The sequence below is a fragment of the Lates calcarifer genome, linkage group LG7_1 (genome assembly GCF_001640805.2).
Source record: "Lates calcarifer isolate ASB-BC8 linkage group LG7_1, TLL_Latcal_v3, whole genome shotgun sequence".
Classification (NCBI taxonomy): Eukaryota; Metazoa; Chordata; class Actinopteri; family Centropomidae; genus Lates; species Lates calcarifer.
The window spans coordinates 16,997,786-17,286,143 of record NC_066839.1 but is presented as its reverse complement, the minus strand read 5'-3'; the positions used below and the strand labels follow the sequence as shown (position 1 = coordinate 17,286,143).

Sequence of the window (288,358 nt, the reverse complement as noted above, 5' to 3'; positions counted from 1 at the left end):
CAATGAGGCTGTTTGTATAGTTGCAAGTCATAACAAACATAAAATGCTGTGCAAGTATTTCGTAAGGGCTCTGACTCCTACTTGCACACTCTGTTCTGCAGCTCAGCCAAAATCCATTAAACACCCTGCTTACTTGATTGCTTGAGAGGCAGACCCTGTGCAGTGATATTGAAGTTAATTGGACTCATTTGCATGGTGTTGGGTTGCAGTGTCTGTTTGTCCTCAGTCAAGTGGAACATTGAGTTCTTGAACTCTAATTGTCTCCTGAACCTCATTGCTGCAACTTCAGAGTTATCTATACGCCAAGTGCAGCCCATTATTCTAAAATTAAACTGGAAATGTTCAGACGGTGTGATGTATACCACGAGGCTGGTGGAGAGTTAGAAACCTGAGTTCATAATTAATTGTTTGCTAAGCCCTGTCCCCCATAGTTACTGTTGCTGTTGCTGTCTGTGTATGATGATGACAGTCATTGATTTGCCATCAAGATTCATAGCCACTTGAAACAGTGGGTTCTTGATTACAAAGAAAAGCAGACAAAAGCAGGCTTTTCATTCCCAGCTGCTGACCATCAACTTTGACAGCTAAAATGACTCATGTCTAGCAAATTCTATTAGCTATAACTAGTTGGATATGCTATCATGAATGCCTATAACCTCAGATACTAATGCAGGTTTAGCAGGTTCCTCAACACTGGTAGTAATGACTGCAAAATATGGTAAATAAGGTAGTAAACTAGCTAGAATAACAAGCTAATGAGTGCACCTCTCATTTGATCACTGACTTTAATTCAGTTCAGTCCAGTTCAGTTCAGTTCATTTCAGTTCATTTCAATTCAATTCAATTCAATTCAATTCAATTCAATTTAGTTGGTTTGTGTCTACATGTGAGTATTTGTGTTCTTTGTTGATATGTTACACATTAGTTTTCCGCAAATCTCCAAATGTCAGGGAACTGAAAGCTATACAAACAGTCTGTACGGCTAAAAGTGACAATATATCCACCTGAAAATAAATCTTTTTAAAGAATGAGGGTTAGAAATGCCTTCACCCTTGGAGTCTGAGCGCGATCGCTAACCTGATCAGAGGCATCAGCGAGCCAGCAGGGACCCGGAGGCAGGGTGTTTTACTGATGGATCACAGTAGGGGAGGGAGAAAGAGAGAGTTTTAGAGAGACGGCCGAGGGGCCCGATACCGTCAGGCCATCCTGATGGTCTGAAACAGCAGATCTGAGAGAGCGATGTCTGTAGAGCAGACTGTGTGTGTCCTAATGGGATCCTAGATCTCGACTATCTCGAAGCCTTCATGTCCCTGCAGCGGTCCTGATAGCAAACACTGGCGGATCAATTGATGGTGATGCCTCGCCTCTCCTTTCTTTGCCTCCTTCCTCCAGGCTGTTGCAAAGTGTCCAATCCGCGGCCCTGGCTTGACAGTAACTGGTTGTAAAGTAGCTCAACTCCAGCGCAAGATGCAATGCTTTATATGTGGGAGTGTGTTATATCCCAGATGACCTGTGGGATTTACTTTGCAAATGGATGAATAACCTGATGAAGAATAGCACTCATCTCTACAAAACTAGTTATAATATGATAACATTCACTAATATTCCTTAATGCATGAAACAAAAGCTTAAATAATTATTTCTGACAAAAACAGAATTTCTTTGTTCACATATTTATGGATACCAAATGGAAAGTAAGCTTATATTGTCTGTACTGGGTATAACATCTGAAAACAATGGAGCAGAAAATATAAAACAGAATTTCTTAATACTTTTTTAACAACAGATTCCTTTAAACATGCTGAATGCTAGCAAAACATTTGCTTTGGACTTCATCTCATCCTAAGAACAAAGCATAATGTAATGAAATATTCAAGGAATGTTAAATGAGAACTGATGGGATTTTTAAATATGCAAAAGTAAAAATCTGGGCTGCAGGCTATATTATCACAAAGCATAACCAATCTATTTCAAAGGTGGCATATTTCAAATGGAGGGTGCCCTGTCAAATGACATCAGACAGGGAAATTGATCCACTCTGTTACGTGACTACAGGCACATGACAAAAGTGCACCTATTCAATGATACATGCGTTGAATGATCAGAATCAGACACACATTTTTTCATTAAGTGTGCCTGTACTCAGCTCGTACAGCTGACTACAGCACTAGTTTTACATTTAAAGCTCTAAGACCTAAACACTATCACCTACATCCTACATGTGATAAATCGAGTTCGGTTCAGACACTGCTGTCCTATATCTCCTACTGAGCTGCAGAGCGTCCACTGCCACTGTGATGTGTTATTATAGACCCTGAAAACCATAATAACATTATTGATCCAGTGTATCCACTGGGATGCATAGACCCATTTTATATGGAAGCCAGCTTCTGCCAGGAAAGGAAAAATGGATGTAAAGGTACACATGATAAAAAATATATTCATGGTGAGTCTATTACAGTAAGTTTGAAAAAATGGACCAAGTATGTCATAATTGTGATTTTGTAAAAATCTTCTTAGTTTCTCAAAATAATTTCTTAATCCCGATTTACAATGTTTTTATCATGCACCCTACATCCACTTTTTCCCTGTCCTTTACTTATTGTCTCTTTATCTCATGAGTTTGACTTTGTAAGTCAAAGGCTCATGATTTTAATTTACTAAGTCATCACTTTGATTTAGTAACTCAAAATACTGAATCACTACTCTCAAAAGTCAAAAATTGGGCAAATGGGCTTCCATAATCTTACCACACTACACTGTGGGAAAAACACTTCAAAGTTACTCTCTAGATTGAGCTTATCTCTGCAAATATTTGACACATGCAGCTTGCTGAGTTGTTCTTCTGATATTATTTTTTAGAGATGCTACTGTGGTCTGTTTACTTGCTTCTTTTTTTATCTTTGTGGAGCCTCTAATGAACACAAGGACCCTTGCTTTTAAAGTACACTCTAGTATCCTTTATCTTTTTTTCTTGTTGAATTTCTCACAACCTCTTTTTCTCTCCCCTCCTTCCAAAACATAATGCCAGACAAGTAGATTGGATTTGCCAGAATGCATTTCTATCTACACCAGTGGGACCGTATCTTCCCAGGTCATCCATCCATGAGGTGCTGCTTCAGATGGATTCCACCTCTTCCAGGGCCAATGTCTGTCCCAGCTCCCATTATGTGACCCCAAGTCCCTCATCAGAATATACTATTCCTACAGGCTCAGAATAACTTGCTTCCCCCAAACTGTAATGCAAGTTCCAAATAATTTTTTGTTTCTCTCTGGCAAAAATATGAAAAAGTCTGAGTTAGAGAAAAGCTGGTAGATTTCCCTGCTGAGGCATATACATGTTTTTATAATGCACCAGGTTGGCAAAGTCCCAGAGTCATAAAAAGCAGTTTTTTTCTAGCAGAATGTGAGCAAATGTAAATTGGAAGAAAAAGTGAAATACTTTAGTTTCTGCAAAATGCCAAACACACATGGTTGATTATAGGAAGAAAAGTTTTTCTTCATCTTTTTTTCTTAAAGGTTTGTGTTTAGAGGGTAGTAGCTGTTGGCAATAGTGTAAGCACATGCTCTATTCTTGCCCATCATAGCTTGTGTGCACACCAGGAACCTGTCAATTAAAGATCAGGACATGTCAGAACTGAAGGAAATATATGAGAAGTGGTTACAAAAAAAACATATTTTCAGCTGTGTGTTCTGCTCACATGCTGGCTCTGTGCTTGTACTGTTTGTCTGGGGTCTGAATCAGAAAGATTGCATTTTTTCATCTGACCTCACTGGGTTTTCTTTGTACGCCTCTCTGCCTGTGAGGGACTAAGCGCTGGAGGTAAATTTGTGGGAGCCAAAGGATGGAGGCAGGAGCGTGTGAAGACAAAGCATTGTGAGTCTAAGACATGCTTGTTGAGCATAAACTGTAACCTGGACACATTTATCATCAGCCATGTGGGTGTAACCAGCGCAGACATGTACATACATATAAGATCTTAGCAAGACATCTCAATAGCAACAAAGCATGCTCCCTCACACACACACACACACACACACACAGAAGCAGAAGGTTAAGCCCAGTGTCTAGAACTTCTTAGTAAAGTAGGAAGACATCTGCCTGTACACGATGGGGTGAGACAATATGATCAGTGCTGTGGCAAGAGAGGGCAGCTTAAAGCTAATGGCATGTGATGCCCAGCTGCTGGCTCAAATCTGTTGCAGCCATCTGTTTTGCCTCGCTAGTTTAAAACACTCTCACTCCAACAAGAACAAACACCTTAAAAGAAGATGTGTATACATCAAGGGGCTGCAGAGCCTTGATGTAAATCTCCTGGGATCCCTACAGTTCACTGGGGCAAACAGCCTTCAGCAGAACTCCCAGTGACTGAAGAGATTTGCAGAGCTAAGTGCAGTTAAAATGTTGTGACATGCCAGTCACAGCCGGATCAATGATTCAGTAAGGCCTAATCTAGGCTTGATAAATGCTGTTTTGCATTTGGAAAAGGTTGTGTTTCAATGCTGCAAAATCAATTAGTTATTTGCTGAGGGCCTTTTCCTACCGAATGACATTAACCTGTAGGATAGTCTTACTTTGAGTCATTTTACCTCTTAAAAACATAACTTAAAATCTTAGCTTAACAGCTGAATAAAGGGGGTTTCTTGTTTACTGTACAGCGATATATATGGACCCGATGTAGAATTGTTGTATTAAATCTTAATATACATATTTGTACATTTGCACTATTTGTGCTATTAATTCATAGCAACAGCATGAAGCTGAAAATGTGCCATTACCTCCACAAAAAACTGCCACTTCACTGTCATTAAGTTTTTCCAACTAGGCAGGCTTTCTAGGGAATATTTGTGCTTTTATAAGAACTTCAAAGATCATTGTAAGAAAAACTGTTGTACTTAACATAGTGCACAATGATTTCATTCCAATATTCCTTTCATACTGCAGACAGGCATTAAATAAGACCCACTCAGACAGTTGTTACAGGCAGTGTTGAGTAGTTCAGTTTGGCCACTTTGTGATCATTTGTACTTCTTTTTGTTAGACTTGTCTGGTTTCTCCCAACAAGAAGATATGATACAACACCAAACTGATGGAGCACTGAGCTCAACAGACTCGATGCGCAATGACTGGATTTAGGCTTCATAAAGGCTTACATCTGTTTAGTTTACGTTTAGTGTAGTGGAACCCAATAAAATTATATATATTATAAGGATCATTTTTCATCATTGCAGGTATTTGTGACCAAGTGTATGTGTTATTCAAAGAAAAAAAAATATATTTTGAATTCCAAATTAAAATAGTTAAATGAATAATTCTAAAAAAGTTATTATCATACATATAGTGCATATTATCTGTTGGATGAAAAATCCCTTTTCTTCAATGGAAATAAAAGAACTGGGTTGCTTTTATAATAGTTAGGAAGGTTTGGGGTTGTGATTGGGTTACATGCTGTCATTCAAATCTGGCCACACTGGCAGGTTAATTGCTGGTTGTCATCGTTGGCAGCACTCCAGACTGCACTGTAGCTCCTTATACTACACTGCCAAACCATAGAATTAAACTACATGATAACAAAGCAGAGTTTCACATCTCTTCCTCTGTTCATACAATATGCACACTTCCTGTCTTACATAAGTTAATTTCTTTCTCTAATATCTGCAGTAAGCAATAGTTATATCAAACCTGTGCACCTGACATAGCCAATTCCGTTTGTTAAAGTGAGACTATTTAAGTTTTGCCCAGCAGGGGCAAGAGCGGCCTCTGCAGCCACAAGTAGTAATTACAGGACACTGGTGCATAAAATTCTGTTCAATTTCAAGTCCAAGCAGTCAAGGGTAGTGGAAGCAGTGTACGCTACACAGCTAACAGTTCATGTAGGGAAAACAGCCCAGTCCAGCAATCACGCACCCAACAAACACAAAACCATCACTTCAAAAGAGACAATTGTACCGTCCACCAGTGTCAGGTCATTATATGGCTAATTCCATTAACATGCCCAAGAACATCTGAACCCACAGCAGTTGTGTGCTAAATTGTAGTTGCAAGGGGCTAGCTTTACACTGACTGTGTAACTAGCATCAGGAAAGGGCGAATTACATAATTCATGAAGGAAGTTGATAAATAAAAGAGAGCAGATGCATCTGGCACTAAATGGGGTTACTATCAAGGGTAACATCATGACAAAAATAACTAAGGTCGTGCTAGATTATGAGGTAGTTTGTGTAACTTAGAAACATTAGTTTGCTTTGGAGCATTCACCCTCCTAACATTAGGATACTGAATCTAGGCTATATTTGATCTAATATTCCTTTCATACACTAGACATGCATATGACGCAGGCCTACTGCAGATAAACTGTGTTGGACCTGCCCATCGACAGTTGCAACAGGGAGTTTGGGCTAATAAGGTGGCTTTTGGTTTGGGGCCGTTTGTGATTATTTGTACTTGCTTTTGTAAGACTGATTTAGCAGCCAGAATAAAAGTATGGTAGATGGTGGCTTTTATACGTTGTTTTTTTCACTTGTAAATCTGATTTTTGGATGTAAAAGTTACAGTTTCTCTTTAAGTCCTAAATGGACCTCTGACTTCCTGGATGAAGGTGTTAGAGCTTAACACAGAGGCATAAACAGGCATAAACAAGAACTCCTGGTTGCTCTAGGTAACATCTATATTAAGATAAAAGCCCCTCCAGCAACTGTATATAGTAAAAACAAGGGATGAGCATTCTGGGGAGCATAACAAGTAAATGTATATGCCACTTCCAGTTTGAGCCTCCTCAATTGCCACTTACAGAAGCATTGACGCATACATAATTTCCACTCATAACTTCAGAGCTGTTGACATTCATTGCTTTCTTCCAACTTTTCTTGTAAGTCACCGCATGATGTAAAAAAAAATAAAATAAAATTCCCTGAGGCAGGAATTTTTTTTAACAGGGTCTCAGTTACAAGGCCCAGGGTTTTTAAAGATGCTTCTTGAACATCTGTGCAGCGCACAGGCAATTTGAGATAAGACTCGCACAGGGGAAGTTAATTAGCAATATGGATCAGGCCTAATGAATGCATGAAGTGTATCTCGAGATGTAAAAAGCACTGGATGAGTCTATTAAATACAACTTTTATTTGAACCCCCATCTTAAAAGTTACACGTATGCACTTTTACTTTATAATTACACACATTTCCCGGATCTCATTTGTATAGTACAAATCAGCCCAGGCTGTGAACATCCATGTTGCAGCCTCACAGACTGTAGTACCATGGTTCACTGAAAATGCACACTGATTTCTTTTATTTATTATTTCTTTTTTATGCGTGATGGGAAGTAATTTGCTGTAATGCGTGATTAGGGTGTTTTGAAAGAGCCATTTCATCTCGCTGTGCTGGTCCCTTTCTCTGTGGGGGAGCCCGGCTGTTCCTGTTCCTCTATCAACACCAACCACTGAAGCTGAAAGATTCTGCCGCTGCTGAAGCTAAATGAGACTTCACACCCCTCTGCATTCTCCACCTTCGTCTTTTTTTTCTTCTCACTGTGGCTTTTTCTCATTCTGTGTCTGTCTTGTACTCATCCTGTAGCAGCTTTGCTCACCTGGAAATGTGTAAATAAAGCCCAGAGAAAGGCTAACTAAAAGGCACAGATGTGACTAACTGAAAGAGATAGTGATGAAAAACAAAAACAAATTACAAGAAAAAGTGTGCCACAAGTGAACCCAGATGTCAAATGTCTGTCACTGTGCTTCTGATTGCTCATCATGAGCGTAATTCACTCCAGCAGGTGTTTGCAGCCTCAAAGCCAAGTTTAAAAGAAGAACAATAGTGTCAGCTATTGTTATAATTACGGTTTCAGTGGGTGAATAAGCGATCAGTGTAACCACCCACTCTCTGCCCACATTTGCTTTAATAAGAGGTTTTATGCTGCACCATTTCAGGCATTTAGCTCATTTTGCCCGGCAACAGCTGTGTCCTTAACATGATGATTCTACTTGCCATTGTCTAACTGTGAAGAAAGAATAATAAGTATTATGGTTTGCCAGATGGACATAGAGTAGGTGTTAGTCTGTTTGTATAAATAAATAAAAGACCTGCAGCAGATCTCTTGGTTTGGATTTGCAAAAGCTGCAGTAGAAAGTTCAGAAAGTAAATATGGGGTCATAACTTTGATAGTGTGTTAGAATTCGTGCAAATAAGTTCATTTTACCAGATGGAAAACAAAACAAATGCATTATAAGATCATTTGTTTAAGAGGTTTTTGAAAAATCCTCAACTTTCTCTGACTAAAATATGTTTGGAAGAGGGCTGCATCAACCATAGTTTTTATTCTCTTGCAATCTTATCACTTACAGGGTTGAAAGCTTCAGTAAAAAGCTTGTGAATTGATCTTAGGTTTGGATTGTTTTATCAAATTTTTCTTGAAATCATATCTGCTTCTGGGTTCTGAAGAGCTCTGACCAGAGGGCATATTCTAACCTGCTGATTGTAGCATATCATCTACTGCCACTCAAAACCAATTTCCAAAGCATTACATAAGTTTTTGGACTGATGTTTTTGAAAGTATCTGCTAACGTCTCTATTTGCAGTTGAATGAAAATCACCTCTCAGTTAAACCTACAAAAAACTGCAACTTTGCTCTTTGGCTGCTAAATGTTCCTCAGTGTTCCCCTTTTACTTCTGTTGTTTGGTCGGGGGATGTAAAGTTGCTTCATAATGCAGCTGAAAATTGTTCTGAAAACAGTGAGAGTGAACCAAAAGAAAGATTTAGGGTGGAAAAGCAGCGAGCTGAAAGATGTTATATGCTGAGTTAAGCTGACGGGGAAGTGTCAACTACGAACAACACCTTCCACATTATACATAGTCATTTGTTCCATCATGGTTGTAAAAAATATTGATTATAGCCACGTTAAAGTTATTTTAGAATTAAAGTAATGCTGAACATGCATGACATGGGCAGTAAGCAAAAACATCCAAACCCATCAATACGGTCTAATATTTCTACAGCATCCCTCTATCTAATATACCTGCACTACACGTCTTAAGGTCATATAAGATGCCGCTGTCACAGTTGTGCTAAAAGGATACTTATCCTGTCTGCCTTATACTGCCTCCCAATGAATGCTAAATGTGACTTGAAGGTGCTTCTCTATACATATAAATAGGTACGTGTGTTTACACTGGGCTGTTTTTGTTCTGCTCTGGCTGGGCAGTATCATCATCCTCTATGTCCCTCTTGGCCTGTAACTGTTGTCTATGTGGACAGAGACATGTTTTTGTACTGGAATGACCTTGATGAGCAAGGCTTAATGAGGTTAGTATGCCTGACTTGATTTTGATAGGGGATTCCTTTCTCTTAAGCTCACTGTTTCCACCATTACTTTTTCTTACTTTCTTAGTTTTTTCTTTCCGCTTTATTATTCTAGATTTGAATTTTAAGGTCAAATGTTTCATATTCATTTGTTGTTTCATAATGTGAGCATTGTGGACATCTTAGAAAAACTTAGAAAATGTGATCAAGGACTATACTAAACTTCAACTGATGTGATAGTGAGGTACAAAATGAATAGAGAAAAAGCCTTGAGGCTGGCAGGGACACTACACAGTAGGTGACAAAGATCCTATGCCTTATAGAAAATGCACTTGTCATCTTTAGGAAGACACTGGGTGACACTGGATGAAGACTTGTAGCACTGGTTTGGTTCAATAGTAAATCAAAAATGTAGAGCAACAAAGTCCTCTGTCTAAGTGCTTCACCTCTCTTCTTGTGCTAAGACATTGTGTAGAATGGGTATGATTGAGATGAGAGGTGTCTGGCAGCTTTGCTCACTCGAAGCTAAAGACCCTCCTTTTCACAGAGATGAAGGAGAGAGAATGACATTCAGAATAGCTGTAAAGTAGACATTTAATGCTTGGCTGATTGTACCGATCAAGGCGAGGACATCAAATAATATGATGTGCCATACCACAGCTGGTTTCAATCATACAAAAGGTCATAGTTATGCCTACCCTGACGAGTAGGCTTTACACCCCAAATGATGGGTTTATGTCAGGAAATGAGTGCAGATACCCTTTTGCTCTGCTGCGAGAAATGTCTCAGAATACATAATGAAAACACTTGCTGTTTGTGGATGCTTTCTCAATATTTAAAAAAGAATCAACAATTTTGATCAAATTTGTTAAAAACATGTTCAACTTTTTGGGAAATATGTCAATTTGCTTTCTTGCTAAGATCCATCCCATTCTAATATTCCATTGAATATGAAGCTACAGTCAGCAGCCAGTTAGCTTAGCTTAGCATAAAAACAAAACTGTCCTGTTTGCACACCAGTTGTATGGAATAAACACATGAGATAAACTGTAAACTGTGATTTTTACACACATTTTGTCAGCCTAGCTTTTTCCCCCCATTTCAGATCTTTATGCTAAGCTATGCTAACTAGCCACTGGCTGTAACTTTAAATTTTTCATATAGAGATATGAGACTAGTATCAGTCTTCTCATCTAACTCTCGGCAAGTGTATTTCCAAAAATGTCAAAAAGTTTCTTTAAGGCTTTTTTGCTATTCTGCTATTGTTTTATAACAATTCAACATTTTCTACTTTCTTTTCATGTCGTCGTTTTTTTTATTCTTAATTGCAAAGTATGCTTAACTTTGTTTCAAGAAATTCTTGTAACATTAGATAAAACATTACAGTTATTCAGAGTAATGTTGCTTATGGATGATAAAAAATAAAAAATAAATACTATTATTATACTAGTATTGTGGTACATAAAGTGATCAAATATGTTGTTGGAATTTAACTCAGCTTGCAGTTATTTTTGAGAAGAGTTTAGTCCTGCACATGCACACACATTGTGATACACAACCACATCTGAGAGCTGCCCACTGCAATCACCAATCATTTACCATTAGCAGCTGAGCAGTTCCACTGGAGCAATTTGAGGTTTCTTCCCAGCTCAAGGACAACTCAGCAGCAGTTGCTGAGGGAGCAGTGGGCCCTTTTCATTTACTTTCTCAACCCAAACTGGCAACCTTTCAGTCACTGGTCCATTCCCTAACCTCTAGGCTTCCCAGGTCCGACCTAATCTTTTTCACCAACTCTTCACTTTAAACTTACAGCTCTGTGCAGCCGCAGTGCAGTTACAACCTACTGTGGCTGCTGAGCAGCTCCACTGAAGCAGCTAGGGGTTAATTGCCATTTTCAAGGACATCTCGAACAGAAACCGCTCTTTTAGGCTGCAGCTGTGTCAGACTGTGTCTCTGACATAATTACTGATAATAACTTAGACATTAGCAAAACTACATAGCAGACGTGGATACAAATGTGGTGTGACAACAGATTGAGAGGAAAATAAGGAGAGAGACATTTGAAAGGGACTGAGAAATCAGAATACCTAGATGTTTTCTCAAATAAAAGAAACAATTTTTCTGGAATTTCATGAATCCTAAACTGTCTTTTTTTAATTCTAAAAACCACTATAAAGTCTGTCTGCTGTCGCCCTTCTATTCTCTCACTTTTCTTTTCTTAGGATAATGGGTAAACTCCAGTAAATAACTGGAGTAGGCGATGTGATGAGTTCATGTACAGTATTTCCTTACAAAAGCCTGCCTACACACAGAAACCTCAGAGCAGAAGGCTAGACATTATCCTTCTTTTTGTCTCTCCATCTCTCCATCTGCAAACACACATGCTTGCATGCATGCATACACACTCACTGATCTCCAATGATGAGTAATGGGCCATTCAGCACATTGATGGGAACCTGCAACATGGCCGAAAATGACAAAGACTACCATTGTAATGTCCCATCATTCATATCCATGTCTCATTTAGGCCTGTAGAAACTCCATTATGTCCAGCCATTTCTTTCATTTGCACAGGAAGATCAATGACAGAATCTGTAGATCATTATGCATGGAGCATAAGCAGGGTATATGTAGAGATATGGCGCTACTAGCCAGACACTGGCATTACAATGACCTTAACTAACAAGCCATATAGAAGAGCTGGATGAAATCTTCAGCTGTGTCTTGCTGTGACTACGACAAGAAAAAAAAAATAGTTTCTCATTATCGCAAGATTCTCTATTATATTAAGAGCTTTTCTTGTCATAAGAACATACTTTCTTGTTATAATGACATATTTTTCTCTCATTATTATGTCATACCAACCCTGTAACAAAGAAATCTTTCTCATTATTCCAACATGTGAGCTCACATTTTTATAAAAAGCTTGTCTCGATATAACAAGAAAAGTTGCCATGTTGTTATAACAAGAAACTTCTACATGCTAATATATGCTTGGGATGAGACATGGTGAGATTCTGCCATTACTGAGCACAGTGAATGGTGTGGAAATAGTCAGATACAGAGCCTCTCAGGTTATCATGTACTCCACTCAGGTGATGATGAATCTGTAAAAGTGAAAAAGAAAACAGTCATCATATGTTACATTTTAATGTGCCTCCCACCAAGGTCATATAAAACCATTTGCTGCTCAGGGAAACTCATCAACAACTAAAAAAAAACAACAAAAAAACAGTACATAAAATAGTGAATAGTGAGCACCTAGATTTTGTGTTGTCACAGTGGCAGCAATCTGTTGTTGTAGGATTCTGATTGAGCAGCAAAAATGCCTGAGAATCTTACTTGTAGTTCACTGGTTACAAAAGCTGTTACATAAGTAAATAGCTATAGATTTGCTCTCTTCAACTTGCGATTTTTCCATAAAGAGGAACACAGTAGTATCCCTGAAAAAAACTACATACTTTATATATTACTGCTATGATTTACAAAGATAATTATACTATAATCATTGTACCGCAAAAACAGAATAGAAGAAGAAAATCACACATATTTTTCTGACTTGTCATAGCAGAAAAAGCACAGGTGTACCTAATAACATTAATGATGGTCTCTTTTGACGTGTCAATTGAAATGTCTCATGTTGTGAGCCATTAAACACAAAACCAAGGCTCTGCAGATGACACTCCTAAAGGAAATGAAGCAATTAGGGTAATTAACCACACGTGTGCTTTTCCCCACTGTGACATGTCACAGTGTCTGCTGTGAAAAAGGTAGAATGTGTTAGGCACATTGTCACTGATGATGACTTGCGTATTTGTTTTCGTATCGCAATGAGGATGACAGGAAAATTACCACCATTGTGTCTCTGTGTCAACAATAGTGCTAGTAAAGGTGTGGCTAGCCTAGCTTAGCATAAACATGGGGAGCGAGAGGAAACAGCTGACAGTGACTCTTTCCAAAGGCCAGAAATACACTTATGAACACCTCTCTTAAGACCTTGTACCAAATTTTGGTTTTAAGAGGAGCAAGGTGCTAACTGTTTTACTGGTTTTGTGACAAACAATAGTTTATCCATCTCACATAATGTGGGTTGCCATATTGTTGATAAGTAGTGGTTGGTTATGGTTTTAGGTCTTTTTGCGGGTATAATAGCGCCAAACCTGCATCAGTGAAGTTCACTGTGTTGTCAGGCTTCACTTCACCTGGCTGTTGTTTGCCAGGAAAAAGGTTCACCATATAACTTTCCCTAAAACCACATTTCTATCTGTGTATGAGTTAAACAAAGAAGATGCAGTATGTTAAACAAATAAATGTATTTGTGGGCATCTTCCTTTTAAAAAAAAATAAAAAGCCAGGCAGTCCCAAGCTAGCTGTTTCCCATTGTTTCTTTGAGCTAGGCGAGGCCAACAACGTCCTGGCTCCAGCTCTGTACTTAACACACAGACACAAGACAGAGTAATTTTCTCATTCTGTAATAGAAAGTGTAGAAGATTTTGAACACCTCATTTAATAATATGAAAGCTTGAAAGTTAGAAACTGAGGTGGACGTGCGGTTGTATTGTGTTGAGTTAGTAACTCACACTGGCTGGCTACACACATGTCATATGCACACATAAGCTCTAGGTTTGTTCCTGAGAATGACAACCTCAGCAAACAGAAAGGCTGACATTTTTGTTCCCTTTTTTCTTACGAGTAGAGTGACCTCTGGTGCACGACACAGTTAAAAAATTGCCTCTGTCAGATTTTTCTTTGTTTCCCCTAACTTTTATTCTGCCGGTGAAAAATAAACTCAGAATGAACGGTGCACTGGGAAGGGGGGAGGATTTGCTAAAAGATGCTATTGATCTCTTTATTCCTGAAATAATTTGTATGGCTTGGCAACCGCAGTATCATCCCTTATCAACGTCTGCCAAAAGCCAGGCAGTGGCCTCCCGGGTGTAAAAGCTCTGAGAAATAATGCTTCTCATCACCAGCAAGAATGGTGGAAGAGGAGAAATGAAAAGGAAGACAGGAGAGAGGTGGGGCGGAGGCGAAGCGGGCGGCATGAGAGTCGGATGATAGAGGCGAGAGGAGGCTAAGAAAACAGAAGGACTGAGTCAAACTTTTGAGATCCACAAAGGAGATGGATCATATGGTAGGAGGCAAGACAAAAGAAGTGAAAACCAGGCAGAGTAAATGTGTGTGAGGGTGATGATGTATACCACTGGGGAAGGTGTATCCAGGTCTGCTGAAGTAAAGTGTTCAAAGTGCAGGGATTGTTTACATGAATCTGAGGCCTGAGTAATCTGCTCTTATGCTACTAGCGCATTTCAGAAACCATCTTGTGTGACCCTTCAGGGGCTGGCTATCCTTGAATCATTTCAAGTTCCAATACATTTTGTTCTCCTGAAAATGCATATTTAATGTTCGCCTCTGTGGGATAAAAGCGCATTTCATTATGCGATAGCATTTTCTGTGTTTGTCAGAAAACAGGATTTGCTTTATATAACTGGTATTTTTCTATTTGATTTCTTGATTTGATTATACCAATTTTGTCCCATTGTAATAATGTTTTTTTTTAATTGTGGTTTTATGTTTTTACTTTGAAAGTGCTAAACTTGATTTTTAATTGAATAAGCCCCAGATAAATGAAAATGCCGCATTTCTCTCATCAATGAAATTATTCAGTGTGTGTGAATGTAAAACAATGTTATTCAAAACAGCTTTCCAAAGCTAAATTACTGCGTGCTGTCTGTGTGTGTGTATGATGTATGCTAATGCAAATCATGTTTATCAGTATTTGTAAAAGGATCTCTGAATGGAGCATAATACCCACCCTCTGAAAACAACATGAGAGAGCAGAGAAGATGGAGCATTTGGAGGCAGATGAAATAATACATGGCCCCTCTGTGCAGTACATCACAGACATTCCTGTCTCACCAAACACTAACATCCCCCTATCAGCATTCCTGAGGTGAAAAGTTATGTATAAATCAGCTTATCTTTGAAGTCTATTCTCCTGATTCACAGTGGTTTAACTGCCTTGAGCCCGTCTGTCTCTCCTTTAGGTAGAAGCCAGCGGAGGAGAATGGGAATGTCTTTTCACTGCAGATGTTGAGAATGCAACACTGTCTTTGCAATAATATGAGCAGTTCAGGTCTGCACATTAATATAAAATTAAGTGTGCACCAGTGACCATTTGTTGACAATTAATACAAGAGCATGACAGCGGTACGGCCAGAAACCATGAACAATGGCAACATTGTGAACTAAAATGCTAGACTTTTTGGCACCCTGCAAGACAGTGATCCATGACTGTAGCCCTAGAGCCACTGTAGCAAGATAGTGATCCATCATCCACCAGATGTCACAAGCTGCAATGAGATAGGATTTGAAGTTTGGGCACCCATGTTAAAGAAAGCTAAAGTGGAAACAGCTTTTTGATGGCACCCTGCTTCTGAAATTTTTATCATTTCTGTTTGAAGCAGGATATTTTGCCAGAGCATAATGTGGGGAGGGACTGAAAAGAAAGGAAGTGAAGACTGCTGTATGATTGGTGTGGCAATCTGCTGTGAAATCATTTGTGAATTCAGAAGTTGTCAAAATAAAATTGACTCCAAAAGCACAAAGTATTATGGCTTATGATATGTAAATGACTAATATTTTAGCATTGTCATTCACTGCATGGTTAAACATTTCATTGTGACATTAAAGAAGGCTATTGACGCCGCTGTTTGCAGGTAAATAACATCAGTGTAGACAGCTACAGTAGGTGAATGGTGTGTGTGAGAGCAAACTGGAAGTTGTCAGTGTGTCACCAGTGTGCTGCAGTTTAGTGCTCATCATGAGGGCTCGTCTAAACACACTGACCTTTGTGTGTTCCTGTTAAATTGACTTTCGTTAAAGGGCAGTGCTCCTCAGCTAAATGTCACCGCTGGATTGTCCCTCTTGTCCGTCCCTTGTTGAGCATGAGCAGTCCTTCTATCTGCTAACTCTTCCATGCGGTTTGACAAAACATCCCTCTGGACAAATGCTCGGTGCCTCAGAGTTCCCAGAGACTGGCACAGTGCAAACTTTATGAAAGATCTAAAATACATTTGCTGCTACACATAACTCATAACATCATGAATATAGAGTGTGTGTGTGTGTGTGTGTCTGCTTGTCTGTATATAAATATTTGCACTGATTCCTAACTCACTCTATCTCAGACAAGACCTACCACTGTTGACATTATTATTGAAACAATAATTTACATTTTTAGAAGACTTCCATACCCCTGTGCAGGATTATGATTTAATTCATAATAAATCTTTAAAACCTTTCCCTAGGTAGCAGCATGTGAGACAGACTGATGCAAATAGAGTGGGACATTGATTGAAAAGGAGCTAGTCTTTGAAAAGAGTAAAGGGCACACAAAAAATATTTTTAAATGGATGCATGGTCACAGGAGATGGGAAGAAAGTAGACACAGAAGCATACAAAGTAATGAATCATGAGGTTTCAAAATGTCATAGGAACAAAATCACAGGTGTATGACAGTAAAATTTTACACTATTACTGTAAGTATTAGCCAAACTTATTTCACCTCACAGCACACATACCCACTCATTTAACTATGGGTCTTTCAGTAATAGTCCAAAATATTATGGCACCAAACTACAATGGCTAGGATATAGTGTACCTAGATACTGTATTACTGTATGTGTGGCGTGCACATTGCACACTGTGTCAGACTGACACTCATCATCATCATCATCACCAAAATCTCAGTAATCAGTTCGTTTTAATAACCTAAACAACAGACAGTGGTAGCAGGTGCTTCTGAGCTAGCACTGCTGCTAACGTTCTTACCAGCTTTGAGTACCTGTGTGCAGCACCACCTGAGCCCATTGTTTTTCTAAGGGCCACAGTGGAAACCATCCATTGAGATGCACTAGACTGTGTGACCTTGTTTTATACCCCTGTGTGTCCTTTATAAGGAAATGAAGAGCTGGATGAATGAACAAGTATTCCTACAGGAAGAAACGTCTTTAAAATTTAGGCTTATTTTTTGTCTTTTTTAAAACAAAGATGATAAGTACATTACAGTAAAACCCTGACACACGAGCTGGGGTGTGTGAGGGTGACAAATGGGAGTGCTCCCTCCATGAGGGCTGCACACGGTGAAAACAGGTTGAACTAAATAAGGAACACTATCAATGCTCAATCCACAACAACGCTGTTGGTTTACTGAGACAGCTATAAGAGAAATAAAGCTACCAGTGAAATAAGGTGAGGGAGCTAATTATGCCAAGTGGGAAATATCTAACAAAATGGGCAGACTAAGTGTGCCTAAAGCAGCAATAATAGAGTATTTTTGGTAACTTCAAAGCAGGAGAACGAACTGAAAACACAGTATTGACAAGTTTCTGGAAACCTGGCAAATGTAAATCCAATATTCTCATTCATTTTTACTTTCTACGTTTTAGACTACCAACTCCGGAGAGACATATCTGGCTATTTAGCCAGTCTTAGCTTGTCTTGTCTAGGCTTGGTGCTGCACAAGTAGCTGGAAATGTGGTTGACAAGAGCCATAAGAGTGAACTAAAACAGTAAAGTTGTGGGCTTGTTGGGTGATAATTCTCTATGAATTCACCGTAATGAGAGCTACCTTTCATGTTGAACATAGTCACTTCATCCAGTATTAATATAAAAATATTGATTATTGCAGCTTTAAAGATATGGTAGACCTGTCTGTCAAGAGAAAAAAAGTCCAAATTGACTTTAAAGCACTGGTGTTGCATCCTGTGAGAAACCGCTTTTGTCTCTTTTTTTCTTAACTTACTGCTGGGCATACGGATAACGTAGTCCACATAGAAATTCATATTCAATCATACCCCCCAAAAAACCTTTGGGAATTTATTCAGTAAACCCTCTCCGAGTGATGCCTCAGTGCAGGCAGTGAATCTTAAGAAAGACCTGAGCAGGAAGACAGATGGCTGAGGAGCTGAGACAGCCTACACACCAAAGGCAAGACAGAGATAATTCAGGGGTAAGCCACCCTCAGTGAAATGCTGAGAGCACTGTGTTTCCCTCCGTTGAGAAGTTGAGAAGCAGCTCCTGCCATAAAGTGTGTCATCTCATGACTAACACACAAACACACTTGCACAGTGCCATTAGCAGTAGCTGGTATATCAAACAGAGCAAACACTCCCACTTTTAATATTTTATAATGGCAAACACGGTCTTGCTGCGAGTGCCTGTAAATACAAACACAGAAATGGGTGTGGGAAAACATGCACTAAGCCAACAACTCTAGGTTATGTGTTAACAGCAAGGCATATGTTTCAAGGTGCTGTGAAATGAAAAAAATGCTGTTCTTCTTTTACTTTTTTGCAACATTTAACAATTGGAGCAAAATGCTCAGACAGACAGGCACACACACACACACACACCTTTCACATGACATTTCCATTATAAACTTGCACACCTTATAAGGCAATCATTTATCCTTTTGATGCTGTATTGATACTTATGTCAGTGTGTGTGTGTGTGTTTGTGTGTGTGTGTGCTCATGCATTTATGAGTGTATGAACATAAGCCCCAGCTGACTGTGGGTTGGGGCTGATCCATTAGTGTCCAGGTCAGAGGGTATATTGTTTCTGTTGTGCCTCATCTATCTCTCCCCGTACAGTGGATGTATCATGGGGGTAACCACAAAAGTGCTCATCCATACAGATACACACATACACAACAGTACAGTCGTGAGTTATCTAGCGTGGCAGTCAAACTCCAGAGGTACCATCTCTATTCCTCTTTCACCTCTCCTCGGATGCTGCAGAGTCTCGGCTCCCCTGTCCGATCGATGATATGACAAATTGACAAAAACGGCTGTGATAAGGATGAATAGCCATGGACCGTCTTTTCTGTCCTCTTTACAAGTGAACTGAAAGTGGATATTATGGCCATATACAGTAGTGCAACACTCTGTAACCCTGGCACCTCACTGAATTGAAAATAAAACATCTGAAAAGTAGTTTAGTTTAGGGTTGCCAATCTGCCATAAAACAAATGAAAAATTGAGCTATGAAGGTGTCATCATTCTTCTTGACTTGGGACAAAATGAGATAACTGTAGACTCAAAAGTCTTTGTTGGTATCTTTATTTGTGTTCCTAAGTTTCAAGTTAAAAAAAGAACACCACCACTTCTGGATCAGGGCGGCCACAAATGCTCACAAACATTTCCAGGAAGGGATCAGAATCCGGTTAGAGTGCTAGCTGTGGTTTTTCCCACACACATCTATCTGGCTGTCTGTCTTCCCTATTATGATTGCAGGCATCTCCAGTGCTGCAAACCAATTTGTCCCTTCCTCTGTCTTCTCTGTTCCTCCTCTCTCTCTTGTTAGAATTTCTTCATATACGTCCATCACTCTGTCTCTTATTGCACAATACTGGCTGTCTTCACCTGCTTACATGTAAGCCATCAAAGGAGTGATCGCTTCAGAAGTGTTTGCAGTGCTGCACCACTAATGTTGATTCAGTCCCAAGGGAAAACATTGAGAGAATGTCCATAAGTGCTAGTGTTTGATAGATGGAGTGAGAGGTACACAATGTAAGTGTGTCATCAGCGTAAAGTGTTCAAATCAGCCTATATATATTTATATTTGCAAGACTATTTAAAAATTGCTATCGGAAAAAATAGCAGAAATATCAGAATTAGCGAGCAATCCTGATGTCACTAATATAAACATCAACTTTGCTTGCTTAAAGACAACATGTAGGCTTTCATTCTGAGCTGATGTAAAAACTGCAAAAGTTGCTTTTGAAATTTGGTGAGGTTCAGATCACACCAGAAAGACAGTCTTGGGTCCACCTTAAAAATCTGCTAAATTCTGGTAAAGTTATAATCAGCTATTAATAAATTTGTGTAATTCCACACATAGTAGATTTAATAAGAATTTGAGAATTACTGGAAAACACAATATTAAATCTTATTTAAAAAACAAGTTTCAGGGCTTGTTTGGTCAGTCTTTTACAGTTAGATGTAGAAGTTGTCCAACTTCAGCTATTCCCAGACCCCTCTCTGACATTTGGTGAGTGTAAACCTAAATTATGTGCTTCAAAACATCTCTACAAAGCTCTATGGGTGATATCACAGGCAGTGCACTTGTGCTTTTCTACGGGTCAGTATGAATGTTAAAACTATTAAACCCTTTGATTGTCAGATTAAGTTCAGCACACCAAAACACTGACCTGAGGCCACTGCTGACTCGGCAAAATCAGCAGACGCACAGCAGCTACCCCTGCAGATCATGCATCCATCAGAGCATGAGCTTCCCCTTAAAGCCAATTATTATACTCCCATTTCCATCTTCTCTGCCCACATGGAAAGGAGGAGATTTGTCTTGGAGGGTAAAGAAAAGTTAGGCAGTGATTTGAGACCAAATGACTCTGCAGGATGGATAGATGAAGATGTAAAGGAGGAGGAGAAATTTTGGGGGGAGAGCAGCCCACAGAGAAGGTGAGGGCAGGATCAGACAGGGGGAGTGCAGCGATGAGGAGAGACACAGGCAGCTATGGTGTGACAGTGCCCACTTAAGGCAGCCTGACAGGAGAAATCATCCACACTGTCAGTCTGGGGGAGTCAGCTCAGGGTATGGGGAATGAAGGAAATGGAAAAGGTGTGTTTGTGTGTGTGTGTGTGTGTGTGTGTGTGGTTAGGGTTGAAGTGTATGAAGGGGAATGCCTACAGATGAAGAGAAAGAGAGAGAGAGAGAGCAGTCATCTATGTTTTGATTTAATAAATTTCTTAGTGTTTTTCTCAAACATCTGTCATCTGCACCACACCATTTTTCATTGGCTGACTTATTTGGGCCATGATGCTGCTGCTTTTTCAAACTGGACAAGTCTGCCACAATGTCAGATACTCTCTTTATATTGAGCACAGCTTGCTTAATGCTTTCACTGTTGCGAGGATATGATATAGACAGGAAATGGTCCAGCTGCGATTGAAGTGTCCAGTGTTCGATTGCTTTTTGATGGAGGATTTAACTATTCTTTGCCGATCTATAAGGAGTTCTGGAAGTTTACGATGCCTGGCTGTGATGGTCTTATGATGTCTTTTTATGTATGCTGTAATGATATTGTGGTAATATAATTGTGTGTTATTTTGGCAATGCTGCACTTAATTAAAGTCATGCTAGTAAAAGAAGTTTGAAGTTAAATTTGAGAGACAGTATTTGTTCCAGGTGTTGTGGAAATTGTTGATGCCCAGCACTGGTTCCCTCTCTAACTCCATCAATCCTTAGTTTATTTTTACATTCTCTATTTTTGTACTTTTCTCTTGTTCTTTTGTTTGACAGATGTGTGGCAGCCCATTTGCTTCTAAGCAGAGACAAGGCCAATTGAAGATTCTGGTAATGCTCTCTTACCCTGTTCTCTCTCCAAATTCAGTTTGATGGAGCTTTATGGCATGACAGTGTGAACGAAACACATAGTGTCAAAGCACACGTGTAATCAGAGTAATGTAAATAATAAATACAAATGGACTAAAACAACTAGTTACTTATTGCACATGTAAATACAGTGAGAAATACACAGAAATCAGAAAAAGGGGAAGTTGTGTATGTGTAAAATGAAAATATTTGATCAAATCTAAATTAAAATTTCCAATTGCTGCCAGTGATATTGCAATGTAATTTAAAAGCAATATTTAATTATTTAAAAACATGATTCTGAAATTAAATTAAATATGAACTGTAAAATAACTTTTCATTTTCAAAGTGGCAGACAATGTGCAACCTAAATGTAAAAATGAAACTGCAAATTGTACTTTAAATTAGAAGAATGCCCTGATTCAAAAAAAAAAAAAATCAAACAAGATTTTTCTTTCACATCACATTCATAATGGCAGGATTGTCCTAGGCTTTGGTGGGATATGCTACCATCAGATCAGGCCAAAATGTGGATACCATTTTGCTCTCTAGTGTCTGGTCCGGGCTACCATGTTAACCTCTCATGAGAAAATTTAGGCTCGTTTTTCATGAGAGTTAATTTTACCATGTTGTGATTAAATGATTTTATCTCAGTATTGGCAGCAGCAGACTTCCATAATCCAGTGTATTACAATATAAAAAGGAAGAAAAGAACACAGTCTCACTCCACTCATATCTAACTTTCCTTTCTGCTCTCCTTGTCTTTCAAATCTTTTGCCTGGAAGAAGCCAAGAAGAAGGCTGCTCCAGATGAATGACATGAGACATTATACAAGCTAACTGTGAACATGGAGAGGAATTCTAAAAAGACAGCTCTAATTCAATATTAAACTAATCCATCTGGCCCACGTCACTGAATGCAGATGGCTATCAGGACCAGAAACAACCTTGAGCCCAAAGACAGATGAACACTGACTCTCATTACTCAGTCTCAATCTCTCACTCGCTGTGTCTCTTTGGCTTTACTCTGACATGTTGGATGTGTCTGGCCTTCTGATTGGCCCAATTTGTTTCTTCTCGCTTTATTGGTTGATTCTCATTCTTTACCCGCATTATTTGTGCTTATCAGTGGCCGTAATAATCTATGTCATAAAAAAAATAATTGGTATTTTCAATTTCATAGCTTTGCATCAAAGAACACTGATTAATACTAGTACAGAAAGCAAGACTAATTTCCTGCTTTTTCGCCAGTGTTCCTGCTCATGCCACATAATTAGGTGTCAGTGCTTAAATGAAAATTGTATCAAACATTTCTTCTTCACCATTCAAAACCCTCATGTTGCAAAGGCTACATAGATCAGTAGCTCAGAAGGGAGCAGTGAGTCCAACGCTGACGCAATGCAAATGGAATTGAATTCAGTGTAAATGTAGTATTGACTCTAGAAGGCAAATCCATGTCTTGACTTTCTGATTGAGTTATACACTGCAGCACAAGGCTTGCTGACTGGATGATTTCCTATAAAAGCAAGAACTTCAACCTGTGGGAAAAAATAGTTTTGGCTGAACAAGAATAGGACTTATCAACGTTTTTGATTTTTTATTCTCTCTTGCTGTTTGTTTTTTTTTTCCCACCACTTTTTATTTGTGAGTGTTTTTCTTCTCCATTTCTCTGCTCTTTCATCAGCCATCTCTAGAATCATGTTCCCTCCACTTAGCATTTCCCTCTCCCTTTTCTTTTTTCTGTGTCCTTCTCTGTCCCCTTGTTTTCATCCCTCCTTCCCCTTTGTTATCACACCCTCCCCCCTCCCCTTGTTTCCATCCCTCCTCCTGTATCCCTCTCTCTTTTTTCCCCTTTGTAATCAGAGCTGTGACTGAGCAGTGTTTACAGGGTCTTCCCAGGGGCCTGCCAGTGTGGCACATTCACTTTACAGCTACTCACCTCGCCTCATCCTCCATCCCCTCTCCTTGCTTTGGTCAGATTACAGAGGAAACGACAGAAAACACCCCCCTCCCCCACCACCTCTATATTTCCACCCTCAGACTTTCCACCCACCCCTGCTGCGATCCCCCAGTGAAGGCAATCCAGTAGGAGGCCGTCTTATCTTTCTGCTCAAATGGAGCTCCGTCACTGTGGGCATCTTAGTTGCACAGCAGAGCTTGGTTGGACCATCAGACTGGAACATGATCATTTAACACAGACTCAGAGTGCTGGCTTGCTGCGCACAGCAAGATAAACTGTCAAAGATGTGGCTGTAATCATTTGTGTACACTTAAAGTTTTTCCACAAATCATAGGGATGCAAACAGGGGAAGTTAATAATGCCACCGGTGAGTATGTTTACTGTTTTTTCAGAATGAAAATATGTATTTTAATGAGACAAGCACAGATGTTTTGCTTGAGGACTTAAAGACTCTGGAGTGCAAAATCTTCCCTTTTTTCCTCACAGTTCCAAACACCAAAAAACTGGAGCATTACAGCAGAGTATGTTTTTTTTTCATGACATGTCTATTTGTGTGAGCGTCAGATGAGCTGATTGGCACTGGAACTGACTGATTGCTCTTGAGGGAAGGTGGTAATTTCTCTGTCATATTGTGACTGATTATAGCTCTGAAATATGTCACTGTTCCAACTCCATCAGAAGTTTTTGACAGGTGGCTTTGATGTGTGTTCACACAGGCAGGCAGACAGAAAGACAGCTATCTAGCACCCACTCCATGGGAAGTAACACAACTGCTTTTGACTCTGTTCGCCACAGATGCCTCTATGTTGTAAATTGTCACGAAATAGTGCGCTATTGCAGATGAATAAAGTGTCTGAGGAATGACAGACAGACTGCTTGAAACTGTCAAACTGTTTTATACAACATGTGTTGCGGTGGTAATTGAAGACTGGACTGCTGCAGGAAAAAAATCTCACTTAGAAATCTAATGCAGACATACAAAAAAGAAAAGAAAACCTATGACAAAAACAGCAGATTATGTACATCATTCATCATTATTAGCCCAATTTAAGAGCATATTTACAGAGAAGTTTTCCTGTCTTACATGGAAAAAAATTTAATGTCTGAGGAGATCAAACTACCTCTACAGTTTTTGCCTGGAGGCTGCCAAAATGGCATAACAGCAGACATTTTATGGAGGAGCACTTTATAAGCCAATGTTCCACCAGGGACGTGTAACATGAAAACTGAGTCACATCCTTTGCTTGTGGGCACAATATTTAGCAAGTAATTTTTTCTGAGACCACACTAATAAATTCAGTTTATAGGAAGTGAAGCTCACATTGCAGGTGTATTAAATATAGATTTAGATTCAGTGGTAAGAACAAGACACCCACCCCAGCAGCTTACTGAAGTTCTTTGTCTCATGGATGAAATATTTTGATCTTCTAGCATAATAATTTGACACTTCAGTTCTTTTAAAGCAATCACTTTTAAATCAAATAGGTCATTTTTCACATGGGTCTCCTCTGGATCAAACTGTGTTAATGACCGTGGGTACTTGCTCATTTTCAGCAGCCAGGCCAGAAGAAATACAATCCCATCATCACACTTGAATTTGAATAAGGAGCTAAGGGTCAGAGTGTAGCATGGCTATTATCATACTGCTCATTATCACTAACTTGGTTCACTCAGTTCATCTTTCTTGGCCTTGTGCCTAAGCAGAAGTAGTAGAGTACTAAGAAAGCAGAGGGAAAGACTGGGGAAGTGGGGTGGTGGTGAAGGTGACATGAATGACTGAGAATAATGGTAAAATACTGTGATGTATTGTATGTGGAGAGAGTTTCACCCCTGTTGAATACACATTCATTATAACATCTTCCCCATGGCAACCATGATTTCAGGGAAGAGGTGAGCGACAGCCTCCGCAGAGCACTCAGACTGTACCGTGAAGTTTGACACAAGACAAATCAACATTCCCCAATGGAAGAAATAAGTATGTGGGGGGTCAGCAGGGTCAGATTCCTCTACGGTGCGCGATTCCTCTCCGTCTGTGCGTGTAACACCAATCCTTGTGGGGTATGTCATCAATACTCTCTTTTATGTTGGGAGACAGCGATCAATGGATCTCTCTTTCCCCGAACGGAAGCACTCCATATTTCAGCGGTTGATTTCACGGCTGGATATCCGACACACCACTTAATGGATGTGCATGTGTGTATGTCTGTGCGTGTATGAGTGTGTGGTTCAGTGTATAGTTGTAGCATTGTAATTGAAGGTGATTAATCAACATACAGTAGGTTTATTGAACTCAACGAGGGCAGCTGGGTTTTTCCACACTCAGATTAGTGTTTTCACAAATGCTAAGGTAATGAGAAGACTAAAACACTGTAGTACACAGCAGTGCAGCTCTTAACAACTTCAAATTATAAAGACAACTGCACTGAGTTAAGTACTGTTTATTTGGCTCTATTTATAGGTATCCCCAAAACTGATAATGGTGGTAAAACATTAAAAGAAAAGTAAAAGACATAATGGAATACATCAATATATAATACTGTGTTAAACAATAAAATGGAGTGTAAATAGAAATATAAAGCTTTGTACCTTTCCTTTTTCTTTTGCTTTAGCACACAGTCAGTTTTGTCAGTTTCGTGACTCCATATAATTAGCATTTTTCTGTTGCTCTAACAAGTCAGAGAAAGATTTGAGTTTCAAAAAACACAAAAAATAAGTGAATCCGGCAGACGTTTGATAAATAAAAGTGAATGCATGATATGTGTGTATTGATTATTGTGTTCCTGTGCTTGCCTGCAGGGGTAAATAATCAAAAATTCTGTTTCTCCTTTACACCTCCTGCTTTTCTTGTCATGTTAAAAAATCAGTTAGAATCAAGTTGGAATGCATAACAAGTTAGCGCCTCAGCTAGGAACCATAAGCTTCTTTCTCACGCGATTTAGCGTGTAAATGTTCGAGCTATTTTTTTTCCCCGAGTTTCCATGTAAGACATTGTGGAAACACTGTGGCCCTGAACCTGGTGAAATATCTGGAAATCTTCCATCATGGCCTAGTGGAAAGAAAACTCCCAGGTAAGGCACAAAAAAGATTGCATCATTCTTACATATCATAGCCAACCACCATATATGACCTGCACACACACACACACACACACACACACTCTCTCTCTCTCTCTGTCTGAGCATGGCAATGGTTTGCGCATGTAAATCATGCCCTTAACGGCCTGTGAAACAGGCTGAGGCGAGGAGACTTGGTCTCAATTCTATGAATAGCAAAGCAGATCCAGCTGGGACTGACAGTCATCAACATAAATAACAGATTAAAATCTTTTCTTTTACAGATTAAACATTATCTTCCCCCGCACACCAAATGAATCGCTGCGATTCAGACAGCATTCATTTAGGATGAGTCCTGGGCGGAACACTGTGGCTGCAAGAGTCTAGTTATGTGTGCTGTTGAGAGCTCATAAAGGCAGAATTGCTAAGATAATAAACATTCCTGGATTAGCTTTCCTCCATATGCCTTGCAGTTACACTTCTGACCGCTATTACTCTGTGAAACAAATCGAATCACAGGCTAAGAGGCTTGCAGGTATTATAGTCCTAAAATGATAGTTACCTCAAATGATGTTATATGAGACGGTGTTTACATTACCTTACTGTCTGCTTGATTTGTCCACAGATAGCCAAAAGGCTTTGAGAAAGCAATTTGAGCTACAGCATTCACCCATGGCAGCTTCAATGTCTGTGGTCTGCTTCTAGATTTAAAACAGAAAAATGTGAAAAGAGTTTCAGAGATGTGTGCCATTGGGCCAGCCAGCTTAATAATGTGCTACCTTTGGTGATACAAATGGTTGAAAATAAATTGTTTCTCGACCTTTGAGGTAAAACTGGTTTCTATGAGGCTGTGTGTAAGTGAAGCCAACGATGGCTGATGGCACTCAGATCAGTATTACTCACTAGAGCAGACCTCCAGAGCTGAGGGAGCGATTTGGCCCCAGTGCTGTCTGTCAGCCCTGTGATATACGCTCAGAGAGAGAGGTTGCGGGGATAGTAGGGGAGGTAGGATTTGATGGGTACATGCTGCTCAAACGACAAATGGCCGCTGGGCTTGTGTGTGCGCGCAAGAGACTGTTCACAGAGAGCAACAACGAAAGCGTGTAGCCTTTGAGGGATTGACTTTTATTTGTGGCACAATGTCACATTTCCTAGCGTCACACCGGCAGTTCTTTGTCTGTGCCTGAGGTTTTCTAGCCCACGTTTCTCTAAAATGCAAATGGAACTTTCTGCTTTTTTGTCCAATAAAGAGAGGAATCAAGATAGGGTAGAGGCATTGTTTGTTTGTCATCACACACTGACATTTCTGCTCATCTCTGGGCCTGCAGCAAGGTACCAATTTAAATGTTAACATGGAACGGGTTGCACTTTCAGGATACAAAAGTAGACATGGCATCTCTTAGGCAGGCAGAGAGACCGATTCCTCCCCATAGGCTTCATATAAGACTCCTACTGTCTATCAAGCAGGAATAACTGCCCCCATTAGCTAATAGAGATTTGGATTTGGAGTATTTTAAATCACAGGATTGTGATTTAAAATGTATTTTGACCTGTGTTAGCTCTGAGGCTAATGAATTCTGCAGGGAAAAAACTGCCAAGCAAGCAATCCACAACATTCCCACAGTGAACAAAATGCTGGACTACCATGTTGTAAGTGCTAGCATTAGCTGCTTTCAACTAGACCTGACTCAGATGACATTGAGTCCACATGCTAATTCATTTATAAAAACCTGCTCAAACAGCATTTTCTACAATACCAGGTTCAGAGGGATGGCACTGACACTTGAAGGTAAAGCTGCACTTTAATGAAAAATTCATATAGCCTAAAAATTAGCTGGTATATCACTACCCATGTTTACAACTGATTGTGTGGCAGAGAACATAATTTTCTCCAGAATTTCAGAATCAGTATTTGAAATAACAACTAAGGAAATAATTTTGTCTTAGGTAGTTACTTTTATTGTTTGAAAAAACGTCAAAATCAAACTATCAAATCCTAGTTGACAGTTCACAGTCCACAGTAGAATCAGACCATGTTGCATTGGCTTTTTAATCGCAGTGCATCTTGTCATTACGAATTTATGAATTGGATAGTGGAGTCTGTATCTAGATAAATACTGAATCGCTTGGGAGGGAGAGATACACACTCCTACTGATTCACTGATTCAGTAGAAGTAGAAGCATGATAACACACACACACACACACACACACCATGAGTCTTTGTTACAGAAAAGTAAATGCCTCCACTGCATCCATTATTTTCCTTCTTCCTGCACCTCATTGTGCATTGTTGCTCATGAAAAGGTTGAAATTTTGCTTGTACTGGAAAGACTGACACACAGATGTTACAATTTTGAGCTGGTCAGTTCCTAATTAGTAAATGTTTGCATAAATAAAAATGAGCATAACGGAATTTCACTACACAATTGTTTTTTCATGTTAAGAGGTGTTTAGAGTTAGGTTCCTGATATATCCGAAAAAATCTCACTGTGGTATTGTTTCCCTAGATGGTTTCACCTACTCATTGGAAAATAATGCTGCTATATCTCACCTTGCAGATTTGTGTGTGTGTTGTTAGACTGACAGAGGAATGTGGGGAACTATATACAGTGTATATATAGGTGTAAATCAGTCCTTATTAACTGATGTCACTGCAGATCACCTACAACTTTTACACTGATGATGACGCTGATATGCACACTAGAGGTCTTCATGGTTTCAAAATTTTGGACCTGACCTGAAATGGACCTGTGGAAAACTTATCCAAACCCAACATGCATAAATTTCTTTTCAAAAAGGAGACAAGTGCAGCCAGGCACAACCAGAACAGAGCCGAGGATAATTACACCCAATCCAAAATGTGGACAACTGAAACAGATTGTAACAGACAGAGAAACTACAATTATTGTCTGTATGCTTCAGAGGCAGTTTCATATAAATAGAACCAAGAATAAAGCATTCTGTGGCCGACAGGGCGATAGATGGACAAAAGACAGTGTTCTAAACTATTTAATAACAGTGAATCAAATTCCAAAAAATATGTCATTTAATAGCATTAATCTATTTAGACTATTAAATTTTTAGACTGATTTTCCTAAAATATGCTCAGGTTCATTTGCATCATAAGAATTAAGCTCCAGTGAGCAGTGAAGTTCACAGTTTTTTTTCTCATTTCTCATTTTTCATCTCACCTTAAAACACATTGTTTTCTTCCTTGACTTCACACTGCAATACACAGATCCCGTCTTCTCACACCTTCTGACTGTGAACAAAATTTGAATGGTGAATATACAATGTGTAAATGAGATAACATTTGGGTTACCAGGATTTGCTTTCTTGTTAGCAGGAGTGACATTTCTACTATTTGAAGAGAGGCCACCTCCCAGGAGGGCTATGCCAGCTGACACTGGGCGAGAGGCAGGGTACACAACGGTGAACAAATTGCCAGTCCATCACGGGACCAACGTATATAGACAAACAAACATTCACACTCACATTCACACCTATGGGCAATTTAGCATCACCAGTTACCCTAACCTGCATGTCTTTGGACTGTGGGAGGAAGCCGGAGTGCCCGGAGAGAACCCAAATCAGGTACAGGGAGAACATGCAAACTCCACACAGAAAAGCCCCTGGAGATTCAGACAAACCTTCTAGCTGTGAGGCAACAGTGCTAACCACTGCACCACCATGTTGTCCCTCACTGCTCAGCACTGTTTAATAATAAACCCTTGTCTTATAATATCTGTCACATGTTAGTAGTGGCTTGCCTTGCCATATAAATTCTGCACTGTATGAAACTTGACTCTTTGTGACAGTGTTGTGATTACAGTTGACTGACTTAAATTATAGCACCGGTAGAGGAACTTAACAAAGTGATGTGTTTTGTGTGAAACTAACTAGTTATGGTTATAACATTACAGTTAGTGTTGTCTTTATGTCAGACCTTTGTTCACTTTCTGCCAATTATATATACCTTAATAAATGAGTAGAGAAACATGACAAATGCAAATGGTTCCACACAGGTGCAATTAAGTATTTAACATCCAGTCATGCTCTGTAGTATGTGTAAAAATGATGAGCAGGCCCAGTGGATTCTGATTTTGTATCATGATGGCAAAAAGAAAGGATCTAAGCAACTTTGAAAGCAGATTCATTGTTGGGGTATGGATAGCAGGATCTTCAGACTGCTCAACTGGCAAGGGTTTCAACAGGAGCATTGACTTAAGCATCACCTACAGTTGGAGCCATGGGAAAGAGAATCAGTAAATAGTCAGTAGTGTATATTTGATGACTGTGGTGCTCTATGGAAAAACAGAGAAGGATACTGTAGTAAGGTTGCCATGCATAAACAAAGATGACTGCACATTTGAGATTTCAGTGGTGCAAAACCCAATGGCACTGGTCTACAGAGATGTGGAAGAATGTGATATGGTCAGATGAGTCATCTTCCACCATATTCTCAACAAGTAGATGAGTGCACGTGTAGTGTACACCAAGAGAACAGTACAGGCCTGAATGCTTGATTGCTACAATGAGGCGACCTGGTGGTTCTGTTACGCTGTGGGGGCCATTTTGCTGGCATAGTTTGGGTCTCCTTAGAGGTCATGATCAAATCAATACAAAGGTGCTCTCAGTGATCACATTCATCCTATGATGGAATATATCTATCCTGATGAGAGGGGTCTCTTACAGAATGACAATGACCCCATCCATAGGGGAATGAGTGATTTGATGAGTATGAAAATGATGTGAGGCATGTGCTGTGGCCTTTGTAGACACCAGTACTCAGCCTATGGGAGATTTTGGACGCATGTGTTAAGACAGTGCTCTCCACTACCATCATCAAAACACACAGTAAGGTAATCTCTTCTGGAAGAATGGTGCTCCATCCTTCCAGTAAAGTTCCAGAGACTTCAAGAATCAGTGTTAAGGTACCCTGAAGCTGCTCTGGTGGCACCTAAAACACTTTATTTTGTTTTTTCTTTTCATTTGTCACCTGTCTGTTTTTTGTGGTTTAATTTGGAAGACTTGTTAGCCAAATTAATTTCCCAAACATGTTATCATCATCACGATTATTGTATTGTATTTCCAAATCTTTGCAAAGCACACAGTACTTAGTCTGGTTTAGACTGGTTTGTCACTCTGTCTTTTTGAGCAGCTATTTTGAGGAATGCAGTTTGCACCTTAACACATTTCAAACAGTTCTAATTTTCTTCCTCTTCTTGTTTTTTTTTTTATCTGTAAAACCTGGTAAAAAAAAAAAAAAAAAAAAAAAAAAAAAGTTCTTCCTTTTAAATTGCAAAGTGATTTAAATTGTCTCAGACCTGTACACCTGCCATTAAAGTGATAATCTGCTTTTCACCTCCTCACCTGGTAAGTTTTAAAAAAAAGGGGGATGAAAAAAGAAGCCTCAAATTGTCTCTTACTGCCAGAGTTGTTGATAGACACAGAAGTTGGCACTGCTGTAACCACACTAATTTCTACACTGCCGTGCAGTCCAGATGGCAAATCAGAGACCCCATAATAAAACATTTACTTTAACAACACTACCACAAGCAGCTAAGAGCTACTGCACAACACCAGTTGGTACATTTACAGCCGTGAATCAAGTGGAGCAGTGCCGGCCTCTGAGTGGTCTTCAAACAGAACGTCATTTTAATGGGATCCTAGGGGCACTACATATCAGGGCTGGGGGTCGTACAGGGAAACGCCTGTTTCTCTAGGAAATAATGAGGTCATTCGGTGTATAATGAGGCAACTGATGTGAGGGGGGTGGGGGGCAGCAAGGCACGAGGGATTTCAGGCTCTACTCAACATCAATTTGTCAAAACAGGTTTTGGACTGCAATTTCTTTCCCTGTGTTTTGTCCCCTCTGCTCCCTTCCTCCTCCTACTGTCTTTAACACGCTGTAATTTTGTCGTGTCATCAGTACCAGCGGGGTGTGACAACCCGCTGCTTTTAATCATTCTCAATCAGGGGGGACTGTCTCTCTCTCCATCTCCTTCACCGTCTCTCTGCCTCTTCCTCTCTGCAGGAGACAGACAAAATGGAGAAGAATGAAACATGTGCGTAACCTTTTCAAGGACAGCAGCAGAGGATGGGCTGTCCGGCTAGAAAGCACTTTAGGAAAAGAAAACCACTGGTGCGGTTAATACAGAAAAGAAGAAGAAGAGGGAAAATAGATGAGGGGGCCTGAAAGCCGACTATGATGACTTCTATATATAGCCACTGCAGCGCGTGGTGAAGGCCTGCACCGCTAAGACGGCATGCTCTTCCAGCTAAAGGGATTTCACAGAGAATATATGTGTGTGTGTGTGTGTGTGTGTGTGTCAGGGAGTGTGTGTGTGCACGCATGTATCTGCATGTGAACATGTGTTTATTAGAGCCAGAGATTACACTGAGCACTGCTGCCGACAAGAGGAAGGGAAGAGAGGAGGAGGAAGAGAGAGCTGTGTAGCGTCCTTAATTACAAAGCAAACAACCACAGGCCTTCTTCCTTACAGGATAAATGCTTATGTATTTCTCTGAAGGGCTATTATTACAAAACTTTTCTACTCAGCTATTTCTAATAATTAAATGTTACAAGGACCCATTTTTCTCACCAGGACCGTATGGATTTTTTTAGACTGGTATAATTCAGCAAAGAAGACATCTTTTATTCTTCTAGGACTGGACTGTGGAAAGAAGGCTGCAAATTATTCACATTATAAATGTGAGTTGTGACACATCTAGAGTACACTGAATAGTGAATAACATTACTATTCTGAAATTATAGAAGGCATTTGACTAATAAACACATTTTAATATGTAAGGAGGTTAATATTCAGTGACAGTCAGGGTGCAAAATGTTTTATTTATATTTTATTTTCCAAGTGAACCAATAATCTATCTTTGGCCTGACAAGATCAAGAACTACATTTGAAGTACCACATCCAAATCCACATTCACATCAGATTTTATTTTTCTCAGATGTTTATTAATTTAATCTTTATTATTTCATGCCAGTGGCTTTAGCATGCACACACCATGATATTAGATATTTAAGTTTTTCCAAGTCTCTCAGGCTCACTCTGCTCATTCAAGCAGAAACAACTGAAGCATACTTTAGGCAGTATACTTTAGGCAAGAGAGGGCATGTTATTCACTAGAACAATACTGCAGGGTAGAAACTTATATTTTGAAAGTTCCTGTCACAGTTTAAGATTGATGCATGGTGTATAGGACACAGTTTGAGCCCATGATGAGACTGAAGGGGTATTTTGTTTCTGCTGTTTGCTTCACTGGTATCTGTTTTTTAAAATAAAAGCTGACACTTTCTGCTCTTTTCCACCAAATGAGCTCTGGCTCTGTTAAGGATTCTCAGGAGCCAGCCCAGTATTGCACCAGGTTTTTTTTTTGTTTTGTTTTGTTTTGTTTGTTTTTAGCAGTATCATTATAATCAAGGATATGTCATAAACACAACTCCTTCCCACCTGTAGAATATGACACACCCACAGATGTCATCACTGTTCACACCTCAGGTCAAGGAAAACCTGCAATTTTTTGGTTCCAACTGGGAACCTGCTTTGTGGGCTCAAACCAGTTCTTTTGGTTGACATGCTCTGAAGGGTTCAAAATGAGGTGCACAAAATGGAACAGAACCCATTCAGTGTTGGTGGAAAAGGGGCTATCTGTGCAGCTTAACGCCATCCACCTTCTGTCAGTCACAGCCAATGTGACAGAATGTACTAGTTTCCACCAGTACTAAAGACAAAAATGTATGCCATCAGACTGATTTCAAATTGGCTCAAATCACATGGCATTACTACATATAGTGATTTTAAGTGAATGAATAACCATAACCACACCAGAAGACAAAACTAGGTAGCCAGCAGCTGCCAGATATAGCCTGTAAAACACTAAGTACAGCTTAAAATGGACAACATCTCCAGTAGTGTTGGCCAATGGGAATTAAAAGAAAATTTAAGGAGTATTAGAAATATTACTGAACTGCTTACTTTAAAAAGTAAGTAAGTAAGTTTCTACTTACTTTAAAAAGTAAGTAGGAAAAAAGAGGAAAAAAAAACTGTAAATATCCTTATAAGACAAAGCACAGTGAAAAAAATCCACAGTGATGTTGAATAGTAAGGGAGAGCACAACAGAGAGGATCAAAAACCACAATTGCCCAGTAGCCAAGACCTATCTAATACCCTCAATAGTTTCCAAACAACCACAACAGCCCAACTGAAAAGAATTTCCACCATGGTGGGACATGGCTGCTATTATTTATAGTGAAACCAATGCAGGTTATGTTATTTGCATACGCTTGGGCACAAAATTTGGTGAGCTCAGGTACTTCACTGGTGGGCAGCTCATACTATCCTCGTCTCATTTTAATAAGAAAAACATCTCCATTAGCTCCCATAGAGACTCTGAGTAGTGATGGAAGTAAATAAAAGACTCCTGATTGTGAAATAATGAGTACGCCAGTTGCTGCCTGGCAGCCGGCTGCTGCTGTCAGCAGGTTTTGAATCACTGTGAAAAGCAGTGGAACGGAGGAATAATGGGAGCTATTAAAATTGCTATAAAGATTACCAACATGCCCACCTACCAAACACTTCATTTGATGAAAGGAGATTGGCAGATAGAGGAGACATCTGCTTGACACATTAGTTCATTATACTAAGAGACGATATCATTAGAGTATTAACAAGGTTATGTTCTCTGGGCTCACACCCACAGAGGTGAATAACAAGGAAAGTGACACAGACTTAAAGTCAAAATGTGGATTTGTCCTAATTTAGATACAAAATGACTTTGTCAAAGTTTGTATGATTTCATTTCCAATTAGGCACTGTGAGAGACAACTACTGATGTGGAATCATTGCTACAGTGTAAAAACATACATGAACATATAATAAACTCAGATCAATACCATTCACAGTTTGGCCTTGGTTTACTTGGTTGTCCAGTACCACGAGAATGCCTAAGCCTCTGTGTATCCTCCACTGTGAAATGATTCAACTGTCAATGATAAATGTATGATAAATCAATGATTTACAGTGTATTATTAAAGTCAGAACTGCATAGAGAATTGGTTACAACGTATCTGGAACAAATTAAGGGCTTTTCTCAAGGACACTTCCATCACTCATCTTCTGACCGCTGAACAGCCTCAAACCCAGATTCTCCATTGAAAGTTAGTCTTCTGGCTCATTATGCCATCTAGAGGCCCCATGTGCAAATATGTGTGTATTTGTGTGTATGTGTAAGGAGTTTGGACAAGTCAACTCTCACTAAGGTTACAGGTTACTAAGGTTTAGCTGATGTTGTCTCACAGACTACTCATGTTTACATTTTTGCAGGCTTGGTAATATCCATACATTGGCAGAGAGAGGGTTTGAGGGTACCAGGAATGCCCAAAACTAAGATTAAAGTACTTTCTCAAAACAATTCATGTTCACAATTAGTGGCAGTTGGCATATTTGGAGAAGGTGCTGTCATTTGTACCCTTGATTGAAAGGTTTGTTGTAAAATGACAAAAAGAAAACACCTTTTCTGTCAAAAATAGAATAATTTTGGGTGTTTCCCAATAGGATTTCTGTATTTCTATGTTGCTTTTCTCATTAGTTTGAAGTGGGCGGGGTTTTACATGAAATATGATACGTACAGTTATGGTTTACATAACTTTGGTGATCCCTGACTTTTCCTTTAGCGTTGCCATGCGGTTGACACTTGACACTTGCGTGACTCATTACTAACTGAAAATGAATGAACATTACAATCGATCGGTCTGTACATGTGTCAGTCAATCAATTTTGTTGCTCTCAAGGCTGTTGCTAGCCTGTGAGTCATATGCACGCATCACAGGTTATGATGCTGACGGCTGCCTCTCACAGAACTTGTCAGTATGCTAATGGTTAGCTGTCATGCCAAAGAGACAGTCGATCTTTTCTAAAGAACTCAAGGAGGCTTGCTCCTTCCCCTGTAAGGTACCCAGCAATGAAATTCATGGTGTCCATGGTGTTAAAAGGTGGGCTCGGTGTGTTGAAAACAACTGTGGGTGCGCTGTGAGTGAGCTTGCATAAGCACATACATGTGCAAGTGCATGAGCGTGCAGAAATATCACCCTAACCTTAGAATGAGGGTCAGCATTAGATGTCGATATCTTTGCTAGATATGAAGTGATGAGGGTTAAAACTAGGGGTTAGGGAGTACATCTAGTCAATAAAAGTCTTTACATGTGTATAAATAAAGATGTGAGTGCTTTGGTATGTGTGTACATGTGCAAGTATGCCTGCATTTGCAACCCAGCGCTTTCATCTAGTAAATAGACTTATGAGTGTATCTGTGTGTGTGCATGAGTGTGTATGTGTCAGGTCTGCGCTGTGAGTTCATGGGCGCCAGACCAGAGTTACTGAGAGCGGTTAATGAGAGAGTTGGCAGAGTTATTAGCTGATCGCTGTAAGTCAGTGATCTGTGTGAGAGAGGATTAGGTTCCACACGCCTTGCACAACCTCAGTGGAGCCAGGAGCTCAGTCTCAGGGAAGCTCATTAGATTTAAATATGGCTGTCTAGAGCAAATAGTAGACAAGATGGATGTACAACCGCTATCACGATAGTGGTGCAATACAGAAGGTCAAGCATGAAATGTGTGTGTTTGAGTGCAGTGGGTATCTTTGTGCATGCCAGTGTGCATTAAAATGAAAAATGTAGATGTACTTTGCCTAATAACTGGTTCACATTCAAATTTGATTATCTACTGTAACACAATGTTACTCACTAAAAGAGATAAACATAAAGCATCAGGAGACTAATTCTGGTAGAGCTCACTAACAGTTGATTCTCATTCAGCTTCACTCTCATTATATAGGTGTTATAGTAGTTTTAAAATGTCATCAACCAGGATAGTTGATTCCTATAAACTAAGAACGTGTGAGTAAAACACGGGGAAGAAAACAATGGAAGAAGGCTGTACATGAAATTACGTTTATCAGTGAGGGTTATGGAGCACGTGCAGGTGCACCATTACCACATATAGTGAACCAATTAGTTTAGGACAACAACACAGCTCAGCTGAGGGTGCCAAACCCGGTCAGTGAACATCAGCCACTGGTAACACATCATCTTGGTTAAAGGAGCTATGTGTAAGATTTTACTCTTGCCACAAAGCCAACATTAACAGCTGGTTACTTACCAGTCGTGACTGTTGTGATTTCAGTATCAAACTTCATTGCTTTATTCACCAAGAGCTGTGTTCAGCGGTGGAAAGCAACAGCAATGTTTAGTTTCTAGTTTTATTGCTTCTTCAGCTGAGGTTAGCATGCTAATCAGCTAGCCCCGGCCTGGCTGGTCCATCTCATCGTTTTCCAGTAGCAGCTCACTTTAACATCCAAACTGCCCCAAAGAAGTAGTGCTGTTCAGAGGATGTATTCTAACCTCTTGAGTTGTAAACGCAACCATGGCTGAATGGCAACCATCACCATCACCTGCTCCTGCTAGCAAGACACCACATTCAGCAGGAGAGAAAACTTAAAAATAGCCCCTTTAACTTTTTCACTCACATACCAACTGACCATTAATTAACTGGTCATTAATTGAGTTAGGGGATGAAAGAGTTTCAGTTCTTCAGGAACATAGCAAGGACTGACGTTTTATTTCCTGGAGTCAGACATTGAGTGTGTCATTAAGGTGCTGGGGGGACGTTTGTTACATTACATGTTCTGCAGTCACACTAAGGGCTGCTCCAACAAAAGGCCGAATACAAGATTCAATCACACACTGAGATGGACATTTCCTGCTATTTGCAGTTATTATATAAAAACAAAGCCTTCTGCCTGGCATTATGTAACACAGCAGTGAATCAGGGAGATGATGACAAACACACAATGCTGGGGTCATTGGTCCTGCTATAAGCTGCCTCTCTCTGCAACTCTTCCTCTTTGTAACTGTTCCTCTCGTGTGCTTTCTTGCTCTCACTTTCTTTCTCCTGCACAATGTCTCCCCTCTTGATCCTTTTTTCTGATATAATTCTCCCTCTTCTCTCTCTCTCTCTGTCATATCTTCTTGCTCTTCTCTCTCTTTATGCCCCACTTCTTGCAGACTGCATCTATTTAAATGCATCACATGGCATCTATAGTGTATCAGTTTGACCTTGCAAATTTTGGTTAATCTGAACAGGTGCACTTTCATTATGTGTGGCATCACATCAGCAGCAGGGAGGATGCTAGACTGCTGTTCCTAACAGTGCAGAGCTGCATTTGAAAATCATTGCCCACTGACTTCTTTAATACAGAAGGAAAGAAAGTATTGACAGTTTCTACAATATTTTGAACATCTCAATGTTATGTTTTTTTGTTTGTTTTTTTTTTTTTTGTTGTTTTTTTTTTTGGCTGCTGTATGGTCACAATTGCAAAGTATGGAAAGTACGACTAGACATATACGCAGTATATTGTATGTGCCCTCTGGTTTGTGTGTGTGTGCATGGAAAAATGTGTGTTTGGGGAGCACTGACCTGAGTGTACTCTGATAAATGTAACCTCCTCCCATCTCTGTCTCTCTTTATACACACACACACACACACACACACACACTGAAAGCAATGACCCATCTAAGTACACAGTGCTAGCCACCACACTCCTTGGCTGTCCTTTTACTCTGTGTACCGTGTGTAAATTGTCTGTTATTCCTCCTCCACCCTGCCACGCCTCTCTCCTCCCCCCACTCCATCCAAGTGAGCCAATCAAGACGGAGAGGGATAATGAATTACATAACAACAATTTCTATGTAATCGTCTCCCCGTCTGCCTCTATGCCCCCAGCTACGGGTACAATTAGAAAAGAGAGAGAATGACGGGGCAGGATGGGAGAGGGAACACATTAGCGAAGGATGGGGAAGAGAGGGGGAGGGGGGATTTGAGAGTGAAGAGAAGGAACAAACAGGAAAAGCAAGAGAAAATAAGTAAAATGAGAAATTTGACATTTAAAATGTCTTTATTGAGTCATTTAAAGTTCATGAGGTCCACAGAGCAAAGAGTGCCACGCACCAGACTATTAAACAACATGGTATCATTGTGTCTTTGCTCCAACATAAAGCTGCTGGAACCTGTAGTTGTTGTCAAGGTTTTCAACAAAGTCAGAAGGTCACTGACAGTCCCACCTTTCTCATCCTTGCGTGTGGTGTTAATAGCCAGTTTTGCTTGAGCTGGAAGGAAATTGCTCCCTTGGGTGTAAGGAACTTCAAAAACAAAAACACTGTGATCAAACAAAAAACATGGCCTGCCTTGGAGAGTGTACAGAACAGTGGTGTTAGTGACTGCACCATATGTAATGGTTAAGTGAAACAGACAGGTGGATTTCAGTTATTGGGTAAAATTCGACTCAAGAGCACCAGCCTGGATGCCCCGATTCCTCACATCTTTTGTGGGCACAGCAGACTTTATATAAGGCACTTCATATAGCAGATCACTCCCTTGGAGGCTGGTGGTGACTCTGCCACTTAATCTCACAGTCTTTGCTGGCTGTGTTAACACTGACTGATTTGACACAGAGGTCATCCAGAGACTTCCTCCCAATTCTGGTTATATTGTGTGGCTCAAGGCCATGAGAAAGAGATACTGTCTCCCAATCTCTAAACTTCTATTGCCTTTGGAGACAGTGAGGTTAGGTTAGGTCATTCCCAATATCTCTTCAGTCTCCTCAGTGTCAGCTGTGGGGAGAAGTCTTGAACTGGCAACAAATAAATCACACAGTGCCACCTCTGCCACTTCTTACTTGAAACTGTGGGTGTGGCAATGCTTAAAAGCTAGCAGGTAGCCTGCTAATTTGCAAACACTGTGTGAATAACTGGCTGATTACATTCTCCAACAATTTATGTGACTTTGTGCCAAGCAGCAATTTATTTTTGTCTGTACTTGTAAGAGGCAAGGTGCATACAAAAGAGGGAGCCCAGAATCTACAATAATGATCTTCTCTTTACTTCCTCTCCTTTGCTGAATCACATTTTCATTGTCGTTCTTGGTGAATTTGCCCCCATTTGTGTGAATTTTATCAGCTTTCAATTCCTTGCTGGTCAGTCCTACATTACCTGGAGTCCTACAGTGCCTTATGAAGCAGTTCACTTGGATCCCATAGAAAATGAAGAGGGTCCAATTCATGTCATAATTAACACAGCCACTAGTGTTTGCCTAAAAATAAAATGTCACTGTGGGTTGTAATAAGCTATTTGCACAGAAGTGGGCTGATTTGGGCAATGGGATAATTTTTTACAGGAGGACTATCCTAATTGGCCACCGCAGTGCCTTGCTACATAACACTGCACTGCCTCACAGCAAAAGTTGAGCCAAGTTCAACTGTTTTTACAGTTCTCACAAGATTTTGTGTGCCAATGGCAGCCCCACTGAAATGAATGTGGGGGCAGCATTTTTCAGCACGGCTTAGCCTGTCAGCCACAGCTAGAACTAAGTTTAACACTCTTCTCACCTGCACAGGTGGCTGCAAACTGTATAGGAGGAAGGATGTCACTCTGCTGCTCAACAGTAGGGTTTTTTGGGGGGAGGTGGCAGCATGAAAACAGTCAAACTAAGCAATTAATATCATTTTCAGATTTTCTGTTTGATATCCTGTTTTTGTCTGAATAGACTTACTGTATTCATCAGGTGAATGAAATACATTTGCATATCTCACTGTACTGCCTGACTGAAGCTATGCCCCATGGTGTGATCTAGAGTGGTATTAAAAAGGAAAAAGATGGTGAGATGAGAGGAGGAGGAGGAGGAGGAAATGAAAGTGGGATGAAGTGAAAGAAAGAGGCAGATGAAGTATGAACCTGAGGAATGAAAGCATCATCAAGCGGAAAAAAGGTGAGTAAGATAAAGAAGAAGGAAGGAAATGAAAATGGCAAAGTGAAAGTCAGGGAGAGATGAAGTGTGAATGTAAAAGAGGGAAACATCATTGAGGGGCACAGGCTAGGAAAAGTGAGGAGTGTGCAAAGACAGGGGCTGAAAGAGAGATAAAGTGAGATGGAGACACAAGGAGGTCTGCATTAGCAGCTTCAGTCCACAGTCAGTGGAGTATGGGCGGCTTCAATAAGAGCTGCGTACTATAGATCCCAGCAGAGGCTCGGGCTGGACAAAAAAGCTTGACATTGACTGGGTGACATCAGACTTTAAGCTCATGTAAAGGTGCCTGCGATATTGCCTCGGCTTGACTGCCTCTGATGGCAAATGTGAGGGGATATACTCAGAATAGCAATTAGCTGCTTGATGTACAGTTTTATGTGGTGTGAAATTGGGTTTTTCAGGTGTTATTTCTCCCTGCATTCACCATAATTTACTCAAGGACTGTCACACAGTGCAAACCAGCTGCCAGTCTCATAATTGGGAAAATTCAGCAGAGGATGGCATAATATACTTGAGTGTATATATGTTTTTTTCCCCTCCCTGCTTACAGCAACTCTGCCGGTTAGTCAGGCATGTATGACACAGAGCAAAAATGCCATCCAATTTCCTTTTTTCGACGGGAAAAGGCACCTCACTATCAAACATCTCTCTGAGCCTGTCAAAACAGATTGCTCTGACACACTGGTTTGACACAAGCAAGGGCATCCTCCACTCCTCAGAGAGGTTTGGTAGAAGATACAGAGACAGACAGTGCTCATAAACCCTCCATTCACTGACAAACCCGATACCCCATAGGAGAGGATGCTGACAAATTGACATATAACTTTACTGTATCTGTCTGTATTTCTCATTTTCTGATGCAATAACCCTCATATAGTACACACCTCCAGACAGCAGAGATAACACTGTGTTTCTGACACCCATGGCCTTTTGTGATGGGTGTAAGTCAGTTAGATAAATTAGGCATACTCACACATGCACAAAAACACACAAACACACACACACACACACACAAAGGGAAACATGCTCACACACCACATTCTGCTTATGTCATCAAATGTGGCGTTAAATTTGCGCTCAGAGCAAGAATACACTCCTACCTGTCACCATGGCAGCTGCGTGGGGTGATTGCAATCACACAATCAGCAGAGGCTCATGGGAAATAAGCTTGGAAGAATGAGCTCTCCTGAGAAACAGAAAAGACAGACAGAGGAAGAGGGAGAGAAAGAGGGATGAAGACAGACGGAGGGGGAGAGAAAAGAGCTGAATAGAAACAATGAAGGAGGGAGAATCAGAGTAACCTTCTGTCTGCAGTGACGTGAATAAAGTATTTGAGTTAGGCAGAGTGTGAATGCCACTCCTCCTGGCGGAGAGACAAATACATGTATGAAAAGCATGAATTATCGTACAACAAGCAGGCTAAATTAATAATGATGCATTTTATAATGCACTGCAAACCCCCAACAAGCAGGCAGTAGTGCCATATAACTAAATATGTTTGCTGAAGTACAAGTATTTTTTTTTCTACTTATATATTTTCTATATTATTTCAGTTTTATGCTACTCTGTACTACTTATATTAATTTGACAGCTAACTATACGGAGAGCAGAACACTATTTCCCTTAATCCCTCGACAACTGCAGGTTAAAGGTTGTCGCTCAACAAGAGGTGGGCAAGTTGAGACATGTAATAACAACAGTTTTTAGACAGCAAAGATTAACAAGTAAAGAGTTGGGAAAATTGCTTGAGAAGAGAGTGTTGGTGAGGTTTGTGGTTAATCTACAAAATCAAGTTAAACAGATGTAATTACCAGAGCTACAGTGCCTGTTTACAAAGAAAGGAGCTCTTCTTCTTGATGTCAGGAGGATGCCATCATGTTTTCTATGCTATGCTATGCAATGCTAAATGACTTTTACTTTTAATAGCTTGATGTATATTTTGGTGATAATGCTTCAGTACCTATACATAAGCAGTGATAACTGATATTCTTTTGGGTCAGATGACAATGTAAAAGGGGTCACCCACAGTGATGAACATATCACCCAAATATGCAGCTGCCCTTGGCTTTACAGAGCTTTATAGCTTTAGCTCACTGTTTAGCCACCCCGCCCACAACTTTACTGTTTTAGTTCAATGTCACGACTTTCATTGCATTGTTTTAGGATGCACCAAAGTTAGCTTAGTAACTAAAGAACCAGATATTTTCTTTCAGGAGTTGGTAGAGACCAAAAACAGACCTAAAAGAGAGTGAAAATTCAACTTATTTTTACCCTGTGGCCAGAAACATGACTCCAAATGAATACTAATGAATGCTGTCATATCAATTTACAAGGTGATGATATGAGAGTGTTGTCTTCACAACTTGTTTCTGCTGCCCTCAAGTGGCCTAAAAAATCTGTTATTGCAGGCTTAAGTACAATTTGGAATGCCTTTACTTGTAAGGACTGTAACATTCAATGGACAATTGTTAGATGTTGTATTGGTTCTTTGATGTAAAGGCTCTGAATACTTCCTCCACCATTGTGTGCAGGTAAACCACAAAATGAAATGAAAATTAAAAGCAGAGCCAAGAAGTGGCAGGCTACATACTAATGAACATAAAAATGTCTGGCTAAAAAAAGAAAAGCTCTTGAGGCTTGTTTTTTAAAAGCACCTATAGTCCGTGGAGGCCCCGGGTGACTGTGTGGTTTGTTGCACCAGCGGGGGGTAGAGCAGCGGCAGAATCCCCTGTGGTGCAAAGCTTCGTCCTGAGGGCTCAGAGGTACAGGCTGTTGCTTGACCCGAGGATGCCAGCAGAGGACTGTGGGATAATAAGCTCTCTGAGTTATCGGACTGAATGTTTTTGTGGACTGCAAAGGCGGCAAAGAGGCAAATTCAGTCCTGGAGGAGACAAACTCCCACCTGACCCAATCTTTTACAGCTCCATGATGTAACACTCCTACTTATGCCCTGAGCTCGTATTTCTCTTTTCTTTCTCCTCTCTTTTTTATATCTATCTCTATCCCACCCACTCTGTCCCACTCTGCCTTTCTCGTACATTAGTCCTCTGTGGGAATAAACTGAATGAGTGAACCTGACTGTTTGAGTGAGTCTACTGTTCAGCTCATTCCCCCTCCATATCTCTCCACATTAGCCTCATTGCATTTCCTCTCCCTCTGTTCCCCTCTGGGCGTCAAATTAGCCTTTACCCCCCGAGCTGCTGCGGAACATGACAACACAATTCACCCCCTCACCCGCTCAAGCCCATCTCCCTGTCATACGCCTCATTCCCATAAGCCCCGCATGTCCCTGCGTCACCTTTCGCAACCCTGCCCTCCACCTCTCCCGTCGCTCTGTCTCGCTCTGTCTTGTCTCCAGCAGTTACCTCCAGCTGCATGAGAGAGCCATATTTAGCATAAGCTGTGGAAAATGAAAATGCTCTGTTGGACGATGCCATCGCTGTGTGTTAGTGGGTACAGTTTCACACTGGGGCCTGGGGTGTGCATTCTCGCAGCCACACGGCTCAAACCGACCAGATGCTCCACAGGGGGATGAAAGAGCGAGCGTAGCAGTTTCACAGCACTGCTATTACTTCACACTTCACGAGAGGAGGATGAAGAGGGAGGAGGAAGGAAAACTAGTGCCTTTAAAGAAATGGAAATGACAACAGTGCAGAGAAACAGACAAGCAATACGCCTCTCTGTGGTCTTTTCATGTCTTCCCTTGTTAGCCACTCTGAAGCATCCTGGACATCTTTCAGTAATTTATACAATACAGTTTAAGAGGTAGGCTTTATCTGACAGACGTTGATGCTCTCTCTCACCCTGAGAGCAGTATAGGGTCATGCCTCTCTGTGAGTGACTGAAGGACAGGTGCTGTCAGCCACAGCACCATGAATAGAAGTGCAAGCAGAGTGGAAATATTATTGCCCCAGGCATGCTTTTCCAAGCCCTGCAGTACACCCAGATTATCATGACCCAACACAAAAAACATAAAGATAATCTCCTGCACTGTGAATACTGGGAAGGAACACTGAGGCCAAAAAAAACAGTCAATTCCAGAGAGTTAATTAGGGTTCGGATGACTGGCTGCAGAGGGTGTGGATGAGCAATGTGCTGCTCACCGATAAAGACGATTGGCTCTATTTATTGTTGTTTCCTCAGCCTTTTTCCTCCCCAAAAAACTCGCTCTCAGGCTCCGGCAGTTAATGATTGCTGATTGCTGATTGTTTCATTAATCCGATTACTGACCAAACACTCTGTTATCTCCGTTTGGATACAGGTCATTACAGAGAAGAGATGCTTGTTATCTTGCTGGGGCAACGGTAATTATACAAGCGTGTGTTGGAAATTTGTGCGCAAAATAGAGAATTTTGCAAATAAAAAAAATTAAATAGTTAGAATAATAAAACCACAGTAATTCTTTCAGGATCTTTACAGAATGTCCAGCTTTATAGACTAACAATAACCCTAACCACAAACAGAGGGTGACAGCTGTAAGCAGTGGTGGGACAAGTATTTACTTAACTGAAAGCAGTAATGCCACAGTGTAAAAATACTCTGTTACAAGTAAAAGCCCTGTATTCAGGATTATCAGCAAACTACACCTTAAGTATCAAAAGTAAGGAAGCCTATTTTTGCCAGTGTGATATATAAAAAAGATCATATAAGTCATTATAATGAGGTATATATATATATATATATATATATATATATAAAACTACAAGTGAAGTACAAGAAAAGTGCACTCACCATGGGCTATAAGCACAGAGTCAGACTTCCTATTCTGAAAAGAAAAAAATTAAATAAAATAATAATAATAATTTTATCTGTATTCCCATTTCATTTAATCTCTTTGAGTGAAAAAGAAGCACTGGTTGCATTACACTGTGGAAGAAATGAGTACAAGATAAGATACTAAGTGGACAACTTCTGTGTCATCTTTGAGCAACAGGTGCTGTGCAAGGCCAAGTGCATTAAGACAGAATCACCCTAAAAAGATGAAATGTGTTAAGTCTTTGGCTTTGTGACAGAGCTTAAAGAGCCTAAAATAAGTAGCAAAATCCTTTATTCATTGAGTTACTACAGATTTGCAGAGTTGTTCATTTAAAACTGCACTGTAAACAGTACAGGCCAAATTACACTTTACTGTATACTGTATACTGTACACACCAACAAACATGTCTCAATATAGCTCTGTATGCAGGAATCCAATGTAGTAACAGAACCATATGCATGTCTATCTGTCTGTGTCTGTCTGTGTCCGCATTTGTTCTTGGATGATATCCAGCCCTTATAGATATTAAAAGTGCTGTGTGTCATGATGATTCATCCATTCTTTGTGTTTCTCTCAAGTAGACTTTGACATGACTCCTGTTGAATTACAGGACCATGTCTCTGACCCTTGCAGTTGTCAAATGTACTGCAAATGTCTAAATAATAGAATGCCAGTCAGTCGTAACAGAAATCAAAAGAAAGACACAGAAGATGACGTGCTGATCTGTACTTTTAAACAGAAATGTGTGTTTCTGTTTGCAAAAAGCACTAACATAAAAGGAAATAGAAGGAAAATAGGAATAGATAGGAAAATAGGAAATAGGAAATAGAAAACTAAGTAAAAAGCCCAGTCAACTCCCCCTCACATCAAGCTTGTTCTTGACATTTAAATCCCCCTGTGGCTTCAAGGGGGTCTGCAGGTCTTTGTCATTGCAAGTGATGTTTCTATCGACTCTCCATTCATACTGCAACTGGCCCTCTGAGCGCTAATCAATGTGCGCTAATGCCTCTATTATAATCCATGCTCTCAAATTAAGGTTGCATTGATCAACAGGCCTTGGGTTGCTACAGTGTGGAGCTGCACGAGGGACTGGAGGGAAATTTCTGTTTAAAGCAAACACAAACTGAGAAAGGCAGCAAGAGAGGGTGACATGAGAGTAATACAGGAACCAAGTGTGTGTGTGTGTGTGTGCGTATGTGTGTGTGTGTTTTCTTTTAACTCAATCTTTAATTTGTAGCCTTTCCCTGAGGTTTTTAAGTATGCATTGTTGCTATCGGTTTAGAGGAGGTGAGAAAATGCATCATGCATGTCGATCAAAGGTGTGTTGGATTTTAAATACCGCTGAGCTTTGGGGTGCTCAGAAAAGAAATTGCTCCAGGTGTTTTTCAAATGAAACAATATTGCATCAGTAAGCCTGTTTGAGCATCAACATGCATCTAGTTTTCCTTGTATGTTCAGGGTGAGATTTGGACGCACAGGTACTGCAGATCAAACACAGCTTTAACCTGTGGAGGTACACTTTGCTCCCTGTGTCCCAACTCTTTAGCAGTAATGAAATGTGACCGCTTATTATTATATTTCATTACCGATAGTATTGTATCAGATTTCGGTAGAGCAGGTTTGTGCTCTAAAACTATTTTGTGCCAAAATTCATTGTAAGACTCTCCATTTGTTGCCCAGCTGTGTGTAGACATCCATCAGTTTACACATTCAACAATGCATATGTTTGTATCAGGTACTCACTAATGTCAGAGAAGAGAGATATCTGTTACTACAGAAATATAGGTAACATTGTTTCAGTTACCTGATTAAAAAGTCTCATGCTTGACAGAGCAATAACTCCCATGTGTCAATATCCATCATTAGAACTCCAGGTCTGATTAGATAAATACATGATCCTGTTTGTTGTTTCTTATCATGCTCTGTCAGCCAGTCTTGCTCTCTGCATCTGCTTCCTGTCTCTCTCTCTCTTTCTCTCTTTCTTGATCCCCTGCTCTCTTTCACCTGGAGGCCTTGTAATTCATACAGCCACTCCACCTCCTCACCATTTCCAAGGCTGACCAGGGCAAACACACCTAGAAAATGAGCGCAAAAACATGATGGAGAAGTCAGGAATACACAGTGTCGGGGACAAATATCAGGAATACATTAGTGAACATTTCACTTGCAGAATATGCAGAATATAGAAGTCATTGTATCTGATGTCACGGTGTAGAACCTCCTGAGCATTTAATGATGAACAACTGCATATCTTTTAACAGTATGTGATGCAATGTGTAGTGTCTGATGTTCCATATATGGTTTTTACTCTTTTGCAATGCCTGAAGCTCCATGTATGTCTTTCTATTCTTTGAGTTCATGTTTAGGTTAGTAGCCATGAACATATACATATAAGGAACAGGGAGAGGGTTTTTCCTCCCTTCTCTCTGTCTCTTGGAAAAAGTGAGGTCATTGAGTGAGAGCCCAATGTCTTGCTATAAATTGTAAAGACGACTAACATATATATATACTGATGTTGAGAGCTGTTGGGAGAGAGATCCATATTGGCTCGGATCCTTTCACATGCTACTGCAGTGCTTGTTTTGATGCTGGACTTCTTTGCAATAAACTTCTATATGCAAGTAAGACGGTGTCAGCGGAGATCTTCTCTTCGTCATCTTCACATCATCACCATCAAATATACCACAAATGCAAAAGGCAATAAAATATAATTGAACCATACAATACATAACTGTCTCATAGGACATTAAATAATTTTATCTTACTCAAGCATGATTAAATCTTTAATATTACACTTTAGATCCAGTCGTGGACATTAACATTAATCAGTATGTTAACTTCCTTTCCAGTGGTCAGTTAAAGCAGCAATGTGAAAAATAGTTACATGATAATCTGTCAAAGATTTTTTAAATAGAAAAATGGTACAATTAGCATGATAACAGGGGCAGTCTACGTGGTGCTTTCAGCCCATACATCTCAGTGTTTCAGTGAGCTGGGGGGTGTTGTTGGTGACTGTGTTGCCTCAGTGTGTTCAATATAGGTCTTTTTCAGAGAAGACATTTTGACGCATCACAGCAGGAAAAGCACAGGCGTAAAAGATAAAATTAATGATGGCTAAAATCCATTTGGCTGCTTCAGTTTCAGGGTCATAGTATTGTTCATGCTGGTTCACTTTCACAATGTCATGGCTTACTGGGACACCTACATTAAACAGACCCATCTTTAATGTTATTAGTAACACCTGTGCTATGTTGAAATGAAAATGTCCACAAGGACATGCTAAAATAAGAGATTTTACACAGTGGCTTTACATTTGAAAACTTCACAGCCTCTGTACACCCACAGGTGTTTTCACTGATAATCACTGATTAAGGCTTTTCAGGACTACGTGGGTTTGTACGGACTGTGCTTATTTGATTAATCTCCCTTATTCTCCTGTTCATGTTCCTGCACTTGTTAGAATTTTTATTTGTTCATGGATTTCAGTAACTACACATAATTTCCAAAATAGCTTCACCCAGTTTCAACCTGAGAGGAGGCCTAATCAGCTAACAAGTGGAAACACCTGTGTGGGTGTGCACGAACTCTATTGTAACAGTGAACAAAATGACTATAAGTGTTGTAAAAAGGGTCACAAAAGATGAACCAGCAGAAAATTATCACCCAACTTTGCAGTTTCCCTCAGCTCTGTGAACCGTTTCAGCGTCTTTGAGTCCCTTTTACAACACTCAAGTTGACGTTTGAATCATTCTTCCCACTCTCATCAACCTGACTTCCAGCAGCAACATGCGACTCTTTCCAGCTAAAAGGGTCAATTAAACCACGGTAAGCTACCTGCTGAGTATCAAATAACAGACAGACAAAGTTTGCAACTAGCTAATGAACATTGTGTGGTATTTAGCAGCTCAAGGGCCAGATATTTTTTTCAGGAGTTGGTGTGTGGAAACCAAAACAGAATAAAAGGTGAGTGCATGAGGGACTTAGCTAAATCTACTCTATGAAGCAATAATCTATCAATGTCGTGTTTTTACTTCTGAAAAATAATAATGGGAGGGTAATTCCTTACAACAAACTACGGTTAGGTTCTGATATGCTAGCTATATCAGAGTATGCTACCTGACATGTAGCTACACAGTCTGAAACCACCCAAAATTACAGGAATTTTCTCTTTAGCTCCTTAAACTGGCCTTAGAAAGACAGTCCCAATTCTCATATTACCGCCATTATCTCACAGTCAAGGCATTAGGTCCAACCCTAAATTACATCTTCCTCTCAGGCTTGCTAGCTAGTCATTTCCACTACTGTCTTTCAATTCTTTTCCCCTTCTGCCTCTATCTTTCTCTCGCACTCTGCCTTTTCTGTGGTGACACTAATTACAATGAGGAGCAAGTGATGGCACTCATTGCTTCAGCATTACAGCGGGTGTATTCAGCAAATGCACAGCCTGATGAAGTGTCCGCATCGCACTGCACCGTGATTTATCACTTATTTCTGCCACAATGCCTGAGCCGATAACTCTTATTCTACACCATTTACTGCCACGACGTATGTCTCGCACGCAGGGAGGAGACATGTCATTGCCATTGATGCAGGCTCAGTGTGTGTGTATGTGTGTGGAATGACCTCAAATGTTGTAAGGATCTGAGCTCAAAGAAAACTTATATAACTGCTTTGAATGGTATGTCGAACAAAAATATTCTATAGTATGGTAACAGTATATGAGAGGCTATATTATGCGCCTGTGGGCAATAAGCATGTGTATACAGTCGAGTTGAGTTGGTCTTTATATCTCAGGCAAAAGTTCAAGACAAATGCTTTTCTCATACTGCAAGCCAACTAACGCTGACTTGAGGGTTTTTTTTACAGAGCTTAATGCCAGTGAATTCCTTCATACAGAGCCAATGACAACTGTACATGACATGTCATATGGATGGGAAGTCACAAAAGGAGTAGTCATGTGAATGCACAGCTTCATAAGTGAGCATAAGATCTGTAAAAAGATATAACAGATATCACAGTCTCAGATTTTCTGGAGGCGTTGAGAGCACAGACAGTGGAGGAAAAACAAGGCAGGTGAAACAAAATAGGAGTTCTGACAGAAATAGAGGCAGACAGGCAACAGAAAGCGAATGAATGAGACAGATTTGAGTGAAACGAAGCAAAAGGGACATAGACGCACAAACAGATTGAGAAGAAGACAAAAGGGATAATAAGCAGGAGGGAATTCTTACGAAAAAAGAAGTATGTGCTGTATCAGTTTGAATTAGTCTGAAGTCAGAGATGGCAGGAGAGTCTCTAATCCTTTCTCCCTCAGGCCTTGAATCACCTGCCATCCACAAAGTCACCGTCCATCCCACAGGAAAACACTCATTACAGGCTGCCATTACGTTTGACTGCATCTCTCTCCATAACCTTGAAACACTGTTCACTCAGCCAAAAACACTTCAATCCAGCGGGAGAGCCGGGTCAATTGAGTCAATGTCAAGTGACTCCTTTCTCCCAAAGGCACTGCAATTGACATGTTTTTTTTGTTTTGTTCTGTGGCCAGAGAATGTTAGAAGGACAAGTGTAGGTATATCACATGGGAACATAAGGCGGTAGGTGTAACTATGTGCCTTGATCCCAGAAGGCTAGTTGAGGGAATAAAACTTCAAACAAAAGTGATGCCCAGAGAAAGATCCCATGGATGTCAATGTCCTTGAAGACTTCCACAAAGGTGTCTTTTATGATAGCCACATGTATTGTGCCATGTGAGCATCTGTCACCCACTCGATTAAAAGACACAACCACAGTGCTGCAAATCCACTCTTTCATCTTGTTTCATTCTCTCTTTCTGTTTAAGCTCACTGTCAGTGATATTTACCCATAAAAAATTTTATATTTAAAACAGCCTCTCAGCTACTGCCAATTCAAAATATGTGTACTCATTTTAAATGCATCACACATTACCCCCTTTTTTTTTTTTTTTTATCTTGGGCAGTAGTAGCATATTATGCATCGGATGTGACTTTCCACACCACTCTGCTGTGCTGACCCCTAATAATAAATCCAATCTGCATTTTTCTGCTAGTTCATTTGTAATGGAAAGTATAGCAAAAATACATCAGGGAGAAAGTGATGTCGAGGGAGACAGCTCGCAAAGGAGGGGAGCTGTAGCTAATTTCATGCCTTGTATTTTTCTGTCATGCATGGCTAATTCATGGTTCAAGCCAGCGCGATGAAATAAGCGTCCTGTGATCTTCCCCAGTCCCCCCTCGCCTGGGCCTGTAGTGGTGGAGCCTGAGCTATCTTTACGTGGGAGTCCTTGCAATTCCATATTGCAGTTTGCTTTCATACAGCGCTAATTCAGAGAGAGCCTGATAAAACCAGTGGGGAGACAGTGGTGGCAGTTCCATTTGGGTTCGCTACCCTTGACTGGTTCTGAGATGTAAATGACTATCCACCCCCACCGTCCACTGTGCCTTCTCTGGTCTTGCTCCATTTGTAATTTAATACCATTGACAGAAAGTACTTGTTTAAGAAAAATCCTCCTCATCAATCAAATCAATCAAAAAATAAAAAGGCTATTTTAAAGAAATGGTTTGACATTTTGGGTAATGCTTTTATTCACTTTCGTGCCCAGAGTTAGATGAAAAGATGAATGCCACCCTCATATCTAAATGGTAAATATGTGGCTGGAGACAGAAGCTAGTTAGCTTAGCACAAAGACTGAAAAAGGGGGAAACAGCTAGTCTGGCCAACAAAATCTGTCTACCAGCACCTCTAAAGCTCACTATAATTCACTGTTTGTTTAACAACAGGTTGTGGTTTTATGGGCAGTTTTGCATAGGACTATTTCTTAGCCATGTGAAATGACAAACTGTCATTTTTTACATCACTGTTTTTTCTACAGATTAAACTTGAATCAGCACTTGCATCCATGTCTGTCCAGACTCATATGATACATGTAGTGAAGACAAAGAGCTACGTGTGGAATAGAATTTATGAATACTAAAATAATACTCTAAATGATAATCTTGATAAACACTATAAAAAGATAAGACCTGTTAATGGGTGATGATGAGTTGAGTTCCTCATCCAAGTCAAAGATCTGAGGATAGAGGATGTTGTTTGCTGTACAGAAATGTAATTATCTGACCAAATGTGAAATTTGGTTATGATTTCATCAATTTGTCTAATTAGACATAAATTCAAATAATTGTCATAATTACTGTGTGAAATCTTGATGGCCAACATGATGTTATGGCCAACAACATGTTTTGACCTTGACCTTGACCTTTGACCACCAAAATCTAATCAGCTCATCTTTGTGTCCAGATGGACATTTGTTTGTTTGGAGAAATTCTCTCAAGGTGTTGGTGAGATATACAGTCACTGGACTGCACACAACGCTCAAATCCCATTTGTACAGTTTAACTCTGAACCCAGGTGATTCCTGAATGTAGATTTACCCTTGTGTACCATTAGCAAAGTGAAGCTTTTCGTAGGAGGTGTAAGGAAGCTTTTTAGCCTCCTTACACCTCCAGGTCCTGCACCAAGCTAACACACCAGACCTAACCAGGTCTGTCACCTAAGCACAGACACCAGACTGATATCACCCCACCTTCCTCCTGTTTTTTCTCTTTTGTTATCAAATATTCAAAAGTTTAGATGCATTCAAATACATTTATGTCCTTATGTGTAGTTTTATTGAGTTTGTGTCTACTTTCTGTCTGCCTGTGTCTTTGTTTTTGTTCAATGTGTAGTTTCAGGATGTGAAGATTATGTGTCTTGCAAGAGCGAATATTGATTGGATGACTGTTAACACCTTGTCTTTTGTTTGTGTTAACAGCAAACAAGCTGACCCCATAAAGTCAAAGTAATGGAGCATTATTTGGATTAGCAATTTTAATGTAGACTAATTGATAAATGAATTATAATATCTTGCACCACTTGTTACTAAAGTAGCTACAGTACTGTAATTTGTTAGTATTTAATACATTACTGCCCCACTCTGTTAATTAGAGAGCATTATAGGTGCTAGTGGATGATTTGTTTACTTTGGCCAGGCTAGCTTTTCCCGCCTTCTTCCAGTCTTTGTGCTAAGCTAATAAGCTAACCAACAGCTGACAGTAGCTTATTTACTTTTAAGATGTGAGAGTGGTATCAATCTTCTCATCTAATTCTCTGCAAGAAAGCAAAAAGCCATAAGACCAAAATTTTTGAATTACCCCTTTGGATAAAAAGAACCTAACATTTTTGTTGTATGTACCTCTCTAAATTATCAGTCAACACTTCTAAAGTAATGATATTACCAAGAGCTTGAGTTGCATGTGCCAACATTATATCATTAAATACCAACTAGTGGAACAAACCCTGAATATCGCAGCTGTGTCCCTTCTTCCTCAGGAGACATTGCCAGCTGATCTGCTACCAGGTATGTGTGGAGCACAGCTGCACACCCTACCTCCCGTCTCCTTTACCTGTCGAAAGCAGTTAGGACGGAGTGGCCCCATCGCACCATGCACTACCGAAACATGTTGTCTGGTTGCTGGGGAGAATGCAGCTGTCCCTAGGTGAACCTCGCCGGCACTTATTATGATAATGAGGTCCATTTCAGAACACTGACAGCCTGTGGTGGGGTAGTTAAGGGTAGGGTTGAGGGAGCATGGGTACAGGGGATGAACGGAAGAAATGGAGATGGAAGGAAAGTGCGGAAAATTGGGGGGTGGACCGCCTCGGGAAACCTCCATGCATAAAGATGAAAGCACAGGGGCCAACGTTGCTGCCAACAAATCAATCAGACAGTGGTTGGAGGGCACAGCTGGCCTGGCAGTTCCCCAACTGTGACAGGAATATGTCCCACATACAGCTGTGTGTGTTTCCGTGAACAGATTTGTGTACAACTACGTCCCCTGACATACATCCACCCTAGCACACACACTTACACCAGCCAGTAGATTCATAAGATGTCCTCGAAATCCATCCAAAATGTGAGGAGAAGCAGGAAGGAATTTTAGTTGTTACTGCAGAAGAGAAGGTGGTCTCAGAAAACAAATTGCACTGTCAGAGACTTAATTGTCTGATTGCTTAGATGATTGTTCAACCACCTACAACAAATGCATAATACTGTTCTTTTTCCTGCTTTGTTGTTTTCAAGAAACACTGAGTTCCAAATGATTCAGCTTCTACAACTTCCCTTACTGCCCTGTAAGCCCCATGAGGGATATCACCTGATTCTCATTCCCTTCTTCTCGAACTGAACTGTGTTAACTTTGCTGAACATTAAACGGAACAGAAAATGAGGCTGAACTGCAGATGCTTAAACTTGCCGCTCAAATCCTTTGCCTCACTTCGAGGGCTCTGTCTCAAATCTGGAGCGATACATATCTCCGCTGCTGGAGACGCTTGCTGCTGCTCACTATCAGTACCCTTCATCGAGCGACATGCTCTGGAGATTAGCCCCATGTGCTTCTGCTCCTGCTAGCGCCGCCCGTTCCTGTATCTCAACCTTCCCCCTTCTCAAGGTCAGATCAGCATTGAGGCACCAAGCACCAGCACCACGTGTGTGAAGGCATGAACGCAGCATGAAATGAGGGTTTATCAGGGAGCAACTCTGCTTACTTGTTTATTTGAACACACGCAGCAGGCTGGGTAATTGCATAAAAAAGGCTGTCAATGTGTGCCGAGAGCATTTTAATTAGCTCCCTTTCGCCCTCCCAGCAACAAGCCCTACCCAAATGACAAAGCAATTTTGCGTAGATTACAAAATTAATGACTTCCTCTCCAAATTGGGAGACCAACGATGGGTCTGCTGGTGCTGATGGGAGTCCGCTTCCCTCCAAGCACCCTGAATGGGATGTGCACTGTGCAAGTTGGAGAAAGTCCAAATACAGAAGTGTGGGTTGGGTTGGGTTGGGAGGGGGTAGTATCTCAGACAGCTCGCCTGCTGATGTAAAGAGGCCCTGACTGGCCGCTGCTGGCTCCCACTCTCTCTCACTCTCTGGTAATGCTTTCTCTGGCACTCACACAGTACTGCGCACAAGCACATTCGCGTAGAAGGAAAAAAAAACACTACAAAGATACAGCATCGTCTCTCCATTTCAATGTCTGTCTCTTTCTCATGCAAAACAGATGCAGTGTAGTAGAGCTCAGACTCGTGGAAACACCTGCAGGCATCTTTGTTGTCACTTGTGAAAGTGTATGTGCTTGGATTTTTGTGCATATGTGCATGTGTTTGTGGACGTACGTGTAGAAGTCTGACAACCCAGCTTTGAGTGGTGCTGCCATCTAGTGGTGAATTTATGAACTTAAGAGCACAATCCATCTGATTTATATGACATGGCTCATTCATCATACAATAAGCTGATGGGTGAATTAACACATTGCTATATTACGTGGTCAGTCTTTAATTTATGAAAAAGGGGAACATGCCACTGAACATTTGTGTAATTAAAGGATCATTCCTATATTACAGCATGTATGAAATACCTTTACATTACATGCAATTCTGCTAATAGATTGTTCAGTTTTTCCATTACATGTAGAGGAAAGAAAATGTTGATTCACAACCTCCAAGTAGGAAACAAAGAGTGAATGATGTGTAAATGTGTTTATGCTGTTGGCATCACTGCATAAAATACACAGTCACCAACACTGGATCATCCATTTCTGCTGCAGACGTAATCATCCATCCCTGTGACCTTATTATTTCCATAAAAGAAATCTAGGCATATTTTTTAATAGAACAGCTTAGTGAAATCCAGAATGAAAAAATACTGTGACACAATGATGACATGGAACATTTTTACCTTACAGTGTGTCATGCAAACCCCCCTTCTTTTTCCACCTTAGGGCTCCCATGGCTGCTCCCCTTCCTTTAGATTAAAGGTTCCACTGGCAGTGCCTGCAGTTTGTTTAGCCCTCATAAGCTGTGCAAGCCCTCTGCTGACCTTGTTTGGCCCTGTCTTTCTCTGGACTCCATCCTGGTGCAAGCAGAGAGCAGCGCTGAGCAGAAGCAGTTCCACTCTCTGGGAAGGCCAGATAGCATTGCCCACAGCCTCAACAACACTGGGTTAAGGTCAGTGTTAAAGGCTAAGGAGAATTTAGCAGCCATTAAAACAACTTACATTTTGTCCCAGTCTGCTTCTGCTTCTCTGACCCGTTCTGTAATCTATTTTTTGCCTTCATCTTGTTTTGTCGTAGCTTTTTCTCTATTTTCTTCCTCTTTTGTTTTGCATAAATGACCAGTCTGGGATAACCAGCCAGCACACACAGAAGCTCTCCATACCTGTCTCCTGGATTTACAGATGATGTTTTTCCCAATATACAGGAACACACATCCATGTAATACAAGCTGATTCCCTTCATCAAAACAGCTGCAGAGGGTCGCAGTAACGAAATTCTCTGTGTAACCACATTTGACAGGTAAGGAGTGAATGGAAATAGACTTAAACTAATCTAAGCCCATCTCCCTGCCATCTATAATCTAAGCTGACACATAGTAAAGAAGCTATGAGATTGGTATATCAAGTGGAGGACTGCAGTGTAACAATGAATAAGCAAAGTGCCACTATGGCATTGCTTCACTTTGTCAAATGTGCTGTGCCTCATGCAGTAAACGTCCTCTCGAGTATCTCAATTTGTGTGTGTGCATGCATATTATGCATGCATGCAATGTGTGAGCGTGTGTGTCTGTGCATGTGCATTCACCAGACTGGGAACTGGGCAGGCTGCTGACCCACTTTGAGTTGTTTTCATTTTTCATTCACTCCCCATGAGCAGCCACAAGGCTCTTGCTTACTTTCCACTTCTCTCTCTCTCTCTTCTTTTTGGTCTTCCCGTTCTCCTCCCAGTGTTTACCTGGTAATAATTGTGACATGAATCATTTCCGACAGGGAGGAGCTCAGTTTTGAGAACAAACTCCCGCTACAAAAGCTACAGAGAGGAAGAGAAACTTTCTTTTGATTCCTGCAGCTCAGGAAACTGATGAATTTACAAGTGCTCCCTGTGTCTCTGTGTTTGCCTTTTGACTGATTTTAGTGGCACAACATGAACGGCTTAGGTGGGCAGGCTATTTACCAGGAGCATGAGATATTATATGCTGGGAAAAGACAGCAAATGTTGTTGTTTTTTTCTTTTGCTACAGAAACACTATAGTCTAACTAGTAAATGTTTTTTCTGGCAGGTTTCACCTTCTAACAAAGCTGTAGATTGATGCACTGATATTTTACCAGTACATACTCAATAAATTATTCACTTCAATTAAAATATGTATGTCTTATGATGTATGCAAAATGTATATATCACCACCATATTTTTAGGAGAGGAAACCAAAACATAGTAGGTCAAACCTAAACTTGTATCTGTATTTCTGAGGACATTGTAAATGGAATTTGGCTTATATACATATATTTACATATATAATAAAAAGATCACAAGAAACTTTTCTGACCCATTTTTGCCACCTTATTAGAAACAATGCCACTGACAATAGTACCTGTTCACCTGTACTGTATTCTAGGCATGACCACCCCACACTGATGCGACGCTCTTGGGCTTGGTCTCCCGGGACATGTTGTTCAATGCCTCTATCTCTGATGCTATGCAGCGATTTCACCGGTTGAAAGAAGCCTGAGTCTCTTGATGCCATTATCACTGCAGTTACCATAGGTTATTTGCTGTGTACAAGTGCACTGTGTACTCCCATTAGTGAGGGAGTCACATACAATCTCCTTACAAGGAAGTGCTTTCACAATGATGCAATATTCTAGAATTACTGCAGACATTTGGAATGACTTTTTTATTGGTCCAGGCCTATTTTCGCCCAATTAGACCAGAAAATGCTTATTTTATATTTCTCTGTTGTGCTAAAGCCAGGAGGATGCTCTGTTTTGCATTTCAGGGAATGGTCTACAAATGAAACATGATACCTTTCACTTAATCAGCAGATGATAATACTGTGCACAGCTGCATGCCCATACATCTACCAGGCCACTGCTGGTCCCTCACAGGGAAGGAGCTTATAGGCCCCTCTTGTATGACTATACATGTTCAGTGTCTAGTTTTGTGGAGGGTGAATGATGAGTGCTTTCCTCTGCATTATGTGTTCGTTGTTTTTGTTCCCCTCCAGTTTTATCTCCCTTTTCTCTGGTCTCTCTGTGCCCTGTAGTGTGACACTGGAGATGGACTGGAGTGTGTTGAGGTATCACACAGCATGTGCTGCTTCCCTGAGCCCTATGCTCTACTGTTGCTATGAGCACTGACATAGCCATTAGCCCTGCCACCTCCATATTAGCTCACATCAAAGCCCTCTGCCACAACTCCAACCTAAGCAACACAGCTGGCAGCACGTGGATGCCCCCTCCTTTTGTTAGGCTGGCCTCATGATGAAGACAATGAAAACTGTTTCCGTAGCTGTCACGGTCTGACATTTAAGCTGATGGGTTTACTCCATTAAAAGCTGCTTCTCAGAGAGACGAGAGGTAGCCTCAGCCTTTAGCTGATGTCTGTGATTTGTAAATCCCACTCAAGGGACCTTAACCACAGGTTATGTATTTCATTCGGAGGATCCCATTGGGTAATTTAATCAATGAATCAATAAAGGTGCTGTTTGAGGAATATGACATAACCATTGTTTATTTTTTTCCCCCAAGAACTGAATTCAAACATCTCCCACCATTCTCAAGAAAACACTCAAAAATCTAAAGTGCCTGGAGGACAATTCCAGCTGAGCAGTGACACAATCCCTACTCTATCAGTCATCCTGCAGCGAGACCAGGGAGAGGCAGACAGAATAGTATAGGGCCCCCTCAATGCCAGGCATGGTCGAAGAGAGAAGCACCCAGATGATTGGGTTTATTAAAAGCTCTCTTGTCCCGTGCCGCAGCCACGGTGATTGATCTCCTTTGACGTGTCCTTTTACCCTGTGTCACATTAATAAACTACGTCTCTGCTGAGAGACTGACAGACTGCCTCCTCCTCCAAGAAACAGAGAGGGAGAGGAAGGAAGAAAGATGCGGAAGGAGCAGAGACAGAGATAGAGAGGTGGAAATGATGCAGACAACAGACGAGAGCGTTAGCACAGAAAGAAAGAAAGAAAGACCAACAAGCTGTCATTTACAGCAGTGATGTCACTTTTATTGCTGATCATTATGGCAGGAGAGTCAAGATATTCATCACATTCATCAAAACAGCAGGGTATATTATGGTGACATTACATAACTCTCCTGTTACATGGCAAAACTCATTTTGCAAGCTTTTATGTTCTCCCTCTGTTTAGTAGTCTCAAGTGAAACATACATGTCTTAATGGCAACTGAGACTGGAACAGCTGAAGGGTTTCCTTCTGGCTATTTTACACAGGATAATGTCAGCTGTCTCTCCTGCTCATACTGCTTCATTGCGCTGCACATAGAATCAGGTGAAATCAGTTACTGCTAACAACAGCAACAACAACAACAACAAGAAGAGGAAAAAAAGTTTTTTTTTTTTTTTTTTTTTGGCCTTACAGAGTAACTGTGGTATGGAGGACTGGAATCAGCCAAATGCTTAAAAGACCTGTGTATGTTCCAAACCATGAATGGACAGTGCGGCTTAAAAGTACAGAAGCCCCTTTCACACGTGTGATATTAGCATTTTTAAAAAGTAACATTAGCATGAATGAAATTCCTGCGAAGGAGAGCTCAGCTCCTGTGGATATTACGTAGGTGGGATAAATGTTATATTCCAGATGTCTTGGGTTTGTGTAAAATCTTATTGTAGACGCCTGTGATGTAAACAGACAAAGCTTCACACACAAGTAACCATGTCAATACAAGTATTATTCATCAGCTGTAGGGAATCATGGTTTTGTGATTCTGTGATTTTCTTTGCTGTGAAAAATTCTCAGCATAACAATGGGATGCAATTTCCATCCACCACTATCAGCTGTCTGTCACTCCCACAATGAAACTCTAAATGGACATCCAACTGATCAAAAATGCTTCTCTTCTTTTCTCTTCTTTTCTTTAAAATTAATGATGGCTGAATTCCTTTTAGCTGCTGCAGTTTTAGCATCTTGGTTCATTGGTTTATTGAGTAGAACTGAGTTGTTAACACCTGCGCTTTTCCTATGATGATGAGCCAAAATGCTGTGAAAAAAATGTCTATTCATTAATGTGGATTTCCAGTCTGTGAAACAGATCTGCTTGTAACCCAAGATGAGTCAATTTGAAGTTACTTATGAGGGGATTTATGAAATATATGTTTACTGAGAGTGAGTGTGTAAGCAAAGATTTGTTCGAGTTACTTGCTGATTGCGTTCTGTTGCTCTGTTTGCTATATTACCAGACTCCACAACTACTCAGAGGCAATTTCACAGCCTCTTCAGTGAGATTTATCACTTTGGACAGAAACCAGCTTGCAGAGAAATCCAAACTGCTTTGTTAAATCAAACTTTAAAGCCATGTCTCTTCTCCCTCTGCTGATAGCTGCTGTTTTCCTCTTGCAGTAGCTTATTACATTCTCTCCCAAGTACAGTAACACCACTAAGGCGAGAACCCTGGAGAAATAAGTAAGTAACACAGTTTGGATGTTGACCTGTACTGAAGAAACACAATTTTGAACTGAAATTATTATAAATGTTGTCTATAAATTTGTGATGGTTTCTTGTTTTGGGGTTTTCATTGCACTGAAATAAAAACTAATAATTTACCTGTATGATAGTGATTCTAACACCGTACTGTCAATTCTATTTTATTAAGTTCTATTCTCTCTCAGTGAAAGTTGCTTTAGTGGCATAAATATGTTGCCAAGGCTAAATTTCATATTGTTGAATATTTCATGTAAAAGTAGATAAATAATCCCTAAACAAATATCGTAACCTACAGTACAATAATTAAGAACACAGAAAAATGCAGTGCAGTTTCTATTCTATTCTATACTACTCGATTCTATTCCGTGGTGGCATTGCTCATGCGCAGTTTTTTGCTAGGGAAGAAAGGGGAAAATGTCTCTGGCGAGGTGAGTCCCGCGACAAAGCTCTTTGTGTTTTTATTTAAGGAAAATGCTGTCGTATTAAGTTTTCACTCTGTGTTGTATGATGTATAGACTGCGCTTAATATTTAACAATGATACTTTGGCATGACCGCCATCGTTTCATCGTTTTAAGTAAAGCTAATGGCAATAGCTAATGCGAACTAGCTAGCTAAAATGGTATGTCGTAAGCTAGACGTTTAGCCGGCCAGCTTAGCTAATCATACAGCCATTGTCACAACATTTACCAACTGTGTATTAATGATGTGCTAATTTTATGCTTCAGTCGGGGTCTAAGAATTATACTAGTTAGACCTCACGACGCTTAGCTAGCTAGCTAGCACCTAACACTTCCGAGTGATGCTTAAAGTTATTCGTTGTCACTAACGGTGGCTAGGCCCCACAGCAGTTGCGCAACTACACATAACAATGAGTTTTATATACGTGTTATTCTGTCTGCAGCTTTTTACCGGCGCCGACCCAGCTGTCTCAAGACCAGCTGGAGGCAGAGGAGAGGCTCCGGGCCCAGAAGTCCTACTCCACTGCCCTGGTTTCGTCCCACAGAGAGCCCCCTCCTTACGGACACAGAAAAGGCTGGGTGCCCCGTTCACTCGAGGTTAATTACTGAATTCAGCCATGAGATGGACAGTTATTTTAAATGTTAAAAATTACTTTAACATGGGTCGTGTTTTCTCACTTGATTGGTTGGGGGAAGTTTTATATACCCAAATGGCTCATTACACGTGGAAAAGGCATTGCCATTAAACACGTAGTACATCCTCTCATCTTGGCTGTTTAATCTGTGTCTTCTGCAGGACTTTGGAGATGGAGGAGCTTTCCCAGAGATCCATGTGGCCCAGTTTCCTCTGGAGATGGGCAGGAAGAAGAAGACATCCAATGCTCTGGCAGTGCAGGTGGATGCAGAAGGGAAGATCAAATATGATGCCATCGCTAGACAAGGACAGGGCAAGGATAAGGTATGCAGGCGAATGACTGCTTCAGTTGTCTGCAAGAATGCTCTCAACACACACTTAAAATGTAACCAGGAATAACTTTAAGCCTTTGTGAAAATAACAAGACTAGTAAAACTGAAGTTGGTAGTTCAAATGGGTGATGAGTAGTAACACATTACTATGAGAGCCGTGTCTTTCTGTGAAGTCACAGGTCTCTGTCTTGGCTCACGTCATGCAACACCTCCCCTCTGAATCTTTGCCTGACAAAATCCAGCTTGTTTTAAGTGCCAGTGATTTTAGTGCTATATGTCCTTTCTCATTTATAGTATACACACTGACTATGATGCATGTCGTCAAAACAACTCATTGTCATGGTCCATATCATGTTCTGATTTGAATAGCTGGCTTCATCAGTCAACGACTTCTAAGAATTTCTCATCTTTCATTGTTGCAGGTGGTCTTCAGTAAATACACAGACCTTCTTCCAAAGGAAGTTCTAAATGAAGATAGTTCAGAGCTACAGAGGCCTGATGAGGAGGCCGTCAAAGAGGTAAGACATGGTGGAGAGTGTGTGTGTGTGTGGTGTGTGTGTGTGTGTGGGAAACCTGTGTTAATGCAGGTTGCCATCAGATTGAGTTAACACCTTAACATCAATAATCATCTTAACATGATTATTGTTGTGGGTCCATTGTAGCTTACAGAGAAGACTCGTGCTGCCCTGGAAAAGCAGGTGTCTCAGAAGATTGCTGCTGCCATGCCTGTAAGAGCTGCAGACAAACAGGCTCCTGCACAGTATATCAGGTATGTATTAAAATGTTAACAATGTTAACATCATTTTAGAACAGTCAGATGCTCAATGGGAGAGAAGGAGAGTAGGAAATATTGACGTTATGTGGGACTGCAGATAGTGATGAGAAAGATTCCCAGCTGACATATGATATCATGAAACACTTAAGTACATACTGTCAGCTCTATGTTTGTATGTGGGTGAGGGTAAAAGTTTTGTGCATGGTGACACAGTTCTACTTCTTTTTCTCTCTTTAAGATACACTCCATCCCAGCAGGGAGTAGCTTTTAACTCAGGGGCCAAACAGAGGGTGATCCGTATGGTGGAAATGCAGAAAGACCCCATGGAACCTCCACGTTTCAAGTAAGTAAACCTGTCTCCATCACAGTAGCATGATGTCATGGGACCGGTTTAGCTAACAAGTCAATACTACATTACTTCATGAGAGCTTAATGCCTTTTTTTACTTTGAGAGGAGTGCCTATTTGGAGTTCCCTCTAAAAATGTAAAATAAGCATTATGAAATTAATACTCATTTGAATTATTTTGGTCGGCTGTGATTCAAGACTTTAAGTGAAGTTCTTTCTCAGTTAAGGTTTGTGTAAAAATCCTAACTACATAATTCTAGTAATCATGCGTGTTCAGATTGATTTCTAAAATAAATTATGTTAAGATCTCCTTTAGTAAGTAGTATTTTCACACTGAATAAATTGTCATGGCCATCTCTTATTCTGAAGAAAATAATCTAGAAAAATGATGTGTATTATTGCGTGTTTCAGGATCAACAAGAAGATTCCTCGTGGACCACCCTCTCCTCCTGCCCCTGTCATGCATTCTCCAAGCAGAAAGGTACAGTTAACTTTACAAATTTGAGAATGTAAAATTGGCTGTAAGACAAAGTCTGCTTTTAGTACTATATTGATACATTTAAAATAAAGCGGCACTGTCCAAAAGATGTTATATTAAAAATATTTTCTCCCCTCGATTTTAGATGACTGTCAAGGAGCAGCAGGAGTGGAAGATTCCTCCATGCATCTCCAACTGGAAGAATGCTAAGGTAAATGACGCCTGAACTGATGGTAATTGTGAGTTGTCAATGCAGGCATATTGATGCCTTTTGTTTTTGATATATTGCCCAATTATGTATTTTAATTAGTTTGTTTTGTATGAGACTCCAGGTCTTGTCATTGTTATTTTTGTTGGGTTGTCTCGCTTCCCTTTCTCTTCTTTTCTAATTTCTTTCTTGTGATGTGCTTAATTTTTCTCAGGGCTACACCATTCCTCTTGATAAACGTCTGGCAGCTGATGGTAGAGGGCTGCAAACAGTTCACATCAATGAAAACTTTGCCAAGCTGGCTGAGGCACTCTACATCGCTGATAGAAAGGTACAGCACCAACATTCTGACTGATTTGAACAACAGATTGGAAATGTAGCATTGCCCAAACCACAAATCTTTTTACCCATATTTAAAATAACATTGAAATGCTGGTTGTGTCTTTAGGCCAGAGAGGCAGTGGAGATGAGAGCCCAGGTAGAGAAGAAGATGGCCCAGAAGGAGAAGGAGAAGAAAGAGGAGAAACTGAGGGAGCTGGCCCAAATGGCTCGAGACCGGAGGGCAGGGATCAAAAGTGAGTCCCAGAAATAAGGACCAAGAAGTAGTAAAGTTTTATCAGATGCATACTTAAAGCATATATGACTAGAGTGTGTGTGTGTGTGTGTGTGTGTGTGTGTGTGTGTGTGTGTGTGTATGTATGTATGTATGTGTGTGTGTGTGGCATCTATGGGGGTGTGTGGATTGCTGAGCAAGTGGAGACTGTTGTTAGTACTGTTGCCAAGTTCCAAATCTGGAACGAGTGGCATAAGTGATGACAGCATTTTTCACCCTGCCGGTGTTGACAGGACCAGTAGGCTGTGAAATGATGTTTCTGCTTCCCCACTGATAAATCACATATATTTTAGGGGAAGAAAAATGTCCTGTTTTGTACATTCTTTTTGAATGACCGTTGTAGTTTAATCACATCACATTAATTCCGACCTCAAAATATGAATTTGTATTTTTTGTTATCAGTCCTAACACGTCAGCTGTGTTTTTGTCTTGCAAGTTTACTGACCGCTGACAGTTTTTCTTCACTTTATCTTCCCTGTCATGATGTGTATCAACCCCCCTCTTCACATTTTCATTTCTATAACATCTATATTTTATCCATCATCCCCAACTTCACCCTCAACCCATCTCTGCTTTTTCCTCATCTTTGTCTTTCTTTCTATCCCCATGTTACTTTTCATCTCTGCACTTCTACTGCACTATTTCACATCATCTGTCTCCCACTCCTTCCTCATGTGGTTTTCTTTCTTTTTTCAAAATTTCCTTTTTGTGTTTCATGCAGCAGGTGGCGAGGACAGCGAGGCCAGGGAGCGTGACGAGATCCGCCATGACAGAAGGAAAGAGAGACAGCACGACAGGAACATTTCCAGGGCTGCTCCCGATAAGAGGTGCTGGACACGCACTTTAAACACACTGCATGTGAACTCACCCACCCCTCTTTTCTATACACACACACACACACACACACATACACTGGTACAGATGTACTGCTCACTGCTGAATCATTCATGGGGCCAGCAGTAATACTGAACAAACGCAGCAGGATCCAGCAGAGTAGGTAGTAGTCCTTGACTGGAATGATGCGAAGACTGTTTGTGCATGTGAGATGAGCGATCAGTGTGTATTTGTGTGTTAACTCTGTTTGCACACTGTCAGGTTGCCGATTGATGGAACTGTGGCTCCCTGGAGGAGTGGTGGAAGTGAAATTCAGAAGAGAGCTCATTACAATCACAATTCCAGCTGTCAGAAGGCAGAAACCTTGTTATCTTAAAATTACCTTTCACTTAACTTTGAGATGGCTGTTTGCTGAAGGACATTCAAATGTCAAAGTCACCAAGAACTGAATGAGAAACTTTTCAGCAACATCATTTTATTACATACATATTTTTCATATATTATTTCTTTCATTTCTTAAAGCCCTAATAGCATTATCATAATCATAACGCATACTGATTGTAGAAATGACGTTGGGTTAAACCTGTAGGCATGCATTAAACTTTTAGGCAAATATTAGTTTTGTTCATTATTTTTCCTATATTTTCATCTCATTATTTTTTGTATCAGTTGTTTTTACAGTAAATCCTTGCTAAATCCCAGACTTTGTTCTTTGTTCCAGGTCCAAGCTGAGAGACCAGGAGAGAGACATCAGCGAGCTCATTGCCCTGGGCATGCCCAACCCTCGTTCCTCCAGTGAGGCCCAGTACGACCAGAGACTCTTCAATCAGAGCAAGGTTAGAACATTTCAAACCTACTTCAGTACATAAACACCATCTTAGATTATTTGTGTGGATTAGAGAAAAAGACAAAACATGTACAAGGCTGAATATCCAGTGCTACAACATGAAGAAACATTTCCAAAATAGTGTTACCAAGTGTGGACATCTCATAATCCACTTAAGCCAGCTGCATTTGCAAAAAGAGCCTTACCTCAAAAAAGCTGAAGTTGTTCAATTGTTGTGCACTGTTAAAAGTTTCTGAAAGTCTCTTCTTTCACTGACTTTCCAGGGTATGGACAGTGGTTTTGCTGGCGGTGAGGACGAGACATACAACGTGTACGACCAGCCATTCCGCAGCGGCAGAGACATGGCTTCAAACATCTACAGGCCCAGCAAGAATATAGACAAGGACGCCTACGCAGATGATCTTGATTCACTCATGCACAACAGGTACCAGGAATTACTTTGTTTTTGGTATATTTTTCATTAACAAAAAGTTTTTCACAGAATCAAAGACAAAGAAAATCATACAGAAAAATATGGACCAACAAATTAATTACCACTGAGCAGGGAAGACAGACCAGAACAGAGACTTATGTAAATTACTAGTTCTTAGAGAAGGCAAATAGTTTAAATGGGATGAAAAGGTTTAGAATAAGGCTAATTTGTCATTTTGTATGGATGTATGTGAAGCCGTGTCTTACAAGCACATTAACCCAGTATCGGAAAAAAAGGAGCACTCTTCTGCTTATTTCCATTTCCGGGTAAACATGGTGTGACCCTTAATAACTATGCTTTAGGGTGTTAATAGAAAATAAAACTACTTTTTTTTTTTTTAACAAATTAAGTGTAAAAACATACTAGGTTAATAGATTAAGAATAATAAGATGCTATAACACAGTTTAAAGCAGAGTTTAGAGTACCTTGTTGCATTCATATACATATTAATTAAAAACATTGTTTTGAAACCACTTTAATTACATTGATCAGATTATTAGCTTAACTGGCTGTGTTTTTACTAGTGATAATCACTAGGATTTATTTCAAAAACTAGATGTGGTGAAATGGAATGCAGCAAAATTTTCCCTAAAATAATTTCAAAACTCAAAATGGATCCCAAACTCCTTTTTTTGCCATTACCAGTTTGAAAGGACTTGTGAATTTGTCAGGCTTACCAACAGAACTGCTGAAGCTTTAACCTTCTCAAGTAGAAAGATAGAAAATAACAGTAAAAACCTGAATCATTTTGAGGTCATTCTAGCTTTATTTTGAGGCACGAGGCAAGCATGCACATGATGTCCCAGCAGGAGACCTTGTCCTGGGGGCACCAGTGTCACACTCTACTAGCCGAGCATAGCCTGTCCCATATGTTTAGTCATCAGCTTGTCATTGTCCTCTAGGAATGTTTGGCTGGCTGCGGGGTGCTACACCATTGTGCAAAACATTGAAAAGAAAATCTTTAACTTAAGCAGATTTCCCTGAGACATAAAAACATATGTTCCATGGAATAGCCTGATATTTTGGATTCAGTCCTGGTTTTCCAATCATAGAAAATGTTTGTTTGTACATCCACTGAACAAAAAGCAGCCTTTTAGTAAAGAGCTTGTAGTTTCATTCCTCAGTATAAAATGCCTGAATGGCAAAAAACAAGTAGAAGCAATTTGCAGCATATACATTTTTTTTTCTTCTGTCCCAACAGCCGGTTTGCTCCAGGCAAAGAGTTCTCCGGTGCTGACCATGGGCAGAGGCGGGAAGGACCAGTCCAGTTTGAGGAGGATCCCTTTGGTCTGGACAAGTTCTTGGAGGAGGCCAAGCAGCATGGCGGCTCCAAGAGACCATCCACCAGCAGCCGCTCAAAGGATGACTACCACGACAAGAAACGCAGGAAGGAGTGAGAGCACACCGGCACAGAGTCCACTCAGGACAGTTGATAGCATGTTTGAGGATGAGGAGCTAGTCTGCACCATCTCAGTGCTCAAGAGGGGTTTTAATATAATCAAGTCTCTATCAGGAATGAGTCTGATTTGATTTTTTTTTTTTTTTATTTTGTGAAAGATGCTCTTTATCTTTCCTTTTTTTTGTTTTACATTTTTTGTTTACTCAGCCCTGTACAGAACATGTTGAGCGCTCTTGCTAGATATAACATGAATAAACATGTTAAATAAAAAGCAAGTAGAGCTGAAACAATAGTTATGTATGAAATCTGCCTCTGTGTCTGGAAACGTCTCCTTGTATGGTGCAGCTGATGTCATTTCAGATCTAGACGGTAATATTTGGTAATATCTGGGCCCAGGAAATATGTAGTTTTTAGACATTAAGTGTTTTTTTTATACGTGTATACAGACCCAACCAGAAACTAAGCAGGAAGTGTTCGTATTTACCTTTGTCTCATTTGTCCCCACATTTTCCCGTTTTGAGTTTTTGTCAGCTGTGTTTTATTTAAGCCCCCAGTGTATTTCTGAGCACAGTTACAGCCCGTATTTGATGGCGGATATGTACAGTGATATAAACTTAATCTGTAAGATGTAAAGCAAGTCAGCTTTATAATTCTTGTACAGTACTACCAATGGAATAAATTTCATATAGTGTGTAACTGGTGTCTCTCTCCGTAGTTCTTGTTAACTGTTTTGTTAGGTACAAATTTAGAAATGAGATACAATGTTTTTCTCCATCAGCTTCTTCCAGTCTAGTTTAGTGCAGCCTAATTCAAACTTTTACAACATAGTGGCAAGTCCATTGGCTGTGTAATTGTTATAGTTTGGTCGTAGTAGATTTTTCCTATTTTAATCACCCAAGTAATGCATCCCATTAATATAGATGATTGAAAGCCCAAATGTATTCAGAATGTAAGTAATGATGTTTTTTCTTCTTTTTTTATTTATTTATTTTTTTTTTACCAGAAATGGCCTCTGCGATTTATGTGATGATTAGAGCAAAACTGGTTCCATTAATTACAATTAATTATGATTTATGCAGTCTGACAGTTTTATTTTCCCAGGCTTCTGCAAATAATCAACATGGCATTACGCAGCCCAGCAGACTTGCAAATCTCTGCACAGTGCCATCTTTCACTCATGCCTGAATAGGGCTCAGACAGTTGTTAAATGCACATGATTTATGTTTTTTCCAATGGGCAGTGTTTGTAGTTATGGCTTCCTGTATTAGTGTAGTGTTCTGGACTTGCATACTATGTTTTATTGCTGGTCTTTTTCAGCCACCAGAAAAATTACAGCCTTAGAACTGGGAGTGTAAAACCAGAAAGAATTCATATATATATATATATATATATATATATATGTAACCTTTAAGTAAATTATATATATATATATATATATATATATATTATATATATATATATATATATATAATTTACTTAAAAGTTACTTATGTTCATATGTTCATTACATTTTTTAAAACTTAAAGCTAACTTTGCTTTACCAGACTTTCAGTGGGGTTTCAGTGGAGAGTGTATGAATGTGGCAGTGAACTCTTGAGTTTTGAGAATCTTAACATAAAAATGTAATTGCTGAGCAGAAAATACCTTGTCTTCAGTCACATCTGTTGCTTATATATAAAGCTAAAGTTTCAATTCTGGATTGGTCACACCTGTGATACTGATTAGTTATAATAACTCTTCAAAATGTGGTATTGTCATTAAAATCCATTGTGGCAATGGCAGACACCACCACTGGCAGTGCAAGCTAGGATATAGAGATAACTAATAGTAAACAAATTCAGTGGAAATAAATGTCAGATATAAATATTGTCATAAGGTTTGATACAATGAAAATCTTTCGGTTAAAATTTTTCCACTGTTAGAGGACAGAGCCGACACAGCTCTCACCACCTATTGCGTCAGAACACTGCTGAAGCACTCCAGCTTCACTCTGCCTTCCACCTGCAACCAAGGAACCAGGCTAAAATGCATTAATCCCTCACTCAGTTACAGCAAAGAGGCTCCGATGCAATTTAACATTGACCTATACTCATGTGGAGAGGAGCTGACATGCTCAGAAGTCATCTGATTACTTACCAGCGTGGGGGAAAGGTGGCGGTTTGTCCCCATCTCCCCTCTGCAGCTGAGGAAACAAGTTGAACAACACAAAACCGTGACTTTGTGGTAGGAGAGGGGCTCTGATTTAATTTAAGACTGACCTTTATCACATCGAGTGGCGTATCTATTTTTCATTTATACCCAAAGCCCTTACCACTCTCTTCTGCCTGGATGTATCTTTTTTGGCATTATCCTGTTATCTGTATAGTCCTGAACTATTTTTATCATTTCCATACTGTACTTTAAACATGCTTATCTGATTTGGAACAATGATGTGAAAAGGGGAACGTGCTCAAGCGTGTGTATCCTAGCCCTCTGTATGACTAAATGTTGAATGAATGGATGGATGGAAAGTCACCCTGCTGGCAGTGTTAGGTAATTTAAGGACAGCAGGGGTTTATTGTGAGGGCCTGGTATGAGTGTCAGTGTGAAGAAATCAATTTGACATGTACCAGCTTAGGGTAACTGAATCATGGGTGGCTCGATTGTTTGCAGGTTTTTGGAGGCACATGTATGAACAGGGAGAAAAGTCCTTGCAATAGACAAAATTTTGAAACAAAATGTTTGGAAAAAAGATCAAATGTCAACACAAACAGTTCAAGCTTTTCAATCCAGCAGGGCTTCTATCTCAAAACAACAGAAAACATGCACTCCCTTCAGCCTGCATTTGGGCACAGACTATTGTTGAAGTGTTAAGGACAGCTTGATAATGGGCCTCTACTCAGCTCTTGTCTGCCTTTATGAATGTGCACAGAGGAAGATGAATGAGATTCTTATTCATGAAGGTAAGAGGAAATTGGTTCCTTGGCATTGCTTTTGTGTGCTGTTGGATGTAAACGGTGAACATATTGTGTTGGGCCGTAATGGAATCCTCAGGTCACAGACAGGGGCCATGATGGATAGCTCCTTATCTTCGCACCACAAGGAAACAAACGCAGAAATAATAAACAATATTGAGTTGTTGCAGTGCATCTTTCCACTGTTTAGACTTGGAGGAGGATAGCTTAGTTTGTTTTGTGATACCTTTATATTTCTCCCTCCTCCCACCCCTCAGTGGCAGCAAAGCAATAAGTTTGGTGATAAATGTCCCCACTGCTGCTGTTGACCTGTCGAAGACGGTGGCCAGAGAGAGATCTTATCTCACTCCATGAGATTTGTTCTTCTCTTGCAGTATTGAAGGCTGCTGCAGTAACAAAGGCTGTCTTTTTGTTTTGTTCAAGAAACACGCCCACATCCACGGAAAACAATGGTCCTGTTTCCTCTCTGCTAGTGAATCTTCCACATGGAGAGATGAGTCATTTTTAGGAATAAACAGACTGAATTACAAGTGCAAAAATTGCTGACTCCCTATAGGCTGAAATGTTAAAGTATGTTGTGACCACACCCAAAATGGTGATGTCATAGCAACAAATCAGTGGCAAAGTCCCTAGTGTGATATCACTGATTGAGGTTTTGGCCAAATGGGCAACATGCTTCAAACTTCAAACTCTAGGTGATTCACATGTTTGAAAGTAATGTAAGCTTAACTTAAAGCTGCACTAATCAAAATTTCCACAGTAATAATGGATCAGATGGCTACATGTAATGTGAAAAGTGTCACTTATATTGACAAACCCACAGAGAATTATCACCAGACTATGCAGTTTAGCATTTGGCATTTAGCATTTTTAGCTAACTGTTTTGGTTTTGTGGCTTGTAGACCTGTTGATTTTCTTCAGACTTTACACTTATACTTAGACCACTGTTACAAAACCTAGCTAAACCTACTGTATGCTAACAGAAAAAAGTTTGTGACTAGCTAATAAGTGGAGCATTTCTCAGCTCAAAGATTTTTTTCTGGTTATATGGTGGAGACAAAAACAGAGGTAAAAGGAGATTATTGGACTTGGTGTGAAAAATGGCTTAAAATAAATGTTAGTGAATAAAAGAAGGTATTTGTCAACATAAACCATTAACTTTGTAATGTTAAAATATGTCAGTGTTGTTTGCTTGTTTTTCTGCTCCCAAGATGAATTAATTAATGCTGCTTTAACATTCATTATATAAAATATCCATGTAGTATTGAATTTCTGTTAAAAAATAATTGATATTCTGAACATTGAGTTTAAAAATATGGCCTATATTATGCTCCAGCTGTGACTTTAAGGTCAGACATTATTGCATATTACAATTTGCAGAATCCCTTCAGGCCTGCTCATATTGATGTGGTTATTTCTGTGTGCACTGTCACTCTAATTCATAGTGTGAATTTATAGTGTGACTACAGTGTATAAAGCCACAAAGTCTGTAAATTGAATCTGTCAAACTGACGTTCACCACTAGCGGTACACACCTGCACAGCCTGTCTTTCCTCTGTCACTCATTCACTTTCTTATCATTAGTTCCTCATCTGTGCATATTTAGGCCGGAATTCACTCATCATTATACCAGCAGTCTCGAGCTGGACAGAGTCTACTGCTCACTGGAAAATGGTCCGCCTGTCAATCTGTCGGTCCTGCCTGCCTTACCTGAATCCTGGAGAGCCGAATCCATCCTCTCCTCAGTGGCTCCCTCTGTGGATAATCTATTATAGAGGGAAGATTTAGACAGGCGTAACAATCTCTAATGGTTGTGTCAGTCAAAAAGCAGTCTATCCGCTACACAGGGCAGGGCCTGACCAACCGTGGTGGGAGTGCACATCAACTGCTCTGGGATTTGCTGTGACAGGGACTGATTGACGCCTCAGCCAATGTCTTCATCTGAGGAAAAAGCTCAGCTAGAGAGAGTGTGGTTTAACTGGAAACATGTGGTGGTAGAGTTGGCTATATTGCCCATATGTTGTTGATGAAAGAAAGTATCATATAATCTTTCTCTACACTGCACTTGTCTCCATTATTCCCACTTTAACTCTCCATTCACATTGTCAAAAAGCAGTGCTCTGATTGATACCCTGTCCTTACATGGTTATTAGAAACATTGATTGCAGGAATTATCCAGCAGCAGTGCAATGGATCATTGATTGGGATATCACTTGCACTTGCTCTGTTTGTGCAGGAGCATAATTCCTAGCAATGAGCGCGCTCATTTATACTCATTTATATGGTTACTTGTGTACTATTGTGATTTCATCATTTGTTATCTACCACATTTAGACGCCGCTGAAGTATGAAGAAAGGCTGCTTGCCTAGACTTCCTCTCCAGCAGCGTTGGGTCTTAATAGGCTGTCGGGGGAACAGGATGAGAGACTGATCCTCCTGATGATTTCATTAGATGACATCAAAGCAGGGAAATTGCAACAGAGAGTGGGAACACATCTTCGGTGAATAGGAAATCATCTGTCATTTGAATGATATTGTATGAACATCAGCGGTGACATGTAACCTTGTCAGTGGAGACACAGTAATTATAATGTTTTTCCCAGTAGGAATAATATGTTGGTGCATCATATTGGGCCAAATAGCCACATAGTTAATATCTAGTTATGATGCAGGAAAACAGTTTATCATAGATCTTCAGACCAGTGGAAGAATCAATATATGTGAAAAGGTTTTGCAGTTATATTTGTGTAAATGCTGGCGTTCAGACATCCAGGTCATGTACAGGGCTGCCTTAAGACACTAGCTTGCTACTAAGCCTGAATAAAAAAATATTAAAGTTGTGGTGATAGCAAATGACCAGGCTGTCAAAACTCACAGCAATGTTATGTCATGTTACAATGCAAACTGAATCAGGATTGGCCAGGCAGTCTGCATGGATGGTGACTCCGACATCCAGCGTTTGTATCTGCCAGTCTCACTGAGAAGTTAATGAATTTAAGAAATTATAGAAAAAACTCTAAATCATATAAATATATTAATGCTAATGTTACTGATAGTTCACAACAATGGCCATAACTTTGTGTATTAATTCTCTTCAAGACTTTCTACTATATGTTGCAGCTCTGATGTTCAGAAAAGGTTCATTCAAGACAACTACAAACAACGCTAAATATGAATAAAGGTGACATCACGTATGATACTACCTTATATGACTTTAACTAATGAAGTGACATTCAAGATTATATTAATACATCATGTCACAATATTTTCTTAACCAGAGGTCCTACAGTCTGATCAGACATAGGAATCCTGCTCTCCAGCTCTGTGTGGTTATAACTTTTTTTCCCTTTTCTGACACTAAGAGCAGTGTTTCTGACAGAAAACATGAAGGCTGGAAATGTAGGGCTTCATCTGTCAATATGAGGAGTGAAGAGGTACATTCTAAAAAAGCAGGTGTGCACAGGAAAACTAGAAAATAGCAAATGACCCCGGTAGACTGAAGAGTACAAGTCTTGTGGATAGCCAGAAAATCATTGGCCGGGTGGGAAAAAAACCTTTATGACAACACACTAAGTCAAGAATGCTCTCTAGGATGTAGGTGTATACTTTTCCTTGTCAATGATCAAGAGATGACTTTATGACCAGTACCTCAGTGGATTGGCTACAGGATGTAAACTGCTGGCAAACCTCAAAAACAGAAAGACCACGCTGCAGTTTTCAAAAACAGACAGAAGGAAACCAGTGGTGTGGACAACAAAATAGCTTATGACCCAAAGTAAACCACTTCATCTGTCAAACATGGTGGTGCTTTTATTATGGCTTGGCTGCAAACTGAACTGGGACACTGGTATCATTGCCCTGCTACAAGCAACAGGATGAATGCAGAGGTACATAGAAGCATCCTCTGGGCTCAAATTCACCTACATCGAAACACATTGGACGACACTTCATCATTCAGCAGGACAACAATCCTAAACAGGCGGCCAAAGCAACCAAAGCGCTTTTTGGGCTGAAGTGGAGGAATATCCGCAATTGTTGTTCAGGCACAGAGCCTGAGCAACAAAAAAAGTGTAAAAGTCTAATTACTTACAGTCTTGACTGTATGTAACAGCTGTAAAACAAGGGAAATTATGTGGTTATCTGAGTAATTACATCAACAGAGCCTTGTTGGTTATTGGTGAAATGTCCTCTAGACTGTACCTATTAAGTCCAGCTGCTCTTGTTTTTGGATTGTTATTGCGTATGGCTCTATCGAGAACAAAAACATAATCACTGCCAGCGGGTTTTAGGGATCGCATTAAGCACAGATAATTCCAAATTGCTTATTCATTTTAAGTCAGTATGATTTTCACTGTCTCATCAGAACAAATCGCAATCCCGGACTAAAGCTCCTTGCAATGTCTGTATCAATGAGAGCAGATCCTCTTTCCTTTTAACCCTGCCTCTGATCCTATTAAAGCTGGATGCTTATCACCTTTATCAGGTTTGGAATGGATGGGAGCCTAACTGTCTTTATGTGCATTGGCAAGAGCCAACCAGACTGATGTTTCATCATTCCACACTCAAGGTTACAACCTTGAGAAGAAACAAAAAGGGAAAGCCTTGAAAACTGATTAGAGAATCAAATTATTAGATGTTATCGTCAGTGTCTTAATCATGGATGTCACGCCCTAGAAACAATGGACAGCACACCAGTGTTACTAAACACTGAACTATAACCCATGGCACCAGCATAACCTCTGATTGTGGGTCTGTCAGCACACAGGGATCAACCTTTGGGTAGCCCAACAGTGCCATCTAGGAGGCTGAAAGTAGGAGTGAGGTGATAGAGGTGTAGTGTTGTTGTTACTTTTGAAGAGTATGCACAGCATTTGCATTATTTCCACATGAAAATAATCTTCCATCACACAAACAAACACATGCAAACAGCAAAGGCAGGAAGGAAAAGGGGGAAAGGGGTCTGGTTCTGCTCACCTTGATGTAGAGTGTCACACAAACAATCACACCTTATCTCAGAAACAGGCAAATATAGCAGGGCCCATGCTTACCAGCACGTTTCACCACATCATATTCATCAAACAGGAAGTGAACAGGAAATACAAGCTGGTGGTCCGCCTGCAAAATCCTGGCTGTGACTCCAGGAAACTCTCCTATTGTTGCTGCATTCTCTCACCATAGAGGTCTTCTTCTCTGTGAATTTCAAATGCTCTACACCATGAACTCTCTGCCCTGTTGTACAACATGAAGTGAAATGTGGTACAAAGCAACATAGTATCATATAATATATGCAGTATGGTCATTTTATGATACTCTTTTGTCAGTTTAGCAGAGGTTTAAACTCATTTCAGGCACTGTGAGATAGAAGAAGAGATGTTTACATAGCCTGATGGGAGTCAGATAAAATATCTGATCTCACAAGTTACAGTTCAACAGCAGGGGCCACAGAATCATCGATAGGTTCTGTTTGTTTGTTATTGGCTAATGGGCAGTTACAACAACAGACTCCATTCCACAGCCAAACACAAAGGCTTTTTGGAGCTGACTTTTCTAAATGTTCAAAGTGGACTTTAAACTATCTTAACTACTGTGGGTCGGCTCAGTGGTGGTTAAGTGCAGTCTTGGAACAGCCCAAGGCCATTCTTTTATTCTTGTGGGAATCACCTTTGAGACACCCTTGGCCATTGACCTTTGTTTAGCATCTGCTCAGCACAGGTGAGAAACAGCGTCACTGGAAAAAGGGTATTCAGCTGACGCCTAACCAAAGGTTATTATGGGTTATTTCCATGGGCAGGGCTCTAGGATGTCCCACGCTGAAGAGAGGGTGACGCCTAGCAGAGAGAGAGAAGTTGTAAAGGAGGTCTCACACTGTTCCTATTTTAACATGCCACAAAGAGCTCAGCAAAATGTGGGTGAATACTATTGAAATAATTGTCGTTGCATCGTTACACGACACGTTTTCAGAATGTAGAAATACGAGGTAATGTTTCAGAGTTCTACTAACACACCATTAGCCATTTCTGACCCCCCACTAATTTAAATTAAAAATTATTTTGATTTCTCATATTTGACTTTTCAGTTAAGTTTGTCCCATAGAGCCACCAAAATAGTATTTGACATAAGGTTTGCAAATTTTAAAATGGCCTGTAACTACCGGCAATAAACTGGTGATGATTTAGTGAATCTGTTTCTCATTTATTGGCCCAAGAGTTGTCAAATTTAGACATAAAACCGTTTTAAAACTACATGTGTCTTCCTTTAAAACATCTTAAAGACTGTAGACTCTGGCCAGTTGCTAAAACCCCAAATTCCTCATTAGATACTAATACAAATGCTAATAAAAATGGAATCTCAGTGTCCCAAGTGTTACCTATAATCCTGATTAGAGTTATGGATAGTTTTTACATAGACGATCTTTGTACCGGAGTAACGGCATTGGCCAATGAAACTACCCAGGGGCGGGGATTTCCGGCAGGCTCGTGTGGCTGCAGCGTAGAGTGGGCGTTTAATCTGTCTTCCCGAGCTCATACATGACTTCACCATTAACGTTACACAAGTTGTGAAATTTCTAGTCACAGCCGGCTAAGGAAAATGACGGAGAGCTCCGCCAACAAGCTGCTTAACGGAGACGCCTGTCACCGGACCTCAAATGGCAAAAAATCGAGCAAAAATGGCTTCGTGAAGAACCACTGCCTGTTTCAACAGCCACAGAAGTATCGCCGCCCCAGGGAGAGGGTAAGGCCCAACCGTCAACTGCTCGTTAGGGGAGGGCCATAAACAAGCAGTGCTGTGTTTGGTGTTGTGTGTAATGAACTAGTTTGAATTTTCAAATGTTAGCTCGTGTGTTATTTATTTATTTATTGTATTGTACGTATTGCGGCTATAAATTCTGGTCTTTGATTGGGTTTTATTAGCAGGTAGAAAAGTGTGAGCTGCGGACATGTGACGGCAGCCGAACGTCATCTCTCAAGTAAACTGTGAAACATTAATGAAATTAGCTTCGCATATTTAACTTATGGTGCAGTCGATGCCTAACCTTATGTCTCAGCACAGTGGTTTGTCCCTATGCGAGAGATTTGAGGCTAGCTGTTGTCAAGTGATACACGGAATTTCATTCTGACACTTAATTTCTAATCACGTGGCTTAAGAAACATTTCTTTTTTAATTTCTTTTGTAATCTATAATTCCCATTATGGCTTTAAACGCAAATTTAGCTTGATTATTCTTGCTTTTTTTTAACTTCTTGTTTAGTGGTACATGCCACCTGATAAGGGAGTATTGTAGCGGTGACTTTTTTGTAACCCTACACCGTGTTGTTTCTGTGCTCCGGTGTGTGTGAGTGTGCGTGTATGGGTGACGTTAGACTGGTTTCTGTTTACACTGACTCCTCTGTGAAGAGGACCTGTGGTGTTGTTACCAGAGAAGCCGTCTGTCTGTCAGTCTCCTGGGAGAGGAGGGCAAGCCTGTTTCCACATGACCCTTCAGCGAGAGAAGAATGTCTCCAGGCTGTGAAGGGTGTGGTCCCTCCCGGGGTACAATGAAAAGCACAGACAACACAGAGTGCATGTGTGTGTAGCGGTGAAGCTGGGGTTCACACATGCTCTTTGTGTTTCTTCAGTTGTTTAAGTTGAACAGAGAAAAACAAATCTTGAAACCACACACACTGTGTATACTGAAAGCAATGCACTAGCTCTCATGATTGTGGACATCACATTCCAGACTTGCTACAGCACTCAGCAGCAGGGCTGCTGATTTCAACATATAGTGGAGTTACACAATTAGGTCCAGATGCTGTGGATGTCATTCCAGTTACATCCCTATGCATAATCTCCATCCTGCAAGATTTCAAGACAGCTGCAGGTTATATCACTGCTGGTTATGCTATCAGATATTGACCTAATAGAGAATAGACATCAACAAACTTTGCTAATTGAAGCTACACGACTAACAAATTTAAAGCATTTGTGTTTTTACCATGGATGATTTTTGTATCCCTCAGATGAACTAGATCAGCATGTTGACAAGTGATGTCACACAGAATGATTGGACTAATACGAATGATACTGTGCTCAGTCTTTACCAATAGAAATGCTTGCAATTACTGTTGACATTAAATAGTGGCATCACGTCATCCTGCTGTGACATGAGCTCTGCTGGTGCTTGATAAGGCAACTGAAACAGGCGTTAGATCCACATAGGCCCACGTTTGCAGGAGTAAACTGGGTGTGGAAGAACACTGTGTCTCTACCTTCTGAAATCAGCTGTCAACTCCCCACAGGACAAGTACACCATTTAACAGTAAGCCCTGGTGTCAGTCACTGACTGATAATAAATATCCTCCAGGATCTGAGTCCTCAGCTGAAAAAATTTATCTTGCCTCATCAAAGATCCCTCCACATAGGGATTGTGGCTAATCCCTATATGGGGAATGTAGGAAAATGGTTAGAAGCAGTGTTTTTATGAACAGGCAGGAGTACATAATATCACGAGCAGCTTTCAGTTGGGATGATTGTGTCAATAATCGCTTAGGAAAAACGAGGCATGCATTGAATCAACAATTAGCGGGGAGAGGAGAGAGAAGACTTACTTGCTTATTTACTCTGTTTAAGAGCTAATGTGAAACATACACCACTGTGCAGTCTTAGAGCAAGCGTGTGAAAGACTAGATATACAGAGTGTGTTGGTGGGAGTCTTTCCAGGGGAGAGTGGCAAGAATGGCACAGGCCTACACAGTCTCACAGACTCTGTTTGTCCATAGTTATAAAATATTAAGCAAACATGACGTCAGGAAAATTGGATTTAGCTGCTGTGGTTGGCATCACTATACAACTGTACTTAGATGTGAATGTGTTTTTGAGGCAGTTCACAAACCATGGCTACTGGACTGCTGGTCTTTCACTGTGTCCTCTTGGAAGTGATAGAGAGAGGGACCTGTTTGACTGGCTTTTGACTGGCTTTCCACACACACACACACACACACACACACACACACACACACACACACACACACACACACACAAAGCAGTGCTCTCCTGTTCCCTGGCTCAGAGGTATTTCTTGGAGAAGCATGACTGGTCACATGAGTGTATGGTTGCTAAGCTGCAGGGCACAGCCTGTAATGAGTGACTGCCCTCATTTGTTTAGTGACAGCCAGTCCACAGTCCAGCTTGAAACGATGCTGGTATTTTCTGGGATTTTGTGGTGCTCCTCCAGCGTGTGACGACGTTCGTAAGGGCCCATAATTCAAGATCAATATTGCTATTCATAAAACTCAATGACTTAGAACCCAGGGTTGATGTTCATTTTACTGTTCACTGGTCCATGGGGGCCTGGGTGTGGTAAAACCTCCATGAATAAATGTGCTTATGGAACCTTTATTAGGTTTCTAACACTCTCTCCAAGAAAAACGCAATTTTAACCAATCAACCCTGCTGTCATGGAGTGTGTGCCCAGCTTTTACTGGATTGGTCTGGTCTGCTCTCTATCACAGTTTATTGGGCTGTGTAGTGTGGCAGATTTAATGAGTAAACAGACTTGAAGTGTAGATAAACCATTACCTTTTAAGGAACAAACCACTAGCTGTTGGAATGACATAAAGTTGTATGGTTTAGGCAACATTTAAACTCCTAAATCAGTTCCTTGCACTCTACTATTTTCTTATACTGTGAGAAAAGCCTTGGAGAAATTGTAATTGTAATTGCAACTTGTAGAGACTTGTAATTACAATGTCTTTTACTTAATTCTCCCACAGAACCAAAATGTCACACACAACTCCAGCCTGTACAAGAAGCCCTTCGTGGAGTCGTTTGAGGAGACTCCTCTCCTGGTGGCCGTGCTCACCTACATGGGCTATCGGCATCCTCACCATCTTTGGCTACCTCCGAGACTTCCTCCGCCACTGGAACATCGAGAAGTGCCACGTGGCTCGGGAGAGAGAGGAGCAGAAGGTAGATTTGTATTTACTTTAGGACTTTTTGAATGCAAATGCAGATTTTAAAAAAAAACTGAATGCCAAGCCATTCAAGACCAGTTCAGTGACAGAAACGTTAAAGCCATTGCTTCAGTCTGAGCAGTCAGACCACTAATTTTAATACTTAATCTAAGCTATGCCTTAAAACTTTTTTTGAAAACCAAAGTTGCAAGATGGAGCCAAACTTTTATTACAGCAAAGCAAAAAAAAGGTCTCACATTTTGACATTTGGAAATCTGAAGCTAAAATAGAGTGTGAGAGCTGTGGTCCAAACTGTCTCCTGGCCTCATTTGCTGTCAGTCTTTCACACTCTCTCTCACTCCTATTATATCTGGTTCAACAGTAAGCACTGCCTGTTTTCCTTGACCTCCACAGATCCTTTAGAATATGCTAAACTGTTAAGTCTTCTTCCTTTTTGTAAACAACAGTTTTGCCATGATTTTACTGCTCTTATTTCTGCTTTTGTAGTAAATGAACTGTGTTTCTCATTTCCTCTGCAGGATTTTGTCCCACTCTACCAGGACTTTGAGAACTTTTATACCAGGAACTTATATATGAGGATCCGAGACAACTGGAACCGACCCATCTGCAGCGTCCCTGGTGCCAAGATGGACCTTGTGGAGAGAGTTTCCCACGACTACAATTGGACCTTTGAGTAAGTTGCTGCGTTGTGGCTGTAAATGTGTGTTTTTCCATGTCTGTATGTGCTCAGGGTTAATTTACAATCAAGGCGTTGTCCATGACTGTTATTACTTCTCCACAGGTGTGTGTTTGTTTTCCTCTGATCTTTAGTTTAACAGGAAGCTTATTGATTAGCTCTTTAAGTCACTGACCTTGTATCTCTGATAGTAAGAGTGACGTTAGTCATGATTCAGATGGTTATGTTGAAATCACATAGTCTATCTAAATCTATCACATGGTACTGAGCAGAAACTCTATCCACTAACACAAAGCAGATAAAAAAACAGTCCTCTACAAATGATAGCAGTAGTATAAGTATAATTTAGTATCACTACAATTGAGATAGCTGAAAATTTAAATGAATAGCACATAATTGATCACATTTTGTCTCATTATCTTCATTTTGTTCCTAATTTTAAACTCAAAGAAATTAAGAACACATTAACTCCTACAGTATGTACAAGAACTGCTCAAGTTTTGTGGTATTTAAGACAAAAATATACAATAATATAAACAAACATTAATTTAATGTAAGCAGAAAGGATTTACATTACCAAATATTTTTAGGAGCCAAAGGACAAGTGAAGGTTGTGTGACATTTTTTCTGTTTATCTCACTGGTATGTATAATATGCAGCTTTTTCTGTGCTTACCTTTGCTAGCTCAATTCCCCTGTGTCAATCAACTTTTGTATTTTATCACGGTGCATGATAACTGTGGCAGTTAAAGGACAACTTTGAGCAGGGAATTGTTGCCAAGCAACCATTGCAGACAAGGTCACACTGTTGAATGTAATTATTCTATTAACCTCGAGTCAGGGCACCAATTCTCTGTCTGACTCTGTCTCTGTCTCTTACAGGCACACGGGTAAAGTGGTGAAGGATGTCATTAATATGGGCTCATACAACTACCTCGGCTTTGCTGAGAACAGTGGGGCTTGTGCTGATGCTGCTCTTGAAGCCACACAAAAGTACGGCGTTGGAGTGGCCAGCACCCGCTGTGAGATAGGTAAGGGTCAAAAAAAGTTCTTTTGAACATAAGATGTAGTTTTTAAGCTGCCATCATTATTTGTCATCATCGGAGAGTGCTTTCATTGTAAAAATGAAACTCTCAATCCATGATAAATTAAATAGACTCACTAAAAACCTCAGCTGGTACTTTGATGGCCAATCCCACTTTTGTTTGTTGCTCTTTCAGAGCACAGGCTCAAGTGGTTTTGAAGATTGAAAGATTGAGTTTGAAATATAATAATGCATTCTGAAAGCTTTGAAGTCCTTTTCTTTGCCTTTTCAGTTTGAAGCAGCTTCATTTTGACCTTGGCAGCTACTGATTAGTTTGTCACATTTCACGGTTTTTTGTTTGGCCAAAGAAAAGCTGGATTTAGTTGTGTATGTAGTAAAAGGAAAGTGGACTGACCTCACAGGTATAGATTTAACAGGTACAAAAAACAATTGCTACTTAAACAGTTCCTCCATAATACAACTCTGTAAGTACAGTACTCTAATGGGGAGTTGTTGTTAAACTGAGATGATGTCATATCCAGGGAACCTGGACATCCACGAGGAGCTGGAACAGTTGGTTGCCAGGTTCCTGGGTGTTGAGTCATCCATGGCTTTTGGCATGGGCTTTGCAACCAACTCCATGAACATTCCTGCTCTCACTGGGAAGGTAAGGAATTTCATTCACTTCCTTTTTTTTCTGTTCTCCTTAGAACATCCTCCTCCTCCTGATTTAATAGCTTTTTATTTTCTTTTGGTCACAGAGGCCCATGTAGCCATATTGTAAGTGCTGGCAAGAGACATGAACAGTTTTGCTGCTAAGGAAAAACACAGTTTCCTCTGCAAAATGAAAACAAGCAACATTTTTAGAAGCTTAAAGAGTTCAGACTGTTCCACAATACACTAGTTTCCGCCTGAAGCTTTCAAAACATGTGCAGAAGGTCGAAGACTGAAATTTTCCTTGTCCCAGTCACTGTTGTTCTAACCCCAACAAATCACACATACCAACCCTTACTCGTGTTCTTAATGTGATCTTTTCTTCAGTAGTCAGTGTTGCTTGAACAGGAAGTAGAAAGCTGAGCTGACAGGCGTGTTTACCTTGTGAGTCAAGGAACACACTTCCTGACTGCCTCATGAGTGAAAAACAATATTGTAGATGCAAAGAGAGAAACTTACAGCTAGACCGTAAAGACTGGAGGAACTGTCCCTTGTCACAAGGGTTCATAAATTCCTAACCATGCCTGACACTTGACACTGCTAACTCATATCCTTATGTCATGGCATAATTGTGTGTTGTGTAACAAGCTCATTCATTGACCAGAGGAAACGACGTGACCTATATGAATGTTTGGGTGTGTTGACTTAATATTTGTGATATAATTAAAAAAATCCTGGAATTATATTTGCTTGCTTATGGTGAAAGGTTGTGGAATGTGTCAGACTCTTTTGTTTGTAAGGGAAGCATTCATTCCTAATGTATTAAGAGTAATAATGAGTATTAAGAAGAATAGTGCAGCTCCACTTTTTTTGAGAGAAGAATACATACATACATAAATGTAGTAGTTCATTTATTTGTTGGAATGGGTATACTTAGACACAGAGTATTGGAGGCTTATGTGAAGAGCTTAACCTGAACAAGCCTAGATTGTTGGTCGCACTGTGTGTGTTCAAGAGACTTCAGTTCAGTCTGGGCCAGAAAGTCATTGCACAACTGTGAAAACTCTAGTGTGTGATCTCCTGGTGTGTTAGAAATTTGCAAGCAAAGCTCTAAAGAGGCAATAGTGTTTGACTTTGGCTAATTAGGGATTGCCCCTCGTGCAACATAGAAATTAGATCACCAATCACCAAACATCAGCTCAAAAAGAATACCTTTTTTTCTTGTTTTAGGGTTGTCTTATCCTGAGTGACGAGCTGAATCATGCATCGCTGGTGCTGGGAGCCCGCCTGTCCGGGTCTACAATTCGGGTCTTCAAACACAACAGTGGGTGACCTCCAATAAAAAGCACCTTTCATAAGATCACTTAGATAGAATAGTGATTTAGAGTACACCCTAAGCATGCAGTAACAAAGAACACATAGGATTAAAGAGGCTAAAATGGATCTTTCAGATCTTTCAACACTATGAGACAGGAATCAACTGTAATGTGCTTCACCCAACAGGATAGTAAATACATTTAATATAGGTGTGTATATGTTGCAGCAAGCTGCTACACCTATTGCAAATTGTCTTTACCACAAGTGTTCGCTTACTTTACTTCTGCAGTTCTACGTTAATTAACTACAGCTTTGTCTCTCATTTACTATATTGAATCACATAGTAGTGGGTGTGGTGTGTGTGTTTTTTTTTTCTTCAGGACAAACACACACACGTACACGTATTAACACAGTCACCAGTCAGCAACCAGACAGGCTGACCACTAAGGAAACACTCAATACTTCAAAGCGCTGCAATCATAAAATATTGACACTTACCCATTAAGTAACAAAAGCGTTCATATTACTTTAGAGCAGTAAAATCTAGTCTTAGCTTACAGACCCTTTTCTTTTTGGCTCTTACTATCAGTTGTTTAATAAGTAACCTAAAATTTGTGTGAAAAAGTGTGTTTTAATCATAAACTCCTTTGTTGTGTAGACATGCAAAGTCTGGAGAAACTGCTGAGAGATGCTATTGTACATGGGCAGCCGAGAACCCACCGACCCTGGAAAAAAATCCTCATTGTGGTGGAGGGCATATACAGGTATACACAATACTTTCTGTCTTTCTCTTAAAGTTATGTGTAGCACTAACCCTAAAACTTAAACACACAAACACACAGGCTTGAAAATTGCCTGTTTGACAATCAACTACCATGAAACTTAAACTGACTTAGCTAATTAAGTTTTATTTCTGCTTTATTTCACTGTGAATATTTTTATACCACAGCTGTACCACACTACACTGTGTTTACTGCCTGTTACTTGACACCCACAGACTCATTAGTCTTTATTTAGCTTGTCTGGTAGTTCATTTGTCACTTTATTTGTACACTTTATTTATACATCTGAGAAAACACAAGGCAAATTTCAAAACAGTAGTGAATAGTATTCAGCCATATGGTGTCACAGTGCAAAGCTATTAATTTAGTGAGCTTCCCATAGGTCCCTAAAGGCTTCTTTTTATTATATGAATGTGGTCCCATCTTCACTGTAGCAGCAGACAGATGACTCCTGATGACTGAAAACAAACCTGACAAAGGCATTTTCACAAAATGTGAATATCAATACCTAGAGTTCCACAGATTTCAAAGTCACGCTTTTACCCATGATCCCTCTGTGATGGCAACAACTGCCTTTTTGACTCACTGTTTAAATATAGAAAACAATGGAAAATTGGAACTGTGCCCAATCTCCTTTTAGGATAATGTATTCCTTGTTCTTTGAAGTGTATTTACTATTAAAGCAATCAGTCCTATTGATCAATATAGTTCTCAGTGAAACTGCCTTGCACAATCAATGTTGTTTACTAATGCAGTGTTAATGGAGTTTCATTTCCACTGGGATTTTCAAAGCAAATGCTTCAACTGCTAAAACAAACAGCGCTTGCACACGCTTTAACATCCACACATACACAGCTAATCAGTAGTCTGTGAGATCAACATGCACCCTCAGTCTCACTGTAGCTTTCTGATTGTAGTGGTAGACTGTGGTTGTCACTTAATCGAACATTAGTGTATTCTAGCCAGAAAGATAATGTCGCATTCAAATAATTTTTGTTTTATACAGTGGCCTCAGAAAGTATTAAGACCCCTTCGCTTTTTACTCCCTTTGGTGTTTTTTAGATTTAATTTTAAATGGACATAATAGTCTTATTTGCAGAAATTTTCACTTTGCCATTATGGATTACGGAGTGTAGATAGAAGTACAGTTAAAATGAAATCTATTTCTTGAGTTTGGTTACTTTCTGAAGCTACAGCACTTAAAAATGACTTGTGGGATTTTTTTGAATTTGTTGATTTTTTTTTTTTTTTCAACACTGATTTTTTTCTAATCCTGAAGTATGGAGGGGTCCATAGTGCGTCTGCCAGAGGTCATCGCGTCTGAAGAAGCGCTACAAGGCCTATCTGTACCTTGATGAGGCCCACAGTATCGGGGCCCTGGGGCCTAATGGTAGGGGAGTAGTGGACTACTTTGGCCTGGATCCCAAAGATGTGGACATCATGATGGGAACATTCACCAAGAGCTTCGGTGCTGCGGGGGGATACATTGGAGGCAAAAAGGTTGGTGAACTCCTGCTCAGGTGAAACGAAGGCTATGAGGTCAGAGAGTGGAATATGAAGCCTTCTCTGTTGTAAGGGAAATAGTACCTGGAGTTTAGTCATCCTCTTTAGTAACCTGAGCAATTTCCCAGACTGCTGAGACTCAGCGCATTGTGTGTCATTCAGTTTTGGTGTTGCACAACACTGTTTCCCAGCAATTGGAAATGTAGCTTCCCGTTTCTCTGAAAGGGATTTGATTCTGTGTAAGCTCTCATTTTCAGTCAGACTAGAACTACAAGTAAGTCTGTAATTGTGTGCTACTTCAGTTGGCCTACGTTAACAAGAATATACCAATACAAAGCAAGGAAACACTTAAAAGGTGGAACTACATCTTAAGCAACACTTCAAAAACAGAAATGACTGGCTGTAACACTTCAGCACACAGCCTTTCATAGTTTTAGAAATACTGGACATTTATCATGCCCCAATGCCCTGAAGATAGTGCACTGACTGAAATATTGTTTATTTAACAATGAGGAAACTCAAACAGTCAAACTGGTTCATTCATAGTATTTCATTTCCAAACATGCTTATCTAATCCATTACATTGTCTCCTGCATAGGAAATAATGTGGTAATGATAATATTTTTAAATTAATCTCCCTAGTGTCCCAATACAGAAGAATTGCATTTAAAAACATTTGCATTACTTGGATTATATGTTCTGTATCAATGCTGCTACATCAAAACAATGGTCCTATCTCTTACAACATTTTGTGTATCATGTAGCTATCTTTTATGTTGGCACACTAACCAAATTAAATGTATATTGTCCTTGTTGTTACTGGACAACAAAAAAAGTTCACCTTAACGTAATTTCTCTTTCAGGAACTGATTGACTATCTGCGACGCCACTCTCACAGTGCACTGTATGCCACCTCCATGTCCCCTCCTGTGGCCCAGCAGATAATCACTTCTATGAAGATCATCATGGGAGAGGACGGGACCGCACTGGGTAGGTGCCAGAAAATTACACTAGTCACTTAACAGTATATCTGTGGTGATGGACATCAACGTTTTTAAGTGTTATCATTTGCAGGTAGTTTGAATAGATCTCAAGGTAGGCAACATTTATAGAATACAGATTTTTTTTCTCTTGCAGTTGCAGCAACTATGGAATGTTAAAGATTTAAACCCAATTTCAGGGTCACACATGATTTGTCTGCTTTGAGATTTTACTGTGCCTAGTAATATTGGACATGGCCACAAGATGGCAGTATAGCCCTGTTCATTCCCCCAAACTTGGGGTCTATAGCTGAGGACTAGTTGTCTTATATTTGTTACTATGGCATTCTTTTTCTTTGAACTCCCCTCATCTTTTCTAGCTTTTGTACTTTGACTCCTTCATGCTGAGTGCACCTGTTTACCTTTCAAATGTTTTATTCCCAGCCATGTGATAAAGGCCACTATCAATGGCAAACTGGCAATTATTTACCAGTAAATAAAGGTGTGTTAGACAGCCTTATCAAACTGTATGGCAGTTTTTTATGGGTCCATGCCCTTCTTGCATCTACATGCACATCATTTCATATTAATCATAAAATGAGATGCAAGGTTCATCAACACTTCCTGTTTTAGTCACATAATTCTAGTTTTTCAGCTACACTAATCAGTCTGATGATGATGAGATAAAATCTACTATTTCTTGAGCATGGTTTTGCATATTTGAAGGTCTCTCTCTCTCTAGTTGTCCACCGTCATCTCCTCTTGTCTTTTAAGTATGTGAATTTTTTAGCTAGGAGCTAGTAGGTGGACATTTTCCTGCATCTCTCTGGTTCAGGCCAATCTGATGAAGTCTTGAACTGGTGACATGCTGACTCTGTAGCATCTCCCTTTATGGCTTTCAGATGTGTGTTTTGTGGTGTATCTGTGCTTCTTTGCCTTCACGCTGGGTACAAAGCAGCACAGTGCTTACCGCCAGAGATCTGTGCAAATCAAACTCTGTTGGACTCATCTCCTACTCATACAAACAGATCACCAAGTCTTGTTTTTCTTGCAAGGCGGCACCTCTTTACTCTTTATGGGGCTTGATTGATCCAGCCTCCCTTGAAATGCTGACATAAGATCAGATTACCTTGCTCCCCAGGCATTCAGTCATTAGGAACAGGAATAAACACCTGAAGTATCCTCTATAGTGTAACCTTTCCACAATGTCATCAACTCTTTCTCCAAAACATTTGTGAGAAGTGAAGGCTAGACTGGCTGACCTTGCAACATATCCAGCCTGACACGTTTTCCTTGTAGAAGACTAACAATGACAGTCTGATTGGTTGCAGCCCTGTCACTGTTTGAAATTCAAGCCTTTGAAGATCCAGACACTGACATGAAGTTGAAGTGACAGCTGAGCTGCCTGCTAGCGGTTTGTTGCCGCGTTCAAGTTGCTAAGGGCAGCTGCTCATAGTTCCCGGCACCGGCCTGCATCAAAATGGACATTTGTTGTTTGAAGCTTGCATCAATCAAATATGTGAATGAGAAAAGACGGACAAAGCTTTCTTCAGTATGAAAAGAATTTTAAAGCATTTGGAAAGCAAAATGGCTGAATAAAATATACTACTGTTTTTTGCCAGCTGATCACTCACTGCTGGGAATAACTTTGGATTCCTCGTCTGTGGAAAAAAAAAGTCTCGATAAATATAATGTCAGACTTTGTTGTGTCTCAGGGTGCTTTGAAGCCACAATGTTTCTGCTCTGTTATTCAGCACAGCCAGGCAGATGTGTGTTGCTGTTGGCGCGTTCGTGCCATATGGTTATTTGTTTGTTTAAGATGCTATCTGTGGAGGCTCGGCCCGAGGATTCCGTGAGTGAATCTGCAGTGTGCGTCACACTGACACATGAGGATTGATGCCTGTGTAGTTTCAGCCTCTTGACCTCAGACTTAAAGAATCCTGTTTGTCTTCAAAGCCTAGTAGTTTAGTGTTATCTGTGATTGTGTGTATTACACAGGTGAAGACGAGGCATTTACTGGAGAGTTTTGCACCTATATCATAGAATTAATTTCTTTCATGGTTTTGTTGCACAAGCATGTTCTGCATTTTAAAAGCAGACTAAATAAAGGAATGCTGGAATCATCAATGGTGGAAAAACAAGCACAAAAACAGTGTTGTAGATAAGAGTCTGGACGCCCCCACAGGTGTTTTCACTCTGACTGATTAGACCTCAGCACAGGTTGCTTGAAACTGTAGGAGGTCAACAAACTTCATGTACTCAATGTATTCACAAATATACACTGTCAGCAAAAGAGGTGCAGCAAAAGTAACAGTGAGGAACATGTCAATCAAGAGCAGACTGTATGTGAACACACACAGCTGATGGGAAGAGATCTAAACAGGCAAATTAAGTTAAAAGACCTGAGTGGATGCACCATGGATAAATAAACACAAGTTTTAATAAGTAAAGTGAAAATGTATAAATGTTATGATTGAATCCAGTTGACAGGATTCTTCTTGCCAGTAAAAAGCAACAAGCTGATGTCAGTGTTGTTAAATACAGTTCTAAAAGACCACTCTGAGTATGTTTCTCTGCCCGTTTCCAGGTGCTGATCGCCTCAGACAGCTATCAGAGAACACTACCTACTTCCGCAGGAAACTCCGTGACATGGGCTTCATTATCTATGGCAACGACGACTCGCCTGTTGTACCAATGATGCTCTACATGCCTGCCAAAATCGGGTAAGCGGTTCTCTTCCTCATGTCATTTGGTATACATGCAATGCTTTTAAACATCAGTGATAATTATGGCAGCTAATTGGAAGAATCTCCCAAGTGATTTCACATTTGGAAAAGACATAAGAACGAAATTATGACTCTAATTTTAATCACTTTCCACACTTTTCTAAATGGAATCTGACTTAATGTGTGGAAAACTGTTCATGATTTCACTTTCACACATTAAAGAGAGCATCTTCAAGATGTGGGGATGGTGATGGAGAAACCATAAGTTGGACTTGCCAAGTGTTGCCCTGTGTCTAATGTTGCCATCACTTTGCAGGGCATTTGGTCGGGAGATGTTGAAGAGGAACATCGGCACGGTGGTGGTCGGCTTCCCGGCGACACCCATCATCGAGTCGAGGGCACGTTTCTGCATTTCAGCTGCTCATACCAGAGAGATGCTTGACACTGTAAGTCTTCCAATAATCCCAATCACTCCCTGAAACAAAAAGTAAATTGAAATCCACCTATTATCCATATTTATTTTAAACGTTGCATATAGGTCACTACTTTTAGTACTTAAGTACGGCAAAAATCCAGGTCAAAATTGACTTGAAATATTGAATTTCCAACAGACACACCGTATAGATAGGCAGTTTTTTACATTTTAAAAAATGGACTGTGACTGATGACAGGTGACAGAACTAGCAGCTCCTTTGCATTTTCTTGCCATTTTTACTTTCCGCTTCTATTAGCAGAAGTCTTTCTCAGATGTCTTGGCAAAAAAAGGATCCTCTTTTCTCTAAACTGGTGTGGAGAGTTTCCACTCGCAGGAGGAACAGAACAGCTTTTATAGGCGTGGAAATAAAATCATCTTGAAAATTTAGCATGTTTGTTAAATAAATAAATAAATATATATATATATATATATAGATAGATAGATAGAAAAGATTTTTTTTAAAACATACACAAAACAGTCTGTAAAAATACAATTTCTGTGACAATCTGGCTCTTAGGTTAATGCTACCACTTTAAATCTGCAATAGTCACTTGGTCTTCATTAATCATCCAAGATGTGAGAAGAAAGACACATCTGATGTCTGCTCAGAGTCTGTCTACTTCACCACTGGATCCAGTTGAGAGGATGTTATTGTTGACAGACGTTTATTGCTGAAGACTTAATTTCATCCTCAACTTGATATAAGAGTTTGTTTGGATCCATGGGTGTTCATGGGTCCAAGCACTCAGCAGACCTTTCTCAGCTGTTAATCAACCAGATCTGCATGTCTGGCTGCTGAGTGACAGCTTTGTGTGTGTGTGTGTGCACGTGTGTGTGCCTGTTGAATAATAAAGCCTCCCAATATGTCCTTTATTATAAGGGAACTTGGAAGGCCAAGCTGTCTCTAAGTATTACAGTGTGGCTCAGACAGAGACTTTTATTTGAGCTGCTCCGTCTCTCCAAAGACACTTCATTCATCTTACTGAGGAGCATGTCAACACCATTTGTAATAGTCCATTTAAAGGGCATCAGCCTGTCTTTGTAGAGCACTCTGAGGAGCCGCTTTTTCCGTCTTTGGAAAAGCCAGCCCTCGCTATTTCTCAAACCACGGGCTCAGAAAAAAGGTCAGGAGGAAGGTAAATTGTTTCCAGGTGTCCTGCAGTGTTGCAACGCTGATACAGTCTCTTGTGGAAAGAAGTGGAGGAGTGTCTGTTCAGTTGTGGTTTATGCAGTGAGCCTTCTGTTCACCTTTGCTTTGGAGGCCCCCTCTCCTTCACCTCTCTGACATGTTGAATGGTTTAAAGTCCAAGCATGATTAAGGTTTATCACTTCATTTATCACCTACGAAAGAAATCCCCTTTCAAGATGTGAGATGTTTTTTGTTTTTTTTAATTATTGTCAGGCTCGTCTGTCTGGCTAACCTCACTCATTTTGATTGACGTAAACAATGTCTCTTTTGGATTCCAATTAATAGCATTCTTCCTCCATTCTTCCTATTCCAGGCATTGGAAGCCATCAGTGAAGTGGGGGACCTGCTGCAGCTGAAGTACTCCAGACGTGAACCATCACTTCCCTCTCTGGGGTGGATGTCTGAGGAGAGCCTGCTGCAGGACTGAGCCACATCATCCTCTCCCTGTCATATCCAGCCCTCCTCCCAATTCACTTTCCCTCCCTCACATTACCTTTTCTTGTCCAATATCCCTCATTTTCCTCTGAGCCAGTCGCTCCACCCAGACGTCTCAATATCTCTTCACATCAGACTCCAGAGGACGCACCAGAACCAAAGTCTTCACCCTGGTCCATCCCATTTTAAAACCTGCACACTAGCATCGCTCATCAGCCTGTGTGCAGTCTGTGACCTGTCCAGTTTCTTCACCCCTAACAGGGGAGGACCAAATTCACCCACATCTTTCTGTGTCTGTTGTTACAACAATGCGTTCAGAGCCTTTCAGTTTGTCCTAACTTATTGTGACTCCATCGGTCTAACGTCAAGTCTTATTCTTGTGTGCACATTGAATGTGTATTTTATTTGTGCAATAATAACAACAACGTGGAGTTTCTTTGTCAAACAACCTAGAGCAAAGTAGAGTGATTTTTGCCATGAGTTCCTACTTGTGCACTTGGAGAAAAAGAAATCTGATCATAGCCTTTGCTGTGATGCACTCAAGAGGAAAAAATTATATATGTAAATATTATTTATCCCGAAGTTGGTAAAAACTGCCTTAGGGTAGCATCCCAAACCTCAAAGAGAGATAGATTATTTCACAGGAGTAACATAAGCATGTGTTCTCCATATGTATTTATCTGATGGCTTTTTTCCTAATCACTTTTACTTGAATAGAGAGTACAGAATATCGGGTTCTTTCCCCCACCAAAGGATATATATATGTATAGATATATTTTCTACCTTTTTCTTTTAAAATGCAAAGCAGATGTTCCAAAAGAAAACATTTAACAGGGGAAGAATCCCAGGGAGCAAGACTAAGGATTATTTTTTACTGCTTATTTTCTAGAAATATTTTCCAGCCTTATTTACTGTTTACACCTGCACTCAAAAACTTGAGCCCAGTGTCTTTAACATTTCTATAAGCTAATGAGCTACATGTGTTCTTCTCCGTTCAGTCATTCTCACTCAAGTGCTTTCATGCGAATCAGCGTAGACACCCATTTCTGAGCACGATGACACGCTGTAACTTAGATCTGTATGTATGACGATGTTCACGCTTATCTGATATACAGACTGCTTTATTTATTTAAAATGTCTTTGTCATCCTTCAGCTATCTTTTATTTTTGTGAGAAATGTACCTATTACCTGAAAGGCAGCTCCAAATGTGTCCCAGTGGAAGGTGTGTATTTTAACTGACTACTTACACGTCTTACACGTCTTAACTTCAGTGCAGCACTACTGACAGGCATTATAAATGCACAGATGACGTAGTCACTGAAAACTGCAAGATTTGTTGAGGTATGCTTCAAATGTAACCGTTTTTTCTCATAATTTATCATCTTCTGGAATGACATTCCATATCAAATTGCTTTCATTGTCAAGTGTTTTGTGTTATTGTTGTTGTCTGACTTTTCTGTGTGAGGTCACCCCCAAACACGGCACACATGCCACTGTCAAACATCCTGTTAATGTGTGTGTTCATGTTCTGTCACTTTATTGATGTGAATCGGAGGGTGCATCAGTGTAGCCAGTCTGAAAGCTGGCGATTGCCTGGCAATGTGACCATTCCTACACATGTTCATCAAAGTGATTTAGACTAAACACAAATTTAGAGATGCTTTTGTTGATGTTTATGGCATTTTAGCACAGCATGCCAGGATTTTGGGGTCTCTTAACTGTAAATCCTTTAGACATTAGGTGCATTTTTGTGTGAGTCATTCCAATATTGTTTTTTTTTTTTTTTTTCCACAGAAAATGGCTTGAATAACGACTCAGTGATGCATTTGCTTTTAATAAATATAATATAAAAGGTGGAACACATGACTATGATCTGGAATTGCACTCTTCATAAATGTGCTCTGACATAAAGAATTTCTTCTTGTCAGAGTTTCCTCTCAAGCTGTCTGCAGCACCCATGCAGTATGTTAAGTCTCTACGTTTTTGTCTATGGAGGCAAAAATGTAATTGCAAACAGCAACGTGACTGTTTGTCTCAGCCAGGTTTCCCTCTCTGAAACTAAGGAATTAAAGTCCAGAGAGATTATTCATACGCAAAGTTGCTCGCAGCTCTTTGATGTAATCTGACATTTCCCAGCCTACCTACCGCAAATACCTGAAAACTGACCTGCAGTGGCCATTGGAAACCTATCAGTTGCTTTTGCCCTTGGAGTTGTATTTGGGTTGAAGATAAACCACTTAGAGGAGTTTGTAAAGCCATGATGTTTGTTGACCATGCTGTTGAAAACAGTGCTGCAAAGATTAAATCACTTTCTTAGTATCAACTTCTGGAATGGGTTTGTGTTTATTTACAGCACATACACACAGCCTGTAGTCCTAACTTAAAAGCTCATGGCAAACATGTTATAGAGCCTTTTTGACTGATAAGTCACTGACATTCTGCCATTACACAGCATTCCACGTTGCCCAGTCATTCATGGCCATCTTAAAATGGCATTTTTCTGAAATGGTATGCCAGTGGGATGAGATAATAATTGTTTTCAGAGTTAAGAAAAATAGCAAACAAGCCTGAAGAAAATAACGTGATTTAAGAGACTGTAGGAACATAGGAAATCAATTCACAGGGGAAATATTTCACTTGAAAATTTGGTATTTAAGTCTTGAGTATCTGATTAAATGTCCTGTGTCCTGGAGCCTTTTGTAGGTTATATGCAACCTAAGCCTTGTACTTCATAAACGCTGTGGCCCAACGCCCCCCTTCTACACAGCTGTGAGCAATGAGCATCCCACCCCTAACTCCTTCAGCATCAACCCTCTGAATGCGTGCGTAAAAGGCAAGTTTACCGAAACCGGTTGGCTGGGCGGTGCACACACACACACACACACACACACACGCCGCACGCACACATCCACTCGAACCGGTGGATGAACTTCAACTGGATAATGGATTAACGCATCAGACAGATAGCTAGCAAAACGCACAGTATACTATGAACTCCAGATGTCAATGTATTGGAAGAAAACACCCACCCACCCACGACGGAATGACTCACAGTTTAAAGTAGTTGAATAAGCGAGCGCCGGTGCGGACGGGGAGATTCTGCGTGGGGTATTTGACTCGTTTCTGGTACTTAAAGCTCTCCCAACTGTGGCTTTTATGGGGAAGAGAAGCGCTGAGCTCGAGCCGCCACACGGACTGACAGTTGCTGCGCGAGGCGCTGGTGCCAGATATGGATAGCGCGCGGGATACCTTTGGACGCTGGTGCGCATCTTCATAAAGTGCGACACTTCGAGACCGACGAGGCCTAAAACTTCATTTGTCCTGAGTCAAAGGTGCTGACAAACGGAGGACGAGGGGGGCACAAGCGCTTATTCCAAACCAACAGACTAATTTATAGAGAATAGTTTGAGAAAAGTATCCAAAGTACTTTTACAATCCTTCACAGGAAGCTTTGAAGTAGAGAAGATGCGTCAAGAGGTCGCGGGGAGATTTCAGATGCTGCTTGTGCTTTGGTCCATACTTCTCCTTGGTTTGGGGACGGGGTTTCCTACCAGACACAAGAATGTAGCCCACAAGGTAATTTTTACTTGACGGACATTTTGTTTTATGTTTGCTTTCTTAGTAGCTTACAAGGTTCAGCAACAAGTTTCAAAAAGCTGCAACATCTTAAACTCACACCTGCCGCTGACAAAACATAATGTTTTTGCTATGAAGTAGCTAATGCCTTTCTGAAACTTTGCTGACGGTTGTAAAATTTCTCTCCGTTTGTATTGCCATGTTTGTCATATTGTCAAATACAGTGCCTTTAAAAATGCTGATAATACTTCAACTATATCATACAATTATAACAGAAAAACCGTAATTAAAGTTCAAAAAAGATGTGCGTTTATCAAATAATAGTAGCATAATTGTTATTAAGTACAAAAAACACTGAAATTAAGTGCTTTGTGTGTCATTCACAACATATGTTGTGCCCTTCTTTGTAAATTTCTGTTCATTAATATTTGAATATGGGAGAAAAAGGTTAAACACTTCTCATTCAACCATTACTCTTAACTATACTTAACATCAAATGATCCAATTAATGTAGTGAGCTGAAACGAAAGCACGAGTGGATGTTACTTTCTTTTGTTCCACTTTTCTCTCCATGTATAGTAAGGTTTGCCATCACTGGGCATACACCCTGCTATAATAAATCTAAACTCCCTACACACACACTGTGCAGTGTGTGGTGTGTCTACGGGAATGTTTGTGTTACACATAGACATATTTGGATATCAAAGTCTGTTTGTGTGTGTTTGTGTCAGGGTTCAGCTTTCGCCTTTGAACTCTCTCCTTCTTGTGTGGCCTCCCATGGATGCCCTATTCTCCCTGCCCTACTCTCTTTCTCTCTCATCATCTGTCTGATTGATGTCAAAGCAAAAAGAGACAGAGATGAAAAAAGAGGGAGGGAAGAAGAGAAGGGAATGATTAGTGAGGAAAAAAGAATCTCACTGCAGCTCGTGAGATTGTTCTTTTCATTCACCAAAAAGGCTGCAGTTGGTGACTCTGTACCTTCGCCTATGACCTGCTGGATGTGTGTCTGTAAGTGGATGGAGAGGGGGGATTAATAGCGGAAGAGGGAAGGAGGAGGGGAGGCTCGGTAAAGCGTGTGCCCAGTAACGAGATGCTTATGTAACCAGAATAAGGCGAACCCTCGGCATCTCTCACACTGGAACTCGGGTCAAGTGTCATTCGTCTGATTGTTTACATTGTTTCTTTATTGTGTTAATGTGGAATTTCCTGTTTTTGGTTTTACCCCCATCTCTCAGCAAAGAAGAAGGAGGAGTTTGTATTGAAGTGGCCTCTTTCCCAAATGTCAGGACCTGTTTGGCCTGTGTGTTTTGTACCCCCCACTTCCCGCCCGAATCTCCACAGCCTCACCCCGATTCCACCAGGCATGCATTTGTTGTCCCGTTTCCATTTGCAAAAGATGGCGATCAAAGAGCGCCCATAGTTTATTGTTCTTCTGTAATGGTTTGGAAACAGCCAAGTGCAGAGGCCTTTGATATCTGCAGGCACATAAATCAGGGCTGCCACACCGCCTGCCTTCCCAGCCTGCCCCCCAAATCTGCTGGATCCCATCCTCTGCCCCTCACCTCAGCCCCTGATGCCCCCATCCAATCTCTCGACCTCCTCTCCCTAACCTGAATGTGTGTCATCCTCAGCAGTAGCAATGACAGTAGCCCAAAATTGATCCATTCTTTTCAGTCACTTGAAAGGAGGACACAATGCTTTGCCAAAAGGCTGGATTTGTCAATGATGTTTGTCTGTGGAGAGAAGCAGTCCTCCAGGCCAGGCTGAGGTCCCCCACTGCATCCGTGTAGTCTCCCTGTTAAACACGCTGCATGCCATCATCCAACAGGGCCTTTGATCAGAACAGCCCCACTACTGAGAGGAGGAGAGCAGGATCAGAGAGAACGAGGGGGAGGAAGAAAGGAGGAGGAGAGTGATATAGAGGGCGAAAGAATACAGGATCCAGATGTGTAACAAGACGAGATGAGGAGGGTGTGAAAGTATGTGGCCTCTCACATGACTCTGGACTTAGTATTTTTTTGTGCTTGCCTAAGTCTGTAGGTGTTAGGGCATGTGTGTGAGAGTTGGTTGTATGTGGTCACTGCTGATCAGATAAGACAGTCTCAGAGTAAAATGGAGCATCATGCTGGTGAATTTTGCCAATAAAATCTTACACCAGAAATCAGGTGTAGCATGAGAGAATGGGACCTTTATTTCATGCTGCACTGGCACAGAGATAATACTTGTTTGCCTCAGATTCTGAAAGTGATACATTAGATTGGAAGTACTGACAGAAAAAAAATGTGCTGTTGAAATCCTATGAAAAGAAATAGCTGTTTTAAACATGGACTGTGCACAAAGAGTTGGCTTTTAAAGTTAGACACTTAATTTGAGAAATAAAATCTAAAGAGCTAACTAACTAACTAACTAACCTATGCAATACTACTCATCATTAAATAACATTCTGATTATTGGTTCTAAATAATAATATTTTAGTCTAGAGTATAAAATGCCAGGCAATAGTAAGTTTCCCAGAGTTTCCAAGATGACATCTTCAAATGTTAACATGTCCAAAATCCAAAGACACTCAGTTTAGATTGTTATAAAACAAAGAAACATATTAATAATTTAGAGGCTTTAATTGGTGATTTTGTCATTTTTGCTCAAAAATTTACTGGCTAATTATCTGTTGATCAACCAGTCGATTACTGAACTGTTTCATCTCTGCTGACATTATATCCAGTGTGGAAAACAGTACCAAAATGACAGCAAAATGACATGATCACCTAAAAATCTAAAATCTATTAAATGTATGTATATTACCTAAAAAGTGTAAAAAGTCAGCAGCATTGCTGTAACTGCTGTAAGTCTTTTTTTAATGTGATGCTGAGTTTTCTTGGCAAAAAAATGTTGCAAATGATCATTTTGGATTTATTGCAACATGTGTTATATGTGCACACGCTATTGCAACAAACAGTGGATAATATTACAGAGAGAAAGGCTAAATATTTCAAAAAGGTTATCTACTTGTCACCACCAGTTTACAGATATCTGGGGAGGGGGCCAACTCTTCGTCCATCATTTATCACGCTTGACGGGCTTTTCCTCTAAACAGGCATTATGTGTTCACATGCTTGGATTTGACCGACCACATAACTTCTTTATGGGACAATCACAACCAGTCAGTGAAAAGTACGCCCTGTTCTAGAGGCCATAACTATAAATCATCAACCGACTGGTCATTAATTCAGACATTTCTTCTCCTCTTTAGCCCCCTAACTGCCACTGGTTTGCTCTGAGCAGACCACAAGCTGGCTGAGGTCCAAACTCAAGGTCCAATCATACGTTTACGCCACTTGAGTGTATTCAGGATAATGTAGAGAGAATAGCAGACAAGGGTTCATTAGAGGTTGGTTAGGTTTAGACTTTGGTTTTGTCCAGTGTCAGGAATGAAATAGATATGTGCCCTGTTAGAAGTGAAACAGCCACATGCTCACTGGAGAAACAGACCAAGCAAAAATCCATTTTCAGTGACTATATTCCAGATACAGCACATACATCTACAGTTCCCTTCCATTATAATGTCTCTATTAACCACCATTAATCTCAACGTTCAACATTTCCTCCTGCTGGTCTTCTCCGTAATTGTAAAACCTGAAAGGTCAAATTACGTGGTGGCCATAGTGGCGGCAGCACAGCAGGTTCAGACACACTCACACCAGCCCAGGGGTCCCACGCCTCCCAGGCCCTCTCATTAAAGCTAAAAGAGGATCTCTCTGGCACAGGCTCCTCTTTGTCCACTGCCTGGATGCCATGACTGTTGTGGGAAAAAAAGAATGAAATGAACGAAGGCTGGTTGGTCACTTGGCTGGTTAGTTGGATGCCTCGGGGGCTTTTTGGAATTGCTGAACAAGCTGTGAGATGGTAGATGGTTTCAGGGTTCCTTCCTGGAAACAGAGCACTAATTGTTTTTATACTCATCAGTGAGCCACTATAAATGATCTTTTTTGTCATTAGCATTAAAATAGCTGCTGGCTTTTGAATGTGTGCCAGTGGCTACTTTAGGATTATCTCAGTTGCCCTCATTCTTTGCATTATTGAAGGTGGTGTCTGAACTTAGTCATCATAGATGCATAATGCAGTTTAATCTTTAAATAATTCACCAGATTATTGTTGCTGATTCAGACAAACACTTATCCTAAATCTTAATTTGTACTTTCCGTCAGGCTCATGGGCACCCTGTTCATAGCAGTGGGGTCCAGTATGTCCCTGAGACTTTGGAGCAGCAGAACCAGGTGCAGAGTCTGCTGCCTGAACCACACAGCCACCAGAGGAGGTGGTCACACCCCCAGCACAGATCCATTGGTGTTCTTCCACAGCCGGAGCCTGAGGAGGAGACTAAACCTTTCATCCTGGATCTCAAGAACTTTCCAGACCTGGCCAACGCTGACATTAACTCGCAGAACCCCAACATACAGGTGAGTGGGGAGAAGGCAGTCATACATTTCTGTATTTAGGGACATGCAGTAGTTAAGCTTCTTAGACAGGCTTCAAGATATCAGAGAAACAGAGTTAGGAATACTGTACATTTAATTCTGCATAAGATAACAAAAACAACCCTTTATAGTAAAGTATAATTTGTGTACTTCAGCCAAACAGTAACAAGGAGGTGGTAAATTACAGGTTAAATTAAAACTTTTTATACAATGAGAGCTGGGTAGTTTTATCTCTTATTGTGTAAAATGATTTATTTCCTTAACATGTTAGAAAATCAACAGTCCCTCAGGCTATTCTTGGAGACCTAGCTGTGTCTTTTTTTGCTGCTATTTAATTAAAGGCAAGAGGAATCTGTAATCATAAGTGTCCATTAAGTCCTCATCATCTCTTTCTAAATTGACTCAAAAAGTTCAAAAAGTCGTTCTGTTTAACTTATCTCAGGGCAGTTATGCTCTCCAACTCTGGTCAGTGTAATCAGGATGTGGTTAGAGGGACATGGTGATGCTGGCCTATGTCTGCATCAAGTACAGAGGCCTATGAAATTTCTGATGACTTTTCATGTAGCGTATAGACCAGATGTACTTTTCTTTGACTGAAAGACTCTACACCAAGGATATTTTCAACAAATGAAAGCATTTCCAATTATCATATTTCTTTCCTAACTGTGAAATTAATTTCATAACAGTTACAAAAAGATTTCCCCCATAGTCTCCCTGTTGCCTGGTCTTCACATCAGTTGAAGTGGGCCCTTGGAAGCACTGCAGCATCTAGGATGAGTCATATTGAGGTAATGAGAGGTAGTTATCCAGAATAAATGCTCAAATTCTCTTCCTGAGAGGACTGTTTGGTTGGCTGAATTCTCATGCTTATGTCTGGCTGGCTGACTTAAATCTGGGGAGAGGGTTCGCCTGCTAAAATACTCCTCCACAGATTTGAGATGGTTGATTTCTTGAGAGGAACTCATAAGTCAAGCGCTAAAGCTGCCTGCAAGTATTGGTGGTGCTGCAGTTTCTTGAGGATAATGTTAAGGCAAAAGCAGAATTACGACAACAACACTGGATGATGTAATCTCTTGTTGAAGTACTCAAGTCACTGTTAATAGTTAGACCCCACATTATGGAGTCTTGGTTTGCTCATTTGTTCAAAATGACAGAGACCCCACTCTCTTTCCAACCTTTCCAGGTAACCATTGAGGTAGTGGACGACCCTCAGATGGAGGTCGAGATGGACCTGGCCAAGGAAAAAGACTGGCTGCCCTCCTCGTCCTCCTCCCCATCCTCCACAGTAGACTGGCTCGGAGGCAAGAAGCTTTTCTGGCCTCTTTTCTGGAGTTACACCGATGCCGACTCCGGTGAGGAAAGCAACAGCCGTTCAGGCGTAGAGGAAACTGGCGAGGAAGAGGAGGAGGAAGATTACTCTCTGGATTATGGCAGCGAGGAGCCCCTACCCAGTGGAGTGGGCGGAGATTGGGATACTCGATGGAACGAAGGCTGGGATCCAATGCAGAGCTACTATGGTAAGTTTTGCCAAGTGGTACACTCGCTGTCTGCGAGCAGCCACGTTAACACAGCTCTTTTAGATATGACTCCATCAAAGTGATTATAGCTTTTAAAAGATACCCCAATTAATCCTTCAGATTTTACCAAAGAAAAAAGGAAGGAGAGACAGAAAGAGAGAGAGAGAGACACAAAGTGAGAGAGAACAATAGAGAAGGGAAAACAACAGAGTGGCTTAGGAAAGATGCATGATAACTGTCTTCGCAGTCAGAGAGAACTAAATGATGCCAGCATGCGAGGCAGCATGAGCACTCGACCATCAGGACATTGCGGGCTATGGGCACTTTGAAGTCGACACTGGTCATGCTGGTCGCAGAGGCCTGCCTTTTGAAGATGGGTCAGATGCGCTCGCTAATGGCAGCGTGAGGCCGGCACTGTTCCCTGGGACAAAACAGCCCTCTGCTTGTGGACAATTAGAGGGCAGATTGGGAACTCAGAATGACAGGGGCCATTCGGCCGGCCCTTTCATCCTTGCCCGGGACCCCATGGGCCCCCCAGACCCTGGCGGCCCTCACTGCCCTCTGCGGCTCGGCCTTTTGAGCCAGTTCAAGAATTTCGGGGGCTTTCAGGGCTCTGCATAACTTTTACAGCCCCCCCCCCCTAATTCTGCCTTCTTCTGGTGGGAAAAATGTTGTGTCTCAGCTTGCACAGACCACTAATTCAGTAGTAAAAATAGTAAATAATGACAGAGAAAGAGATATAGTAGGTGTACATAGTGAAAGAAATGGAATGAAGAAGGAGAAGAAAGAAAAAAAAGTTTGATGGGCTGGGCAGTGGGTAGGCCAATGTGTGTCAGTCCTGCTGTAGATCAGAGCGCAGTCATGGGCTCACCACAGCCTAAAGCTTCACTCATCAAAGAAATTTCCCATAGACAGAAATCTGTGTATAGTTGTGCTGTTTTTCAAAGATTCAAAGAATGTTGTTGCTGTACAAACCTCTACTGTTGTAGTGTAATCTCAAATTGCTGTAGCAGGTGTCTGAAAACCTGAGTATTTTTGCTGTATAACCTTTCCCTTTTCCATCTGTCAGTACCCAGACTTTATCTGTTGAAGTGTTGTGCATGTAGACGAGCCAGCAAAGGGCAACAATGCCTATTAAGTGGTCACATCTAAAGACTCGGTGAACATAAATCAAGGATGTGTGCCTTAGCTTCTTCTGTAATTAAGACTCTCCTGAGACCTCATTCTCGTATGGCCACATGGCAAGCTGGCAGCGCCCACAAAGTAAAATTGGGTGCTCGCTACACCCAGGCTGGTATTTCTGCACCCACCTCGCCTTTAATCAAGAATGACTTGTTTTCAGTGTTATTAACACCACAAGGAAACATGGTGCGGAGGCGGACAGCCACAGCACAGCCTCTCTCTCTCTAATTTTACTGGAGCCTTCTTAGAAAGAATATGGGTTTGCATGGGAAAGGTTATACCAGGAAAAAAACAGGAAATTTATATGGACCAAGACAGTTCAAAAACTTTGAAAGCTTATTGTTGATTAGACTGTTGAGTTCACTTCGACACAAAACTGCAAGATGTTTTTTTTTAATATAGTTTTTTTTTAATCCCAACTGACCCCATGAGGCTGCTTCTATTAGCTTTAGTACAAATTCAGTACATCATGTAGCTGTAAATGTAATTCCATGCTTTCATCATGTATTCCTCTTAAATCTCTCTGATAGTTTGTGCAATATGTAAATGATAATGTTTTTAAATCTTAATAGAATCTCATGAATTTTTATACTACACACTAAGTTTGATCCATGGGAGATGAAGCACTTAGAAAAGCTTAAGAGATTAAACTGAGTTTGTGTCAGTGACTATGTCTGGATTTTCTTTCCCACAGAGAAGGAGATGGATGAGTGGACTCCTTGGTCTCCATGCTCAGTGACATGTGGACACGGTGAGAGGAAGAGGACCAAGTCTTGTGGCTATTCTTGCACTCTGACAGAAGCCTCTAAGTGTGACCTGGAGGCTTGTCCTGGTGAGATTATACTTCTATCTTAAGAAATACGAATACCAAACAACAGCCATTTTTTTGTGTGTGTTTTTAATCTACAGCTCGTGTACTACTTTCGTCTTTGTAGGTGATGTCAACACTGTGGTAGAACCTTTCCCTTTCGAGATGGAGAATGGCACAGAGCCATTTGGGACAGGTGAGTTTTTCTAATGAAGAGTGTTCCATAACATCTTTCAGTAGTTTACAGGATCATATCATATTTTATGCCATGTACTGCAAGCCGTTCATACTTTACAGTTAACAATTTTACCACTTGGGTCATTATGGTACAATAACATGCCACCAATATGCTGTCACAAGGGAAAGTAGAGCTGGCTTGCTCAATAGTGTAACACAGATGTTTAAAAATGTCGGACGTGGATTCAAACTTGACTCTTAAGAGAATGCTGTTCATTACCAGTAGTACCACAATGAACAACTCTAACACACAGTTTTATATGGTATTGCTGTTCTCTTCTCCAATAGATGTGGACAGCTGTGAGAAGTGGCTCAACTGTAAGAGTGAGTTCCTCCAGAGATACCTCCATCAGGTGTTGTCTGAGCTGCCCAGCTGCCCCTGCTCCTACCCCTCTGAAATGGCATACACCGTGGTCAGTGTCTACGATGAGACTCATGGCCGGCAGTTCCGCTGGCATGATGCAAGTGGTTCCAAGGAACGCCTGGACATCTACAAGCCATCAGCACATAGCTGCATCCGCTCAGCACTTTCTGGTGACTCATCTACCCTTGCAGCGCAGCACTGTTGTTATGATGATCGTGGGCGGCTGATCACAAGGGGGAAAGGCGCAGGCACGCCTAACCTGATCAGCACTGAGTTCTCACCTGAGCTGCATTTCAAAGTGGATGTGCTGCCTTGGATCCTGTGCAAAGGAGATTGGAGTCGCTTCCATGCGGTGAGGCCACCCAACAATGGGCTGAGCTGCCCAGAAAACCCCCACGAAGACGTGTTCATGAATGAACTGGAAGAAGCCAGGGAGTACTGAGGGACCACAGCCAAAAGTACCACTTCACTCAGACAGTCAGAGGGCCCAATCCTAATTTGAGAGGAGACTGCCTAGACTACCTTAAAAGTCATGAAATATTACATCTAAACCATGCATCAGCCATTAATCATGTATTGATGACTCAGAGGAAATGCTCATTTGTGATTGGCAGATTTGTGGGGTTTAGAATTGATGGTGAAGTGTGGTTGTCTCAAGTTAGGATTTGGCACAGTGTCCTGACAACAGGCTCAACTGAACTGAACTGAATTACATGAATGGAAAAAAAATGCAGTGTTCTCCCATTGCTTGCCAACCTGTTACACATCTGGCATGACATCAAGCTCTCTCTCTTTATATTCAGTACTCACCTGGGTGCGTGTAAGCATGATGTCTACCTACTGGCTTTTTTGATGGTGTCCTGGAGCGCTTGTGATTACCAATAGCAACGTATGGTAAACATCCTGATCATGCTTCTTGTAGGTTTTACATTAGGAATTGTATGTATATGGGCTGTATTGAGGAAACAAACACGTGAGTCCAACAGATAATTATCCCAACTATGCTGCTACAATATAATATTCTTCAGGTTCAAAAGGTATGAAGGGGACGAGACATTAGTAGACCCAAAAGATGCCACATGCAATCACAGTAATGTACATTTCAGCCAGTCTTTTGGGACAAAAAATTGGTAATAATGAAATACTTTGGGATGTGGACCAGAGGTAAGCTGAAATGATTTGAAACATTTTGTTGTCATTATGGAGCTTACTAGTGAGGATTAAGAGAATAGCCTTTAGGCAGTAATGATACAGCGCATTTGATTTCAAATGTTTTGTCACACAGATTAATTTCATGTGTTTCCTCACATTTTCACAGCCAGGAAAATATATGATCTGGGTGCCAAAGAGTTAAAAAATCAGACTGTTGGTGCCTGTGTAAATCCAGCCTCCTAAGTCTCTATGGTGCAAATGTTCAGTTCTACAGTGAGTAGATTGTGCTCATAGATGTGTCTCTATAATGTTCTCAGGGGGACTAACTGACCATGATAAACAAATTTGTTCATTTACCTCGACAGCGGAGCACTATTGGACCTTGTACAAAGTGTATTGGGGTAAAGATTTAAAGATTAATAGGAGGGTATCGTGTGTGTAATCCAGATTGGAAATGGTGAAGAGATAATGCTTTTGTGCAGTTTTTGAAAGCAATTGGAACCCTCATAACTGAACTGTTGTTGATGCATTGTGTGCAGTAGAAAGATGTCATTGCTGTTTAAGCTGTTGGCTTAGGGTCTTTGGGTTTATGTACAGAACTTGATTGGATAGAAAGGACGTTCGCACTCAAATAAACATTCCTGATTGGTCATGTAGTTAGTGCTACTCTCTTGACTGACAGAATATTGGTAAAGGAGTCGTAATCACCTTTAGAAAATATTTCAGTCTTTCACCATTAGATGTAGTACAAAGGATTGAAAAGGCTGATGATTAACCATAATAATAATAGTTTCAGCACTGTAGCAGTAGTTGTGTTAAAACTCTGCACTTCACTCAATAAACTGTCAGTGGCAGAAATTTTAAACCTACTCTGAGCTACATTAAAACTGCAGGAATGGCCCTTTCTATCCAGTCAGATTTCATGGATGTTTGCTCCAAAATTCAGGAATTCTGCTTCCAAATGTGGATATGCAGCATGCATTTACATTTTGGAATCACCAATTTTTAAAGGAAGGCACTTTATTTAGAGTATACTCTATATATAAACAATAGTGTTATTGTGAAGGGAAACTCGCCAGAGATGCTGCATTGTTCTATGAAAGTGCATATATCAAGTGTTCTGTTGAGAAAAGCATGATCTTTTTGTGATTTCTGAATCTAGTATTACATATATGGTGTTGTACAGTATTTATTTGTCTGTTCTCTTTTTTTAAAGTTTGCTGAAGCTTTGAAATGACTCTATACTCAACACGGTGCACTAATCGGACTGAAAAATGAAGGCACCCATTATCAAAAGGGAAACCACTTGCCTCATATCACTTCATACAGCAACATTCAAGTGTGTGTTTCATTTTACGTTGTACTGCAGTGCTCTATGAAAGTGTTGTTGCAATTATGCTGACGAAATATATATAAAGACCTTGCATTCATCATCTGACTTCTTAATGTGTTGTTTGTTTTTCCACACTGTAGATACTGTGTAGTGGAGCCAAGCATAGCATAGTACTGTAGGGCAAAATTCCTTAAAAACAACCAAGTAGTTATACTCTTTATTGACTGACATACCAAACTTTTCCATATACCTTTCTTCTCCAACAAGACAGGTACAGTGCAGCAAGCATTTGGCTAGTGCAAACAAGTCACTTCCTTGTTTGCAGCAACAGGCTAAATATGAAAACAGCCACTGGGAGATACTGTACCAAGACTAAACAGAAAAAAAGCTGACAGTTTTCTCTTTCAAATACCCCAAATGTTTGAACTTCCTCATGTCAGGGCATTAGCAAAGAAGAGTTTAAAGTTAAAGGAATAGTTTTGACCTTGTTGGAAATTCCCTTTTTCACTTTCTTAATAAGAATTTGATCACAAGATCAATACCATTCTCATGTCTGCATTGTAAATACGTAGCTACAGTCAGCAGCCTGTTAGCTTAGCACAAAGCCTGGAAACAGGGAACAGCTAGCCTGGCTCTGTCCAAGGGTTAAAAAAAAAAAAAAAAAAAACACTTACCAGCACCCCTAAATCTTACTAATTTGCATGTCGTATCTTGTTTGCTTAATCAGTGCAGAAACTAGTGCATTGTAGTGTTATGAGGGGTCATGCAACAGACTATTTCTTGGCCAAGAGCAGGACCTTTATAGGTGCAGACAAGTGGATACTGTTACCATTAGATAGGATGAGGCTAGCTGTTTCCTTGTTTCCAGTCTGAACAACTAAGCCAAAATTTCCCAAAAGTTGAACTCTTCCTTTAAATATTGTTCAGTCCCTTGCTAAGTGCTTAAATAGTCATAAACAAACAAAGACCATCAAAGAAAGGTCCCTTTGTCAGGTGCTGAGTTTCCTGTCCACATAGGCGAGCTAGCGGAAGCTGGCAGGTTGTGGTTTTGTGTGTTTACGTCTGCCCTAATGAGAAGTAATGGACATGAGAGTCAGTTTTTTTTTAAATCTATATTACCTTTTCCACATGTGATTACAGGATTCAATTAGGTATAACGGATAACTTCTCTTGCTCGCACATGTTAGCAGTGTGTGCAGTCGCTGTTTCAACCAACAGCATCAGACATTTCCTCAGTTTACTCTATTTTATCGTCTGTGTGTTCTCAATCTAGCGTTGGTTTTCTTTTTAAGTTCACTTCACATCTAGGAGTCAAAAGTCCTACTAACATTTTCTGTCTGACGTCTAAACAATTCAACCGCAGCCTTTTTAAGCCATGTGTGCTTCGGGATTTACAAACGTGTTGTGGTCAGTCTTCTGGTGGTGCTTCACAACCGTGACACAATTTGCATGAATATGATTTTCAGTTGTGGTTTGGGTCCAAGCAAGAGCAAGAGGGATGGTGTTGGCAATAAAATCTTTTAAGTTTAAGCCCCAGAAAAGGCAGGTTGGATGTCAAAATAATGTAGAGGGGCTTCCACTTGCCCTGTCAGCCCTGCTGTACCATATCTTTAACCTTTTAAGCTAGTGCATGCCTCAACAACCACCATCACTGTCATCCATCTCCACTGTGGTTTCTAGGTTGATCTATTTCCACCATCATGTTGTCTGAGGCTATACTCTTTCTGGAGGATTAAATAACATTGAGATTAAAAGGTCAAAGGTCGGGGTAATGCAAATCCATAGGCTCAGGCAATCCAAATACTCCTCTCAGATACTTTAATTCCAGTAGGTCATGGTGTCTATCCTTCTCTTCTGCTCTCATTGACCCAAGAGAAGAGAGGAAAAATAACATGGCTGTGCCTTTACAATAGAACATTAGGTCAAAAGTGGGACACAATTAGCAGAGGATGTACTAATGTTATATGCTGGAGAAATCCACCCCTCTGTGAAGTATCCACTGTGTTGTGAACGATAAGGGGCATGGTAGGTTTACTATGGTCTTCCAGTGATTTCTTAAGTTGACTACAGATGAGCGCTGTGTGGAGGGAAGCCAAACACATGTTGACCACATTGCTGCCACAGAATAACAGATAAATAACCGCAGATGTGTAGACAGAGGAGAAATCGGGGAGAGGGAAAACAGGAGAGAGAGGGAAAAGGAACATAAAAGAGAGGGGAGGTTTCAAAACTCTGTGGCTAAAAGATTTTATCTGAAATATTGAATGAAGCAAGAGTTCCCAGGCAGATGCATTTGAAATGAAATAAACTTCACAGCTTGTGGAGGGCATGTGCATCATGCCACTGAGGGTTTACACTGTGGTTATACAGAAGTTCAAGCTCACCAGTTGTTGTGTTTTAGTGTAGCGTGAATTATTTCCCATACCAAATGTGAAAAGACTGGACTGCTATTCACAATTCTGAAGGCATGCTTCACCATGCACCTACATGTTAGCCAGTGAATGTGTATGTATATGTGATTCATTCCCTTTAGTTATAGTGCTGGTGGCCCAGGCCCCATGCCAGCACTCGGTGGTTACAAAGCTGTTTACTTTTGTAGGCTGGCAGGAACATGAGATTTCCTCTGGGTGTACTGCGGCTGGTCAACCTGCAAACAGCATGGCCCTTCAAGTCCCTCACAGCTCCTGTTACAGGCTGCTTTGTCCCCATCCTCCCTCCCTGTAGATTGCTTATGATGAGTATAACCCCACGCAAACATACACTCGCACAGCGGCTGACAAGGGCTCAGTGAAACACACACTGTATTAATGTCTATAAATGCGCTTGTCTGCGTGCACTAAACTCATATACATGCTTTAGTTGCTCTACCTACAAGTCTCATAAGAATGCCAGTGGATCTTAGGGTCTTATGGATTATCTGGAGTTTGACTTATCCCATTCCTTGACCAGTTTGACACAGAGGAAGGCCTTGTTCTGAGATGATCAACAAGACTAATCTCAAAATGGAACCTTGACCTATGAGAGGGTTAGAAAACCAAGGAGTTAAGGAGCATGCATTACATGCGAGTGTGTATTTCAATTGTTTTGCCCTTCGTTTCTTCATCTACAGGTGATACAAATGTTTGATTTGTGAAAAAATAACAAGACTAAGACCGTAACAACAGCATCCTAACCCGCTCACAGTAGCAATGTTAACATGCAGATGTTTTAGCAGATATAATCCTTATCATGTTTGCCATCTTAGAGTGTTAGAATACAAATATTTGCTAAGTGCACAGCTGATGGGACTGACTTTACTACTGTAACTATTTTATTATAAGCCAAAATACTAGGCAGTATGTAGAAAGTAGGGTGATCATCAATTTTTCTCTATCGCTACATTGCCAGTGTTAGCATTCACACCCTATTACTGACCAAGAGCTTCAACCGTTGTTGCATTCACAAGACAAAAGGTTTGAATATGCCCTCTACATGCTATCTCTTCATCCTCTTGTGTTGGACTGAGGGAAGACTGGATGCCACAGTGACAGGGCGAGCTGGGGCTGGCTGGTTAGCGTGCTAACTTCAGTAGAAGAAAAGTGACAGAAGCAAAACAAGAGTTAACACGTTCGTTGCTTTCCAGAACTGGAGACAGCTCTTGTTGAGTAAAGGAATGAAGTTTGATGCTGAACATTTCCTCTGGACTGGTAAGTAAACAACTGTTAATGCTAATGTTAGCTGTGTAGCAATAACAAAAGCTTACAGCACGTTTAATGTCTCAGTTAAATTTCATGGCAATCTATTCCAACAGAACTTTCACTCAAAATCATGAATGTCAACCTTATTATTTTTTAGGATCTCTCTCTCTCTCTCTCTCTCTCTCTCCCCTTTAACATTTTTCATCCTTCTCAATTTTACAAACCAAGGAAAGGCAAATTGTTTTATCAAGTAAGAAATATTCAGCAGGATAATCCCAACGCTGGACATCAATATCCTCAGAGAAGTCTGAATAACTGACATTCTTTGGATGAACCAGACTCTACAAACTTTTGTTTGTTTACTCATGTCCAGTGGGAGTCTTAATTTTCTCCCCCTCCCTCTCTCTCTGTTGATAATATAATCAAAAGAGCAGCCAACACAATACCTTTGGACATGAGAGGGCCCTGCAGATCCAGTAGTACTGAGGCGGCAGACAGCCAGCCATAACAACATCAAACAGCCCCTAGCCTCCGGCGTTTACACAGAGCCAAGACCCTGGACCAAAAATATGATTGCACGTTCTTTTTAAGATAAGAATGCAGACAAGCTTGGAGGTTATTGCGAACAATATGTACAGGTATGAAGTGGCCATAATGATAGAAGTGGCTAGATTGTAGTAAACAAGTAAGAAAAAGTGGTATTGTAGGTCAGATGAGCTGTTTTGCATGCCTTAGATCAGAAGTGTGAGATCTTGTCTTGCAGGAATGAAGGAAACAAAACAGACAACATTCTCATTTTGAGAATTGTGCAATAGGTATGTTTGTACACTATAAAACATCATATTCTGTATTATTTTCCCAGCAGAACCTCCAGTTCATGTATTTAGAGAAAAAGCAGAGATGGGAGAGTGCTGAAAAGTTGAGGAAACTGACATGGAGCACCCTCTGCTGGTCACCATGACTACATACACAGGTCTTGATGTGGATGTTACTTTCTTCTATTCTGCCTGAAACTTCAGCAGAAGTTAAAAATTCAAAGCTCTGTTTGCAAAATTCAGAATACTATTACTCCAGAAAAGACTATTTATTTTCACAAGTTTTAAAAATTTTATCTGCATGCTCACCAGTTGTTGCATTTAAAGTTGAGGCCATTGTAGGGGGGCTATGCAACTAAGAATTATTTTAATTATGGATTAATCTGCCAATTATTTTGATTATTGGTAATTTAGTTACTTGTTTGAATTATTGAATTCTGGAGGTTCATGCTTAAAAACTATGTTAAAAAATGAATCTATTGTCATAGTAATGTTACCAACAAATTTTCTGCTGTTCAAGTTAATGATTAATCAACTAATTGTTTTATCTTAAAGGGCTTGTAAGTCCTCTGTGCCACTGAACATGGTTTCTTGGTGTAAGCAAGTGGTAGTGGTCACTGGCCACTTGCCAAGAGCTTCAGCCACTGTGGCATTTACAATACAAGAGGTTGGAATATGTCCTCTGAACAGGACTATTTCCTTAGGGCAGTTTGGATGCTACAGTGAGTCACTATCGACTCGATGTAGTGATAGCAAAACTTACATTCAGCTCCTTTAAATTTGTCATCAGCTGATCTACAGAGCTAAATAAATATGAAACTAGAAATACATCAACACTAAGACAAATTCACAGTTTGTCCCAAAGAATCACATTTTACTTTCAGTTAAGTGGTCTGAAAAACTTTTAACATTGACGCAGTTGAGAATAGATTTTTAATGCCTCTTCTTTTGATGTTAGTTATTCTGCCCCATACACTGTGACTATATTATCAGCTTGGTTTACCACATAAAACTAATCCTATAGTGTGCGCATATATCACCACCCACGGGTTGAGGTGGGGCTCAGATTAGTGTTCTGTTCATTGCCTCCAGTTTCACAAAAGCCTAAATAGTGTTAAGTAGGTGAGTGTATGAGTTTAAGAATAGGACATGTTGACCTTCTCTTGGTTTATCTGTTAAAATGACAGCAGTGTTTCATCACCTTGAAAACTGTGCTCTCATTTAGAAACCTAATGAACATATTTCTTTCTGTAAATAGCATGTATAGGCTAATGCATCTGGAAATCAAAGAGGGAATTCATTAGAACAGAAGCAATCAATTAACGAGAGTTAAAGCAACAGCATAGCTCATTCCATATCAGATTTAGTGCCTTTTGCACTTTGTCACAGCCTTTACCCTCTTTTTTGCATCGCAGAATTGGTTTAATGATTAGTCAGTATATTTACACGCGCAAACATAAGTGCGCATTTGATTCACAATGCCCATCTGCATCATTTAGCCTATCACCTCTGTACGCATTTCTTCATAAAACCTATGCGAGATTCTGTGTTGATTCAAACAATTACCCTATTATTCCAGTGCTCCTGGAGATGAGTGTAATTGAATAAACCAAAGGAGGGCTGAGGTGAAAGCAAGCGGGTTATGATGTGTGAAGTGCATCTATCTACGTAGTTCTATGCTCCATTTGGCAATATTGATCCTATTTTCAGTCATGGAGGAATTCCCTTGTCTCTCCATGCTGAAACTGATTCGTGAAGGATGAACTCTGAGGTGGGTGGAGGCAGTGGTTCAAACTTTTAAAGTTGTGACAACTCAAACTCACCTTTGCCATGATTATCATGAACAAGGTGCAGTGGATCATAGGCCTTATTCTGCATCAATAAACAGGCATACTAGCTTGTTTTTAGGGACCTGGCATAAATCTGACTACAGAGAATGTTCTTGCTAAACTGGTGTCTGTGTTCTGTACCATTACGATGTCTCTTTTTCAGCACAAAGCTGCCATGCCATATGGTACTGCATAATCTGAAAAAGATCCTGACTAAACTGATTGACATGGCTCCATTTTTAAGATGCTTGTCTCATTAATCAGATTCAAAACTTGTCTGTAAAAAACTCATTATGATAGCTCAGTGTCTAAGACATAAATAGCTGAAACACATGTATCATATATTCTAATTTGTTTTACTTTTGATGTTTATGTAAAAGAAATCACATATCTGGGTGTCCTGGCATGATTGGCAGAAATGTCTGTCACTGATTAAGTCTGATCAAACCTACAATTTCCACATATAACATCTGTTTTCATATTTTTATTGATTAATATTGTAAGCTGGCCATGGTGGCAAATGAGATTTTACTTTACTTTACCACACTATATTTATTATGTACCTGTGATGTGACTGCAGTCATATCTAATAGCATTAATATAAGAGAGCTAGCTAATGAGCAGATTAGTCAAACTTGTTCAGTAGGCGTTAACATCAGAATTATTAGCTGTGTTTCTTGAGGATTCTAGGACGTTCTGTGACTACATTCACGTCCAATGGTAAATGTGAGGCCAAGAAAAAGTCAGTCAGCTGGGAGGGGAAAAGAGCTCCCCCAAACAGGCCCCAGCGAGGATCGAACTCGCGACCCCTGGTTTACAAGACCAGTGCTCTAACCACTGAGCTATGGAGCCTGCTCTGCCGCCTATCGGTGTACATTAGGAATTTCAACGTGTTACCTTATCAAAGTTGAGGAAATGATGACGCAGTTATTGTACTTGAGCTTTTAAACAAGCCTACCGACCTGTCGAGTTATTATACTTCCTTGTGGATCAGCCGTGCGCAACGTATAGCGTGGGACTTACCACAATGGCAATTTTCCATTTACTTTTGAGCTGGACTGCTCAAGCTATGATGTTTCTGTTCTTTCTGATCTTCATTGCATTTGTTGGTTACTGCTTTTATCTTAAACACATTCACATGAAATATGACCACATTCCTGGACCACCGAGAGACAAGTGAGCAAAGTGCTTCATTGTTTAATTTGTGCTAACGCTTGTGTCACTTGTTTTTCTCGTAAATTAGACTTTCTTTTGTGTCTTGTAGTTTTTTCTTAGGACATTCATCGTCGTTGTTGGGGGCAATGAAGAATGATGGACTTATACACGATAAATTTCTTGAATGGTGAGTACAAGAAAAGTTTTAAAAAGTATGTCAGTTGTGTCTCTGGAACCATCGGTAAGGCAATGAAGTAACGCAATCCACCTATAAGAAGCTCCAGGGTATGGCTAGCTAAGTCCGTGGTATGTGTTTGTTATGGTGGATGTATGTGCTGCTCCCCTCTCAGTTCAATATTTATTTATTATTATTTTTTTTTGTATTGAAATTGTCGTTAATTCCATGTCGATTCATCGTATGAAATAAATATTTTTGCATCTTCAGTTTGGCTACAGGTGTGTATATTTATATTGAAGTTGTCATTTACAGGACCGAGAAATATGGGCCTGTTTACAGGATAAATATTCTACATTATGTTTCACTGTGTATCTCCTGTCCAGAGGCGACCAAGGTAAACACATTTGTGTAACCGTTGCATTGCACAATTAACAGTGTAAAAGGGTACAGTCAGTAGATAAAAGAAATTGATGGCAGAAATTCAGATAGCAATCTTGCCCTACAGTGCCAACTACTGTCCTTTTTGGTAAAAAAAATATATCAGCACATTTCCTGATGATTTTTTGATAATATTTGCATTATCTTTGCATGTTCCCTTTTTGGTTGTGGTTTCAGGAAATCCTGATGTCCCCAAAGTACCCAAAAGATAAATTTGTGTACAAGAAACTCTTCAACCTGTTTGGTCAAAGGTAATTCAATCAAATTGTCAGATTTGTTTTACTGCCTGTATACATCTCAGGGATACAAATACTGTACCATTACCAAACGGGCCTGGCAACAATAGGCAATAATAATAACAAGTATAATTTATGACGTTAATATTTTGAATTCCTGAACTGGTACTTTGTTTGTTTGTATTGTCAGTCAGCATTTGCTGGTTCACTGCTTTGTTAAGTCATATCATTTACAATCTTATTTTACCATTTTGAAAGTATTGTGTTTCACACCCCTCTTCAAGGTTCCTTGGTAATGGCCTGGTAACAGCACAGGACCACAAACAGTGGTACAAACAACGCCGGATCATGGACCCCGCATTCAGCAGCTTGTGAGTTATTTACTTATCACAAAAAGACAGAATGGAGAATCTGTTCAACCTTTATTTTATGTACAGCATTATTGATCATTGTAGGTCCTGTTGAGACTGTGGGTAGCTTTTGTGCAACACTGTCCAATTACAGAATTTCTGCACAGCTTTAAGGGTATGTTATTCCACTGTCTAAAACTACCATTATTTCCAGGTATTTGAGAGGTCTAATGGGCACCTTCAATGAGACAGCAGAGAAACTGATGGAGAAACTCACAGATATCGCTGATAGCAAAAGAGAAGCCAACATGCTCCACCTAGTGAACTGTGTTACCCTCGATGTTATCACTAAGGTATTGTGTGATAGTTCATTTTACAGTGTCTTCGCTGTAGCCCATAACCAAGTTTTTCCTGATTGTCAGGAAAGCACAAGCTCATCTCAAAGGCTTGTCTAGTTATGCTTTCACTATCTTCATATATATAAATGCATGTTTGTTTTCTTGATAACTCTCAGGTTGCTTTTGGTGTGGATTTAGACCTGCTGAAGAATAGTTCACCTTTCCCTAGAGCCATCGAGACATGTCTGAAAGGGATGATGTATTATGTCAGAGATCTCTTTTTTGAGGTATGACTTCTCTGTTTGGATGAACTAAGTACAATGAAAACCTTGCAAACTGTGTGACATCTTAAAATCTTGCTTTCCCAGCTCAAGCCAAAGAACAAACCATTCATTAATGAAGTAAAGGAAGCGTGTCACCTGCTGCGCACAACTGGAGCTCGGTGGATCAATGAGAGAAAGATTGCCATAAAAAACGGCAATGACGTTCCCAAGGACATCCTCACGCAAATCATCAAAACAGCTGACAAAGGTTACCAGTCCCTAAAGTTCAGATTCAAATAGGAGAGATAAGAATATTTATATACTCCTGTGGTGTAACAGGGTCATGACAGTTGCACACAATATGGTCTAGGTAAGCAGAGCATAGATTCTAACATACTGAATGTTGAACATAACAAAGACTAAACAATACATGTTACAAAAAAGATAAAGCATTATCATTTCAACTATCCATATTAATAGAAGGAAATGCTAATTTGTGCTTCTACCTGTTTACCAATGGATACACTATGTGGATAGATAAGACACATAGATATGTAGCTGTTAGCTGTTACTGCTTCAATATGCAAATCTTGATGTGGTGGACTTATCCTGAATGGATGCTTCTGTTTACTAGTAATATGAAAGGAAATAAGTCAAATATTAGTTAACACTCTGATTCCATTTTCTTGTTATTCCAGAGGAAAGTATGACCAAAGAGGATGAAGAGTTTATGTTGGACAATTTTGTGACATTCTTCATTGCGGGTGAGTCTGTGGTGTTTCAAATGCTGCAGAATTAGACTGTGCATTCTTTGTAGCACCAAGGCTAACCACGTAACAAGGACTGTGCTCCCCACTGTATGGCTGAGTGTAGATTCAAAATAATCCATACATTCTACCTTAAACAGTTTTTATATACAAGGACATAAACAATCAGATGGTGTACTTTGATAGAAGATAGTTTTCTAGTATTTTGTGGTAATTTTGTTTTGCTGGATTGCTCTGATTCATGTTTGTCATCTATAACATTTTAGGGCAAGAAACAACAGCTAATCAAATTTCTTTTTGCATCATGGAACTGGGAAGACATCCTGACATACTGGAGAAGTAAGAACTAATAATGCAGTGAAAAACTGCTTTGTAATAGAGCTGTTAAGTGGTGGTTTCTTAAATTGTGTTTTATTTCTCAGAGTGAAGAAAGAGGTGGATGATGTCATTGGGATGAAACAGGACATAAGCTATGACAACCTGGGGGAACTGACCTACCTCTCACAGGTATATGCCAAACCAGCATCATTTACTGGCCTCACCTCGAAAATTTTGCAGTGTGCTTCAATTGTTTTTAAGCAACTGACCCAAAACATCCACCTCACACTGTAACCTCACCCCAGGTGCTAAAAGAGACTCTGAGGCTTTACCCAACAGCTCCAGGGACGTCTCGTGAGGTATCTGAAGACATGGTCATTGACGGTATCCACGTACCTGGAGGATTCAGCGGTGTTGTGAGTGTGTTTGTGCCTCTAAAGCAAAAAGTGTGCATTACAACCCGTCAAAAAAAGTTTTGTAGTGTGTTTCTGTTTTATATACACAAAGGACAATGACACCTATCACTAAAAAAACACAACAAAATGAGACATTTATTGTAGAAAAAAAATCTGTTGTCACAATTTTCAGTTCAGCTCCTTTGTGTCTGGGAGACTGGAGAAATTCTTCAAGGACCCCCTGAAATTTGATCCAGACAGATTTCACCCAGATGCTGCCAAGTAAGATGCATACAAAGACATGTTTTATTTTGAGTCTTGCAGTTTTAAAGCACTGACCCAAATGAAAGTAGGAAGTGCTCTATATTAAATGAAGTTGTCTTGTGTTTGTTTTAAAAGGCCTTATTACTGCTACTACCCCTTTGCCCTGGGTCCACGCTCATGCCTCGGACAGAACTTTGCCCAGGTGGGTGGTGACAACAACAGTGTTAAATAATAGACACATAGTTTCAGCAACACATATTAAACGCACTGAATGTGTTTTTAGATGGAGGCTAAAGTGGTCATGGCCAAGCTGCTCCAGAGGTTTGATTTCACCCTCGCCCCTGGCGAGAACTTCGACATTCTGGACACTGGCACACTCAGGCCCAAGAGTGGAGTGGTATGCACTATCAGACACAGGAATTACAAGAAATAGATGGCTACACATTAGTATAACATGTCAGTGTGGGGAAATCAGGTTGTTGGCTTGCACTAGCTTCCTCTAGTTGTTGTTTTATAACTTTCTCTGTTAATTGTTTTCTCTCCTTTGTAAAGGAAATATTATCATGTTTTAACGACATATAAGTCATAATTATATGAAATGGTCATAATTACAATTGTTATCATTTCCAAACAGTAAATCACTTTTTGAGTAGATTACAGTATCATTAACACTAGCACCAGTATACCAGATTTGCACGAGTAAAAATAAACCCTTCAAGGACATTTAACAGCTATCATAGGCACTATTTTAACTAATTTTTAATATGTTTATCATTTTTATATACTGATGATGGATTCAATGCTTGATACTGATTTTATCTCATGCTCAGTTTCCTGTGCAGTGATTTTATATGTACTCAGCAGTTTGTGTTTTTGGCAATCACTAGTAGTGTACACAGGAGGGCGCTGAGAGCTTGCAAAGAATTCTTAAAAGCACCTGTTAAACTACGCTTTTCAGGGTATTGAAACTCAAAAGTTGTCACCCATCTGAACTTAACTTCAGGAGTTTGTCAACATTTTATGTAATCAGAAGATTAATGAGTGGTGAATCAGTTTGCAGTAGAAACCTGATATCAGTATAAGTGGGGTTAAGGTTTTTCATTTTAAAACAATGAGATAATTGAGTAAATGACTTATACAACACATTTTTATGGTTAAAGATTAACAGAGAAAATCTTTTTACTCGCAATCAGAAGTCTAACACTGTAAGTTAATGGATGTAATAAGCTAGAAATTCATCTTTTAAATGTGCTGTAATGTAAAAACAGAATATATTATGTTACATATTAAAGAAAATACTAGTCCTAAGCCATTGTTCTGTGCTGAGTTATTTATCTTAGTGATAAACATGTTCTTCCCAGCCCTGAACTTGTCTTACTGTTCCTTTAAGAGGGCTGAGCCTGTGCCTTATGAGGCTTCGCCGCACTTTTCATCTACCTGCTGCCCACTCCTCTCCCACGTCTTGATTGGCCATCTTGGCCGAAATCCTCTTGAATGATTTCAAACCCGAGTGTTTGGACAAGGAGGAGGGGGGTCTGCTAATACCGAGCTGGCAGGGTGGAAAGGCTTGAATCCTCCGTCCGCCGACACACCACCTCAGTAAAGAGGCTTATCCGAGAAGGGTTGTTGACCGTAAAACGCGTTCAGGAGAGAACCGCCGGTAAAAGAAAAAAAAAAAAAAGTGGGCTTGCACAGGTAGCGTGTTCAGTCGAACGGTCGCCATTTTCGTGTAAAATTAAGATAAGAATTTCAGATTGTCGCGTTTTATGTTTCTCATCATTTGAATGGAGCGATGTCCAGAGGGGACGGCGCACATTGCGATGGGACGCGGTGTGTTGTGTTGACGGGACTCGGAGGCAGGGACCAGGACCTGATTGAAAATCACTGGTAATCAATTTAAAATCATGTGTTTTCGTTGTTGACGGAATGTGAATACCAGCAGTTGATTCACATAGGATTTTCCTTTGAAAGATTAGTGAGGGTATTCAGTTCACGCTCGGGTTGCCATAGCATCCCATTAATATTTTCCCTTTCATTATCGGCCTGTTGAAAAGGAGGACATAACGATACTTTGGCAATTTGGACAATGTGTTCATTTTTTAACACAATTCCGCAATTGAGGGTTGGTTAAATGAGTTCTGACAGTTAATCTCAAGCCACATTTTTAAACGAACTGAGACTCATAGCCAAGGCAGTCATGGCTAAAAATCCGTCCGAGGGGCCGAAGGATGACCTGAGCCAGCTGACGGACGAGGAGCTGCTGCGGTGCAGCAAAGAGGATCTGGTCAGGAGATTAAGGAAGGTTGACAGTGAGAAAATGAACTTGATGATCGAGCATGGGAACATGATGAAAGACATCAACCGGAGGCTGCAGGTGCACCTGCACGAAATCCGTAGCCTGAAAGAGATCAACCAGAAGCTGCAGGACGACAACCATGAGCTCCGGGAGCTATGTTGCTTCCTGGATGACGACCGACAGAAGGGCAAAAAACTGTCCCGAGAGTGGCAGCGCTTTGGCCGCTACACTGCCAGTGCCATGTGGAAGGAAGTGGGCACCTACATGATGAAGCTGAAGGAGCTGGAGGCCAACCAGGAGACCGTGTTGAGGGAGAACTCTGAGCTGAAGGAGATCATCCTCATGCTGGATGAGGAGAGGAACGGGGCAGGGTCCAGGAGCTCCATAGACAGTCAGTCCAGTTTGACCAATCTCAATGGGGGCACTGGCACGGTCAGGGATGTTGGGGACGGGAGTAGCACATCTAGCACAGGTAGTGCTGGGAGCCCCGATCACCACAATCACAACCACATACACAAGCCCACAGAGAACAGTAAGATGGGCCCCACCATGAGGCGGTCCATGGATGACCTGTCAGCACCACACCATCACAGGAGCATCCCCAATGGACTTAATGGTGAGTACGCACATGCCTTGCACCTTTGAACATGTGCCTGTGATTGGATGTGCCTCCACAAGAAGTACATCCAATCCAACCAGTCAGGCTTGATATGAGTTCCAAAATCACAGCTTGTAGACTCTGTTTATTCATTTAACACTGGTGAATCAGCCCTTGTGATTGAGTCATCCCTGATTTAAAAAGCTCTCTGGATAAGGGACATAAGTTGTTGCTCTTCTGAGGCCTCTGAATCAAGTATTAATATTTCTATTGGTTTCATTGCTCATAGATAATATAGTCAGGCTGTGTTGCATGGTTACCATATGAGTGTGATTGCACTCACAACATATGCTGATCAAAATTTCTGTGAAGGATTAACATGGGGGGGGGGGGTCCTTGGCTTAACCTCACTGTAAGTCTTGATTGGGGTGATTATGACACACACACACACACACACACACACACACACATATGCTCACAAAGGATCCTTAAGTGGCCTTTTTAGTCCCATGCTACCCCATCATTTGAATCTGCACTGATTTAGGTCACTGCACTCATGGTCCTCAAGGAAGAGGACTTCTCTTAATAGCTTTTAGAGGGGGCTCAAACAAATAGATTTTTGTTTTTAGGGTCGTTTGCTGATTATTATTGTTGTCCTTGGTTGTGGAAGAGCACTTGTGTCTGCTTAGGGCCCATTTGAAATGCATGGCATGGGACCAGAAATCAGTGTCCCTGTTTTAAGACCTAAATACATGGCTGAAAGCTGCAAGCTGGGATGAAAATGCCATGATGGAACAGGAGGACACTAAGCCTCGTTTAGCCTGCACATGGATTGATAACTTGCCATGATCTGCTTGACGTGGGGAATAAACTGTTTCATGTGCGGGGGGGGGGGGGGGGACCAAACCCCATCTAGCTGAAACTTTACATATTTTTTGATTTCACCCTGATTTACAAGGACATGGTGGCAGCAGCAAGTAGGAGCTCAAAGCAAGCAGCTTCAAATCAGATCATGTAGGTCACATGTTATCCATCAGACATTCCTGGAATTGTGTGCGTGAAGGTAACAAATACAAAAGGATGGAGGCGTGTATGAGGGAGAGCTGAGGGAGCCCTTAATCCAAAAACACACAGGCATACACTCATGCTAACACACACGTTTTTTTGGCAGTGTTTGGGCTGTCATTACGTAACATCAATATTGTGTCTGCAGCGTCCTAGCACCTCTCTAAGCTGTTTTGCTAGATGTGTGTGACATTGTGTGCTCCTGAGGCTCTGGCTCAGTGTGTTCGTCACTGACAATGATGAACAGACACACAATAACACGCTAGCATGGGAACGGCCCGCTTCACTTGGGAGAGGGTCTATTATTCATTGTTCATACCAATGCATCAGTAATGAGATTGATGCTATCTTGCCCTAAATAAAGCTGAGCATCACAAATCTTTCTGGCTTTAACATAATTGCTAACAACTCCATGTGGAAAGAAACAGAACCACTATTGACATTGCGTAAGATTTCAATCGATAAGAACAACAACAAAGCAATACTACATTGATTGCAATCTACTATTACACAAGTTGGATAACTGTACCCAGAAGCAGTTAGATCAAACAAGTGTTTCATCACTTCTATCAATAACTAATTTTCAAAACCTCAGATAGAAAATGCAGTTGCCTGCAGGTTGTAGCTAGCCTCTATAGGCCTGACTCGTCGGAAAATGATCTCCTTCCCCAGCACAGATTTACTCAATTGGCTGCTTGAAATCTGAGTGAAGCGACCATGTTGCGAGGTCAAATCTGGACGCGGTGTGAGGTCTGCTGAGTGGCTTTATTTAATGCTGTCCAAATGCCAGCGGCTCCCCTGGGCATTTAGGAGACAAGCTCGAGGATTGCCACTCAAGTGCTAAATGAACAGCATCTGTCCGTCTGCCAGACACACACACAAATGCAAAGAAAGGAAGAGGATATAGATGAGTTTGGTGACCTAAGAGTAAAACCTACTTGCTTGAGCTCGAGGCTCGTGTTTTGTACCATTTTAGTCAAATTTTTACAACTTTTCATCTTTTTGTCTAGCACACCTCTGGAAAGAATTCCATTTCTTTTGAGGCAAATGGGGCGCTGTGAGAGGAGTGTATGAAAGGGAGCCCAGCAAAGGGCCCTCTATGGGTCTTGGCGGTGTTGGGGGAGTGGCTGAAAGGCAGTAAGGGGTTGGCTGGGAAGCTTGGGGGTGGAGTGGTGGGGTCTGTTGGAAGGCATATTGAGCTCAAAGGAGGCTGGGTTTCGAAGGCATCCTGCTGTCTGCTTAATTGAATTTCTTGTGCGCTGACACGGCTGACAACCCCCCCTCCGCTCCTCTTCCTTTGGGGATACAAGCTGTGTGTGTATATGTGTGTTTACTTGGACAGGGTGTGTGCTGTAATGTGTAAGGAGAGTGAAGGCTTCTGTTCTGAGGGAAATAGAAAGACAAAGCAGCAGGGGCTACACTGTGTTTCATAACCTATAATAGTGACTTCTATTTCCAGAGTACTCAACGTCTGCATTCACTTTTGGTGGTCTGGAACCCAATTCCAGTCAAAGACCTCCTGAAATATGACGCTGTCACAGAGAGCACGCATTAGGCTCCCCTATAGTGCCACCCAGACTGAGCATAGCCTTATGAGATTAAGACAAAGTGGCCAAGCGAGACAGCAAAGCGCTGATTTGACATTGTTCAGATGAACTGATAAAGAACCTCTATGCAATAATGCTTGTTGACCTTTAACAGACCCTCACACATTCTCCTGGCCTTTTAGTTGCCTTAAAGGAATATTGTTTCTAACTCGGCAGATAAAATGACTCAAAATAACCACAGAGAATGAGATTTCTTAGACTCGGGTGGAGGAAAAAGACCCAAGCTGATGTCAACATATTTTACTGCTTTTACCACTTTGAGATCCTTTAGCATTAGACTGGGTGGGACAGGATCTCATCAGCTTGTGCAGTGCAGAGTTTTATTTCCCATAAAGTATTCCTGTGCTGTAGAAAGTTGTTTCTGTTAATCCCCTTTATGACATCTCCAGTTTCAGAATTACTAGTTTCACAAGTTACTGTAGCCTTGGTTTACCATGGACTGACACATGTAGACTGATGCAAGGTAAATAAAAAATTCAGTTAAATAAAGACTGATTCAGCAAATGGTTTTTGTCCAGCTGTGCAGGGACAACTGAGGCTAGTTTTGACACATTTATGCAGCCACAGTGGCTTAATCCTGTACTTTCACGCAATGTGGTATGTGTGTGTTTGTTTTCTCAAGTGTTTGCCAAAGGCCCGTGAGATGTTGAATTAGGCACCACTACAGCTGACTGCTAAAACAATAGACCTTCATTAGCGAAAAGCTTACACTGCCCACCCCACACTCTCCCATAACGGTCTGGTCACGTCAAGATTTAAAATGGCGAAATAATGGAATCACTTGTGAAAGTGAAGTAAATTTGCCCGGAGTTTTCATGTGGAGTTCTTTGGTGAACTCTGACCCAATAGTAAGCCACCTGGACAGTGCTAATGCCTGAGAGAAGACAGAGCCAGAGAATCCAAAATGGAGGTAGCTGCTGCAGATTAATAGCTGTGTTGTACCATCTACTTTTATGTATTCCTTCCTGTATGTATTTTATTCCTCTGGAATCTAAATTGTTAGTTTCTATTAGCTAGTTTCTAGGCTGTTATGGGACAGGTGTATGAATGTCTTTTGAATAAACTGCAAACTTATTCTACTGTTAGTCACTGAGTTAGCAGTTGATAACAAATAGTTAGCAAGCTTGTAGGTTAGGAGAGTCTTTTCTCCCCTCCTCACTCTAACTCTTTAATGAATTCAATCGAAATGTCTTGGCAGGCTAGCATGTTAGGAGTTAACTTTCTAGCTACACCAACCAGCTCTGCGGGTAGTCAAGCACAGCCAGGCTTCTAGAACCAAATATTTTGCAAAGAAAAGAGATACTTTTCAGTCCTCATTACCACAGAGTCTGTCACTCCATTCAGTTGCCTGTGGCTCTCGGAAACCAGTCTGATAGGTTAGTGATTCACTGGAGATCAAGACTTATTGGAGCCTCAGCACAATGCATTGAAATATGCTGTCTCACATCAAGGGATACTGCTTGCGCTGGCCTCCTACGTCTGTTCTCTTGAGTAAATTGTGCTGCTCCTGAGAAGCCATGTCTTTGTAGGTTTAGTCACTCCACTGAGTCACCCTGTAAACCTTCCCACTTAGGCTCAAATTAGGTCCAAATTAGTACTAATTAAGGCACTGAGAGGTTGTAAAATTACATGTTTAAACTGGGGTCTTTAGCACCTGGCCTCTATGTGTGTGAGTGTGTGTGTGTCTTATTATATGAGGTGCCACAGCAAGCATGAACTCTTCCACTTTCTGATTTACAGACTTTTCTCTCACTGTCTCACTGTCTCTCTTCAGTTTCTTTTTCTTTTACCCTTGGGGAGTGACGTGACCTAAAAGCTCACAATGAAACTGTAGAACCAGCCCTCCCAGTTGGACACCAGTGTGTGTGCGTGCATGTGTGTGTGTGTATGTGTGTTTTATCACGCTAATGCAAATTAGTCAGTGCCTTGATATTGTGTGACAGAAGCATTTTCCCTCTGAGGTGAATGATCAATAAGCTTTAAAAGTACAGATCAAGTCTCTCTAGAGAGCACAGTCTCGAATTAAAAGACCTATTGGAGTCCCTTTTATGAGAAAGAGTCAAAGTTCCTGTTTCGATTTTTTTTTTTTTTTTTTTACATCACTGCGAAAATCTTTATCACTACTTTTATCTCTTCAAAGGAGGAGTCAGGTTTTCAGAATCTTCTTTGTTTTTCCTTAAATAAACATCAATCAATCACAGCGAGCCCGTTAAAGTCAGCCTTGGCGTTTCTCTGTGTGAGCCCCTTTCTCGTTTCAAAGGAAACCAGAGGATCAACAGCACAATGGTGCTTTCCTCTCGGCTGTGGTTTCAAGGCATTGTGTGGCAAGTCTGTGAGGCTAAAAAAAAGGGCGTCTTAGCAGGAATAGGATGTTTTTGTCGCTGATATCCTGTTTGTCCACGTTGAGATTCATGTTTCTGTGTTGCAACATGCTGACTTGATTTCTTGCAACCTTACCCCTGGTTCCATTCGTACTTTTCTAATAAAGGGCTGTACCTCCGTGGTGTATAATCACATTTTGAAAAAGGAAGAACAAGTACTCTTGGAGACTGAGTTGAAATTACAGCTCTAAGATTATTAGAATTGTGAAAAATAATAGGATCAAATTGGGTCATGTTAAAACCTGTAGTAGAGGTTGTTTCCCTTTTTAAAAACCTACTGTTCTAGAAGAAGATGCTTACATATAATTTATTTCAATGTAAAGTTTTGTAGTTTGCCAGGTGCAGAATTAGAATTTTCACTAACTTTTTTTCTTGTATTGCTGAAAGTTTCATTAAAAATTATTATTGTTGTTTTTTAATTTTGCATCAGGTACTGTTTTGAGAGTACTGTTTGTTTGGCTTGCGTCTCCCAGCACCCTGTCAGTGTGAGGCCTGGACGGCTGATAACGCAGATAATGGAGTGGAACCACACACACACACACACACACACAGATACTCACAGAAGAGACTGAGAGAGCCACGGGGGAAACTCTTAGCTGTGTGCTGTCAGTAAAAAGCCAGCCTGTCAGGGCGTCCCACATTCCTGGATAAACAAAAGAGGAAGTGGGTCCCTCTGCTCTTAGTGACACAGCAGGAATGAGACTGTGTGGAAAAGAGGAACAGGAAGATTGAGAATGAAAAGAAGCGTGTGTCTCTAGGTCACTTTTTGAACTTTTACCTCCTCCCTGTCTTCCCTTGTCTGACAGACTCCACTTCTCCAGTCTTCCCCTCACCCTCCATCTGCATCCATCTCTCTCTCTCGGTTCCTGTGAACCTGCTGTCTGATCCTCTGTCCGTTCATTCCCGTCAACGCAGCACTCAGCCGACAGAATGAGGTTATTGAGCCGGCATGAGTCTTGTGCACACAGACATGGACTCGCTGAAACAATTAATGCAGTACCTTTTACAAAAAAATAAGTTTTTCCAACAAGTTCTACATGCTGCTTCGTCTGTGTGGTCACCACTGTTGGACTGTATTAAAGTGCAGCTGTTTTCTGGTGTCCTATCCAGCAAATAGGATATGTATATGTATATATTCTCACAAATATTTAGGCATTTTTAGCTCCTTCCGTCTCTCTCTGTGTCTGTACTATTTAAGCGGATGTCCTTCTTTTCTGTTCATTGGGCACTGGGCTGCTGGAGGGGCTGGGTTGCTCAGTTGCCTAGGCAACAGCAATGATCAGTGGGGCGAGGGGATGGCGCCCATGCTTAGCCTGAGAGTCACTGAAGCGGAGGGAAGTAAAGGATAGGGGGATGGGGATAGGTTTGGGCATGGTCGGCCTCCATGCTGAGTGACCCATGCAGAATGTTGCCAGCCAGAGCGAGGTCAGCCCTGTGTGCGTGTGAGAGTGTGTGTGTGTGTGTGTGTGTGTCTGTGTCTGGTTCTGGTGCTTCAAAGTAACTCACTCATAAAAGACGAACTGGGTGTGGTCGAAGTTACACATTCATTTTCACGTATAAGCCATAAGTAACCAGTTTTTCTTTCAGACTTCGAAACCTGACTTTAGCCTGGGTTATTTTAAGAAGCAGGTACTTGTACCTAGTCTGGCAACTTTATCTGTCATCTGAAGGGTTTTTCAGTATGCAATACCCAATTAGGTGATATATATTAAATGTATATCTACTAATGCATACAACAATAAAATTTTAGACATTTAAAATCTGTCTGTTACATATGATTTTCTTTATGGGCGTCACACTTCAGTAACTTACACTAGCTGGCATGCTAGACACACAACAGACCTTTTATTTCAGGCAGTTTAACATTGTTTTAACTTTGGAAAAATACTAATATTTCTCCAATATGATATTCATATTTCTAATATTTTCTTATTGTAAATGATGGAGCTAACAGCAAGTTAGTTCAAGTTAATGCTCCTGCCAACACTTCATCACATAGCTGTTAAGTGATTATTTGGTCAATTCCTTTTTTTTTTGTAGCTAAGTGCAGTATACACTAAATGCTACTTTCTATATGGCAGTTCGATAAGTTCTAAACACCTGGCAGAGCAACATTAGCATCCATTTGGAATTGCATTTCTTGCCATCTAGCAAAGTAGCATTCTTTTAGCTCTGCTTTTGGTTTCATCAACTCTTCAAGGGAAACATCTAGTTCTTTAGCTGCTAAAAGTTCAGCTGTGCACATTATTAAGTTCTTAACTTCTATCTGTTAGCTGTCTGGTGCTAAGCAGATAGCAGTAGAAATTAAGTTCAGTACACATTTCTCATAATAGTGAGAAATAACATTTATGTTAACACATATTTTCTGACCAAACATCCTTTTGGCTTAATTTCAGTAAGCCCTGAAAGAATGTCCTCTGAAAGTAGCTTGCCTGTAGTGTATACGGTTCTTCAAAGACATGTCCTTTGCTTGTTCTCTGCTCCATTGTCAGCCTGACCTTAACAGACTAAGGCTGATTTTATTGAGAGGGACAGCACCCCTGGCAAGACCCTTATTGATCTGTGTCATATATCAGATGGGATGAGATCTAAACTGCTGATTAAGATGCAACGAGCAGACACAGGAGGGGATTCAAAAGAGTAACTGCGTTCAGTGACAAAAACCCATCTGGGGCTGCTCCATAAACTCACTATCAGCAGTTCAGTTTTGTCTATGACCTTCGACAGCGGAGCGGTCCCATGTTGCCAAAAGTCAGCAACTCCGAGACAGAACACCTCTTCATCAGCTCCTTTCGAGGCCTGGGAGGAACGAGGTGTTCATCTGGATTTTCTGCCTGTCAGCTCTTTGCTTTTGGTTACTGTGACATTGGAGACTGGAGTCAGCAGATGTCTTCACCTTTCTTACATTTGAATAATGCTGTCACCTTGCTCCAACTTGTAGTTTCACAGTTACAGATTGTTTTCTTGGCATTTTAAAAATGTGGCCATGGGGCCACTTTCGGTTGGTCCCACATGGAATGGCTCATTATTTTTCATATCTCTTCATTTGGAATTTAGGCAAATGTTTTAGCTTACTGGGAAATCTGTTGTGCTGTTGCAGTAAACAAATACTGAAACACTTGATTTGTTGCTTCGATAACAACTTTACAGACACAGTTGTAACTTGGCATAGCTGGAGCGCCTGCAAAAATGTGAATCTGGCAGCGGGCCCCAGAGATGGATGAGATAATGTGAAGCTTCGATGGTTGACTGAGGCATCTGGAATGAATTGCACAGTCTCAGTGTTGTTGCTCCATCCTCAGGAAGTTTTCTGGGATGGTTTCAGGTAACCTTGCTTTGCTATTCTGGAGGCTAATTTCCTCTTGCAGGCCAGTTTTAAGCGCCAAGACTGGACCGTGCAACTTGGGAAAACATGTTTCTGTTTTGGTTTGGGATGGGCTTCCAGACAGACATTTCTCTTGACTCACTCTTGTTACTTGGAGCCTGGAAAGAAGCAGTAGATGAAACATTTGCATGACGAGCGATCAGTCCAAGGGGATTATGTGTGGGATGAATGAAGTTATGGTCTTTTTTATTTAGCTAAATATGTAAAGAATGAACTCATTTGGGAACGTATGAGTTGTATTTTGAAGTCTTCTTCTACAGTGGTGAGGGATTGCAACCCCTCCACCCCACCCCCCACCCCCTTCTCCATTAATGCCCCACATTAATACCACTTTGGCCATCTGTCAGCGTAGCCTATTGTTGTCCACTTGGTGTCACAAAGACGGTGGAAAAAGTTTCCTCTCTGTCAGAATACTTGGTGGGGGGCTAACAATGAAGGATCTCTATTAACCACTATGCATGAGTACGCCCCTCACACAGCTGCTAGCATGTCGACTTTTAGCCTCGTTTACCTATATTTAGTTTCCTCCCACTATCTTAACAGGACACTAGCTTAGCAGAATCATAATGTTTGTGATTTCAGATTGACTTACTTGCCTCTGTACTAAGTGGGAAAAACTTGAAAAATGTGTTAATATTGTGAAATTGATCTTGCTTTCATTAGAGCTGTGATGGTGATATAAAGCATGAGAGATAATGAAAGCAAAACACCAGAAGCAGCCACACCTTGGAACATAAATAATTCTAAACTTATTTGGAGATTTTATGACCCTCTTGTTCCCTGAAGTCACTCTTGAGGTCAAAAACCTTTTTGCCGTGTGCTTGTGCTTGACCGATGAAAAGTAGGTGATTCACATGGGGAGGGTCAGAGGCCAGTTTTGAACTCTCAGTGCTGTGAATACATCATCAGTCTTCTCTCCACATGAAATATTAATTCAAAAAATGATTCATCTGTCTTTCACTGCGTCCCTGTTGTGCTGCTCATGACAAATACTCAGCGGCAATATTATAGCTGTTGAAATTCCATCAAAAATGTATTGAAACCACCCCACTTAACTAGGCTTGATCTCAGATTATAAAGGATGATCAAAGTCATTATTTATTTGAACTCAGCCAAAGTGCAAAGCGTTTCCATTTGCATTGATGCGACTGTGACAATCATAAAGCGCTTAGGTAGAAGCTGATAATCGTATGAAAATGCGGGCTCACGTAAAAGGAGTTTGTCCGACTAAATCAATGACTGGCAGCCTCGCTGGATGAGAGGGAGAGAGGTACGAGTACAAATGCATTTTATCTTTTCATCTGTTTGCATGTGTTTGATATTCATGGTATTGGAGGATGTTTGTGTGGGCATTAATGTTCGTGGAACAATCATCAGGGATGTCCACGTGATTATCTAAAACTCTGGAGATGTTCCTGGGTCTTCCTCCGATCCTCTTTCCTTCCATCAGTGTTAGCTCTGGGTTCAGCAGATGTTCAGATAATGTCTGATTACACACTGGCTGCCTGTCTCTGGTTGGTTGGCCACAGTGATAGATCTTAAAAGAGGATGTAACGCAGGTTGATAGATGAGAAGTGGACTGAAAGTAGGTGTGGAGAGAGTTTGGTTTGTACTTAGAGGCTAAAGAGAAAAGATGGTGTCCTTGTTTCTGTCGCTGTCAGTGTCTGTCAGGATGGACATTATGGCTTCATATAGAGTTGGTTTGGTGTCAGATGAGGCAAACAGAGCCAGTTATTCATCTTCAGAAAGGCATCACGCAGCATATTCCAAACTCTTCTCACTCACACGCTGAGAGGAGATGACACTTCTGACAGCCAATTATAGCTGGCCCGTTTCTCCCCTCGTTCTCTCAGCGCTGTGGCCTCTTTAGTTCTGATCTCACACTGCTTCGCTCCTCTGCTCTGCTGCTGTTTTTGGGAGAGCTCAGCATCAGCACATTTTGAATCAGGCGTCAGCTTTGCAAGGCAGCAGAGGTTGGTTAACACTTTACTTGGAGTGTTTCTCATAAGGAACCAAGGTGCCTCATATCCCTGAATCATGGAGATCTCATTCTGACAGCTCCATTCAACAGCTGTGTGTCATTTATTCTTGACAACTACTAAGCTACCAGCTAGCTAGCTGTCTCAAATGAATGTGAGGTGATAACCTAGAACTGCTGGAAGACTCAGGCCTCTGCCCATCTGTCCCATTCTTGTGAGCACGATATATTAGGAACGGCTGGTGGAATTTCTTCAAATTTTGGCACAAACATCCTCCACGACTCAAGGATGAACTGATTAGAATTTGGTGGTTTAAGGCCAAAGGTCAAGGTTACTGTGACCTGTGACCATAACTCAAGAATTCATACACAAATCAAAACAAAATTTGACACAAATGACAGGATAATATGCTAACAGGATAAAATGACGAAGCAGTCACAGTTTACGTTCAAAAGGTCAAAGGTCAACTTTAAGGCAACATCATAATGTTCTGCAAAAAAAACCCTCAACACCATAACCCAGACGGAGAAGGGAAGATTGTGACCATATTTCCTGCAACGTGAGTGGTTGGCACAGGCATACACCCATGAGGCTGTAATTCTAGTTTGCCTAGTTTGTTTCTTCAACTCAGAATTAATATTAAGTAGCTATGGCTGATTAAATGTGACAGTTGTCTTTGTAGCCCTGTGAAATCAAAAATAGCTTGCTTGATCTTTCATTTGCTCCAGCTTGTTAAGACACTGTTAGATATATGTAAAGGGTGGCTTTTTAATTAGAAAATGTCAATTTTCACTGTAAAAATGATTGTTTAATCACTGTTGGATTCATACTGTTGTTAAGGCTTGCAGGACATCTCAATGCTTACAACTGGGCTGGACTGTAACCACAGACTATAGACCCAGATTTACTTATATTTTAGATTCCACTAAATTATGTAAAACCCACATAATTGAACTGAGGATAGTTTAAATAACCAATGGCTTAATAAATCTTAAAGTGGTTGTACTTAGCAAGGACATATAAGTAAGTAGAAAAGGCTGAGAAACCTAATATTATATAATGTAGCTTGTTGCCACTGATGCATATGTTGCAGAGGCTGAGATACTTAATGATGTCTGAGTGAGGTTAGACTCGTGTGAACTCAGTGAACCCACACATCCGTTTTCTCACATATACACTCCACGGTCTTTGAAATTTCTTTGATAATTCCACTTTGACCTGTGGCTGTCTCTGTAGCAACCCATCACTGTTTTTTTTTTTTTTTTTTGTGTGTGTGATCTCAATCTGGAATAGATTAATTGGAGCAACAAAACCAGCCAAGAGGGATTTCGAGAGATGGTGCACAGTGTTATCTCCTATATATCCTCGGTGTCTTGCTCGCTCTCCTCTCAGTCAACAAAAAGATGTAAGGGGATTAAACCATTGATGTTTTAGCACTGCCTTGGCTCTCTGAAACATGGCAGAGGGTTTGGAGGGGAGGGCTTCTCCGTTAAAAGGATTTGAAGAGCAGGATCCAGCGCTATATCTCTGCCCACCACTCTTTTAAATACATGGCACGTAGCCCTGTGTATGATATGCACTGTATGAACCGAGGCACTCTCTTAAACACAGACAGAACGCTGTTAAATGGCATGCACACACGATCAAAGTGCCCTTATTAGGGTGCAACAGAGTGTCCTAACAGGAAGTCGAAGGATGAAAGTGTCTCCTAGAAGGCTGTGGAGGAGAACCTCTAAGAGAAAGATGCAAGGTTGAAGATCCATGAGCAACAGAGGACACTGCAGAGCAAGCAGCTTCTCCTTTTTTGCTTGTTGCTAGGATACCATGCCCTTTTATTCAGTATTATGGGGTGCGCTTTACCGCGCTTTCTCTACAGAGTGGCACCTCCTTAAGCCTCGTGGCTTTCTACTGTACATCTCTCTCCCCACCAAATTTCTCCTGTCAGATTTTATTCTTCCTGTTTAGAAAACTTTTAAACAAGTTGTATCTTGTTTCAGTGGAATGCATGTACATCCAGTAGTTTTTTTTTTTTTGTTGCCGTCGGTGGCTTTAAATCCGCTCCCTGAAGGAGGAATGTGGACTGTGTACCTGTAGGGCCTCCTCGTAGTCAGCACACAAACAACAAACAAAAGCAGCAGGCATGAAATGGAAAAGGATCAAGAAAGAAGGCTGTGTCATGTGCTACCAGTTAGCAATTCCCCAGACTCAGGCTACATATGGTGCAGTATTTATATAGCGTGGAACAAGATAAAAGGTATAACATGAGCAGTTTCCGTGCAGAAGTTAATAATTGACCGTTTCGGAAAATGCTGGATGAGATAATAGTATCATAAAAGCCTGCCAAGTCAAATGAACGCAGAGGCAGGCAATTCATTTCCATTGTGTTGATGTTGTATTTACCACAGTCATGGCGGCGCGGTTCACCAAATGGGTGGAAAGGCTGACGGAGGAGGTTTTTTTTGGGGGTGAGCCCACATCAGTGGCCATCAGTGGCTGATGAGGGCTGAGGAGAAGGGGAAGCTGAGAAATGAGGAGAGTTGAGAAAAATGTGGAAGAGGGAGAGGTGGGATTAGGAAAAAATGGATGAGGGGTGGGGGTTGGGGGGAAGGGGGGACATGAAGGTGAACATGAAGAGAACATGAAGGTGAAATAAGCAGCAGAAATGGATAAGGTAGAGGAGGAGCAGGTGAGAGGGAAGAGGGGAAAATGAGAGTCTAAGGAAGGACATGAAGAATGCAAGGTGTAAAAGAGAGGAAGATGTCACTGCTAGGAGGCACAGCTGGGAATTGGCTATCCCTGAAACCTTAGCTGCTGCCGACGAGAGGGTTAGAGAGAGTGTGGAAGAAAAACCTTAAAAACACACAGAAAAAGACTGAAAGGCTAGAAATATCACTGCACCTGCCCCGAATGAGGACTTCCTGCTGGCATTTCATACTTTAATTTTCAGAGAGGTAAATATTTCAACAGAGAAATCTGTTGCAGCTGCTATCACTGCGCTTTACATTTTGCATGCAAACCTTTCTGCTACAATAAATAATGATTTATGTAAGAATATCTGAAAGAAAGAAAGTCAAATAACTAGTCATCTGGAGTCTTTATCAAATTCTGAAAATAAGATAGCTTAAAGCGTTCATAGAATACTGATTGCAGATGTACATAGGCAGACATACTCTACACTCCCTTTCCTACATTCCAGTCAGTATCTTAATCCAACAAACACAACGCCATGCTAATCTCTATTATAGCCGTGCTTTTATAGACTTATTGCCATCAGTGTGTTTCATAACTGATCCAACCTGGAGTGTCTCCAGCTGCTTAAATGTTTTTGCTACCTATCAAACATCACAGTGGTGGTCTGAGGTTATTTACAGTTTTGCGATGAGTTATGGGTTTCAATCGGAGACATTGACTGTAAAATTGTGTTTATTGCAACGCCGCAGATGTTAATAGCTCTTGGGTGGGACCTCGCTGTGCCTTTAAATTCCTGGGGAATGTTATTAAGAGGAGCGCGCTGACAGGAACTTGGAAGTAAGGTAAAGTGAGCGCAGCATATTGTCATTATGTCAGAATAAAAACGGTGAATTGGTTACGTAAGTCAGGCGTCGGTGCCTGTGAACATGGCCCGTTGCTGAACTGCCTCATGGGATTCCACATGCGGAAAGAAAAATGAGAGAGAGAGAGGGGTCGAAGTGGAGTTCATATTCCACACGTTGAAGAGACTTTTGAAACAGCCCTTTGTTGTCTTTCAGTTGTTCACACAGTTCAGTTCTATGTAGGACTACTGAACAATAGCATATATGTTATATATAAATGTAAATAAAGCTAATAATTAAGCTAGTGAAGCAGATAAATATGCTGACATCAGTCTTCAGCCTGCAGCATTGTAATAAGCTACTACTGCACAATTAAAAAGTCAGGCTTATATCTTTCTTTTTGGACATTGTGCTGACACCACACAGATGCAACAAAATCAATAATACATCCCCTGAGTCTGTGTCTGCTTTTATCCTGTGCAGGGTTGCAGGGAACTGGAATGTATCCCAGCTCTTATTGGGCGAGAGGCCGCCCGCCCTGGCCAGGGCACCGCTCTGTCACAGGGTGAACACAGACTGGCAGACTTAACACATTCACACCTACGGGCAATTTGCAGCCGCCAGTCAGTCTAACCTGCATGTCTTTTAGGAAGTGGGAGAAAAAAAAAGTAGAACGTGTGGAAGAAATCCACAGACAGAGGGAAAACAGGAAAACAAATGGAAAGGTCTCCACCAGCGAGACAGAGGGGTGAGAGAATGTTGCCGAGGACAAAGAGCTGGCATATGTGTGCTAATCTGGAGCTTTTACAGTAAGATGATTAGAGGTTTGATAACCCTCCATATATATATAAAAAAAAGGGGATAAAACAGCCAAAGGCTCATTTAAATCAAGTTAGCATCGATTTAGCCTCTCTCAAATCTCCAATCCTCCTTTTCAAAATCTCTTTTGTGCCTTTTTTCTGTGTTTGTGAAGGTGACTGAGGTCAAGGAAGTGATGGAGGAAACATTGGGTAACTTTGTTACAAAACAAACAGCCTCACAGCGAATAAGGAGTGGTTGTTCACTTTTTTTTTCCCCTTGGCAAAGATGAACAGTCCTAAAGAGTCTGATTTTGAGCATTAGTCATTCATGGTGTTGACACATTTAGATTGTCATATCACACATCATTAAATGTCTATGGCCCTGTTAGGACCTGGTTTCTTGCATAAGATCCAGACTGTTTTGATTCAAACTTCAAAATAAAATCGAAATACTGTCAGTTTTTTTGCTTTTGAATGTTGGTGTCATGCTTTGAAGTTAGGAGTTGATATTTATAATTTTTAGTATATTAAAGAACATAGTGTTTGTTTAATCTGTAAAAAGTACAAACACTCCTTGTTGGAGATTCATAACCGGGATATTAGTTTGAAACTACCCAAACTAGCAAGGTTTTGATAGATTCATCACATAAAATGTTCCCTGTCTTTTAAACCATTACCCAGTAGTTTGAGTATTTTATTCAACCACCTCCTACAGTTCAGCGGCTTTGGAATCCAGCGGAAGCACATCACCCTCAGCCACAGTTATAATTTTCCAGTCAAAAACGGTTTTATTTTATAGGTTGGGAACACATTTCGCTGTTTTGCATTTCATTTATGGGACCCAGACTCCAAAAAATCTTCAAAGACCATGGCTGTTAGATTGATGAGCCTGACTTATGATTCTGCCCCGTCAGAGGATGTATCAAACCAAACTGCCTCTGTAACCACCCTGCTGTGTAAATGATAGCCCTGCATCATAAAGTGTGAAAGCGTGACTTGACGACCAGACGATGGGGTGTCAGGGAGGTCTTATATAATAAAATTACCGGTTGATGAGTTTCCATTAGGCTTTATGAGGTATTTGTGTGTGTGTGTGTGTGTATGTGTGTGTGTGTGAGAAAGATGGAGTCTTCATCAGATCGATTCAGGGCAAGTTAACCATCTGCCTGTAAACCTCTAGTCTCACTCGCTAATGGAATTTGTTCCCGTGATTCTCCCCTTGGTGTTCATGTATGTTCATTTGTGTGTGTCTGTCTGTCTGTCTGTCTGTGTCTGTGTGTGTGTCTGTCTGTCTGTCTGTCTGTTTGTGTGTGTGTGTGTGTGTGTTTGTGTTTGTGTATGTGTTTGCCCCCTGTACAAGCTACACTAATAAACCTAATGGCTACAAAGTCAGAGGTGGAATTCTGGGCTATTAAAAGGATGGAGCACTTCAATGCTGCAGTGGCCGTTATGGCATAGGGACCGTTATGATATACCACAGCACAGTATGTAATGACATTTAAAACCCTCCCCATGCACTGGACTAGAGGATATATATAATACCATAATCCACAACATCATCCAGTCAGATGTAATGCCCTAAATTGTAAAGTTGTTTAACATGGGAAGCTGCAGCAGTCGTAAATGTCATTATTGCCTTAAGGGTGGAATGGGGTTGATGTTTGTAGCATCGCTGCTTGATGAAGCCATTCATTAGCTGCAATTAGATGTTTACTGGTGTGATTAATCACTGTTGCATGATTGGAGCTGGGTTTGCTGCTTGTTTTATTGATTGTATACTTTATAGAGTTCACACACACACACACACACACACACACACACACACACACTGCCAGAACATTTTAGTTAGTAACAGTCAGTATTTAATTTACTTATTTCTTTTTACTGTTTCTCTTTTCTTTTGTATATTATATATTGTTAAGCATCTTTGAGTGTCTTGAAAAGTGCTATAGAAATTTTATGTATTATTATTATTGTTATTATAAATATAGTGATGTGAGTATGCATCAACATTGAGTCTTCAATTTTTAGTACATACCTAAACCCAGATTCTCTAGTCGCGTGCCAATTCAATACTATGTGCTCACTGGGTACAGTATGTACTATAGTGCTGTTACAGTATATTGTTTTTGCAGTTAGTATACAAGAAATCAACATACTGCACTGTTTTATACAAACGATACATGTGCCTATGTCGGTTATCAAGGAGTAATGTTAGAATTCCATTGCCAAATAAAAGTCACACAAAGAACATAAAATGTATTTCTAAAGATTTAATACTTTGTTTTTGTTTTCCAGTATCTTCTCAGAGCTGTCTCAGTATTCTCTGCAAATAAGAAAAATTCAAGCTGTATTTAGTATACATATTGACTCTTACACACATGCACTTAGCTAATTTAAATGATCAAAATAGATGCTATAGATCCAGAAAATCTGATGCCTTGTCAGTCGAAACTAATGATTATTCGCATCAATGAATAATCTGTCTCTCAGCACCAATTAAAGTCAAGTCAGGGATCAAGCTAAGGGATACAGAACAGTGAAGAGACAAACAGACCATTTTGGAGGGTACACTGTGCTCCAGGTCAGTTCAAACTGGGAGCAATTAGACAAGATCAGACACCTTGAGAATGCTTGGCAGCTGCGATCAAACAGAAGATGTATTCTCGGTGCAGCCCCGTCTCACAGCCCAGCAGGCAAGACGGCGACAAAAATAAACAGGAGTGTAGCCTAATGTTTGCCTGTCAGGGCTTGTAAAGTTTTGCTCTCAAAAAGGTTGCTGGCATTTATGCTCACTTGACTCTTCCTCTCTGTGATATTTCACACCTTCAACTTCATCTTTCACACACGTGCGAACATACAGTACACAGACGCATGTGCTTTTCCTCTTTCTGATGTCTGAAGCTGTTAGCTGCCTCGCCATTGACAGGGGAAAGCTTGTGTGTGTGTGTGTGTGTGTATGCAGACACTTGGTAGATAAAAATGTTGTTTTGCTGCTGCTGCTTCTTACAAGGAGATTTTATGTTAGTGGGGGGGGGGTTAAAAATAGCCTGTTTCTGTGGATGTGTGTTTGTTAGCACCATGACCCTGTTTGGATATGTTTCAGACTGCTCTGTTCCACAGAAGAGGATGAGGATGTCCCAGTGCCAGGGACATTGGTCACTTCTTGCCAGTAGGTTGAAGTGATTTTGAGTTGAAAAATAAGTCAGAAAAACACTGAAGGGATAAATTCAGTGGCATGGATAATAAGTCCTGGCTAGCCTTGTTTTCCTCTGTAGTGGAGACCTGGATGGAGCCAGCTTTAACCATTTGTAATGGGATGTAATAGAATTCCCTTGGTTATTATGCTTGTATCTGTCCTGTCTGCACAGTATCTCTTGTCTCCCTACTGTACGTCTCACTCTCATTCTCCTGTTTCCTTTCTAATGGCCTCTTTTCCTGACAACTGCAGAGTATAAGTGCTGTCACCTTCGCTTAGTTTCACCACATCTCAAAATGCTGCTGTCGGGTCGAGTCAAAGGCTGTGGAACTCCAGTCCAACATCAATCCAATCTGAGTCGTGGTTAGGATGAGATAACTGTCTATCTGGACAGCCCTTACGTAAGATCTCTTTCTCTTTGTGGCAATTACTTCGCTAATAGCCCTTCAGAGATCCCTTTTATCCATCAGTGCTCGGTTAATAGTCGGTAAAACTCCAGTTGACACCAGTGAATGGAGGGGGGTTTTGTTTCTCTGAGCTGTTTCATCAGAGCTTTGTCCTTGTGTTATGAAAAATCTCTCCAGTGGTTCCACAGGCCATGAGAATTAGAGTGCTATTCTTACAAGTGTTCTTTTGCATGTTGACACAGGTTGATGCTCTGTTCTGAGATACAGTCAACCACAGTGCAGATAAAGCACCAGAGCAAGATGGATTTTGTCAACGTTTGGATTATGTAGCAGAGCCGCAAGTTGAGTCTTGCCTGCTCTCCGTTTCTTTCTGATTTTGAATGAAAACTGACGGTGGTTATTATTCATGTAAACAGTAATGAAACCGCTAGATGATGTCACTGGAAAGAAAAGGTTATTTCCATATTATTGAAAGAAGCCCCAGTTTGCAGATTGCATCAGAACCCGCACGGCAGATGGGATTTTCAGAGGACGATAATAAAGGGGTTTCAGGGTTATACTTATTGAAGGAATGTCCTCTGTATTTACCGTCCAACTGCGAGCTGTTATACTCTGCTTACATAAGCACAGCCTTTGCCAGCTCAGCAGTCCGTCAGACAGGCTTTTAAAGGAACGGGGAGGTATGCAGATTTATGCAAATGAGGTTGCCATGGGGTTTGTGGTAGCGAAACCGTGGTAACAGGGGGGGGAGAAGAATGAGGTTAAAGAGGGCCATGGGCTCCAGGAGGATGCTCTCTATCCAAAATGCCCTCTGGTGTTTGTTTACACGCTGCGGTGTGTTGTGGGTTGTGCGAGGTAAAGCCAGCCACCGCTTAAGCCTCTTCTGCAAAGCCTTCCGTGGGCACTGTGGGGTATCATATTGATGGCATGCGGACGTCGACAGACAGCGTATCTGTGTATCTGTTAGCATGTGGCGTAAGTTAAATTGCTGGTTTTTGCTGACAATCTCTAAATGTTTTTGTTGAAAACTGCCTGCTTTAACATCAGTTTATCTGACAAGTAAATATATGAAGTAAATATTCAGAACTCCAGCTAGCAAATGACAGGTAATCCCCTCAACAAATCATCACATCTAACTAGCTGTATGATACTGAAATGTATTCAAACAAAAGGGACTGTGCACTGCTATTCAAAACAAATAAGGGTAAAGCCCCTGTAGCACAGTAATCCCACCATGTTGCTCTATGCAAGAAGAAAATCCCACCTGGTTGACTGATCCAGAGGAATGCAGTGTCCCTTCCCTGAATCAGTCAAGAGTTCTGACCCTTGACCTTCAATGTCAAGGGCCACAAGTGTCACTGAGTGTGTGATAGCGAGAAGCTGTTTGCGTCTTCTTAGAATAGGATCATACTAAACAGAACATCTTGTCACTCTAGAAAGTCTTAACACTCACAACAGATGGTTTCAGTTTAGTTTATTGTCAGTTTTTACCCAGGAGCTCCGGCTCAGTATGGCGAGATCAGTACTCTAGCCAAGGTATGACCTGTTAGCAACATGCTTGAAACGTAGTTTGGGTCCTGACCTCGTTCACATGTTTAACCCAGAGGTGAAGGATGGAACAGAAAGGTACATCTGGAACATAACATAACATACATGCATGGAAGGGTTCATGAGTTGCACGACAGCATTCTGTAGACAAACAATAGCCTGTCCCCGCTCCCATCTCCAAATGTTTTTAATCTTTTCTGTTTTGTCTTGCACTGAATAGCCAACACATGCACACATGGACAGTAATTAAGGGTGTGGACCAAATATACGGCCACAGCTTTGATTTTATGGGATTAAACCCAACTGGCTGCCAGATTGCCATTCTTCTAGCCTAATCAAAAGATTAAGGTCATAGGGCACTAGCCTCGCAAGTGGCCTGATCATCTATGAAACAACTAAGCCCCGTCACTGCTGTTGCATTATGTTACTGTCAAGCAATGAATATTTTTTCTCTCTTTTGACTCGATCAAAATTTTCAATAACTCCGTACACATCATGTTCACATGTAGGGACTTGTTATTTTTAAATCACATCTGCACATTAACACATTGACTCATAGTGCAGACACATTTTCAGCCAGCCGTGCACAGCTTCAGGCGTGCGAAGGCGTCCGCTGACCCTGCGAGGGTGCTGACGACGAGCGGAGGAGACAGGGGAGGGGCGCATCATTTTGCCGGACAGAATGTGTGATAGCAAGGAGACACACGTCTGCGTTACTGTCTGCTGGAATACCTATAAATAAACTCTCTGTCCCTCCCACTTTCTCTTCCTTTCTCTCGCCCACGAAAGATGTTGACAGACCGATCAATATCCAGGCATGAGAGATTTAAACAGCTCTTCAATTTCCACTCAATAGACATTAACAGCCCTTGTTACATTAAACAGCCCCTACTGACCTCTGCACAACTTCAAATGACTATAATGAGTGTACAGTAATTACATAGATAACATGTTGTGGTCATTGCAGGTAATTAGATCAAGTCAATAATGATTCACTGTCAACTTCTCTCTGTTTTATCCAGATTGTCAGATTGATTTATGTTGGGAAATATGAGGGGAAATGAGGATCGGCCTGGATGCATGAAGCAGGAAATGAGTGTGGGCCGACAGCGTTTTGTAATGTGTTTAGACTGAACTCTTCTGGACAAATGGAGAACATTTCCAACTGGCAGAATGCAGTATGAATGAGGGATCTGTATTTTGATATCTGTTTGACATCCCATCTAAGCTCTTTCATATAAAGGATTTTCCCTGCAGTAACTTTCCCTGGGGACCTAAAACCTTTTAAGGAGCTCAGGAACTTTACCTGCCATTTGACCAGAAGAAAACTAAATTGAATTCTCATACAAAAATTCTAGGGGGCAAAGAAGTCCCCTGGTCTCAGGGTAGTACTTTGTGGCTGATAGAAGTCTGACTTTAGATTAGTGCAGCAGCTAATAATTGTTTTCAGTATTGATTAATCAGCTGTTTTATTTTTTTCCATTAATAATTAATAATAAGCTTGATCACATGTTTTGTCATTTTTTGCTTAAAAAGTGAATTCAGTGATTAACCAATTATCCAAATGAATTTTTTAAACAATTAATTTTCTGTAAATTGACAGTTAATGTTCTGTTGGTTAAATGTAATCACTTAATTGATTAATTGTTTCAGCTCTACTTTAGATTAACTATGAGGACATGTTCTTATGCGGATGAGATGACGTGTGTTCTGTAAAATGTCTCTCGGAAAGTCTTTGAAGCAAGATATTGAATAAAAACTGAAGACTTAATGTTCTATCCAAGGCCCGAGGATTAACATTTTTGTCAACATGCCAATTACGAAGTAGGTTTTGAAGTAGGCAGGACAGCACTTTAGCCACAGAGGCAAAGAGAGTGGACAGAAAACCCTGCTCGCAACTCACGTCACACTCATTTAACAGTTAACACACAGCTTGTGTATTCAGTATCTGAGAATGGTCAAGGTCCAAGGTTCACTCACAGCTAATCAGCAGTCTCATTTCCACAGCAGGACCAAACACAGCTTTCACAGACTCATGGTATTCATATGACCAAAGACCGAAGTGTACTAGATATTTATACTTCTGAAATCTCCTCAAGGCATGATTTCTCATATGGTCTGTTACTTCACATTAGTGGGAAAACACATTCAGTGCTGTGTTATAACCACACTGAACAGTAAGTTCTGCTAGGCCTCGGTGTTGACAAGCAGCAAATGATTAAAAAGCTGCTTTCACCTGGTCAATGTTTAAGAATTGTTCATACACACAAGCCGTCCTTTAGAAGTGTAATCCATGTGGCTCTTTAACTTTCACATTAGTCATGGATTGTCTCTGTCCAAGCGTAAAGCAACGCAGTGCTGTTATCACACGCAGAGACGCACACACGCTTAGAAACCTTCACATGCACATGAAAAAAATATGTCTTACTTTCTCCAACACACCCACCCACATGTATACGCACGCACACCATAGAGTGTGCGCAGAGGTGAGGCACTCTCTCTCCCTCAGAGCGGGTGCCATGTCTTGTCAGATGGGGTTAGCTCCCCGCCAGCTGATGAGCCAGTCGAGCCTTTGAAGCCCTTCCAGGGGCCCGTGGTTTACGTGCTTGGGTTGCCAGGTTCTGCCATCCCCCTCATTAATGCAGCATGGGTGCCCACTTAACTTGTTCCTCTCTGTTCCTCTGGTCAGCTTGCCCTGGCTTTGACCGAACGCTGGGCAGCCAGGCAGAGAAAAGAGGCACACACTGGCCCAGCACATGCATGCATACAGTGCATACAGATGCTGTAAAGAGCAGCGTGGAGGTGCATTAGACAGAATGCAGACATACAATCAGTCTATATATATGCACACATAATTCCTCGCTCTTCTTCAGAGTGTGTGGGTATGTGCTGCCTACTCAGGTAGCAGAAAATATGGAACATAGAGCTGAAATATTCAATCAATCAATCAATTAGTTAATTGAATTTTGCTAAAAAGGCTTCTACCAAACAGTGATTGACCAATTAGAGCTTAACAAGTATAGCTAGGCATGGTAGGCCCATCAAGCTCTAGACTGCCTCATAGGCCAAAGCGGTGTGTGTGGGGATGTAGTAATAGTCATACTTGATATCTTGGAGGATGGTGTCTTTTTTCCTTCTGAAATCTAAAAACACAAGAGCAGAAGTGTCTGTTTTAAAAAAAAAAAATCAGTTTGTCTGTTCTAATGTAAGCTGCAAACATTAGTATGCCCAGCTAATTAGCTTAGTACCTACAGTAGTAACCCCAAATAATTAAATAACTAAATCATTTGTGATAAAATGAAGATACTTTAGAAAAACACATGCTCAGACCTGGCATGTGAAGTGTTTTCAGGATGCTATTATATTTAGTTCAGTTAAGTATATAGGCAAACAGGGTTCTGTTAGAATGAATACTTTTCGCCTTCAACACAGTGCTTTAGCTTCAGTCCTTTAGCATGGTGTTATGTAAAGTATGTAGCCATTATGTGCATATTTAAGGCCCTTTTACATGCATCCTGGTTTTAAATGAATCGACTGGAAACATTAGAAAGTCAGCTGGAGAAGGAATTTTCAACCAACTCGCTAAGTTGGTGTAAATTAGCTAGCTGATAAAATCTGCTCACTATTGTCATTTTAGCAGACAAACTGGTCAAGGAAAACAAAACAAGCATTTTGAAGCTGTCCCCCTGGGCTATGTGGAATTGTGATGGGCCTCTTTCTGACTTCTTTTTGTTTTTTGTTTATTACAGATTAATCAATTAATTAATGACAGTAAATCAGCAGATTAACTGAAAATCAGTGTAAGTGAAAACCCAGCAAACAGCAATCAAACTCTTACTTTCTATTGATTGTTGCTCGCCTGACTAGCACTGAGTTCTGACTATAGGCAGTGGTGCCTCTCTCCTTGTATATTTCTTTTCTACTCTTTTTCCCTCCTTTTTTTCAGTTCTTACAGTGGGCCTCATTCAGATCCCCCTTCCGAGCATGGATTCAATATGTGCTCTCAAGAGTTCTTGAAAGTTGCTGGTTAATGCAGATGTTATTGTATGATAAATTGGACTTTCTGCAGCCACTGAGATCAGATTTCATGGAATTCACTGTACTTTCACTTGGGTGTTGGTACAGAGAAAGGAGAGAGAGACTGTTTCTGCTCTTTCTTCAACATCTTGAGGTAATTGACCCAGCCTCCTGCCTTGAACACACATAGTCAAACACATACACTCATGCAGTACAATCACAGATGGGTTTAAAAAAAATCCCCTCTCTCGCACAAAGACTTGCTTGCTCTCCCTCCCTGCCACACACACACACACACACACACGCACGCACGCACACGCAGACACAGTCAGCTTAGACACCCATGCAACCCACATGCACTCCCTATTGTACAAATGCTGCACATAAGCACTCATTCATACTCAACACACTTAACACACATCGCTGAGAGAATATCCATGTCTCTGTGCTAAAACACTGCGATACAGCTGTGAACAGGAGATGAAAGGCAGAACCGAGCCAGGAATAATAAAAGCAGAGTGATTTCAATGCACTGCAGGCTTCTAAACAGCCAGGGGATCTGACTTGAAAACATGAGGGGATTCCAAAGCCTAGTCCTTCTTAACTATACTATTTTACAAAGCTATTTTGATGTAGCAAAGGCCTTGCAGTCAGCAGTGTGGAGGCTGGTTTTGCTCTAATTGTACATTCCTGCCAGTATCAGCTAAATGCCCAGTGTAAATTCATACACGTGTGGTCTAATTTTAACACTAACCACCCTAATTCTTGCAACACTCCTTTACGAGCATGCCTTATGCTATGCTTTCTGCCTGTAATTCCCAATTTGCTCTTAAAAGACTGGCCCGCTTTGACCTCCGCTAAACTCAACCCAACCCACTGCCCCATACTGGGAGTTGAAACATATATAGGGAGGGCGTGACAAAGGAGAACAGATGTAGAGATGGAAAAGCAAACTAGAAATGTAAGGAGGACAGTGCTTTTGTAAGTGCCCTTTAGATCACATATCACATATACACAGTGAACATTTTAAAAACATTGCTGCTGTATTTTGTAAGAAATATGAAAGTATTTCTCTTCTATTCCACACTGCTACTGGTTTCCATTCACTTCTATATGGTATTTAAAGTATAAGGGCTGGCAGCATTGTCAGTAAATCCCAAAAAAGGACCAAAACCAAAAATTTCTATCCATACTCAAGACTTCCCCAGCCTGTTTCTCTCAGCGTCAAGCCAATTCATCCCCACTGAAGCCCAAAATCCTTGAAAATGGCTCATAAATATATTTGCGGTCTAGTTTTCTCTCAAACAGGAGCAAACTGTGTTTTGTCAGACTGCTTTTAGATGCAGATTTCATGTGCTTTAGAATATTAACCTCAGCAAAACAGTATATGTTGAATCGACTCAAGATCTACTACAATGCTTGTGTTCATTGTCACGAAAGAGCATGTTACCTTGTGCACCCGCACGGCTCACTGATGGATTTTGACAAGTTTTTGGACAATAAGGTCTCTGGCACAGAGGAAAAAGCTGCAGTTTATCAGGCTTTGTTGACAGTAAGAATAATACAGAATATCACCAAACCTCTCTTTGACAAACTCCATCTACTAATGAAGACCATATGACAGTGTGGTAGTAGGTGGACCTTGATTTGGGATTATTTTCCAAGACTAAGAATGGACTTTCCTGCTAATGAAGCAGGTCTTTAAACGTACCGTGGTTACTTTTTTCCTCTAACACATCAACCCTCTCACACGGTTTTAGCACTTAAGTTTTTTTCATTAGCATTCTGGATGGAGAATTGTGCCTCATTCCAAATGGCTGTAAAACTGAAAAAAAAAAAACTTGCAAACAATGTGGTGTAGAGTAACCGTGGTGTTGTGAAGAAGAGGCTGTGATGTTAAGCAGATGGACAGATGGCTATAGGGCGTTTGGAGCACAGTTGAACACAAAGAGGAACCGGTGGAGGTCATGACCTTTCAAGGGTCGCACACAAGTTTTTTGCATCCCGTTCAACCTACACAGTAACAGTGATGAGAACGTAAGACACAAAAATGTGCTTCTTTTCTCATCACCAAACAGCAAAGTTCACTGATGGGTCAGTCTCTCAAAAGCTTGCACTCTTTTTAAGAGCAGAAAAGAAAGACAATGGATAGAGCAGTTAAAGCAGAGGGATGCAATAAAATAGAAAGAGAGGGAAACAGGGAGTGGGGCAGAGTTAAGGAGGGAGTGGCCGCTGGAAGTGGGTCACAGTGGCACTGACATGATGCAAAGTGACGTGCAGAGAGGGGGACGGACTCGCGCCACTGTCTGCGTCACCTTTTGTCCCGTGCGCACGCAAATACACACACATGCTCTCACACAAAGATACATCAGCTCAATTCAAAGGGTAAACAACACTTGTGCAGAGTTAAAAATAGCTAACTTGTGCTTTGTAAGGGCAAGGTTTCCCCTCTCTTTACCTCTCTCTTCATCTCTCTCTCCATTGTTTACTGCTTAGTTGCATGTTTTTTACTTTTCCTACTTTTCACAGTGCCTTGTACTCACTTTATCAGCTCTTAAGATCTCATTCAGGTTATGCATAAGTAATAATAGCCTCTCCCTCGGTGCTTGTTGTGTATAAAAGAGTAGATGCCGGGGCTGAGTTTTGCAGGGTAATTATTTTTGGCTCTGCTATTCGATCCCTGTATGATCTGTAGCTTTTTCCTCCAGCTCCACGGAGGAGCGGCGAGGAGGAGAAGATGTGAAGCCCGAGGGATGGAGGGGATAAAAGGATGGAGGAGTAGCGGGGGGAGCCAGGGAATGGTTTAATTGCCTGACCCCTCTCCCACCAGGATGACTCTCCGGAGCTGGGTGTTAAAGAGAGGGTGACAGGCTGGCTTCTCCCTGCAGATCCCTGCAGCTGTGTGTGTGTGTGTGTATGGGAGGAGTTGAGGCAATTTTGTGCATGTTGTGTGTTCTTGTGAACATTCCCACGGCAGATCGGCACATATTTAAGCAGGACCACTTAATCATGTCATGTGTAATGCTGAAGTGATGCGCTCTGAGATTTAACGTAACACCCTATAACACATCAAAGGCTTATAGATGGGTGGAAGGGGGAGATGGTGCTGTGGAGACGCAGAGTGCTCATGGCAGTGGGATTCCTCACTTTAGGCCAATTCTGGTTTTCTCCAGTCGAATAGGATACGTCTGAGCTATATATCAATATTTATCTTTAAGTGCTTATCTTCATTTTTATTTGATTAGTTCTAAGGAGATAAAAAAATAAGCCTGACAGACTTGGATGATTTTTGAGTTTATTGGATTACTGATGAAGAGATCTCCATCTCTGTAAAGTAATCTTAATATACACACCACTTGGAGAAAAAAAAATCAATCAGCATTCATTTTTTGTCCTCCCCCTCTTTCTGAGGTTTCTCCCTTTGTTTTTCTGAGTGTGCTGATGATGACTGAAGGCTGAGGAACCTTCATCCTAATCGGCTTGAGATCTGGCCGCAGGTCAGGCCAGCAGATGAATCCAGATTAGAGGGTCACAGTGCAGGAAGAGAGGATTACCAGCTCTAGCCACCACAGCCTCCTCTTGTAGCTGTCCGATCGTCGGCTAACCAAGCCAACTGACAGCACTGTCTGCACTGGCCCGCCTAAAAAGTCAAAAGCCTGGACATAAATAGGCCTCAGGCCCTGCTGGACCTGCCGTCATCCACCCGTGTCTACTCTCACGTGTATTTATTGCCATTTATGCACCTTCGTAAACCAAGTTATAGGGTAAATCAGCTTTAAGCAGGAGGAAAACGGAAAACACCTGTAAATGCACCTCCTTAACCTGGAAAACATTAAACTCTTGGTCAGTAATCAAATTTCTTCTCATCCACTACAATATTATTTAACTTAGGGCTGGCATATTTTTAGTGATACAGAGCATTTGGACTGATGGTAAAGTGAGAGGATAGGCTGGGTACTGAGAGAACACACACAGTGTATGTGTCTGAATTTCACAAAGAATCTGCTGTTGAGCTTTGGAAACCCACTGATTTATTTGAATGAAAACTGGGTTAGTTTGACTTATATTTATATAGTTTAAGTATTGAGATAAGAGCAGAAAGCTGACGATAACCAGCTCACCTAGGTGCATGTAAACATACACCTAACATTCACCTATGTGTGAAACATGGTTGTATTATTTGTGGCTAAGTGTGTGTCATTGTAAGCCTGCACTATCCAGGCTGCCACTAGATGTGTGTGTCTGCAGAATAGTGCCCCCTGGTTGTGTAGTGCTGAGCAACTCAGTTATAAAACTTGTTTGGGTAAAACTAAGGTCACTGGCTTACCTCACTGCAACAAGTTGTGAGTTTGTGTGTGTGTGTGTGTGTGTGTGTGTGTGTGTGTGTGTGTGTGTGTGTGTGTGGTGGGTGGTACCCCACAGCAGCAGTGACTTCTCATCTGCATCTTACTCAACCCATCATTTTCATCAGCTACCTCCCCATCGGCTTTGTTGCATCTCCCCATCCTTGTCTCCACTCTCAGTCTCTCTGCACTTCCACTTAGAGTACAAAATAAAATATAGCTTTGTGCGCACTGGTGTGCTCCTCAGTAGCTGCCGGAGTGCAGTTCCTGTGCGTAGCTGGGCTTTGATCTCACTGTAAATTAAACATGCCTTTTTAGATAACAGGCTGTGTGCCACCTACTGAGTCAAACTGCACCTCCACTCCTCACACAGCTGCTGTCCCTGGTTTGAACTCAGTGAGGTTGATTCATGTTAACTACGAATGCTGCTTTATCAGGATCAGCAACGGTCGTGTGTCTCTGTGGAGCAATTACACTGTCAGGCCTATACAGTATTGGGACAGTTTTGTGACAAATCTCAAAAAAGACAGCGATGTCTGTTTCACATTGAACAAAAGATGCAGGAAAAATGCAGACCAAACTGGGAAATGGCCCCAGTCAAGTATGAGGTCAGAAGTTAGGTCAAGCAGTGCTAATCTGGGTGGGAACACTCAGCGCTTGACCCTTGACATCAGGCTACAACTATTTTTTTTAGCACATGAGGATTTTTTATGAGGCACTAAACATGGTAGGTGGATTTGCAAAATAATAATATTAGTTAGCAGTTGTTCTAAAAGCTGAAAGGCTTAAATTAAGGGCTTAAATGACTAGTTAATTAATCAGTCAGTGAATTGACTGAATATTTTCAGCTCCTCCAAAAGTGAGGATTTGTAGCTTTTCTCTGTTTTGTATGCTCATAAATGGAATATATTTGGGTTTCACAACATAATACTATGTTCTGTGAAGTAGTGAGTGGCACACTGTTTTCTAAAATAATCAATAACTGCCCAAAATATTCTATAGATTGATTGATCATGAAAGTAATTGTTGCATCCTTACTAGAATCATTTCTCTGACACTTTAGTTGTTTAGTGCTGATTAGCAGACATTCACATGCTAGCTCAGTAAACTAAGATGGTGAACATGTTAAACATCATACCTGCTAAACTTTAGCATGTTAGCATTGTCATTCTCTTAGTCTTATTCACTGTTTTCTTACAGTTTTTAAGCTAACATGATTAAGCAAATGTAAAACAATACACACATGAGCTGATAATGAAAGTAATACTGAAATTATTTAAGCTCTTCTCATATGCTCATTTATTTCTCATGTGCCTGCTGACAGTACCAGAAATGAACACGTGTGGTCCAGTATGCTTATTCATGACATGCAGTTTGAACAACAAACAGCAAAATCAGTCCTGTGTATGTGGTTTTCTAGGTTGCAAAAGAATTCTCATAAGTCAAGGGAATTTCAGAGTAAAAGATCATTTCAATAAAAGGACACATATTTCAAATTTTGACTTGAACCAAGATGTGAAACTCCTCATCTGGAAAATGCTCTTTCACAAGGAGGTTTTTGGGTCTCTCAAAGTGCACAGCAACCTTTTTTAGCTGTATGTGGTCCTTTTGCTCCAGCGGCCCTGCCTGCCTGTTTTCAGCTTGAGGTCTTTTAAATGCTAATCACTTCTCCTCCTCTCGCTTCTGTTTCCTCTCTCCTCCAGATTCCTCCTCCAACTACATCAGGCAGCTGGAGACGAAAGTGCGGATCCTGGAGGACGATAACAATAAGCTTCTCTCACAGGTGAGGTACTCATATGTGCGTGCGTCACTCTCACATTCTCTCTTTGTGTCAGTTACAGACGTTTGAGGCGCACTGTCAGCCCACTCCACTCCTATTTGAACGTATACCCTCAATAAAATCCTGTTGTGAAACTTTTCCAACTCGCCCGAAAAACATGTGATCAGCAGCTGTGATGAGATAAAGCGGTTGCCCGATGCCTCTCTGAAGCCACCCCCTCACAACCGCCTGCCTGTTAGTTGGAGAATATGTTTATCCATGTTTAATTCATGGGGAGTCAGTAAGCTTCTGTAGCGAGCAGTGATGTTAGCCCCCGAGGCGAACTGTGGGAGTCGAGGAGAGATGAGAGGAGGCAAAAAAAGAGGGGAAAGAGGCATTAAGTGACAGTGACAGAGTAAAGCATTTCTCCTCAAGTTGACCTTGCTCTGACTTCTCTCAAATTTGGAGGATAGAGGACTGACAGAGTGGAGGTGGGAGTGTGAGAAGGAGGGGTGCGTGGTGGGCTGGATTTCTGGTCTGGTTCACAGGGAGGTCACATGTCAGTCTGCAGAGGTGTGTGTTACATACACACAACCACAAACGGTGGACTCATTCTCGACTCAATTTCTGACTGAAACGTATTAATTGGTCACATGTTGGGGAACCAACTCACTTAGAGTTATGGCTCTTTAATTATTGGTAAACAGCGTGAAATATATTCGTTCATCATAGTCATATCTTTTGTTATCTTTCTGCATTATTGTAAGGTTTTATAATGTGATTCCATTTATTTGAATGCACGTCAGGCTGCAGACAGTTGAGCTGGAATTTCACAGTTCAAAAGGCTTTTTGAAGCTTTTATTCTTTTTTTAAAGTGACTTCTCTTTCCCCAATTATCTCCCAGCAGATTTATACTATGTAGGCAGAGAGTGTAGGCTGGAATCCCTGATACCAAACCTGAATGATCCTCATAATTAGCCCTTAAACGCTACAATTAGGTGCTACACATTGTCTCACAGCAGTCGAGGCGTACGAACCTGCTTCTTAAAGTCGACTAATAGTCCTTGTTCACACTTGAAGTGATGATGTGTTTTTTTTCTTTTTCTTTTCTTTAGACTCGTAGTTAGGATGAGAATGTTTTCATCTTCTTTTCTTTTTACAGTATCCTTACCTCTTGTGGAGCCCTGGAAGAATACTTTTCTGCTGCTAATAATGGTTCCCAATAATAAAATAATGAACCAATACACCATTATGTTTTTCTCTTTCTAGGCTTATAGCCGGTATAGCTTATCACAGATACAGACGAAAAAGGTAACTTTCTAAAATGCCACTGTTCGTTGGCTTCTCTGCTTGTCGTCAAGTTGAGCCTCTATTGCCTTTTTTCCCCTCTTTTATCTGTTTGGTGGTGGGACTTTTCACAGCTTTGAGCTTGTTGCTTCTCTTTTATACAGAGGGTGGACACAATAAAAGGAACTCCTGTACAGTGTAACAGCAGAGTGAACTCAGTTGCAGAGTGGTCTAATGATAAAATGTTCAGTTTACGCTGCCACTTTCAGACAGGTGCTGAATCAGTTCTGTGGTAATGTTTGTACAGTAGAATAGAAAAACACTGCTGTCTATACATATACAGTAAACATGAAGCCACAGCCAATAGTCAATTAGATTGGCTTAGTATAAACACTGGAAACAGGAAAACAGCTAGCCATTTTACCAGCACCTCTGAGCTCACCAACAAACACCTAATATTCCTAATATTTATCTACTTAATATCTGTTCAATACGTCCAAAAACAGAAGTATAAAAACTGCAGGTTATGATGGAGTCTGCTGGTCACTGCACCCAGCCAAGAGTCCGGCTTATAACCCTCCATAAAACCATGACCTCTTACTTTTACATTTGTACAGATCAGCAGATCAGACAGCAAGATCTAATATGTCCAGTGAACTTTGAAAATGCTGGTAGACTGATTTTTTATTTATTTTTTATTTTTTTACCAGTCCAGATGTTTCTCCTTGTTTCCAGTCTTTATGCTAATCTAACTGGCTGTTGACTATAACCTCATATTTATTATATATTTATGATTTAAAGTTATGTTCAGGCATGTGTTGTAGGCATTCATATTTCATCTGCCATAATACAGTCCAATACAACGAGCTGAAGCCTCAAACGTTACTACAGAACTGAATCAGCTCCTTGACGCAGTGTTTGTGTTTTAGGCACAAAGGAGTTAGACTGCATTACCTTGTAAAGGTCCTGCCTCTGTGTCCAGTCCTGTTTTTGGTCCCGTTATGCTCTGCTAGCATGCTGTGCTAATGAATGAACACAGGTGGCCCTGCTTGTATGTGGCCTATCTTGGCAAGAAAGCCTTTTCTCTGTCCTTGGAGCTGTTCGGCACCGCACAGTCAGTGTTTGGTACGAGGCACCTCAGGTGAACGAGTGCTACATTGTGCTTTGGTGCATAAATGACACACGCTTGTCCTGGCTTGTTGAGACGTCTGGTGGGCTGAATAATTTAAGAGTCGGAGGCAACGCAGGTAGAACCAGGCATCCATAATGCATGGCCAACAACTGCTTTGCGAGTGCAACTGAGGAATGAGGAGATGTCTGTCTGAAGTTAAGAAACATTATCAAGATGGTTGTGTCATTAATAAACTTTGATTTCTTGAAAGTGTAAATAATGAGCATTTCTCCAGTTTACTATTTAATCTGATTCTTATGCAACAGCCTACTTACTGATGTGTCTGAATGCTAGCAGGTGGCATTGTTAGAGTGGATTAGTTGCCTCAATGGACATATTGCCTAACTTCCTGTGTTATGAAACTGGTCCAGTGAAACTTGTATTAAGCCTGAAGGAAACAATAGCCTCTTATCGCAGGAATGTTGACCCTCCAAACAATCTTGGCTGAAAGATTTTACTGTACTGAAGGGACAAGGGAGGGAGTTAACAACCTGGTCCCACAAGAGACATGAACAATGAAAGTCTCACACAGCACAGGTGTAAACACAATGAGAAAAAGCTCTGTGTGTGTGTGTGTGTGTGTGTGTATACGTGTGTGTGCGCACGCCCACACTCACACTCAGACATGCTCAGCCACGTGCATGTACACGATTTGCTCTTTAACTTTTCTCCCACTCAGATCTCCCATGTCTCTCAACCGTTACTTATCTCTATTAACTCACTGAAGTGTGAGGCACTCTGGCTCTCCCTACATGCTCTCTGCCTCTTTATCATTAACAAGTAAGCGCTCAGTGTGACTCTGAGAATTAAATGATTTATATGACAGATGCAGACGACACTCCAGTCCGTTAACTGCAGGCTAATTGAAGGCATTTTGTGAGAGTGGACTGCAGCAGGGTCCAGTGGGTCTGAATGATGATAGAAGGTTAATGATTTGAGGCTTATTGACAAACTTTCAGTGTGACTGATTCATCCACTGAGGAAATATATCTTCTCAGATCAGCTAAAAAAGAGATGACTGAGTGGAACACAGTTTACTGACTGTTGCTCTGTCAGTTGAGCTTTCCGTTCTTGCAAGTCACATTATGCGGTTTAGAGTGAAAATGGGGGCAAACTTACCACTCGAAATTCTTTTGGAGTATTTGAAACACTGGGTCTGTAATTTCAGAGAACAGAATACAAAACCAGAACTCTTTTAGTTTGTCAAAAATGCTGTCTCTGGCTGACTTCTTAATTTTTCCACCTTATTTATTTGAAAAGAAGAACCCTGTCTACGGGGTCTTAAATATGTTTTCACTGGCTATGTACAGTGCTGAAACACTGAGGCTAAAGCTGCTTGTCTCAGGCAAAAAGTTAGATCCTTATAACCCCAGATGATCCAGATAAAAGACAGAAAATAAAGAAACAACATTGTTCTTGTATTGCACTGTGGAGCCACTTAGTCCTAAAAGCAAATATTATTATTTTAGACCTGTATTCCATTAAATTGTGGCTCTCATGTTACATGCTGCCATCCTCTCTACCCTTTTTGCCAAGGTGGCATCACCCCTGCCCCTCATAACTCAAGCAGGAAACGATGCGTGGCGTCCACAGCTTCTCCCTGTCAGCACCAAGAACATTGTGATGAATGGATGGACCGAGGGGCTCGCGTTTTAGCCAGGAAGTCTGCAGAGGGCCAACGGTCCCCAGCTGTCTGGCAAAACAAATAGCTTTGTTGGTCTCAGTTGGTCAAGGTCAACTCAGGGGAGGAAGTAAAAGTTGTAGACGTGTTGGTTTGTTTCCAGAGTTTCAGACTTAGCATAACAGGAATCTTCATTTGATGATGGAAACCCTGTCAGAACACTCCCACTGATTTTACCAGGTCTTCTTATCGTGATTGCGTGTTCGTGTCACTCCTCCACATATGATATACAGGGCATACACTGCTGACAGACACAAAGCCTGGAGAAATGACAAAGAGATGTTAGCAAAGGTACAGAACTGAGGGCATGCATATGAACACCCAAAGGGTAGATCAAGAAGTGCCAAGGGACAGATTGGGAAAGGTTAGACTAACACTGAGTTGGAAGAGAAGAGAGGAGGGAGACATTAAAGGACAGACAAGACAAGGGGAATGCTGATTGTGTGTAAACTATATGTGACTGCGCACCTGAGTTTGAAATATAATACAGAGGCAGACAACACAACACAATGTACACACATTCATAGACGCACTCCCACAGCACATTGGGTTATTTATAGCCGGTGTGCTCCCAGGCATCACGTGTGTTTACGCGCCGCGCCTCGCACAGAGGGAACATTAGTGTGTGACATGAGAAATGTCATAAGGAACAGTGGTGTTGCCGTGTTCCTGCCCACAAAGAGACGCTAGGCTGGTTACTGCCCCCAGGAACCAGTGGTCTTTGGCTGCTAATGAGGACAACTCTTAGGAACACCGTCCCTGCGTAATGGCCCTCGATGATGCACAACGCGATACAGCCCCAGTGCTCTGAAGTGCCTTTTATGTAGAAAGCCACAACAAATAAAAATCAGCTTTGCAAATGAAGCGCTGGAAGCAATGGCGCCAGAGTGACGATGAGAGTGCAGGCAGGTGCCAGTGTTTGTGTGTGTGTGTGTGTGTGTGTGTGTGTGTGTGTGTGCGTGCGCACGCGTGGGTGGTGGTGGTGGTGGAAGGTGGGGGTTGGGGGGATTAGAACAACAGAGTCCGTAATGAACCATCACTGAGGATCTTAATATACACAGTGGTGCCAGATGGAAATGTTGGCAGGCTGATATTATTTGACAGTATTAGGTTATTACAGATATTAGTATTGACATGTCTGTTGGCAGAAAATGCAAAAAGAAGTTAGAAATGTTTTACTTGCAGCATTTTTATACATTTATATACAAGGTCATATAGTTTTATTGAATATGTTTTTAGATGTAGTTATTGAAAATGATTTTCAATCATGTTTACTCTGCAAATTTAGCTGTTGTCTTCTGTTTCCTGTCCTTGTCTTCTTTGATGATGGACTGATTGATGATGAGCTTTTGTTTCCACTTTCAAATATCTTTACTCAAATACAAAGTTAGGCCAACGAACCAACCTGGCAGGTATTATTATCTGATCTCAGCACACTGCAGGTTTAGCATCTATGCTGCATCACTTATTATCTCAGTGTATATGATAAGTGAAGCAGCACAGAATTAAAGCAGCACATTGATGCCAAAGGTAAATATGAGGTAATTTAGAAACAATGTCGGGGCACTGATTATATATTGCTTCAGCCAAAAAAATTCAGTATCAGTTGGGCTGTACTTGTGCGTTTATAATGTTAATGGAAAATAATAAAGTAAAAAGAATACCAGCCTATAGTTTACTATATATATAGTAAACTGTATACAGTAATACAGTATGTTCAAGTATTAACAGTAATAGAGGCAGATATGTTGATTTTAAGATAAAGTGATGATGGAAAATTTGAAAATTCATTTTAAAAGTAAAATAAGTGCTAAGCCCCAAAGGTGGTTTAAAATCACATGATTTCCTATCTGTATGTTTTTGTCTGTGGATTAATAATTGTGATCAGTTAGCATGCTGGGAAGTAAATCTCTAGGTATTTTTAGTTGACATGGCTCTGAAGCCTTATCTCTTTTTATGTTTGTATGTTTGTTTTGTGGCCAGCAGTGTAACCCAGGTGACCTTCGTGCCCTGAGGAAGGGAATGACCCTCTACCACTCAGAGTCCCAGCTGTCCTCACTGCCCCAGCGCCAGGACGCCATGCACATGGTCAGTACCCAGAAGGCTAACACACACACACACACAAATACACAGACCCACACAACAAGGATAAACACATACAAAGACACACATTGACGCACATGGAGGCATGCCCACTCATACCTAACCATTTAAACAGTCGTAGTCAAAGATCAACACTGTGACACTGCTTATACCAAATGTGGTTATGCAAAGAGACATGGTTTAATTGCACACAGGCGCACACACACACACACACACACACACACACACACACACACACTTAATTGTAGGGAGGACCGTACCAGTGCCTCCACAGTGGAATCAATTCAAGTCAGCTCTAATTCACTTTACTGCTAACTCTCCAATTATACCTCCACAGGCAACCTCACTCTCTCTTACACATGACAGGAAGAAAGAGAGAGAGGGAAGAAAAAGAAAGAATAAAAGAAGGAGGGATGTGAGGGAGATAAGACAGACTGGGAAAAGAGAAAGAAAAGAAACTAAGAGATAAGAAAGGAAAATTAACAGGAGTCAGCCTTGCCCTTCTCTTGCTCCTATATCCTGGCCTGTTAGCTCCGTCCTCCTCCCTGGAGCCCGGTTGAACTGAATCCCACTATGAAAGTAATAATTCTCTACAATCCGCCACCACCCCTGACCCTGCCAGTGTCTGGGGAGGAGAGGCTGGATAATTGTTTTCTGACTGCTTAAGGAAGGTCAGAGCCGGGCTACGCCAGTACCCGGAGGACTAAATCTTCCCTGTGAAAAAAAAAAAAAAAAAATCAATATTATGTTTTAATCACAGGCCCAGTGTGAGGCGCGGGCACGACTGCGTTCAGAGCCAGCTCGCACCTTTTAAGCTTGTGGGTCAAACCCGCCTCCTTCAGGAGGTTTGTGCCGCTCAATAACGTCCGTGAACCTTGACCCAATGAAAGGTCTCTCTCTCCGCAGGGAGGACGGATAAACTGCAAATTAACCTGGCGGTCGTCTCCCTGTGTTTAATTTCACACTGTGGTTTCATAACAAGGTCATTATATTGACTTAAGGTGTGAATTTTGACTCTTTGTAGGCAGGACATCTGGTGTCATTGGCAATATAAGGATCAATAAGGAGACTGAAAATGGTTTTATGTTACTCATTAGATATATTCATTAAATCATACAGTAAGCTTATAACGTCACTGTTTATTAAGTGTTATAAAACATATATAGCTTATTTGTACAAAAACCAAAGTGTAAAAACAACTAAAAGTTTTTTTTTACAGGGGATTAAGTGCAGGACTATTTTTCAGTTTGGAACAATAACCTCCTGGAGTCTTGTTGTCAGGCTACGAGCAGAGACTTAAACAAGCTAACGATGTGACACTGGCACATCAGTTGTGTGCAGCACAGAATAGCAAATTCTTGTGATTCATGCTCTCCTATTATGATGGATTTGTTGACATGCTCATGTTGCGCAGGATGATACTGATACTAATGTGGCTCAAGTTCAAGAAAGCCCTTGTTAGAAGATGAAGATGAAGAGGGAGAGACAGAGAAGATGAGAGACTGTAGCAGCAGAACTTCAGTGATCTGGACTCTTGTTGTGTGTACCCTTCCTAATCCATCAGCTCATCCTTTATATGTAGTCCTTTGTGTCTCCATCCAGGCCCAGTTTCAGGTCAGCGAGTGTGCGTGATATTGTCACATAGAAAACCAGCGACAGAGAGGAAAAAGAAAAGATGGATAGAGAAAGAAAGCGGCCAGCCCGTATGATTCTCACAAACACTTCAACAGTCGGCTCTGATTCTGTATGTTCAAACTACAAAGCATTGATTCTGACAGCGTTTGCTCCCCCTCCTCCCCCCCACCCCCTTCATCCTGCAAGGCCTAAATCAGGCCTGTTTATGCAGGCAAGCCATCCCAGACTGCACATCCATATGAACAGTAAACATTGCTCGGAGCAGGCTCCGTCTCTGCGCTGCCCAAATCCTTTTCTTTACTGTGCGGCTCCAGTGTAGAATAAAGCGAACAGTTCAACGCGGTGGCGCTGCAAGTGTTTACACATTTCACATAATAGCTTTAACCCACAGAGGAGAACATCAGAAGGAGGTGACAGTGATTTACATATTGTTTTCTTGTAGTCGACTTCAAAGTCCGCTGCAGAGGAGCTGTTCGAAAAATTAAGCTGTTACACTTGCTGCTGTGACCTTAAACAAGAAGAAACACACAGTGGGGAATGTGTTTGTGTTTAACAAGGGGACTCTTACTCTGTATATCATTTCCTTACAAATGTTGACTTACCCCCTTAATAATGAGGGGGTGTCATAAATAGCTACAACACCAGACATTACTCTATTCCTTATTTTAAAATAATTTACATGTGGCTGCAAAGTGGAAAAAGGCCTCTCAAATCCAAGAGAAGTAATATGATAAATAAATAAATACCAATATGAACACTGAATGCCATGAAGAATACTTAGATTGTAACATTTCATGTCACTGCAAGCGTTCGTTGTGTTCCTTATGCCATTAAGTGCCTGTATTTGTGCATATATGGATCAAATTCATAAGAATGGCTGCTTGTGTTTTGTCAATATTAAACAATTAAGTATCAAAAAGAAATTCACATACCCTGCCCTGGTTGCAAGTAGAGAGAGTTTTGAAAACTTGTTGGTGCACTCTGAAACTTTTGAGTGGGCTGCTGTGCAGCAACCTTTTTAAAGCAATAAACAAGCAAAATTCACATTAACCTTTTCATTATATTCATGATTTTTCTGATATCAAATCTCATGAATATAATGCTATTCATCAGCCGGCTCTCATAATTTATCAGGCAAAAGTTGATTTTATTTAACAGGAAATAAATAAATGTCTATTATCACAGCAAATTTAAGACAAACTGCTGTTCTCATGGTTCTGTATGGCTGTCAGGTAAGCATTTGACAGGCCATAACCCTCAGGACAGTGGAAAATCAATTTTTCATGCAGCTGATGTGATGTGAATAGACTGTTGGGCAGTTTCCACAAACCATCCCTGTCGGCTGCAGCGGGATTATTATTCTATCTCTGTGCTATTAGGTTGTGTGGGCTCGTTCTGGCACCCAAACGAGGCCAGCAAAATGTATCACTAGTGAACAGAGAATTGAACCCGGGCTAACAGAGCCACGGAGCTGTGTCTAATGCAGGACCCTGATGCCAGGTTACAGTGAATGGTGCCATTGTGTGTCCCAGAGATCTCTGTGTCCCTCTAACAGTGAGCCACTGTCTGGAACTAACCAGGGGGTGGGATGAGTCAAGCAAAACCCCCTGGTTCTCTTTCTGGCTGGCTGCTCCCATCACACCAGGTTAAATCACACCTGTGCAGGTAGCAGACCTGGCTGGCAGTTGAATACACGGTGAATGCGAAAAGAAAAAAAAAAAAAACACAAGCAGAGGAGAGGTGATCTGAGTTGGGATGAAGGGGATGGCATTTTCAGTGCTACAGTATAAGAAGTCTCTCTTGTTAAATCAGAACCAAACACCCACTGATAAGGAGAGTGTGCTTTTTTTTTTTTTTTTTTTTTTTTTTTTTAAATCACTGAGTGAAGTATTTTGGATGTGGTGGTGCTCATTTGACTCCTTGGGTTAAACTCTGTGTGACAGCAGATAGTCTGACAGATGTTGTGGGTTTAGACCCTGCTCTTAACCTTTGTCACAGGTCACACCTTCTCTCACATCTTCGCTATTACTGTCTACTGTGGAAGAAATCACACAAAATCTTAAAAGAATTTTTTCTTTTATTCCTTATTCTCCCCTCAGGGTACGGGTCGTCTCCCAACCAGCGAGTCCTCTCCTGCCACAGGCTACCTGTCCTGCGTCCAGAAGCCTGAGGCTGTGGTGCATGCCATGAAGGTACTAACTATATTCACCTAGTAAATTAGATGAGAAACTTAATTTGTTGATGATTTCTCAGACTGATCAAAGAAATATGTTAAGTTTAAGATTTATAAAGCTGTGTTGAAATCCGTAGCTTGATAGTGACATCCCCATTCTTGATCCTCCCTACTCTTGATTGGTCAGTTGTTTCTCTCACCAGAGGAAACAGCCGTCACTGGGCACAGCACCAGACCAGTGTGAATCTCTGAGCTAATCTGAGATTCCATCTGAGGTCTGAAGGTCTGAAGTCTGAATCTGGTTCATTCAGAAGTCTTGACTGCTGGAAAACATTAAATGAGCTCTTTTTGTTGTTCCAAAAATCCATTTGAGGAAAAAAAAGTTTGGAACGACAAACTTGCAAAGTTTTGTTTTTGCTCCACTATAACATCATCAAAATGGCACTTAGTCCACATAACGACATGTTCATCTTTCATGGAAGTTCATACATCAATGTAACTGATCACCTCAGAGTACACTCACTTATCACTGTGTCTGCCATCAGGTGCTGGAGGTCCATGAGAACTTGGACAAGCAGGTTCCCGAGGACTATGAGGACGATCTCAGTGAGAAAGAGAAGGCCATTGTGCGAGAGATGTGCAACGTAAGTGCAACACCTGCCCTCCTCCTCCCTGACTGCTGTTCTCCCACTACCGTAAACAAAGGAGCCTTATATCCATAGTGTTCCTGTTTGTTCTGCCTGTCGGTCTGTGTTTTTAGTTCTCATCTGTTGGGTGCGAATCAGGTCAGGTTTTTGAGCTGCTTTCACTAATGAGGACTCTGAATGAGACTCATTTGGTTTGGAATGCACATTTGCAGCAGTGGCCTGGGCACAGGCGCTCTATCTCGCCTCCCTTCTTTCTCTCTGTCTATCCACTCTGTCTGTCTCCCACCCCACCCCTGCTCTAAAGCCAACTTGAAACTGGAAGCTCTAAGTAGAGGCTCGTAGTTGAGCTGTCAGAGCAATTAAACTGGAGCAGCAGGGAAAAGAGCACCCACCCCACCCCCCCCCCAGTGCCCTGACCTCACCCACCCCCTTCCATTCTCCCCCCCCCCCCCATCTCCCTCCATCTTTCTCTGTTGGTGCTGAAAGGCCTGGTCCGGGATAAAAAGGTCCGCTGATTAGAGAGGGTGCGAAAGCTGGGCTATCTCGGCCCAGCAGAGGTATGTGACAGGCCAGGAATCTGGGGAGCACTACAATAGTACCTCTGTAATATCACTGGGGACCCCCGGGGGCCCCTCTCACTCATTCGCTTAGTCACTCACTCACTCACTCACTCACTGAAAGATCTCAGCACCATGGAGCACACAGAGACAGAGGACAGATACAGAGATAGCTCTACTGTAACATCTGTGTGTGTGTGTGTGTGTGTGTGTGTGTAGAGTCTTTGCAGCTCAAAGTCAAACTGTGCGCATTTGAAGTTTTCACTCTTGAAGAAGAAAGTCTCTCTTTAATGCCTAGCCTGACTCTTTCAGTCTCTGCCTCTATGTCTGCCTGTCTCTTTCTGCATGTCTTCCCTTCTCAACTTCTCTCTCCGCTTCTGTTTGCAGGTGGTGTGGAGAAAGCTGGGTGATGCAGCAGGATCAAAGCTGTCCATCAGACAGCACCTCTCTGGGAACCAGTTCAAAGGGCCGCTGTAGCAAGGCAACCAGCGAGAGACGGAGCGAACGAGAGAGAGAGAGAGATCAGGATCTACAGTACCTGCACTCACCTGAAAACACCTCTTACTACCTGCGCCTACACGACCCATCATGCCATGCTCCCCACTGCCTACAGCACCCAGCATTCCTTCAACAAACACTCTCTTAAGACTGGCTAAAATAGCCACAGAATGGACCTGTTAGTCTGTTAATCACATGTACAACTTTACATGTACAATATGTTTTAATCTCTCAGAGCTTATGTTGACAACTGGCAGCTAGTTTCACTGATTCACCACTTTTCTTCGTTGGTTTGGAGGCTTCCTGCTACACAATGATCTCTCTCCACTACACCACTACAAACACTTACCACTTATAGTCCTACATAGCATAGCTATGCTACATTAAGCTAGCGATATGACATGGTTTCAAGCACAGGACCAATAAGGCCGCAGGGGCAGAAATCTCTCCACATGTTGCTGGGATGTGGAGGCAACATTGTGGCGGTATCTTCAGATAAGCTTTGATAGTACCTTCTATAGAGACCCTAGCTCCTGTCACATGTATCGCCCCTCCCCCTAGTGGTCAACAAGTATAACTAGCATTAGCATTCTAAAGTGTTAACTAAGTGAAACCCACTGTGACCTAGCGCCTTTTGCTCATAAGACAAGTCTATGGATAATGAAGTCTAGAGATCACTGTTAACTTGTGTATATTATGTATAAAACCATGGCACTACTTCATTGTTATTGTTGATTTTACTTTTATCTATTTTGTATTCTAGCGTGGCCATGTGATCAATAATTTAGTTTGAAAAGCACACACACAACCGGACCTTTAAACAGGGTTTGCTTTTGGTAATAGACTTTAATCTTTTATTCTTTTCCAGATGAATTGCTATTATTCCTTCTCTCTGTAACCTCTGAAAATGTATCAAGGCCATTTTGAATCAAATCATCTCAATGAGTTAAAGGATAAATAATTTTCTTTGTGAAATTAACTAAAATTGTATGCTGTGTGCATGCTTGACAATCATTTTCTCAGGTTGGGAGGGCTACAGCTTTACCTTTGCCCATCTGTGACTGCGAGAGCATGTTGGCGTGAGTGTGTGTGTCTGTGTGTGTGTGTGGGTGTGTGGAAGGAGACTGAATGGTTCTCTTGCAGCTGTAGCATCTGCCTGTGAATCCTCTCTCTGCTTTTTAAACCCTGGTTACAACACGGTTGAAAAATGCTGAAGACATTTGCTGAATCCATACCTAAAGCATCGTCCCATTAATGATAATAAAATTTTAAATGCCAAACGCTAAAACCCTAAATTCAGTTTGGATGGCTTTTTTTTTTTTTTTGGGTTGCTCTGAATTCCTTGATTATCATTTTATATCTCAGTAGATGAAAAGGTCACTTTTCTTAAACTCAGACCTTTTCTGTAGTCATGGATTCAGCAGGTGTGTTTATGCAGCGCATGTTTCTTAAAGTTGAATCTTTTTTCTTAGAATATAAGAGATAAGTCTTCCCTTAGATGTCTTCTGAAAACACTAACATTTAAAATGAGTATTTCTTGATGTCAGAACAAACAAACACTGTTTGTCAAAGTATTTATTGCCAGGTGTCAGATAGAGATGGGAGTGCTCTCAGTGACTGATCAGTCATGTTTCGAATTGATCAGAAGTTATCTGAGAGATTAGTGTAATGACTGACAGCTCAGGCTCTCCCATCTCTAGTGTTATTTGTTCCAAATTAGAACATTTGAGGCTGCCCGCCATGCACCTCTGATCTCTCAAATAATGGGTCAAAAAATAAATCAAAGTATGGTTTTTAAAAGTGTCCTTTTTTCTAGGAACTGATTTGAAGCCATGATACAATTTTGAATACTTTATATATGGCATTTGATTTGAGATGTGCCACATTTTTTTCTGCATGGTGTTTTGATTTGGAACCCAACTGTCTTTTTTTTTAAAACATCTATAGTGTTTCTTTTTTTCTGCCTATATGCTAAAACCACAGTACAGAATCCTAGAATCTACAGCGTAAATGTCAATTCCTGCAGTAGCTAGCATGGCTGTAACTTTTTTTCATGAATTTCACTGATAAGATGAATATTTGGCAGGTGAAAAAGAAACTTAAAATAGGCCACTTTTAGAAAAATTTGGGAAAGAAATAAACAAAGTTGGTTAATGATACTGTGAAGTGCTGTCTTTATTTGATGAAGCAGACATTTTAGCAGGCATGTTGTTTTCCTTAGTGGATGAGTTAGGCTGCCCTCTGTTGGTACAAAACTGGTACAGACACATGGGGACCTCAACTAATTAACCTCACAAAAAGTACTAGGTTTGGTTATTTATTTAAAAAAAAACCCATCCATTTGTGTAAAGGGAAAAAGCAAACAGACAAATAGGATTACAAATTAAATTTAGCTGTAATGTAACCAGTCATTTCTAACACATTAACACAACTTGCAAATGAGTGTGTGAAAACAAGTTAGCAAGTGGGCAGAGAAGTCTGAGTAGTTTAAGTAATGACAAATAGTTTAAACAGCTAAAAATGACGGGTAACAAATAGTTTGTTAAAATTAATGGATAAATGGTTGAAATAGTTAAAGGTAACTGACAGTTGATGGTTGTACAGTAGTAGTAATAATAGTGTGCACTAAAGTCCAGTTTATAATCTTTTTTAAGTAAATGTATGAGTGGCGCTGAGGAAACCTATCTGACAGAGCTGTAGGGCTTTGTCAGACAAAAAAGGTTGGGAAACCCTGCTGTACATGGTGAATCTAGTTGCGACATACTGACCAACACATTTTCACCTTATATACACTGAAAATATACTACTCAGTTTAAAGTAGGAAAAGCAAGTTTTTATTGTCCTAAGTGCCACTCAGACACAAAACCAAAGCTGCGTGCAGGATACAGAAAAAAGAGGCACATATGGATAGGAAACCCCCCCCCCCCAAAAAAAAAACCTGTCTAAATGAAAAGATCAGATATGTACAAATATACCTTAGACTTTCCAGTGTTAGACGTGGTTGATTTGATAACAGGATTTCTGTTCTGAAATACACAGCATGTTTCTTTCTAAGTCTTTCAGTGACAGTCCTTTTTATATACTGACTACTGCATGTTAAACCATCTCAAGATTTTATTAAGCTCTGTTTCTCAGCTAAACAGTGGGAATGTGGAGAAAAGAAGGATAACACTGGGGTGACTGAAAATTCAGGAAAACCAAAACACGAGCTCATCCCCCTACAATTAGTGGAAAAGAATGTCTGGCAACACTAAAAAAAAAGAAAAGAATCAGGGTGCTACTATTTCCCAGTATGTTCCCAAAACAAACACAATGACTGGACAGTGTTTGTTACAAGATCCTGGATCTGGGTACACTAAGTTCCATCCTGTGCAGGTTTTTGTCACTTGTTTCAAAAATATTTCAGGATTCCTGCAGCAAACTTTGAGCACCACCTCTAGCTCTCATAACAATACTGTCCAGACCTCACTTTTCCTTTCAAGTCTATTTGCTGATAAGCCTTTATTCACAGCCCCAGCAGGTGTTTATCAGAAGTTGTACTGGAGGTGAAAAGGCTCCTTTTCCTTTGTTTGTACCAGAATAACACAAGTTCCTGGTTGTTCTCCCTCTTCAGAGAGCTTTCCTTCACCAGTTGTTGCTCTGCGCTGCCTCAGTTCATAGACTGCTATCAAATTCTCATCTCATCCATCCCCCACGGTTCAGGGGCATGCCAGGCGGAGGGGGAAGGGGGACCTGTGACTGTCCTGGGGGCACAGGGGGAGGGGGAGGGTACCCAGCAGGTGGAAGGCCAATTCCTGGAGGGGGTACATGGCCTGGTGGCATGCGTGGAGGCGGTGGTGGAGGGTAGCTGTTGTAACCTGGAGGAGGATAGGTTGGGGGCAAGCTAGGTGGTGGGTAGGTGGAAGGTGGAGGCGGAGGGCCTGGAGGGGGCGCTGCAGGCGGTGGATAGTGGGGGTGGTATGGCGGCATTGGGGGTGCGTAGCTGGGCGGCATAGGGGCGTAGGAGGGACCCTCTGTCTTCATCATCGACTGCAGGTTCTGATAGCCCTCCCCGGACATGTAGGAGCTGGTGGTGGACATGATGTAGTTGGAGGGCGGGGGTGGAGGAGGACGGTGGGGCAGGGGAGGAGGCTGGTGTGGCGGTGGGGCATGCGGGGGAGGAGGAGCAGTCTCGCTTCCTGGTTCGGCTTCTGTGGGAGGTGCTGGAGCTGGAGCTTTTCGGTCTGGTGAGCGACAGGAAACAGCAAAGAGAAAACAACTCGTTATAAAATCTGCCATCATCTTGCCCGTAAATAACGCAGGGCTACTCGTTCCCACATGATCTCAAATAACCTCTCCATTCCCAGACAGTGAGCACACAGCCAGACCACGACTGCCAGGTTTCAGCCACATAGGAGGTCTCATTATCAGGCTCAAGCACTAATCAGATTGGTCTGGGAGAGGTTAGAAGTACGTGTGTGTTAGGAAACATACTGTCCAGACGAGTTGCTGGTTATGTAAGCAGACTGAGAGGACTAAAGACTTTGGGTTGCTTTCTAAGCTTGAGTCCCAGGCAGGGGGTCCTGGCTGTTCATTATGGGCCTATTTGGTGACACATGCAAACACATGGCGGGGTGCCGAGAGGATGCCAGCACATACCTATGATTTACCTCTGTATCATTGTAACTTCCCCGCAAATTAGACAAGAGGACAACAGATGATAAACAGTTACCTGAGGGAGGCTGTGATGTAGGCAGAGGAGGCATTGGGCTCTCCAGTCGAGGAATCTTTGACCCAACTTGCTCTGTAAAGTAACAGACCAGTAAATAAGATGCAAAAATGACACAAATTAGCAAACATTTCTTGAAGGTTTTTCAGTGGGTGGACAGACATTTATAAGATTTCAACTATTTAAAATCCAAATGAGCAGATTTTTTCCTGCATGAACTTTAACAAGAATTTTACCTGGAGCCTTTGGTTCATCTTTGGGGGATGCCTGAAACAAAGAAAAATGCATTCAAATGCTCAGTGGCACTTTGAGGTAAGCTCATGTTGAGTGTTGAAATAAATCAAAATAAAAAAAGTTAAACACATTCACAAACTGTAGGATCTAATGAACGTTTTACATGAACAAATAAAGAAATTTAAAAAATGTTTTTTTGGGGGGGGGACTTTCAATTGGCCATGATTTTAAGCCATCAATGTCACAGACTCACATGTGAGCGTTTGAGCTGGCGTGCAGGGCTACCACCCTGAGGGGAAGTCTTCTTTGGCGGTGGGGGAGGAGGGTTCGAGACCGGGGGCTGTCCCTGTGGTGGAGCCGGAGGAGCAGGGGCAGGAGGTGCAGCTGCCCGCTCCTTCTCCTGCATCTGCTGAGGGATGGGCTTGTTGCCCTGGGAGTACAGATCCAAGATCTGGTGGCAAATGTCTGGAAGACACAGAGATGTTTTTGTTGAGACAAGTCTGAAAGGAGATTAAACAAATATCGCAGGAGAGGCGCGAAGTGTTGCGAGTGTTGTTATGATGAGCACCTTCAAGCAGCTCAACTGGGACATCTTGGACAAACTGCTCCCACCAGCGACGTGACGACTGCTTGGCAGTCCACTCCTGGATGTCAAACTTGCAGAGGCGGCCAGCCAGGTACATGACTGCTACTGCGATAATCTCTGGCTCCCACTGCAGAGACAGCATGGTGCACAGGCTGGAAGGGACACAGGGAAAATGGTCCCAGTCAGAAATGAGTTTTGCCTACAAAATTATTTCGATTTGGAACCTTAAAGGACACTACTGAACATTCCAATTTGTATGTCTAGCTGTATACTCTTGAAATTATTTTGCTTTTATTTGTCAACACCCAGCAGAGGGGCTGACAGGAAATGTGGGGGAGAGAGACAAAAGGCGTTGACAGGCAACAAAGCTCCCTGGCCAGATTCAAATAGGGGCCACTGCGGTTATGTGGTGTGCGTCTCAAACCACTCTGTAGTATGACGCCCCCAAACATTACAGTCTCTTTAGAAATGCATATTTCCCAGACTGTAAAGCCTGTGTTAGTGATTTATCTCATCAGCAAAGCACAGTATTTACCAGCTGACAGGTTAGGTGATAGAATTTTAAACATCAAGTGAATCAAATGCCTGACACCACAGAGGAAGTCATCTATGACACAAAGAATGTGACTGAGAGACAGACTTTACACGCCAGCTGCTCACCTGTCGTTAACAAATGTCCATGCCATTTGCAGCACTTTACACACTTTGTTCTTCTCCCCTGCAACAAAAAGAAAAACAAAACATGTGCTTTACTGGTTCCTGGCACAATAATGTATGAGACTCTGTGTGGATCTGATGCCACACTTATCCTGTGTCACCTTTGAGCTGCTTGACGTAACGCAGCAAGAACATGTAGGGGTGCTCCACCTGCAGGTCAAATTTGATAGTCTGGAGCAAAATTCTCTCCAACACCATCACCTCTTCCTGTTAAAGAAAATACAGATTTATAAATTACTGCTGTTGGCAGGACATCTACAGTACATGCTACGTTAAAGTTTATAACTGGGGACAGAATCCTACAATATAAGATTACTGTACGGTTGCTTGTTACAGCAGATTAAGAGCAATTAGGCTGCAGCATGTTTGTTTTTCTTTTCCTTTCCAGAGCTACATGATATTATGGCAGGGCTCTATAATGCTGGACTTAAAACAGATTTTAGGTTTACACTATTATCTTCTTTTCTGAACTCAGTGACCACAACAAATTCCCTGACTGAGACTGCACGGCACAGAATACTGTCTCTTTGCACTTAAAATGCACAGTGTCAACAGGGACAATGTATCAAGACAACAGAGTAAAAATAAAAGAGACTGCACCTTGGGGTCATCTCCAAACTGGGCAAACTGCACATCATTCAGTAAGCTGCGAGCTGTTTTGATGATGTCTTTACACTTCTTTGGGGTTTCCTCCACTTTCCCTGCCAGGAAAAGACAGCAAGCACCCGTCACCTGTTGAGGAACAAATTGCAATATTAAGCCTTCACATCTCATCCATGTCCAGGAATGACAAAAAAAATGTAAGTTAACCATTAATTAAACCTACATATCTGGGAAACTGCTTGAAAGAGTGAAACATGTAGAAGCGATGGAAATATATGATGCCAGTTGCCAGAGTGTCATAATGTCTGATGACAGTCAAGGACATCACGGGAAACCATTTACAGTTATTTGCATATTTTTCAAACAGCAGCAGCTATGTAAAATAAATCCTAACAACAAAGTTTTTCATGGACTGGACTACTATGATTATTACAATACTCAACATTGCTTCCTGTAAACAGTTCATATGAATGTCTTTAGAAGACAACATTATTAATGCCTGTGAAAAAGAACAATAAAAGATACAGATACGCTATTTGTTGAACTGATATGTCTAACTGTTTTCACAGTATTCAGTTCAATCAATCACTCAGTCAATCAAGGATACAGGCCAAGTCTTGTGCCCACGTCAAATATGAAGCGGGCTCCTTCTCGCCGATACCGAGCCTCTGTGCCAGGGTCCAGGCCCTCAGATTGAGACGGGGTGTGGGCCAAATCTTTCTTGTCCCAGTACCAGCATGGCTTGATGTGGTCCAGAATTGCTTGGCCAGTCATTGATAAGTTATCCTTGGATTCCTTCATTGGTTGAGGAGAGGCAACGGTGGAGGGACCCGCTGCACTGGACTGCTAAGAAGATAGAAAGACTATGGTTATGGCCATTGTTATTCACAAGCATTAAACATTCAGGAGTAGGACTTCCTCGACGCGATAATAGTGTTGATTAATATGGAAAACTGTTTGAACAACACTGATGTTCATCCAAAGAGTGACAGGAGTGTCATGTTTACTGAAATTTAGAGGGATATACGTTCAAATTTTGACACACTATGACAACCATACAACTTGAGTTGCAAAACTGCTACCTTTGGTTTAGGGTACTTCTACATATGAAGTTAAGCTCTCTGAGGCCATTTTCATACACAGTCACCATTAATGCAGAATGTAGCTAACCCACAACCAATGTCTTCTAGTCCACGGTGCGTCAAATATGGAAAAAGAAGGCATCATAATATATACGTACGCATTTTACTCACATCCAGTTGCAATAGAAGCTACTAAGCTGACTCTTAACAGTTTGTACAACCAACACACAGGAGAACAGCACAGAGAGAACTGATTCTGACGGAGACGTAATGTTTGGCACAGCACCACCTCTTCCATTTATCGTAGACTGAGTCTACAGTTAAGCCTGTAATTATGGATCTAGCAAAACATTAATTGTATGACATAACAGACAGATGAATGTGGATGCCGATGGTAACAGAGGCGGTTTCCTTCAGTTAGCATAAATTGTTAGCTTTGCGCTAACATACACTAATGTTAGCTGTGCTAACGAAAACTTAAAGTTAGCCTACTGGGACTAAAATAACCAACCGTGCGTGGGCTTGTGCGAATATGTCGTAACCAGGAGGTACGTGGGTAATGTCGCTTAAACACAGCAGCAGGCCAAAATTACGGAAACTTTCGAAATAAAGCCAGTTAAAGTTGTCCACTTTCGGCAGGTGTGTGTGTTAGCCGGCCGCTGTGGCTAGCTAACCTCGGCTAGCAAACTTGCTCCACTCGCTGAGGCTCGGAGCACGGTAACGTGTAGTAGTTAGAATTCACCCCAATCATCGCCCGCCTGTTTGTAATGAAACATGACTCTTACCTTTAACATGTAGCCGTCGGAGTTAATCACCCAAAAACAGACAGCTGTATGAATAATCCGCAGTTATTCACAGTATGTTGGCTAATAAGTGATCAACAACAGTCCCCATTGTAACAAGGGCACCGCCATTAAGGGGTACGTCAGAGTCTGCTGGGTGACGTCATTACGCAGGATATCGGGTACACGTGTGCTGTGGTTAGATTGTCGTTTTACCTTTCGTCAGCTGTATCAATTTGTTCTAAGCATTAATCATTACTACTGCTGCTCGGAAACGTCAAAGAGAATAGAAGTGTGATGAACTGATATTTTCCTTTGAGTATGATAAATATATGTTATTTCCAATAATTTCCACTAGAGGGAGACAAATAATTACTCGTGGACCTGAGCAGACGGGACTGGATTTTTGGCACATGCAGCCCATGATTTGACCAGACACTTGAAAGAAGACGCTTCACTTGCAAATTCAGCACAGTGTCTGAAAAAAAAAGCAGCTTCGAAATGCAGATGAAAAGAAAGCAAACACACACAAACATTTAGGCAACACACGTCATATGAATATTTTAAGACAATATTTTGAATGCTTATCTCATATTGGAATTTGTCACACACATACATACACATACATACAGACAAGTAGGTCTGTGCTGATGGAGGTTTGTATTGCACACAGATGGCCTAAGTGTGTAGTTCTGCAAAGACATAAAATCCCCCTGTATCAATATGTTTGTTTTAATCACAACCATAGGATATCAAAACACAAATCAGAGGAAGTGGGGTGAGAGAGGGACGTTTCACAAGCAGCAGCAGCATGCAGTGCTATGAATCAATGTACATGAAGGAAGGTGATTTCCTCTGTCTTCGGTTATAGTGGTTGTAGATGAATAATTTCTGAGTCCGGTAGTGTTGTAGTAGTGTTGAAAAAGCGCTGAAGTAACAGATAAGAACAAGACTGAAGTGATACCATACTTTTGGTTGTTGACTAAAACAAACAAACAAAAAAAAAAAATCTGATGCTTTTATTGACATCATCAAGTCATAATTACTAATATTCTTTAAATGCATGTAGGCTACAGCTACAGCTGAAATGCACAAAATCTACTGTAGTAGCAACTTTTGCAGAACCATGTAAAAAACATGGATTTAATGCTTGAACATTTTATGGTAAACACAAAAAAGTTATATATTTATATAATATTTCCTTTGTCTTTTGAAGTTGATATGACTAAAAACTCTGTGATAATCATCTTCACCTTAGTTTGTTTTTCATGTTACAGTGTAAGGGTAGACTATATGTAACATCTTGTGCCCTCTCTGCTCCCCTCCTAGACTCACTTCAGAGAAAAGCCAGCATTGAATCATTTACTTCGTCCAAATTAAAATTTTGGGATCTGCATGCATTATATATTCACCCGTGCTCGGACAAATCCTCTTAACTGTGGGAGAAATTGTCAGGATGTGTCCTGTAGAAAAGTAAAAGCCTTGTCTAGTTGTATTGCCTGTAGCAAGGGAGCATCTCAATCTGTCACTCATGTCCACACACACACACACACACCAAGCACAGTAAATCAGCTTATGAATAATATATACTTGTACTTTCTTTATTAATATTAAACATTGCATAATGAAGCACCGACTATAAGCAAATCCCAGAGCAATATTCATATTACCAAGAGCTGTCCTAGAGTGGACCTCCTTTCATTGTTTATGTGAGTCCTGTCACATTGTGGTTAAACACATCAAAATGGCTCCTTTGACCAGTTTGTACACTTAACCTGGTTAACACCAAATCTTCTTTTTTCTCTTAAAAATTGTATCATATACAGTTTTCTTTCATGTACATTGGTCTATTTTCAGACATTAATGTTAGTTTGGTATTCTTTAGAGAGTAAACAGCTGGGTGAGACATGAAAAATGGAAGATAAAAGGATATGACGAAGGTTGTGACCCAGAATCAAAGCCGGTTAAAGTTGCATGCACTTTTGCCCACTGATGTGCAAGGCTTAAACTTTGTCCTTGGGCTCATTTTTATGTTTTTAACATGAATTACAAGTGCCTGGAATCTCCTTAAATCTTGGGTCATTTTGGAAAAGAGCGAAAATGTCAACATAATGACTGTCTTGTTACTTGGACAAACCTTTCGTTTCACCACATCCTCATCTCTTGTGTAGGTTGTGCCCTGCGGTGTGTTCAGGTATCTCGCGTTCAGAGATGGCACTTACCATGCAAGATGCGTGTCTCCTTGGAGGCAACACTTTGGACTTAAAACCTTTCCTGTGTCCACAAGCAGGGTATTTGTGGTATGTTGGCCCTGTGCAACCCAGCTTAAACTGCCTTTGCCCGGAGCCAGCAGATACAAGCTATAATGGAGACATTGATGTATTATTGAGAAACCCATGGGTAAGGATCAAGGAGCTGCTCGCAGCCAGAAGGGATGGCAAGAGAGTGTGTGTGAACTCAGGATAATGTTTTCCTTCAGCATTCCAGTGTGTCCACGACTGCTGTTGCTCTCTTGGCCTGATGCGAAGAAGAAGACATTTCATGTAATATCACATGCCGAATTTATGCGCTCCAGTCAAAGCAATATGCTTGACAACATGCTCGGCCTATCTGTGAAAGATAGCTGTTGTGCTGTAGTGTTTCCATGTGGAGTCTGCTGAGGTTATGTCTACTTGAGCCAGAGCTGAGATGACATTTCATTTATATAAATAATTACTGTCCTGAAAGTCCCCTAGGCCTGCCCTGAAGCAATCAAACTTCTAATGCTCTTAAAATTGCCCACCATGTTTTATTAATGGCAGACTATAAAATGTATTGCTATAGCTGCATACTTCTCTGCTGATCCACCAGGAAATAGTGTCAACTTTAAATGGCCATATTAGGCTTTTATTTTTATTCAACAATGTATTTCAACCAAATTACAGTGCAGCACATGTTTGAATTGTATGGTATGGGAAAAAAAATAAAAGAAATTTGAGTATGTTCTTAGCTAAGCTGAAGCCTGTACAAAACACTCATCAGTGCATACACTGATCTAAATGAATACAGTGAATTATGTGTGGAGTGATTGCCCATTAGTGCCATTAATTGCCACTGAGTGAACCTGATCTGCTCTTCAAGGACTCTCTTAGATTCTGAATTGAGGCTTCATTCTAAAAATAAGAATAAAGTATAGCAAGGCTGTGTTAAGGTATCACGCCCCCTAAACAGCTTTGTAATGTCTCCTGACTGTGCCAACAGAGGGTACTGTTGCCTCACAACATGTTTAAATTATCCAAACAACAAAAGATGCAGCATGCTGTTTTTCCCCCCTCTGATCCAGTGTTGGGAAATAGGTGTGCTTTGCATTCATATTAATCATGTAGCAGCGTTCCCTGGTCATTTTTATAGCCTAGAATGGCACAATAACATACAAATATTAATTATGTAAATTAAAGGTGACCTTTGAACCCTAGTGGGTTATTTAGTCTGATCTAAGTGAGTGTGGTCCTGTTCTGCCAGCGATCTTTAAAACAATTTCCTCCTGATATGCTTACAGAATATCAGCTGGCACTGTATAAAAGGAAGGAAGTTGTAATAGTCACTAAACTGATGAAAGGATGTTGGAAAAATGCAAGGCGATAAAGGGAAATGATAAGGCTGTTAGGCATCGTGCTTTTTTTTTCTTTGTTTTTTAAAAAAACAGAATGACCATTAGAGCTGGTAAATTTTCAGGTGGGTGGTAGGTTAACACTGCTTCAAAAGGCAGACATTATGACCATGTCTTTGAGTGCTAATTACTTTTTGTACGGAGCTCCCGGGGAGCCACAGCTGCCCCCGGTGTGTCAGTGTGTTGTTGTCCGCCGCCCTCGCATGTCTGTGCTGTCTGACGCGCAAACGTCACGGACGCACTTGAACTTGAATCCCATCCCACTCCACTCCACTGAAGGCAACCCCAACCACACACACCCACATACACACACACACACACACACACAAAACACAGGCTGCATATAGTCTGCACACACACACACACAAATGCGGGGTCCTCCCAAACAGAGCCTCTTTCACCGTGTGAGTCAACAAGAAGTAGCCTCGACACCGTAGGAAACTGGGAAACATTGGACCTCTGCTTGTTGGACGAGAAGGAGGAGGAGGTGTCTTGTCTGCCCGCCTGCTTTCTCGCGCTCTCTCTCTCTCTCTCTCTCTGTCTCTCTCTCTCTCGCTCTCTCTTTCTCTCTCTCAATCAGCGAGGCTACTGCCACCAGAGCCAAGAGTTGCCGTTCCGCGCACCGATGCCAAAACGCGCAGGAGGAGTCAGTGCCAAAGGGTCATTTTAGCGCACCACCGCTGAAATCGAAGGACTGTAGGGAATCCTAGAATAAACAGCAGCCATCTGACCCTACATGATATAATCATATCATTAGAATTAAGAGAAAGGAGCCAAATAAGAGCCAGTACATATCACCGGTGGAGTGCACCGTACTTCATCTGTCACCACGGTCGCTGCAGAGGTGGGCAGTCCGGGATTTTTTATTTGAAAAAAGGTCAAAAAAAAAAAAAAAAAAAAACCCTACCTGCGCACATATCAGCTCATCGGCCACTATTAGCCAACTGCTTCCTAAAACTGCACTTTGGCTTCCTCAATTCAGGTGTTGCGTCCTCCGAAGACGCTGCCGGACATTTGTGGGCAAACTGGTCTTCCATCCTTGTCGCGCTCCCGTCCGACTCTTCTTCACCTTCCGAAACGCGCATCCAAAAAAAAAAGTTGCGGCTGAAGACTGTGAATAATAGCAGAGGGGATTAGGAGGAGGGAGAGTTGGTCTCCAGCGATCCAGAGAGGACCGACACCACGGTCCAAGCCGACTCCAAGTGCCGTTCACCGGGCGATGCCAGAGTAAATGCCGGGGCAATGTCCCGCCGCAAGCAGGTGAACCCGCAGCACTTATCATTGACGCACAGGGAGACAATACAAGGTGAGATGATTCTTTAAAGTCTTTTCACTTCTTATATAATTTACTCCACTTATTTAAATGATTTATACGTTAGCGTTTTTATTAATGGTAAATTTCAGGACAGAATAAAAGTATTGAATGGGGAGAGGATTCAAATCGTAGCCATGCTTTGTTTTTAGTGTTTGAAAATTCTCCAAAGAAGCTAATTACCCACAATAACTCTGATTTGTGATAATAATAAATGATAAGTGATAAAGTGCAAAACACCGCAACTGATTGTTCGTTTTAACACACTTTTGAACTGAATTTGAGTGATTACACGAGTTAAAATGGTTTCACACTTTAACATTTTACGAACACAATTCACTCATATTCCAAATGCGCCCTTTGCAGCTTCATATGACTTTACTACGAGAGATGATCTAATGACAACTACAGTGAGACTGTCTGGCAAAGTGTGTATGAGTGTGTGTGTGTGTGTGTGTGTGTGAGAGAGAGAGAGAGAGAGAGAGAGAAAGAGAGTGTGTCTTTGTGTGTGATTGAGTGTGCACGCACGTGTGTCGCGCGTGTATGAGTGTGTAATCCAACATTTCATCACAACACAATTTTGCATTTTTTTTTCCCTCAGCGTCTTGCAACATGTGCCACTGTGTGTGTTTATGTCCACTTTGCTTAACATTTCATTGATTTTTAAATGCAGAGTTATTTATTTTGTGACTTTGCACGAGGTGACCTGCATCTTAATTTAAATGTATTTCTATTTTGAATAATAACCCTCTTGCTTTCTCTTTCGCACTCGCTCTTTCTGTCCAACACACACTCTCACTCACTCATACACACACACACAGTCTCAATTTTATTTTTCCTGATACACACAGGCCTATCTGTGCTTAAAGATAACATTGTAACTAATACCAAAAATCAAATTGTGCACGAAAATAAGTTCCGCTTGCAATCACACGTAAAAAGAAAACACCACACACAAGTTAACAAGAGTCTGAACTTTTATAATTAATGCGACATTTTAAAACAGAGGGTCAGAACTCGTTTGATGCTTTCATTGCTACAACCCAAAAATGTGATTAAATTGCACAGATTAAATCTGAGGCATGATTTTTTTTTTTTTGGAACATAATCCAATTTCTAATCAATTATATCAATCTAACCTTCATCTCCCAGCGCTCTGCTTTGCCTAAATCCAATTTCATAGAGGTCTAATCTGGGTAATTCATTGCAGAAGTTCATGATGTAATCTTTGGACCAGTCTGTTTTGTGTTGAAAAGGGGTTAGTGCGCATTCCGTCTACCCCCCCCACCCCACCACCCGACACATTTAGCATTTGGACTAATCATTTATCCCATTCACTTTGTCTCTTCCTCTCTCGTCTCTCTGACTTTCCTCTAGTCGAGTTTTTCAGCTGAAATAATTACGGTAACTTTGAGACGTAAAGAGCAATCTGAGATCTAAATGTTTTCTCTGACTCGTGGTTTTTTTTTTTTTTTTTGTGTTTGTTTTCTAATTGAGAAGTATGGTGCACCCTCAGCAGTTTTTAGGCAGATGACAAATATCGATCCAGCTTGACTATTGATCTGACTGTTTCTTCTCTCTGCTGTCACACTCACTGTCTGTCAGTTAATTAAGATGGAGACCGAGCTGATCACCCCCCCACACACACACACACACACACGCACACACACACACACACACACACACAATAGGCTACATTTTCGCCTGTGCAAAATTTCCCACATCACTTAAGTTTCACCTCAGGCAGTGTGTGTGTGTGTGTGTGTGTGTGTGTGTGTGTGTGTGTGTGTTTTTAACATTTACCTGCATGAAATATGGCGAATAATTGCAACGTTTTGCATGTCTCCATTTGTCTTCAGGGAACTTGTACAAATTTGGACTAACAGTTAAATATTTGCCTCCCTTCCTTCCAGCCATGGGTCACCTTGTTTGACATCTTTTGCATAATAGTCACACAAAACCGTAACAGCACCTGCTGTACAGTCAGCATGTTCTTAAAACTGAACCTGTGCTGCTGAATGTAGACATTTACATAATTAGAATGATAATTAGTTGTCACAGATTAGCTTTAAATTTCTCAATTTCCTCCTTTGAGCTGAAACTGCATTCAAATGCCTCCTGGATGCATCTGCTCTTGCCTGAAGCTTTTAATGACTGATTTTTTAGAGATCCCTTTTAATCACTGCTGACCTGTCTGTAGAGACTTGAAAGTGTCAAACAACAACTAAAGTTGAGATATTCGCAAGCGTCGGCAGACCTTTGATGTTCAGCTCGATCAGGCAGGAGTCAGTGTTGTGCTAAAGTGGCTGTTAGAGCACGTACAGTAGGATGCTGCAAAGCTGGGCCATCTGGAGGGCCTGAATCTCGTCCTACCTGTTCTCTCACATGATACACGCTGCTTGTTGAACTGTGGCCTCAAGCAGCAACAATGACCTGAGAGGGATAAATGAAAGATTAAGTAAGGACTGGACTTGCAGGTATTTTTTTTTCACCTGAAAAGCCTTTAAGGAGGTCAAATGCAACACCAAAACTGGACTTTGAACAGATATGTGAAAAATCATTATTATTTCATTCCAGTTGTCCTCCCTCTGCAAGAACAATGTGTGTCTGTAAGTGAATGTGTGCAAAGATGCACTTGTATTTGCACAGAACACCTCAGCCATGTTTACCATACACAGGATATCTTAATTACAGTACCACATTTGTAGCTGTGATGGATGAAAGGCTTTTAATGTGCCTGTCATTCAGTGTCTGGGGGCTACATGTCGCTTTGGGCTGTTTCCTTAAGCTGGGTGGGTCTGGAGAGGACCAGGATCACACCTTAGGCTGTAGGATCTGAGGAGCGCTGGGGGAAAACCAAACTGTAATTTGATTGAGTCAACATATAATGAGAGCTTAGCATATGTAAAGCTACAGAACATCTCAGGAACTGATTAAAAACAAACGAGTGGATTTTGTTTATCTTTAATATTTTTAATGTGACCTCGTCATTGGGTCGCCCTGGTCTCACGGTTGGACAAGATTTCAGTATCAGCTGTCAAGACCAGTCACAAGGTATCTCCTTACACAAGTAATAATATGAAGTTTCTGCAGGGTGCCAGCATATATCAACCACATGTCAGATCAGGGGTTACTGAGTGTAACTGAGCACAGCAGCATCGTGCCCTGCAGCCATGGGCCTATAGGTCATGCTCTACTTGGGAGCAGAGAGAACCTGAATATCAGCATATTTCTGGACAGGCTTTTAGTGGAAGACTATGTACTGGAAATCTACTCGCCAGGCCAGACATCAAGAGGGACGTACGTAAGTAAGCATAACCGCCATGAATGCAGGCAATGCACAAGTGTGCGCCAAGGAAAGCAGAAACACTCACACACATAGACTCAGCATATACTGTAAAAATGAACACAACCATTGCTCTCAAAATGCACGTAAACTGTACATGTTCCCACGCAAACAAATCACATGTAACAACCTATTCTGTCTGAGGAGAATTTGACCTTCAGTTTAAAGTTCATCCTTTGTTTAATTAAGAATCTTGCAGGGGGAAAAAAAGGCAAACACCCCTTCTGGGCTTTTTGAAACTGTTTCAGTCAATGATTCAGCTTGGAGTCACATCCATGACAAAGAGAGACATATCATAGGAATATCCTTATGAATTACTCACACATTAACATGGAACGACTGGTGTTTAGCATCACAGGCCTCCCTCGTTTCAGAAACCGGCAATTGTTTGCAATCTAATATCAGCATTATTACAGCGAATTGTTTTCTGGATCCAGCCATGGAAACGCCTCGTGATAACTGGTTTACTCTCAGAATTGGCATGCTACTTGTGAAACAGTTAATGTTTTCTTCTTTATTTGCACCATATGGCTGTCAAATGCTAGAGAGAAACCAACCGTATACGCACTGCAACACCACAGTAAATATTCACACACATTGTGGTAAGCGGATGATAATCTCACAGGAGATGATTGGTGAACGATTTATGATTTACTACGAGGCATTGCAGTCTGTTCTCAGATTTTATTTATATATTTCAATACTATTGAGCACATTTAATCAATTTTGCAATGCTATAAAGCTTCTTTTTACTATTATTATTATATCTCTAAAATCGTTTGGCAAATTTGATTTATACCGACGAATGTCATGCCTCATAGCTTACAAGTCATTTATAGCGATTTAGTGACAAGTCACAGTCAGCTGCAGAGCCGTATTTTGCTCACTTTCAGGCTGATAATCTAAGATTTATGATAAGAAATGAGACTGCTACAGATTAAATGGTGATAAGATAATGAAACACACAGGCCTGGCCTTACACAACGCACACTGTTGCAGCTTTCCTTGGCAATCGCAGCCGAGAAAAAGGGATAGGCTAAGCGAGGCCGCTTGTTGTTTGAATTTTTGATTGCAACCATCTGCAATGTTGCTGGTGTCATTTATTTTCAATGACAGCGTGAATCTTACCCGACTTTCCCCTGTGGGGTTTACACATGTGTGATCGTGTGTGTGTGTGTGTGAGTGCGTGTGTTTTTAGCTCAGCAAATGGAAGGGGGAAAACAAAGAAAGAGAGACAGGTCTGAACCCATACAGTGTGGTCGACTGTCATACGAGTGCCCCTGGCCTTACTCTGCCTTTTACCAGCAGAACAGAGTGTGCAGCTGGTATTAAAATGTTGTGTAAGGTCAGAACTCCAACGGAAAATAGTTTCACGGCTTTCTGTTAACGCCGCTCGGGAGAATCTCGTTGTATCATAACCTGTCATTAAATAAAAACAAATGTTTCACATCACAGCAAAATGCCATTTTCTCTGCTTCTTATTCAACGTAGGGCAGAGCAGAACTTGTCAAACCATGTTGTAAATTTTTCTTCACCTTCACCTCAGGCACAAAGAAACAACAAAAAGAGTCATCACTGAGACATAAGAGTATATAAGGACAGACACAATAATTAGGTATTAGAGGGATTTATCGAGGCAATTAATGTCAGAGGACGTGGCAGAAACCCACAGTGCTATATGCACTCTGGCATGTTTTACCCACCAAGCTTGTTTTACCTGGATACTACTGTGAAAAACACTGACGAGGACATCGCATTAACAGTATCATGTAACAATTTTGACAGTAAAATTACAATGCAGCTGTTACCGAAGTGTATGGCAAACATTTTACTGATTGGAATTTTTAAAAAAAATCTCAGCTGCAAATGAAACAGTTCATCGCCTTGGACAACATTGTTTCATCATTAAGTAGTTTCTGGCCAGGCGTTTGAATATTTTTCGGCCTTTTACACAAATGGAAATATTGGTGAAAGAGGCCCATTGTCTTCAGCTGTGTCTCCCATCTGGTACATATTGTGCAGTGGCAGTGTGCAGCGGCAGCAGGCAGCAGGCAGCAGCAGTGGAGTGACTAACTGACTCTCTCCTCATCAAACTGATAGGGGGTGCTCTAAGGCTGCCTGACTTAACTCACACTTGATAAGGCAGAGTAGCAGGACTGTCATTGGGTGAATATAGCTCCGCATATGTGTGTGTGTGTGTGTGTATGTAAGAGAAAGTCAGAGAGAGCAAGAGAGAGAAATAAAGTATGTGCGGTGTCGTGTTAGACAGCTGGGTTTCATTCCTATCATCACGCTTTCTCAACGATGGCATGTTTGACAGTACGTCTGCTATGCTCCCTTACCTATCAAGTATGTTCCTCTCACATAGGAGTTTATACAGAGGAATTAGACACTGTCTGTCATGATGATAGGCTACATTAGAGTGTTTTTCTTTCGTGTGTATGTTTCCATTTCAGTGTGTTTGTGTCCATGGTTGATTTTTTTTTTTCTTCCCCACAAGCATTCCATGCTCGGTTCCTTCTTGCACATGTGTTTTTCTCACACAGGTGAGCCTCGGGAAAGATGAGTGAGCGGGTTTCAGAAAGGGGTGCGGTTTTTAGAAGCTGTCCGACTGATATTCCAGTGGCATAGTGACAGTGCCAACGCCTGCTAATTTACTGCCTTCTGCCCCCAGGCCTTGTTACTCATCCATAGGTTAACAAACAGGCCCTACTCCACTCGTCTCTGATGGGGAGAAAGTCAAGTTCAAATGTCCAGGTGTCTGTCAGCTCGTTGACTTGATGCTGTCTTCTTTTTTTTTTTTTGCTCATGAGGATCTGGGTCTCATGCCACCTGTCTCGCTTTCACAGGCAGATATGAGAGCACGCCATATTGTTAGCAGATATATCTCTTGCACGGTCCTACTTATATGCATCGCACATATGCATACGTGCACGGTTACATGGCGTGTGCGAGCACTATGGAACATTGCTTCATGTGAATTATGGTCACAAGCTGTGAACTGTAGGTAAATATGTGTTTGTGTTCCTTCTTTGCCGCCAAAGATTATGAGATGGAAATTATTTGGCAGGCATCCAGGAACCCATCGCCATTTAGAGAAAAGATATTTGGCACCGGATCATCACTCCAGGGCGAAGTGAGTGGACTGGAACATGTGTGTATGTGCGTGTATGTGTGGGTGGGTGGGTGCTCGGGTAAGATGGGGGTAGGTGGTGGTGATGGGGGGGGCGTGGGGGGTAGGAGGGTGTATTCACAGTTGCAAGGGAATATTTGCAAATATTAAATCCCGGTATAAATGCGCATGATATTCAGCCGGAGCTCTGCCTGGGTTTAACGGTTATGATTGGGAGTTTAGAGGAGCAACGCCTCCCTGACAGTTTGAGATAGGCGATAAGAGAGTTTAGGATCCCTGCTCTGATAACTGCACACCAAGACACAGCGCGCGCACAAACCAGCCCACACCCTCTTTGTCTAATCTTTGCAATTATTAGGGTGTCATGTTTGGGAAAAGAGAGAGAGAGAGAGACGGAGAAGAGAGACAGAGGGAGAAAGGAGGTGGTGGTGGTGGTTGGGGGGGCCAGGGGGAGGCTGGGAGGGGAGGGGGATGCAGGTGCTAAAAGTGGAGGAGCTAGCCGAGATAGACAGGCGCTGCTATGCTCCTCTCCCAGGCATCAACATCTCTCCCTGGGTACCCACTCGCTCAGACGCCCCTTAAGTCTCTGGAGTTTCAGGTTTCCTCCGGGCTTTTTAGAAGAGGACACATTTTCATACTGGTACATCGGGGTGGTGTTTAAAAAAAAAAAAAAAAAGGAGGTTGTCCATGAGGGATTTACGTTAAGCTGAGGGAGTCAGTCTCTGCCATAGGGGAGGAGGGAGGGAAGAATGTGTAATGGTTATTAATGACCGTGTCAGATCTGTGAAGAATGAGATTTACTCTCTTAACAGGACCCCGGGTTTGGCTTTATAGATTTTCTGTCTGTGGAGAATACAGTGTTCGAACTCACCTGTGTGCTGCTTCCATTCATGTGCCGCACACACACTAAGACGTCTTACTGTTTTTTTTTTCTCCATCTCATTTTTCTTTTCTTATTCTGTGATACACACAAACACCAAAACACACACACACACAGACACACACGCAATTTCTGGTGGATGTGGCCTCCGCTGTGCTACACTTTGTTCTGCACAAGCTGGGGCTCCCACGTGGTGAAGGCAGCCGTCTAGCTATGACAGCTTAGTGCAGCGAGGGCCCTCACCGGAAACCCAGCCTGTACTGTGAGATGAATAGCTTCCTGGCCACACAGAAATACACAGGCAGATACACACACAGACACACACACACACATATACATACAGTGTACGCACTGGGTCCCACCCACGCAGATCTCTCACGGATAAGCTGCGCAGGTGTTTGTCTAGGCGAAGCAGGTTTACAGCGGCGTTGTTTTATGCCATGAAAGTGACACAGTTGTGAGCGTAATGATCATCTCGTGTGGTAGGGAGAGATGGCTTTTATCAGGTAATGTCATCGGGAATAACTAAACCTCATTGCGTATTTTTTCTCCGCCTGTCTCTCACTGTCTCTCTTCTTGCTCTTTTTTTAAAACAACCACTGATGGCACATTTTACCTTCCTCTTCCCTTTTTGTTGCAGCAGAGGCCAATCATGATTCAGGGGCGGGATCTCCATCTCCAGAGCCATCAACCCCCAGCCCTCGGAGGGTGGGTCCAGGGGAGCATGATCTGCTGACCTGCGGCCAGTGCCAGACCAACTTCCCCCTGGGCGATATCCTGGTCTTCATCGAGCACAAGCGCCGTCTGTGCCGGGGCCCCGGGAGCGGACCAGGCTCTTTCTCCAAGCCTGGGGAGAGCGGCGGGATCGCGGGCATTCCCATTTCTCCCAGGGCCAGGTCACTGGAGCTTGGTAGAGGGTCCATTCCGGTGGAGGTGGGCGTCCAGGTGACCCCCGGAGGAGAAGAGGATGAGGAGAGGAGGCTGACGCCGGCCAAGGGAATCTGCCCCAAACAGGAGAGAGGAGGTATGGAGACTGGAACACACTGTAGGAGGATGCAATTACAAGAACCAATATGCAGCTTCATTATAAACACACAGTCTGAGGAGAGCTCTCTTGACAGTAAAGACACACATAGGTGCAAAAAACATGTACTCACACACACACACACACACACACACACACACACACACACACACACACACAAGCACTCATCTCTCACCTGTCCAAGACAGATAGCTCTCTTTAAAGAATCCCAGCTGCTTGTTATTTTGACAGTGGCCTTCAGGAGGGATTAATGTAGCCTGGGATGATTTCATTAGAGTGAGTGAGAGCTGCACTGTGTGTCTATTCTGCTTGGTTCTAAGTAAAACATCACACACACGTATACACACACACAAAAAAAATCACACACACCAAACAAACACACACTGGCAGGCCTGAAGGACTTCTTCAGCTGAAACCAATTGTGAAAGGCGAGGAAGAAGGTGATAGAGGAGCCGCCCCCAGTGTGTCTGTGTGTGTGTGTGTGTGTGTGTGTGTGTGTGTGTGTGTATTTTTTTTTTTTTTTTTTTTTGCTTGTGTGACTGCACATCACGTGTCTGAAGCGTTTGTAAAGAAATCCTGCAGCATGTAAAAAAAAAAAAAAGGGGGTTAAGAAAGCTGATTAAAATTCATCTGTGTGCGTGGTGAGGAGAAGAGGATTAATAAAGAAGCAAGGCCGTTCATCTGGCTGAGATTGGAGGGGTGGGTGTGTGGTGGTGGAGGTTGGTTTGGGGGGGGGACTGTAGACTGCCAGCGCTGCAGGGAAACCAGTTCAAAGTTATCAGAGGAGACAGTCACCATCACACCCAAGAGCTGGGAAGGCTATCCAGGATTACACAGACTCCAGCAGACTAAGAGGGGACTTGGTTAGAGAAGGGAGACAACTGTGCTGTAAAAGTTACCAGCTAGAAGCACATATAAAGAGATTAGATGATTAACACAGACACTGGTCACCACAGAGTGTTAAACTACTACATCATAAAAAGTCTTCTGTAAACTGTAAAGGGGAGACTTTAATTTTATATCATGTTGTTACATGTGTCATTTTCTAAGATAGTCTTAAAATATAGAGCAGTACTCCAAAATAAAAACTGAGACTGTATAGTGTGATTACAGTGTCGCATCTTTCATTCATGTGTCAGAGTGACACATTGACATATTTTAATTATTAAAAAAACGTTTCACACAACTGTCACCACACATCCAAATCTACAGAGTGGTTATACTGGTTTGTACGAGCAGTGGTAGACTAGGAGAGTCGATGTAAAAAGTGTGAGTGTAGACTTTATGTAGATGCCATGACAAACAGGCTCTTGGGTTTTTGGGTTCACAGCAGGTGCACAATTTTTTAAATTACATTTGTGTGGTAAAAATTTCAATTTTGTTACCAAACTTGATCAGGTTCAGTAACACCACAATCACAGGAGAGAGCTTTATGTTTTGTTAGTGTTTACAAGTGTATTAGAAGAAGTTTTCAATTGTCTGGTCTGTGAGATATTGCAAAACATTTTGAAAAAAAAAAAAAAGGCCTGGGACACAGACTATACATTTGCACATTTTGTTCATTTCAGAATCAAAGTTGGTGTAGACATCTTTTGTCATCACTGTTTCTGTGTGTGGCCAGCAGCTGTGTGTGGTCACCATCTTTAGCAGTGGGAAAAAAAATTTGGTGAAGGAGATCACAAACAAAATGTGACAGCACGGTTTTAGATGTCACTGCTAATTTCAGAAAATAAAAAAAGCATGGGCATTATTTTGTGGAGTCACAGACATTTTCTCAGGAGAAAACATATTGATTGTAAAAGTAGGAATCTACATTCAGTCGATACGAGTCTACCAAACTGTAACGTGGGTTTTGTCAATTATCTAATGTTTCAGCCATACTTTGGAAATTTAATGAGTTGTGCAACCTTTAGCAGCAACCCACCTAGAAGCCCAGATGCAGCAGAAACATAAAAACATGGAACTCATTTGGAGGCTTATGCAATGAAAAAGACTCGGTGCGTTTTACATTGCATTTTGTCTGGTAGGTGGTCAGAGGAAAAACAGTTAGGCAGAGGTAGCGAGTGAGTCAGCCTGCTCGAGCGGCAGTCAGTTAGTCACTCAGACAGACAGACAGTCTTATCACTAAGAGAACAGGACATGAAAGCACTCGAAGCCCCAAATGAAAGAGAGGAGGAGAGCTTTGTTCAACACATTAGATTGCCACTCAAGGCAGTCTCAAGTTTCAACCAAATTAGATTACATTATTAGGTCTAATTAAGTCCAAAGTGTTAGCTGCACACACATTCTCCCAGACACACACACACACACACACACACACATAAGGAAATATCATCACATTTGCTGGCATGTGGTACTGAGAACTTTGCTGCCAGAGCACACACAAATATTTGCAGCACGAGTGAAAGAAAATGAGAATATGTATGAGAATATGTGTCAAACTTACACACACGTAAGAATAGAAATGTACGTGCATACATAATGTACAATAGTGTGCATGAAACGCTCATGCTGTATACATAACCCTTAACCCTCTCCTCTCCTGGATTGTTTTTTTTTTTCACCTGGTTGTGTTTTATAACATCCTGTCTGGCCTCTTTGTCTGTCAGCCTGCTTGCTTAAAATGCAAACATGGTGCAAGGCTAGCAGATTCAACCCCAAAAGGTGCAAACACACCCCACACAAACACACACACACACACACACACACGCACATGCAAGCACATGCACATTCTTTCGTACACATGGTGTAGATGAAAAATGGCCCTTCTGTGCCCTGTTTTTTTTTTCCTGAGTTTCTCTTGCTGATGCATGCATTCTGTGTGTGTATGTGTGGGCTTTGTCAGAGTATTTTAATATGTGCGCGCGCTTTGTATGAATTTGTGTATGAGTATGTGTGTGCGCGCGCTTGTGGTGTCTGTGAAGAATGATGCGTGTCATCAGGCAAGCGAGAGGTTGTCGCTAGGGGAGCGTTACCGTGCTAAGACGACCCTGGCCCTGCTTTGAACTCCTCCTAGGACGGCTGCCGGGCCCCCTCGGAGCACTTTAAGACATCCAGTACATAAGGGCGAAGTCACATCATGACAACATCTCCCTCTCTTTCTCTCTTTCTCTCTCTCTCTCTCTCTCTCACAAACACTGTGTATCAAGATCACACAGTAAATATTTCATGAGCCGATGTGAGCGACAGCGACATCCTCAAACATCTCTCTCTGTTTTTCTCTCTGTCCACCTCTGATCTCTTCGCTGTCATGTTTGTGGGCAACACAGTCATATCACTATATTAGGCTGAAGATTTTTGCTCTGCTTCGTTGTGTTTTTTTTAGGTGGGAAGCAGCTTACCAGCTCGATGTGATACCGATACTGGGGTTCTTAACTGAAACAAAGAGGCACTGGATTTGTGATCAAAGACATTAAATGAGATACTCGCTACTTTAGAACTGTCACACCTACATGCACAAAATCTTTGTGGGTGTGAAAGTGTGCTACAGAGTGCAGGAGCATTTTAAAGTGATAAAATCAGTTTTTGTTCTCGAGCTAATGGGCAATGTGGGATTTTTTTAAAACCTTAAATGAGTAATAGTGGTTTCAGGATGATAACCTATGCTGTAAACTACAAAACAAATTAAAGGTAGCAATGATCTTTGCCCAAAGAGGTCAAATATGCAATGTTTGACACTTGTTTCACTGCTTCTTACTAAATAACTGTGACATCCCTGTTTCCACACCTCTCCACCGGTATGGATTTGAAGGTGTCTCTCTCCTGTCTTCTTCTCTCTCTCCGTCCCCCCCCCCCATCTTTTTTTTTTTTTTGCCCCACCACCCAATGCTCCTTTAATCACCTGGCTTGCTCTCATTTCCATATTAAATAGGCTTTAATCATGAAAAGCAATCAGGCTTTTGCATATTCATACCTTCCCCTGTACGCCGGCTTCCCTGTCTCGCTCCAGTGCCAAGCAGCCAGTAATCAGTAGGCAGGCGGCGTAATGCCATAGCCCCGGCCCATCGCATGAAAACACACACACTGCGTGAGTTAGAAATAACTTCACATGCTACTTACGTATTATCTCTACTCCAAGAGAGAGAGAGATAGAAAGGAGAGGGAGAGGGGTAGAGATAAAAAAAGAAAGATGGCGAGACTGATCCCTGATTTGAGCTGCGAATATTTGTACAGAGGCTCAAGGAAAAGTCGATTTGCATAATGACTTTGTAGTTTTGCATTAATCACATTTGCATATGAAAATGCGTTAATTACTCCTGATGATTTTTTTTTAAAACTTGCTTCATTTGATGTCCAAGCTCTGGGGTTGTGATTAGGGGTTACATGGTGGCAGTTGTGTAGGTGGTGTGTGTGTGTGTGTGTGTGTGTGTGCATGTGTACCCTCATGCATGTATGTGTGTGTGTGTGTGTGTGTGCCCGCAAGTGTGTCTCATGTGTGTTTCTGGTGCAGCCTGTGTGTGTTTATGTGTTCTTACATGAGTGTTTTGAATGCTCGCCAAGGAATTTATCTTGTGTCTGCTGTTAGGCATGTGTGTCTATTTTCATTTTTTCATTTGCCTGTTTGTGTGTGTGTGAGAGAGAGAGAGTGTGTGTGCATTTCCCAGTTTGAGTGGCAAATATTTCCTTATTCGTCTGTGGGAAAAAAAGAGGAGTACACTCCTTCCGTCACTGCATAACATGAACACACACTCATTCATGACACAGTCTCTCCATCTTGTGTGTGTTTCTTTTTTTTCTCCCAGTTTTAAGTTGCAGTAGTAGAAAAGAAAAAGAGAAAGTGAGAAAAAAGATGTAGTGATATTAGAGTTATCTATATTCTCCATGCTCCATACAGTCAACATTGTAGATTAGTAGACTTTATACAATACCATTCTTACAAATAGAATAGTGGATACTCTTTTTAGAATTTAGAGGACTGACTGGATTTTATTTTGAAAAACCTTTACACAAACCTTAAAGCAAGTATGCAATTGTATCTATATAACTACATGTCCCTGTGCAGAGTGCTGCATGTGACTCACTCTTTACAAGCAACTACAGTAACCACTGCACAGCCACTTGTAGACAGGCATTGGCTGAATCTAAAAGAGGAATAATTTACCACACAGAAATGTGTTTATCTGTCAGAGTAATTTCTAAACTTTAATGTTTAATTTCTGACAAATCAATGAAAGACTGTGCAACATGTTTTGCTGTTTCTCTCTAGATTTGCACATGATGCAGTGATGGCGATCCTGTGGAAACACACAACAAAAGAGAGCTTTTGTGTTAACTTAAAAAGTGATGTAAAATAATTAAATATGCCTATTTGCAGTCAAATCCATCATTTATATGTCCCTGTATGAGCATTTGGGTTCACTGTGTGTGTGCATGTGTGGGGATGTGTGTGTGTGTGTGTATGTGCAATTACAGTATACATATTCTTGCCTGTGTATGGGGCCCTAGTGTTGTTGGCCCATAACACTGCACCTCAGACAGGACCACCCCAGGGGCTGTCTGACTCTGCTTGTGTCTGTCTGCTATATCCAGCAGGGTCAACTAGGTCTATAACGGAGCTGCTAAAATGGCACAGCTGCACATGCACACTGCCACAGCCACCTGACACACACACACACACACACACACACACAGAGAGAGAGAGAGTTAGAAATGTACATTAACACATTTATGCAGAATAACCAAACATGCATGCTGGAGTACACACAGGCAGACACAGATAAGAGCCACACACACACACACACACACACACACACACACACTTACATGCACACACAAAACATATGTGCATGCAGGAATGCATACAATGGCTCCCATCTCACATTAGGGCCTGCATCTCCCACCAAACACACTCATGCACACACAGACACACACCACATACACACACAGCTTAAAGGCTCCCACATGAAGGCATCAAACGCTCCACAGCCAGCTTTATGGCACTCATATGGCAGCAGATTTGATATTTTCCTACCACAGCGGGGGAATAAAACTCGCCACTAATTTGGACTGCGAGCGCCACCGCTAACTTTCAGCATGTGCCGACTGACTGTGTCTTCCAGATGTGTGGACTCTTTGCTCCTTAACAGCCTTACTTAAGAGGCATTAGAAACCTCACACCCCGTCCCTGCTACGCATGGAGAGTGATGATGGCGCTTTGGTATTCAACACAAACACGCTGCTTTGTGTGCGGAGCTTTGAGTGAAGTGCTGATGTGAACTTCATGGTCTCGTTACTATGGACCATAAGTTGTCTTGTGTCAGTGGGAATCTGTGAATGTGTTTATGTTCTTTGCATAAATAGCTATAATCAATGTAATTTGACTGCTGCACTGTAGTTATTTGAGCTACCTCTTGCATCTCCTCACTGTTTGCGACATGATGAGAACAGATAGCTTTCATCAGAGGAATTATGAATGTGTATGTACACTTTTCCGAATACACATACATGCAAGGACTTAAAGCGAGAACCTGCTGAGCAACTTGTACACCTTTCTCCTGCTCTGGAAACACTCCTCAGGACAGACATGCAGATAAAATCCTCATGTGTCTGTGTGTGTTCAGCTATTGTGCAGTCTGCCACACATTAGTGCAGAACATATAATACACCCCTTTCAGGAGTAAATGGGGAGATTTTCTGACCAGGGCGTTCACTCCCGCTTTTTTTCCCTCTCTATTGAAAAGTAGTGTGTGTTTGCCTTTTGGAGGAAAAGGGGGCTACCATTAGTATTTGTGAAAAAGGAAAAGCGATGGCGCTTATTAACCAGTCAGACAAGGGTAATCTAACTTGCTACACTGTTGTTGTTCCTTTTCCTCTTATCTTATTAGCGTCCTGCTCTGATTGGGTGGGATTGTGGGAGAAGAAAATGAGGAGACTGCGTTTATGGCTGTATTTTTTCCTTTTACAGGCTGCTTCACCGCAAGAGATATTGAAAGCCTTTCATGGTACACTTACGATTCCCCTTATTTCATCCACTTATTTGTCTTCAGCAATTACTCAGAGAGAGAACACTAGACACAGACAAACAAGTGATGAACATAGGCTGCTTTTATGTTGGTTTGTCACTTAACTATAAATCAGTGGTGTAACAGGAACAATATCTAGTTTACAAACAGCCTTCATACACATTGTACGACACAACATCCACAGTTTATATATTTATTGATAGTAGTAAAAGTTGTATAATTGGGGTTGGGGTTTGGGGGGTGCTAAAAAATTGCAAAAACTTAGAATTCATTTTTAATCTAATGCTATACAAAATTAGGAAAAGTAACACATTTTCTCACTTACCCAGTCATGCAGATAGATTTGGTTTAATTTGCCCAGGTTTTTTAGATATCCGTCTCGGGGATTTCTACCTCTGCTCCAACACAGGAGAGATGAAGGGAATTTCATTTGTAGTGATCAAACTTCTAAAACAAAAATTACATTAAAAAATTTTAATAGCAACATTTCATTCCAGAAACAGTATCCCTGTTACCAATAATAATCCACGGAACGAACTGTGAACAGTTTTTATGGGGGCTTTTTTTTTTTTTTTGGTAGAAAGTAGTTTGATTTCCAGTGAAATTTTTTAACAGCAAGGTCTGTGGATTATGTAGACTACCAGGGACATTTCATATGGAAACACAAACACTGATGTTGAATATCTCAGACATTTTTTTTCAATGCTGCGAGCACAGCAGAAATATATGGATGGGCTGAGGCAAGTAAACCTGAGCAAATGAAACCAGAAGTATTTGCATGGTTACAGTTTTTATATTTTGGGTGGACAGACCCTTTAAATGAAAGGACACTTACAATTTTCCACCAGCTTTTATTCATTATGAATATGTTTTTAATTAACTTGTATTACCTTTTACATTCATTTTAGCCCATAAAACCGATACTGCCATCTACAAGTAAAAAGGAAGAAACATCTGCTCTCTTCTGTGTCTTGGATGAAAGAGGGCTTGCACTGTCATGTCCATAGATGGCATTGCAGACAGAGGAGTTAACTGCTCAAGGTTAAGGGGCTATGCTCTCCGTGTGTACTGGTGTAATTCATACTTTTTCCAGAAAGCCCTCTTCTCTGTGTCTGTCTTTCCCAGAGCAAAACAGAGCAAGCCAAAATGAAATAAAGCCTAAGATGTTATCAGGGTGATTGGTGCCAGCGGAGCTTGTCTGGGCCTGTGGTCTGGCGGGGCAGCGCTGGCCCGTACCAGTGCTTGTATATGTGTGGGTGTGAGTGTGTTTTTTGTGTGTGTGTGTCCTAAAGGCACTGGATAGATGAAAGCTTTCTTTAACCATAAGCTATGCAGGAGCCGTGCCAGGAGCAGGAAATGTATCAGCGTGATAACAGCCAGAAAGACAGAGAGAAAACGAGAAAGAGAAAGAAAGAAATGAGAGGGAGAGAGAGAGAGAGACAGAGGGAGAGGCCACACGGAACCCACAGGGGGAGGCCTGGGGCCAAACTTAGGCCCATCACACACACTCACATGTCACTTCTTAAATATGTGCTGGGTGTGTACGTTGAGAGACAAATCTATGTACAGTACATGTGTGTGTATGGGTGTGTGTGGAGCGTTTGAGGACAGTGCAAGCCAAGAGACAGATTGACACACCTGAGTATGTTCTGGAACGCATAAGAGTGAGAGAACAGAATTCACCTGAAGACATGACCGTTCCAGTGCAAATAATGTTGCGCCGCTGGCCTTCATATTAGCATAAAACCTTATAGACAAGAGAGATAGATCAACAGATAGAAAGAACACAAAGAGATAGGGACAGTCTCACATTGCCTTATTGCACATACAAGTTCAAACAGACTATTTTTGGTACATTCAATCACCATTTTAATTCAAAGATCATTTATTAGATTTTTTTTTGTTCATTTGATCAATAGTTTGAAGGTCTCACATTTACCAGAACATTATAACAAGGTGAAAATTGATCTAGAGCCTACAGATGAAATGATTTAAAGATTAACATTTAGTGGAATATGTGCTCTCGCTGAGAGTTACAAAAGATGATCAATACCAATCTCATATTATGGGCGCAAATATGAAGCTACAGCCAGCGGGCAGTTAGCTTAGCTTAGCACAAAGATTGGAAACACTTGGGAACAGTAGCTAGACTCTGTCCAAAGGTAACAAAACTGGCCTTTCAGCACCTCTAAAGCTCACTAATTAACATGTTGTATCTTGTTTGTTTAATCTGCAAGATTCCAGGAAGTTACTGCTTCGTGGCAAGAAATAGTCTACATAGAGTACGTAAACCGCTGTATAACCACAGTTTTTACCATTCCTCCACTTTCTTTTTTTCACATATCTAGCAGAGTAGCTGAATACAGAGAGATGAATACCTCTGGTCCATTTATATTTTTAACACTCTCCCCTTTTGTTGCTTCAGTTTACTAAGCTAACACTAATTAGGTAGCTTGCAAAATGGTGTCAAATGATGCAGCACCCCTTGTGCTCTCCCCGGCCTTGCAGGCTCTGCTTTGTGTTCAAACATGAGGAAAAAGCACTGTATCCACTCACCACCTTAAAGAGCCAGAATTAAATATTAAACCAGAGAAATTGTGGAGTAACAGTGAAATAGCTCATGAATGTTCAGGCTCTCTTTCCCAGTCACTGAAATGGACTGGATACCATTTTTTTTTGAAGCATGTGAGGGGCAAGTTTTATAGCGGGCTGATTGGGTTGGAAGGACTTGTGTGCTGCATTCAGGGCCACGGTGGTATTTTCCTGTGGGCTGCTAGTTAAGTGGGACTGGCTGCTTGGCTCCAATGGGCAGAAGCCAGCTGGGGACCATTACTACTGCTGAAAGAATATAGCACCCTGTCACAGAATGGTAGACCGAGATACGCACACTAAGCATGGGCATATGGATGCAAACACGTGAATAAAGTACATGCACATTGCCATATACACATATACACACACTGTACATCACAATCAGAGACACAAAAGCACGGTTTCCTGTTTTTTTCCTTTTCTTCTCTTTTTACACTCTTTGTCTCACTGACACACATACACACAGAGGTAAGGTGAACTGAAGGCATTCATATATATAAAGTGTGACATCACTGCTGAAGGTGCGGCCTTGCAGGAATTCACAAAAGGACACGTGCTTATCACAGGTTGAGATGAGCCTCTGTGTCCCTATGTGTAACGCTTTGCCTTTGTTTAACTTAATTCGTCAAGGATAAAAAAAAACCCCAACACATTTTCATTTTCTTAAAAAAACAACACAATACATTTCACGCACTGTTTGTATAAAATGATTGATCCAATGAAAAATTTAATAAACCCACAAAACAGAGTTCGCATGTCACTCATATGTCAAAGTCAATTTCCTATTCCCTGCCAGTGAATAGGAAATTGACTTTCTGGACAAAGTGAGAGTCCCTGAGGGGTATAACTGGAGCTCATTTGGATGTAAAACCTCGAACAAACATTGTGTGAGTCCACAAAGTCAGCCTCCATTTCATTGTCAAAGCAGCTTGAGTTTTTTGTCTTTTGATGCCATCACCTATCCAAATATTTAGCTTTTTTTTTTGTTCATCTGTTGCATCAGTGGGGACATTTTCCCTAAAATATTTCACCCACTAGTTATTCTGTTTATCAGTAGTAGATTTTTCCTTTAATTCATGCATGCTTGCACCCCTAGTAATGACGGCATTGCATCCTTTTTTCATTTCATGTCGTTTGTTTTCCCTGCTGCGTCATGGTAAAATGGGTAGGTGATGGAATGAGAGATTAAACTGCTTGTACTTCTATTGAAAATGGAAATGCAGGTGATAAAGAAAAAACAGAGCACACTTTTTCCTCTGCTCCCGTATTGCCTGTATTTCTCCTTTTTCCTCTTTCACTGTCTTCCCTTCTTATTTTCCCTTTCTCCCACCATCCTCACTCTCCCCCTTTCATCCTCTCTTCCATCTTGCTCCTCTCTCTCCCTCTCTTACGTCTTCTCGAAACCGCAAGCACGATTGAGTGTCATCCATTTGTCAGCGTCACATGATAGACAGCAGACCCTACAAGAGTGCACATACCCCCAAAAACACACACATACACACACACGTGTCCACACACACATACAGGCGCTGGGACCAGTTAGGGAGCTGATGGTGATGAGTCAGGCTTAGAGAAATGCCACAGAGAGCTTAGCTAATGCACTTTATGGAGCTCCCTTTTTCTTTTCGTTCTCTCTATCTTTTTTTGTCTATATCGGTCCCTTCTTCTCCCTCCCTCTTTCTCCCTCTTTGTCCTAGAAGCCGAGCCAAAAGTCATAGCTCTTCACTGACAGAGAGGTCTTTCCAGTTATTTTTCACAGTGCGTCCCCTGTGCCCTAGCTGGGATAGCTTGCCTCATGGCGGTAACGTGCTCCCTCAGTCATGCTACATGAGAGCCTCCTCCACACCACGCATTGTTGTACAGCTGGACCGGCTCAATGTGTGTGTGCGTGCCTGTGATCAAGTTGTTGGAGATACCTGATCCCTTTTATTGTTCATTTGACCCGCATCCCAGGAGGCATGAGGGTCAGGGTGGAGTACACAGATACCTAGTACAGGTGTTTAGTGTGTATATGTGAGACAGAGAAGACAGGGAGGGAAAGAAAATTGCAGAATAAATAAAACTAGATAGAGAAAGGGAAAATATTTTGAGCATTGCTCTCAGTCCCACACACTTTTTCGGCAAACACTAAAGAGCACTGTTTCTTTAAATCTTCTCTTGGGCTGTCAGGCATTTCAGCTGGTCATATTGGCTGCAGACACACACACACACACAGACACACACACACACACACACACAGACAGACACACACACACACACACACACACACACACACACATGTATATGGTTAGCAGGCCAAAGCTGGTTTGAGTTAGCATGGAGCCAGTCACACTGTGTGAGAGCCTTACCCCCTGCCTGCTACTGCCACCCTCCACAGTCTCTCTCCTTCTTTCTGTCTCTTCATCTCCCTCTTTCTTTTACTACATATATGTGACAGTCAGCTGCTGTTTGCCAGGGCCATAGTTTACTGTCCGAGGTCCCTATTCGCTTTGAAACACACACACAAACACACACACACACAGTCTCTTGGTCTGTGTGGCCCTGTGTCTCCTGATTAGCCCCCTTCGTGACAAACAAGCCATCAGAGCAGAGGGGAGCGGAGCACGGAGGAAGAAGGAGGAGGAGGAGGAGCAGGAGGGATGGATGGGAGATGTGAGGAGGAGGAGGAGAGGAGCAGAGGTGTGTAGTTGGGGAGGGGGCATGGGGTGAGGAGAGGAGGCTGGGACCCCTGGGGACCCCTAGATCACAGCCATGCTAATGAGGAGCTGCTTTGCCAGCAGCAGAGGTGTCAGCTAACCCCTGACAGGTGCACACACGCGTACTCCCAGGGCTTGTGCTGGCGTGTGCACGCGTGTGTTTGTGAGAGTGTGTGTGCGTGCACAGGGAGGGTAGAGGAGAGGAGGGGCTGCAGGGGCAGGTTTCTGTCCCAGTGGCCTAGCCTGCGGGCGGCTTTGTTCTGTATGCAAATCTGTCGCCGTGGCGTTCTGTCGCCCTTGATGGAATGTTGGAGCAGTACAGCGAACCTGAACCCCAGGAATGCTGCAGTGCACACACACATATAGTCGCACACACACACACGTGACACCTACTGTAACATATCCTCTGCTTCCCGACTCACCTCCTTGTTAACAACCAGAACCTGCTCTGTCTTCTGTTTCTACACTAAAGCAACATTATTCTACACACTCCAAACTTTGCTCCCTGGATGTGATATTTTTCACCTCGTTTTCACCCTGAGTCTGGTACAGTAGAGAGACGTTGGTGGGCTAGCGTTCAAATTATACTTATTTTCAATTATGATTTTTTTTCCCTGAGCTTTGTGAGAGTAAATTTGGCATCAGTGAGCATTCATTACCATCCACTCTCTGTTCACTCTCTGTTCACTGTCAGCTGCAAAGCTTCAGTTTGCCCATCTTGTCGAAGGCTGAGTTTGTGGATTTTTGTTATTCTTCTGTGGTCTTATTATAAGTCCCGCTGGATTAGAGCATCTGATAAAGGCCCCAAAATGTAAGTGTAATATAAATGGAAGGAGCTCATGCTTCGAAATATAAATCAGACTCTATGCTGGAGGGATGGCATATGTGAATTCCTAAATTAAACCCAAATCCACATGTCTGCACCATACGCCTGGTGTCTACTTCAGCCCCGCCAAGCTCACACCAACTTTTCTACACTGGCCATATGCGAACAGTCAATACCGTGGCTCCCCTTCATTCACTGGCATTTTGTTTGTACTTTTAAGGAAAAATAATGGCTATAAAAGGCAATCTGGAAAGAATAAAATCTGATGTAAAGCTCAGATCTTAGTCCCTGAAGACTGGGTTAATTGGCCCGGTGGTTTAGTAAAAAAAACCAACCCAGGAGAGAAGGAGAGCATTATTACTGGCCCACCTCAGCTCCACGCATGTGCCAATGTTTTAATAACTTCCTCCAGGCCTCCTGGCCCTTAGCCCTCATTTTTTGTTGCACAGGACAAAGAGCTGCCCCCCTAAACCTGGTCTCAGGTTTGTATTGTGTTTCTGTGTTTCATGGAAAAGTCTGCTTGGATGGACACCTGGGCCGAAATATAACTGAGACTGCGTTTTTTTGAGGTGAATCCCATCACACTAGCATTTACAAGTCGTTGTATGGCTAGCAAAATGACAAAAAAGCAGCACAATTCACTGTGTAATGCAGCGCAATATCATAGAATCCCGCTGTGACTCCATTTCATTTAACCTCTCATCTCAGTCATATTCACCGAACAGTGCGTGTGTGTCTGTGTGCATATGGTGTGCCATAGTAAATTGGGCGATTAGGTCCAGCATCAGTGACTGCGTGGAGAGGAGAATGTAACTATTCTAAATGGTAGTTGACCTTGGCGGTCAGCAGTGGAGGGGTCCCTGCCTGCGTGTCAGGCAGACGACTGTAATTACCACAAACTGAAGCATGACACGGCCCACCGTGATTCTTTAATGAAGGCTTTTATTGGCTGGAGCACTGAGCAGCGACAAATATTCACACTCTCCCAGCATGTGTGCAAGGGTGTGTGTGTGTGTGTGTGTGTGTGTGTGTGTGTGTGTGTGTGTGTAAGGGAAGAATGGAATGAGGATGCATGCGACCTAAAATGTGTGTATATCTTTGTTCATCTTTACTGGAGTAACAGGGAGGTAGTATCACATAAGGATCTATCTATCTATCTATCTTCTTTTCTTATTTGATATCCCAGTCTCTTTTCTTTTCCGGTCTCTTTTCTTTTCCTTCCTGTTTTCCTCCCCTCCCCCTGCTTGCTGGCTTGTTTGGGAAGTTGATAAAATTTGTCTTAGGCTGTCATTAGGCAGTAGCCATCAGCTGCCACTCTATTAGCTGCCACGCTTCCTTTAACAACATATGGCTCGGTGGTGTAAGATATGACAAGATGCAAATGCGCTGCTGTAATGGTGGCGGGGTAGAAGGTTGTGGGGGTGGTGGTATATGATTGGGTAGCTTGTAGTATTGATGAGGCCACGAGAGCAGACCAAAATACAGATAGAGAGAAAAAAAAGAAAAACACAATTTGATACATTTAGTGAGATCATCAGTCCCTCTCCCAATCTCACATCTTCACTTCATATTGATCCTCGTGTGTTGATGGGATTACACAGCCCCCTAGTCTATAGACCTGTCTCGGTCCCTAGGGGGCATGTAAATAGCCTCTGTGTGCGCATGTGTGTGTGTCAATGTGTGCGCGTATGTGTGTGTGTGCTCAAGCACGTCTGGCCCTTAAAGTCCCTCCACCTCTCTTCTTACCCCCTCTCCTCCTCCTCTTCCATTCCCTCTCTCGCTCTCTTCTCGCCGTCCAAGCTGTTAAGCTGTCCAGCTCTCTGCTGCCAAGCGGCCGTGTGAAGCCCAGCCAAACTAAACACGGGCAGGCAGCCCGCCACTCGCCCCACACACACGCACACAAACACATGCATACACATACACATGCATGCTTGAAAATTACGTTCACATACGTGTCCACACACATGCACGTATGCATGTTCGTACACGCGCTCCAGTAGCAGGAGTCAGGTCATGTCCCACCCCACACAAACAGTGAGAGTGACGGCTACACCAGAGCCCCACTAATGGCAGAGAAAAACAGACAGAATCAGTAAATGAGCCCCTCATTAACTTTTTCTGACCCCGTCTCCCCTGGGGAAAGCCAAACCAATCACACCGCCAAATCAGCTTCCTGTACTAGACACTGATCCAACATCAGCTTTCGCTCATCTGTTCTAGCATGGTACGTGTGTGTGCGTGTGTGTGGTGTGTGTGTGTGTGTACCGAGGTGTGCTTCGAGAGAGGCAGGAGAGGAGAGGAAAGTGAAAAGAAAATATTGTTGCGTACGTATCAGTGTCTGCATGTGTGTTTTACATTCCATGACAATGGGTGGCTTTGAGACAGTCAGCCATCTTAAGGGCTCTTTTCTTGATCACGTAAGACTTTTGGGCAAGAACAACGTCTCCGTCTTTGTTTTCTCCCTCCGGGCTCTAAGCTTTGGGACCACCGTACCAACTTGACTCTGCTTGCGGTAGCTGCTGATGATAAAGTAGATGCAGATGCCTTGCAAGCGAATGCAAGACTGTGGAAATGCCTCTTCAGTGCTAGCCTGTGTTGAATTAGATGAATCCCAACCCAAGCTCTTTTTATGAGTCACAAGCAGGCTGACAGGGCCGTGCAACAGTGACTGATAGATTCATTTGGCATTATTAAGTCACGCCATTTAAAGGGGCAATTTGTCAGTGAGGGACGCACAGTTTGTGTGTGTGTGTGTGCATGTGTGTGCAGCCACAACAGATCACTTTACTGTACTTGTTATTACACCAGTGACGTAGAGCTTTATTTAATGTGGATGCGGCGTCAAGACCGGAGGGGTCTTTACTGTTTACACATCGTCTCCATCACCTCTGCCGTTTCTCCTTTTGTGTGTCTCTTTTTCTCTCTAATGCCACATCTCACCCTCCCTCCTTCCCCCTCTCCCATATTTCCTTTTTTCCCCCATTGGTGTTTTCTTTTTTTTTTTTTCCATGGCTGCCTCCCCTGTCTCCATATGGAAATGACAGAGTAGACGAGATGGATCTGTATATTAAAGCCTAGCTGACATTAGAATTAGCATAATGTGTCATGGCCTTAGGGCAGTACCTGCCATCTGCATTAGCCTGTAGACACACACTCTCAAAATTTCATACGCACCCAGACAAAGCCCATAGAAGACCCTTAAACACAGACACACACAGAAAGCTAATATAACTGTACGATTAATTTTCTTAAACATACCCGCACATATACGCACAGGTAATTAATAAACATACAGGCAATGTAAAGTAACATGGTGTAAAACATTGAATAAAATGTTTTTTCTTTTTACGTCATTGATGATTTATTTCTCTCGGCCCACAGATAAAGATGAGCCATCCAGCTACATCTGCACTACCTGTAAGCAGACCTTCACCAGCGCCTGGTTCCTGCTTCAGCATGCACAGCACACTCATGGCATCCGCATCTACCTGGACAACCACCCAGTCAACTGCTCCCTCACTCCCCGCATGGCTCTGCCTCCGCCGCCCGGCGCTGATGCCCTGCCCCGCTCCCCTCTCCCCACTTTCCTCGGTGACACCAACAACCCATTCCACCTCCTCCGCATGGCCGCGCCCCTGCTCAGGGAACACCCCCCTCCTCCGGGGTACATGGAGACCCGGCTGCCTGCAACACCACCCTTTGTCAGCCCTCCACCTCCCCCAAGACCCCCTCTAGAGCGGCTAGGTCCAGAGGAGATGGGGCTGCTGTCCCAGCACCCCAGTGCCTTTGAGAGGGTGATGCGGATGACCCCCATGGAGCCCCCCTCCATGGACTTCTCCCGACGTCTGAGGGAACTGGCGGGCAACACCACCAACAATGGGGGGCCCACGCCCCCTCTTTCACCTAATCGTGTGCCACCCATGCACCGCCTGCTGAGTCCCACGCTTTTCCAGCCTGGCGCCAAGCCCCCGACGTTTCTTAGCTACACCCCTCAGCCACCCACCTCTCAGGGGGGACATGGTTCTTCCAGCTCTCCTGACAACCAGGGTCCAAACCAGGCCCCAGGGAAAGCAAAATCCTGTGAGTTCTGTGGCAAGATTTTCAAGTTCCAGAGCAACCTGATCGTCCACAGGCGCAGCCACACAGGAGAGAGGCCGTACAAGTGTCACCTATGCGACCACGCCTGCTCCCAGGCGAGCAAGCTCAAAAGGCACATGAAGACACATATGCACAACAAGTCTGGGTCTATGAGTGGCTCCCCGGAACAGGGAAGTAGAGGAGAGGGAGGAGAGGGTGAAGAAAAGATCCGGGAGGGAGGTTCAAGAGGGATGGGAATGGACAATGAGGAGGAAGAGGAGGAAGAGGAAGAGGAAGAAGAGGAGGAAGAGGAAGAGGAGGAAGAACTGAGAAATGGAAGTCGGCCAGATTCCAACTTAAGTGAGGACTCTCAGGAGTTCAGCCAGAACAGGGAGAATGGCCCAAGACAGTCTCCCGATGACAAGCCCCTGAGCAGGGATAGAGTAAATGACAGTGGCGGGGTGGGCATCATGCACCCCTACAACCATATGGACAATCATCTTAGACTTAACCCTAATAAGAGAAGCCTGGAGAGACAACCTAATGGAGATGGTGGAGAGAGGGGTGAAGCAGAAAGAGAAAGAGAGAATGAGAGGGAGCAGGACAGAGAGCGAGATGAGCAGGAGGACCAGAGGCCTGTGATGAATGGCAGAATTAGTGTATCTGAAGCAGACTCCTTCCCTGGGTTGTTCCAACGTCGGCCCACCCCCATCACCAGCCCGAGCCCCTCAAACAACAAGAGGATCAAGATTGAGAAGGAACAGCTGGAGCTTCCCCCAACCATACCCCTTATCTCCCCAGAGAACGTCTACTCTCAGCTCCTGGCTGGCTACGCTGCTTCACGCCACTTCATCAGAGAACCCTTCTTGGGATTCACTGACTCCCGTCAGTCGCCGTTCGCCACCTCCTCCGAGCACTCCTCTTCAGAGACGGGAAGTCTCCGCTTCTCCACCCCACCTGGCGAGATGATGGAGGGAGGGAGCGCTTCGGGCCGCAGCGGCAGCAGCACTCCTCACCTCCTGCGGGGACCGGGACCGGGGCGGCCCCCGAGCTCCAAGGAGAGGAGGAACGACACCTGCGAGTACTGCGGCAAGGTGTTCAAGAACTGCAGCAACCTGACGGTGCACCGACGCAGCCACACGGGGGAGCGGCCCTACAAGTGTGACCTGTGCAGCTACGCCTGCGCCCAGAGCTCCAAGCTGACACGCCACATGAAGACCCATGGGCAGTTTGGAAAAGAGGTGTACCGCTGCGACATCTGCCACATGCCCTTCAGTGTCTACAGCACACTGGAGAAACACATGAAGAAATGGCATGGCGAACATTTGATGGCCAGTGAGGTCAAACTGGAGCAGGCGGACAGAGGTTAAGCCAGCAACCATTACTTATACAGCCTACAGTGTACACAAGCAAACACTCTCACACACACACACACACACACACACACACACACACACGCACACAAAAGCACACACGCACACACAAATTCCCTATAACCACTTCTTCAGCTATGGGGCTTGGCTGGATAATCTCTCTCTTAAAAAAATTTTGAGACTGATTGATGTTCATCTTTTTTTCTTGTCACAGAAACTGCCACCTGAGAATATAAACAAAGGGAAACTTTAATGAGAACTTGTCTGGAATGCCCAACTTGGTGTTTCTTGGCAAACTGTCTGAGGATTTTATCAGTTAGGAATCCATGGAGCCTTTCTACTGTGCAATAATTTCTGTATTTATTGGATTTTTGTAATGATATTTGGCATGTGCAGGTACATCTTTGTGGGATTTCATATGGAGTTAGTTTTGAAATGTGCTAAAAAAAAAAGAAAAAAACTTTTTTTTTTCTAAAATGCGATAACTGGAAAGAAGTCACCCTTAATACAAATTTTCTCTTTTTTTCCTTTAAGGAAGCTTATCATGTGAGAGTAAAATTGTGTGAAGCAGTTAGCTTTTAAAAGTAAAAATAATTGTTTTCTATATTAACTGCAGCAGCGGACTACAATCCATTCCCTCATACAGGCCTAAAGCACTGAATGTCAGCCTGACAATAAAACATCGTGCTGGATTTTAAAAATCCAACATTGTCCTATAGACCTGATAAGTTACTTTTAATTTATTCAGGGAATTTGTCCTTTTTTCTTTTAAATATTGGCATGTGAATAATATCAAAAATGTAGTTACTGTATCGCTGTCCTTGCTTCAGTCAGGACATAAATAAAGGTTGCACTTAATGGAGGTACCCTTAACTGATGCTCAGAACATTCCCAGTGTAGGATTAAAGCAACATATTTAATATGTTGAATGAGTTAAGACTACTTGTGATTAATGTGAGAAGGAGAACAGTCCTGTTTATGGTTTGTAAATATATTCTTTTTTTAATATGTTAAAGTAGCCCCGACTGTACGTGAAAGATGGCCTAAAATTAAACAATCAGAAGACCAGCTGCTTGCATCATCCACAGTATATGCTAAGTGTAACTACCATACATTATTGCTTTATCAGACCCACTTGATTACCTCCCCCACTCCCCCACCTCATGTGTGCTTACTCAAAGGCAATTTGTTAACCGAAAGCTACTTCAACAATTGTAACACTTTCTGAATCTTTCTCTCTCTCCCTCTCATGTCTGGCGTGGCATCTCTCTCTCTCTCTCTCTCTCTCTCTCTCTCTCTCTCTCTCTCTCTGACCCAGGCTAACTTCCCCATGTCCCCTTAGGACCCACGAAATGGTTTCAAATGAAATTCATATCAATATGTGTTAGCGTGTGTGTGTTCTTCTCACTGCAGCGTGCTCTAAGCCTCTCTCCGACGACGTCTTTTCACAGTTCACTAGCTCAGATTCATGCATTAGAGCGGCTTTTAAAAGGGAAGCCTGTTCATTCGCCTCACAAAGTGATATGGGTTTAACTCCCAGTAACAGATTTTGAGACAGTGTGCATGTTCGTGACTTTTGGGGATTACGGTTTTTATTTTCTGCATCGTTCCTCCTGAAATGAATCTGGTGCAAAGCAAAAAAAAAAAAATGGCTATATGAGTTATGATAATTTTGAGCACAGCTGCACAGGGGGATGGCCGGGCGACCTTGAGTAGGGGCTATTCTTATGGTAAAAATGAAAGATTGGAACTAAGAAATGAAGGGAAAGAGAGCAAGACCTTGACCAGGGAGAAGAGTCATTCAAATGAAATTGGAAGCATATGAAAAGTGCGTTTCTTTTCTTTTTTTTTTTTATTTTGTACCCAAAAGCACATCTAGTGGCCACATCTTATAACGGACCATCAGAGTGAGACAGAGTGAGCATGAGAGGGAGGGAGACAGCAAAGCCACATGAAAGGAGATTGAGACTACATCTTTCATTTTACTACTGCAATTCTCAGTCATCAAAATCATCTTCACTTGAAAGTTTGACCTGCTTTTTTTGGCCTATTGTCAGGTTTTATGTGCGCCATTTTGTTTTGATAGAAAAAGGAATATAGTGTACCTTCACTTCAAATTTCTCTTATTGAGGTTGCAGAGAGGAAATGATGTTAAGGCCACAGTAGCTCTCCATAAGCTATTCAGTTACCATGTAGATCAATATGTTTTAGTGAATTTAACACAAAAGGCGACGGCGGCTGAAGAGAGTTTGCTTACAAATGTTGATGCATGAGTGCATAAAATCAGAGTCCTTTTGTAAATGCACAGTGTATTCATCCCAGGAGAATTCAGTTCAGAGTTAGGCCAAATGAGCCAATACGACTATGAAATACATCACATTGAAACGAGGAACCGTGGAACCCTGACAGAGATCCAAATCACACATGGACATTCAGTCTTACAATATGTTTACAGTGTTGAAGTATGCCATTGATGAAATACTCTGTGTAAGTGTTTAAAATGATAATAAAGTATTGTTTTCTCCAATGTTCTTTCAAATGTTTTTGAATACCATAGCAGTTTTGTATGATTATCCTGGTGGAGGGATTTTATCTTCATGAATATGTTTCTGTATGATTACTTGTTCACTGTATGGGAAGACGATTTTTTAAAAATGTAATATTGCAGAAATCATGCCAGATTATTATTATTTTTTTTTTAACAAGAGTGGTGCCATTATTGACTTTTGGTCTCTTCAGTCTTTTTTTAATTATTTTATTTTATTTTGAATTTTTTGAACTGTTGTGGGTTTGGTGAAGCTATCCCTCAAGGATGTAAAACAAAAATAATTTGACGAAAAATGAGAGGAATGAATCTAAAAGCTGAACCTTCGGCAGGGGAATACAATGGTTTGTGAGGGAATGCTTTATTTCAAATTCATTCTGAGACATCCATGGACGTTATGTTTTTTGCTGTTTTTCCTCATGGTTGGCTGAAGGTCTTGTGATGGCACTTACAGCTATGTAATTTGAAATACATTTTCATATTTCACTTTTCACAACTTTCACTTACACTCTTTGTACAAAATAGTTTCCTTGTTCTTTTTGGGGGGAGTGCATCATTGTGAAAAAAAGTGATGTCAGAACAGTACACATCTGCTGTTTTGAACATATATGTATTTTTGTAATGTGTTGAAAAATCAATACAAGAAAGCCAACACTTCAATAAATGTTGCAATTGCTCTATGACTGAAACCACTTTCCATTCTGATTATTTCATCTTCTTTGCTTTCACATTATACCATCACAAATAATAACATATATTGCAACAGCTATATGGACCACTAATGGTTTTAGTGTGCAGTTATACTGTAACTAATAAAACAAAGCTCCACACTTCCATTACTGTTGTAATGTACTACATCTGAATAGGCAGAAAATTTGTATTTTCACAATATCTGTAATAGATTAAATAAAAATAACAAAATCATTTCAGCCAATATGCACCAAAAACTGGGAGGAAATGGCTACATCTTTACATTCTCACGTGTATAATGCCTTTGCATGCCATCAACAGTAATATATTCAAACCATCATAAAGTGCTGTTAATAATTTAGTATCACCTCTAATCTGATGTTGACTTCAACAACAGAAACTAATATATTCCCCCTATTGTTTATTTTGTATATTGTGGAATTTAGAGTATTATAAAAAGATACATCGTTTTCACATATAACTTACTGTATGTATAGTATATGATGACTTTAAACTACTGTATTTACACTAATGCTGTCTTTGCTTGACAAAACTTCAAAATTCACACTTTTATGATGCTGTCCACTCTCAAATCAGACACTTACTAGAGATAAATGCCCTTTATGTCACATTCAAAACATTATACCTTAATGCCGCTTCAATTAGCAGCTATACACTCATATTTTCAAACACTGCAATGTTCATAAAATTTATGCCAGATAAGAGTAGAGTCCGGTGTAATAAAACACATCATTTAAGGCGTCTCTCCTCAGTTTTTCAGTCATGAGAGGGAACGCAAACAGCAGTGGATAATGTTGGATCATTCTCAATGTGATGTCTGAAAAGTTGCTTGTTTTTATGGTTGAAATTTAAGAAACGTCACTGAGGAATCCTGCTAGCTTGCAGTTATTTGGCATTATATTAGGTTTTATTTGTGAAGGTGGTGGTTGACAGTCTCATGCTTCATAAATGAGTCCTGGCATGAGCATGGGGACCCATCAGGTATTTCTTGATACCAAGCCAATGACAGTCAAGCCTGTCCTTGCTTGAGCCTCGGTGCCATTTGGATAGCATAACAGAAACAGTGCCTGTGCAGTGCGTTTTGTGTGTGCGCTCGTTCAAAGACAGGGAAGACACACAACAATAGAGTGGAGATAGAGGAGTAAAGAAAGGAAAGGGGGATTGTGTAGGGCGGGTTTGTGTGAGAAAGTCAAATCAGGAGGAATTCTCAATGCATGCCAACTCTTGCCACACACAACGACCCATGAAGTGTCTCGGTGTCTCAAAATTATGCATGATTCACCGTAAAAATGTAATTATTACGTCAAAATATTCTGAAAATAATCAAACAAGCAGCTACAAATTGCCTACACAGATTATGCTTGGAGGATTTGGTATTTGTAGGAGGGATCTGATTGTGACTTTCCCGACAATGTCTGTGTATGTGTGTGTGTGTGCGTGTGCGTGTGTGTTTGTGCCTGAAGGCTGACATCTGGGTGCCATGTTGATGATTCTGGTCTTCTGGTCAGCAGAAATGTGCATGTTGAGAAGATGTCACATTCCCACAGCTCTTATCCTAGCAATGGCAGAACTATTGACATAACATTTGGTATAGCACAACTCTCTGCAGATGATTAGTAGCTACAGATGTTTTTAGTGATTTGAAAAAAAAAATTGATAAAAGCTCAAATGTCAAATGATTCTCTCTGCTCTGCTTATTTCTCACTTTTCATATATCTATTGAAAACATAAAGGATGTAATTTGTATGGCATTACTCATATTTTTCTTATCAATCTGACATGCTGGAGAGCAAAGCTGTGTATTTTTCTTGTAAAATTGTAAATCATATTACAACCTCTAACATCTTATTATAAAACTTATTTTGGCGGAACCATATTTATGCCCATACTGAACTGTTTATTATCTAGGGCTACTCTCCATATAATCAAAGGCCACACAAATGTGTGCTCACATATCCATTCCGGCCACTTCTCTGCCACCAGCCAGTCTTGCACAGTTCAAATGTGACATGAGGTTAAAAAGCACTCTTTTAAGCTTGTTTAGGAGCAGGCCTCCTCCTGTGTGCCCAGCTCCGTGGGAGAAAAGTGGCCTCCAGCGCCAGCGGTGAGGAGGTGCCGTATCCTCTTCACCAGAAATGCACTGGGCAGAGGCCCTATAGTCACAGACAGTGAGTCGCGGAGCGGGAGATGGGAAATCATCATTTGTAGTAAAACCACGTCCTTAGGGAACAGGGTGTCAGCAGGGATTGCGGCTCAAGTCCTGGGCCACACAGAACCACAAGGCCACCACACAGACCCTACTTTCCAGTGGATCACAGGGCTCAGGCCCCACTGGCCTCTCTCTAGATATCCAGTTACTAATCTACCGGCCCTGACCAGTACCAAGTCAAATGACGCTGCCCGCCCAGCAAGCAGACTGGGCTTCGCCCTGCGACACAGCGACCAGAGTAAATCTGGCCCAGCTGGCTGCTCCTGGGAACAGGGGGGAAAAAGGGGGTGGAAAAAGGCAGGGAAATAGGGGAAGGGTGGAGGGAGGCATGGATGGAGGGAGAGCAGGAAGAGCAATTTAGAAGGGTGGTCAGGAGACAGAGAGCAGTGTGGTCGAGCGTGGTCACTCAACAGCTGCGAGTTGGGAAGATTCTCTCTTCTGGGAGAATCTGACCCAGAGGAACAAAGGCTTTGCGGTCATGTCGAGCGTGTAACTAAAGGACAGGAAATGCAGACTTTTTCAGAGAGAGGAAAAACACTAAAGCCACTCGGTGGGAGGTTTTGGTCGTTTACGGCGCAACCATGTCGTCAAGAATCAAAACGGCACTCATCTCAAAACAGAAATGACAACTTTGGGTTGCTATAATTGCCTCCCGTATAATCAGACAATTCCTTAACTGCAGGAAAACTAGGATCTATTGTTTGACGATTAGACGTCATAGTTTCCTTCATTTTTTTAAAACCTTCTTGCACTGCAAACAAAAATACGGAAAGATGGACGGAGACACCTGACGTGATCAACTTTAACACTGATTTCTCTCTTCACTGATTCTCTTTTAATCACTAAAACAACTCAGTGGGCCATGACTGCACAAGCCCTTCTAAACACTGGCCCTCACCTCGCCATGGAATCACAGTCAAGCAAAACGTTTGTTTATCTTTGTGCTCCTGCCACACCCTCGCTGTCTGCATATTTAAGTCTTCTTCTTTTCCTCCAGTCTCTTCATCATCACTTGCTCACTGTCATAACCTCACTTGTACCTCTTTTCATTTCTCAGTCATTTCTTCTCTGCTTCCTCTCCCTCACCTGCTTCTGCCAGATAGATTCTTTTCAAATAAACTTTCTCTCCTCATAAGCTCGCCTTGCTCCCTCTCCAATTCTCCTCCCTTCCTTCTATTTCAGAGACAAACTCTTTTCTCTCTCTTGCTCTCTCCTTCCCTCTGTCCCACTGTCAGTGTAATTCCATTGGTGTCAGACCTCCCAGGTGGGCCCAGACACAGGTAGATAGCTGCCGCGGTGGGGAAGCTTCTGTGCTGTCGGCTTCCTGACGCCCAACCTGCCCCCCACCCCCCACCCCCCACTCCACACACACACACACACACACACACACACTCACACATGCACACCTTGCCTCAGGGGGGTCAGTGTCATTGTTGACATTGGACACATGCTTGTCGTGGTGCAATATTAAATCTTCTCATTTGATTTGGACTGTAATTATGTCGTAAAAACAAACTGGCTGTGAAGCCATGGCCCGCCAGTGTGATCTACTTTCATCAAGTGCAGACTGGCTTAATTATAGAGTGCGCCATACACCCATCTTTCACTGGGCAGCTTTTCCTGCTGCTTCTTTAAGCCATCACATTCTTTTATTGTGCGTTAATCACAAGGCAATTGGGCCGTTTGCAATGGCTGGGGGTAGATTTTAACACTGGTCTGTACACATCCTGCATATTCTGGAAAAAAAAGTCAAGAGTTAAGCAGTTGTACATGGTAATGGAATCTGATGCCTCCTCTATTTCTGCGGTGTACTTAATGATATGGTTTTCATACCACAAAGGTATTCAAATGCAAAAAAAAAAAAAAAAAAATCTCTGCAGAGAATAAAGGATTTGCTGTTCTTTGTGCACTTCAAATTGAGTGTGTGAGGTTAGACAGATAAATAGGTACATTTGACAATAAATGACCAAATCTCATCAAAAGAAATCACGCTGATGTGAACGACTGTAAATAAAACTTAGATCTTTTGCCCATGGGATTTTATTTCTGTTTCATTATCTTAAGAGAGGGAACCATAAAACACCTGAAGGAATAACACTCAAGTATGAAGATCTATGAATTTTATGAGCAAATTATTTCCTCATATCGCCGTGGCTTTTTATCTGGTTTTTACAGCCAGGCATCTGAAATACATGTTTGCTTAGGCCTACATTTGCCACATTTGCCACATGGCTAAGTCAAACCAGATTCCACCTTCACATCAACTCACACAGGAGGATGCCAGATGCCAAATCACAACATATGGCAATATGTATATTCATTTTTTTTTTCTTGCTGTGCTTCATGCAATATGTTTTGGAGCGCTGCTTCAAATCACTCAAACGATTAAGCGATTTGCACTGTGTATCATGTGTTATATATCAAACTGATCTTCCGTTAATATGATTTCAGAATTATGTATGATTAAAGCGAAAACAGCTACCCATAAGGACAAGCAGTTAATCATTAAAAGAATAAAAACCTCATTCATAAAACTTACAAAGCAAATGGTAATTGACGAAATACAAAAACCAGAAAGAGCCATTTTCTCTGAATAAAAAAACAGGATACAATTATAATCTTGATGCCGATACTCAGTGGCCACCAATGCTGGAGCACGGCGGGAGTTGTCAGAGATGAGCGTGTGAGGGAGGGATAAAGGATGGAGCTGTCTGGGGACTGACCCCTTTATGTCTTAATAGTTGAGCTGAAAAAGAGGGGAGACTATGAAAGCTGAAGGGTCACAGAGGGAGAACTCCCTCGTCTTTGTCCCTCTCCACTGGTCTTTTATGATGGGTTCATCTGTGTTGTGACAGGTGTGTGAAGTGGGCACCTTACTAGAGGTAATTGCCATTTCTCTCCTGTGGGTCATTGTTTGTCCCTATGCCTGAAAAGACCATTAGAAAAAGAGGGTTTTAGGTTGTTACAGGAGCAGAGTCAGAGATGAAGACTCTGTGCTTCTCTTGTTCTCTCTGGCATAAACTGAATAAAAATCATAATTATAAAATATTCAAAATACTCTGAAAACCCGAGTAGATCCATTAACAGTGTGGTGCATTGTACATAAACACAGACAGTAAACACATCCTGCTGATGCTGCTGTGGCTTCACTGCAGAAACCATTATGGTGCCACTGAGGAAAGTCATAAAGGTGATTAACAGCTGCTTCTAATTAAAGATCAATGGAGAGTCTTTCTGAGGTGATTTGTTATATGAATTAGGATGCCCACTGTCCATTAACAACATCAGGCAATGTCACTGTAACAGATTGGGTATTGATTCACCCTTGTTTGAGCCACAGCTCAAACTAAACTGTAGATCATGACTGCCCAAGACAGTGGGATTTGTTTATGCATGCCTTTTCACAGCATGGTAAAACAGAGACCCTTTAACATCTCCCACCCCTCAACTCCCCAGATGTTTGGCTTTTATGTAAACTAAATTGCATCAGTAGATGAATAGGTGGCATACATCTTTCTGATGCTGGAGTCAAGGATTTGAAAACCTGAAGTGCATCACTCCCACATCCTGAGTCAGTGAGACATTATAGATCTGCAATACGTAATAGTGAAAAGAAGCTGTAGATCTCATGGCCATTGTACTCTAACACCTATGGGTCATTTTACACTTTAAATTCCAAGTGTTATGTACAATTGAACTACAGTTTGTCATAGCAAGAAAAGCACAGGTATGACTTGCCAGTGCACAATACTAGACATCTGAGCTGGCACTCAAATGGATTGTAGCTAAAAATGTCAGAAGATACAAGTCTTCTCTGAACTACACTTAATATCCCACCCAATAGATTTAAAAAAAAAAAAAAAAATTACCAAGTAGGATCAACAAATGCCTCAGAGAGACTTAGACTAATGACCTCAACTATAAAGACACTGAAAACTGTGTGGGCATGAGTTTAAAGTGATCTTTATTGAATTCAGCAAACTAGAGCCACAGGGATTCATTCCTTAATGCCAGCCTGAAAAACAAAAACAAAAGAACATATTAGACATTTCAAACTTTATAGGTAAATGTTTCAACTGTGACCAAGACCATACCTTGCCTAGGTTGAATCGACTTGCTGGGGCATAAGACCCTGAAAGGCCAACACTGCCGTGTGGCTGGTTTTGTCCAGTCACTGTACCACGGCTCGTACTCCCAACAGGCCGCTTAACAGGTTGGCTGGGCTGAGGAGCTTGAACGTCAGCAGGGATCTCAACCTCCTGAGTAATGGGGTTGGCAGGATAGTCGTATCTTAAGTAGTGGGAGTCTTCCCAGTAGTTCCTGCCCTGCTCAAAGCTGCCACTGAAGTGAGTGTATGTGCCTGGAGGATACTGGCCTGTCAGGAGCCTGTAGTCATAATAAGGGTAAGGATTGTAACGTCCTGGGTCTGGTGGTAGAAGACCAGGGCTAGCATGTAGTCCTACAGCAGGTCCTCCTTCAGCATGGACAACAGGAAGTGGTGACTGGAAACCTTGGTCCTCCGTCTCACGAAGGTAATCGCCATACTCATAGAGGTTTTCTGCATGTGACAATTCACCTGCTTGATACACTGGAGGAGGAGGGATGATGGGGCCATGTAGTTCAGGAGCAGCAAGATGGGGTCTGGGAGCACTTGGTCTTGAAGTTTCCTCACCAAAAAGAGGACCAGAAGGTGCAATTGCCCAGGTGAAGTCTAGGAGCAGAAGGGGGGGGGGGAAGACAGTCATTACATTGCACTATACAGAGCAGTTTAAAGATTTAAGTTATCTGGTTTTACAGCTAAGTCACATTAGCTGCAGTTACCTGGTTCAGCAGCAGGTTGAAGAGGACTTGGCTGAGAGTTAGAGCTGTAATAGGCTGCTGCTAGTTCTCTCTCACTGGGTTGAGAGTACCTGCTGTGTGGAGCACTTGCAGGGTTAGCTGAAGTTGAGGCAACCCCAGAACCAGAAGCTGCAAGACCACCAGAGGAAGGCATTTCCCAGCTAGAGCCAGCAGAAGAAGGGATTGCATCATGACTGTTGCCATGGGAGGAGCTAGAATCAAAACCTGGAGGTGGCAAGAGATGCGTGAGTTCACAAGTTCACAAACAACTTGCAAGTTCATAAAAAGCTGTTATTTTACCTTTCTTTGCAGGGTAGCTGTAACTTTCACCAGTCAGCATCAGAAGGAGCAAAGCCCTATTGAAAGAGACAATGCATAACTACACCATCTTATCAGAAACCAGTCAAAAGATCACAAAGAAACACCATCTTACCCTGAGGAGACCCAAACAGCCATTGTATTAAAAGAGCAACTCTAATGCTGCTGTTATTCTGTCAGAGTTTCATATATGTGGCTGTGACCTGCCCTGACCAATGAGAACATAAGGTGTCAACTACACAGAGCTGCTGGCAAGTTAATCCTAACGAAGGTGGATCCCCCAGGCTGAGGCTGAAACAGTGATTTGATCACCAGTTGGCCCAGTTGTCTCAGCTTTTGCAAATGTTTGTTCTGTAATTGTTCTGTACCTCTGTTCCATATACCAGTCTCATCTAACATGCCTAAGCAAGATCCAAACCTAACAACTATTTTACTTCCCCTGAACAGTTACAAATGATTTACTGTGATGCAGGTGGGGCAGATAATTTTGGTACATCCTCAGTTTAATTGTTAAGCAATTCTTCTACAAGTTTTAGATAAAAAGAAAAACAATCAAAGCAACATTTTTGACAGGTTAAAACACAAGGAAAGCTGTCACATGCTGGCCCAGCCAAAAAAGCCAAGAGGCCTATCATGTCACTCCTCTAGAAGAGTAAACATTAGATCTCAGAAACATTTTGACTGCAAATATAAAGCAATCATCTCTGTACACCTAAAACTACACTACAACAGTTTCTTGTCACATAATCATACTGAGAAGAAAACACTGACCCTACCCATAACCTGAAGAACACTCCTGAAAAAAACCTGCACCACTATATGAGAAATCTAAATGTGTTTTGATAGAGGCACATCCCTTCATTAAGATTTTACTCCTCTATACCCAGCTTGAGACTGTGCCAAATGTGCCGTGGCTCTGCATTGTGACAATTTCCGGCACTTCAGATGTGTATTTCCTGGCTTTCTAATCAGAATGCTATTTTGTATCTCAAAAGGGGCTCCATTCAGCCCAACATTAACAGCCCTCGTCTGTGATAATGTGGATGCTTCGGGCCATAGGCCACCAGCTGCATCCACTTGTCAGTCTTTGGTACAGATGCCCTGTCTGTCTGCTGTGGCGAATGAAACTCATGGACTAAATTGGCACTTATTGTGCGGAATGATTTTATGTACGCATTTTTAATGTGCCTCATCCAATTCCTTAACATCGTTTAATTTTATCTGCTGACAGCCATCTCAAATTTTAAAATGATTTCAATGAAACGCTCCTGTCCCTCTTGTAATTTATGTCTTTGAGTGGCCAGTGAGACCAAGTAGAAAAGGCTATAGATCTTTGTATCAAACCCAAATACTCTGAGGCAATTTATCTGAATCTGCTGGATTTTCTGTGCATCATATTAGTTTCTCATACAAATCAAATGAAGAGAACTCAATTATGATGGATCAATAATTCAGCATTCTCAATTATGCTTTAATTGTAAGAAGCAATATCACCCAATCTTATTGTGTGGATAGGTGTTTGTTGTTCTGCACAGCTTTAGCTGATTGTTTATATGAGATTAGAGCTGTGTATCAAGGAAAAGATCAGGCAATGTCACAGAGCCTTGGATAGCCAGCAAGTGACACGTGCGTAGACACACTCCTGTACACACTCAGATACACTACCAAATACACGTACACACACACACACACACACACACACACACACTCTTAATGACACAAACACATAACATAAAGCCAAATGCTGCCACTAAAATTTGCATGGTGCTCAGTAATGCATTAGTGAACATCACTTGGCAATCTGTTCATACGGGCTTAATTGGATTTTAATACCGCCTCTGATCTTGTTTTCTAATTAACGGCGGTGGCTGGCAACCAAGCAGAACCATGCACCCAGCAACACCTTTGATCCCGGCCATATGGAGTTCCTCCAAGCACGCCGGGGATGTAAAAATCCCTCACCTAGACGTGGGCGAACAACAGGCCCCCCGAATCAAAATGGATGGGGTGAGGAGAAAAGAAGGAGGGTGGAGAATGGAGGAGTGTGGCAAGGGGGTGTTGAAGGAGGGGGAGGAGGAGGAGGAGGGAGGGAGGGAGGGGGTGGTGGCACAAGGTGGCGGGGTGGGCAGTGGCATGTGTCATCCACACATCCCGGCGGCATTGTTATTGATTAATTTCTCTCACGATCAGTTGTGATCACAGATACATAAAACATGAGAGGGGGGACTGAATGCCTGTACACCTTATCATCCTTGCTGCCATTCGACACCCCTTCCTTGCTACGGGGAAATGTCAATAGCTTTTCTAATCTGTTTACTTCTCCCCTTGTGGCCACTGCTTTATGCTTTTGATGAAGGGCTGCCAAAAATGTGTCCTTTTCTACCCTTGCTTCCCCTGTTTTGGCAGACGAAGTGTGGGTATTAAACTTTTCATCTGCATAGTCACCCTGGCTCTTGCTGGATATCACTTAAGACCCAGTGCAATTTTTAATATTAAGACAGTTTTGGGGCTCATTTCTGCATGCACAGCCAGTTTTTTGGAGGCTTGACGTGGCATCAGTATATTGACCAAAGCCATCCTGCAACCTCAGCACCACAGATTTTATGTTAGGCAACATATCATAAATGGAAGAATCTAATTAATGAATCTTTGCAGTGTAATCAATGCTGGAGAAAATTCTTCCAGGAAAAAAAACATTATGATATTGAATATTTAATAATAATCATTTGAAATCTCAAATATCTTCTGAGCTTTAACTTTCTCCCCTTACAAACTCTGTAGCTCACATGTATGAATCAATCAGTCAGGGTTGTGCAATAAGGAAAGTGTAGATCAATACCAATATAAGGCTACTGCCAGCAGCCAGTTAACTTAGCTTAGCACAAAGACTGGAAACAGGGGGAAACTGCTACTCTGGCTATCAGCATTGCCAAAGCTTAATGATTAAGAAGGATCTCATTTGATTAATGCATACAGAAACAACAGGTGGTGTATTTCTCATGCATGGTGATTTTGGTTATTTCTTTCTTTTATGGTATCTCTTTTTGCCTGTGCACACTGCTCAGAGGAGTTACTTCACAAGAGGCAGAAATCCTGCACTGTACATGATATAAACACTGTGATGTAAAGCCAGCCTGTGTGTGTGTGTGTGTGTGTGTGTGTGTGTGTGTGTGTGTGTCCCTGGGAAGGTCATGTCAAGTCAGGCAGCCGGACTGGTAGGGGAGGTCAGCAGCTGTATATGCTCTATGGATGGATAGAACTTTAAGAATGAGAGTAATGATGCACAAAACAATATGTCAGCCATTCATGCCTGGTGATTTTGGTTATTTCAGCAAGCTGCCATTTTACTGCTGTCTGAGAGAAAACTGCTCATTAGCTATGCATATTAATTAAAAAACCAGAGTAAATGGGACCAATTTCATATCTACAACAATTTGATTGACAGGCAGGGGGATGGTGTTTATCAAAGGGTGTCAAATGTCCACAATACTGACAGTTAACACTGTTTTGTGTGAGTTTACATTAACACGCCCTGTATGAAACAATATCATTAGACCAGAGACTGTGCCTCTTATAGCAGTGAGTCTTTAACTGATGATCATTGCTGCAGCGGCTCAGAGAGTGTTAAAGTCCACACAGGCGCTCTCATGCTGCTGTCTGGCAAATCTCTCTGTCTTTAATTCTTATTTCTACAGAGAGGCACTCTGACATCAGATGGCCTTCTACAACAATGGCAAAGAAGAAGGCCTTAAAGTCCCCGTCACTGATTGCGCTCGAATAATGATGCCTTTTTACATGCTAGTTGTTTGTCCTTCACAGGGCAATTATTTGAACAATGTGTATGTACTCTTTTGAAGAGGATTGTGACATATTGTGCCCTGGCTAATGACTAGAAATGCATTAAGACCAAAGTGGGGCTTCTAATAAAGATGTTTGACAAGGCCCGAAGGCCTTCTTTTTCTTTTATACGGAACTCTTTCTTTTTATGAAAAGAGAAATCCTTGCCCTCCTTAAATTATCAAATTGTCCTTCGACCTTAGCATGGCACAAAGTTTCTTGTCTTTCTATTAAAGACACTTTCAAGCACACTGAACGATGTGTTTGCTTAAGTGGCATATTTGATTTTGGAGTCCTCTCTTTTGAAACTTAATGGATGACAGCCATGGAAAGTGGCCTCAGCTGATGTTTGAAGCAATCGCATGCTAATGACTGGCTCAAATTCTGTTGTAAGATTACTGTGTCTACATAGTAAAAATCTGAAGAAAAGCTAATTACCCAATCACATTTTAACATCATGTAGATTGATGTATGTCTCAGTACCTTTTACAGCACCAGTATAGCTTAGAATGATGCACAATGATCTTTTTCTCAGCTGTCACTATGCTGACATAATTTAATATTTTCTTAAGCCTGGGCTTAATTTTTGATTCATCATCACACCAGTACTTACAGCTAATTCTTACTTCTCACTTCCAAATAAGAAAGTCTAGTCAATTACAGATTAACAGAAACAAACATTTTAAAATACTATGATACAAAAGAAAGTTGTTTTTAGACATTGAGACATTTTTGTCTGCAAACGTAAAGCTCTCTCATGCTTTTTTACAGCATGTTACAGTTAGTATTGTAAGTCCATTCACATGCTAACTTGCCAGTGGCACAGAAGCCGCTCCACCAGTTTGTCTGGCAATGAGACACAGGCCTGTTTCTCAAACTGTTATCACAATGAGAAAGTTACAGTATATAACAGCTCCTGCTATGACATTAATTCAAAAGCACCTACATTCAATTATTTTTAATTGCAAAAAAAAATAAAATAAAATAAATGTTGAAGTGTTTCATTTAGTTGCACAGAAGGACAGAACAGCACACACCACTGAAACCACACAATATGAGCCATGTTGCTTAGATGGTGTAAAAAGTGAGTATTTTATTAATATATTAAAGTATGTATATTTAAATCATTAATAAGCCGGTCTGTAATGAAAATAGAATAACCCGAAAGAAATGTCTTTGTTAACTCCAATGTATTTTCCTCATAACTAGAGTGACAAAATATTTGATTGAAGTTTGGAAAGGGATTGAAGATGAGGTCTGGCTACAGCAAGGCTTGTCATCTCAGGGGATCAAGGTTTTAGCCATAAAATGCCTGGGGCTGCACTTTACAATAAATGGAATAAAAGTTGCACCACTGAACTGACTTGGCCCCTCAACAGCAAAGCTGAGTTTGTAAATCAAGATAATAATTTGTCCATAACATGATAATTGTGGGATACGGAGATGAAAAAAGAGCAAACTTAAATTGATCCTGGGCTTAATCACAGAGAGTAAAAGAAAGATGAAAACACCCACAAGGGATCATCTCTAAATTTCAGTTGAAGGTAAATGTCGTGTACATATTCTGTGTGTACAGTGCAGTATGTATATGTATGGAAAATATGTTTTTGGCTGGGAGTCTAAGTTGAGGTCTAATTATAGGTTCCAAAGAATAGACACCAAAAATTCTTTCTCTCTTCTTCTCACACACTTCCACATACACATGTATGTATCATACACACTGCAACGTCCACAGTGGTGTACACGCCCAGTGTACTTAGCCCAGGGTGATTCTGGCACAGATACAGAAACCAAAAGACAAGTCATATCAGCAATGCAAACCGTCCCTCAGGTCAAAAGTGATCAACATCAGTGGAGCAGACTGAGGAGCAGTTATGTTGAGGCTCTGGAATGAGCCACCTTGCTCAATCAGGGTTATGAAACAGACAGTGATAAATATGCATTTGAATAAAAGATTGATTTATAGTGTGTTCTTTTATTGGCTGTGGGAGTCAAGCAAGTATTTCATGTTGTGTCCCCATCTGTCCTCCCATGATGAGACTCACACAGTTCAGAGAAAATATTTGAAAATAAGTTTCCATCACTGATTGTGTGGAAATAATAGCACTAAACAAGTGAGCACTGAAAAACAGAAAAGTATTAGTCTTATGTTTATGCTCGAGAACAGCAATACAGGTTGCCCTCATACCAGAGGAAAGAATTTCAAAAGAATATGGTCAAGTCAGAACCCCTTTTGTCACATGGCAATTCACTCCTTTTCTGCCTGCCGTCAAAGAGGAGATTAAGTTGTCAAAATGTGGGTCTTGGTCCAGACTGGTCCTTTGAGTGGATATTCACTAGTCTGATCTCCGCCACTGCTAATAGACAGAGCTCAAAGGGGAGCAGTGAGAACAGAGGAGGGAGAGGGGTAAGAAGGGCTTTAGGATCACTTTACCTGGATTCGGCAGTGTGGCGCTGGTGGATTAGTGCCCCGGGCCTCGTGGCACGCTAGTCTGCAAACACCCCCATAACATTCTCCTACAGGTACGAACACACATTCACACACACGCACTCTCTCTCGTTGACGACACAGTGGCCAGTAAACACACAAACACACACAGTGAGGTTCATTTTGCATACCCACATGTGGTTTGCCCTCACACCCAAACAAACCTATATTTTAAAATGCATTTTCGTGTACCTGCAAATATGCCAACTTATATCCTCATGCCAAAACACACAAACAAATGCCCAGTGATCCCTACACTTTCACAACATCTAAGGTCTATGCAGCAGCAACCCAGATAGAGAAGCACCAGATAAAACAACTACTCTTAATTCCAGGGGCTTATAAAACTTCTGCACTGATTTCTGGCTTGCGTACAGTTGGGATGCCTCACACAAACTTTCTTCGACAGCCTGGAAGCTCTCAGAAGTCTGTTCCTGGTCTGATACCACTCTGTAAGGTCACTCACTCATCCAGAACTGCAAAACCATAACCCATAAAGGAGAAAATACAGGTTGTTCTTGGCAGGGAGGAGAGAAACCCACCACGGCTCCATCCCTCTCTGCCGCCTCTGCCTGCTCTCCCCCCAGTCACTACCTGATGACTTCTCCATCCGTTTTAATTGGTAATTATTTTGCGGGGTTTAATGCCTTTATTCAGACTGTCAGTGTGGAGTCAGGAGAGGAGGATTAGGTGCCCCAGGGGGACGAGACACTGGCACGGCCAGGACAGCTCATTTTTACACGGGCAGGGGAGGAGGACAGCTCATCTTTGATCCGGTTGGGGCTTCGCAGGCCAGAGGGGTGACAGCTGCACTTTCTTTAGCCCACATTTGAATTTGAATTCTATCTTAGGATGCAGCGCGCCGCGGACTTGGCAGGGCAGTGGGGTAATCTGCTCGGCACAAACGCCCGGGCCTTTTCTTCCTGTGTGCCCTCGCAGAGATTGGAGTAATTAAAGTTAAATGGAATGCATTAAAAACTCACTTGTGCCGAGGCTGTGGCGGCCGTGCCAACAGTGAATGGGCTGGGGCTGTCCTTTTACGCTACTCTAATCCTGCGGAATATATGTGTGCCCCGTGACTTTGATGCTACAGCTACCAAAGCATCGGAAACGGCTACCAGTGGAGCTACAACTGACTGCTGGCTTTCACCTCAGAAGAACATCTTGGAGAGCAAATTCAGCTGGATTCTGACATTGGCAGGAGGTTGGATGGAATCAGCTCGGGAAGGCTATTAGCACTTTCCAGACTCACATGTCACTCTCAAATTGCCACGCTTTGATGTACAGCCTATTTAAATACCCACACAGCCCCTTTTCCCTGACCTGTGGTAATATTAAGAGTGAATCCGGACTAGCTGTCCATTGCAATAACTAATACATAAAGAACTTGTACTGTCAGTTGTATTACAAAAGATTGGCCTGCACATGAAGAGCAGCTTTCCATGCCAACAAATGCTGGCTGTCAACAAATGCAACTTTGCAAAAGAGATGGGCACTCCCAGTTTGTCAGCCATCTTGACATGGACAGTAACTGCCACAAAAGACAAACCTATCGCCATGGGCTGGGAACCAGACCTGCTCTTCAAGGTGGATGTCATAAGACGTCAAGCATCAGACACTACGGTAATTGTTGCCATCTTTCATTTTAGAGGAATGTGGACGGAGACAAAGGGGGGCAGGCTACAAAACTATCATCATAATCTCTCCCTGGCTTTGTGTGTGATCCTCCAGCCCTTCTAATGAGAGGAGAGAGGCCGGGAAGAAAGGCAGGAGTGTGGGAGGAGGGGAAGAAAGGTAGAAGTGTTTAACAAAACAGAAAATATAGAGCAAGTGGACTAAGACTAAGGTGTAAATCAGGAAGAAGAAAAATCTTGCAAACCCACTTGGCACAGTAGCTCAGTTGGTTTACTATCTGAAATATCTCAAATCTAATAATCAAATCTAGAAAAAGTAAAAAAAAGAGTGGGTCCAGGCAGCAAACAGTCATTACACACGTGTCCCAGGTTTTACAGAAAATGCCTACAGACAAAGAGCATGCACAAATTTGTCTGATAGCACTACATGTTACGCCAAATATTTCCCTGTAGGCCCACCAGGGCCCAGGTGTATAAACATGGTGGCCACTTAGCCCTGACACTAGTTTTTGACATTAGACGTTACATCATTACTTTTTCATACCAGACAATATTTTAACCACAACAAAACTAAATAAGACATGCCAGTCATTTCAGAAAGCAAAATTTGGTGGGAGGGCCACTCCTGACGGGGCAGAGTCTAAATTGCGTTTTTCAAGATTTTCTTGTGTGTTTAAATGGTCTTTTCTTCCCCACAAGCTTCCACACACTCTGTCTGGTTATGTTACACATCTGCCTTCTCGCCCACTGCCATTCTTCTCCATGTATATTAAAATATTTTCAAAGAACATGAAGCAAAAAATTCAGTTTTATTGCAATTCTCTTAGTCTCCCTTTAGTTTCTACATAATGAGCTCTTCAGTACATAAACTTTTAAGAAAGAAGACAGAATATAAAGACTAATATGATGTGCTCACTCATGTAATACAAGATTTAAACTGTGCAATAACCAGTCATGACACATCGTCTAATTCCTCAAGGAAAGCATGTATGTTATTTTAAAGATGAGTCTGTCTCCTTCCGTGTTGCCGGGAATATTTTTTATCAAGCAGCTAAATTGGATTTTGAAGACAGCTGATCTGACGGAGTCTTCAGGCAGATTAGATGAAAGACCAGTAAAGAATGGGGGAGACAGACAGGAGTGAACCCACAAACCAGACAGAAAGGTAGATGGGCAGACAGAGTGAGAGAGAAAGACAAGAGAGAATGGCAAATGCACCAGACAGACAGACAGACAGACCGCTATCCCTGCCATGCATTGTCCTGGCTTATCTGACAGATATGTACACCCATGCATCTGGACATTTCACCTGCAGGTCACAATTCAAGTGTATCTGCAATGCATACATCCTTTCTCTAACTGCAAAATGAGGGGAAAGTGGCATGATTACAATCATACTACTATTGTCTGTAATAAACAGGAGAGCCGGTGCTCCTGTGGAGGAGGGATTCAAGTGCTCGTTCACTATAAAGTGAAAAGAATCCCTGAATAACTAATTAAAAGGCATCTGAATACCAGCATAAGACCTTGGTTTATACTTTTGTGGATTTGATTAGTGGTGATTTGTCTATTCGCTGACAGACGCTAGATGCTGGCAAGATAAGGGAGAAGAAAAAAAAAAAAAATGCCAAAGCTTTTGGCTTGGAAGGCCTATTATTCATGGGCAGCAGTTGAGTGTGTATTTCCATTAGATGTGTGAAGGCCTCTAAGGTCTAAGAATGCACTTTAATAGATACCTGTCAAATGTAATTAACTATGTTTTTCCTATATCATACGCTTTCCCATCGCCTCCAGCCAGAGGCTCCACAGTGTGTTTGTGTGTGTGTATATGAGTACACATGCATATGTGTGTCTGTGTGTGAGAGAGACAAGAGTCTGTCTCAGCGCCTTTTGCCACCCAGCGATTGGAGACAGTTTTAATTGCAGCATGACAACCACAAGAAAGGACCAGAAGCCCCATAAAAGCCAAAGCAAGCTGGCAGCCGTCCCACAGTGGAAAGCTAGCCATGCCATAATTACAGGTAAAAAGACCTCTAGCACTGTAGCTCAGCACCATGTTTATTTGACACCAATCATGCAACTATGCAGGTATCCCAACAATAACGTGCTCTGTCCCGACAGGACTGCGGTGCCTCTCAGAAAGACTTGGACATCACCGGCAATCAAGGAATGTCTTGTGGCTTGGAGACTGAACCCTCGTCAGAACATGAAAGCGAACAGCGAGACCTTGATTTTAAAGAGCTCAGATGAATTCACCAGCGCAAGTTACATTGTTCCCAGTCAGCGAGGAGCCTCGCGTGGCATCAATAATTCATTTTACAAGACTCACTTCTGCCTCCAGTGAGCAGGTCGATTTAAACGTTTTGATATCCACATCCAAGGATGTAACGGGCCGCATTAAAGACACATTAGCAAAGTTAGTGACACCTTCTGCTGAAGAGGGAATTGAGTCTTTTTTCAGCTGAAGCAGAGCTGATCACCTGTGTTCATTCTACCAGCAGGTCTGAGCTGCACTGACTTCTTTTCTTTGTAGTTGTAGAGTATTTAGTTTTGTATGAGCAGAGGAGTGTTTAATGACTGTATGCATGATGGCACACACATTTAGCCTGGCCTATGGGAGGAGCAAGGTTGCCTCTCAAAATGACAATGGGGGAAGAAAAAAAGCTCCTGGGTGATGAACGCTGCATTTTTTTAAAGAAATGTGTTGCCCTGCACATGGGACCCTCCCACAGCGTACACTTAGATTGCTGAGCTCATTCAAATCAGATTTCATCTCCCAGATTTAAGCAATCACATTGGTATTCATGCCAATACATTTGCTGCGTAAATCACAAACATTTTAGAGACAGCATTGGTCTCTATTTGGAAATCCAGACCCCGGCACATAAATCTCACCTCTGTAAGTGCTTTACGAGAGCACAATGTGTGTTTTATGTGTTCTTTATGAGTGTGGAAAGGCCACATCTTGAATGACACTCACTGCCAGAGCCATTGGGGAAAAAAATACAAAAAAAAAAAAAAAAAAAGTTTTACAGGCTCATTTTCTATAACATATGCTCACTTTCCACTTAGAATGAGTTTGTGTAAAAATACAGGGCAACATGTTTCCTCTCGCGGCTGCTCACCTCTTTTCTTGAGTTATTCATTCACTGGCTCTGTTATTTACTTGTATCCTGGTTGTGGTGATTTACTAGTTAGGTAATGACTGTCGAGGCAATTGGCTGCTAAAGTGGTGAACCGGGGCTCAAGTGAAGGGCAGTGTTTATCATGGTATTGACTTTCTGACGAGAGTGTCACAGACTCTTTTGTCACTGATAATGCTGGTCCACTCGAAGAGCTGACCGAGGAAGATCATGTGACCCACATGCTCATACTTTCCCTGTTGTTCTATTCTTTAATCATGTTCTTTGTTTTCTAATGTTTTACAATGTTGGATTGTTCATATGTGAGTGAACAAGACACAATGGCCTCCAGCAGAGGCTAATATGATTAGCACTATTTTCAGCAGGGAATGATTCAACATTTTGAAAAAGACATTTATTCGCTTTCTTGAGAGTTAAATGAGCAGATTGATACCACTCTCGTGTGCAATACTTATTTTACATATGGAGCAAGAACCAGGGAGCGATTAGCTTAGCGTAGCTTAGCTTAGAGTAAAGACAGCGGGAAACAGCTGTTAGTATGGCTCTCTTCAAATCTGCTTGGCAACCAACCACTGGTTGCTTGGCAACCTCCTAGCAACAAGAAGACTCAGGGAAATCACTTACGCCTTAAACAAACAAGATACAACGTGTTAATTTACAGGTGTGGGCAGGCATATTTTTAAACTTAATTTGGAGGGATCCGAACTAGCAGTTGCCCCTGTTTTCAGTCTTTATGCTAAGCTAGGTTAATCATCCCGTCACTCTAGCTCCATATTAAGCACACAGATACGAGAGTGGTGTCAATCTTCTCATTCAACTCTTGGCAAGAAAGCAAACAAGCGGATCTCCCAAAATAAACTATTCCTTTAACAGCAGGCAGAAGGATCTGGAAGCCTAAGACATAGTGTACTAGCAATGCTAATGCTGCGTATGTCTTCCAGTCAGACAATGAAGCTGATACTGCTAACATGTTACACTGTTAGGTCAGTGATTGTTAGCTTTATGTGATTTTTAACTCATCCAAAAATATAACATTTATTAGATGGCATTTTTGACAATATGAAGATAATTTCAAGTAAAGGTTTTGATTTGTGCTCCCAGGGGACTCTTGGCACTTACTAACATATGGTGTCCATCTGTCTTTACATTTTCCAATGATTTGATCTACTGTCACATTAATAGGAGGAGATATTCTACTGTTTGTTCATGATGATGATTCTATGCCATTAAATTCAGCACTACATAAATTGTTGGCTAGTTTGACAGCAGTTAAGAAATGAATTGTTCAGCAATAGATACCAGCACATATGCTTTCTGGTGGAATAGTTACAGTGCTTGCAGGATGTTGTGATTATGCAGCTTTTTATTGTGAGAATTCACAAAGTAAAGACTACGGAAGTAGAAGAAGGGGGAAAAAACTGGTCCAGCAATAATGAGAATGCTTACCACATGAGCTTTATTTAAGGTGTTTGAACTGAAAATACAAGTTTTACTAGTACTCTCCCTTACTCCATAGATTCCGGTATACTGTATGTTACAGGGTGTTGTGGTTTGTCATTTAAATGTTATGTTACCCCCCACCCCATCACCAGCTGCAGCAGTAGCAGTAGTATGTGGGTGTATTGCATGTATTGCTTGACATACATTTGGTGATATTTCACAAAACAGAAACAGTTCAAAGTTAAAAGAATGGGCCAAGTTGGGAAATGACCACTCTGAGACCACTGACTAGTCACCAGTACTTTTTTCTAAGTCGCTTTAGCGCTGGTGAACTCTACCCAGAGATTCAGAGAAGGCTGAGTAGAGCAGCAGGAGACCACACATCATGAGAGGGAGGGAGGTCTCTGATGTGTCAGCGGAGAAGATGAACGAGGGGGATTTCATACCTGGAGTGATATTATGTCATCTGGGTCAAATCATTGAAGATTGAGAGACATTACATTACTGCAAAAATATTTTAAAAAAATATCTAGTTGCCATTTTTCTGTAGGAGTTGCAATATTTGTAATAGTGGTTCTGAATGCCACTTAGTACACTATCCTCAATCCTCAACTACAGCCTCAGACACAACATGTCTTGAGGCTGTAGTGTATTGTTGGCCATCCAGACTACTGTCAGTGATGACACCAGTATCTCTGCCTTTTTTATGATGTGTATATTTGCTAAGATTTGAATCAAAATTACATTGAAATAGGAAATAGCCACACTGGCTTTGTCCAACAGTAAAATAATTTGCCTACAAGTATCACTCACTAAAAGTCCCCAATTAGCATGTTATATCTCGATGTTTAGGCTGTGCAAAAAAGTGTAAAAACACTATTTGTTAGCCAGGCAACAACTTCAGGAACTTGACACTTGGCTAGCAAATAGGCCAGCGCATAACACCCTGTATAGAACTACAATGTGTCGTTTTTACACTGATAAGATAGAATGTGTTAATTGGTGAGCTTTACAAGTGCTGGTAGGCAGGATTTGTTACCTTTGGACAGAGCCAGACAAGCTGTTACCCCTTGTTTCCAGTCTTTAAGCTAGCTAAGCTAACAATCTGTTAATAGTAGCTTCCTATGTCAATCTTCTCATCCTATTCTCGCCAATAGAGCAAATAAGTATATTTCTAGTTTTTGTTGTCTTTATGGAAAGCTATGCAGTCGCTTTTCTATAGATTTGTGTTGAATGCATAGATATGAGAATGGTATTAATCCTTTCAGTTTTCAGTGAGAAAGTGAATTTCCCAGAATATTAAAGTATTCCTTTAAGTTAAAAGAGTACAAAGAGTATAAAACACACAATGAGATACTGTCTCAAAGAATCATGTAGGTACAGGCTGCAAGTATGTACATAAATAGACACACGAAGACACACCCACACATATACAGTATATGCAAAAGAGACACACAACATGTGCTGCTATGAGTTACTTAAGTGCTTGTACTTTGCAGGTACTACAAGATACCCAACTATGAATTTCTCTTCCTCTCTTTTTCAGCACACATGCACACACACACACACACACACACACACACACACACACACACTTTTGCTTTCTCTCATGACTACAAATTTGCATATCTAGAAAGTATTTCCTGGTAAGTAGAGCAATGGCAGCTCTCAGGAGAGACACAGACACAGATAAAAATTTGTATTAAAAAGAAGAAACATCTAAGCAAAAAAAGAACAAAACCACGGTACACCATTACTTTAATGATCCATCATGTTCAAAGGAAACATATTCACAATCTTGCTGCAATAAACAAGGGAATGAAACACTGGTGTAAAGTGCTTTTCATTTGGTACTTGCATGCAGCAGATGTTAGCTCTTCACTCCTCCTTTAGTAGAGTTTTTTTTAAACACATTTTCTTAAACAGGTCATATAGCCACTGCACATTATGCTGTTTAACTTATGATAGTAAGTTCCACAGCAAAAGAAACTGTGGGTTGAAGGTCAGACTCCCCTTGTATCTCCTCTTGACTATAGGCATGAGGATGTAGCTTCTCAAGTGAAATTCCTCTTTTCCCCTACAGGCCAATACATTGTAGGTTCAGGGTTCAAAGGTTATGAGTCCCAGGAGGTGTCAACCTCATTACCCGAGAGCACATTGGCCCAGCCCAGAGGGCTTTCTTAGTATTTACGTAACCCCTGACCTCTCTCTACTAGGGAAACTCCTTTCTGTCGTTCAAGCCGTCCTTGACTTTCCAGTTTACTCCTTTCTTCCAGGGGCTTCAGGGTTCAAGTTCACTGTCAGCGCAGCCCAGACATGTTGAGGCTATCCGGCACCTCGTCTAAAGCAAAACACTGTGAGAATTTGCCTTTTCTGTGTGTTGTACAGTCCTGTATGTGTTGGTGGAAAAGGTGGCAGTGTACAGTGAATGCATTTTTCTTAAATGATCTTTTCTTTGAATTTTAAAATATATATATAATATCTTGCTATGGTTGCTCATGACGGAGCCATCAGATATATATTTTCTGGGCAAATGAAGATCTGATCTGATATGACTCAAAGTTTGTTTTCTCAATAATCAGTCAACAGTGTAACAAATGTGAAAGCTATTGTCTTTAAGCTTAATTCAGTATCCCTATCTATATGTCTTAAGTGACCCCCCCCTCACACTGTGTTTATAATAGCAACCAAACTGGTTTGGCTTCAGCTGATATACGGAACAGAGAATCCCAGTCCAGGATCCTCTCTTTCCTCTCCACCCTTCTTTCTCTTCAACGTCTGATTGTTTAAGTGATAAGTGACGGTGATGGATGAGCCGGGCTTTGTGTAATTATTGTCCTGGTTATCATTGTCACTGCTGATAGCATACATCACCATGTCCCAGCCCATTTTGCATGTGATAAATAACAGTAGCCAGCAAAAATACATTCAAATCATTTGTGAACAGACCCCTGGAATGTAAACACACAGGCAGGCTAATGGAGGGTCCTGGTAGGTACGAGAACGAGCGCCGGAGGTGTGAAATCCTGCTTGTTGTGTGATGCTGTGTTTGGGATGTTTTTTAGTGCGTATCTGTAACCGATGCCAAATGAGCAGTACTGTGTACTACACGCCCAACACACACACACACTAGCTCTTTACCACTTAAGACGGTTCAAAATACTTGGCCTTTTTCCTCAGTCACTGCGTGTCCTAGCCTATCCAAACAGAGCTCCTTTTAAAGAGGAGTCATTCAATCACTATATTCTTTGTCAGAGGTGATTAACTGATTCTAATGCTTTATCATGCATCTATGATACTTGACAGCCCTTAGGTGATGTAATCTCTAAGGATGATTTATGGATTATGGCAATTAGCGCTCAGATAAAGGCTATTATTAGAGTTCATTTACCTTTTACAGATGACTGTGTGCAATGTAATGCCTTTTTGAGGAACATTTACACAGTACCTGTGTGAAGATTGAATCTAATGCAAGATAAAGTATGACTTGAGGAAGTCAATGTTTAATCTACAGGCTATCTAGACACTGTGATGTTTCTCACACGCTGACGCTGTGAGATATCATCTGCCATTTCCCTGCATTGAGTGTTATTTATATTAATAATAATGGAAGTTCCTGCTTATCTTTGATCCATCACAATAAAATGAGCCTTGAAATAGTCTGTTTCTGTTCCCTCTGCTGGCTGCACTGCCTCTGCTTCTGTCTCATTCACTCTCAGACTAGAGCGAGCATGACCTCTGACCCTGAGCTCTGTGGCTGACTGAGCATTATGAGATGCTAATTGGCCATGTAACAATATATCAAACTGTGATATACTGCCATGTAAAATGTGGAAAACATATTGCGGACTAATTAGTGCTGCCAGTTTTTACTCTGGTGATCTCATCTTATAGTTGGCAGGTCATTTTTTAAGCAGCTACCTTAACAAAATCATTTCATTAATGTCCAAGCCTACCTTTAAAGAGTTTATTGATTTTACAGTCATCAGAAGGTACATTTGAGGAAACATTTAAGGCACAGTCTATATTTGTAGTTTTGACTTGCCTTGTATTCTACTGTACTGTATTGTGGTGTACCCTCAGCAAAAGAGCAGCGATCCTTGCAGTCATCTCGTCATTTAATTCCATTTCTGTGCAGACCGTAAAGGAATCTGTCCTCCCCTTTACCAGTTTGAAATGTCATCTGATCCCATCAATTACAATCTGCTCTACAGACAAACTCTCTCTCACACCTTAATAGACATTTTAAGAGATTAGATGTCTGACAATCAACTGAAAGGCCAAAAGAGTGGACAGAAGTCACCTGGGGTCATTGAAGAGATGGAGCGAGTGATTGTATAGTAAACAAGCTCTCTAATGGATGACAGTGGTTTTATCCATTCATTGATTCATTTAATCATTTTTTTTAGTTTATCTGAAAATACAAAATCTCCAAATTCAGAGATTAATGTTTTTTTGGACAGTAACATAAGGGTATTTTGAGTTTTCTTTTTCTTTTTTCCAATAGAGAATTTGTCATAAGATATATATATATATATATATATATATATCAAAATGTTCGATTTGTCATGCCACATTTTAGTATAAAACCACTAAAACTGTTTCGTCAGATGCAAAATAGATGTATAAATCTGTGTGTTTTTAAGTTTAACATACTTAGTCATTTTAGAGCTTGAGGTGTAACTCTGTGTAAGCTGATACGGTGGCGAAAATGCACGGTTTTGTTCCCACGTTAAGATTTTATGTGAGGATCAGGTTTCAGTATAGGAATCACAGATTTTTGTTCCCTGTCAGCGTAGGAGACAAGGGGCAATTTAAGGGCCCTAAAGGCAGATCAATCAGTGGTGGTCTGTGGAAGTTGAACTGTTGGAAAGGTCAGACAGGTCAGGGAGCACTGAGAGTTCACTGCTGGCTGCCTGAAGCTGGCTCTTCGTCATTTTGAACAATAGGTCATTGTCACAGGAAGGTAGAGTGGCATATTCCTAATTTTAATTGGCAGTCTTGGTCCAAAAATCAAAGCCAGTTATTTGGATGATTCAGGAATTAAATAAATTGTAGAATATCTTGGAATATTTTGAGGGAAAATCAGGTGTGTACAGCTGCACACAGTACAATGGATGACCTGAAATGACAGCAGCTTGGATACATGAGCCACTAAGTACCCCATAAAGCACCTTCACGCCTCTCCTTCTCTCTCTTTCCTTCTTTCTCTGTCTGACTTTCTACCCCCCCCCTCTCCATCTGTCTCTTTCTATAGCACTGTCTTACTCTCTCACTCCCCCCCTCCTTCTTTTTTTTCTTCATAGACAGATGATACGCTGTCCTCCTTCCAACACCCTCACAGTAGCATATTTCTCTCCCTGGAGCAAGTAACTCTGTCTCCTGCCTGTGTCCACACTCCTGTCCCCCCCCACCCCCCAACAACACAACCCAGGACAAGCATGGCCTGCAGCTTCGATGGCCCTCCGTGGAACAAAAACACACGCTGCCTCTCAAAAGCCTCCTTTATCCGTTGTGAACAAAAAGACGGCTTCACCTCCGCACTGTTCCCACCATTAGGCCCTGGCCTGGGCCCTTTTTCCTTGTCCCCTCCTCTCTCCCTCCTTCTCACACCCCCACTGGGTCCTTTCAGCATGGGGTGGTGGGGGTGTGAGGTACGCCCTTTATGTTCACATGTGTCCATGCTGGTTTACTCTGTCAGACTTGCCCCCTTTACAAAAGACGTGCAAAGAGATTGACCAGCAGCTTTTGACGCAGCCACCCCCATTCAGATATGAATGAGCATGGGTGGAAAAACACACCTGCACCTTTATGTGTGTGGGTTCACAGTTAATGCTAGAGGGGTATGTCTGTTCTTGCTGACTTGGAAGTTTGGAATCAAGCCTGAGATCGACTTTGAATTAGGCTGGAATTAGACGAGTCTGTTTGACCTGGCTGAACTTGACCAGGTAGGTTTGGCCAGATTTATGGAAGGCATTTTTTTCACCCCTACATGTCATAATATTTTGATATCATGAGTAAATTATATGTTCTCTTGTTCAACATATGGGAGCACCACTCAATCAACGAGATCTAACGATGCGGTGGCAAATTTGCATTGCGTGAATACAAAGTGGGTCATTTGGAAGCGTTGTTGGCATGTAGACCCTGTCATAAAACCAAATGCGTTTACATATTCAGGAAATGCCCCTGTTCAATGTAATGTTCACCCTTACATTCATTCCTCCTTTCAAAAAAGCCAAACGAGATGCCCGGGCCATTTGACTCTGACTGGGTCCATGAAGAAATCATTATCCCCATGACCCGAAGCTATTAATTTCATCTCTCACTCCTCCCTCTGTCTCTCATTTCTCTCATTCTCTAGACAAATTCATTTACATGAAAGACCTCTCACACTGGCACGGGCCTGCAGGTAAATGACAATCTAACCAACGATTTCATGCAATATTACCATTTCTCGGCTGTGCGCGCAGTCCACGGGCTGTGGTAAGTGTATCATTAATAAATCTGCCCCTTTCCCATGACTGAAGGGATCAACATGTTTTAATTATCCTGCCGTGATTTGAACTCGATCAGCGTAGCATTCAGTTACACAAACATTCCACCAGCGAGCGAGATAAACACTCTTGCCTCCGCGCTCTGCATACAGAAAACGGTGCAGGGACAAGGTAAGACACGGTCAGAGTCTTTTCTTTTTTCTGTTTGTCTTTCTGTCTGTCTGGGTATTGCCGTAGTAGAGTTGTGTGGTTTGTTCAGTGCAGCAAACAGACAGACAGTGTAACCTGACAAGTCTGGACCTGGTTGTGTCTGATCAGCCACAGCAGTACAGACATAAAAAGGGCGGAAAATCTATAAATCTTAATATGGTTGAACAACAATAAAAACACAGCTGAATGCTTTGTTTTTGTTGAATTAACTCTGGATCCCAACAGGACCCTGGATATATCTGAGAGGTCAAGAGAAATAAAGAGATTTTTTTTTTAAAAAGACAGATAAAAGATACATATATGTGTGTGTATAAAGTTTAAGCTGAATTCAAGAAACCTGTCATGAGGGCTCACAAGTCAAAAAGGTCTGATCTAGAATGAGAATAGTTAGTTACCAGCATTATCTCACCTGGTTAGTTATACTTTTAACTTGCTCAACTGTCTCAGTTGTCCTTTAATTTTCACAAGTATTCAAAGTAGTTGTTTTGTTTGGTGCCGTCTCCACCTTCATGAATAGTTCACAGTGGGAGAGCACCATAAATACTTGGCCTGAGACCTCAGCATTTCACAGAAACAGGCTTGGGCAGTAAGTCAGTCAGCCAGCGCCTGCGCGTGTGTCTTCCCATCTCCTCATCAGGAAAAACTGCAGCCCTTTTTGCTGCTTTGCTGTTTAAGTCCCGTAGGGCAATGGGCAGCTTATGTAGTTCACACAAACACACACACAAAGCAGACATGCATACACACACCCACACACACACACCCCCACACACTTACACTGGAAACACACTCAAGAAGGAACCTGTTATCAAAAGCTAGTCCCACTGGCTGGCTGCCAAAAGAAACGTGCTGAGGCGAACACTAATCCACTTTAAATTACAACGGTACTGAAAGCCTGTGACCACAGCCAAATATTGATATGGGGTCATTAGTCAGTTATGGCGGGGACTCTCGCTGAGTGATCAGTGGGGAGGAGTTGGGGCAGAGGTGGCCGAGCAGGAGGTGTCAGGAGTGGTCGCAGAGGAGGAGGTCAGCGCGTGGGGATTATGGTATTAGCAGGCAGAGGGTGAAACTACATGCCAAAGTTAGTCGAGATAGAGCTGTAGCAGTAATGCAAGTAGTCATGTGACCACATTCCCCTACTTTTTTTTCTTTCTCCTCTTCATTCTATGCCTTAAAACCCAGCCACCTTCTCTCTCTTGTGGGAAAGTAACAGTGTGCGTGTGAGCATATGTGTGAATGAGAGAGACAACATTTGAATGTACTGTATTGTTAGTGCATACCAACCCATGTGCTCGCACTACTCAAAAAGCATCACCACCCCCCCTAGTGGCACATCAGGATTTAGTCTTTTATTACTGTGCTCTTTCCAAAATGTATTACAACTCATTAAAATAAAATATATCTAAGAATATGAAATTCTGCTTGTCTTCAGAACACTTCCACTCCAATTACAGCCAATTACAATTATCTATTATTAAATTCTGTGTGACTGAAACATCTTTTTTGTTTCATTTTACCTGGTTTTATTTGTTATATTGATATGTAAGGGACTTGGGTTTTCCTCTTAAATTGTAATGAGTATAAAGATGGATAGAAAATCTAGAGGAATCTAATCATTCAATTAGGACCATAGTGTTTCAGGCTAAGTGAAACTACATCAATGCCTTGACACAGATGATACCATTAATTTCCTTTGGGTTAGTAATTTGATAAGCCATCAAATTGGAGAGATTGCATTGCAAAGGGCATCATCACAGCCAAGCCAATTTAGACACTGCGTGGGGCAAGCGCTGCAGATAGAAGATTAGAGAATGACTGATAAAAAAGATGAGTTGTATTTATTTCAATCATTTTCTTGCTGAAATTAAGCCTTAAATCATTATTTGTTGTTCACATCTGTATCGTGTGACATTATATTTTGTCATAATCTTATGTATCCGAGGCGAACAGAAGCCAGGAATGTTTGCACAATTTGTCCTTGACAGACAGTATAATATCAAGAGCTTTTATTGTCCAATGCCTTTTCACAACATGCTTACACATAAACAATGAAATGACTGGAGCTCTGAATGGTGCAAATAAGAAAAAGAGAGAGAAAAAAGCCTGGTAACAGACCACCAGTAAAGTAGAGACCACCTATAAATGCTTTCCATCGGTGGGTTCACAGAAGCACTTCAGCTGTAATACTTTAATTGCTCAGGGACTCAAAGTCTAATAAGGTTTCTAAATCGAGCTGCTTTATTTGTTTTCCTTTGACTCGCGGCTAGAGCAAAAATGCAGCCACTCTAATTGCAGTGCCGTCATTAAGAGCTGTGGGTATTAAAAGTTTCTTCCTCCAAAAAACGAGCATGTTGCAATGTGTTTTATTTTTCTTCTCTCTCTCTCTCTCCCTCTCTCTCTCCAGAACTGAATTATGGGGCCCTTTCCATCAAGGCCAGGTTCATGCAGGAAGTAATTGAGTTTAATAGAAGAAATAAAAAATACTCTCAGCCTGAACAAATGTTGAAATACAGAGGGATAGAGTTCATTTACTGTTTTTACTAGTTGTCTGTGATGTTGTTTCATGACAATTATCTGGTCGCCATTAAACCAACCTCAGCACTCCGCTGCTAATAGAGGGTGAGTGTTTACTTGTGACAGAGAGGGAGTCGTTCATTTATTTATTGCTACCTGGGTTGATTCAGTTAAATTGTCACGCAGAAGCAGTCAGATTTCCCAGCCTAAAAACAAGACACCTTTCTCTAAATCTAAAGAAACAAGCCTCCTTAAAAACACAGTATTGTCTCTAGACTACTAACTGTCTCCAGTGATACAGAAATTAGAGATACGTGCATTAATTTGTGCAAATCTCACACAATCTTGGGGACAGGTCTGTAAAAATATGTGTTTTCAATCTGTATTTTTTATTCATATTTTAATCAAACTCATCTCCTTCCTCTTAGAGCTGCTTATTTTTAATTGAGTTTGTATTACAGTAATTATCAAGTGAGAAGGAAACGAAGTATCTGTCAGCTCGACGTGTCACAGGTACACTCTCACTTTGACATGGGAAGGGTAGGGGTGGGGGGGGGTCTTCTACGTCCCCTGATGAGGCACACAATGGCAATCACAACTCAATTAACACTTTCTATATATACACAACTGTGCACGCACAGACACACACACACACACACGTACACATAAACAGCAGGGAGAGGAGTGAAAAAGGCTGTTTTCCAACCCTTTATATTGATCCTGTGACTTTGACAGCTACACCTGTTGTAGGACCTGTGAAATTAGACAGGAAAGAGGAACACTCTTAAGAGTTGAGTCGGTTGACGCCAATTAGTTAACTGTTGTCATCCCCAAATACTTCCACACAGTAAAGTTAAGGTGGGGAGAAAAGGAAGAAAAGTTTAATTTGAGTGAAGAAAGGGGGAGGGACATCTTTGTGTGCATTAATTTGTCTTCACATCAATGTCAAAAAGAAGTTTAAATGTTATATTTAGATTTAAACTGTGTTAAATTACATGAATTTTATGATTAATTAACAGTGAATACGTGTACATAAACATCATATTTAATCTGGCAGATCATTCTCTAGTGAGCCTTGTCAAAACTCAATTTTTTCATGCTCGACTCATACATTTTCTGCATTACTGTACAGGTATACCTTGTATAAATTCTGCTCTCTCTGGCTGCTATTTCATTTCGAAATTTGCTACATGACTTCACAGTTAGCCAACCTTCCTTTATGCTACACCTGATCTACTTTTACTGCGGCCAGTCACAAAAATCCACCTGAAGTTATTTCTAATACTTCGTCCTTCCACACCCCACATGCCTTTCTTCTTTTTTTTTCTCTCTCTCTCTTTCTCTTTCTGTTCCCCTCTCCCCTACCTCCCTCTCTCTTTCTGTCTAAACTTGCTTTCCTTGATGAGTCCTAGCAGGGAATCACAGGCTCGGAAAAAAGGTAGGGGCCTGACAGAGATTGATGTCTGAGCGCTCCCCCTGATTCGCTGATTAAACCCATCAATCAATATGCAGAGGAGGTGTCCAATGCAAATGGATCCAATCAGGCGGAACGGAGTGGTATTGTCTGTGTGTTGTGGCGAGTGGTAAAGTTAGAGGTGGAGGACGGGCACTTCAGCCTGCTTTGTCTCGCTAGGACAGGGACTAAAAATGGATGCAGGCTCAAAGGAGAAACAGGACAACAATTTGAGATCGTAAAGATTGAGTCTGGGTGGTTGCTGTTAATTGTATTCCAGTGGGGAGAGAGACAATGACGCTGTGACGGTGGCAGACGTTCATTCAAAAGAATTACACTGTGCATGATCACTGACTCTCTCTTGCTCCCTTATATCACAAACACATGCACACACTCCCTCTCCTCTTGTGTAAACAAGAGAAAAATGGGCTCGTCTGACTACAGCTGCTAATTTCACATCACACAAACACACACTAGCTCACTATCCGTCTCTGGGATGCACACAAACCGCGCACGGGATCCGCGTGCATAAATCATCTGGGCGGCATTCTCCTTGCGCCGTCCCCATCAGCTCATACATACTATCATATTTTCCATGTCTCCATCTTCATCCAATCTTACTGTAATGGTACAGCGGGGACTGTGGCTGGATCTCCCCTCTGGGCCCGGCTGCTCCCTGAAGTATCTGCCTTGCTCTCACTTCAACCCTCATTTGAATACAAGTAGCATCCTTGGTCATTATAGTGGGAGTGTGTGTCCTGCTCGCTTGTCATTGAGATTGGTGTGTGCGTGTGAGAGTCTAGATGGTCGTGAAAGTGACACAGCCGGGATGGATACCATTGTACCCAGGGGTCACGTTGGCCTCTGAGAGCTGCTCGGCATGCAGTCGTTTCGACTTGTCGAAAAACATAGCGGCTGTCGCAATCACCCTAACCAGCTTTTATTTCTGTCCAGTTCAAGTTCATTATTCATGATTGTTCCATCAGTGTTCTATCTCTATCATTCAGCAGTCTCACCCTCCTCATTCAAACCCCACAGAAAGAGAAGGCTGGTCATTTGTTTCAGTAAATGACACAGATGCCTCTCACTCTCCTTATAGACTTATTCCTCCCCTTTTTTGGGTAAAGGGTGGGGGTGAGGCGGTGGCGCATGTGAGGGAATGATACCATGACACGTTCTTCCCTCCCTTTTCCTCCTCCTTCATCTCCTCCTTCTTTCTCTCCCTCCCGTCCACCTCTCTATCCACACCCCTCCTTCTCCTCCTCCTCCCCGGTAGGAGACAACGAGCCCCCAAAATGGCTGCCTTGGTGCCAGGGGGACCACAGGCTGCTCTCCCATCTCCCATAATCACCGGGGCGATGCTCGGATGCCTCCCCCATTTGCATAATGCCATCCTGACACTTTCACTTCCGCCATCCATCACCGGCGGCGTGAGTCCCGCGGCCTGCTCCGTCGCTCCGTCTCCCCCTGATTGCGTCCTGTGTTTATCTGCCCAAGCACAAAAGATTGATTCCCCGCTGTCTCTCGGCCTTATGTTCAGCAGATAGGGATTTTCGCCGAATGATGAAGCACCCAGTCAGCTAATGATAAACAGAAAACACATATTCAAAAGGACGGTCTCCCCCCCTCTCTCTGGCTTTAGTGTGGCTGCCGCTCGCCTCGCCTTCTCCTCTGCCATGTGTGGGGAAGGGAGGGATGTCAGGTTAAGGAAGTGAACACACTCTGCAGGGAGTTCAATTTGAAACGCAATTGTTTTCCTGTCAGTCCTTTTACATTTTTTCTGTTGATTTGCTCCAGGGGTAAGGGAAAATGAAGGACCGGGAGGAAAGGGAGATAGCAATTAAAATAAAACTGTCGTCTTGATGGCTGCTCTTGTTCTTCTACACACCACAGTGCAGGCGGATCTGACAGACCGTGCTTTAAGAACATATCCTGGCTGAAAGATAAAAGCATACATGAGTGCAGCCCAGTAGCTTTTAAGAGAATGGAATTGGTACAAGAGGGTTCCTACACTGCAGCTCAAATAGGTACAAACCAAACCCAATAAGTGCATTATTCATTTAATTACTAAGCATCTAACATGATGTTGCATTTAACCTCTGCCTTAGCTCTAACATCCAGTGAATGCATGTTGTAACAGGAGCATGACATTATTGCATCCATTAAATCAACAAATGAAATGTTTTGACATCACACTTCACTTTAATGAAGTGGGCCAGGATCACATATCTTTAAATGTACTTGTGCGCAGTTTACAATGCGATAAGTATTCCTTGCCATGCAGGCAATGCGACTGTATGCTGGTGCAGAATGCCAATGCAAAGCATTTCAGCAAGTGCACTAAGTCTGCAAAGTTTCACTCCACGATAACAAAATACTATTAGCTGCTGTCACGTACAGGAGAAGAGAGATTATTTTATTTATTGAAATGAGATTGAAATGATAAATCTCTCTCCCCATGATAAAACACTGGGACTCATAAGCCTAGTGTGGGGGATAGGGATTAGAAAAAGATGGAGGCGAGAGAGAGAGAGAAAGAGAGAGAGAGGGTGAGAGAAGGAGAGAGAGGGAGGAGTGAGAGGGGAAGAAATTCATAATGCATAATAAAACAAAAGGTGTCGTGGGAAACATCACTGATATTAAAATCAGAGGCAGACAGATCTATATGAAAAATGCAGATTTGAAAATGTAAATAACCATGGCCCTAGGGGGGAGGGGGAGTGATTCAAAGATAGGATGACAACATGAAGAGAAAGGCATTTATATGGGGGCTTTGATGTTTCTCACATCCAAATTTATGCTACTGACGACCAAAATAATGCCACTGAAGGGGATTTTACACAGTGCACTGCTGGCCCTGTTTCATACCATGATGATATAAAACACATTATGCTTCACATTATCTCAGTGTGAGAATGCCTGGTAATGAGATGATTCACATTCAAGAGGGATACTTAAGATTGCATTTCAACATTTCCAAACAACAACATGTTATCTTCACATTAAAGCCCTGTTCCGAAACAAAGGCGTTTGATCCGTGCTCAAATGTGTGTTACTTCAATGAGACATCCGCACAGTGTGCCTAACCTTAGCCTTTGAGGATGACCCTCTCACTTTAATCCAAATGCATCCCGGATTGCTTTGATTTTCTGCAGGAGTTGCGCTGTCAATCAAAATCAGGAGGAGAACGGACCCCCGTGTTTGGATGAAATATCCCTTTAATAAAGCTGACTGTCCTCGTCATTCAAAGGGCAACAGTGGACCCCTCGGAGAGGTGCCCATTACTGCCGCTGTGCAAAAATGACTGTGCAGTTAAGTGATATATGAAGGTGCTATAGTGTTAGACTTATCATTCCTGAATGTATAATTTTATTGTGCATCCTGTTCAGGGCCAGTGGCTTCACAAATTTAGATCCTGTTTGGTGCCTCTCTCTCCCTTGATATTGTTGCATTTGACAGAAGGTTTGTGGGAGTGTGAGAAAACTATACTAGGACACCATGTTGGCTATTGCACATCTTTTATGTGTAGGAACCCCACCACCACCACCCCCAACCCCCCTTTATTTTCTTGTGAGGAAATGAGTGGGAGTCGCTGGCTATTTCCCCATGTCGCACACAAGTTTAGCCCTGTCGCGGTGCTTTACAATGCTCGACTCCTGAACATTGCCATTAGGGAGCTCCTCTCACAGCCATTATTTTGAATATATCATTTTACTGGCAGCACTATCACATCCAGCTCATCACCATTTTTCTCTTTTTTCTTTGTTTTGAATAGATAAAAGCTTCATGAGAAGAGAGCATCAAGTCAGTTGAAGTACTGACGCTACTGGATAGCCAGATTCATTTGCTCTTGAAGTTTAGCATATGTTCTCCAGTGTCAGTCCACATTTTACTCGGTTTTGAATGCAAGATCTCTCTTTTCAAAATATTTAGGTATATGCTAGTCATTTACATGTTTGGTATGCCAAGCTGTAAAAATATCATTCTTATTTTTGTAGTTTTGGCAATCATTAGTATCACTTATGATAACATCGCATTCACCAAGTTAATTGGGAATGCTAGAAAAGGTCCAACAGGGAACACGGTCAGCCAGATGATCATACAGACATCATACAGATTTCAAACAAATCCCCAAAGTAGCTTATTTGGAAGGTACCATATTCTAATAACCTGCTCTTTATGAGGGGTTTTAATTAAAGGCTTCATCAGTGGTTAATATATCACTTACAAAGCTACAAAGATAAGTCCAACTTTTGGGTTGCCATGTTGTTTAAAAAACCCTTACACTAATTGGACTGTGTGTCCAGCTACTTGCTGGAGCAAAGGGGATCTGGACCAACACTCATTCATGGATTACCAACATTTATAACTGGAAAACACTGGCTAAGGAGATTTTTCAAAACCTGGCAACTCAGACTTTGTTGAAATTTTTGGCTTTTATCCCATCTGTAAAGCATAAGTGAATGATTTATAAACCAACAATACAGCCACGCATTACAATGCATGAACCCTTTATAAACGGATTAAAGAGTAGTGTGATTTGGAAGAGGAAATGAAAGCAAACACTTGATTGTGCTCACTTTCAGTTTTACCTCTGAATAAAGTGGTTTTGATAATCTGGATCAACTTTGTTTACAACTTGTCTGATTGTCTAACCGCTTGTGTTTCTTTCCACATCGGACTTCATTTTAGCAATGTCGTCATTTTCCCTGATCTCAGCAATTACTGCGGTGAGTATAAGTTATCATAGAAACAATAGCCAAAGCTAAAAAAAAAGTAAGTTGCAATAAACTGGTATTATCCTTTAAATGAGAATCCAAATAAGAAACACAGGAAGTACTAAAGTGATTAAGAGCGGAGATGTCCGCCAAGATAGCTAACATGGACGTCTTAGCACTTCCACGTGTAGCTCTGCTGAGGTCAGTCTTCCTGAGCCCTTTAAGAGCACACGGGGCCTTCACCCCCGCCCGCTCCACAGCTGCTTTTAGTCAGGGCCTGAGGTCCCTCCATCCCCTCCCCTCCCCTTCCCCATCCCCTTCCATCCCTTCATCCCTCCTGCCCCTCAGCTTTCTGTTCTCTTGCCAGGACTGTAATCAAGCCTTCAGCTTGTGGCCAGGGCCTACCCCCCTCCCAGCCCGAAAAGCCACCAACAGACTAAACTATGAGAGAAATGAAGGGCAGAGACAGAAGGAGGCGAGCGGGGTGTGAGAGATAGTCATTAAAACTGTGCCCTGTATGCTGAGAGAACACAAGCATAATGTTTTAAATACAGGGATTGCTGCAGTTTGTTTGGGAAAACAATATTGCTGAAAGTTCTGGCACTGTTAAAAGATGGCAGCGCAGGAAGAGTACACAAGGGAGCACTAATCAAAAACATGTGCACCTCAAATTCCACTCATAGCATTGTCTGATTAAGGCCTTTGTCAGGACATTTGTTGGTGGCAAGGGGGTGAGAGTTGCGATTATGAATATTGTGTACACAGTCAACATCTTTCAGAGGAATTAGACTTTCTCTCTCAGGCTGCTTTAGATACATTCACAGGGGCCAGCAGTACCTGCTTTTGTGTGCTTTCCCCCTTTCCAGTTTCATCTTCCATGGCCAGAGGGGATGGTGTATCCACCATGGTCATGTCCAAACAAACCCCAGTTGTATTCCTTGCTGCCGCTCCTGAACACGACACCCTCTCAGATGACACGACTGCAACAGCAGCCCATTATTCTGGACAGCCTTTTGGTTTGCTCAAGGATATGCTGTTGTCAGTGCTGCCTTTCAAGGCTGAGTCCATGTACAAAGCTGTCAAGGCCACTGAAAAACAATGCTGAGGATCATTACACAGATATGCAGGACCATAATCCACTTTTTTTGCATACAGACAATTTGAGCACCACAGAGCCACATGGGTTTATATGGTGATGACAGTACAGTTGATGTGGGCTTTGAATTTGATCGAAAACAAAGTTCATTTCCCATAAAAAAAGATTAGTAGAAAAGTAAATGCCAATATGGGCAAAAAAATTCAAATAAAGTTCGGTCCCTACTTCAGAAGATCCCTCTTCAATATTTTTAGCATCTAAATATTTGTTTGCCTTCTTAAACCGAATTTAAATAAAATAGGTTCACTTTATTTTCTAAAGACATTTGTAAAGGAAAATCCATGGCAGGAAATCCGCCCAAATCCTTGGAAAATCCAATAATATTTGCATAGAGCTTAAAACATGCAAAGTCCCTGCGTACGAATTAAGCTGGAAAGGAAAGCCCTGCTGGTTATGCATTAAAATGGATTGGAAGCGGGGTTTGACTCCTACAGGTAAAAGCCCAGGAGTGACGACTGATTCTGCACTTTGAGGAGACAAAAACCAGCGATGTCCCTTCACCGCTGTCCAACTCCTCACTGTGCTGCCGGATAATCTGTTTGGCAGTGCTGCACACTGCTCTGTGACCCTCTCCAGCTTTCACACCTACCTAATGAATACAGAAGATGAGCACAAAGAAATACTTTTACTGTATATGGTGCAAGGCCATCAATTACATGTGTAGATGTAATGGATAGATTCCATTGTCACAGGAAACAAGACAAACGTGTGGACAATAGCCCAAGAGAATATAAGGTTGAAGAGAAGAAAACTGAGAAGGGTTTTCTTTAGCTGAAGTTCTTCCAAGGCCAGTGCTGATTACAGGACAAGGCTTGACACAGTATGCCTGTGTGCTGTCAACTCGGGGAAAACAAACACGGAATTTATAGCACATTAAGAATTCAACAGGCAATCTATTCAAGCAATTAATGGCGTATGAAAATAAGCTCTGTTGGCGTTGAAAGCACTCCAACACGAATGTAGGCCACGACTGTTGTGTGCTTTTGTTTTCCGCTGATTCGCCCTTGAGGATCACAGTTCCAGAGCTCACACACTTCACAAAGCTTCCCTGCAAGTTGTTGTGCCCCCCTTTCATATTCTTGTGTTAAAACGTACAGCATATCTACAATTACAGTTCCTCTTCTGTTTGCCCATAAAGCAAAGTCAAGGTGATTCTGATTATACTAAACAGTGTTTGACATTGACAAGATATTCAGGACGTGCTGTCTTTTGTCATCTCAGAATTGAAAAATTACACTACTTTGAGTAAGCTGTCATCTGACAGTTGAAACAGGCCCGTGGGGGAAACATAAATACACCATCTAGATATTCTTGTAGAAAAACAAGCAATGTAAAATACTGGACATCCAGTTCTGCCTTCATTTCCCTGTTAGCTTCAGTATGTTTATCATTCTTATCTAATTACTGGTTTGGCAGAAAAGCTGATCCTGTAGCTGGCTGATGAGTTGTAACCACAAAAATCTACACACACACACACACACACACACACACACACACACACACATGCAGAGGCACATAGAGAGGCACAAACAAGCCTCTGGGCATGCAGGTACTGTTAAAGTGACCTCTGGCCTCGCTGTGTTTTCTTTGCACTGTACTATTGTCACTCACAAAACATTCCTGCCATATCTGTAGGGTCAGGTGATAAGTATCTGTGGAGCTACTTTAACTGTCTCTTTTGCAACTTCTACTGTACCAATAATTAGAAAACATTTTTACACTCTATAATAATTCAAGGGACTCACATTTATTTCTAGAGTGAGTGAATTACAGTCTGGTGATAACCTTCCTATGAAATTCTTCCAAAACACACTGGATAAACTTAAAAATGCAGGATGGTCAAACTTAGTAAAGTTCCCTTTTCCTTAGCTCTAAAAAAAAAAAAATTGAGCAATAGTAGCAAAGCTACCTGGACTAGTGCAGTACAAATTATTTAACAAATCTGTCCCGTGGGTTTTCAAGCCACAGTGAAGCTAGGGCCAGTAAACAGTGGAAAGCCGTACAGTAAACTGAGTTCTGACACTGTGCCCTGACCCATGAGAAGGATTATGGTGAGGCTTTGACAGCTCAGGAGTTCCACAACAACCACTTAGGACAGGAATCTGGCCCAACATCCTGAGGGAATGTGTGTGTGTGTGTGTGTGTGTGTGTGTGTGCCAGAGGAGTTTTGTTATAAGGGTCAAGGTAAAAGATAACAGCCATGAATGACATGCAGCCCCTTAAATACACTTTAGCAGCCGTTTTCCAGGAGATGGTTAATGTTGTTCACACAGTTTGCATGCTGCCTCCCCCTATGCATTTTCAGAGCATATTGTATGCAAAGTATGGAGCCAATGAATGTATAGCTTAAATCACTTCATTGTACGGGTGGCCCATTAAAGACAGCATGTACTCACATCCATGATGACAATCCCAGCAATTTACACATGATAATTCCAAAGATTCACACGTGAATGACATAAAGTGATCGTTTCAGCTCTTCACACATGCACAACATTAGTTTCACATGTTGTAACCTCATGAAATGATTCTCAAGGAGAGCCTGGTACAGATTACCATGGTATACATTATAGACCACTGATGCCTCCCTGACATGTGACCAAAATTAATCAGATTTAGATTCAAGTGATCAAACTGTAATTAATCATGTGAAGAGGGAAATGATCCTTGACGCAGCTCCAGCTGCGAGATGCCTCTGTTTGGTCCCGTGTGCCCCTCTTACAGGGGGTCCACCGGGGCTACATTAAGAGGCTTTGTGCCAATGTCACCTAAATTACAGTCACTTAACACAACAGATGTACTGAATGTCGAGCAAATGATGTGCTCGGGTTGGGGCGGCACATTCACATGCATGGAATAAATTTTACCCGATGTATTAAATGTGTTTTTGTTGCATCCTCTCCCCCTCTCAGTGAATTTGCATTTCACTATATGCATAGCATGCTCCACTAACCCACACTGTCTTGTATCTCAATCTCCAAACAACTCCATCGATGGCTCTTTTATTTGCCGGCCTTTACGGTCTCCAATGCGGCTTCTGCATAGGTAAATTAAGCGTATTTATTTCAGTGCATCAGTTTGAGGAGATTTTCTCTGCTCTTATAGACTCAGCAGAGGATATGCCAGACAAGCTTAGTTCTGAAGATTATTTTTCTCTTTGTGTGTCAGACTCCTCAGCAGAGGCACAGGCAGATACAGGTATTCAGAAGGGAGCCAACACGGACCGGGCCATTGTGCTTTCCTGCACGCAGGAACAGAACGTTCTGGCATTGCAGGTATAGAGGGGGACAATAACCCAGGGTTGCAGGCACAAATTACATTCATCAAGTTTATCAATAGCAAGTTGGGATTTAAGCCAACGAGCTCACCCTACCAACACCTCCTCCCCCTCTTCGGTAAGTCTGGGTTTCAATGCACAAGTTAATTCTGCATACACTGAGAGGAATGATCTGCTTACAATTATGCCTCTTTGGATGGGTGTTTTATGAAACCAACACAGCTACTACCATTTCTCTGGCAACAATCCCTTAACATCAGTAAAGATCTAAATTCTGTGTATAAATACTAAAAGTATAGCACCGCCACTATAGCCACTCTTTTATATGATAGAGAGAGGGAGAGAGACATTATAGGCAGTTTAAAAGATGACACCCTTCAACAGTCTGTAATTGTACTTTACTGGGAAAAAGAATAAAGTAAGAGGAGATATATTCTGAAAAATCATAAGCCATTATGCTCCAGAGCGGGTTTGTGGGGCGGGGCGTATATCCACATAAAGCACTGCCGAGAACCTCCAGCAAATTACCCCGCAGGCCTGCGAGGAGGGGGAAATATCACTAATTGCCCTCCATTCTGTCAGGTCAATTGACTCTAATTGGAAAAATAATAAAAAGCATACTACCCCGGGAGCAGCAAGCTCTGAAAACGACAGGGTCCTTTTTGGAAAGAGAGCGAAGGGGGGGGGGGGACGAGAAAAAGCTCAAATTCCTCAGTGCAAATATGCCATCTGAAATCTATCTTTGCCACTGCCATTCCTCCCTCAAAAACAATTACAGCGTGCCTTCCTCCTGCCACTCAGTGGCTATAATTACAGGAAAAAGGGCATGGGTTACATACCAAGTGAATATAATAAAATGACATCCGATTAGGCATTAATGTGCATAATCCAGCTGTTTTTACACCTCAATGTATGATCTGTGATAGCTTTGAGAGAAAGAGTGTCTGTGGATTGTGTGTGCCTGTGAGGGAGGGGTGGGGTGGGGGGTCCTCTGGTCAACTGCTGTTGAATTGTCTCCCCGGAGAGCTCGGTAATTTGGAGTCAAATGAGCGTAGTGGTTAGGCCAGGCCACCTACAACAGTTAGAATATACAGTAGGAGAACAAGGAGGTATTGAATATGAGCTATGCCCCAGGTGTTGGCAGACAAGAGGGAATAGAGCTAATCTACTATCTACATTACTAAATTATTGGAGATGAATGGCTCTGCTAATATAATCTCCCACCCTGGGGGGATGATCCTAAGATTAAGGGTCTGACTCAGTATTCATTGCTGTATTCAGCCCTTTGAGTCACTCAAAAGTTGTAATTTTGTTTAAGACCAGTGCTTACCACAAACCAGACAAAAGTTCTCCAACTTGCCCATCCTCACTTGGCAAAAATATAAACAGAGTCAGTGTGTCAAGTATCTTTTTCTTCTCTTCCAAAACTGAGTAATTGATAAGTTTGATCACAGCGGTCAATTACATATCAATTTTTCTCAGAAGTTAAGGAATTTTCCATGATGTGTTTGGCAGCTTTTTTATATTTGTCCAAAGGTATTACCAGAAATCATATTCTAGATAAAAGAGTTCCATGTGTGCTGCTGTGTTTGATTTCACTGTTTGAGTAAGTCATCAGAGGTCAAATTTCTTTTTCCTTTGTATTGTCCTACCATGGATCAAGAGCTGACCTGACCTGACCTGAAACTGATTCTTATTGTAAGTAATTGAGTTATTAATCATGGCCAAGAACAAGATCCATCAAGAATTTGGTGAGAAACGCTGTTTTCATATCCTTTCAGATTCAGTGCGATCACAGGTCTCGCAATGCTTCTGATTAATTCATTGGCATGTAAAGCTTCCGGATGACAAAGACATTCTCCTGTGAGACCCACTGGCACATCCCCCGCCAGCGACGTCTTGCCCCTAGAGACAAACTTAGGATAAGACAATGACAGGAGCCCAGCAGCACACAAGCCAGTGCCAAACAGCGCACCCACCTGCTTATGATCAATGAAACCTCACCGTATACTATCTCGGCATACCACGCCAGCCACTGATGAAAGGCCTCATCGTTAGTGACCGTCTTTGATCGGCTCATCGCCTGTTTTGAAATGTAAATTGACGGGAAAAGGAAAGGGCTTCGTGAAGGAGTGGCATGCAGAGGAGAAAAGGGGACCCCACCCTCTGGGGAGATTAACGCCACCCCAGTCAGACATGTGTCAAGTGGGGCTTGATGAGTCCTGGGAAAATGAAAAAAAAAAAAGGTATGAAAAAAAGGAGACAGAGGAAAGAAAGCCCTTTCTCTTCCCTTCTTGCCTCCTTCTGCACATCCCTGTGTCTCAGATCATCATCTCCCGCCCTTATTCTGTCAACGCCCTTCTTGATGGTTACTGTCAGAGGTGCGCATCTCTTTTGTAGTGTGGTGTTTTGCTGCTGCCACAGTGGAGATGCTTCCTTCCTCTGCATATGCACAAGTAGGTAGGGGTGGGGTGGAGGGTGAGGAGCGGGTGTTGGATGGGGTGGGGGGTGGGGGGCAAGCCACGGATGCCTGTGGTATCTGCTGATCCTGACACACCTTTGGGAATCAGAAACCAAAGGACAGAGGGAACGCTTCTTGAGAAATAGTGGGAGCATGATATTGGAGTAGAGGGATTTGTGGTAGTGGTGGTGGTGGTGGTGGGGTGTTGCAAGGGCAAGGCACATGTCTGTGACACTGAAGATGATAACACAGGGGTGACAGCTAACCAATGTGCTGAAAAACCTTAAAAAGAAAGGGAAAAGATACAGAGGGGATCAGTTGTTTAAAGACCTAATTTCAATCCTTATTTGGTCAGTAGGGTGAAGGAAAGACGAGAAATGGAAGGATGGGATCGTGGGTGTGCGCACACCCATCGGTCATCCACACTTGTGAAAAGGAATGTCTCTCTTGTCACAGGAGGGCGGAGGTGTCACCTTCTCGTTTCACTCCTGCGTCTGTCTGCCTGCGCCTGAAAAGACCATTGCATCATTTGAAGTGACGATGAAATAGAATAGCTAAATAATGTCCCAGCAGGAGGCCGTTTGCAGAGATGATACAATGCGCAGGGCCTGCAAACTAATGGCCAGCTGTCTTATAATGAGCCCCGACGATCCAGGCCCGCTGATTACCCCATCGCCCCATCGCTGTCCCCACTGTGGGACATTACGGGCACTGAGGGGGGGAGGAAGAAGGGGAGTGGGAGTGCAGAGGTGGAAGATGAGGGTGGGATGGTCCCTCTCTCACACAGCTCACACCCCCCAAGCCCTCCATCACCACTAGTGAGCACCGAAACCCTTTCAGTTAACGAACTGAGAGCCGTCTAATTAGAGCTCAAAAATTCATGAGGGTCCTCATTAATATTGAATATCTGTTGTGGGCCACGACTTCAAAATAAGCACTTGCATATGCAGATGGAAGGTGAGCGAAAAGGAGGGTGGGAAGGAGGGAAAGAGGGAAGGAGTGCATTGTGTGCCGCCAAAGTAAAGGTAGCGAGGTAAAGGTGGAGGGAAGGAGGTAGCGAGGATCTGAGGGGGTAGGGAGTGGGAAGTACATGAAAAGAAGGGGCGACGGATCGGGAGACAGACGAGGAGAGGAGATGGAGGGTGAGCAGAGAAGAGGAAAGGGGAGGAGAGGGAAAGGGATGAGAAAAAGTGAGGGACCCAAGAGAGCTGTACCTGTGGAGAAGAGTTGTAATGTTGAAGGATTCTCCTGGGAGAATATGCATGGTCTTTAATGAGGAGGGTGGAGCGCAATGGCGAAGAATAACAAAAAAAAAAAGAACGGGAAAAAACATTCTGCTCTTAATCCCTCGCTGAGAGGAAAAACTCTTTCAAGCAGGTACGCAGAGGTATCACTTTTCAAGTCCCTCACTCCTTCTGTTTTACCCCAGAAAAAGGTACACAGATAAAAGATACAGTCATTTGAAGATTGTCTGCTACCAACAACCATCATTTGCCTTTGAGATAATTCTGGGTATTCCACTTCAGATTTAGAGGCATATGGGCAATGCAGAGGAGGAGGGGGGATACACTACATTAACTATATGTCAGCTTCTCTGGAAGACATCAAGAAAGTCATTTCATAGTGAGGAAGGAAAAAAGCTGACACAAATAAACAATTTCTCCTCACATTGCTATAGTATTAGATGGTTGAGTTTTGTCTTCTGTATCACTGCAACGACATTTCTATAAGAAACTGAGTCAAGGGGTGGTCATGCCTGCCCTGAGGCCTCAGTAAGGGCACCAGGTGTGGAGACAGTAGGCCCTGCTTACACTTTCAAGTTTCTCATAGCCAGAAAAAGTCCAGATGCCATACACTTTTGTTTACTCTTAGCCATTTATATGCATCCTCATTAACCACATCACAAGCCACATCTGATTGTAATAAGTCTTGGTTGTCCTAAGCAACGTACAAATCAAGGTCAGCTGCTCTATTCCAAACAGTGGTGCTGATGCACCTGAAGTCTGGTGACTAACAAATGCAAAAATAAGAATAACGTATGCACTTTAGTTTAGCTACAGCAATCACAGCTTAGCTTGGCAGTTAATAATACATTGCAAAGTTGGTTACGCTTCAGAGGAGTAAAGATTTTGTATGCATCCTGGAGAGAGAGATGCATTTTCCCCTTTTCAACACCTGGCTACAATGTATTTCAAACCAATTATATTTCAATCTGTCTTTAATGCCTCTTTGATGCATTTACACTGGTGTTTCTTATGAAAGAGCTATCTGGTAAGCCAATGCATGACTGAGGTGAATGTAATGTAAATAGGGTAATATGTGGTGGCCTTTATTTGTTGTCCAATACTCGTGTTTGATTTGAAAAACTGTGTTCATATGACTCAAAGTAAATTTTCACCATACCTTTTTCACACAAATTTGACCACTGCAGATGTTAGTTGCCACTAGTAAGCTATGTTCGCACCAACTGTGCGTGTGTGGAATAATTCTGTGTATGTGTGAAAACTCAAAGCTTACCAGGAACTCCAGCTCACAGTTATTTTCCTACAGACCTCTTTCCTTTTTCTTTCTGTCTCTGTGAGTGTGAAGATTTCCCTCAAATTGAAACATCTTTGCCAAAATTCACTCTACAGTCAGCAGCTGGTTAGCTTAGGTTAGCACAAACACAGGAAACAGTAGGAAACAGCTAGCCTGACTTTGTTAAAAGGTAACAAAATCTGCCAACCAGCCCCTCTAAAGCTCACTAATGAACACGTCATATTTTTTTTAATCCATATAAAGTGTAAAGTGTAAAGATTTGGGTTTTTGGGGTGATATGTGCTGTACTATTACTTAGTCAGAGACAGAGACCTCCCAAACTCTTGTTGTCACTGTGACAGTGGCTGGGTATCAGTCTTCTCATGTAACTCTCAGCAACAATGAAAATAATCTTATAACGTCAAACTATCCCTTCAAGTGAAACAAGGTGTGTGACATACCTTGTAAATTTAGCTTTAAGCTGTGTATCTGTGTACCTATATGCGTGCCTGCATTCATAAATGTACATGCACATATGTGAATGCATGTTTGCACACACAAATGTCTGTCAAGGCAAGTCTGGTTGCGTCAGCCTAGGCAGCTGTTTGGCCATGTGTGCCTAGCGCTTTGCTTGTGTCCATGTGTGTATGTGTTTGTGTTTGTGAGCAGGGTGACTGTGGTTGGGGCCAACCTGAGTGCTCCTCCTTAGTGTGTCTGGGAGGTCCAGAGGAGTCGAGGGCTTTGGAGGGCGTGGATGTGTCTGCGCTGAGAGATTTACGGGCTTCAGCCAGGATCACTCTCTTTCTCTGGTGCCAAGTTAAGCAGTAGCATAATTAAAACCTCGGAGGAATCCTTTTGAAGTCAACAATGGGCTCTTAGGCGAACCTTAATGCAAACACACATACTGTACGCAGACGCACACACTCAAAGTCATGCACCCACTTGCGCTCTCTCTTTGCTCTCACAGAGATACACATACGACCACACACATATACAGTATGTCCATGTATCTTCACACACACTGGAAAGATGCAAGGTAGATTAGATTAGAGCTCTATTTGTTGTCGAGGAGGAAATTCATTTCCACAGCCAGCCAGTTGCAGGTACATTCATACAAGACAGTTATTACTCTGGTACATGATTTGACACAGACCAACACACCATCACAGAGGCAATGCACTTATAACAAGAAGACATAGGTGCAGAGAAAAAGAAGCAGTCCAGGGTGCTATTAAAGGAGGTGAAAGCATATGGGGCAAAATTATGCATCAATAGTAAATGTGAGATTTATCCAGTGTGTGAGTGTGTAGAAAGAAATGACATTTCCCTAAATGCTTTCCCTTAGTGTATTCTAACATCGTCTTTCTGCACTCACACATGTACGCACACGCACACATACTGTATAGGACAATTACTCACATTAAACACCAACAGATGCCATCTTGATTAAATTTGACCGCACAAACACAAATGGGGTCTGCGTCAAGGGTTCCCAGAGCATATGCCGTGCAGGTCGTCAGGAGCCCGGGAAAAAGGGAAGGATCTGAGGCCGCCTGCTGTTGTTGCCTTGCTGACAACACACCGTGGAAAATACCCTCCGAGCGCGGAGACGGCTCGGGATCGTGACCCACCATCCGGTCCTGCTCCGAGACTTGGCCCAAAACACAGAGAGATGTAAACACAGGAGGAGATACTACAGTAGATGTTAGTAATTCGCGGAGTGTGTAGGTCCTGACCTTGTTAAGTGAACAATAGCATCGCTGTAGAGACATAATGGAAGTGTAAATTGGACAATCTGGGCTTTTTCTATAATGAGCTATTTCTGTGTTTAGCTTTTTCACAGCTCTTGGCTTCACATCAAAGTGAGAAATGGTATAGCTTGTGTATCCCAAGGTTGCAAAGTCAAGTTAGATTCATGCCCTGGACCCATACTAGCGTAGATCAAAAGTATTGGGCCTTGTAATATGATCACAGTGGGAGTTCACAATGTGAGCTAACTCATTCTTTAGAGGGGGGAAATGAAAATAAATGTGTGATCCTTATCTGCCATTGCCCATAACCCATGCAGGCATGGTGGTGGTATGCATCGATAAACTCATAAACAAACTGTAATTACTAGCCCATTAGAGTCAGACCCTCACAAACACAGGCTCATAATCCCTACACAGGAGGGATGGAGGCTTGTCGCTCATTTTCATATAACCCACTGAGCTAAAAAAGTAGAGCGAAATACTTAATGATTTGTGACTGGGGGACAAACAAACCATTTTGATATAAGGAGCTTACACACTCTCAAAAGAGATGTAGCAATGTTGACGCTCATCATTGTACACACTGCCCGTGTTTGAATTTGAGAGCAGCTTAATTTATAGGGGAGGTGATCAGAAAATAGGAAGGCAAATTGGTGTTTTATTTGAGATGGATAAACACGTATTCCTCTGCTGGGAGTAATCAGGAGAATAATCACTGCAGCCTTGACAACAAATCTACTTGAGTAAGTTTCAAGATGATAGCCTTGTTGTTTGAACTGGACCCTGTGGAGTGCAGTTTGTTTTCCCTGTACGTCTAGACACAGAGTCTCTTGACAGTCCTGACCATGCTTACTCACAAACCCAGGTCCAGTGGGATTGAAAGCAGGAACCCTGAGTTCATTCATTATACAAGGCAAGTCTCTCACCAGCTCTATATGTCACTCTTCAACTCTAACCAGGTCTGCTGTGTTGTGAAAGATACTGTGGCTTTTTCATGACATTTTGGACATTAATATTGCAGGGATTCCTTATATCCCCTCTCCATACCCTTATGTATTCTTATGGACTCTTTCAAAGGTGTTGGCCAGGTCCTATAACCTGGGATATACAGGGCCCCATGTCTTTCCCTTGTCTCCCAGTTGGACAGCAGGGATATGCTATGATCCACTGCTGAGTCTGACAGTGTGTTTGTGTGTCTGTTGTGTGTGCGCGCGCACAGCTCTTCTACCTAAATCTGTCTCACTCCTAACCTTCAGTGGACGCGGTATGACTGAGTGATCAAGCAGATCAAGCCCGCATCTACCTCAGCTCCTCTCTGTGGTGACATTTCGCCAAACCCCAGGCAATCCAGGCCGCCCTGATCCTCCTCAGCCCATGTTTATTCAAGAGACAGGTGGTCTAGTCGCGCCTGGAGACAGAGTCTTAAGACTAAAGAAAAAGGGAATTTTATCCAAGGGACATGGATAATATTGTCAATAGCGAGGGCAGAGTTGGGGAGAAAATCAGTGTGCATAGCAAAACAGGGAAAAGCTATATATAAATATACAGTAATCTCTGATGGGTTAGTATTATACATAGCAAAACTGCAGAGCTGCAATTTTGATTTTTTTGCTTTTGTCTTTAAACGCACCTCTTCTATTTTAGTGTTCCTCAAAGGAACTAATCATGGATTACTCATTATAATTTCATAAAATGCCTTTTTTTAATACAATCACTCTCCATAGCAAATGTGAATATGGAACAAATCCTGTCACTACATCATGGCTCAAGCTTTAATTCTACTCATTCAGATTATTGATCACGTAAACATGTTAAACTTTCTCATTTCAGCTCCTTAAATGTGAAGCTGCTTATTGTTGCATTCTGTTATTTTAATATCTTTGAGGTTTGGGAGTGTTTGTCAAAAAAAAAAAAAAAAAAAAAAAAAACAAGCAATTTGAGGATGCCATTTTCACTGAGGAAAATTAATGGGCATTTTGTACTATTTGCTGACATGATAAGACTAAACTAAAAAAAATAGTTGTTGAACATATTCTTTAAATGTCAACCTTTAGGACTTACATTTCACAATAAAAATCTTGCTTTTTGTTAATCTGACATTAAAAGAAACCTTGTTTTTGTTGCAAAAAGTCACACCAAGAGGAAGCACATATAACATTATAACACTGCACATGTCCGACAACTTCCTGAGCGTTACTGAAGTAGGAAAAAAAAAAAAAAGAATGCAAGTATTCTCTTATGGCAGCAGGAATAAAATGCCTTTAGGTCACACGTGGTAAATAATAACTGGTGATGCCTGAGCAGGGAGAGAAGTAGTTATTAATTATAGTACCTGGTGATGTGTTCGAGTGCAAGGTATTAGCCTCTGGTTGCTAATGCGGTTGGTGTTTGACCGGCACTGAGCTCACTAATACGTCTGTGGGGACACGGGAGGTTCTAATTAATCCTGAGCTGACGGCCAAGCCAGGACATCCCCTGGGAGGCATCAGGGAAAGCAAAGAGTATCTGTACACTTATCCACCGATTAGGCTCAACACCCTCACTGGGATGCTGGGCTAAAGGTTTGCAATTGTTCTTCTCTCCTGGTTAAGTGAAAAGACAACGCTTTCGTAGTGTTTTTCAGTAAATCTCATGTTCGGAGAAACACTGAAAATGATCCATTTCATATTTTACAACTTATCTGTCAGTCAAATGAGAGAGTGTCACTGGAGTGAGGCATTAATAAAAAAAAAAAAGAATATTCATGTCCTGTCTGACTCACTCAAAGTTTCCTCTGCTGAAAAGGTTGTCTGACAGAGGATGAATCTCATGCATGTTTGTCAATATAATTTGCTCTCCCCTTCACCCCAGAGGAACATGCCAGTCCCTTAAGGTTTCCGACTCAAATGCCAACATCTGTCTGGCAACGGAGCCAGAATGAGACAGACTAGGACACCTTCATCAGAGGTATTCTCTGGTTGACAGAAGCCACAAGGTGGAATTTCGGAGATGAAATAATGGGCGAGCTGAAAGCGGCTTGAGTATGCAAATCCCCCCACTGCACCCAACCCTGTGTTAAACAATCCATCTTGATTAATATTTCATGTAATGAAAATCTATTAATCAGGAAAAAGTTGAAACTTTTCTGCTTTCCCAGAGGAAGCCAAACGCCTTGTTTTTGCTTTTTCTGATACTTGTATGTGTGATGTCATTTTCTGGGCGACCGTCTTGGAAAAATGGAGACAAAACATCTTGTAATAATGGGCCACAAAGAAACGGCTTCTCTTTTCTGTCTGGAGCTCATGATAGTCTGAGCAAAGCAAGGCCAAATGTGCTGAAAAGTCCAAAAGCTTTGAGATCCACAAACAATTTGGCATGGCTGCTCACACTTATCCCCATTCACAAACCTTCTTTTATGTACGTTTTACTTGGCACCGTTCACCCCCTCCACCCCCAACAAGCCCACTCAACTGATAGACAGAGAGGGTGAGAGTAGCACATCACAGTACCACATTGCTCTCTACCTCACCGCTTTCATTATATTGTCATTTTGAATTATCAGCAGCGATGGACTGGCAAGGATGACTGACACATTCCTGCGAGTGGAGCAGCTACAGCCTGGCTCTCCAGCGTGTCCTGGCAAGCCCTGCTTCACACCGTGCCAGACAGGGGAGGGCCGGCCAAGTGTCTGGCCAAGGGGCTGCACTAATACTGCATAAATGGGGGGGAATCCCCTGCCCCCATGTTGGCTGAAAACAATACATCTGTGTTGAAATGCAAGGCGATATACCTGGGAAGACATGTGCTCATCCTATGATTATATGTAATTGAGTAGAAAAGTCACATAAAAAGGCAGCTATGCAGATATGGTAGGGTGAGTACATTTTAATATCAGCACTGTATCCATTACCAAATGTCAATTTCAAGTCAAGTGATATAATTGAATAAAACAGATGCTCTCTTGCCAGAAATATGAGGCACTATAACTAATGTGTCAGTGAAAATCTATCTGAAACGAGCGAGGGTGACAGAAAAGATATCACTATAAAATGTGGTTTTAGCAGCAAATTAGATCGTAGGAGCAACGGATTTCACCATAATTTGCATTTTGCATGTAAGCAGCGTCGAGCCAAAAATACTTGGCGCAACACCACAGCGGCGGTCTCAGAGGGTTTAACAACACCAGTAGACAAGAGCAAAAATGGGAGAGAAAGACAATGAAAATGATGGGGGCTGGGGGTGGGGGGGTGAGAAAAGAGAGAAAAAAGAAAGGACACGCTAATAAAAATAGGAGTCCCCAGTGCAGCAGGGCGATGGCCAGGATGGGGTCTTGTGGGACGTTACATTTCACAAGACGCTGGGATCCACATCAACCAGTTAGCAGTGGTTTTACAGCTATGACTCTGTGGTGAAAACCACTTTGTTGCCTAGGATGTAAATTACGTGTTCATACAGAACCGTGGGCTCTGACACTGGAAGGATCCAAAACACTGATGCTCTTGTGTTTGTGTGTGTTTTTTTACTCGCCAGACAGCACTTCAGATTTGTATTACAAAGCCTAAAAAAGGTAGATGGATGTCTCATAACTAGAAAAGTCTGGGCATTATTAGGGTTTGTGTTGCCTGGTAGGGTGGAGTCGGGATAAGAGAAACAGTGAATGTTAAGAAAACACAGCCACTTTACTCACTGTGCTACTTTTTTGACTAGAAACACGAGGTTACTCACTGACTCTGTAGTTCTTTTAACGTCCTCAGGTCTGCAACTGTTTAAAAGACAAAGACAGCTAATCTGATCCCCTGCAGTTCACATAAAAATAGATGTTAATGAAATTCTGAACAACTATGTTTTAGCTGATTAGTCAAACAGACACAAGGCAATTTGTTAGCTCGACAACTAAGGCCATGAGGTTAGGACATGACGGCATGAATTTTTGTTTGAATAATATTCCTAAAAACTGTCGTCTAATTTGCCAATTTGAAAAGGAAAACAGAAATGAAGGAGACGAAAGGAGACATTAGGTGAACTAAATCAACTTCCTCTCCCAGAAAATGATTTTACCTTATCTTACTCTGATATTCCATGACATCCAAGCTTGTGCTCGTCTGAACATATCTAAAATAGATGATCACTTTTCCAACAGTGTGTAGAAAAAGAAGAAAAAAAAAAAGCAAAACAAGCTTTCTGTGAGACACGCTCACATTGGTTTCCCACACCCTTCACTACAAACATTGTGAAATCCTTTACTAATTTGTATCAGGGCAAGGCTGGAGAAGGATTTGTTTCACCTCATTCGATCCACATTATCTTTGGCATATCTTAGTATATACAGATGCAGATACACACACACAAACACACTCCACAGTAAGTGCCAGCCCCTCCTTGTAAAACCACAGCTGGGTCTACGACATATCGAACTGGCTGTCTACTGGCTTACCGGGGCTCTGCCATCTCTTTGGCCACAAGCACAGAGGTGGGCCCCCGAGAGACGAGCACACACACACTTCCACAGACACACACATGTACACACAGCATCACAACTTTCCATGCTTGTGAGTGCTTGGTCTTTTTCCAATTAAAATCTCATTGTAAGAGTTCTTGTGTGCAACATGTCAGCCCCTCAGCCCATCCTCACCTCTGTGTGATTCTTGGACCGCACTCAGACTGGTTTCAAACTTCTTGGAACCAGACTGAGGCAGATAGGAGGGTACAGTATCGTCAGGCATTTGTTCCTATTCTCGTACACATACATGAGTAACTGAGCATTTGGAGGAGAATTTGCTTTCAAGGACCTGTTGACATCTCTCACTGCGGGAATGACTTCACTGAAATACCGCTGAAAAGTTCCCTGCATTCTGAGAGTAAAAAGAGTAAAAATTGTCTTTTGATTTTGGTGAGAAAAGGTTTTTACTTCCTATACAAAAGACCTCAGAGGGCTGCAAATGAATTATGAATTCTAATTTTTTTTCTTTTCTTTCTTTCTGCGTAATTTCAGTATTAAAGAGAATGAGTGTTTAAGGCCACAGCTGAACTGACTGAGGACCAGTCGCTTAAACTAACTCTGCCCATAAACATCCTGACGCCAGTTAATTGTTGGTTTGAAGATCAGCCCCCACCACCCCACCCCCCCTTCTACCCCCCCCCCCCAACCTTGCTTTCTTTCTCTCACACTCCCTCTCCATCTTGCTCCCCATTCTTAAACAATGAATGTAATTTTTATAGAAAACGTGAGATAGAGTGGGGTGAGGCTTGGAGAGAGAGAGAGAGAGAGAGAGAGAGAGGGCAGGAGAGGGAGAGAGTTGGAGAGAGATTGCAGGCACTGGTGGTGTGAGAAGGGGCGTATGGCACCCATTATCTTGTTTATTAAAAGCAAGTTTCTTTCCTTCGCTCCCTCCTCCCCATGCAGCTGACCGCAGATATTTCCAAGGGCCTCGCTCGGCTGTTCTGTGCCTACTTCACAGGCTGCTGGAAGGGTCACAGAAGTTGAAACCAGAGGGTGTCAATCGCCTGTTTCGCTTCGTGACCCAGTGGAGGCATCTCAAAGGCAAATAAAAGCGTGCATGTGTATCGGCTGTATGTGTTTGTTTGCATGTGCATGTGCATAGCTGAGCGTAATTTATGAGCGCATGTGGATTTATAGATGAAGTCTCGATAAAAGAAATGATGAAGAAGGAAAAGTCAGATTTGTCAGTTGTTGTGCACATTCAGTGTTAACGGGAGGGAAACTGCAAAGCCTGCAGCACAGTACGACACAGTGGAGAAGTCTCTTTATTTCAGAAGCTAGTGTAAGTGTGAAACATGTTCCACCTTAACAGTGAAACACATTTATTCATTTTATAAGTGTTACTAGCTAGGGGTTTAGGTGTTCACTAACGCCCATTCAATCATTCTGAACAATCAGCAGTAACTGTTGCTAAGACCTTTCAAACTTTGCATGGATAATATAGTTTACAATGAAAACAGAGGCAGATTTACCACTTGCCATCAACTAACTATTTTTCAAACAAAGTAGCTGTATCTAGCTAGCAAATTAAACTAATATTAGATCCGTGAACTGGATGTAAGTCTCCAGAAGAATTTTGGATGTTTTCAGGTGTCTCTTTTTAAAATGAAAACCATATAATAGAATAAATGAGCACTTGATGTCTACATGGGATTACATGATATCATGTTAAAAGCCTGAGGATAAAGCTGCATGTTCCAGACAAAAAGTACAGAAATAAAGAAGCGGCATGGTTCTTGTGTTGTGGTGTAGTTGCAATGGTGAATTATGACCATTGCATGTAAAAAAGAAAAAAAAACAGAGCTGTGGGAGGAAGAATTTCTGAGGTTAAACTTGTATATTTTTGTGAAAAAAAAATCTGAAAAATAGTGGGTGTTTTGTTTGTTTGTTCGTCACAGGACCATATCACAATCACTTTGCAAGGCTGGATCAACTTCATCACAGATGCCTCCACTCTCCGCTTGTTATGCCTGCAGTAGATGACCTAATCAAATACTTTGCAATCAGCTGAGGAAACGCACATGATTTTAACAGTGGCAAGCCGTGCATTTCACACCTAAAGTACTTGTTGGAACTGAGACGCAGTAACCTCTACAACAGAGTCACTTAACTCTTCCTCCTCCTACAGCCATAGTGGGTTGAGAAATATGTTCAAACACGTTTTAGCTTGCACGAGTAGCTATACATGTGGCTTGCTAGCTCTGACCAGCACAATATCTGAGCATCCCATCAAATCACATGGAAATGTCGCCGTTAGTGTAGGCCTGCTAGAAGGCCCTGATCTCGCCAACTCAAAATGTGATTGGTTAAAGGATCTAGCTCTAACATAAACAGACTGTATTGGAAGCAGCACAACCGGAAGGCTATGAGATGAAGAGAATAGACTATTGGGAAAAAATTAATAGGCCTGGCTGGCCCTGACAGCCCACCACTGGATTTTACCATATTATTCTATGGGGATAATATGGCGATGAGCACTGCTACTACCCTAGGTAGTTTAGCTGTGCATGCTAACATTTGCAGCTTGGAGATGAACACGCTCATCACACACTTTTGCTCTTGTGCTTTTGGTTTTTGAAAGCCCAAAAATGACACCACTCTCCAAATGCCTTATATACAGTGTTGCTCTTACTATAGCTCCATGCATACCACTTCAACATGTGGAGAAATACTAAGTTTGACAGACCTGCCATGCCAAGTTACAGTTATGATTGGACAGCTGCTGTTGAAGGGAGGGGTTTAGCAAACGGTCAGTTAATAAATATGTCAGCTCTCAAGCTTATTTTAGAGACACAAGACTGGGTTAACAACTTTAAAGACCTCTAGAGGCCCTCAAAGCACCTGGCACAGGCTTACTGTGAGTCATGTGGTTTGTGGTAGTAAATAAAAAAAATTGGCAGTATGGACCACTCAAGAACAGTATCACCTGACATGATCATCACCTTAGGTTGGCTCCTGTTTTATTAACTGGATATGAGGTCCTGTCTTAAAGAGAGGACAGAGAAGAGAAAAGAGTTTGAACACTATCTTTACTATCTCAGTTGTGCCTAAATGCTGCATAAATTAATATTCATTCAAATGATTGTAAGGAAAATCTGGAGCTCTTTATTATAACAGCATAGACAAAAAACAGTTAAACAAATAAGGGTCCAAAAGCTAATTTTTGCCCCAGGGCCTCCTAACAGGTTAATCTGGCCATGCAGGCACACATTCAAAACAGCTCAAACTGTCTTCAACCAAACATTAGTACAAAATATTAACTTCATTAGAGTGAGAGAACATAATTCCTTTGGTAACATTGAAGAAATTCAAGATGATGGTGCAGTTTCAAATCATTGAAAATTAACCTATTATGTTGTAACACATTTATTGATTTAAATCTTCTCAGAAAACACCCAGGAACTGAGTCTGCATGAAAAATGAAAGTATACATTTCTCATCCTTGAAGTACAACTTGTTTTGCAGCTGACTCCTTGTGCCCAACATGACTCATTCGTTTAGAGGTGAATTCACATGTTACCCAAATGTTATCACATGTAATGAGTAACACCCCTCCCGCTGTCCGTGGTCTTGCTTTATATGTTTTCCATACTGTATCAAGATGCCCACATGTTACCCAGCAGACACTGAATTGTACTACTGTATATGAAGTGAGGCAATTTTACTGCTGGTAAAACTGGCTGTAAAACATCTGAAGCATTTCTGTATCTCTTCTATCTTCTGTTGCAACAAATGCGATTCAGACGAAGCGAATATCCACCCCGAAAACTAAATTCATGTGTTTTTCATTGGCAGCGATCAGTTCACAATATGAATTGTGCACATGACTGAGTTAATCCCATAGCTGCAAATAAGGCAAGAGGCACTTGTGACGCCACTTGTATATTCTGTGTAGATTGAGTGTCGACACTGGGTAGACAGTTCTCAGGGTGATTTCCTTGTGTTGTGGGTATTTTTTCTGGAGAACTGCTAACACAATACAGATTTAAAACATATTTATGAGTGATTTAAAAAAAAGAGATATTTTTGCCAGTCACATTTTCATTGCAGCTCTTGCAGCTCCAGATCATTTCTGTCATAAACATCACAAATTAACATTTTGGTATGTGTGGTTTACAGTTTGGGGAGAGACTTAGTCATGTTTGCATACACAGACCCAAGTGTCACCAGGAAATTGTTAGAATAAGTAAGACTTCTTTTTGAGGCACAGTTTTCCCCTCGTGTTTCTGTTTGGGTCGTGGAGAACCCACACCCTCTTTAGCAGCTCAAAAAACACACTTTACTTAGTTTTTTCACCTTGATAGTTTATGACAGTAATTTTTTGACAGTTAGGTATAAACATGATTTTGAAATGATGACATGTCTGCCACAGAAATCGACACATTACTACTGTTTCAGGTCCTGACTGTAAAACATAAATACAAGATACATAAATAAATACAAGATTTCTTTTTTCTTTTTGGTTCCTGTTAATGGAGTTTTACAGCAGTTTATTAGTCTATCATCACATTAACCTCATTATGGTCTAATTAGCTCCAACCATAACCAAAGGAAATGCACAGTATATTATTTTATATGTTATCCAAATAATATAGATAACATATATAATACTATATTATATAAGGGTTATATATGGACTATATATATATATATATATATATATATATATATATATGTGTGTGTGTGTGTGTGTGTGTGTTATTAAGAAAAAATTTAAAAAATTTAAAAAAGGAAATAATTGGTTGATTTTGTACTTTATTCTGGGATCTGTGAGAGCTCAAACAATGAGGAAGTGAAACCAAAGTCACTAAAACATAAGGGCTAAACTGTGTTTATACTGTAACATATGAGAGGGGCAGGTACAAAGACACACAATTGCACCAGTACACAAACACAGCATCGTCCTGTGTGTGCTCAGGTCATTGTGCGGTATCATTATCTGACACATCTACAGCAGGAAAACAACCGTTATTCAATTTGCACCAAACAAATCTCTAAGGCTGTTCAATTCATCAGGGCCAATTACTGATACAAAGTGCTGGAGGTTATCTCCACTCGCCACATACTGCACTCATTCAGACGTAGACCATCAGCTCTGTTATGAATCAGGGTGCTGCCTGCATGGCTGCACAATGGCCTTATAGTGCAGCTAGAAACTGGGTGGTCCAACTATTTGACACTGCCCAGCGTAGTCAGGGACTGCTGTACTGTAAGACCAATGATTTTTTTCTCAAGGACACTGATCCCAAATCAGTTTGCCTCAGATGAAATCCATACAGAAAACTAATACCGATAACAGATCAGGGAAAACAAAGCGATAGCTAAGTTGCCGGCAGCCACAGCAGGGCGCAGCTCCTCCGGGTCTGGTCTGTTGGGTTCTGTTTGCGTGTCCTGCTTCGTGATCCCTCCTAATTGGCCATCATTACACCCCACATTACCCTATCAGGGCATGGCTAGAGGGGGAAACAGACCATGGTGGTGGATGGTACGCTTTGGTAAGTCTGAATTACACAACTCCGGGGCCATGACTAATATTGGCGCAGTCGATAACTGCTAATGTAAGCAATGTAACAGATGCCCACAGTGGAATAACAACAAATATAGTCCGGTTAACCTTCTCGCAAGGCTGCCTTTGACCAGTCAGAGAGGCACAGGCTCGGTCAAGCGCACATGATGGCTCTCATTCAGCTGTGATTGTGTTTCACTCTGTTGTGTTAAGTGTTTATTAGTCTTAGCTGTTTGTTTTTTTGTCCCATTCTGTGTGTGTGGCTACATATACATATCTGTGTGTGTGTGTGTGTGAGGTGTGTCCTCTTCCATGTTGTCAAATGTAGTGTGATTTAATTATGGCCAGTGTTTATGAAACCCACTACCACAACATTAAAAGTGGAAAAGCAATCCTTTATGGTAATAATCGGTTCTCAGCCGAACAAACAAAGGTATGTTTGTACGAGCAAACGCATGTACGCGGAATCACTCGAGACCGGCCAGAAAGTAAGATAAAGACGAAACAACAAAGATTACTTCCATACTTTTTTGTGACTCATGAGTTTAATTGTTTGTTTTTGTTTGGAGAGTCTGCTTATGTTAATTACGCTCTCCTCTGTTTGAGAAAAATAAGAGTCAAAAATATTTTTCAGCGCAAACACAAACACTTTGACAGAATGCAAACATGAGAAGTCCCCCACCCCACCCCCACCTTCATCAACCCCCACCCCCCACCCCCACACAAATCCACACCTCTCAGCCCTGCCGCTCACACACTGAAGGAAATTAAACATCTGTCTTTTCTCTCCCTCACCCCTGCAAAACTTGGCATCTTTGAGTAATTTTTCTTTCTTCTGCTTGTTCTTTTTTTTCATGGTCAGGTCTGGGATTCCCTTGCCGCAGCCGAATTCAATTTACTGCACTTTTTTTTTTTTTTTTTAGCGGGAGCCCAGTTCTCTTCATACAGGAGACTTGGGGATAGCGGCGCTGGGACTGAGAGCTCAGTCCAAACCACTACAGGACAAGCCTCGGTCGACTTTAGACCCCGATAGATGAGACCGTACAGCCTTGACCCATGTGCTGAGCTGTCGGGCCGCTTGATTGAAGTGCACCACACTTGAGAACATCAGCGCCTTGCATCCATTGAAATAATAAGCTGACCCAGAGAGCTGCTCGCCTTTGAGCTGTAGCCAAGCCATCTGAATCCACTCTGCCCAAATGAGGGCTTATTTTTCAAAGCGTCTCTCTCATGTGCGCCGGCCGACCCTGCACCCGTGTTCTGTGTGTGCTATATGTGTGCGAGTTAGTGAGCGAAAGGGCGGCCCGGCCTGCATTGGAAAGGAGCAGATCACGTCTGTGGCTACACAGTTTGCTTGGTGAGTCACATGTTCCTGGAGAGTTAAGTTTTCACAGTTTGGCTAAGTCTGAGTTCTTCTTTCCAGCTGTTCCCCCCAAGTTTTGTTTGGTGTTTGTTCATAACCTTTAAGTCAACATTTCTCTGGTGTCTCTTCTATAATGTCACAAACGGAAAGTCCAGCTGAAACAGGATGAGACATAAATGCGGCTGGACTCTTCAAAGTAGTTAAAAAGTTCATGTGTCAGTTTTAGTTTCATTACTTTTTTTTTTTTCTTCAGGGACCATGTACAAAAAGGTTTAATCTTATACAAAGAGAAGAGATTTAGCTACTGGCTACTTTCGATCTGCATCTACACATTACAGTTAATACAAACGCAAGTTTAAAATACATCAAATACTATTACTGCAGTGGATTCCAGATAATCCAGAGTGTAAAAATTATTTAAATTATTATTCATTTTTGTTGTTTCATGTGCAGCTACAAGAACTGTAACCATGCAAAACAAAGAACATGAATTCCCATAATGCACCAGTGTATCATGGTGTGGTCACCAATTTGAGAGTAAATACACCGATGTGTGTGTGTGTGTCTTCACAAACCTAAGATGTGGATCAAACATTAAAATAAGGAGCTAAATTAATAGATATTACACTAAATAAGTGTCTGTTACACAAAGAGAATGGTCTCTGAAAGTAAAAAAAAAAAAAAAAATTAATGCACCCCCACAATCTTGAACCTGGGTTGCCATGTTGGGTCACTAAATACAGCATTTAGATGGACGTGTGAGATTTTTTTATTCTTTTTGATTCCTATACACCAGTGAAGAACCAGACTTGTTGTTGCGTTTTTGTTGATTGTTGCTGGACAAAATGAACTGAATATGTTAACTTGGCCTTTAGGGAGGTGGAGGACTAAAAATAATTATTAGTCGCAGGCCTAATTTCCTTTCAGCGTTGTCCTATGGGAGACAGAATTCCCAGAAACAGTTATTTAAACTGAAGATAGGTATGTGCATGTGTGTGTGTGTGTGTGTGCGTGTGTGTGTGTGTGTTTCTTTCTTTCTTTCTATATAGTCCATACTGAGGTGTCTTCACACAAAACACAAAAAATAAATCTAAAAGCCACAGGACAACCTAACAGTTCTATGAGTTTAGGCCTGAATAGGTCAAGAAAAGTTAATCTTACCCCATATTATTCTATTTAAGTTTTTCATGGTAACCTATGGCTATTATAGTGAAAGAGGTTTTCAACATGGTTTCCATTTTCAGTAATTTCATATGGCCCAGTGAGATGTCTCAGGCTTCACTAATAGCACTTGCTAACCAGTGTGTCCCGGGGTTTCATTCCCTCTGCCCCCATTTTTTTCTTTTCCACTTTTGACAAGTCTTTACAACATCTGACATGTGTTTGAATTCAAAAGGCCAAGTGGAGACTCCTCTTTTTCCATGCTCATCTATCCATTTGGGTTTTTTTCATCCTTTCTGCATCTCGTTCTTGATTAGAACTGTCGGTGGGCCATCGTCACTCTGCAGCCCATAACCTACCCCTCCCTCATGGGCTACAGTACAGTAGTCAGTCAGCAGAATACATGAATGGGAATTAATCTGCAGTGGACATGTTGCAGGGCAGTAAAGTTTTTTTTTGTAGTGGTTGCATGGTGAAAGAGTTAGATGCATGGCAGAGAGGAGAAATATGTCAGTCAACGGTGACTTGCAACACCTCATGTGAGGAGAAAAGAGAAAGAGGAGTGCAAGAAGAAGAGAAAGAACAGGGAGAGGAGAGAAAGACGTCACCACGCAATCTGCTCCCTCAGCACAGCTTCTCAGATGTGGTCTGGCACCTAGTTCACAAAGCCAACCAGATCCACACATTGCCTTCATATATCTCTGGAAAGGGGTGAGTGGAGGGTGTGCGATGGGGAATGAGGGGTGGGGGGGGGGGCAGGGAGGAGGGTGACTGAAAGTGGGAGCGGGTGACAGGGGAGGAGGGGGATGAGGGGACTGGGGGGTGGGGGGGCTGGGGTGAAGAAGAAAGGGAAGAGCAAGTCTTTTGTGTTTACTCACACCGAGTCGCTGCCAGAAACTTTAGACCACATAAGCGATTCACTTTTGTCATCTTTGCTGACCCAGTCCCATGTAAAAGATTGATGAGGGAGATGATGAACTAAAATAAACCAATCTTGCAGTCACTCACACAGACAGGCAGCCAAGGAGGCAGGCGAGCAGACAGGCAGGCCCTCTTCAGTGAGCAAAACCAGGCCCAGACTCTCTCTGGCCAAGTCTCCCTCTTTTCTCAAACACAGACGGTCTGGCTGGTCATACAGTAGCAGCCTGCTGCCCTCTTTTGTCAATATTATGGCTGTACTGAATGGATACCATTTTGATCACAGTAATATAACTTAATGTGAAATTAAAACATATTGGCCAACAGCTTTTGCGATCCCCAGTGAATAAATGGAATCATAGAATTACATTAGAGAAATCCCTTTCAAATGTTGATGGGAGCACCAAAGCTCATTCCGTTTTTTTTTTTATCACTTTAACAGTTTTAAACGAAGCAAATAAAAATGTTGTAACTATAACTCAAACTTTATCTCCTTCTTTTTATACATACTCTTTCAAGAATAATAATGTAGTGCTAAATAAATAGCATGTCACAGTATATATGGTGTAACTGCTAGCTTTCTTCCCTAGTGTTTCCTCCGTTGCAACAGTATACAGAACTGCAGCTTTTATGAATCCATAAAATGATGTCTTGTTTTAACGAGAAAAGAAATTCATTGCTACTGTAATTGGTAAGTGCCCAAATCATTAAGCCCTAATACGGGGCATTTCCTTTGGAGGTAGTTTCCATTTAAGAGACAAGTGTCTAATTGGTGAGTTGTTGAAAAGCACCACTACCTCCCCAGAGATCGTTTCTGAAATCATATAGAGGATAATTCCCTTTCAATTAAAAGCTACAGTATTCCAGGTTTTGATTTAATTGAATGCGTTTATTCAAATCGTGGGGGTGTGGGGGGGGGGGTGTAGGGGTGGCAGCACCGTGATTCCATTAAGGGTGGTGTAATATTACGAGGCCAGTGTGAAAATATCACTCTGTCTCAGGAAAATAGAGCAATATCAGAAATAGATTGCTCGAAAAACAGAACACTCCAAAGTAGACGGCGGCCGGCACGGCTGCAGATTGAATAAACAATGTTCAGCACAGAAAGCATAATGCTGAATAAAGATGACCTGCTGCGGCTGCTGCTGCCACTGTATTTGAATATTATTGGAATTAATTTGTCAGCCGATACTGAACACTGAGTATTTGTCACGAGACTGAACAGATCTCTTGCAGTTTTCAAAGTAATGCATGTGTGGAATATAGCGAGGGAAAATGTTTCTGTGTGTATCAAGCCGCAGCTGGGATAAATCATGGTCAGGGCGACATGGGTGGCAACCAGTGCAATGGTTGGATTGCAGGGTGTTCAGTGTCACCCAAAACAAATTCAGTTTCATTTGAATTACGTTAGCTCACAGTATGGAAGAGATTGAGACTGAAAGACTGAGACTTGATACTTAGTCAGATCACGAATGTAGCTTCTTAAAAGTAAAAGGTGAAGAGTTATCTTGCTCTCTTCATCACTCAGTTTGTTCTGTTGTTCCTGCTCTCTCTCTCTTTCTCCCCCCCTCCCCCTCCTCTGTCCCTCCCTCTCTCTCTCTCCCTGGCAGGTGTCACACCCACACTGTGGCCTCTGGGCTGCAGTAGCAGTGCAGCGCACCGAGATAAGGGCTGTACGGAGACAAGCGCACATCCTGTATGAGGTTAGGGCCCCACCAGCACAGCACTTCGCTGCAATATATGCTTGTCGTGTGTGTGTGTGTGTGTGTGTGTGACCGCAGCTCCTTCCCGTCTCCACGCCAATGAGGACAGAGCCTGCGGTTGCAAGGTGCAGGTGTGTGTGCGGCGACAAAGAGAGACCTGAGAAACTCCGCCGCGTTCTGATCTCATGGTCGTTTTGATAAGCCTGTAAGCAAACAAGGTCAGAAAGGGTGAGGCGACCCTGCCGTTATGATGGCGGTCTACAGATGTCCGTGATCTCACTGTACTCGCCAGCTTTCAACCCTGCTCAGCGAGGCTTGTCTGCGGTTTGAGATGACACTGTTCAATACAAAGGTTTCTGTCTCTATTTCATTGTCAAATATCCTCACTGATCTTTTCCATGCTGTTTGGCACTTAGAGGGGAGGAGGCCTGTGAAACTTGTTGGTGGCCCAGGATTGAAATTCAAATCAGTCCCAAACCCATTTGTCAAAGACAGTGTGTGTATAAGCTGAACTTTGACAGCAAAAAAAACCCCCAAGTTTATTCACACTTTCTTCACACATCTGGGACTGCAATGCCCTCTCATGGCTGCACAAGTATACACCCAGTGTGTGGTTTAAATGGAGAGGAAAAGTGAAAGCAAGCCTCCCACAATGCGAGCAACGCTATTGTGTCGAATGAGGGTGGACGTGTTCAAGGAGAAATATCACATGTTGTCAATATGGGAAGGATTTGGAGCTTCCTGCTCTGTACTGTAAATTGCTCTGCCTCCATCCAAGCCTCACTGTGAGGAAGGTGGCCTCTAATGTGTGCATCATAACTGCTGCTGACATGTGTATGAAAAAAAAAAGAAACTGTGTTTACCAGCTTTGTGTGAACTTATGAATTTATGTATGTGCACATGTGATAACAAATTTTCCAATATTCTTAAAGCTGTGATATTGCTTGAAACTACTGAAGTTTATGCATGCTTGGCACACTCACATGCACACATGCATGAGCACAGCGTCTCACACACACACACACACACACACACACACACACACACATACACACACACACGCCGGATATCATCTACAGGCCATCTCACAGGCCATCCCATCAAAGCAGCGACTATTTCTCCCGCTCCCTGCCTGGCTTTTTCTCTCTAAATCTGACACCGCTCTCATAATAAGCAGCCTTGCATATCAGCTCCTTGGAAAGAGATGCAACTGCTCAACTGAAGGGAAGAAGGCGGGAGGGAAGGAAAGGGGGGGGGTGGGGCGGGGGTGTAGGAAAAGGAAGGAGGGAGGGATGGGAGGGGGGGGGATAGAAATCGCGAAGACTTCTGTCACTTCATGAAAAATAGCTTCCCCTTTGGACGGAACTTCACAGGCCACAATCAAGCGGTGCCAAGACGCTGCAATCGTGGCAAATCAAGTCAGCATCTATTAATAATATTTCTGGGGCTGCTGCGGTGAGTGCGCGGCGTGTCCTCCCGCTGTCACAGCCCCGTGATGGAGCGCTGCCTTTATCTCAGCCCTGGCACGCTTCTGTCACCGTGATAAACAATTCACACACAAATATGAATAAGGATCCTCCCAGAAGGCCCCTACACACCCTGCCTTTTCCCCTCATTTTGTAGATGGGGGGAATGTAATCTTCGGGCTTGGTCTTTCTTTCTTTTTCCCACTCTCTCTATCACTCTCTTTCTCCCCATCTATCTCTTTTCCCACTCTTTTCTTTCCACCCTTCCTCCACCTTTCCATTCCCTCCTTTCTCTTTCTTTTCAATCTGTCTTTCAAAGATATGTAAATGACCCTGAGATGGGACCCCAGTGCGTAGGTGGTGTAGCGTGAATGTCAAAGCCCGGGCCTGTGAACCCTGCACACACACGTGTGCGCGCTCGCACACATTTAAAGACACACACACTCAGACACACACACACACCTGCACTGTAAAGATGTCTGCTTTGCATGCTCATTCACAATCATATGTTAGAGTTGCCTGTGTGTACACAGTGCACACACACACACACGCACAATGGCAGTATAAGAGAGATACACACACACACACACACAAACATATCTGAAGGACACTGGTTTTGTGATTGTCAGAAAGTGGAAGAACCTTTGTCATCTGCTGTTACATTAGAGTCACATCTATCCAGCTTTATCACAGTCCATTGTGAAAATCCAAATACAATCTATTGATCCTATTTTCTTGAAATAAAGTGAGTGAAAAGTGATAATCAATAAACCTACGTTTTCATGTTACTGCGACCAGCTGTGCTAACTGTGCTAAATGTCATGATGCTTAATCGTTGAAAGATTATTCCTCCTTCAAATATGTTAAAAGGAAGAATAAAAGGACATAAAATGGAATGAAATCAAAGGGACACTAATTGTTACCCAAAGCCAGCTCTAGTAAGGAAAGAAAAACAGGAAAATAAAAATGGGGGAACAAGAGAGCAATATGCCTACGATGGTCATTTAAGTTTAATGTTGTGGCTTTAGATAATGGGTAAGAGGCTGCCAGATCATGTAAATGTCTATTCTTTAGCAGAGCACTTACTTTTTCAAGGTGCAGCGCATTGATAAACTCAGTATGCCACTGTGTGCTTCTCCTTCTTCCAGTGCACAGGAATCAGTGTTTTGGCCATCATTAGGCTGTATGAGAGGCACTGTCAGTGCTGAGATACCACAAACTATTACAGTAATCTGGGGTCAGGTTGTATGTGTTTATCAAACATTGCAGTCTGAGTCCTCTAGAGATGCCAGACAAGTAGTTTACTAATTTTATCAAAGATTATTCCTTTGAGTTGATGCTTCTCATTTGATATGATACTCTTTGCAATTTAATTCATGTAATTCCAATTTTTTGTACAATGTAACACGAATGCAAGTGCAAGACACAGCTGCTTTGAGGAGATTTGGCAAAGCAGTAATGTAACATGTAAAATCTCATTTTACATGAGCAGCAACTGAGGGGTAAATGTCAGAAAAATTAAACTTACCCTCCAATTAGCTGCATTGTTATTATGTAAACTAGGGCAATGTTGTAAGAATAACAGTAAGTAGAATGGAACTACAGTACATTTACTCAAGCAGTGTATTTCAGAACAGTTTTGAAGTACTTATACTTTACTTGAGTACTTTCATTCCATGCTACTTTATAGTTCTACTCCTTTCAGAGGGAATTGTGTTATTATTACTTCACTACATTGATTTGTTACTTGGTAAATTTAAACACACAACATACAGTGTGGTTAGTATGTAAAATGTCACTGTTACAGGTCCAGTTACCCAACAGTATATAAAGTAGTTAAAATGAACTCACCTCTAAATACAACCATAATAATTATTTTTTCTGCCTTTAATTTAAGTACATTTATCTAATAAGACCAAGTAATGCAAATGGGCTTGTAACAGACTTTATTGGATAGACAGATAGATAGATAGATAGATGGATAGATAGATAGATATAATCCATGAAGTTTCTATATAACAGGCTCCTTCTTCTTCTGTGGTGTGCTGCAGCACAGTTCACACCTGGTCTGTTTGGTGTCTAATTGTCAGTGGCTGCTCCCTGCCAGGCCCGGTCCCTCCATGTCCGTGATGTAATTGCGTATTTCCGCAGTGAAACATCCAAAGAGGCCTAAATGAGATTTCACTCAGCAGGACGGAGCCTGCGGTGGGGTGCTGATGATGAATGTATTGTAAGATTGATTAGCGCCAGTAAGAAGTGTGGCGGATATGGCCACCAGAGGTGTGTGTGTGTGTATGTGTGTGCATGTGTGTGTGTGTGTGTGTGTGTGTGTGTTTGTATGTTATGAGTGTAAGAGAAAGACAAGAGGTTGGTGGTGAAAGTGAAAGCATGTGTGTGACTGTGTGCATGACATCTGACTGTGCTCGTTTGTGCATGTGTGTGGGTGTGCTCGATGTGATATGCGTGTACGCGTGTGGATGGACTGCAGAGAGTGTCATTCAGGTGAGAAATGAGACATGGAGAACTGAGAGGTGAAAAAAAAAACGTGAAGAAAGGGAGAAAAAATACAAATAAGATCTCGTTTGCTTCATGAATTCAGTGCATTAAGGCAACCAAACAGTAAAGTAACATCTACCATAAAACAAGTAAATTGATTTAGTATTCATTCTTGAGTAAAGGATCAGTCAATGGCTTCCTCTTTTTTGCCAACTTTCAATAATTGGGTATCACCTGTCATGTTCTATATACTGTTGGAGTGTTGTGTCTCATTCAGCCTTGTTTCATGACATAAGCCTTTGTTTCTGAACAAATCCTGTCGAGGAAGAAGTAAAAGTGCAAGGAAGAACATGTTCACTTTGTCAAAACTGATCAGTTTCTTTTTTTTAAAGTAAGATTTCAGCACTGAATAGCAAACTAAAAGACTTACAATGTATTAACACCAGTCATAAAACATAAAGATTAAACACTGCATTAGCTCATAATGTTAAACTATCAAAAATACTTTCAAAATAATCTCTTACTGACTATGTATCTCATATGCCATAGCAAGTGTCTATTACTGGTTTAAAGTTAATTGCATGATAATTGCATTGAAAGCACTCCGCCAATCTCACTAATATATTGCAAAATTTTAAATGGTCACATGTTTCTCAGGTCCTATGTTATTGTGTTGTACTGTGGGTGGGTTATTGTTTATGTGACCCTGTGTCAGCCACTTTATGCTGCCTTTTTGCCCAGATCTCGAAGAGATAATGTAATGTAATTTTAAAAAGATATAATAGCTTTTCATATTTTTAGTGTGCAAGTATGTAGCCTACAGAGCATATATATTACTTTTTCACAAGTTCAAAGAACAATTAAAGCAACACGATTCAAGTGATTAAAAAAAATAAGTACTAATGGATTTCAATAAAAAGGTGATTTTTGCACTAAATACAAATCAATATGTTACTCCCAAGATAGGTTGTAGTGATACTTCAGATAGTAGTTGTCATGTCAAAGCTGTAATTGCAACAGTACTTATGGTAATGCTGGCAATAGTGGCAGAAGTAACAGAAAACAGTCCAATGAAGGCTGTAGAAACAGTAGTGGTAATGGTAATACTGTAGTGGTACAATATTGATTTCACAAGAAAGCGAAAATACTTCACCACCAAACCAAGAAGATGCAAAGCAAAAACCAAACCCTGCTCAACTAGATGAAAGCAAATCTGTCAGCAGCTTCACTGAAACGAACTAACTGGGGAGCAGTGTGCAACAAAAATCTGAATGAATAGACAAACATTTGATAGCCAAACAATTCAGAAATCCCCTCACATTCAAACAAAAGTGCATGTTGTACGCACATGTTTCACATATTCGCTAACTTGTTTGATTGTTATATGGTGGTACCGATTTAGTAACAAAAGGAGAAAAGGATGTGCTCTGGATTCAAACCCTCAGTGGTTTTAGATTGCAGTGCACCTTTTTCCACAGAGTCAGAACACCTGCACCCACACTGATGCTACTCCAAGTCAACAATTCTCATTGCAAGATACAGTGCATGCAAATAATATCTGAAAACATTTATTTGATACGCTATGATGTAGAAATTTTTCCATTCTGCAGAGCTTCAAGCCTTTGTTGTCTTTACAAACCTGAGAAACATGGTGTTGTGTTTCTGAAAGCAAACATGCCCACTGATTCCATTTAAGCATGGCAATAGCATGGTAGGACACAGGCCTCTGGGCACTGGCATGGGATCACTGTACCTCTTTCATAAGAGCAAAATGTCTGAGCAGCCCCTCGTACTGGAACCTAGCCACCACACAGAGAGCCAAAAATGCCACACGGACAATTCCCCCCACTCTCTTTTTAATGGTAGTACACAGAGGCAATAATCATAAAAAGCCAGGGTCTCTTTCTGAATGGTAACTGACATTCGTCTCCTACAGTAACCGCAGCCCCAGCGCTGGGCAATTTCCCCTCAACATGCAAAACTGTGGGGACAAAATGTGGGACCTGCCATTCTCCATGCATATTAAAGACACTTGTCATCAAGACGTCACCCAGGAGCTATGAGAACAAGAGGTACAGTTCCTCCGAGACAGACTCACTCACCATCAAAACCATGAAATTAGACCCGGGAAAATATCCTTGTGATGGGAAAAATGCTACACTTTAGTGCATTTTGCATATAAAAAAAACTGAAACGGATGCATGTAAATTGCCCGTGCCACAAAGACAAATTGGTAATTCAGGTTTGGAATGAAAATGACACTAAAGTGCAAAAAGGAAATGGTGCAGCGTGAAAGGAATAAGGGTTGTTAAAATGTCACATTTGAGATTCTGTGCCTTTAGGAATCGAGATGTATTGTTAGAGGAAATGTGATAAACACAAGCCAAATGTACGGGGAGCAAATAGAGCCCCATGTATACCACGTTGTCTTAGTCAACGTGCTCACAGCGACGCCCACAGAACAGACGCACGCTGATGAATGCACAATTTGTGGTTATATGCTTCCTCGCACCTTTCTCTTTGGAACTCATACATTTTCTCTTTAATGACAAAAAAAGGAACATGTACCCACACAATGACATTCAAAGCGTAATTCTGAGTAAATGAAAACCAAATGCTGATTTGACAGATCTGAGAAACACATGCTTATGTACTTTCGCTGAGAGGTGGCACGCAGCCATTTTCAAATGGTTGAAATCCACAGCAAAAATAAATATTTTTCATTTTTGACAACATGCTAATTCCATGTTCAACACTGCTGAGAATGTTTCAACCGCTCAAAACACTCCTCATACAATTAACACCTGAACCAGTGTCAAAGAACAAAACAGTAGACTTTACTTTGTATACTGCCTGTGTTCAGTATATATACTGTAAGAAAGGCAGATCACTTCCCCCCACATGGGTGCTGGTGACACAAGCCCCCCTTGGTTTGTCCCTGGGCTCCTCAGGGCCCAAGACCAGTGCCCTCCAGGATGACAAATGGCCTTAATGAAATTGGACAACTCAGCATACATGCATAAGAGGATGTTAAATATTGATAGTGAAGATCAACGTAGCGGTGCATATTCCACTCTTTAATATTTTAAGTGTCAGACAGGCCTATTGTCTATCTATTGGGGGGGTAAATCACTGTCTGTGTCCCCCAGTTCTCTTTGAGACACATATGATGGCCAGGGCAGCGCTCACTCAGCTATGGATGAGAGCACCCAGGCCTGCGCTTTGCATATATGCGCAACAAAAGCGGAGTCTGGGGGCAGGGTGGGGGCATCTTTTCATAAATTTTCATTCCGATCAAGTGGGGTTGTGCATTTGAAAACCCCACATGTAAGCAAGCAAATGAAAACCATATATTCATTTACAGCTTAAACAGCAACAATGAAAGGTTGATTCCTGAGTTCCATTTAAGTAACAGAAAGGGCACTCCCAAATCTGGCTTCACTGATGATAAACATGAACATGATTTCAATCTCCAGCTGAAAGGATGAGTCTTAAGATTTGTATAAATCTATATGCTGTAGTTTACAATTGAGGTCGTGCATGTCTTTTTCCCTCATGAGTGTTAACTTGTTTTTTTTCCCTCATGACATCTCACCTCATGCCTTTGCTGTACTACTAACAGGAACAATTGGTCATGACCTCAAGACTGGAACGTGTTACTCAATAAATCCATAGAATATGTGTGAAGTGCAGACCGTCATCCTTCATCATGGTTTGTCATGTTTTAATTTTGATCAGAGAGATGACCATCTGACTCACTCACTTTTGTTGAAGTAAGAGACTAGCTTGATTTGTTGTTATCATCAATAATTTAGATTTCTAAGACCTAAATTAGCTTGTAGTTATTATTTATGCCAGAATATAAGTTGGCGTTTTTACAGTGTAATGCATTAATCATTTTACATTTCTCAAGTTATGAAAGATTGTGTAATATCAAATAATGTGTGCATGCCAACACTTGCATATACAGTGCACTTATCACAGTGGCAGTGCTGCACCTTGAGGGCGTGTTGTTGCGCAGCACAGTAGCAACGGCAAAGATCACATGAATAACCATTATTCAAATCGATTCAAATTACGGGGGCACTCAAAGTAATCGGCTAATATCCTACAAAAAATCAATTCCACTCCCATTTGGACACAATTGAATGCGTCTGAAGAGGGCAATTATTAAACACACAGATCAGATCCATAATTGGCAGGAGGGGGGGATACATTGTCATGAGGGCTAATGCACTTCCACTGAGCCAAGAGCCACAGCAGACACTTAGCGCAACCTAGGTTGCGTAGTGGGGGCTGATGGAGCTGGCAGCGGATAGGCTGAGGAACTGCCAGGAGTTTACGAGGGAGGGGTGAAGAGTGGTGGAGGTGGTGGGGTAGGAGGGCACCTGGGGACTTTGCCTAGCGGGGCCCATTCCCCTGCAACCTCCCCCTTAGCTCACACCCCCCACCCATCTTCTTCTACATCCCCTGGAGGCTTGCTTCACTATGGGTCCCTGACACACCGGAGGGATGACCCTGGGAATCTCATTATGCATACAACCAAAGTGTGCCCCCCCACCGCCACCACCACCAGAAGCACCGCTACCGCCACCCTCAACCTTACTGCCAGCCGCCCCCCACTAATGCATTTGCATACAGAAGACAGACCAAATAAGGTAATAAATCAGCGGCCTATATTCAAATGGTTTGCAGGGAGATTGAAACCCCTGCATACACTACCTCGAGTAAATTCACCCACATGCTGTGGAGCCAGATACCCATTCTCATCAGCGGACACAGGCACTGCGTCCACCGGACACCTAGATATAAATATATATCCCGCTTCATTGCATTGCCGAGGGACGAACTACCTCGATATATCAATATACATATGCTTATATCTCATATGCCTTAGGCAAACTAACTGCCTTGCTTATATGGCTGGGCTTTCATGGCACCCGAAGGTCACAGCTCATACTGAGAGAGGGGGACAATTTGAATATTGCTCTTAATGTAGGTCTTTGGACACCACCTCTGCCAATTCACTTTGCCTCATCAATAATGAAATTGCCATGAACATGGAAATCAAAGTAATTTCCTTAAGGTGGGATTATAGAGGGTTTCAATTTTCTTACACCAGGCCAACATGTAATTGAGCCCTGCTTTTGTGCTGGCAACAAAGTGATACTTTGCTTTAAACCGATATGATTCACATGCGACATGAAGGAAGTGTGTAACAGCACCGCACACGCTTGATATGGCTGATTATAAAAGTCTCCGAATAAATAAATAGGAATGTCTGGCTGTTGTGCATGCTTGAATAGGACACAGTGAGATGGAATAATAAAATCAAACCCTAAACAGAGTAAGATGTATTTGTGTGTGTGCATGTGTGTGCATGTGCTGACTGGCACAATAAAGCAAGCCCACTATGATTGCATTATGATCTGGTGGAAAATGAATTCTGCTTAACAAGCCGACCCCCCCCACACACCCCTCACTCAGACAGCCCCACCTACACACACTTACTTCCATTCCATTATTTTCAATAAAAATGGGGAGAAAAAAGATGCATTTTAAGATACATGCAAATAGCTATCCATCAATCAATTTGTTGGTCCCAAAACTACCATCAAAGGGGCAGAGGCTGTGAAGTATGCAATTCCCCATCAACAAATGGAGGATTGAAACTGAATCCTTCAAGCTTAATTAATGGGAAGTCTGCCACTATTACTTGGTTTGTTTAACGCGCCTCACACAGAGGGCAAGTTGTCCTTTTTTGAATCACTGCACCGAATTCCACTTGTTCAACATCACTGAACTGCTTTTCATGCAAAAAAAACAATCCATCTCATTTTTAATCCTTTCCTCTCATGGGTCGACATGTCATTATTTTGATCCCCACGTACAATGGCTTCACACATTCATATCGCATCACTCGGAGAGTGTGTGGCAGTAATTATCACGAGGCAGAGATTTCTATTTGTAGAATAACTACCTACAGTTAGGCAGACGCACTGAGGCAGTCATTTCTGTTCCATCCCAAAGTTCAGCCCCACACCAAATACCTCTCTGCTCCAGATAGCCAATTACATCTCGGTAAACAGTGACTGGAAATCCTATTTTTACTGAAGCATCATCGCAAATCTATAATAAAAGCTAATAAGAAAAAACACAGAAGTTTGTTCAAAAATGTCAAGCTTGAACTTTCTGTAGGGAACCAAAATGGAAATGAGTCAATGTAAATAATGGTTTAATAAAATCCCATCCAGTGTAAATCCAATGTGAAATTCACCAAAATACGGGAAACTTTTCACCCTCTTGAGCTAATAACTGGTGACAGGAAGAGGGCTTAAACAAAAGATCAGTCAAGCGTTCATTTGAATATTCAAATCCTTTTTAATAAAACTCAGCTTGATTCATTTCCCATAGATTTGCCAAAAACACTCATTTTGTATTGGAGAGAACATCATTTGAATTTTTGCAGCCGAGAGACAGAGAATGAGACCGTTTCACCTGTTTAAAGCCATTGTCCCAAAGTATGAACATTACTACAAATAGTAAATACTTGGCTTCTACACAAACGCGCAACAAAGCTTCTATAATAAGTGCATTTTACTTACATTTTTCTTATGCTAACCATCCATTAGACTTGATGTCAGTGGGATGCATCAGATTTTTCTCACTGTTATAAGGCCATTTTTCATGAGAGGGTGTCTACGTGATAAATTCACACAATGACAAAATGTATATATGTGAACATCCAGTTCATGGGTTTTATCTGTACTAATATTGTACTCACTATGTTAAGTGTTGAGGTCCGCAAATCGGCACAAAAAACAAGTGCAACTGGACAAGAAACACAAGTAGTCAGATTACACAGGTTCACAAACCTTATTTAGAAAATTCTCAAGGACATTTATGACCTGGTGGGCGAGGACCATCCATAATAGCCAAGCTACCACTAGCAAGTTAAACTGATAGCTAAATACTATTAGCTGTGAAAGCTATTATTACAGGGTTTTTCAATGTTGCTATATGAGTTTTTATTTAAAATGTTGCAATGGATAAACTCAGTTGTTGAAAATGGTGTTGTCTTTTTACTCTGGTGGGACTAAGCTGTTTCCTCCTCATTATCTGATATTGGTCCAGCCAGATATTGTGAACAGAGTTGGTGGAAGTCTTTGGCTGGGTGTCAAACCCACACATCAAAGAATTTGAGCAAAATGTCTGTGATAATAGATAGAAAGCTGTTTGGCACCTAAAATGTAGTTCTCGAAATTTGATTAACAAGAAGATAAGTTTACTTGAATATTTATGAAGACTATGATGTCATACTTGGGAGGACGTTGTTTTGCTAGAAGCCTTTAGTTAGTTTTTTATCTCTCATAATTTTTACTTTAGAACAATTTTGCACTGATAACATTTGAATCACAGTGATAAAGCACTGCTTTATCAAAACTAAATGAAGGTGAAGGACTAACGAAATGCAGTTAATTAACAAGCTTTTTCCCCTTTACTGTAGACTTTAAATTTGAAGGCAGAGTTGTGTTATGTGCTTCTGCACATCTTAATTATCTTATCATAGTACAAGAAGCCAACTAGCAAGCCTACCAACACTAGGTTATTAATGCCATCAGCTGTCACATGGCTCTCACCTTGCAGGTCATAACAGTAATTTCCTGGCATGTGGTGTAAAGACCTTTGACCTAGTGTATTTGCGGTAGTTTTACGCACACAATCAAAGCTTTTCTGTGAGTCATTTCAAGTGTGCTCACTTTTGGTTTTTCTTCCAGATAAAGTGGTTTATATAATCTGACTTCTCATCTTATTGCTTGTGTTTTTTTTTTTTATCCTGGAAGACTTTGTTGTAGCAATGTTTCCTTTTTTCCCCAGGTCTCAGCAATTACATACTTGTACGTACACTGAGTACAGTGTTATCACAACAATGTCTTAAACTAAAAAAGTCAGACCAAGAATTTTTTCCCTACAATATGTAAATCTGAAAATCAAACTGTACACTTCAACGGCTCTGTGGCAAAACTTCTGTGCCTCTTTACATGGTGTGAATAGGTCTCCCGTTTGACTCCCCTGTTCTCAAGGCCTCAGCACTCATAAACAAAGTGATTTATTCAAACTTTCCATATCAGAATTCTGCTATCTAATTACTTCAGGGGGACAGCATATTCCACTCGCCTATGAGTTATGGAGAACCTTCTTTATGAGTGAAGTTGATGGAGGATCAGGCGAAGAGCTCATCATAAATCCTCAATAATGCAAACGTTTGAGGAATATCTCAAAATAAAAATGCAAATGTGATTAAGAATGGGTTAGCCTCTGCTGATATGGCAGCTTGTATCATCTAAAGAGATGCACAGCACCTACGGGGGGGAAAAATGTGCCACGTACTTAGGAGGCACTCAAATAAATAAATAACATTCACTAGCATAGATGCTGTATGGTAATATCTCCTTTACAACACGCACAGATGCACATGTGCCCTGCACATGTAGACGCGTGCACACAAGAACACACACAGGCAGCCACACACATACAAATGCACACACTTGTGCAGTCAGTACGCTTATGAAAATGAAAGTGTGCCCAACATTTTAATCTCACACCTACGTGGCCCTAACGAGAAGGCATAAACTTTTAGGAGGCAGGATGAAGTGGAGGCTTGCAGATGCAAATGGGGCACGTGGAAAATGGCGGAGGTACAATGCAGAAGCTTGTTAGTGACTGAGAGGCGAACAGTGAGGACGATCGCGACACCTCGTCACTCGCCTTTTATCTCTCGTCACCGGCAGATGAAAAATCACTGTGAATCTGCCACATCCGTCCGCATTAACATAACAAAGCCTCCGAGGAGAAAGAAAGAGAGAGGTAGGATGAGAAAGAGGGAGAGAGAGAGGCCATAGCGACTGTCCCTCTCAAATCTACCCAAAGTCCGAACCAATGTGGAGAATTGACAAATTCCCAGCGCTTTTTAGCTATTATTATTTATTCTTTCTTTCTTCCCCTCTCTCACTCTGGCTTTCTCACACACACGTTCACACAGGATACAGACAGTGAGAACAGATGTCGAGCTGCCACCTAAAGAAGATCCTCCCCAATCTTAGCATCATCTCACCACTCAGCCAGTCTTGTCAGCACAATAGACAGGACAGAATTACAGACGGGTCTCTCTCTTTCTTTAAAAAAGGCACAAAAAAAAGGGACTCATCACCTCTCTCTTTTTCTATCTCGCCATTCCACTCCACCGCTGCCTCTCCCCCCACCATCTCTCCATACAAAGCTCATTGGGTGGAAAGAGAGAGAAAGAGGAATGGGAAGGAAGGGGGGTTGAAAGACATTATGCATATGAAAATGTCCTGAAAGAGGTGTGATTTATGTATGCATTAGATGCAGATTCCATTACGGGCCAGTGGCTCAAGTGAGATCTTTCCAGGAACACCGAGGCGACCTGATCAAACTCAGTCTCATTACTGGCCATACGGGCAGCGGGGAAACTACTGGCGAATGAGAGAAAGGGTGCAACAGAGTGAGAAAAGGGGGGGAAAAAGAGATAGAGGAGGCATATTTACAACCTGGACACACACACCTCACCCACAGGGAGAGAGTAAATTGCAATCTGCCCTCCAAGACCGCGGCGGATCACAGACAGGCGTTCACCTGAAAGACGAGTGGGAGAGAAAGAGAGGAGCGGGGAGAAATATATGGCAGGAAAAAGCGCGAATACATCTCTGCGGATAACTGTGGTCAACTGTGAACATTGTTGGCTCGTGTTTGTGCGCCTGTCTGTATCTCAGTCCGCCATCCAGCAGCATTGTTTTTCACCGAAAATGGCCTTGCACTCCTACTGTGTACTGTATGTGTTGCAATCCATATGCATTCTTAAAATATATATATATATGCAAGTGCATGCCTGTAGGAAGCCCGGGGTGGAGGAGGAGGGGTTGTTTGGCTTGATAATCACGTGCCTGCTCGAGATAAGGAAAAAGTGTTTTGTGAAAAGAAAACATGGGCGGCAGTCCTCCATCCGGGCTGACCCCACCGCTGCAGCCCCTGTGATTGGGGTCAGCCTGGAGATTCCTCTCTGGCCAGCTAATGTGATTGCATCGGAGCAATCCCCTTAAACGCCATCAGCTCTGATCTGCATAGTAATTGGCTCGACTCTCCTTGGACGTGACCTTGGGGAGGGGCGCTGTCACTCCCGCCGCTCTCTCCTGTACCGGCAATCATACACACACACAAACTCACACACACACACACACATATATGTATAGTTATAGCATGGCCATGGATGCAGGCATGGACAGACAAGGTGAGGAGCAGATGCCCTACATGGTTCGCTGGGTAGTGACTGTATGTGCAAAGTGAGGAAGATATTCAGCTGACAGGTGTTAATAAACTACCAGGAAATGGGTGATATCTCACAATCAACATGTATTACAAGATAATGACAAAGTAAGTGTTGCACGCAGATGTCTGTCACTGTGGCAAAGCTGCGTGGAAATACAGCATTTCAGGTGAGTTAGCAGGAGTACACACTAAAGTCATCTGCTTTCTAATCTAAGAGAGAGTGAGCAAAATAGTGCTGAAAATGCCCTTAAATCCTCTTTAACTATAAATGAGTCCCTTTCTCACTATTAACAGTAATTCATAAAGAAAGTACAGTGAGATAGGGGGGTTAAGTCATGCTGCTGCAATTCCATTTTTCAAACACCCTGTAACCTTCTCTCTTTTTGTCCTTCTTGCATCAGCACTATTTGTTGAAGATCTTAACGAAAGACAAAGAAGCAAATGTATATTTTATGAATGTGTGCCTCTGGTTTATCTTCCTTTGTGGGGCTTGTGTATACAATCGAAACCAGCTCTCGAAGAGAAAAGCGCTTTTTCTTCTCCTGTCCCCCGATGTCAACGACAAGGTAAGTTGTGGCTTTGGCTGGCTTTTTGATATGCATTTCAAACGGGGGAAAACTTCACAACCATAGAGGCTAATTTGCAATGGAGATTTTTTTTTATTATTATTATCATTCGCTGCTTCGGAAAGCAAAACAGTCAAGGGTGTCAAGCGAGTGACAAGTTTGTTTTCCTGTAATGATTTCCGCAAACTTGAGGTCTGTTCTGTTTTGTTCCTTAGACAGTTTGACCTAGTTGGAGTGCGAGCACGTCCCCTCTCTCTTTCCCTCACTCATGCATTGTTAAAGCCGTGGGCCTGTATTAGGCACTCCCAAGTTGTCACATGTCAGAAGAAGCTAATACAAACTGTGTGTGTGCGTGTGTGTGTGAAATGTATGACTTTATTGGCATTAAGGTGAAATTAGCTTTTTGCTAAGTTTGAGAGAGCTAATCAAGAATCAGGAAAAAAAATGAAATGACTTTTAAGGCAGCTGAGGCAAACTGTCACCACTGTTCCGTTCACTACAATGAATTAAGTGACACTCCCTCAGCTGTAAGTCTGACATTAAACCGCCATCTATCCTCACTCCCCAAGTAACCCTCTGCATGGCCGCAGCAGCATTGGATTATTCATTTGAAACATCAGCACTGAAACAGGCCCAGTGTCTGCGAGAAAAAGTTTCTGAGGCATCCTCAAATGGTTGAGGGGGAAGACTGGGGCCCAGAGGATTTGACTGGAGCGCACCCAGCAATACTCAAGGAAAAAAAAGGCAAAAAAAAAAAAAAGGAGTGCTTTGTTAGAAGAGCGAGAGGCATCCCTTGGGCTGTCTCTTTGAATAAGCTAGGAGTAAAGCATCCACCAGCACCACCAACCCCGCCACACACCCTCCACTTCTCCTCTCACTCACTCACTCTTGCTCTGTACCCACCATCTCCCTCCCACCGCCCCACCCCCCGCCGCTTCCCCACCCCACCACCCCCAACCTCCTCCCTCCCTCCCCTCTCCCTTCAGAGCGACAGAGGTATAATTGTGCCACAGGGTTTTAGGTGGTGTGACATATCTGTCACCTGCCGTATCGTGCTCTCCGGAGGAGCCTTGCCTTCCTGTTGGGTGTCGTGGGGAGAGAGAGAGAGAGAGAGAGAGAGAGAGAGGAAGAGAGGGAGAGATGGTGGCTGGCTGGGGCTGTTTGTTGACTTTTGTCACTGCATTGATGCTTTGTAAACTTTCCACCGCCCCAAAGTTTTGTTGCCGCACTCAGGTACATGAGGTGGCACGGCGGCCACATGCGTGCTCCATGGCTAGGGCTCTTTTTGAGTGTCATTAAATCTAATATATAGCCACTGGGAGCAAACAATGCCCCTGTATGCTTTCATAAACTCAGAGTATACCAGGTATTATTGCAGACACATCATGCCTCTCAACATATGCTAGACAATATGGCCCTGCCTGTTGTCCCCCCTCCTGAGGGGATAGTCTGATTTTAAATGAAAAGCCCCATTTTTACATAAATTATGAAATGTACGTGGTCCTGAGCTGTCTCTCTCAAATAGGCCTTCACTCTTTTTCTTTCGCCCTCTCACTTCACAGCCAAATCAAGAATTCTGTTGGCAGTGAAATATATTGAATTTGACAACTCCAAGAAAGACTTTCTGAAGGATAGCGTTTTATTTTGGGTGACCTAATTGTACGCTCCCCATGGCTGCTCCTTGTGCGGTATCTCACTCACTCCTGAAACAGCTTCATTTCTACATTCAAATTATTCATCATCGCCTGGATTTATTTCCTCCTTTCTTCACTTTTCATACCTTTGGTGTTCTCTGCGGGGATTTGAGATGAGGAGGGAGAGAAAAAAAAAGTGCTTCTTTGTTTTTTTTTTCGCGAGCTATTGTTGAAACACCTTAAGTCTCTGGTGTACGGCAGAAACTGAAGTGATAGACAGGGCTGCCCTATTTACAGCCAGATTAAAAAGAATCACACAGGAAGACAGTGTTAAATGATGATTGTCTATGACATTTAACAATTGATTAAAGAAAGATAAGTTTTAATAGGTGGTGGTTGTGGGTGATGTGGGTGTTGGGGGGAAAAGGGGGGGGGTGTTCTTCTTGGCAGCAATATTTCTTTATGCATGCCATATTCTGCTGCGTGTAGCAATGAAATGATAAATTTAACATAAAACATCTAAAGTGTATCAAAAAGAGTCTAGGTATTGAAGCAAATGAGGATTTTTTTTAACTTGTACAAACATAGTGGTACTTTCTCTCACATACTGCACACAAAAACATACCATATACACTTTTATTAAAATAACATGTCAGATTTGTTGGAAATATCCCCTTTTTTGGTGATTTGAATACTTTCAAATGTCATTTTCTTTCTGTGTGTGCAGCATTTTCAGAGTTTTATTTTGAGTTTTGAAAGGTGTAAGTGTGATATTATCTGCCTCACAAGGTTTATCTCAGGTTGATCTTGCGGCTAATGTGATTAAAAAGCTACACCTCAGTTCCAGTAATAATTACAGTATTGGACCACAGTAACTTGATAATCAGACAATTTTGAAAGAGGCAAGTTTGGAACTTGCTCAAAATTTTCAGAATTTTCATTCTCAAGTAACAATGTATCTCTCACTCGTACCATTTTCTAAAAAAAAAAAAAATACTTGTCTAAGTCAGACTTGAACTAACCGCACGTCTGCTCTATTTTTATACTTCTCTGTGTGATAACTACAGCGAACATTTTCAAGAATCATAATCTAGTGGAGTGTGTGTGTT

General features: G+C 41.6%; 8 protein-coding genes and 1 non-coding gene across 18 annotated transcripts; 6 read left to right on the top strand and 3 right to left on the bottom strand.

Annotated features, from left to right (window-relative positions):
- The first annotated feature begins 62,258 nt into the window (after positions 1-62,258).
- Positions 62,259-69,985, top strand: snw1 (SNW domain containing 1). 2 transcript variants are annotated; one of them, XM_018697920.2, is made up of 14 exons: positions 62,259-62,319; positions 62,794-62,947; positions 63,147-63,308; positions 63,739-63,834; positions 63,979-64,085; positions 64,330-64,434; positions 64,850-64,919; positions 65,062-65,127; positions 65,339-65,455; positions 65,573-65,699; positions 66,462-66,564; positions 67,293-67,407; positions 67,682-67,842; positions 69,092-69,985. In XM_018697920.2, exons 1-14 carry the CDS (start codon positions 62,306-62,308, stop codon positions 69,285-69,287), a joined length of 1,593 nt encoding a protein of 530 aa, XP_018553436.1. In that variant the 5' UTR covers positions 62,259-62,305; the 3' UTR covers positions 69,288-69,985. The 2 variants fall into 2 exon arrangements, with proteins under 2 accessions (XP_018553436.1, XP_018553435.1); XM_018697919.2 differs by having other exon boundaries at positions 66,459-66,564.
- An 8,732-nt stretch (positions 69,986-78,717) lies between these two features.
- Positions 78,718-96,276, top strand: sptlc2b (serine palmitoyltransferase, long chain base subunit 2b). Its single transcript, XM_018697921.2, is given in 14 exon segments — positions 78,718-78,975; positions 81,992-82,093; positions 82,095-82,187; positions 82,711-82,865; positions 83,750-83,898; positions 84,434-84,558; positions 85,776-85,869; positions 86,521-86,626; positions 87,924-87,963; positions 87,965-88,144; positions 89,011-89,137; positions 91,715-91,850; positions 92,170-92,299; positions 93,831-96,276. Coding segments are annotated over 14 exon segments (1,695 nt in total). The 5' UTR covers positions 78,718-78,831; the 3' UTR covers positions 93,945-96,276.
- Positions 96,277-96,747: 471 nt separating this feature from the next.
- ism2b (isthmin 2b) lies at positions 96,748-108,697 on the top strand. Of its 2 annotated transcripts, XM_018697924.2 has the most exons (7): positions 96,748-97,285; positions 97,399-97,529; positions 101,735-101,986; positions 103,188-103,521; positions 105,398-105,535; positions 105,639-105,707; positions 106,037-108,697. In XM_018697924.2, exons 2-7 carry the CDS (start codon positions 97,419-97,421, stop codon positions 106,552-106,554), a joined length of 1,422 nt encoding a protein of 473 aa, XP_018553440.1. In that variant the 5' UTR covers positions 96,748-97,285; positions 97,399-97,418; the 3' UTR covers positions 106,555-108,697. The 2 variants fall into 2 exon arrangements, with proteins under 2 accessions (XP_018553440.1, XP_018553439.1); XM_018697923.2 differs by having other exon boundaries at positions 96,748-97,529.
- Positions 108,698-115,697: 7,000 nt separating this feature from the next.
- trnat-ugu (transfer RNA threonine (anticodon UGU)) lies at positions 115,698-115,770 on the bottom strand. Its single transcript has one exon. It is a non-coding gene; the product is annotated as a tRNA-Thr (tRNA).
- A 61-nt stretch (positions 115,771-115,831) lies between these two features.
- On the top strand, positions 115,832-120,928 carry LOC108898059 (cholesterol 24-hydroxylase). The gene is made up of 15 exons (XM_018697903.2): positions 115,832-116,094; positions 116,183-116,260; positions 116,564-116,645; positions 116,867-116,940; positions 117,210-117,296; positions 117,490-117,628; positions 117,790-117,900; positions 117,982-118,144; positions 118,575-118,640; positions 118,910-118,982; positions 119,066-119,150; positions 119,267-119,377; positions 119,550-119,638; positions 119,756-119,822; positions 119,904-120,928. Exons 1-15 carry the CDS (start codon positions 115,946-115,948, stop codon positions 120,051-120,053), a joined length of 1,524 nt encoding a protein of 507 aa, XP_018553419.1. The 5' UTR covers positions 115,832-115,945; the 3' UTR covers positions 120,054-120,928.
- A 90-nt stretch (positions 120,929-121,018) lies between these two features.
- ccdc85cb (coiled-coil domain containing 85C, b) lies at positions 121,019-166,448 on the top strand. Of its 4 annotated transcripts, none has more exons than XM_018697905.2 (7): positions 121,019-122,532; positions 152,482-152,561; positions 153,807-153,848; positions 158,663-158,764; positions 162,514-162,606; positions 163,133-163,231; positions 164,179-166,448. In XM_018697905.2, exons 1-7 carry the CDS (start codon positions 121,818-121,820, stop codon positions 164,266-164,268), a joined length of 1,221 nt encoding a protein of 406 aa, XP_018553421.1. In that variant the 5' UTR covers positions 121,019-121,817; the 3' UTR covers positions 164,269-166,448. The 4 variants fall into 4 exon arrangements, with proteins under 4 accessions (XP_018553421.1, XP_018553420.1, XP_018553423.1 ...); XM_018697904.2 differs by having other exon boundaries at positions 158,660-158,764; XM_018697907.2 differs by lacking the exon at positions 153,807-153,848.
- On the bottom strand, positions 166,447-173,164 carry ccnk (cyclin K). 2 transcript variants are annotated; one of them, XM_018697899.2, is made up of 11 exons: positions 173,005-173,164; positions 171,745-171,983; positions 171,361-171,442; positions 171,135-171,266; positions 170,636-170,741; positions 170,478-170,535; positions 169,800-169,969; positions 169,485-169,696; positions 169,234-169,264; positions 169,001-169,072; positions 166,447-168,512 (listed from the first exon to the last, which is right to left on the bottom strand). In XM_018697899.2, exons 1-11 carry the CDS (start codon positions 173,011-173,013, stop codon positions 167,965-167,967), a joined length of 1,659 nt encoding a protein of 552 aa, XP_018553415.1. In that variant the 5' UTR covers positions 173,014-173,164; the 3' UTR covers positions 166,447-167,964. The 2 variants fall into 2 exon arrangements, with proteins under 2 accessions (XP_018553415.1, XP_018553416.1); XM_018697900.2 differs by having other exon boundaries at positions 171,745-171,980.
- A 3,790-nt stretch (positions 173,165-176,954) lies between these two features.
- On the top strand, positions 176,955-208,126 carry bcl11bb (BCL11 transcription factor B b). 4 transcript variants are annotated; one of them, XM_018697909.2, is made up of 4 exons: positions 176,955-177,494; positions 177,633-177,956; positions 185,962-186,345; positions 202,824-208,126. In XM_018697909.2, exons 2-4 carry the CDS (start codon positions 177,893-177,895, stop codon positions 204,887-204,889), a joined length of 2,514 nt encoding a protein of 837 aa, XP_018553425.1. In that variant the 5' UTR covers positions 176,955-177,494; positions 177,633-177,892; the 3' UTR covers positions 204,890-208,126. The 4 variants fall into 4 exon arrangements, with proteins under 4 accessions (XP_018553425.1, XP_018553426.1, XP_018553424.1 ...); XM_018697910.2 differs by having other exon boundaries at positions 176,955-177,956; positions 185,965-186,345; XM_018697908.2 differs by having other exon boundaries at positions 176,955-177,956.
- A 6,178-nt stretch (positions 208,127-214,304) lies between these two features.
- Positions 214,305-215,691, bottom strand: LOC108898063 (uncharacterized). The gene is made up of 5 exons (XM_018697912.2): positions 215,630-215,691; positions 215,497-215,552; positions 215,179-215,421; positions 214,452-215,068; positions 214,305-214,372 (listed from the first exon to the last, which is right to left on the bottom strand). The coding sequence occupies exons 1-5, from the start codon at positions 215,650-215,652 to the stop codon at positions 214,355-214,357; spliced, it is 957 nt and encodes a 318-aa protein (XP_018553428.1). The 5' UTR covers positions 215,653-215,691; the 3' UTR covers positions 214,305-214,354.
- Positions 215,692-288,358: the final 72,667 nt, after the last annotated feature.

What these genes read in the sequence shown, in the direction of transcription:
- ism2b (XM_018697924.2), top strand. Translation starts at nt 97,419, where the DNA reads ATGCGTCAAGAGGTCGCGGGGAGATTTCAGATGCTGCTTGTGCTTTGG. An exon ending in ACAAGAATGTAGCCCACAAG is followed by an intron (nt 97,530 to 101,734) that starts GTAATTTTTACT and finishes ACTTTCCGTCAG; the next exon opens with GCTCATGGGCACCCTGTTCA. An exon ending in TGACCTGGAGGCTTGTCCTG is followed by an intron (nt 105,536 to 105,638) that starts GTGAGATTATAC and finishes TCGTCTTTGTAG; the next exon opens with GTGATGTCAACACTGTGGTA.
- bcl11bb (XM_018697909.2), top strand. Translation starts at nt 177,893, where the DNA reads ATGTCCCGCCGCAAGCAGGTGAACCCGCAGCACTTATCATTGACGCAC. An exon ending in GCACAGGGAGACAATACAAG is followed by an intron (nt 177,957 to 185,961) that starts GTGAGATGATTC and finishes TTTTTGTTGCAG; the next exon opens with CAGAGGCCAATCATGATTCA. An exon ending in CCCCAAACAGGAGAGAGGAG is followed by an intron (nt 186,346 to 202,823) that starts GTATGGAGACTG and finishes CTCGGCCCACAG; the next exon opens with ATAAAGATGAGCCATCCAGC.
- ccdc85cb (XM_018697904.2), top strand. Translation starts at nt 121,818, where the DNA reads ATGGCTAAAAATCCGTCCGAGGGGCCGAAGGATGACCTGAGCCAGCTG. An exon ending in ACAATAAGCTTCTCTCACAG is followed by an intron (nt 152,562 to 153,806) that starts GTGAGGTACTCA and finishes TTCTCTTTCTAG; the next exon opens with GCTTATAGCCGGTATAGCTT. An exon ending in CTGTGGTGCATGCCATGAAG is followed by an intron (nt 162,607 to 163,132) that starts GTACTAACTATA and finishes GTCTGCCATCAG; the next exon opens with GTGCTGGAGGTCCATGAGAA.
- LOC108898059 (XM_018697903.2), top strand. Translation starts at nt 115,946, where the DNA reads ATGGCAATTTTCCATTTACTTTTGAGCTGGACTGCTCAAGCTATGATG. An exon ending in CCTGTCCAGAGGCGACCAAG is followed by an intron (nt 116,646 to 116,866) that starts GTAAACACATTT and finishes TTGTGGTTTCAG; the next exon opens with GAAATCCTGATGTCCCCAAA. An exon ending in CCCTCGATGTTATCACTAAG is followed by an intron (nt 117,629 to 117,789) that starts GTATTGTGTGAT and finishes GATAACTCTCAG; the next exon opens with GTTGCTTTTGGTGTGGATTT.
- LOC108898063 (XM_018697912.2), bottom strand. Translation starts at nt 215,652, where the DNA reads ATGGCTGTTTGGGTCTCCTCAGG. An exon ending in GCTGTTTGGGTCTCCTCAGG is followed by an intron (nt 215,553 to 215,629) that starts GTAAGATGGTGT and finishes CTCTTTCAATAG; the next exon opens with GGCTTTGCTCCTTCTGATGC. An exon ending in CAGCTACCCTGCAAAGAAAG is followed by an intron (nt 215,422 to 215,496) that starts GTAAAATAACAG and finishes TGCCACCTCCAG; the next exon opens with GTTTTGATTCTAGCTCCTCC.
- snw1 (XM_018697919.2), top strand. An exon ending in GCTCCTGCACAGTATATCAG is followed by an intron (nt 64,086 to 64,329) that starts GTATGTATTAAA and finishes TCTCTCTTTAAG; the next exon opens with ATACACTCCATCCCAGCAGG. An exon ending in CCGGAGGGCAGGGATCAAAA is followed by an intron (nt 65,700 to 66,458) that starts GTGAGTCCCAGA and finishes TGTTTCATGCAG; the next exon opens with CAGGTGGCGAGGACAGCGAG.
- ccnk (XM_018697899.2), bottom strand. An exon ending in CCCAGTTGAGCTGCTTGAAG is followed by an intron (nt 169,697 to 169,799) that starts GTGCTCATCATA and finishes TGTGTCTTCCAG; the next exon opens with ACATTTGCCACCAGATCTTG. An exon ending in AGATGAACCAAAGGCTCCAG is followed by an intron (nt 169,073 to 169,233) that starts GTAAAATTCTTG and finishes GTTACTTTACAG; the next exon opens with AGCAAGTTGGGTCAAAGATT.